General features: G+C 36.8%; 12 protein-coding genes across 25 annotated transcripts; 6 read left to right on the top strand and 6 right to left on the bottom strand.

The window, feature by feature from the left end:
• Positions 1-16,386: 16,386 nt before the first annotated feature.
• Positions 16,387-58,059, top strand: LOC118274860 (serine protease gd). Of its 8 annotated transcripts, none has more exons than XM_050696715.1 (11): positions 16,387-16,523; positions 32,071-32,289; positions 33,862-34,208; positions 37,180-37,257; positions 38,534-38,624; positions 46,229-46,333; positions 47,486-47,662; positions 51,566-51,733; positions 53,955-54,120; positions 55,100-55,132; positions 56,325-58,059. In XM_050696715.1, exons 1-11 carry the CDS (start codon positions 16,521-16,523, stop codon positions 56,516-56,518), a joined length of 1,581 nt encoding a protein of 526 aa, XP_050552672.1. In that variant the 5' UTR covers positions 16,387-16,520; the 3' UTR covers positions 56,519-58,059. The 8 variants fall into 8 exon arrangements, with proteins under 8 accessions (XP_050552672.1, XP_050552674.1, XP_050552670.1 ...); XM_050696717.1 differs by having other exon boundaries at positions 38,531-38,624; positions 53,955-54,111; XM_050696713.1 differs by having other exon boundaries at positions 38,531-38,624.
• Positions 58,060-60,500: 2,441 nt separating this feature from the next.
• Positions 60,501-81,720, bottom strand: LOC118274678 (sex-lethal homolog). Of its 5 annotated transcripts, XM_050696708.1 has the most exons (9): positions 81,566-81,720; positions 80,702-80,937; positions 74,848-75,063; positions 74,348-74,455; positions 73,806-73,987; positions 73,146-73,233; positions 71,888-71,960; positions 71,394-71,573; positions 63,802-67,811 (listed from the first exon to the last, which is right to left on the bottom strand). In XM_050696708.1, the coding sequence occupies exons 2-8, from the start codon at positions 80,780-80,782 to the stop codon at positions 71,407-71,409; spliced, it is 915 nt and encodes a 304-aa protein (XP_050552665.1). In that variant the 5' UTR covers positions 80,783-80,937; positions 81,566-81,720; the 3' UTR covers positions 63,802-67,811; positions 71,394-71,406. The 5 variants fall into 5 exon arrangements, with proteins under 5 accessions (XP_035448220.1, XP_035448225.1, XP_035448224.1 ...); XM_035592327.2 differs by lacking the exons at positions 63,802-67,811; positions 71,394-71,573 and adding an exon at positions 60,501-63,715 and having other exon boundaries at positions 81,566-81,719; XM_035592331.2 differs by lacking the exons at positions 63,802-67,811; positions 71,394-71,573 and adding an exon at positions 63,567-63,715 and having other exon boundaries at positions 71,884-71,960.
• A 343-nt stretch (positions 81,721-82,063) lies between these two features.
• LOC118275178 (uncharacterized) lies at positions 82,064-103,841 on the top strand. Its single transcript, XM_035593049.2, has 3 exons — positions 82,064-82,259; positions 82,905-83,071; positions 100,582-103,841. The coding sequence occupies exons 2-3, from the start codon at positions 82,929-82,931 to the stop codon at positions 103,586-103,588; spliced, it is 3,150 nt and encodes a 1,049-aa protein (XP_035448942.2). The 5' UTR covers positions 82,064-82,259; positions 82,905-82,928; the 3' UTR covers positions 103,589-103,841.
• A 125-nt stretch (positions 103,842-103,966) lies between these two features.
• LOC118275078 (ceramide synthase 5-like) lies at positions 103,967-134,696 on the bottom strand. Its single transcript, XM_035592935.2, has 8 exons — positions 134,409-134,696; positions 126,679-126,793; positions 116,088-116,309; positions 111,173-111,394; positions 110,759-110,877; positions 110,126-110,270; positions 109,548-109,639; positions 103,967-109,170 (listed from the first exon to the last, which is right to left on the bottom strand). Exons 1-8 carry the CDS (start codon positions 134,585-134,587, stop codon positions 109,161-109,163), a joined length of 1,104 nt encoding a protein of 367 aa, XP_035448828.1. The 5' UTR covers positions 134,588-134,696; the 3' UTR covers positions 103,967-109,160.
• A 538-nt stretch (positions 134,697-135,234) lies between these two features.
• On the bottom strand, positions 135,235-143,325 carry LOC118275077 (ceramide synthase 6-like). Its single transcript, XM_035592934.2, has 7 exons — positions 142,879-143,325; positions 140,836-140,950; positions 138,422-138,643; positions 137,655-137,876; positions 137,131-137,246; positions 136,436-136,577; positions 135,235-135,832 (listed from the first exon to the last, which is right to left on the bottom strand). The coding sequence occupies exons 1-7, from the start codon at positions 143,061-143,063 to the stop codon at positions 135,725-135,727; spliced, it is 1,110 nt and encodes a 369-aa protein (XP_035448827.2). The 5' UTR covers positions 143,064-143,325; the 3' UTR covers positions 135,235-135,724.
• Positions 143,326-152,211: 8,886 nt separating this feature from the next.
• LOC118275076 (ceramide synthase 5) lies at positions 152,212-179,211 on the bottom strand. 3 transcript variants are annotated; one of them, XM_050696923.1, is made up of 9 exons: positions 178,874-179,211; positions 178,208-178,328; positions 176,069-176,089; positions 158,657-158,878; positions 156,282-156,622; positions 155,784-155,928; positions 154,861-154,952; positions 154,173-154,286; positions 152,212-152,909 (listed from the first exon to the last, which is right to left on the bottom strand). In XM_050696923.1, exons 1-8 carry the CDS (start codon positions 179,050-179,052, stop codon positions 154,220-154,222), a joined length of 1,188 nt encoding a protein of 395 aa, XP_050552880.1. In that variant the 5' UTR covers positions 179,053-179,211; the 3' UTR covers positions 152,212-152,909; positions 154,173-154,219. The 3 variants fall into 3 exon arrangements, with proteins under 3 accessions (XP_050552880.1, XP_050552882.1, XP_050552881.1); XM_050696925.1 differs by lacking the exon at positions 154,173-154,286; XM_050696924.1 differs by lacking the exon at positions 176,069-176,089.
• Positions 179,212-179,505: 294 nt separating this feature from the next.
• LOC118274669 (DNA-directed RNA polymerase III subunit RPC10) lies at positions 179,506-181,128 on the top strand. Its single transcript, XM_035592318.2, has 2 exons — positions 179,506-179,813; positions 180,051-181,128. The coding sequence occupies exons 1-2, from the start codon at positions 179,673-179,675 to the stop codon at positions 180,234-180,236; spliced, it is 327 nt and encodes a 108-aa protein (XP_035448211.1). The 5' UTR covers positions 179,506-179,672; the 3' UTR covers positions 180,237-181,128.
• On the top strand, positions 180,334-181,128 carry LOC118274667 (threonylcarbamoyl-AMP synthase). The gene has a single exon (XM_035592315.2). The coding sequence runs from the start codon at positions 180,334-180,336 to the stop codon at positions 181,069-181,071; it is 738 nt and encodes a 245-aa protein (XP_035448208.2). The 3' UTR covers positions 181,072-181,128.
• A 258-nt stretch (positions 181,129-181,386) lies between these two features.
• Positions 181,387-182,445, bottom strand: LOC118274668 (mitochondrial inner membrane protease subunit 2). Its single transcript, XM_035592317.2, has one exon. The coding sequence runs from the start codon at positions 182,277-182,279 to the stop codon at positions 181,788-181,790; it is 492 nt and encodes a 163-aa protein (XP_035448210.1). The 5' UTR covers positions 182,280-182,445; the 3' UTR covers positions 181,387-181,787.
• A 152-nt stretch (positions 182,446-182,597) lies between these two features.
• On the top strand, positions 182,598-185,739 carry LOC118274666 (ataxin-7-like protein 1). The gene has a single exon (XM_035592314.2). The coding sequence runs from the start codon at positions 183,118-183,120 to the stop codon at positions 185,251-185,253; it is 2,136 nt and encodes a 711-aa protein (XP_035448207.2). The 5' UTR covers positions 182,598-183,117; the 3' UTR covers positions 185,254-185,739.
• A 14,617-nt stretch (positions 185,740-200,356) lies between these two features.
• LOC118274901 (RRP12-like protein) lies at positions 200,357-215,789 on the bottom strand. The gene is made up of 19 exons (XM_050696763.1): positions 215,571-215,789; positions 215,083-215,335; positions 213,874-214,000; positions 212,971-213,270; positions 212,703-212,786; positions 212,442-212,594; positions 211,789-212,024; positions 211,384-211,498; positions 210,786-210,950; positions 209,724-210,374; positions 208,960-209,432; positions 208,341-208,513; positions 207,646-207,857; positions 206,811-207,067; positions 205,870-206,105; positions 204,920-205,099; positions 202,325-202,487; positions 201,681-201,821; positions 200,357-200,807 (listed from the first exon to the last, which is right to left on the bottom strand). Exons 1-19 carry the CDS (start codon positions 215,704-215,706, stop codon positions 200,729-200,731), a joined length of 4,134 nt encoding a protein of 1,377 aa, XP_050552720.1. The 5' UTR covers positions 215,707-215,789; the 3' UTR covers positions 200,357-200,728.
• A 314-nt stretch (positions 215,790-216,103) lies between these two features.
• Positions 216,104-230,275, top strand: LOC118275153 (merlin). The gene is made up of 13 exons (XM_035593020.2): positions 216,104-216,452; positions 218,567-218,696; positions 220,306-220,511; positions 220,976-221,100; positions 221,756-221,858; positions 222,689-222,895; positions 223,338-223,442; positions 223,680-223,811; positions 224,649-224,795; positions 225,497-225,808; positions 226,480-226,661; positions 227,211-227,427; positions 227,948-230,275. The coding sequence occupies exons 1-12, from the start codon at positions 216,366-216,368 to the stop codon at positions 227,419-227,421; spliced, it is 1,947 nt and encodes a 648-aa protein (XP_035448913.1). The 5' UTR covers positions 216,104-216,365; the 3' UTR covers positions 227,422-227,427; positions 227,948-230,275.
• Positions 230,276-232,851: the final 2,576 nt, after the last annotated feature.

Genomic DNA, 232,851 nt, shown 5'->3' with positions numbered 1-232,851 from the left:
GCGCCAGGTGTACTGGTGGTCGCAGGAGTTAGCTGCTATGCGCAGTGCTTGCGTTGCTGCGCGACGCCGGTACACCAGGCACCGCAGGCTCCGTATCCGTCCTTCAGATGCGGAGGTCAGAGAGGCGGAGTTGTACGAGGGGTACAAGGCGGCAAAGGCCGCCCTCAAAGCGGAAATTTGGCGGGCTAAGGAGGAAGCCCGCCGAGAGATGCTGGAGACTCTGAACAGAGATCCATGGGGGCGCCCCTACCGGATGGTGCGTGATAAGCTCCGCACCTGGGCTCCCCCGCTCACTCAGAGTCTCCGGCCAGAAGTTGTGGAGGAGGTAATTGGCGCCTTGTTCCCCCAACTTCGGAGGGGTTTCACCCCTCCATCCATGACTCCGCCCCCTGCGGTGCCCAATGCGGGCCACAGCGACGACGACGACGACATCGTTCCGGAGGTGACCGAGGCAGAACTGAGAGCGGCGGTGCGCCGGATGGGCGCCAAGAACACCGCCCCAGGACCCGATGGCCTACATGGCAAGGCGTGGGTCCTGGCCTCGGAGGCTCTCGGGCCTCGATTAATAGGTCTCTACAGCGCATGCTTGGAGAGGGGCCAGTTCCCGCTTCAGTGGAAGACGGGAAAACTGGTCCTCGTGAAGAAGCCGGGGCGCCCTGCGGACTCTCCGTCCGCGTACCGGCCCATTGTGCTGCTCGACGAGGTGGGAAAAGTCTTCGAAAGGATAATTTCGAACCGCCTCGTCGCGCACCTGTCTGGACTTGGGCCGGACCTCGCGGATGGCCAGTTCGGCTTCCGTAGAGGGCGCTCCACGGTGGACGCCATCATGCGCGTAAGAGACCTCACGACGGGGAATGCAGTGTCCAGGGGTAAGGTCGTCGTGGCGGTGTCTCTGGACATCGCCAACGCTTTCAACTCACTACCCTGGAGCTGCATACTGGAGGCACTCCGGTACCACCGGGTGCCTACCTATCTCCGTCGTGTTATCGAGGCCTACCTGATGGATAGGTTTGTCACCTACCCCGGTCACCAAGGTGAGTGGAACCGGCGAGAGATGTCGCGCGGTGTTCCACAGGGTTCGGTTTTGGGGCCGCTCCTGTGGAACATTGGTTACGACTGGGTGCTGCGCACCGACCTCCCGAACGGCGTCAGCGTAGTCTGTTACGCCGACGACACGCTGGTGCTAGCGCACGGGAGGTCGCACCAGGCGGCGGCCAACTTAATGGCGAGAGCGGTTGCGACAGTTGTTGATAGGATCCGGCAATTGGGACTCGAGGTGGCGCTCCACAAGTCCGAGGCCATGTGTTTTCATGGCCGCGGGAACGCGCCACCTCCGGATGGGTCCCAAATAACGGCAGGAGGGGTTACCATCGGCGTCGAGACGACGATGAAGTACCTAGGACTCGTCCTCGACAGTCGATGGAACTTCGTGGAGCATTTCCGACGTTTGGCTCCTAAGTTGGAACGGACGGGGGCTGCACTTAAGCGGCTCCTGCCCAACCTCGGGGGCCAAATGCCTCCTGCCGGAGGTTGTACGCGGGGATCGTGCGGTCCATGGCCCTCTACGGAGCCCCTGTGTGGGCGCCGACCCTGATGCGGCGACCAGCTCGGGCGCTGCTCACGTCGCAGAGGGTCATGGCCATCCGGGTGATCCGCGGATATCGCACGATCTCCGGAGAGGCGGCTAACCTCCTTGCCGGACTCCCGCCGTGGGATTTGGAGGCGAAGGTGCTCGCGCGCGTCTTTAGTTTGCGCGCCGACGCGCGTCGCCGGGGCGAAACTCCACTGCCGCGCCAGATTAGTGCGTGGCGGGATGAGCTCCGGCGCGATCTCATGGCGGAATGGCAACAGCGACTGTCGCAACCGAGGGCTGGGCTCGCTGTCATTGCAGCGGTAAGTCCCCTCTTTGAGGAGTGGCTAGAGAGGCGCCACGGCGTCCTCACCTACCGCCTGACGCAGGTGCTTACCGGACATGGAAGCTTCGGTAGGTTCCTGTTTCTGATTGGGCGGGAGGAAACGCCCGGGTGTCATCACTGCGAAGACCGCCCGGAGGACACGGTGGAACATACGCTTGCGGTCTGCCCTGCGTGGGCTGAGCACCGCCGTGTCCTCAGGGATGTGGTCGGCGACGGCGCCCTCTCGCGTCCGGCACTGATACAAGCCATGGTGCGGAGCGAGGGGGACTGGGATGCCGTCTCCTCCTTCTGCGAAGCAGTCATGCTAGCTAAGGAGGAGGCGGGGCGCGTGAGAGAACGAACCTCTTCACGCCCCAGCCGTCGCGAGAGACACTCCGGGCGTCGGGGATCGCGCGACGATCTCCGGCCACCGTAAGTGCGGGTCTGCGGACGGCGAGCAAGGGTAGCTCGCCGCCCGACCAGAACCAGACCCGTGCGTGCGGCGCGTCGCGTTCTGCGCGCGCCTCAAAGAGCCATCAGACCACCACAGATGGGGCCCAGTAGGGCTGATGCCTAATCCGGAGCTGCGGACTACCTAGCGGGTTTACCGGGGCTCCGGCTCGACGGGCAGGAGTAGGAACGGGGTGGTTTTTAGTCAGTAAGAGTCTGACACTCCCTCTCGCCTCGCCCAAGGCGGGAGAAGTCATTGGATGATTTTCCACCCTAAAAAAAAAAAAAAAAAAAAAAAAAAAAAAAAAAAAAAAAAAAAAAAAAAAAAAAAAAAAGGGCCTCAAGTCTGCTATTTTCAAAAATTGTGTCATTCCGACACGATCCCATTGTCATTTTGCTGAAAGTTCGTAATCTGTTAATTCACAATGGTCGATCATTGATCAGTCAATGGTCTCGTAATGGAATTGTAGTAGAATGACATTGTCGTATTGCCATTATATAAAACCAGTGTGGTAGAAATTATTTTCGAAAAACTACCACTATATTTGAAAATTTATTCATGCCAGATTTTACATATATTTCATTTTACATGTTATATATTAGTGTTATGAGTAATCTGAAGTAGTAAAAAGTTCGTATATACCAATATTATGTATATCAATTATATATTCCGATTTAAAATAAGTATCAACCTTTTTGGTTCGCGGGAAGAAGATCCTAGATCGCCAGCTCTAGTTGTCAATATTGTCATCATGAGCATTTCTCATCTCAGTATTTAGGAAAAATACTTAATTTTTTTGCGATAAAAATATTATCAAATGCTTTAATGTGGTGTTGAATTATCTTTCATTGGTATCGTAACAGTGTTTGTAAGAGAGAAGATTTAACGTAGCTTTCAAGTGTTTGTTATTGTTGTGATTAATTGAGAATCGGACTCCTAGATTGTTGTTTACCTTTTGTTGAAAGAATTTTCAGCATTATTCATTAACATGGTATCTGGTGCACACGAGCTGATTCAAGCCGTATACAATACGTCCTTGTATTAACTTTTTAAACAGAGAATTAACCAAAGAATTGTATAATATTGCGCCCACGGAGGAAGTACGAATTGCCCCCATGTAATGACGGTGGCTTGGTATTTTAGTAAAATAAATGTAATTATAATAAAATAAATTAATTTAAAACAAGATCAGTCTTTTTCTTTAATCTTAAAAATAACTACATAATAGTTAACACCTATTTAGTATTTACCTAGTCTATATAAAGAACAAGCTACCTATTTCCCGAGCATGGTATGAAAATACTTAAGGGAGGCCTATGTTCAGCAGTGAACGTCTTATGCGGCTGATATGATTCATGATGAGTATGACGATGATGGTATGGAGCCGTTTATTTATTACGTAAAACAATCTTAGGGAAAAGGGGGTCGAAGCAGTTAACTAATTGCGTGGGTAACAGAAAGTAGCTAATGAAATTAAAGAGTTCAGTATCAAGGATTGAACGATAGTAGTATCGTAAATACAAATATAACCAAAGGCGACACAACTTCAAAATACTTCTTAAAATTCAGATTTCTCGTATAATTAGGGATGCATTATAAAATGATGGTGGAATGGTGTATGTACATTGTATAGCGGCATTAGGTGCCGTAATGTGCACCTCTGCCTACCGCTTCGGGGATAAAAGGGGTGAAGTTGTGTGTTATATGTTTTTTTATTTAGTTCTACAATGTATATAAAAGTAAAATTAAAAAGTAAAGTTAAAGTTAAACTATTTAAAGCAATATTTTTGATACCGAGATACCTAATTAACCAATGTCTGCACAATGGTGTTAAAATGGTAGGTCACTGATAAAAAGATCTGTCAAAATTTTAGCAGATTACCGCATAAGTCAGCCTAACATCTGTCATTGTGTACAAGATTACCATTCTGTGCCACTTTTTTCAATGGAGTGTCAGTGGTCGACCATTGGAAAGTCATAATGACGCCATTATATTAGTAGACTACCAAACTTGTCAAAATCGACAATTTTGAAACCAATGATCGATCATTCTGACACGATTGTAATAGCAGACTAAGGCCCCAGGTTATACCCATCAGGAAACACAGACTCCCGCAAGGAGTTCCACTCCCTAGCAGTTCGCACAAGGAAGCTTGAAGCGAAGCGCTTCGTGCGAGTGGGTGGGATATCTACCATGAAGCGGTGACGCCTCGCCGATTGTCTTGTGGTTCGATGATGAAAAGGACTAGGGGTAATCAAGTTGTGCAATTCCCCCGCACACTCTCCGAAATGTATCCGGTAAAAAACGGAAAGGCTTGCGACCTTGCGCCTGTGTTCAAGGCTTTGAAGCCGGGCCTCCACAAGTGCATCATCATTGATGAGCTTCTTGGCACGCCTTTCAATGTGTTCGAGCGCATCCAGCTGGTATTTAGCCGAGCCGTCCCAAAGGTGAGAACAGTACTCCATACATGACCGAACCTGCGCTTGGTACATTTTTCAATAAAATCTTTTTTTTCCAATGACTATGTTTGTATTAATTTATTACTTACTCACTAATCATTTATATTAGCTTCTACTAGCCGCTTCGCTCACGTTTCCGTAAGATAAAAAGTATCCTATCACCCAAATCAGCTCATACTCTGTCTGTATACCAAATTTCATCTAAATCCGTTCAGTAGTTTTAGCGTGATTGATGGACAAACATTCAAACAAACAAACATTCACATTTATAATAAAATTAGTGTATAGATAACTAATTTTATATTACATTTTAATTACGTTTACGTAGGTTTTTCAAAACCTATTCTTTCAGTATTCGTTCTAAGTAGTATGTCTTTAACATGAGTTTTTCCAAACAACTTGAAAACAAAATACCAAATGGTGAAAAATTACACCCACGAGAAGGATAGGGCTTGTGACAAATGCATTCTACTCTGCTGTCACCACCCAGTTAATTGCTACAATAATAAATTAATAGATACTTATCTATAAAACAGTTATTCGTAAATTGCTTAGAACTAGGAAATTGCCACAACTCTAATTAATTCTTTAATTAGTGAAATAAACACATTTTCCCAATAACGGGTATTTTAATGCATTAAATAATTATTATTGTGTTGGTTTTTTCTGTTCGAATTTCTTAGTAACTCGGAATTAACGGCCGAATACTGAAATGCTACTCAATTTCTTAAGTTGTACTAAAATATCGTGCTATCTCTGTCTTTTATAAAGATTTTGTAGAGACAGAACTATTGTTGAGAGCGTCTTAAAATTGAGTGGCGTTTGAGTATTTGGATGTATATCTATTGTATGAAATTAGACACTGGAGTTTATGAAATAACGAATGTGTGCGTGGTTAGGTTAGGTTTGGGTCTAACCTTTTTTTTTGTATCGCGATCGAAATCCTCATGGCTAAAACCACCGCGGTGTTATAGGTTTGGGTCTAACCTAACCTAACCTAACCCAAACATAACCCAAACCTAACCTAATCCAAACCTAAGCTAACCTAACCTAACCCAAACCTAACCCAAACCTAACCCAAACCTAACCCGAACCTAACCCGAACCTAACCCGAACCTAACCCGAAGAATTCTTCAGAGCACTCCCTGTAGTATAAGCTATAGAGAATGCACAACGAAGCTACATCTCTACGCATTGCCAAAATGTCAAGTCAGTTTGAAATAGACAATCCGACACAAGACCGACATTCAACAATCCGAACCGCAACTGTACCTAAAGGAAGAAGTTGGTACTGAGGTGCACCCACCCAAAGATGAGAGCTATATTCCATGTGGGGCCGAACCTGCACAAGACAAGACAATAGGCGAAGCACCACCGCGTCATGGTAGATATCCCACCCACTCGCACGAAGCGCTTCGCTTCAAGCTTCCTTGTGCGAACTGCTAGGGAGTGGAATTCTTTGCCGGAGTCTACGTTTCCTGATGGGTATAACCTGGGTATCTTCAAAGCCTGAGTGAATAGGTTGCTTATAGGCAGACGTGCTCCATCGTAGGCCGCATCATCACTTACCATCAGGCGAGATAGAGGCCACACGTCGACCCATCAAATGTAAAAATAAAAATAAAGACGATGGGTTAAATACGTGATTAAATGAGTGCTGACTAAAATACCGACAGACAGACAGAAACATGAATTACTTGTGTAAAACGTCGTGTCGCCACCCCAGCATAGCTGCTAACTACTGATTTCGAGTCGCTAGACCGGACTAATACCGACTTAAGACTCCGTACACACAATATTAGTAGCAATTTTAGAATTTTAAAAATCTCTACTACATGGGACTTATAACACAAATGGTGAAAAGTGGGTATATATTGTACAGAGGCATTACGTGTTTTAGGTAATGTACACCTCTGCCTATCCCATCGGGGATAGAAGGATTGACGTTGCAAATATGTATAAACGACGTGAGACATATTAAATGAGATTAAAATAGGCTTTTGTTGTAAAATTATGATAGTTTTTCCTGACTTAGATACGTACCGTAAATAATAAGTGCGATGACATAATGCGGCGAACGCCATTCAGCCAACTGTTATATTTAAATGTATAATCTATAATAATATTATAAAGCTGAAGAGTTTGTTTGTTTGATTGTTTGTTTGTTTGTTTGAACGCGCTAATCTCCAGAACTACTTGACCGAATTGAATAATTCTTTTTGTGTTGGATAGTGCATTTATCGCGGAAGGCTATAGGCTATAAAACATCACGCTATGACCAATAGGAGCCGAGCAGAGCGGGTGAAACCGCGCGGAAGTAGCTAGTGGGTAATAAAAATAAATAAATCAAGCAAATAGTCTCTGTCACAAATTTTCAATTATGTGTATTGAAACAAACCTGCAACAACAAGAAATCTATAAATACCAATATTATAGAGTTTATATTCTGACTGATTTGGCTAATTTGGGTCTTGAATTTGTTGTGGAAGTCCAGAGAAGGTTTAAAAGGTAGGTAATTTTGCCGGGTCCGCTAGTCACTACATAGTATGAAACAAAGTCGCTTTCTCTGTCTCTATGTCCCTTTGTATGCATAAATCTTTAAAACTACGTAACGGATTCTGATGCGGTTTTTTAATAGATAGAGTGATTAAAGAGAAATGTTTATATGTATAATAAATGCCACTGCATCTAAGCGAAGCTGGGGCGGGTCACTAGTTTCTTATATTATTTTAAAAAGTTCAAAACGTTAGACATTTTAAAGTTACCAGTGAGTACCCTGCCTTAAGCTTTGTCACGACCAGACGAGGCAGTGGCCAGTAAGTTGATACCTTAATTTCCTTTTTCCCGGCAGACTTAATTAATTTAACGTTTGTTACTGGTAAGCTCGGCGGGCTTATGTGAAAAAAAACTGCCGTTTTGTCGTTGAAAATGCTACTTTTAGATTTTAGGTTCCTTAAATAGAATCGAGTTTTAGTTTACAAGTGGTATACACACTATTAATTGCCAACAGTTTCTTACTGAATGAATTATATCTTATCGACTTACCCACGTAACTGTTTGAGGAGGAACTCTACTAGTTTCAAGCTAAGCTAGAAGCTCATATTTATGAGCAGCATTCTGCGACATACGACGCGGCGATTGTGACTGCAGTTTTTGCGTAAACATGCATGCATAGTACGTATATATACATGCATCTGACGGATATGGAGTAACAGTGGACTATCTCGGACTGTCGACCATATTTACCAGTCACAATAAAACAAAATACAACATGTAACAGTATGTAAGAGTACGTCACAGTGTAACAGTATGTAAAGTATTATGAAGTTGATTGTAGTAAAGGTAAGCGTGCAAAGGCCCTTATGGTACATACCGTACGCATTCCGAAGACGTCGTCAGTACACATCGCATGTACAATGCGGATCAGTGGACGCAGTTGTATGAGTTTCTATACAAGTCAAACTAAAATCCGTCGCGTGCGATGTGAGCCTGTGGACGTGTACCTTAAATCAGTATTCATTACGTATTAATATCATTATAATAACCTATGTAAAATCAGTGCAATAAAATATTGTTTTATATCAGTGTACACAAGACCTTTATTTAAGTCAATCATACAGTCCATTTGCGGCCACATTACGGGTCCGTCGAGGCAAGAGACACAGCCTGATGCCTCCGACCCGTACACAATCAAACCACTGAAATAACAGCAACGAAAAACAACCAAAACATCAGCCGACATGTTAGCAGAGATTTATTTATACCAGACTATTCCCAGAGCTACAGCTAACATCTAACCCTTCACTCGCTAATGTGTCCCTGCGACCGCCATCCGACGTCACCGTCACCTGTCAACCTAATCACCCCACACCCTTGCACCTTTCAACCCCCCTCGTTACCATGGCAACCGTGCTATTTACATCGTTACCTCATTTCCCTATCCATTGTCTTCGTAAACAATCTTTTGTAGATTCCATTTTGAATTAAAATGCATTTAAACGGGTTAGTTGTTTGGTTTATTTTTCTTTATTTTTTGTGTTTTTGTTGTAGCGGTGTAGGTTTGTATAGAAATTGTTTTTTTTTTTAAATATAATGTTATGTGGGACGCTTTTTGAACCCCTATGGGATAAAGATATCTGGAGTTGCGGAATACGTAGCAGGTTTACCAGGGCTCCGGCTTAAAAAGTAAAGAGTAGGAACAGGTTAGTTTTTAGTCAGTAAGAGTCTGACACTCCTTCTCCTCTCGGCCAAGGCGGTAGAAGTCATTGGATAACTATCAAACCTCCTCAAATGACCTTAAATGAAAAATTGGGATAAAGATACACGAATGTGCGTTGCCTACACTCAATGTAACATCCAATATCATATAGAAAGCATACGCCCGACAAATTCCAAATACCGCAAGAGATTTTTTTGAAAACCCGAAAATGGTTCAGCTCTTATCCCAAACTTATTATTAAATCCCTGAACCCTTTTTTGAGGGAGGGGGTAAATCATCCAATGCTTCTGCCTTAGACGAGGCGAGAGGGACTCTTACTTACTAAAAAGCACCCCGTTCCTACTCCTGCTTTTCGACCCGGAGCCCCGGTGAACCTGCTAGGTAGTCCGCATGAACGCTCAGCAGTCATACTCGTGACTACTTTTTTTTTTTTTTTTTATTTATTTATTAATCTGTTACACATATATACATAGTTTGACATATTTTGCACCATTAAACCAGAACTGGTTTGTATTGGTACTCACATTCGCTTTAGTTTACATAAGTACAATAATAATTAATAAGCAAAGCAGGTAGGTACACATGGAACAATAATATTTTATAAAAACTTTTCCAGCAAAGACACCTTTTGAGTGTTATGTTTCACTGTCTACCCTACATTACGTTACTTTTGCATTTTTATTATTCATAGTCCAAGTACACACAGGTTATGGTCCACAGCAAAAGACTTTGATAATTTATACAGGCTGTTTAGTGAGCATTTGTGATTACAGGTAAGTTTAAACCATATTACTTATATAATTGTGGTAATATTTTTGATATTTGTGTCTATATTTTTTAGAGTTTATTTCGTTTTTTATACTTAGCGGGATTTCGTTAATTATTTTGGGTATTATATATTTTGAAGTTCGCCTACCATAGAAATTTTTAAATTGAGGTATTATCAGTTGGTTTTTAGTAATACTTCTGGTGATTATTTTATGAGAAATAGGTTTTTGAATGTCTTTATTGTTATGTTGTTCAGTTAAGAAAGCCTGTTCGAATCGCAACTGTGCGGGTAGAATTTTGCAGTATTTAAATAGTTCTAGGACGTTATTTTTGCATTTTACGCTTATTTTGCACGGGACCATCAGCCTAAGAAATCTAACCTGCAGTTTGTATATCCTATCAACATACGTTTTAAATGTGCGTCCGTAGCTGGTGATTCCGTATGCTATAATTGATTCCGCCAAAGCGATGTACATGTTGAGTAGTGTTTTAAAGGGGACTTTCGGTTTTAGTATGTAGAACTTAGCCAGTATTGCCCGTAACCGTTCACATACCAAGTCAATATGAAAGGACCAGCTGAAACGGTCATCTACAATTAGTCCAAGGTAGGTGTGGTGCGTCACCTGGTCAATTTCCTCACAACAACATGTACCGCGCAGAGTGGAGTGAAGACAGCCGTGACTATGCGATATAATTTTGAAAGGCTGCGTGTGTTTCAAATGGCTCGAGTGTACATGTATTATTTTGGTTTTACTGGCGTTAATAACTAGGCCAGCATCATGTGCCCATTTGGAGACTCGAGTAAAATCTTCCTGTAACCATTGAGCCGCTATATTGATGTCACTGTGGGCCGCTATTAGGCAAGTATCATCTGCATATTGATAAATTGAGCAGTGATTTACCACATGCTCCATGTCGTTAACATAGGTCAGGTAGTGCAGAGGCCCAATTACTGAACCTTGAGCAGTCCCGTCAGTGACATCAACAACATCACTCGTTTCGTTACCGATCTTTACAACAAATCTACGATTTTTCAGGTAGTCCTCACACCAACTGAGTACCGGACCTCTAATTCCTTCGTTATCAAGCTTTGTCAATAGCGTGCTATGCTTAAGAGTGTCAAAAGCCTTACTGAAGTCAATAAATAGCAATAGCACATTTTTCTTTGCATTGAGAGATTCATTGACTTCGTCAGTAAATTTGGACAGCAGCTGTGATGTGGACTTATTCGCTTGAAAACCATACTGTGTACTGGACAACACGTTCTGTTCAGCATAGAAATTTTGTATCTGGTTACAGATATATTTTTCCACTATTTTGTCAATAACCGGTAGAATAGTGATTGGTCTGTAATTTTTGTAATCATTTAAACTACCTTTTTTAGGTATTGGACGCACTATCCCGGTTTTCAATGTTTCCGGATATTTTCCCTGTTTAATACTAGAATTAATTAATTTAGCAATAACATTGGCCATCTTATCACATATTAGTTTTATATCTATGCACCTAATATTGTCTATACCAGGTGCCTTATTTGAGTTAAGATGTTTAATTATTTTAGACACATCGCTGCTTGTAGCCTTCCTAAAGTACATTGACGCGTTTTGTGGAAACGTATACTCAGATTCATTTAATAACCGATGTTTACAATTTGGCAAGATCTTTTTAACGCTGTCTCTAAATTCTTTAGCAAAGTTATTAGCTATAGATTTTATTTTTAAATTACTGTTTTTGAAGGTTTTTAGGATAGATTCATCAACGGAAGTTTTGTTGCGACCCGACAAGTTATTGAGTATTTGCCATAGTTTTCTGGGATTTGATTTATTATTATTTATTTGATTTAGATAATATTTATTCCTATATTTTTCAATTACTTTATGGGTTCTGTTTCTTAATTTATTATATTCTAATCGTAGGGTTTTATTTGTTGGATCACTTTTCCATTTTATGAATAATTGATCTTTACTTTTACACATATTATTAATTTTAGTATTTATCCACGGCTGTATGTTTCTTTATTATTTTACTTCTACTGTGATTTTTTATTATTTTCGTGTACTTCGATTCCGCGTAGCTTTTTTCAAATTGGTTTTTTATGTAATCGTAAATAGTTATTGGACATTCTGTATCATCTATTACACTCCAGTTTATATTCTTTAATAGTGATTTCATTTTAACATTATCAATTTGCTCAGTTGTTTTTGTTACACCATGTATTCGTTTTGGGTCCAGACCCATGCAGGTAAGTATTAACATGCGGTGATCGGCCATTACAGTACCGAGCGCGGCCGAGTAAAGATCTAACGAGCGCGATCTTGTAAATATGTGATCTATACAGCTACGTGTAGTTTTATTTCCGCGACTTTCAATTCTGGTGTAGTCAGATATCGCCCTCGTTAGACCATACTCGGACATGCTACTGACGTAGAATTCTCGAATGTTGTTGTGTGTTTTTAGGTCAATGTTTATATCTCCTAGCAAATAAGTGTCGTACGATTTGACTGAAGAAAGAATGCTGCTTATTTCCTTTACAAATAGATGCTTACTTTCACTTGGTGGCCTATAAATCGCACAGATGTACGCTTGATAGTTTTGTGGTGTGGTTATGTGACCTATAATACATTCGCAGTGCATTGTACAGTGATTCGTTGGTGTAAATGTGTAACCATTTCTGACATAGATTATTATACCACCACCTTTTTTATTTTTACGCAATTTACTGTGCAAATCATAGCCATTGATGTTATACATAGGAATAATGTTTTCATTTATATTAACCTCTGTAAGGATTAAGACATCAATAATAATTTTAGATGAATTGATTAATTGTGTTAGGTAGCAAAAATTTTTGATTATGGATCTAATATTGATGTGAACAATATTTAAATTAATTTGGTAAATTGAAGGTAACAGGTTACTATAATCGTTAATGTTTGCACAGTCGAATAATTCGTGGTGATCTTGAGAAATAACCGGGATAACTTATTTTAAAACTATTACCGATGTGTAGATTTATTACCGGCCTGCGATATTGACGAAAGTTGATTGATATCCTTTTCACTTCTTATGACTGTAGGCTTATCTTTATCCTCTTTTCGAAGTAAAACTTTTCCATCCTGGAACCAGACATATTTGTAGGCTGGTTTAAATTTTTGTTTTGCCAGCCATAGTAGCGATTTATTAGATCTAGTCAGTGCGCGGCGCAGGATAACTTTCGATTTTGATATTTCTGTAGGGGCTGTCGGTATAATTTGTTCGAGCAGTACCTCTTCCTTTTTGCATGCACGTACCCACGACTGAACATATTCCACTCGTTTCATCTCCATCTGAATGTTTCCTTCGTTGTTCATTGCGACTGTCCACGCGTTTAATATTCAATATGTGTGATTTATCTACCTTAAGAGTTTCGGCCAACTTGGTACCGATCCCATCCAGATCTTCATTTTGGGCTTTCGGGACTCCTGTTACTTCAATCACATTATCGAGGCGTTGTTGCTCTATGCTACGAACGTGTTGCTTTAATGAACTTACTTCCAGTTCGAGATGAGTTTTTTCGTTGCTGAGGTGATTGTACTTCCTCTCCAGTTCGTGTATGTGTTTGTTTTGTTCTTCTACAGTTTTAGTTAGCTCTTCTAGTCGTTTGCTACAGAGGCCCATTGAGATTTGTATTGGTTGCAATTCATTCTTGAGCACTTTTTTCAGTTCGGCTGTGATATCCTTCAGGAACTTGTCACTGTCTATGTTCCCTACGGTATTGCATGGAGTCGCCATTTCTTCCTCGTCGTTTTCCTCATCCGGTACGAAGAAGGATGATTTCCGGTTCGGCGAGTTTCGGCTGCATTCTTCACATATCCAGTCTAGACCGTCTGCATTACGAAGGGCAGACAACTGTTTCGTAGTAAGACCAGAGCAAGCTTTACTTGCATGAACTGTCTTAGCACAAGACTGGCATTCCAGTCCTGGCGATCTGCTGGTAATTCCTTTGTTATAGACGTCACACTTGGACATTTTTGGTGAGAGCAGAGGGTAGTTCACACGGATTAACTAAGACTTTGGTATCCGACCGGCACGTACGACAGTTCGTGAGCGAATTATGACTTGAACAAAGAGACAGTCATAAACATGATTCAATTATATTTCAAATTCCACCCACATGTAGTTTTTGCTGTCTAGTCTAGCTATGACTACACGCGCCGATGATTTAATAGTGACGAACAAAAACCATTTCTTCGATTTTCCTTAAGTTGTTTAGTTATGAGTACAGTTTGTGTGCTATTATAATTATTATGTTATTCAACGGTTTAATAATGTTATTATCAAGTGTGGGAGAGCCATGCTTCGGCAGGAACGGGCCGGCTCGCCGGAGTGATACCATGGCCTCGCAGAAAACTGACGTGAAGCCACGCTTGCTTTATGTTTCGTTGTATGAGTGAGGTTACCGGAGGCCCAATTAACCCCCATCCCAATCCCTGGTTCCCCAACGACCCTTAAATTCCTAACCCCAAAAGTCCGGTGATGCACTTGTAACGCCTTTAGTGTTTTGAGTGTCTATGGGCGGCGGTGATTGCTTACTATCAGGTGATCCGTTTGCTCGTTTACCGGCTTATACCATAAAAACGTACGTATATAACTTTTAACTGCATAGTTGATCTGAGTATCCATCCACGTGTTAATGCCATCCCCAATTCCCCATACATTCCAAGTTCCCAAGAGATCACCGTTTATTTTTTGTTTTTTTTTTTTTTTATTGAGGGGGCGAAATCGTTCAATGACTTCTCCCGCCTTGTGAGAAGCGGGAGAGAATGTCAGACTCTTACTGACTTAAAACCACCCCGTCCCTACTCCTGCTTTGAGCCGGAGCCCCGGTAACCTTTTTCGTTGTCCGCAGCTCCGGATCGGGCATCAGCCCTACTGGGCCCCATCTGTGAGACAGGATCACCCTAGTTTGGAGACTAACGATACATTTAATGTTACACCTAAGAATAATATTTTAATATTTATAATGAATTAAGACCATCATTGTGAAGTTCCTAAATTATTATTTTTTGTACTCAATGAGTAGACAAGCGCAAGTGGCATTTGGCTAGAGATTCCGGGTAGATAGGAAAAGATTATCTACATACATATTTCAACGATTGACATTCAAAAATCTAGACTGTCGGACTTTATAGACTATTTAACTTTGTAGGTAGACTATTTGCAGAATTAAAATTAAATACGTATCACTTATTTCATTGACCATCTACACTCTTCCAGTACCTTTCCATTTACCCTTTCTTCTTGTGAAAGATGATTCAAACTGACAAAAACCTACCCGTACCTTCAAAAAACAACTTTTAGTACCTTTTCACATGCCCCGGTAACCGGTGGGGCGGCGAACGAAATAATAAACCGTACCGGTACGTGTGAAAGCTTATAACTAAACACATCAATAGCCTATAAGTAGCCACTGCTGACCAAAGGCCTCTTCTCGCACGGAGAAGGTTTGAGTTTTAATCACCACGCTTGCTCAATGCGGGTTAGCGATTTCAAACTTATAATTAGAAATTATAAGCCCAGGTTTCCTCACGATATTTTCCTTCACCGTTAGTCAGTGGTGTCATAATATGGGGTACTTTGCCGTTGGTAGGTTTGGAAACCGTACATCTTAAGCCTCCTCTCACCATAACCACATACCTATATACTTATACGACCAAAATTAATAAGTCATTTCAATTTTTCGATACTTATTATTGGAAGCAAGTATAACATCTCACACATGGTACCCACTAAGTTTTAAGTCAAACATCCTTGGTGCTGGATCTAAGATAGTCATTCATGTTCTTGGGACGCGCCGGACTTCAGTGTTCCGGTGTTTTCATGGTTGTATGTACCTACTGTAGATCCTGGCTTACAGGAGTTGCAGTGGTTTTGGGAGATTGTGGCGAGCTTGTTCCAAAATCTTTGGTTTAATAGTACTTAAATCGGTTTTTTACATATTTAGTTCTATTGTATTAAGGTCAAAACTCAAATTTTTTAATAAAGACCGTTTATTAAGCCGATAGCAAACAGGTACGAGGCCCCGGTAACCCGGAAACCGGAGAGTGTGAAACAAACTTAATATTCTTTATCATTGATTAAATTTTTCCTTAAACTTGCAATAACCATGAACCCGATATATTCCGACATCAATTAAATGTTACTTCGTAAAAACTGATGACCCATCCAACACTTAACCGCGATAAAGGTTGCTTAACCTCATGTATTTACAAAGGAATGTATAACCAATAAGCAGTTAAATATATACATTATGTATGTATGCAAATATGATTAGATTCCGTATGTGATTCATCTTAATTTTTCTATGTATTTCCTTCTTAGACGAACAAAAATCATTATATACACATAAAATATAACTTTGTACGCACATTGCATTTAATTATACATAATTCCATAACAGTTTTGATGATCATTGCTAACAGGTTTGCGTGCGCGCACCCTCACTTAACGACAAACCGATCAACGTATACCTGTCTCCCTCACTCCACGTCTGAAAATCTTGCATCTCTTTCTCGTGGCTATCGTAAACTTGACCTCTAAGATTATTGCTATGATTTTCTTTTGTCATTCTCACAGATACCGCCGCGGATGGCGCACGTCGCCAATCGTATTGAAAAAACATTTTTTTGTGTGCAGACATACAAATAGTCGTTTTTTTATATAAAGATCTGGGAAAATTCCTTTTAAAATGGTAAGAATTGTGATAAAAAATATAGTGTTTGTGTCATTAATAACTGTGCTATTATAGTTTGTATGTGTATTTTAATTATAACGTGTATGTAGGAAGTTTTTACTAAGTGATCAAGTCGAATGCCACTGTTCTGGTCAAAATGGTGGTGGACCGGTTTATTAAGGTAGCATTTTTATTATTTAATTCTACAAGCCAATCGAAGACTTTATGCATTTCATTTTGCATAGTTCCGGCTTGAAGATTTGGGTGAGAATGTAAACATGGCGATTAAAATATTTCTAATTCTACAAATATCTAATGCAAGTAACAAATGACAGTTGCTTTAAACAAAGAAAAACGTTCGAATCAAAGAGTTCTAACTTCAAAATTTAACCGAATTAAAAACAAAATCCATTTGAATTTAGAAGAGTTTATTGTTCCACGTTCAAAAACGGTAAACTGGCATAACAGTGCATAGACAGGCCAGTAGCCTAGATATTTAAACGTGGAACAAAATATCTTCTTGGCTTACTTTTTATCAAAGAAACTTTCGCTATCTAGAATATTCTATAGTTTTAAAAGAAATATTGATTAAATAGACCAAAAGTTAGTCTACGTACGTTTAGTGAACTCCAATAATGCCCTTTAAAACAATATCTTAGGTTCCATTCCCGTGTTTAGCTAACTATTTATTGGACTGCGTATTTCTGAATATTGAACTTATTATTGTTCCAAAACAATCATCCGAACATAATACCTCCTTTTTGTAAAGTTAGTAAAAATAGCACTGTAACTAATTGAGAGGCCGTAATTAAGACACTACAAAATTCTTTCAAAACCCACGTTCCCGGGATAAAAAACAGATCAGATCTGGTAATTTAAACTTATAATCTATATCTATGTCAAATTTTATTACTCAGTTCAGTAGTTTTTGTCTGAAAGTCTAATAGATAAACTTACACATTTATGATAACAAAAGTACGACAAAATCACCTCTGACTTCCTTTCTTAGTACTAGACACACAATAACACAATATTCTTTGAACTAAGAATATTTAGCTTGAAAACAAACCAGATAAACTTCTTTATATGATTCCACAACAACACCTATTAGCGAGACTCACGTCATCTTCACAAAAACCAGATAAGAAACGTCATTACCCAATCTAAATTAAAACTATTATTTATTAATAAACGAACGATCATTCTGGACTTCATTTTAATTATAGCAACATACATGAACTAGGTAAGTGCCTAGGGCCCTTTTTTTGATGACGGGGAAACCTTCAAAAGGTGCCTAGCTTTTTGGGGAGAAAGACTAGGGAGTGTGGGATTTTTACCTCACTAAAACCACCCCGGTGGCCACCTTCAGCACCGACAAGGGGCACCGAGACCTCTAACTAGACCTGCTCCGGAGCCCCTATGGTGCAAAGCCTGTTACGGCACATCCCTAGGGAGACGTGCACCTCCCATTAGCCTTGCTGTGCAAGTTACACGGCAGCACGTGACCACTGTGCTACCGTCTTCCCTGAGAAGTGCCTAGGGTCCTAGGTTACAGACGGGCGCCGTAAGACGCGTGTGTCCAACTGCATATATGTATATAGAGTGGCGATGTCGCCAAAAAAATAGGGGCGCCTATGACGTGTGTAGCGGGTGTTCTCTGGTTTTAATCCGCCTCTGTTTATATAGTCAAACTCAATACATTTATCGAAACGTCAAAAATAATTAAATTTCTCGGCATAAATGGGTTCGCTCGACCGGAGTGATACCACGGCATCGCAGAAAACCGACGTGAAACAATGCTTGCGTTGTATTTCAGTTGTGTGAGTTGAGGTTTGCAGAGGTCCAATTACCTCCTTCCCAATATTCCCAATCCCTGATTCTCCAAATTTCCCTAACTCCCACAGGCCAGCAACACAATTGTAACGCCTCTAGTGTTTCGGTTGTCCAAAGTCGACAGTGATTGCTTACCATCAGGTAGTTACCGCTTAATTACCGGCTTATACCATTAAAAAAACAACGAACGGATTTTGTATGATATCGTAAAACAATACCAATTCTTTTTTTTAATCTATTTACAAAATACGACTGGTCAAATGACTGCTGGTCTATGAACCTCATCTACATACGAAGAGACTGACATAATATTCACGCTTAGCAGGCGGTTTGACATCGCGGTTTTAAAGGTTCAGGTCTTTCAGAGAGCGTTGCTGTAGGTTAAGGAACCAGCTTAATAAGTCTTGTTGAACAGGTTTGAACTTTAACCTTTAAATTTAAAGTTCCAAATACAATGAAGTTTCTCGGTTTATGAGTAGCTTGAAATGCTGCTGTCTTACTGTACCTATGTACAAATAAAATACCATGGAAGGCAACATTTTATATCGACTTATCGTCTTTAGGATTAGGGAAAAGGTCTTAATTCCGTATTTACGACGCAACAACGATTTATTTATAGAGGGGCACTTAGAATCGGTTCGGTTTTCGGGTCAAGATGCTCGATATTTCGGTCGAGAGGTATTGTATGTGCGAACTATTCGAATAGTTGTGTACCTTATTAGTAGTGTGTTATTTAATTTTATTTTGTTGTTGATTCCTACTTTTATTATTGGTATAATATACCTCTATGACTAGTAATTTTAGTTAAATTTGAATTAAATTCAACTTAAGTAAAGGCTAAGGCTTAACTAACTTAACTTCAGGTGATTGAAAGCCTTTTTTTGAGGGGGAATATCATCCAATGACTTCTCCCGCCCTGGGCGAGGCGAGAGGGAGTGTCAGACTCTTACTGACTAAAAACCACCCCGTTCCTACTCCTAGTTGTCGAGCCGGAGTCCCGGTAAACCCGCTAGGTAGTCCGCAGCTCCGGATGACTGAAAGGCTGGCTTCTACTTTGGTCAAAGCTTAACCCAATACCTTGGTCAAAGGATTAGCCATTGCCATTCAACGTGGCAATGCTGCCAGTCTTTTGGGCATCATACCTCACGACTTCGATGAGGACAATTTCTTCGACGATGTATGTTAGTTTTTACTTAAGGAATATAAAAAGTTATTAAAGAATTGGGTCAGTACACTATTAAATGAATGTAGATTCCTTGAAAGTAACCATACCTAATAACTACACATTAATTCTAGGAACGTGTTTTGTAGGAAAAGGTAACTACAGCTATATTACTTATACATAGTTTAAATGAAGTGTAGGAGAGCCATGCTTCGGCATGAATGGTTCGGCTCGACCGGAGTGATACCACGGCCTCACAGAAAACCGACGTGAAACAACGCTTGCGTTGTGTTTCGTTGTGTGAGTAAAGTTACCGGAGGTCCAATCGGTTATTTAAGTCCCTTAGCAATCTTCCCAATCCCCGATTCCCCAATAATCCTTAAATTCCTAACGGCCGGCAACGCACTTATAACACCTCTGGTGTTTCAAGTGTTCATGGGCGGCGGTGATTGCTTACCATCAGGTGATCCATATGCTCGTTTACCGGCTTAATCCCTAAAAAAAAACATTACATGCGAGAATCGAATCCACCAAACCTTTTGCTTTATACAAATGTATCGATTATACAAATTACTTTGTCAAAAATAAAGACAAAATACGATAAAAAAGAAAGAAACGTGTATTAATATTGTTTATTAAGAAACAATGTCGATGCAAATGTGATCTTTGCCTCCTACACGTCATCGGTGCATGTAATTGTGACGCATAAACAATCGTGTGTCACTATACATTGAACAGCAGGCCAAGCTACTCCTTTCCTTTTATTACATTTTCAACTTTTACTGTAGTGATATAAAGTTGAAAATACAATGATAGAATTGACAGATTAGTGTAGGTTAACCTGCTGTTCTGTCAAACAGGTTAGCTAATAGATCTAATTCTTAGGCTTGAGTCAATCCGGAGCTGCGGACTACCTAGCGGGTTTACAAAGGTTCCGGCTCGAAAAGCAGGAGAAGGAACGGGGTGGTTTTTAGTCAGTACGATTCTGACACTCCCTCTCGCCTCGCCCAAGGCGGGAGAAGACATTGGATGATTTTCCCCCACTAAAAAAAGGCTTGAGTCAATCTGGGGGCACGGCAGTGCCCCGCCAAGTCGAGCAAAAAAAAAGCGGCACGGCCGTACCATCCTTTTCTCGAAGCAATTCGGGCCTTTTTCGACCCCCTATAATTCGGTTGTGGATAAAGCAAGAAACCTGAATCTTCGGTAACTAATCCGGCATTGTATAAACACGGAATATTTAAAATTTCAGTCAATTTGAACCAGTAGTTTAAGAATGACAACTTGTTAAAGTTTCTAAATTTTGTCACTCACTGACTCACCGATCATCAAAAGTCCAAGGCACTTCTAGCAGACTTAGAAGCTTCATATTTGGAATACATATAGAGTTTAGTGTCTTAATCATGGGAAAACTTAAATATTTTGTAATTTCGGTCCAGTTTTCCAAATACACCAACTGCATCAATAACTTTGTAATCCCATATAAATATATGGGATTACAAAGTTATTTATGCAGTTGGTGGTTGGTGGTGGTTATAAATTTAATAGGTGTAGATAGGTACCTACCATATGAGGCAAGGCAGGGGGTATAGGGTGGGTAAGGGTGTGTTTAGCCCATGAAACTGAACAACATTATTACTTGTAAAATGGTCGACGTAATGAAAACAGAGACATCAAAGCCTCCGAGAAAAGCCCATAGAGACAGGGAGTGGGCTTTGAGAAAAACTGTGGCTGAAGCTCAAGAAGTAGTACCGGAAAAGAAAAAGAGGAAGACTACATATAAAAATAAGAAAATATCATAATACCTTTAACAAAATTCGTTAGAAGTAGATGGTATCAAAAAGAAAGGCTCTACAAAAAGAAGTGAGATCCCATCAAAAACATCCTGTAAAAAACCCAAGTCTCGCAGCTCAGTCTTTCTACCGTCAAAAGTTGTGAGATCCATGTAATACCAAGTCGGTTAATCTATTTAGTGTCTACTTGAAGGACCTTCTGTCTTAAGTTATTACATAAGTTATTATCATGCCAATATTAAAAATATTTAACGTTTTAAACAAATAGATCGACTTGGACATCGCATGAAAACAAAATGAATATTACAATATTATATTAGATTCTTTAGTCTCTCGCGCCTCACGCGATTGAAACTCTCGTTCCTGTTGGTCGCTGGCCCGTCGTGCTGTGTAGTGTGATACATACTAATAATCAAATCAAGCGATGTCCAAGTCGATCTATTTGTTTAAAACGTTAAATATTTTTAATATTGGCATGATAATAACTTATGTAATAACTTAAGACAGAAGGTCCTTCAAGTAGACACTAAATAGATTAACCGACTTGGTATTACATGGATCTCACAACTTTTGACGGTAGAAAGACTGAGCTGCGAGACTTGGGTTTTTTACAGGATGTTTTTGATGGGATATTATTTACACTCAATGTCATATCAATAATATTCATCATAGGCATAAGTCTTCTTTCTCCTTCCTCATATCGGTCAACATGTCCATTGTTTAAACATAGGCCTCCCTAAAGATTCACTATACCTCTTTCCAGCCATCTTTGTGGACGGCTTAGTTTTAACCAGATTTGCTTCTGAGAATAATGCACTTTCTGGCTTACCTACTGGGCCTATTTCGCTCATTTTTCGTATATCGTCAGCCAAGATGATAACAAATATGTGGTTTAAATTAAGTCATAAGAGGTCTTCCCATACGGTATATTGAGCCGTATAAATAATATTTTTTGTGACGTCAACGTGGGTTAAGAGCAATGCCCTCGTTAAAACGGACAGTTTTCTCAGACCTAAGTAATACCTCCATTTAATTTACCTAAACAATGATTATACTAATTCAAGTACCAAGACCAGCAGATCAACCTGTTCTATTTCTTCATTCGAATTTCGACTTTATATCTAAAAGTATCAAAGTTGAAAATCGAATAAAGATATTTGTACACTAAAATAAAGAAATTAAAATACAATTTTAATATATTTTTTAATGCGAGAAACTGTATTTCTTTCACGTCACATTAAAGTGTTTTAAAAACATTCACAATTAAACCTAAACTACCTAGATATAAGGGTTAATTTCGCATACAACTTAGAACAAAGAACCACGTGGACTCGATCTCATTAAATCAAATAACTTTGAGATATTGTATGACAATCGTTCATATTATTACAATTACTTGTAATCGTTAGGAACTAAGATTACTATCAGCTTCTCAGAATTGTTATTTTTCCTCTTCTATTACGGTATTATCTGAATAAAACTTGTTGGTTTTTCATTGTTTAAGACGAATTGGAAAGTATAGCTATTCACACAGGAACACAGTCACTGGGGATTTCGTTAAATATTTAATTATCATATTAAATTCGCATCCATACATCAACTGCCTATTAGTAGCCACTGCTGACCAATGCCTCTTCTCGCATGAAAAAGGTTTGAGCATTAATCACCACGCGTGCTCAATGCGGGTTGGCGATTTCAAACTTATTATTAGAAATTATAAGCCCAGGTTTCCTCACGATGTTTTCCTGCAACTTAGCAATATATTCCCTGAACAATAGAAATATAAATCCAATATGTTGTCAGATTTCATCAGAGAGAAGTGTCTTCAGCTGTGTTAGAAGTCCATTGATGCCTTACTCTTCTGTCTACAAATCTTATTGCCAGATAATTCTTTAATTGACGAACTAAATTCTTGAAAAAACGAATACATTATATAACTACTTAACATGTTTTTCCTGGAAAACCACAACGTAATGTTATTTGAAGCAGAGTGAGGCAGTTTTTTTTTTAAATGAGCTCATTATGTCATTAGGCTTTACCAACATTTGTAATGACTGTTTAATGTTTACATTATAACAGAATAGATGAGTTTTAATAGCCATATTAAAAAAGTTTTTGAGAACAGAGGTACAATGGCGGACAGATCCGCCTGATCACGTTAAAATTTGAAGATCACATAAAGAGTTGTTCCGTGCGGGAATCGAACCCGCTACACGTTACGTGACAGTGCCAACTGTGCAGTCAGTTTAATTTAGAACAGAACATTATGGTCTAATGGTCAAAAGTATATTATGGTCTGGAATAATATAGACTACTTTTTATCCGCGAGTGAAGCCGCTGACAAAAGTTATAATACAAATGTACCAATGACAAAAAACACAGTCATACCAAAATACATTCGTAGCATTTTGTTCCTATTTTGTAGCCTACGTAGCTACTACGAAATTGGGCTACGAAACGCTACGAGCTACGGAATTCATTGTTAGGTTAGACAATGTCCCATACACTCATAGCTCATACATGAGTTTGGTTGAATAAGTATTATGCATTCTGGTAAAATAAATATTAAAGTCACATTTTTTACTATAAACTTTGGATGTTTTTCGTTTTATTTTAATGAAGAGGTTTATTTAACTTTAATTATATTTTATACTACCTACTGCCAGCGACTTTGCCTAAGTTCCTATGGGATAAAAAGTATCCTATCACCCAAGTCAGCTCATACCCTGTGTGTATAACGTAAAATCCATTCAGTAGTTACTATTTCAGCCTGATTAATGGAAAGGTATCAAAACAAACAAACTTTAATTTAGCAGCTCCTATTATTTGTACCGTGATGTTTTATAGCCTTCCGTAATAAATTGACTATCCAATACAAAAATAACATCAATTCGAACCAGTAGTTCCATAGATTAACGCGTTCAAACAAACTCTTAAGCTTTAGTACTAAAAAACCATCAGATTGCTTCCTATAACATCTTGACGTAAAATGTAAATCCCCATGTAATAAGAATCGAGAGTATGTACAACGCGTGTGTTACATAATTAATGGTCTTTATTTATTCAACTTAACTTGTTAAGGAATTCATTAAAGAGGTTTTAATCTATTCATTCATATACTTATTCTTACGAGGGGAATGGCATGCTTCAACCAGAGTGATACCACGGCTTTAAATAAAAACCGGCGTGAAATATCGTTTGCGTTGTGTTTCGCCGTACGAGTGAGGTTACTGGAATTCATTTTTAGATCATGGTGATAACTAGCAAAAAATAACATTACATTTAATTTTAATTGGCATATCAGACTATCACACTTAATATTATAAATGTGAAAGTTTGTTTGATTAGATATTTGTATGTTTGTCCATCAATAAGAAAGAAAAGAAGCGTTTATTACGCCACTACACACAAGTGACCGAGAATACAGCGTATAAATAAGAGGTGCGTCGCAGCAAAAGGCTCGTGCTCAGCTTAATGTCGAAACTCTGAAACTACTGAACGGATTTTGACGAAATTTGGTATCCAGACAGGGTATGAGCTGACTTGGGTGATAGATTACTTTTTATCCCACGGGAATGCGGGCGAAGCCGCAGACAGAAGCTAGTTAATGCAATTTTATGTCTTACCCTGCTGGAAATGAGATACCATATTATAATTATATTACCTCTACCTATTTCATTTCATTACTTTCCATAAAATCGAAGATCTAAGTTCTTTGGGTCCTTTTTAACCGTTATTCGAAGAAGTTTAGTTATAAATAACTACTAACTAGTTGTGGCAACCGGTTGTATACAGGGTGCTCGAACTTTTATTACAGCGCCAGCTTTCAATACTGCTCTTACTGGTTTCTATACATACGTACATATTATGTAAATAATCATCCTTTAGATAGCTAGAAGAAACTGTGGGAGCATGTATAGGATTATGTCACTTATGTTAATAGAAATAAGGTTGTAAATTCATTATACTTACCCAAAAACATAAGATATAAGAGCGTATATAGGATTGTGTCACTTATGTCTATAGAAATAAGGTTATAAATTCATTAATCTAATCTAAAAACATTTGTATGGGTAATTATGGGTCTAACACATTATATGCAGCGTCCAAACTATTATATTATTCTACTTATATGTATGCTATACACGTAAGTTTGACGATCTTTAAAGGTTGAATTCCTTTAACAATAGGTTATATTTGGCATGTTTTTTGTGATTTTATTATAAAAACATTAAGTTTGACTTGGTGCTTTATTAATTTCAAAATGTTTATACCAAAAAGTAGTCTATTTCCATTTTTAATTCCTGTAACGATCATAGTACTACTACTATTCACATTTTTAGGTCCTGTAACTATCAATTTGCAAATCTTACTGAAATTGACTCAGCAATTTAGGAGAGAAAGTGGACCAAACAAACTAAACTCGATCTTACATTTCTAAAACTAGAATTATAAAAGCTTTCTCAAAAAAAACCCAATTCGTCACAATATATCAACAAAAATACCTAATCACTACGAAATATATTTAATGTGGTTATTTCCAAATATAATGTAGAAGATTGACAACATAATTAAATAGCTGATAAAACAAATGAACTTATGTCGTAAACAACAAACATTAGGCAATGTGTGAATTGTTTATTTCATTTAATAGGGTCATTAGATAGGTATTTACCACCAGAGATGTGCTATGCTACGTTGCTGTGGATGCGTTTGATTTCCACCAATCATATTCATTGGTACACATAGCTTAAAACACAGGTAGAATCGGACTCAGCTAAGCTATGTTTTTCATATAGAAAGATGCGTGCTATGGATGGCTTACCTACTATCGATTCATCGCATACTCGAGCTGCGCATCTCCCTCGCATAGCTACGTAGCTTAGTATCAGTGGAAACGGTCACATACTTTCACAGTTTAGCTATTACATCTTCGTAGCATAGCTACATAGCACACTTTTAATATATAATCGTAGCGTATTACATAAAATAAACATTGAATCCCTTAATTTATTGAAAACATAACTCGTTTTTACCGTAACCTGGTACAGCATTTGGGAGCGTCCGGAGCTGCGGACTACCTAGCGGGTTTACCGGAGCTCCGGGTCGAAAAGCAGGAGAAGGAACGGGGTGGTTTTTAGTCAGTAAGAGTCTGACACTCCCTCTCGCCTCGCCCAAGGCGGGAGAAGTCATTGGATGATTTTCCCCCTCAAAAAAAAAAAAAAAAAAAAAAAAAATTGCATTTGGGAGCGTTCTGTTTACAACCTGTATAGCTGTGCTGACTGTACATACTACACATTATTATTATTTACTCAATACTATATACACATATATCTTTTGGTCGACCTTTGGGTGATGTTTCAACACGAATTGAATGTTATGATTCAAAGTCATTTTAGTAAAAACAATAACTAAAACTTAATTACAAGTACGTAACTTCAATGCTATATTATTATCATTCTCACAGAATCGTGTAAAAACTAGAATCATACAAAGAATTTAATTTAAGATGCATTGAACTTTGTCCTTTATTGTATAGCACGTTTAACGACTAATTTTGAATGTAGAGATACATATTTGTAAACCTGTTTTGTAACACAAGTCCATTTACAAAAATGTGGTTGTAAAAAAATATGCCAAACTTTTACTTTCCGTCTCGTGGAAACAAGTTCGATTGATTAAGAGTCTATTAGGATTTATTACATTAAAAAACATACTAACTGGCGACCTATCCCGGCTTTGCACGGTTATAAGGGTTTCTCTACTCTTATTATTATGCTTGCTTTATACATAGTTATATACCTTCCTCTTGAATCACTAATAGGTATTAAAAAACCACATCAAATTCTATTGCGTAGTTTTAAAGATATAAGCTTACCTAGGAACAAACAGAAAAATCTATATTGTTTTATACTATGTACATACGTAGTAGCTTTTTTTTTTTGAGGGGTCAAATCATACAATGTTTCCTCCCGCCTAGGGCGAACCGAGAGGGAGAGTCAAACTCTTGCTGACTAAAACCCACCCATTCCTACTCCTGCTTTTCGTGTCGCAGCTCCGGATATAGTAAGGTATACTCGTAGAAACTGAATCATTAAACGAATGGCACTTGACGTAACTGAATCATTAGACATTGGCACTTGTATAGTAAGAATTTCCAAAATGACTCTTACTCTAACATATAAAGTCACATAAGTACCTAATTTCGCGTTTAGAAAGGAACTGAAGTCAAGATTGCTAATTCTTCAAACATCAAAGGTACTTGGTATCGAAATAATTGGTTAATTACGTAATTTTGTGTTTAAGGTAATATGTTCGCGTATTTTTTTCCAAAGCGTTTTGTATTGTACCTACATACTTACATACACATTGTATAGATCGCAGTGTAAATGATTCAGGGGACCTTAGTACAAGTTTGCTTTACGTTTAACAAGATCAAAACAAAAGCGCTAATTCGTACTGAGCTTATTACCTACAAATCTCTGTTTAAATTGTAGTCTCTTCAGCCGCATTTAATCACCGATCTTTTGACCGAAACTCCATAAAATGAAACTCCAAAAATTGATCTTTAGAGTGTTTTCATCACAGATGTGCTACGTAGCTATGCTACGAAGATAAGCTGTGAAACTATGTGACCGTTTCCACTGATACTAAGCTATGCAGCTGTGCGAGTAAGATGTGCTATGAAGATGCGCCGCCGCAATGTAACTGTGCGTAGATGCATAGCTCGAATATGAGATGTATCGATAGTAGGGAAACCAATGAATATGATTCGTGGACACCAAACGCATCCACAGCAACGTAGCATAATATATCTCTGGTGCAAAGCACCTAAAGATTGTGAATATATGGAACCTATATAATATGTATATAAGTACATAATACGTATAGGTATTTTACTTAGAACTATGATGTCGCGAACATGCCAAGAAGACATGCGGCATTATTATTTAACGACACTGTTATTTGTAATTTTATATAATGTTACCTTAATGACGTGTGATTTATTATGTATGTATCCATACATAATATGATACATAATTATATTAAGTACTAAAGTACTAAGTTTCTGCGCCGACTTTGTCAACGAGGAATATGTAATCTATAGTTCAAATATTGTACAAAGTAGATAAATCAATTGTATAACTATATTGACTAAATAATAACTACAACTAAAATAGGTATTTACAACTTGAAAATACCTAAAAAGAAATAAAAACATAGTATAAGGCATCAAAAAAATAATCCTCATGAAGTGGCCCAAAAGACTACCGCAAACAATAAGGAAATATAAGTGTTTTTGTATTTATGTATATTTGTAATGTTTTCACGCAAAACTTCTGAACTGATTTTAAAACTTTCCCAGATTTCTTTTAAAGAAAGCGGCTATGATATAGACCATATTATTCAGAGAGCTTTACGAGTTTCTTTCACGTAAAACTAGATCGTTTAGCCTTCTGATTGGTTAGTTCATTAGAACCTGCCAATCAGATCGTTTAGGCGCTAAGCCCTCTGTAAAGATGTTATGTACTGAACAACATAGGCTATATTATAACTTAAAAAAAGTCTATGTCCACGCAGACGAAATCTAGGTAAATACCACAATACAGGCTAGTAATTTATATTACAAGTAATAGAACCTTCACATTTTACGTAGGTAATATTGTTACTGATAATTTCTAAGTTGATCTACTTAATAAGTTCAATATAACAAGAATCACACTGATATAAACGTTCTCCCATTACGAGGAAACTCCATAATATACAGTACATACAGTACCTATGCATAATTGAATAGCTTATCGTATGCTGCTCCTATAGGTACCTATTTGTAGTAGAATGATTTATTGCTGTACATTATATAACAATAATGATCTAACTTACTGGTGTAGTGTAAACAAAACATTACAACCGATGATTGCCGAAGGGCTATTTTTTTAGCGGGGGATCCAATGACTTCTCCTGACTTGAGCGAGGTGAGTGGGAGCGTCAGACTCTTACTGACTAAAAACCCAGTAGGTACTCTCCTGCTCCGGATCAGGCATCAGCCCTACTGGGGCCCATCTGTGGTGGTTGCTTGGAAGTGCGCAGAACACGACGCGCCGTACGTACGGGTCTGGTTCTGGTCAGGCGGAAGTTGCGTTCTTAGTCCTGCTTCGAGCTGGAGCCCTGGTAAACCCGATAGGTACTCTCCTTCTCCGGATCAGGCATCAGCCCTAATGGGGCCCATCTGTGGTGGGTGGCTCTTTGAGGCGCGCGCAGAATGCGACGCGCCATACGCACGGGTCTGGTTCTGGTCAGGTGGCGAGCTACCCATAGTCGCCGTTCATAGACCCGCAGACTACCGAAGAGCTCCAAACATTCAAACAAACAAACTTTCACGTTTATAATATTAGTGTGATGAGTACCATTCCCATCGTGAAACCTCTTCAGCAATTACTGACTAATATGGACGCAAAATATTTTTGTTTCAACATTTAAATTGAATTAATTGGTTCGGGGTAAGAAATTTCTTCACCATTATTATCTTTAAACACAACACTACCGCAGATAATTTTAGAACACCTTATACACTATTGATTCCACATATATATTACAACGGTACAGCAATTCGAACCACTGCCAATCAGGTTTCAAACGTCATTCACAATGCTCCAACATTTGCTGCTACGATGCCAGTCAATCACATTCGCTGTGAGGCATTCTGACAATTGGTTAGAAATGTACAATGTAACATCGTGCTTGTTTAACCAAGGAGAGGTAGACTGAGGTCTTAGAGAACACTTTTCTAGTTATATTATTGTGAAAGAGAAACGTATTGGTAAAAAATAGGGTATACCTAAAGGGGAATTTCCACCAGAAATGTACTAATTACTATGCTACGTTGCTGTGGATGCGTTTGGTTTGAACCAATCATATTCATTGGTACACATAGCTTGTCACTGGTAGAATCGGACTCAGCTTAGCTGTTTTTTGTTATGGAAAGATGCGTGCTATTGATGAGTGCTATGGACGGCTTCCCTACTATCGATACATCGCATACTCGAGCTGCGCAAATGCGAGGAAGATTCCTCGCACATCTACATAGCTCAGTATCAGTAGAAACGGGCACATAGTTTCACAGCTTACCTATTACATCTTCTTACAACAACTACATAGCACATTCTGGTGGAAAATCACCCAAATCCGTATGTGTATGGCGGCTCTCTAAGAGGCTTAATCAGACTCACAAACAGGGCTTAAATATACAAATCTTTATGTTATATATACAAGACCAGAAAACAGTTTAACGAAGATGTTTACCAACTATTTTTATATAAACAAATTATGTATAATAGACAAACGTTTGTACCAGTATATAGTGATATATTATGTATATATACTAATGTATACTGTTGAAGAATCCTATCAAAGGTAGTCGTATCCTTTGATCCGCTTTCTTTGAACATAGAGTGAACTTAAGCGGTTTATATCACCTGTAAGTGCTTTAATATTTTATTTATACCAAAGCTTAGATATAGAAAAATTGGGACGATGTTTGTTTATCAAACTATGTACTCACAATGCGTCTGAAGGATTTTCGATTTTATTGCCAAACAGTATCGATTAAAATGTATTTTTAAACATCCTTACTCTTTCCGCGGTTGTCCTACAAATATGTCTGCAGAGCTACACAGGCTAATTTTAAAGGAGATGGACATTAATACTCTTTTATGATACTTTCAAACAAATATCTCCCACACCCACTTACCAAGCGTAAAAAACAACAAAAAAGCCAATTTTAAGGTAAGCGTCCGCAGGTCCGCATCGTACGCATCGTACGCATTCCGTATGACGTCATCAGTACGCATCGCATGTAGGCAATGCTGATGATGCGGTCCGTAAGGTGCGGATCGGAGCGGAGTTTCTATACAAAACAAACTAAAATCCGTTGCATGTGGTGCGTACGATGCGGGCCTGTGGACGCGTACATTTATAGAGAAGGCCCACAGTCCAACAGTTTACTTTCACAAGCTATCAACTATAAACAAAGATACAAAGTTCATAACCAATTTTTGACACGAACATTCTCTCAGTACTCACACTTGGACTTTGACCACAAAACAACAAGTAAAATTAAATTACTTAAACGTAATTAGCTCCATTGTGCAAACAGGTTTTTTCTCGATAACATTTTATTGGCGACCCATAGTATGAATTTGCTTTACGTTCAGCGGTTTAACTTCACGTTCGGCGGTCTGATTGGTTGGTTTATGCGAGCCGGCCAATCAGAGCGCTGAACGGGTTCTCGATTAGATTACTTTAAACGTAAAGCAAACTCGAACTAAGGGTACAGATCTCATGTAATAAGGTTCGTCTACCCACCACTTGCGTCGTTGCGTCCCTATTCGCTTCGACACAAGTCAACCAGTTTTCTAAATATATCGTAGAGTGAATGTACTGACTTACGTATAGACTGCCGTACTTGAACTTGAGAACGTAATATGTTTGTTTTGCAAATACTTCATATAAGAAAATATTTGTATATCGGTAAACGTTTAATGTGTATGAGTAATGATAGGGAGTTAAAGTGAAGGTCTTAGAACACTGAAAATCTGTTCTTCAAATCATCATAATTGTTTAACGAAGATAAAACCGGTCCACTGTCATATGCTTTTCATCCACGAGTTTTTCGACAACTTTTTCAGACTATTTATAAAGCCAAACTAAACACAAAGGCAAATATGGAACACTTCATACTTAAAAAAATCTTCAACTTACTAAATTATTTCCTCAACAGATCGCAGCCCTCTGCACATTCCTGGCTTTGGTAGCAGTATCATTTGAGCAGGACGCATCAGACCCGACCCCAATATCGCCATGCCCCAACGTGTTCATGTACGAGCCACCAGGTTCCGAGAAGGGGCGATGGTACGGCGTCGTGAACCTATCCACTGACAGCACGCTGCACTCCCTCTGGCTAAATATCGTGCTGGATAACAAGGCTGATATACTTGGGGTGAGTATTTTTAAACTGACATAGTCACTAACAATATCATTAGAACTTAATACAGTTTATTCGTGATCCTGGCGCTTGCAACAGAGCCGAAATAACGCTTGCATTGTGTTCCGTTGTGTGAGAAAGGTTACCAGAGTCCCAATTACTCCCTTTACCAATCTCCCCAGTTCCCGATTCTCCAACAACCCTTAAATTCTTAACTCGCAAAAGGCCGGCAACGCACTTGTAAGGCCTCTGGTATTTTGAGTGTCTATAGCGGCGATTGCTTACCATCAGGTGATCTGTCTGCTCGTTTACCGGCTTATAGAAACCTACCAAAAAAAATCATTTAATTATTTTCATTGCAATTTTCTTTGATTTTAAATAGGTAAGTATCTAGTTCGTTTCTCACAATCTGCACACCGCACCGGTTTCCGCATAGACAGAACAGACAAAATAAATACTTTGTAAAACATTTTCCTTCCTACGATCTGGTTTTGCTGGCGACCTTCATGCACAGCCAGAAATTCGACTTGAAATTAAACCGACAGATTTATTATAAAATTGGTATAAGAAACTAGCTACTTCCGCGCGGTTTCACCCGCTCTGCTTGGCTCCTATTGGTCATAGCGTGGTGTTTTATAGCCTATAGCCTTCCTCGATAAATGCACTATTCAACACTGTGGCTAAATATCGTGCTGGAATAATTATTTAAATCGGACCAGTAGTTCCTGAGATTAGCGCGTTCAAACAAACAAACTCTTCAGCTTTATAATATTATACAACGTGTAACAAAATACCCATATACATCAAGAAGCCCTGATGAATACAGGTTGAATAGAGTCGCTACATGAAGTTTCAGCTTAAAATACGTTTTAAAAAAAATTGTACCAAAAACTTGGTATCGCATAGTTCTTGATTTTAAATCATACAAACGTGTCACAACACTACAGGGATCACTCGCTAATATTACGAAACATTTCTTCTGTCAATCTGATCGCCTAGTACCTGTCTACCTAATTTTGATTCGCGCGGCGGGCGATTGGAAAAATTCATAACTTGTTACCATGAAAACATGAGTTTAAAAACCCTTCCCGTATAGTTTGTTATGTTATCAGGAAGCCGTGCAATTGATATGTATACCCCTTTTTGTTACACATTGTATAGTACAATAGTATAGATTATTAATATTAATATACATCTATTAAAAAACAAAACCATAAGTAGGTATGTGTATCTTGAAGTTTCCTTGTAGGTATAACCACCAAGTTGGTTTAGTAACCGACAGATTTATTATATGTTCGTATAAGATAAGAAATTAATAATATACATCTATTAAGTCATTGACTGCCAATAGAAAACTGTTGAAGGCAAATCCTCCGCTAACGTGACCGGTGACCACCACAACGTTCAATGTGGTAAAAAACAAAAACATATGTATTGCATCTTGAAGTTTCCTTGTAATAACTACCACCAAGTTGGTTTAGTAACTGTTACCCGCGGCTTTAATTACAATTCCAATTCTAACAGTGAATTTTGTCAATAAACTACGTACAAACATATTCATATTTTAACTCTTTTCTTCTCTTACAGAACTGGATAGGAGACGTCTCGACACAAGACAACAAGGACTTTAAAATTGAGAATGCGGACATGCAGATTAACCCTGGCCCCGCCGTGGCCGTGCGATTCTTTGTACAATTTAACCCTTTAAACAAAACGCCAAGACTACAAGCCATTAGACTGAATGGAAGAGAGATATGTAACGCGAATACTCCTCAGCCGGTCATCAATGATAGACCCGATGTAATTGAGAGTAGGCCTTCGCAAAGGCCTAATAATGGGATTGAACTGAATACAAGGCCGGTGCAGTCTCCGCCTCGGGAGTCACCTAGACCTGTGTACCCGAGACCAGGGAGTGAACCTGCGCCTTCTAATATGTAAGTAACTAAATAATTTTATATTTTACTAGCTTTTTTTTTGAGGGGGGAAAATCATCCTATGACTTCTCCCGCCTTGGGCGAGGCGAGAGGGAGTGTCAGACTCTTACTGACTAAAATCCACCCTGTTCCTTCTCCTGCTTTTCGAGCCGGAGCCCCGGTAAACCCGCTAGGTAGTCCGCAGCTCCGGATATTTTACTAGCTGGCCCGGCAAATTTTGTACCGCCTCAAAAAATATTCTCACCTTTTAAACTTTCCCTAGACTGACAGAAATAATTCAAGACGAAAATTTGCTAAATCGGCCCTGCCGTTCTCGATTGCCGATTTAGGGATTTCAAACTTATATGTAATTAGAAATTATCAGCTCGTGCACCTCACGACGTTTTCCTTCACCTGAGCTTATAGTTTCTATCTTAACGATGGTTGACAACGTTGTCAGAAATAATCTTATACATATAACTCGGAAAAAATCACATTGTAAAGACAAAATATTTGCCGTTGCCGTTGTATTTGCCGTTGGTAGGTTTCGAATCCGCATCCTCGTGCATGAAAGACGGTCTTAAACATCAGGGCAACCACGACATTTTTTATAAATACTATACTTGTTAGTCAACTAAAATGTAAGAGGTGATAAGCTTTTTATCATTACCGGTCATAATGTTACCATCTATGCTACTTTGAACATTTAAACAAACGGAATAAAACGCCTAATGCTTTGTCCTACCTAGGAATCCAATTTAAAACCCCTTATACTTACTTATCTAAAGTCCCCGAATTCTCAACAATTTAGTTTTATTTTTAATATCTTCTACGAACTCTAGGAATGTCAGAGAAAGTTATAAACTGTATTAAAGGTATGTAGGTATGTCCTCAACCCTTATTTGAATACGTTTATAACATTCTTCAAAACAGATCCTGGCTTTCTTTTGTCTCATCCTTTTTAAATAAACACGTATTTTTTCGGGACTTGGGTGATTTTCCACCGGAGTGTGCTATGTAGCTATGCTTTTTTTTAATGGAGAAAAATCATCCAATGACTTCTCTCGTCTTGGCCAAGACGAGAAGGAGTGTCAAACTCTTACGGACTAAAACCACCCCGTTCCTACGTCTGCTTTTCAAACCAGAGCCTCAGTAAACCCGCTAGGTAGTCCGCAGCTCCGGATATGTAGCTATGCAACTAAGATGTGAAACTATGTAACCATTTCCACTGATACTAAGCTATGTAGCTATGCAAGGAAGATGCGCAGCTCGAGTATGCGATGTATCAATAGTAGGGAAACCATCCATATAACGCATCTTTCCATATAAAAAACCTAGGTTAGCTGAGTCCGTTACCACCAGTGCTAAGCTTTTTGTACCAATGAATACGATTGGTGGAAGCCAAACGCATCCACAGCAACGTAGCATAGCACATCTCTGGTGGATAAGCACCCTTGTACTGAAACAGAGGCTTACTTCTTATCTTTAACAGATCCTTTAAGATATACCTTTATTCCTAACCTTCCTTTTGATATTTCCTACCTTTTTATAAATACTCTTATATTGCCATATGTGAGAAATCGAGTTGAGTTTATATTAAGAATTTTGTATTGTTCTGAAATTCATAAAATCTTTTATTAGAACAGGGGTTTCCCAACTAGTTTTTGGTTAAAAACCACTTGTTAAGTTAGGGACCACTATTATGCTATTACTTTTTCATATGATCCGATAATCTGAATCCGTCATTCACTCACAAAAATAGTGACATTTTAACAGGAATGGGATTATTGAAATCAGTTGCTTCCCTGAGTTGCCTCGTTTGATATAATAGTCCAGACAAAATAGACGAAATTAAATTGCAACCTAGACATAATTCGCAAATCCCCATCGATCCCACTGTTTCTAAAAGATATTGAAAAATTTTCGAGGAAAAAAGGTGTTGTCCCTTACGACACCCGCGGGAAAAGTGATGACCATTTGTCATTATATATTCTTCTCGACCTTTATACCATACAGCTCATTAAAGTTTCCAATACAAAATGTTTTAATTTTTCATCAAATAAATAAACACAACAATAACAATGTCGTTCAAACAAGCGAATCCATCATGGCGGCGCGGGGCGGCACGACGCAACGTGACGTCACTACAATTCGTAATGAGCAATTGATTACTACGTTCATTAATATCGCGCTATCTACCACTGTCGTACAAATTACATCGTACTGCTAACTACGTGATTAATACTCCCTTTGATATGGAAAAAATATTGTTACGTAATATTCGGTTATAATAAACTTATAATAGGTATTTTACCTGTGATCATTATACGAACATTCCAATGGCAAAATTCGCACCCTTAGAATGAAAATGACTTAACTCAAAATGTCTGTAATTTTATCATGAACTGGCGTTATAAAATATACTCTACAACCAAAGAACTAATCCATAAATCTAGTAAAAATCAATCGTATGTCATGGAATACGGAAGAGATGTATAAATGTCAAAATATAATTTTCTGAGACTTTCTGGCTCATTTCCCACAACTTGCAGTTTTTGGATTCGGTCACTTTCATTCTAAGGGTGCAATATGACAATTGGAAAAAGTAATTTGCATACCAACAGGATGCCTTGGAACCGAGTTCTGAAACGACGATCTGACACAGAGGATCCAGTAACATTTCTATGACCTAAATGTAATTCCCAAGTCACCCGCCAAGCGTGGGTTATCTATTATGGTAAACTCTGGGAAACCGAAGAATAGCACCAGAGATTTTCAGGGTTTTTTTATATGGAACAAGCCGATAAACGATCAGACGGACCTGATGGTAAGCAATCGCCGCTGCCCAAGGACACTTGAAACAACTGGGGCGTTACAAGTGCGTTGCCGGCCTTTCAAGTCTCCGAAAAACAAGAAAATTTAATTTGTAGATTACGCTTACATATATTTCAAACATCAAACATCATCTAACCTTATATTTTTTATTGCCTAGCCCATCAGACCAGGATCGGAACAGGCCTAACTACGTCCTGACCACACAAAGACCTGAACGCACAAGGAAACCCGTAAGGTAAATACCAAACTTTTTGCCTTTACTATTAAATATACTTAATCATATTTTTAATTTCGAAAAAAACTATCTCACTCTTTTTACTTCTCTTTTTTCGGTTTTATTGTTACATTTTATAAAACAAAGTCTTGTCCAGTCTTAATAAAAATTATGAACTCAAAAACGGCTGCACCAATTTTCATTAGGGTTTTATTTTCGACTGCACGGTTGGCACGGTGGCTGGGCAACCGGGTGCCGCGCAATGTGTAGCGTGAAGGCGTTCGAGTCTGGGTGTGATGTGTATGTGAACTAGTATGTTTGCAAACGCACCCACGACACAGGAGAAAATACTAGTATGGGGCAACGTTTTAAAAAAAATCAATAAAGTATCAAGCTGATTTTAAATTAAAGGATACTTAATATTAATTTATTAAACGTATATTTTTCTCAATAACAGGTATTTATTGTCTAAAATATGCTACCATTTAAAACAACACTATGAATCACACATTTTTTAAATGAAACGAGTTTATCTAGTGTCTCGATTTCCAAGCGAGTGCTATTCTAATGACATACATACCTACCTAGACAAGTTCTTAAGCTAATTAGTTGATGAAAAGATATATATTTTTATATTCATATATCTTTTAATTTTCTACACTACGTACGTACGAGTAAACATAACATAAACTAGGTATTCTTTTTGGCGACAATGAGATAAAATAGTACTTCAATCCTTCAAAATGAATAAATTTCTTACAAAATTTATAGGAAATTTCTCTCTCAAAAAATATAGGAAATTTCTCTTTCTAATTGAAATTGAAACTATTGAACACCATGAAAACCAATCCAGCCGTTTTTGAGTTACCTACGAGTGTTGTGTTAGTCACACCATCTAGACTAGACTTTGTTTGATAACATAAAAATACTGATTCAAGCAACAACTAATTCAAACTAATTTACTTTTAAATTATACGTCACTGTTTGACGAGGTAACTCGATACACTTCGACAAAAAAAAATATGTCAAGGATACGGACCAAGAGTCCATGGAGAATTATATGAATAAAAAAAATAAAGATACACGTCAACATGACGCAAAAGCGTCGTACAAAGCTACTTATGAATATGAGCCCCCACATTGTCTCGAAACTAGTCGAGCAACCTCGTCAAACACTTATTTTTTATTATTATTATAAATCTTATTATGTCTAATCTACTAATCTTGCTTACTAACTCAATTTGCTTACTTTTTTCAGGAAAAAATGCGAAAGTGTCTCTTGTTTTTTTTCCAGTAGTCCGCCCCGGGACACTGAGTACTGGGACGGTCCCGCCGTCATAGTACTGCCGGCTCCTGACAAAACTAACACTAAAACCCCTGGGGGACAGGTGAGCTCTTCTACTTCTTCTACTGTCCTTCTTTCCTGAACAGATTTCTGATATTTGTGCGGCTTAAGGCAAGCGTCCATAGGCCCGCATCGTATGCATTCCGTATGACGTCATTAGTACGCATCGCATGTTGGCATTGCTGATGCGGTGCGGGCCTGTGGACGCGTACCTTTAGAGAGTGTTTATATGAGTTTCGTTCATTAAACGTGTCTGACCGTTAGTAAATTTAAAAAAAGAGAAGCTATGTTTGTATTTGCGATTAATTAATAACGTTTATCTTTACATATAATGTTTCAAACTGAATAATACATTTAGTATATTTATGAATTGAAACGTAAACTCAATGTTTTTAAATAAGCACCATTACTTTGCCAAAATAAGATAGAGGAACAAGAAAAAATTAAAAGGATATTGTATTAACACTGAACGCATTCACAACACATTGAACGCCGTGGTGGTCACCGGTGACCTACATATGTACGTTAGTGGAGGATTAGCCTTCATCAGTTTTCTATTGGCTGTTAAAAACTTAATATATTTATTCTATAGTATATGTAGGAATGTAATATACATATTATTTATCAATTCGGAAAATCTTTTGAGATTGTATTCCAGCTTCGCAGTTGACTGTCAGAGAATGCCGCATGAACCGGCATGAAGTCCGCTATTCACAGTTATGCATGTGAAAAGGATTACAATACAAATACACATTTGAGATAAATATAAATATCTCAACTTAGACAGAAACGAAACGAACACATTTGAGGTTTATAAATAAAAGGTAGATATGTATAATCGATTAAAAATCATTTTATCTCATCACTACAATCATTCATCATCGACAAATCAATCAAGAATATTGATATCTTAAAAAAATAACTGCGCAAAATATTCGATTACCATTAACAATTTCTAACCGCAAGAATATAAAAACATCAATCAAACAATTATTCTATGGACAAAAACAGATGTAGATAATTTGATATATATGTATAGAAATAAAAACATACAAGATCCCAAGTAAACAAAACTAAAAAACTAAATGTATGGTAAAAAAATCTACAGTAACAAGACAGATATACACGCATTTCGAGCCTTTTACGGACAATAGGTACATAATTTTTATTGATCCGACAGACAAACTAGATATATAGTTTTGTTGGACTGTACACTAGGTTATAAATTTTGACATGGACCTTTTAATAAATAAATAATTATTTACATGTAAGTAACACCAATTTTTCACAAGTCCTGCATTAGCCTTATTTTCCACCAGGGGTATGCCATGTCACGTTGCTGTGGATGCGTTTGGCTTCCACCAATCATATTAATTGGTACACATAGATTAGCACTGGTGGAAACGGACTCAGCTAAGCTATGTTTTTTATATGGAAAGATGCGTGCTATGGATGGCTTTCCTACTATCGATACATTGCATACTCGCACAGCTGTATAGCTTAGTGTCAGTGGAAATGGTCACAATAGTTTCACAGCATATAAAAAAAATATTTAATCAACCGAGAATAGGGTTATTTTAAAGTCTTGCAGATTATTTTAAAATATTAGACACGTATTTTTTAGTTTCTTACTGAAACAAATACTTTGATTTAAAATATCGCGTGACGTCAATTCGAGGTATGCTTTATACGTATTGACGTATTTGCTCCCACTTTAATCTTTGATCTTATAATATAACAAAATAAAAGATACTTGTCTAATATTTTTTTATAACCTAATCGACTGACTAAAGATATACCGTATTTAATTTTCGTATCCCGTCGTCATACCTATTAGCACACAAGTGCCTTAATTAGTAATCGCCCTTGCGATCACTAAACTAAATATAGGCTCAATTACCCCCCCCCCCTTTCCCAATCCCCGATCCCCCAAGAACCCTAAAATTTCTAACCCCCAAAAGGCCGTCAACGCATTTAAAACGCCTCTGATGTTTCAAGTGTTCTTGAGCGGCGATAGCTTACCATCAGGTATTCATAACATAGGCAGTGTCTAACAAAACAAAACTAAAAATACAAGAAAGTCATTATAACCCTTTTCTGTTATAATATAAGGAAAAATTGATTCTAAAAATATGTATACAAACACATACATATAAAAAGGTAACATATTATTATAGAGTTCACATTACGTATTTAGTTAGGTACACCAATTAAAGGACATTGAGATCAACACATGTCTTATTTTCTTTTTTATTTTAAACTCCGATCATAAGTATTAAAACCGGTTTTATAAACAAAGCCGTAATATTATTTAGTCGAGGTACTTATATTTAGCCGCAATACTTATATCCGGGTATGGCTAAAAAAACCCCTTTTTTAGCTTATATGCTTGTACAAAAATAATTCTTAACTAGTTATTCGGCCTTCGCCACTTTCTCGCAACGAAAGCTTTATAAATAAAAAAAAAAAACTTTAATTTGTTTGTTTGTGTAAATAAATATAAGTCGTATCCGCATTGTTAAAGCTATGTAATTTGAATTCTAGTTATGTGTTTTTTGGATTCAGTTTACTGTGAAAGTTGTCAAGGATATAAGTATTGTTTTGCTTTGGGGAACTTATAAGACTTGTACCTATGATTAAGACTAGAAAATAAAGGGTTCTGCTTATTGGCTGCTCGGTTACCGACTACTAACAGGACGGACCAGTTTTTGTTTGAAACACAAATGCTCTGCTTTAGGTGTGATGCATTTGTGAATTTGTGTTTGTAAACGCACCCATCATCGCTCTGATAAAGGAGAAAATCTTAGAGTAGAGCATTGATTAGTATGGGAAAGTAATGCTTCGGCACGAATGGGCCGGCTCGACCGGAGTGATACCACGGCCTCACGTAAAAACCGACGTGAAACAACACACAAACAAACGTTTTTGTTGTGTTTCGTTGTGTGAGTGAGGTTATCGGAGGCAATTAATCCTTCCCCCTTCACAATGTTCCCAATCCCCGATTTCCCAACAACCCTTAAAGTCCTAACCCCCAAAAGGGCAACGCACTTCGTTGCCGGCTTCGTAACGCCTCTGGTGTTTCGGGTGTCCCTGGGAGGCGACGATTGCTTACTATCAGGTGATCCGTCTGCTCGTTTAACGGTTTACCTAACACTATAAAAAAACCTATTATATCAAATAACTATAAAAGAAATATAACATCTGTTACTAAAACCAAAGTTAAATTCATTCACGAACTTTAAAACATTTCTTCTAATTTTTACCAAATCTTCAAAATAGGTATCATCAGTAACTCGTCGAAACTTGAGTACCTAACTTGAAATTTTATATCCTTACCTACCCGTAGGGGTAGGTAAGTAGTAGTACAGGACAGGTCTTATAAAGCAGGTGTATCCTAAGAAACGAGTTAGTTAACCATTTCAAATTAACCTACCTTAATACCTTAATAGATATATACGACTAGACATCCAGCTATAAATTTCCAGTATAATCTGACCCTTGAATGCGTACAAAAATCATACAAAGCGAGTTCATAGTAACTGGATATGTTTAACTTGATGTGTAGCGTATTATTCCAGTATAAACTGACCCTTGAATCTATAGAAAGATCATACAAAGCGAGACATTGGTAAACTGGTTCTGTTTAACTTGACGTGGAGTGCATCAACACATCCAACTATAAGTACCAGTATAAACTGACCCTTGAATGCGTACACAGATCATACAAAGCGAGTTCATAGTAAACTGGTTATGTATAACTTGATGTGTCGTGCGCAAATTACTTAGCACGGAGTCAGTCAACCGCCGCAAATAATCGTCTAAGTATGTGTGTATCTTGAAACAGGTCGTTACAAGTTTTTGCTATCCTAGTATAAAGTATAGGTTGTTGTTTACTATTTGCATTGTTTTAAGTTCATAAACTTGATCTCGTTGAGCGACTTCTTGACCAGTGAACTAGTTTTGAACTATCGTTTGTGTGGTTTGAAAGATTGGTTCTAAGAGAATTTGTATTTTTTCTGGAATCAATGATGCTTGTCTTACTTCTAATGTGTGCTTGAGTTAATTAGCATAAGGTAATCTGTCTGTCTGTCTAAATTACCTAAAAATCATGCAAAGCTCTAGATACTAGGTTGCAGACGAACCCGCTAGCAGAAGCTAGTATCTAACTTATATAGCAAGCACCTAACGACAAGAAACTCATTACGATATATTTACCGAACTCCTCAAATAAGTATTACAACAACTTTTACACAACTTCCTTAGATAGTCTATAAATAAGAAAAAATAAGTCTTCTTCCCTAAAGAAGAATAAAGTAATCACCAGTAGGAAATACGAAAGAATATAAGTATTTGAGTGTATGAATATGGTGCTTATATAACTAAGTAGATTTACCAAATTTTATTCAAAAAGTGTAACTTTCAGAGCATGTAATGACTTATGTATGTAGAAAAAGCATAATTTTTATAATAACTATAACGTACATTAATGGAGAAAAGCTTTACATTAAGAAGACAACAATTAATAATATACCTAGTATAATAATAAAACCCGGAACTGCGGACTACCTAGCGGGTTACCGGGGCTCCGGCTCGAAAAGCAGGAGTAGGAACGGGGTGGTTTTTAGTCAGTAACAGTTTTAAATTTCCTCTCGCCGCGCCCAAGAGTGGGAGAAGTCATTGGATGATTTTCCCGACTTAAAAAATATAATAATAATAAATAAAGTTTACATTTTCAGCCGTTGTTTACAGCCCGTTATTTGAGATAAGAAATCTGTTTTCTTATATTTTATATGCACTAGTAGAAAGTAGAACACCTATATGTAGACTAGACACATAACTATAACACATATTGTAGAATCTCTGACTAATTCAACTATGTTATATTTCTTTTAATTTCCTATTCTATTAGAAAAACTATCGTAATTCATAGTACCTTTTTTCTATTAATCTTTCTAATAGAAATAAATATGTTATACCTAACTAATCTTCAAATCCATTTACCTATAATACAGTAGATTACTTCAATAAAAATGGTAAGCAAGATCCTATATGACCCTTGCAGTGTTTGTAATAAATCAGCTTAAAATACTAAGTAAAAACAATAGCACAGACAATAGTATTGTTTAGAAAATAAATACATATCTATGTATTAAAATCAAAAACAGTTTTGGCCTCCTCACAACTTTACTAGGATTCCTAATGGTTTGAACACAGCTGTGAAGGTCATTCACTTTAAGTTCAAATTGACTCAGAACAAGTACCCTTAGTACGAATTTGCTTCACGTTAAAAGTAATCAAAACGAGAGCGCCTTCGGCGCTCTTATCCTCCTGAGTCCGAGGGTATGATATTTTCGTTTATTGATTTGATTTTTACAACATGATATCTTATAGATAGACACAAGAAAAAATAAAATTATAATTAAAATTAAAATTATAATTATTAACTAAAAATTACAACGTTTCGTTTCACGAAAAAAACTTGATGCTAAACTGGTGCACTTCGGTAAAATATTTTATTTTTTTGGTTGTCCTTAATTTAGAACTTCAGTGCTCAGGAGGATAATGGCCGGCTCGAATTGACCAACCAACCAGAGTGCCGAACGCATAAAGTATAAGTAAAACTGGAGTTTTGCTAGGTCTATAATAGGGTAGATGATTAATATTTATTTTAATATCCGTCTTGTATTTCAAAATATTAGACACGTATTTTTTATTTTCTTACGGAATTAAATATTTTCGAGGCTATATCAACTTGAAATATTGCGTGACGTCACTTCTAGCTACATTTTATTCGTAGAAGTGACGTATTTGCTCCTACGCTTCAACTTTGATTCGTTTTATCTAAGTACTATTATCTTATATGACAAAATGAAAAAATACGTGTCTAATATCTTTATTACCTACCTAACTGACGGCCTAAATAGATACCCGTCATCATCCCTATTCTGTACTTAGATTAAAAGCACACACGATTCTTATTTAACCAAACTCGGTATCGGTGTTACAATGACATTTCTACTTGGACGTACTTATGCAACAAGGAACCAATCCACACCATTGTCAAAATCAAGATAAGGACACAGAAAGTTTCAAAAATAACTCTTCTATCGACCCTGTAAAGATCAAAATGATCTGACAACTTTGACAGAACAAAACAATTCTATGACAAAGATACCAACCAACAATTTGGTAATTAACCGCAATTATTCAATAAACTAACAAGATCCATATCCCATAGTCACCCAACAATCCTGAAAAATTTTGTATACAGTAAAATTGAATGTAATTTTGGATTAAGTTTATTTACAATATTGTACCAAATAGTTTATTCTGTGTATATAAAGCTAATATTGATGAAAATAATTAGTATTTTAAATAATATCTAATCGAAGAAAACTTCGATGGTTCCTTATTGAAAAACTATCTGTGTGTGTGTTAGTTCAATGGTTAAAATGGTTTTATGTTAAAATAATAAATGAATACATTGAAAAAAATGGGGTTTTTCATTTTTTATTATAAATTTATACCATGATAATAAATTAACAAAGAACCAACCCACACACAGATAGTTTTTCATAGTTTTTCAATAAGGAACCATCAAAGATTTCTTTGATTATTATTTAAAATACTTATTATTTTTATCAATATTAGCTTTGTAGACATAGTATAAACTATTTGGTACAATATTGTATATAAACTTTATCCAAAATTACATACAATTTTAATGTATACAAAATTTAGACAAAAATTGCTTTTTCTCAAAACTGTCATCGTGTGGGTTGGTTCTGTGTTGCGTAAGTACGTCCACTTTATCTGAGTAACAAATACCTGTTATAAATTAATAATATGTAATAATTTCCTACAATAAATTAACTTATTAATAACTTGGACCAGTTTTATAACAAGTTTTCAAATTAATTTGATCATTTTGTGGTTGATAACGTTTTCAATATGTTTGATATGGTCAGTGTGGTTAAAATGTGCTTATCGTGTCAATAAATCATATTCCAATATGTTCCTGGAAAATTATTTGGCTATTAATGTTATTGAGCCAATCTAGATGCGCTAGGTGGTTCCTAAAACCACAAAATTGTGGAAATGATGTCGTGATTAATTAATGATTATGTTTCGGTTAAATATATCTGAATTGCGATATTATATTGGTATAGATTATAAATTACTTAAGGCTTATTATTTGTCAGCACTACTTAATAAATTATAATAACTATAAGTATCTATTAAAACGGATCATTCAAAATCGTTTTGTAAAAATTGATCATTTTTCAATACATCTTTTTCTATATAAATAATAAATAAGCTTAATAATCCTAAAGTTGGCTGGTAGAGAATGTCATGTATTGTATAGTTCGATAATATTGGAATGCATTAAAGATTAAATAAGTCATTTAATTAGTCGTAATGATGGCAAAGTATCAATATACAATACCTAAACCAGATTACTTTAAAAGTACCTAAATCAACACTCTTAATCATTTTTCTTCATCGTGCTACAAAACCAACCACAATTTTCTCGAGAAAAATCAACCACAAAATGTAACAGTGCACTTTGTAGAACACCTACGACAATTACTAATATTTAACTAAAATGTCAGACGATGTGGTTATAATATTGTTTTAAATTGACAGGCTCAGTGTGGTAAGGTGGTGTTGAACCCAATCCCACTGGTGGTGAATGGGACACCAACTTTGGAGGGACAGTGGCCGTGGCAGATAGCACTGTACCAAACTCAGGTAAGAATAATTTATAAATAGGTAATTGTTTCGGCAATAAATAGGTATTGGGCCCTACTGCCGTACTCAGAGTCTTTTAAGAATGGTCACTTAACCCAGTCCTTAACCATTTTCTGAACAAAATTGCTACTAAGGAATAGTTTAAGTAATCACTAAATGTCTCTGAGTACGACAGTTAAACCTTTTGAATTATTGATGACTAACAATGTAAAGTTCAAACTATTGCCTAAAAAAGTGGTCGCCAGATTTTCCTATTATCCAATTAATTTAGCCTTAAATCCTCAATATTTAACCTGTAGTGCGCTTAAACAGGAAAATTCTCAAGAATTCAAAAAACGGAAAAATATCCCCAAAATTAAATTGATTCGATTCACAGAATAATGTAATTAAAAGACCAAATAGAACCGAATTTTAATGACTCACCTGTTATTTAACATTTCACGTGAACTAAACATCCAAAACTATATGTATTCCTTCATAACACCACTAACTCCTAGTATTGGAACTTGAAACGGGATATTTACCATGTTTTTCTATTTCTGTTCATCCGTGATCATGGCGCTTGCAACAGTGCCGAAATATCGGAAACTCATAGAAATAGAAAAACATAGTAAATATCCCGTTTCAAGTTCCAATACTAGTGTTAGTGACCATGTCAGTTTAGAAACTTTTTTTTGACTGCACGGTTGTAGCGGTGGCTGGGTAACTGGTTGCCGTGCAACGTGTCGCGGGTTCGATTCCCGCACGGAACAACTGTTTGTGTGATCCACAGATTGTTGTTCCGGGTCTGGGTGTGAACTTGTATGTTTGTAAACGCACCCACGACACAGGAGAAAATCCTAGTGTGAGGCAACGTTAAAAAAGCTTTTTTCATGAAAGAAGTTTTGAAATAGGTTCAGCAGTTTTTGTGTGAAAATATTACAAACATACATACATACAAAAACACAAATGTTTTCTTATAGTAATATTAGAACTATGTAGAACATATTCATCGTAGACAAAGTCGGCGCTGAAAGTTAGTACTTCTTATAATTATGTACCAAGATGTATCATATTATGTATGGATACATACATAATAAATCACACGTCATTAAGGTAACATTATATAAAATTACAAATAACAGTTTAATACTTCTAACTCCTGTCTTCCAGACGGTGGACAACAAGTACATCTGCGGAGGCACCCTGGTGAGCCACAGACACGTGATCACGGCTGCGCACTGCGTCACCAAGAAGTCGTCACAACTGATTGTCGATCGCAACACCCTGACCGTCTACCTGGGGAAACATAACCTCAGGACCTCCGTCGATGGCGTCCAGATTAGATTTGTAAGTACGAGTATTATGTTTAATTATGTAGGTAATTGATCGTGGTCGTCCAAGGCGTGATGTCGTGATGGCCCGTTTAAGGCTCCGCTTCTCATGCACAAGTTTGCGGGTTCGAAACCTACCATCGGCAAGTACCAATATTACGTTTTGAGGAAACCTGAGCTTTTCTATAAAAAATACAATTAGAAATTCGGGATTCACGATTCTCCGATGGGGTTGTCAGAGATATAGATGCCTATTAATACTTTACATGCATCATATTCATCATTGGTACACATAGCATAGCACTGTAGCGACTAACTCAGCTAATTTCGGGTATATGGAAAGTGGCTTGCTATGGATGGTTACCCTACTATAGATACATCGTTTACTCGAAAAACGCGCAAAAGTCCTTGCACAGCTACATAGCTTCGTATCAGTGGAAACGGTCACCTGAGTTTCACAGCTTAGCTCAGCATATCCTTCGTAACATATGTACCTACATAACGAACAAGGCTAGAGTCCAAAGTGCCAGCATTACGGTTTAAAAATAAACAATCAGACTTTTACATATCCCAAGTACATATACAATCACTCGACTATTTAGCCAAGTTCTTCTTAAACTCTATTTAATTTTGATCTTTAAACTCTGCTCCGACTACAAAACTTCTATGCCTCGCTAATGAGCTCTCGAAACTCCCAGTTCTCCACATTTATAGTTTTTATTTGTTCATATTAAACCACTTGAGAAAGTCCATAGCTATAGAACTGTAGTACTCGCTTCTCGTTTCCTTCTCTGTGACAATTTCATAATTAAAACCGCTTTTTATTACGTACTAAAGTGGTTATCAAATAATTTCATTAGTTACTTAGTTAATTTCATTATTACTTTTTCGTTGAATAAGTATAAGCTGATTTTCTTAAAGTTACGTCCATAAACCCTTAAAAGGTTTTAATTACTTAATAATTAAGATGACGGGGTATGAAAATTAAAAAACTATTTAGTCCGTCAGTTAGATAATGAAAAGATATTAGACACGTATTCTTTTATTTTGTCATATAAGATAACAAAATAACAATACTTAGATAAAACGAATCAAAGTTTAAGAGTGTGAGCAAGAACGTCATTTCTACGTATAAAATGTATAACCAAGAACTGACGTCACGCGATATTTCAAATCGATAATTATATCTTCAAAAGTATTTGTTTCCGTAAGAAAATTAAAAAAAAACGTGACTAATATTATTAAAATAATCTACAAGACGGACATTAAAATAAAAATTAGTCATCTAACCTGTTACTACTTTTTTTTTATTTTGTAGAATAAAGTTGTGTACCTACTTTGCCTAAAGCTTTTTAAAGGTTAAGGCAATTAATTTGCATTTGCTGCAAGTCGTACACGTGCAGACTTTGATCAAAAATAAAAACAATATCTTTAATAAAAATATCACGTTTTGCAGTCATCTAACCTGTGACTACTTTATTTTATTTTATAGTAACTATAAAAACTAGTGGTCGCCTACTGGTCGAAATTCGACCATAAACGCTTTAATTTACAATACCACTTTCCATACGTTCAAGGATAATTTTTATTTAAGTAACAAATTGCTATTAGTTTTGTGAAATTCAAATTAATATATTCCCGGCGGATCATGAATAACCAAACCTCCTTCAATGAGAAACCTCTTTTCATATGAGACGTGAGAATATCATCGCAATGTCTATTAACTTTGACGTTTTGTCAAATACGATGCTATGCATGGTAGTGTGTGTAATGTTTTATTCATTGATTAAATATACTTTATAAGCATTATTTTTGAAAAATATTAACATTTTTCACTTCTCCTACACATAAACTATAAGTGTACCAAATTTTATGCTCCTACGTCCGCGCAATTTTCGTAAAAAGGTTCCGAAAGTTTTTGCATCACGTATTAATATATAGATATACATACTTAACTAGTGAGCTTTGGATAGGTGCAATAGTGTTATATTATGCATGTATTATACATATAAACCTTCCTCTTGAATCACTCTATCTATTGAAAAAACCGCATCAAAATCCGCTGCGTAGTTTTAAAGATTTAAGCATACAAAGGGACATAGTCTGTCTATCCTAATCCCTTCATTCGTATGCTTGGGAACGCAAACCTATATAATAAAAATGGCGCCACATTTTGACATTAGGATTCCAATTTTAAAATATGTCCCGTCATTTCAACCATGGAGTTCCATCAACATTTGTAAGGAAATAGATTAATACCTCCTTTGTTTGTTAAGGCCACGAATTACAAAACAGGATTAAATCCATAAGATTAATTAACTGCTGACTAAGGGGTACCCATCTACTGTCTATTGCTAAATTTACAACTGATCGATTTCGGCGGTACCTTACCCCTTGAATAGGTTTGGGCGCATAAATTATTGACGGTGATTAACACTATTGCGGGTAGAGGTGATAATGCCGTTTAGAATTGCTTTGGGATTCCTGAAATAACCCGGTAATATATCTAAACTAGTAAATACGAAGTCGGAGTTAAAAGTCAAGTCGTTAATATAAAATTGAGATTTTAAAAAAATTGTGCGGAAGACCCATTCTTAGGCACGAATGGGCTGGCCTCACAGAAAACCACCGTGAAACAACGCTTGCATTGTGTTTCGTTGTGTGAGTGAAGATACTGATAGCCCAATTGCCCCCATTCCCAATCTGCAATTCCCCATCAATCCTTAAATCCCTAACCTCTGCTGTTTCTGGTGATGGGTGGCGGCGATTGCTTACCATCAGGTGATCCGTCAACTCGTTCACAGGCTTATACCATAAAAAAAGGTATTAGATACTGGTATCCTTAAAATTTCGAAAATTTCTCATAATAGCATGTAATCTTTCTCTGCCTATCTCGTCGAGGATTAAAAAGCATTATGCTAAAATTAGGAAGCTTAAGACTTACGTATTATTTATATCTACAAACAACAAAAGTTTCTAACAAGCAAAATAAACCTAATTACTTCAGGAATATACACAACAAAACATAAATTAAAGAAAACGCTTTAAAAAAAGGACTAACAAATATAAACCTTAATGGTAGACATTAAGAGACAAATGGGTGCAGTCCGCACGGACAGGGAATGTCATGTTACGGCCACATTACTGCCAATTACTGACCCGGTTGTATCATGCCCCTGTTTATGCAACCCCTGACTTGAATATTTATTACTAGAATCTGTGATATCATGAAATAATGGTTGTTTGTCCGTAAGCCCTAAAAGAAGATATAATCGGGGTCTTTTTCGGTTTTTTGGAAATTTCTCAGTAGGATGTAGTAACACGGAACTCTGTGTATTGGGCCATATTGGCTCAATACACCCACTTTTCCCCGTTTGTGTCTAATATACTCCGAATAATTCCAGACTCCGTGCTACTACTGAGAAATTTTCGAAAAACCGAAAAAAGCCCAGTAATATTTTGCCTAGCCCGGGAATCGAACCCGAGAGCCATTGTCCGGCAGTCGCACTTGCGACCACTTGACCAAGGAAGTAGTCTAGCTAATCAGAATAGATTTGCTCTCTTAATACTTTAAAAAAAAAACATTTTGATAGCTTAACCGGTTAATGATGCAGTAGCATTCATGACGACCGTTCATAGAACATCTAACAACTACTGATTTGGGTGATCTTGTTCTGGACTTCAGTCTGAAGTGGAATATTGGTCATTTACAATCGACACAAGAGAAAACCCGTACTACTAATGACTTTCCCTAGTATTCAAATACTAGGGAAAGTCTAGTACGGGTCTATTGCATCCATAATGTACACAGGTGATAGAAATACAATATTAAGTCACAATTACGGACCCTGTAGGGCACAGCAAATTTTAAGATTAGTATGAGAGAGGAAAAGTCTCAATTAATTATCTATTTTTCCAGGTCGGGAACATAATAGTTCATCCAGATTACAACGCTACCACATTCAGCCGCGATGCTGCCATATTGGAGCTTCGGGAGCCGGTCGTGTACAGCGACTGGGTCAGACCCGCCTGTCTGTGGCCAGACTCCGACACGTCTTTGAATAATGTCATCGGGAAGAAGGGTTCGGTAAGTGTTATACAATGTGAAACCCCCCATATTGTGTTTTTTTGTCGATAAAATTAGATATAGTACTCAGCCTTAACGGGTTAGAAGTCCCACCCCTATCACATTGTATACTATTTTTATTTTTATGGGACACGCCCGCCACATCCTCCCATATCGCTGCAACTCCTGTAAGCGAGGATCTACAGTAGATACAACCATGAAAACCCCGGAACAATGAACTCCGGCGCGTCCCAGAGAAATGAATGACGGTCTTGGATGATCCCGCAATGATATAATTCAGAAGATATTATCAGAGGAGAAGAAAAAGTCATAGTTATTAGATAGTTTAGAATCTGATTACATAATTATGTAGATAGGTTATATGCCTAGTTACCATTAAGTACAGTTATTATGAAGTATCTACCAACTAAAAGTTTTCAAACAGATTAAATAGCGTACAAATTGCGCCAAACCTGAGCCACAGATTAGTAAAGTCGGACAGAAAACAGATCTATGGTTCGAGCGGTCAATTAGCAACTTTATGGATGGAAGCGGGCAAAGGCAGCGTCCATTCTGCCTGGAAACTCGCTGCAGCTGCAGTTTTGTCGAATACCGTAATTATCCGACGCTTTACTGGCGAACAGTCAATTAGCACTTTCTCTTAATTAGCTGCGAGTGCACAGACGGGCAAATAATTGTTATTTTGACACTTTGCAAATTGTCAAAATAATAGGGGCGTGAATAATAGTGATTTTTGAACTCAATTACTGAATTGTTAGCGTTACAATGCGATATTCGATAAAGTCTCGGGTATATCTTCACCTGTCACCTGTCTATTACCTTTCTAAGAGTGGAAAAGCCATGCTTCATCACGAATGGGCCGGCTCGAACACTGTCATACCAAGGTTTTACAGAAAATTGGCGTGAAACAACGCTTACGTTGTGTTTCGATGTGTGACTGAGGTTACCGGAGGCCTATTTAAGAGTTGTAGGGGAATCAAAGATTGGCTTTGATTCCTCTAATATACCTAACCCGCAAAAAGCTGTCAACGCACTTGTAACGCCTCTGGTGTTTCGGGTGTCCATGGGCGGCGCCGATTGCTTAACATCAGGTGATCCGACTGCTCGTTTAACGGCTTATACCATAAAAACCTAATAGATAATAGACGTGATATCTACCTACATGTTATCAAAATGCTAATAACAAAAACAAAACGTAACTCCCACTTAAAAAAAAAGACCGAACATTATAAAATATGCTCACAAAAAGGGTATTACCATACCTAATACGCCTCACCTACTTACATATTTAATAAACTTAATTAAGTATATCCTTATATGAAGGTTTTACGAAAACCTAAAACGGGTTTTAGGGAGAGGGGAAGTATTAACATGGATTCGTTTCGTAATCCTCGACTTGTAAAGGTGAACCGTTTAACTTTCGACGTAAAACCTAATTTGTGTAAGATTAGTAGAATATGTAAAACGAGTTAATATTTTTTATGTAAATTAATTACCTACGTAATTAGTAGACTGAAATATAATCTCGTATTCTAAATAGTATCTAAGTATCTAGAGAGGTAAAATTTCTCTTTGTTTTAGCTTAGCGTAAGTTGTTAACGCTCTATGTAGCGTTATTTGATTATTTGATTAAGATGTTTTTAGTATTAATTTTAGGCATTTATTATTGTATAAAATCTCACGCAGCAATCAAATAAGTACCTTCTTACGTATACCTACTATGGAAACTAATCAGTAAACAAAGTTTATGTCGCTTGGACCAAATCTTGCTCACCTATAATTTTCATAATAAGCTATCCATCACGTTTCGAGTCACAGAACTAGTAGAGCTTTTCTCCATTAATAATACGTGGGTAAACCGTGATTTTTAGTTAATTTCGTATGTCTCACGATAGTTATTATAAAAAATACACTATCTTATATTAGACTACGCACGAAAGAGTGCGCAATCGATCAGGGGCCTTAATCTGCTATTACAATTGTGTCAGAATGGTCGATCACTGAGCAGTGCGAGAGGGACGGAGCTATACAACCTTCATAGCTCCGTCCCTCTCGCACTGCTCAGTGATCGACCATTCTGACACAATTGTAATAGCAGACTAAGGCCCCAGGGGTAATGGTTAAAGCGTTGATTATGTTTCGTCTAGATTTAAGATGTCACTGTACATCATTTTTGTTTAGTTACTAACTTTCTTTAATTAAACAATTTCGTAATTTCCAGGTGGTTGGCTGGGGTTTCGACGAGACTGGTGTTGCTACAGAAGAGTTGAGCCTGGTTGAGATGCCGGTGGTCAGCCAAGAGACGTGCATCAGGTCGTACAGCGAATTCTTCGTGCGATTCACTTCAAATTACACTTACTGCGCTGGATACAGAGATGGTAAGATAGGTATTGACATTTTTATAAACCTTCTTATATCATAAAAGACATTAACTATAGGAATTTTACATTTACAATAGTGAAATCTGTAAGTTTGTTTGTGAGTGTATCATTTCTGGAGCAGACGGCTTTAAAGCTACTTTTATCTCAATACTATCTACTTATTGTATCCAGGTTTTTCTAGCATTTCGCGGGGGTCTTACTATTCCAAGAAAGCTTGATTCCAATTTAGAGGATTTTGTACATAAAATTACCGGCTTACCTTTTGCCTTTTGCGCTTGCTGTGTCTTGTCTTATTTTGGCATACTTTATCAAAACATAGGTACTTTAGACTTTAGAGACTTACTTTACTATCGGCAAAGTGTGCGGTACACTTTTAAAACTAAATCCTGTGGCAAATTGGCTATCCACCGGGCGTTTTCCGTGTGGTTATTCGCGCCGAGTGCACGCAAAAATCGCCGAGTGATGGTCGAACGCCAACTTTGTCAATTGTACATAACACGCAGTCATATGTACCTATGTCTGTAGAGACACAACTAGAGTCATTAAACACAGACACATTATTGCTACACATATAGAATCACTTCCAAACATCAAATACTTTTAACAACGAGATTACAACCCCTTTTTCCACTGCAATCAATAACATATTAGGTACTTTAATTGATACTCAATGTCGCTTAATTATACATTTAATTCGGCCCAACACTTTGGCCAACTGTTCTCATACCCACTCTTCAGTCATGCAATATATGGGTATTTAGAGAAAGGGCCTATGCTGCTTTGTATGTTTGGGCAAGTTTGTATGTTTTCGCAAATATTGTTCTGCGCAAAAATCTTAGTTACATCTAGATCTTCCTTAAGAACTACCGATTTTTGTTATCACAAATATCTATCTCCAAAATGGTTATGTTCAGATCAACCTTCTAATGATATTGTACATAACTAAGTAGTATCGCTAGCATAATAAAATGCTTATTGCTTCCAGGACACTTCAATGAGCAAACCGGAGTTAGGGAAAGTACGTTTACTTGTTTAGTTTATTGCATAACCTAACTAGTTGGCGGTGGCACGCTTGCTCGCACCTACTGCTTTTTTAAACCTTTTACTTTAATGCACAACTAACTGTAGCTTTATTTACTTCTTGCAGTAAAATTTACCTACTTATAATTATTAATTTGCCCTTTTGTCTAATTTAGAAAATATAAAAATTAGGTCTTAGTTCAAATACCTTTCTAGATGTGTATCTACTTGTCCAATACCTTATGACCTCAAGTAATTCCTAAGGTCTTCTTCGCTAATGCACTTTTATTTATTTTTAAAGTGCTGCATGGTAACTAACACTTTTGTTTTAAACCGTTGCCCGACACCAGGAATTTCTCCTGTCGTGGGTGCGTTTACAAACATACAAATTCACATATACATGACACCCAGACCCAAAACAACAATTTGTGGATCACACAAAGAGTGGCTCCGTGCGGGAATCGAACCCGCTACACGTTGCGTAGCAGCCGGTTGCCCATCCACCGCGCCTCTTCTTATCTTATGCCTCCTACTACCAATAGACTTCTGATTTGATTTACCGGATTTTTATCCAATTTTCTAGGTACCTATACATGAAATTTTTAAGTGGATAGATACTATTAATTGTGACTAATGAACTAATTCTGTTGCACTTAGGTATGCACGTATAAAACAATGCAACCATAGGTACTTTAAAGAACGATTGGTGACTAAATATTTTCACATAAAGGCTTCTCTAATTGTTTTAATCTGAATATGCATGATTATTGTACAATAAGTTAGGTAATTAGGTTTGCAACTTTAGTTTATTGTTATAGTTTAGATGGAACCTAACTATACGTATTGGCTTAATCGATTTCGACAGACAGACTAAAATTCTTGGCTAATTCTTCTGAAAAAAAAACTGATAAACTCAAACTCCTATTTCAGTATTAATTTAAAAGTATAGTTGCACTTTTTATTATACTTTAGGTACTTAAGAAACCTACCTAAAGTACGTACAATCGTAAACATACTCAACTCTTCTTAGAATCAACCAAATAACAATTATCTTATAACCATAATACCACAGAGATACCAAAAACCTAATTATTTTTTTGTTGTTTCCTTACAGCCTCCAATTATTATTGGACGAAGTACTTATGTTACCTAATTACCCGGTCTAATTCAGTCATCCTTTTCATTTCTAGGTACTTCAGTCTGCAACGGCGACAGCGGTGGCGGCATGGTGTTCAGGATGGGAGACACTTGGTACCTTCGTGGTCTGGTCTCCTTATCGGTAGCCAGACAAAACGAGTACCGGTGCGACCCATCGCATTACGTGATATTCACAGATTTAGCCAAATTCTTGCCCTGGATCTACCAGAATGCTTATGATTTTTGATCTTGTAATGTTGTTGAAGACTAATTTTGTTTATGAAGAGAAAGGACCTATGCTCTGATGCGGTTTTGCGCTACTGCCTAAGTAACAAAGTTCTCCTGTAGTGCACGGTTTACAGGCTTACAGGGGCCTTAGTCTGCTATTACAATTGTGTCAGAATAGTCGATCACTGAGCAGTGCGAGAGGGACGGAGCTATACAACCTTCATAGCTCTCGCACTGCTCAGTGATCGACCATTCTGACACAATTGTAATAGCAGACTAAGGCCCCAGTACTAGTACCTAACTGTCTCTTAGTGGTTTTTCTCTCGCCAAGTCTGCTATGAGAGTTGTATTAGCAAAAGTACGCATATAAAATGGGCCCTTTCTCGTGGTTATAAATGTTTACTAGCCTGTTATAGACCTGACCCCGGAACCACTACAAGATCATATTTTGTTACTTGGGTGTATTTTTAGCGCAAGTTTATATGTTTGCGCAAATAGTGTACTTAACATTCTAAATGACATTCATGAAATAAATTAATTATTAAGTCGTGTTTAAATTACACTGTAACCTATTATATTATATCGCCTGAATATTTGCTCACTATCAACGTCAATTTATCAGCATCATTAATTGTTCCTGGGATAACCTAAACAAAGTTAGTCTTTGTAAATAAAGCGTAGCCATTTTGAAACGGCAGCCATTTTCTTTTAGTATTAGGTTATTATTGTATTTCTTTTTGAATTTATTAATGGCAGACGAATTTATAGGTAATACGTAAGAAGAAATGTTAGGAATAATTTATAGATTTAAAGAATATGGCAAGAATAGCTTAAGTTTGGGCAAGTAAAACTAGGAGTTTAAAAGGACGTAAAACATAAAATATAATGTAAATGTTGTTACGACTTTTTGATCTCAATTTATCGATGTTGTCACAGTAAAAAATACATGTCTTTAACTTTTTTGAAAAGTTATCACCCAAATATTTGAACGCCTCTCTTATATTTTTGTTCGTCTTTCTATATCTTTGAAACGTTGCAAAAAGAGATAAAAAAGACCAATTCAATAGTAGTTTTCAAGTATTTTTGGGTGCTAATTATAAACATTCTCGCAATAAGAATAGCAGTGACCGTTAGGTACATTCAATTATGGCATTAATATTCAAGACATTAAAGAACAATTTACTGAAATTATTGACATGTCTCTCTTTACTCTTTAGTTATTAAAGTTAATATGCGCTAGTGAGAGCGATAATGACAATACAATTAATTGTTTAGTGATCAAATCTGTTCGTAGTAGTCATATTTAAGGCATAGTTTGACATACGAAATGCAACCTTATTGTATCATTATGAAGGTCGATTTTAAATCGTTACAACTAACAACTGTTGTTTCAACCGTGTGTGTATTTTACTGAATGTTTATTAAATACCTATTTGTCTCTATATTTAAATTAGAATTAATGAAATTTCCAACAACGTGCATAATACTGTAGTTTCGATATTAAAATATTGTATTTATTTAGACTGATAATAATAATTATGAACAATCAATACATTCCAATTATGTTTTTATTTTCCATATCACCCCTTTTCCCTTCCTATTTTTCCTTTGTAACAGCTTACACCTAGTGCCAAATACTAGGCTAACCTCACGTAAAAGGATTTACGACTTTCTCTGTAAACTTATTGGTTTTACCGCAATCTAGGCAAATTCATAGATAGATTGTAATAAATCAATACAACGTACGTCATGCAGAGTAGAGTCAATGTTTATTTAACTTCTTTATGTTCTCAAATTGAATGAACAGTTCCCAATGAATACACACTTACACACATACCTACATACTCACTAATGTTATAAGACAAAGTATATAATATACAACCATGAAAACACCGGAACACTGAAGTCTCCGGACATGAATGACTGTCTTGGATCCCGCAACGAAATAAATCAGAAGATATTATTAGAGGAGAAGAAAACGATAGTTTCCACTTCCCTCGTTGAATGAAGGAGACAGAATTACTAAAGCCTAAAGCCAAAAAATAGACTGCACAACTGAGAGAAGCCCAGTCGCCAAGCACCAAGGATATTTTACTTAAAACTAAGTGGGTCCTACGTCTTTACTGATGACTGTTGATAAAGCGAAAGAGATGTGTAAGAATCATAGCAATTGGCGTTCCATTATCTCTGCCTACTCGCATGGGAGACAGGCTTGAGGTTATGTATGTATGAATCCTATATGTGAGCTGTTAGACTTGCTTCCAATAATAGGTATGGCAAAATTGAAATGACTTATTAAATTTGTTCCTTAGCGTTTAGTTATGTATGACCATTGGTTTTCACACCTACTGGTACGGTTTATTTCGTTTGCCGCCCCACCGGTTACCGGGGCATGTGAAAAGGTAGGTACTAAAAGTTGTTTTTTTGAAGGCGCATGTAGGTTTTTGTCAGTTTCAATAATATTTTACAAGAAGGAAGGGTAAATGGAAAGATACTGGAAGAGTGATGTTCGTAGATGGTCAATGAAATAATTGATAATTTAATTTTATTTCTGCTTCGTTGGTCGATTGGTCGCAAGTGCGACTGCCGAACAAGGGGTCTCGGGTTCGATTCCCGGGTCGGGCAAAGTATTGCTGGGCTTTTTTCGGATTTTCGAAAATTTCTCAGTAGTAGCACGGAGTCTGGAATTCTGTCCAGGATATGGCAATAGGCTCACCCCCTATTACATGGGACTTATAACAAAAATGGTGAAAAGTGGGTGTACATTGTATAGCGGCATTACATGTCGTAATGTGCACCTCTGCCTACCCCTTCGGGGATAAAAGGCGTGTAGTTGTGTGTGTGTGTGTGTAATTTTATTTCTGCAATTAGTCTACAAAGTCAAATAGTGTACAAAGTCAGACAGACTACATTTTTAAATGTCAACCTTTGAAATAGATAATATGTATAATCTTTTCCTCTACCCGGAATCTCTAGCCAAATGCCACTTGCTCTTGTCTACTTATAGAGTAAAAAAATAATAATTTAGGAACTTCACAATGATGGTCTTAATATTATATCACAAGTAAATATTAAAATATTATTCTTAGGTGTAACATTAAATGTATTGTTGCAAATCGCTGCCGCTCATGGACACCCGAAACACCAAAGGCGTTTCAAGTGCGTTGTCAGGCTTTGGGGTTTAGGAATTTAAGGGTGGTTGAGGAATCGGGGATAAGGAAGATTGGGAAGAGGGGTAATTAGGCCTCCGGTAACCTCGCTCACATATCGGAAGCGTAGTTTCACGTCGGTTTTCTGTAAAGCCGTGGTATCACTCCGGTCGAGCAGGCTCATTCGTGCCGAAGCATGGCTCTCCCACACTTGATAATAACATTATTAAACTGTTAAAAAGCTTAATAATTTATAATAGCAAATAAACTGTACTCATAACTAAAGAACTTAAGGAAAATCGAAGAAATGGTTTTTGTTCGTCACTATTAATGTGAAGATGCTATCGTGTGCAGGAAGTCTACTGGGTGTAGGTTGTCGATAATTTCGAAAATCTCAGCAGTACTTTGCGACTCAGTCACTTGTTTTTGGCAGTAGATACAACCAACCAAGGCCATTATTTTGCATACCTACACTATTTTTGATTTATAATAAGGATTTCGTTCCCATCCGTCCCAACCAACGGGTAAAATGGCACTATATCTATTAATTGTTAATTTTATTCTTTGTATTAAGCATGTATCATTAATTTTATTGTAACGTATTTTGAATTCTTGATTGTATCGGTGACCTTATTTAGTTTATTACTTTATGTTAGCTTATATTCTCATGTAAGTGGCTTCCTTTGTCTTTTTGAGAATAAACTATTTAAACCTTAAACCTATCCTTGGAGGACATATCTAAATACAAATTCACAAATTGCAATTGTAATACAGTATGACGTCACATGAAAAATGAAACTAAGTAATGAATAAAACTAAAAATTACCATAAAATGAAATAAAACAAAAGTAGTAGCGTATAACATTTATAATGTTATTACATATAGAAGAAAGTCTTGTAAATAAACAAACTCAATGCAACGTAATAATAAAACTATAATTACAAAAAAAAATACACAAAATTTACAAAAAAAAAGGTCTTACGTTACATAGGAGAAAATACATACATAGAATTGTATTTATTCCGTTTCATTCAATATGGCGAATAGTAATTAACTTTATTATTTTAAACTGCGCTCACTGCACATGAGTTTTCACTTGACAAAGTAAGAAATAATACAACTAATGCATTTAATATTACGTTTTCTGACTTACTCACGTAACTGTTTTACGTGGAACTCGACTAGTTACAAACCACACTAGAGGCTCATATTCATGAGCAGCATTCCGCGAATTTAAGTTAAAATACAAGTTAAAGTTATAACACAAAAATAACGAATGCACTTAAGTCAACTCATTTACTAAATTGAAACCACGACACAAAACGTCTATGGCATGACATCTCTGAAACGGATCGAACGATTTCGATGAGATTTTGTGAGATGTGTACACGAGTTGAGTTTTAACAAATGCTACACTTAACTTGTTGTATATCGGAACGCAGATCTACGCGAGACACAATGTGTTTTCTATTGTCTCATATATTGAGACAAGAAGTTAAATATATTTATATTTACTTACTAGCGACCAATGGTTATATATTATGCATGTATTATACATATAAACCTTCTTGAATCACTCTGTCTATTAAAAAAACCGCATCAAAATCCGTTGCGTAGTTTTAAAGATTTAAGCATACAAAGTGATAAAGGGACAGAGAAAGCGACTTAATTCTTTACTATGTAGTGATTAAAAATAACATACATTAATGCAACACATTATTACTTTTATCTCTGTCTTACAGCATATGAAATTGAGGAAGCGTAATAGCAAAAACTCTATACTGTCTTGACTCACAGTATCAGCAGTACTGTAGCTATGTATTTATTAATTTAATAGTGTCATAATATTAGCAGTACTGTAGCTATGTATTTATTAATTTAATAGTGTCATAATATTAGCAGTACTGTAGCTATTTATTAATTCAATTTCGCCATATTGAATGAAGAAGTAAAAGTCTAAGACTAAAATGTAATGAAAATAGTTAAAAGTTATTTTCCATAACAAAATAAACCAAAATTCATGGCGATGACATAACCGAAAGAGTTACTTCATCAAAAAATCATGAGCAAAACTAAACAAACCAACTTCGAGACACAAGTTAGGAAAAATTATGACGAATGAGTGAAAAAAATTGCGCCATTCATTTTTTACGTGGAAATTGTCAATAGCAACTCTATTACCATACGGTAAGGTTTATTATAGGAAATAAACACTCTAGTCACAAAAAAAAATGTTTAAAAATGGACTTAAATTACTGGTAAGTAAAGTCGACTTGGCTCAATAACATTGACACTTTTTTTAGAAGAAATAGTTAATAGAAACTTTATTACCATGCGGTAAGGGTTATTATAGCAAATAAACACTAGGGACACAAAAAAAATAGTTAAAAACAGACTTAAAACACTGGTAAATAAAGTCTACTCTAGACTGTTTCGTATGACTCAATGACATTCAAAAACGACCCTTATAAACTTACGTTTCTACTTCACTTTCATATTGAAGAGAATCGAAAGTAAACACGCATATTTAACACGAATCCTATTACAATTGATAAAAACCGAAATCTTCATTCCTTCACCGAATTGTTACAAGACGTAAAAAATCTCGTTTAAACGTTTCCACGTAAAAAATAAATGACAAATAATACCTACAAGCGCACCGTTGCAGCCAGAATTCCATAATACCATCGCTAAACCCACGATCTTTCTTTTAAAAATCCATCGAATCACACTGGCAGTGCATTCAAAACTCATTTCCATTTAAAAAACAAATAATGCAAAATGCACACACACAACTGTACATTTTTATTTACAAATTGTAACCTACTTACATACTTGGGTCCATATGATGATATAGGAAAGAAGGTATAGTGTTTAAAACTCTTTTCTTTAAAAACTCGTCTTTTATTCAATTGTCAACCTTAAACTCTTGTAATAAAGTTGAATTTACAACTCCGCGATTGATTTCTGGTGAAACTTGGGCGTAAGAAGGTGTAGAAGAGATATTGGTGTTAAAAAAGAACTAATCATAATTATATTAGAAATAGAGTATACTTTTCCATAACTAAACTGCTTAGGGAGAGTGGCAAAGACTATAATAACTACATAAATAAAATGACATCACACAAATATGCACTTTATGTCGCTGGCTTAATACTTAAATTGGTTTAAAAGGCCGTATTTTGAAGTTGAACAAAATTCCATTTTGGACATAAATGAAAATAAATGACTGAAAATAAGGAACAACGCAAAATGCGTGACTACAGATAATATTTAAACTTTTCCTTATATGAAACACTTCATACTTATTAGAAAAAAATCTTAGATATCTGAGGCACATCACTACTGTTCAAAGACTAGGTGTAGAATAGTGCTTTCATCACATCACTATCACCCGACCAATCGCGGAAGTTTCACGCTCACTATGACTCATCATGTCACTAAATACCACCATACATCAATTCTATAGTATCATATGGACCAAGCAGAATAGGTTACTAAAATAACTAGACTCGGCAATCGTCCTCACACTATTTACAAAGTACTGAGATCAAATTCACAACTGCCTAAGAGTTATAAACATTTCTTCATTATTTTATAAGCGAATCGTACGGTCTTGTACTAGGGGATAGAATATTTCAGTAGAAAACTACTCTATCTTTAATGGAATAAAGTCCATTTTTCAAACTCTCATCTATCTCGTTCCCCTTTTAAAATCTATCCGTTAAACCCGAACGTTTGATATTTGAATATTCAAACGTGGAACGTGAGGCCATTTTGAGCTGCTGTAACGGTTACCAATATGGCGTGGGCGCGTTTCTGCAGCGTTGACCTTTGTAGCGTTCCTCAGCTCCATAGTTAGGGGCCCAAGGGAGGTTCCTGCCTCTGCTCGCGCGAGAGGCCCCTTTACCTACGTAGTTAGGGGGGTAGACTCTATTGTTAACACAGACCCCGGGTCTACAGCCGTTCCTTGGAGTGGTGGGGTGACTGCCCGGCAGAGGTGGGGATGAGAACCTTTCCCAAGGATCCGGCATCATACAATTACCGCACGTCCACGCGTAATCACCTGTAATATAAAAACAATTAGTAGAAATTTCATTAAAAGGTGAATAAGAAGTGAAAATACAAATGTATGGTATTAAAAATACAACAGTTCATGAATAATATTTATTTATACATCACTATTTATCGTTTGGCCAAAGTTTGGAAGAATACTTTTGCATTTTCGTTCGACCTAACCTTAGTTATTACGTACACTTTAATACAATCACAAAATACTATATATCATAATATTAAAAGTATTCATATTTTTTTGTATATTTTAAAATATTATAACGCTATATAGCCAATTTTCTTCTAGTGTAACATAGTCTAATAAATATGATAGTTATTATTCATTCTAGATCTTTAGTGTTTAGAAAATACGCCTAGGACATCTAGATCCTGTATCACACTTATTAGACTACGCCAGTATAAATAGGATGAATGAAAATCGAGAAAAAATACATTCCTTAGGTGACTTTTCACTACGTTTTGTTCAAAATATTTAAAAAGAAAGTGCATTACTAATATATTATTATAACAAACCAACGTTCAAATTATAATATTTCGTTTTACAAATACTATAATTATAATATCTCATATATTCCTCTTTTAACAAGCAAAAACTACAACTTTCATAAATAATTCATTTACAGTCAAAATAACCAGTAAAATAGCACGCACGACATACTATTAAACAATTCATTATACAAATAGTTATTGGTAACAGCTAAAATATTCGTAATAATAATAATTGAATTATTATCATAAGAAGAACTTAATTTATTATTAGCTAATAATTTATAAAATTTTTCATAAGGCCAATTATAGTGGTTAAACGATAGCAAAGACTAACAAGCCAAACTCGACTAAACACGAAACATTTCACATCACTATTATATTACTATACGAACACAAACACCTTATTACTTAAATACATATCACTGTCAACTAACAATGTTCCAAATTCAAAATAATTTTCCTTTTTTATGTATTAACTGCGAAAAACTTTTTTTATTTTAGTGATCGGTGACTGTGGCTACAAAGCTTTCAGCTCACCTGGGGCCTTAGTCTGCTATTACAATTGTGTCAGAATGGTCGATCATTGAGCAGTGCAAGAGGGAAGGAGCTATACAACCTACATAGCTGCGTCCCTCTTGCACTGCTCAATGATCGACCATTCTGACACAATTGTAATAGCAGACTAAGGCCCCTGATGGTAAGCGGTTACCCCAACTTAGGGTCGGTTCATATCTGACGTAAAATACGTCGAGCGTATCATCGATCGCACTAACGGAGTGTGAACGGTCAAGTATACATTTGTCTGTTCTGTTACGCAAACGATAATACGCGACGCATGTTCTTCAGATATGAACCGACCCTTAAGTACACTTGCAACACCGATGAGTTGCCGACCATGTAGGGAATTATTTAATTGCACCTTTAGAACTATAAAATATATTACACCGCACAGAATTTTCAACTTTATCACAAAACTGTAGGGTAGAAAACCCAATAAAGAATTTTGGAAATATAGGATAACTTATTTGAATGCGGCGTCCATCATCTGTACATGTAAACAGGCTTAGTCGAGTTTCAATATGAAATAACATAGTTACATAATTGTATAATATTATTTAAAAAATATAATAATCAACAGATCCGCCACTCAATACAATATAAACTACAGCCACATAATTTAACAACAGTACCATAATAACAAGCATTCACGCAGCCATACTTAATAACAATTTTATATTATTAAAAATATTATAAGCGCTACAAGATTTACGAAGGTGATTGTCATAATTTACTATCGCTCATTATTTTATAAGATTCATTCAAATTACTAAAAAAAGCTTTTGACAGACATCTCCATCTGTCAATGTCACTTTAACGTCACTTTGACATTGACATAATTATTCTTTTCAAATCGCTCCTTTTCAAAGTCAACGGGAGTTTTAGTCATTTATTCCCCTGTCTTCTTTTTTTTTTAAAGAAATTAGTTAATATTCGATTATGCACGACTTGAAACTAACAATTTTATATACACAATATCAGTCGCATATATTTGACAAAAGCCGAATAGTCTAAAGGAAGTTATTGCAGTGACTAGTCTCATACTCATACTGAAATGAAAAGAATAGAATATTTACACAGAAATGACGTCATTAGGACTCTATCCATCTACTCGCGCGCTTACAATCACATTCCTAATCTTGTCACACTTATCATACACAAGTTACATAGGGGTGCTATCTCAACATCACCTAGCTTAACTTTACATTATTCGATAGCAATATTTATTTATTATTTTTCAAACCTGAATTTTGAGAATAGCACCCTACTTACACGTGTTTAATTTAGTTATTATATTTATAACTCTTTAACAAGTTTTAAATTTTCTCAAACAGTTACGTTGGTGAACCACGATAGTACATTTCTTAGTAATACGCTTTATTTAGGCACAATTCACATTTGGAAACTAGTTCTAGCATTCTAGACCTACTCCCGTGTCCAGTGAGGAATATATAACTTAGAAAACTTACATAATAGAATAAATATATCAATATTATTAGCTAAACAAGTTTAACAAATCTAAACTTAACCACAAATAGGAACATAATAAGAAATCTTAATTAAAATACTTTACGAAGGACTAATAGAAAATTACTGACTAGAAAAAAAATGTTAAGTTTTAAAAAACATTAGAATTGCTAAACATACAATTTCACATGCACATAACACCCAGACCTGAAACAACAATTTGTGATCACACAAAGAGTTGTTCCGAATCATTCTAAAAATGCTAACACACATTCTAAAACTTAGCACACATTGAAACATATCGGGTAAAGTTACTATGCCAACAATGTAGTATGATTAAACCCATATCTAAACTCATTACAGAAATTAAACCTAATAGCTCCTACATTAAGCTAATTTATTCGGTTTCATTAAAAAAGTCATTAAATAAACGCTAAAAATTAATTAAACATACCCCCACTGAACTCGATATCTTATCAAGAGTCTACAGTTACATAGTAATATAATACAAGTTATGTACTAGCCTAGAAAGGGACGAGAACATGTGATGGGTATCAGGACATACATCTATCTCTCTCTTTCATAATCCATACTATTACTCGTAACTTCCTTACACTAAAACTGTTCCGATATATTCACTATAATAATATAAACTACATATTGAAATAGCTAAGCTTAAACGGGCTAAACTTTATAGATTATAAAAAAAGAAACATTATAATAATTATTTCGTCTGGCAACACTGAAGACATAGTGATGTAACACGATTTATCGACTAATGTAACACGCTATATAGTATTTTATTTTTATTCTGTGCGATAACTACTTAAAGCCAATTTCGAATACTTTTCCTTCTGTCAATATTATCCGTTTTAATATAAATCTATTCTTAAGTCCGGACACCCATCACAGTGGAATAGGAACGTAGTCGATACGGGAACAACACTCATAAACTCCGAATCTAATGAACGTACGAATCACCGCTGCATATTGTCAATGTAATTCCGGCATAATGAACGCTTGTTCGAATATAATGTATCTTCATATATTATGTTTGCGCAGTGGCATAGAGTAATGAAAATGAAGAGTTCTATTATGAACAGAACCTATAGATTAATTTATTATTTATCAGTACAACTTGTTTTTCGTGGCATTTGTTATGATTGAATAACAAAATTACATTATTATTTCTTGAAAATCAATTTGTTTCACACAGATGTAAGAAAATCGTGGATGTTCTGTGTCTCAGAAAATTCAGCATCAGCTATATATTTATGGAGAATTTAGTGAAATAAAATGAAACATATTCTTGTACTAAAAAGTTTAAAATAGATATTAACTTTACACAGAACACTTCAATAATAATTACTCTATGCCATCTACACCCCTCCCCCCAAATATTCTAAAATATTTTATACGCAAAAGATAGCAATATCATAGTAAGTCACATGCGCTTGAAGATATTTAAAGTACTTTTAAACAAATGTCTTAAATAACGCAAGGAAACGTTGGCTGCTTGTTGCGCTAGACCGAAATGCCGGTCAGCGGAGCCCCCACTCTGCACGGGGACAACGCTAGAAAAACGAACAAATATTACATTACGGACCCATATACCTGACGATGCAAAACTGGTATCTTAATCGCAATTATGCCCTCTATGAGCCCACGATGTCTTTACAACATTTTAATTTAGCATCTACATTTTGCCAGGTACGTAATATTGAGTTTATGTTATCTGCGAGTGTCATTGCAAGTCTTACTGCCATACTCAGAGACATTTAATGATTACTTAACCCCGTCCTCAGCAATTATTTTCGGAAAAAAATCGTTACTAAGGAATAGTTTAAGTAATCATTAAACGCCACTGAGTACAGCAGACTTACGGCAGCCTCTTGTTCAATGGACAATCAGTTCGACCAATGAGGCTTAACGACCAAACTTCAATAATAGAAATTAGTTATAATATAAAGCGCAGTAAATAGTTCTGTTGCTTTCTTCTTACAATATTAAAGCGCAAAGCTTACAAGTCTGTCCAAAATAAGCGTTCATTACGCCAGAAGCTTTCCAATTTAATATGAAACTATCGATGTGTTTAAAATTAATACTTTGTACATAATTATCTAGTGCAACAACTTTAATACGAAGCTTAGTAACTAAACGATGACATTTAGCGCAATATTAGTTAGTTAGGTTAAAAAGCGAGTTTAGTATTATGAGCATTTTAACACTTCATGGTAAAACTATGAAATACAATTATTACTGCACTTGTAGAGTCAGTTATAAAACGGATTGCGCAAACAATGCGCAAAATATTTATCTATATGGTTTGCGCAACTATGAAACAAAGAAGCATACGTAATGAAATTAACGTTTTATATGAATTATTATGTTCTCGGTGTACTCACGTAACTGTTTGACGAGGAAATCGACTAGATTCAAGCCATGCTGCAGAGTAGCAGCAACAATCACCGCATCGTGTATCGCGAAATGCTGCTCAGGAATATGAGCCTCTAGCACGGCTTGAAGCTAGTCGAGTTCCTCGTCAAACAGTTACGTAACATAATAATTAATTTAACGTTTTTTAGTTGTAACTACATATTTTTTAGCTAGAAGCATTATGGGTAGTGTTATGTGAAGCTTCAATTAATGTATTTAGTAGACATTAGGGTTTCGCTTTTTAACCTAACTAACAAATAATCGCAGCAAATGCTCATGAGACCAACAGCTTCAACAATATGGTGTTTAAAATATTCCTGTTACACTATAACTGCATAAGATCTATGTAAAAGCGCATATCTGGTCTATAATCACATATTTCATTAATAGTGAGCTAACAAAAAGCTTGTATTTATACAAACGATCTAGCTACAACGCTGTTTAACAGACAATTATATATTTATTTCTATTGAGCACATTATATGTTTTTTTCATAAGCCGATAATCTGGTAATGTTGTTTACACAAACGTATTTATTTTTAAATCTTCGTTAAAAGTGAAACTATGCCGTTTTGCGCAAGTATGCGCAACTTTGCGCAAACATCTGATGCTAGTAAGACTAGATGGCTATGTCCAGTAAAAATAATTGCCATTTTAGACCATTGACCAAAACCAATAACAAAAAATATGTATACAGCAAAATACCTCTTGTGTAAACAACGCTACGAAGATAAAATTAATAAATTGACATTTGCACAACTTATGTTATTAAATGATTTCGTTCATAGTATCAGACATCTAGTACATACATATTCTGTTCAGACCAACAGTATTGTAAACATTAGCTTATAAATACAACCAATTATGATGTAATTAGTAACAAAAGTTCACGTTACAATATAAAGCTGCGAATTAAAAAGTATTCAGAACAGGATGTTTGTAATATGCGTTACACTTACTGTACTGCAACGTGATACGCAACATATTGATGCGGTTGATACATGTTGCAAGACGTGTTTCATACCTTTGTTGTTTCGTAAACTGATAAAGAGAGAATCACAACATTTCTTTCGTCTGGTAAGCTTGAAATTGTCTATAAACAACAATCTCGAAACATGTCGCAACATGCAACTATGTAACATGTCTTGCAACGTGTTCTGTCCCTCGGCTTTGAAGCTTTAAAACAAAAATCATTGCTTTCACAGTGTGTCAAATTAATAGCTTTTGTAGTACGAATACTAAGTAAATCATATTTTTACTATTTGGGTAACATTGAGAGTGTTTCACTATGCAACGTCTATAAGTATATGTAGAAAGTTCTAGAAAATTGTAGAATTTAGGTTTAATAACATGATTTTTGTGCTGAGACAGGGTCCCTCAGTTGTATTATTTTTCAATTTTAGGTTTTGTTTTATTTAGTTTGTGTTGAGTCGAAAATTTTACTTAACAAAACTATAATTGAAAACAAAATAATGTACGTCACTAATTTTGAACAGGATAAACACATTAAACGCTATCGGGGGCAAAAGTGCCCGGCGCTAGCGGAGGATTTGCCTTCAACAGATTATATTGGCAATTAAAGTCGTAAGGAGCCGAATGTTACTTAACCTTTAATTGCATATTTTATAATTTTTCTTGGAAATACACACACATCAGTGATTAATAAACTGTTATACTAACAACAACAGATATAGTAAAAAACAGTTTTCAACCCAACACAAACCAAAAAACCCGATCTTTTAACACACCAATGGTCACAATCAATTTTTAAAAACATCACCTCAGTCGTAGTTTTTTAATCTTGCAACAAAAACTACTTTCTTAACTGGCAACACTGTCGAACGTCACCACAGATAATAGAAGTCTTGTCTATTATAGTTACGAAGCTTAGGAATTCAACAATGGATTGGGAAAACTACTCGCAAATTATGATTAAAGTTTAAATCACTCATGTACAGGAGCGTTCTTGTGGGAATTTCTGAGAACTCCGTAAATTACTATCTAATTTATCATTGTTCCTTATAATAACATTTACACCGATAGGGGGTGGGACAAACTACGATAAAATATTCACTACAAAACAAAAATAAATATTACAAAATAAAATCTAAGCAAACATATTTGCTGATACACAAACGATAGATAATAGTGATTGGACTTTTAATTCAATCTAGTAATTGATCGACTTGGCTGGTAGAGCTTAAATAATCTTATGTCGTAGTTGCACACCCAAACGTAGAGAAAAATAAAATAGAGCTCGTGGACCGATATCTTTCAGTCCTATCTTGTGTATCGCCAACCCGCATTGAACAAGCGTTTTGATTAATGCTCAAACCTTCTCTGTGTGAGAAGAAGTCTTTGATCAGCAGTGGCCACTTTTAGGCTGTTGATGTGAATCTGTTGAATCTGATCACCCCCGAAATAGTTGGGAAACGGGAATGTAGTATAAGATAAATAACTCAGCTGATAGAAATTTATGCAACACATCACCAAATATCACAAAATCGAATTAAAAGTCCAATCCATACTCAATTAATACTCAAATGACGTCTATATTAAAAATAACAGCTCCTAATCTAAAAACCGCAATATACAAGCCCCCACTAGTCCTCAAAAACTCCCACAGTCACCTTATAAATAACACCAACACTATAATTACACTACTAAAATGAAAAGTCCATCCGTCTATATCCGTGTATCGGTTAGACGGAATTTCTTACAGTAAAGTCCTTTTCAAAACGGGCGATGGTGACTCATATAAGACGGCTGGTTGAAATAGTCACGGCGGAGGTATCGGTTGGACAGGCCACCGTACATTCCGTAATTGGTCGTGTAATCTTGCCGGCTATGCAACATGTCGAGTTGGTCGAGACTGTGGTGCCGTTGTGGAGCTACTGAGGCTGTTCCATAGGCAGCGTGCACAGGTCAAAGGATTTATTGTACGTACTAACGTGAGATTGTGATTGGTCCCTTTAAAATTACGGAACCGACTAAAACACCTAAATGTAATTTGATTCCACATAAATCTTCCAATAATTTGTCCAAAAATAAAGCTAAAATGTATGCCAAAAGTATCGATAGACCATTACGCACAAGAAACAATATCACTGACGACAAAAGTAAATATTTACTCATCCTGAAAGTCATATTAATAGTGGTACAAAAGTCGATTATCGTTAAAATTATCGATAAGGGAACAATCGTACTTACTCACCTCTATTATGGTGGAAGCCCGCCGCCCATCCCGCGTAGTACGCTGCTTTCTGCTTACCATGCTCTTCAGCCACCTGAAAACAGGAATAGAAACTATTAAGAACAAAATTCATAGTTCTTGTCAATGCACGTCACGTACACAAAAACATCTGGAGAATCCAAAATGTCCGACAGACATCGATAAATATGACAACTTATCGACACATGCAGCCGTCTCTAGTTATCCAAATTCCAAATAAAGAAATGGGATTGCGGATATCGACGTAAGTGAGAATGATTGAAAGAAAGAAAACTAGTTCCAACTACCGAAAAATGAAGGTTAGCTACCGATAAAGCGTTTTCAAAGCCCAATCAGAAATATCAAAACTTTTCAAAAGATTTTTAACGAACAATATTAGTCACAACATCAATGTTGGCTCAAAAGACTCGGCACCACTTTGACAGTTCAAATTTCTGATCAGGCAACAAAAACAAAAGAAAAGAACCGGTGTGACCCGCTGAAAAAACAAAAGATGACGAAACGAGAGAAAAAATGCAGAGGCGTGATGGGTTAATGATGAAAACAGCACCGTCTGGTACTAAGGGCTACCCGGCTAGAGACACAAGGTTGTCTTTCTAAGGTCGTGGGGGGTACAGAAGAACGACCGTGTGCCCCCAGCGAGGTGAGCCTGGCTCGCACCATTGTGTCACTGTGGAGTCGCAGGCGACTGTTGGCACGCGACACGCCGCGTCTGTACACAGCATCGCTGCTGGTCGGCTGCAGAGAGACATCAACAATTTAGACCCAACCCCGCCAATACATGCACCCCTCACATGCTTGTGTCACTTCCATGAGTGTAGTGTTGATCCTTGATACTAATGACTTGATTCATGACCTTGTTTTGTTGTTGTACTTACTGATGTGAACACTTATTTTTAGTCTGTGTTCAGTCTCAAAAGACAAGAGTCCAAGCCAAGGATAGTATAGTAAAAAATGTTGAGTAGTTTCAAGTATAGTTGTAAGAAATAGTGTTACAAATTACAATGCAATATAGTATTTTTATTGTAAGATATTGAAGTTTGAGAGTTTAGAAAGAACTAATATGATAGTAATTAGTTGATATAAGATTAAGTTTAACTAACATTCTAATAGTGAAAACAAAACCAGTAAAGATCAATTCACCAAACATTAAAGTATACTGAACAAGTTACCAGAGTCTGTCATTCAAGAAAATGTAATATTTTATGGAGATTGATAGATTATTTTTATAGTTACATACCTTAACGCTGAGTGGCTCAGTGCCGCCCTCTGGTATCACATTGTTTAGCGCCGCTATCGCCTCTTGCGCCTCTTCACGCTTATCAAATCTGTAATAAACATTACGTTTTATGTAAAAATTTATCGCATATACGATTTTCATGCATTCTTATTTGACACAATGTTCAACATAATTTTATTTTCTACTAGATTTTAGGTCGACACTAAGGTGCTGCAGATTTGACTTTCAGTATTTGAAATGGAGAGAGTGCCATGAGTTTTCCACAATTCACTTTCGACAAGACTTTTTGGGCTTGTTCTTCCGCTCTGGGTGACATGTGTATGTAAAATTGTATCTTTGTAAACGCACCCACGACACAGGAGAAAATACCAGTGTGAGACAAGGTATTTCAAAAATAAAAAAAAAGTTAACCAGTTTAAATTTTCACAACATAGAAGTTATCTATTATATGTATAAAAATAAGTCAGGTTTTCCTTCCTGACGCTATAACTCCAGAACGCACGAACCGATTACCACGGTTTTGCATTCGTTGGAAAGATCTCGGACTCCGTGAGATTTATAACAAAGAAAATTCGGGAAAAGCAGGAAAACGGGAAAACCATTGGTGGCGAAACGGAGTTCGCCAGGTTTGCTAGTATTTTTTAAGTTTCTTCTGCTCACCTGACAAAGGCGACTCCACGCGGCGTCCCATTGCTCTTGTCCCTGAGTATATGCTTCTGCACTATCCTGCCGTACTTGCCGAATATAGTCTCCAGCTGTTCCTCCGTTATGGCGCGCGGTAAGTTCGTCACGTAGAGGTTTGTATCCTTTATGTCATCACCTGAGGGGCGCGCGTATGAGACCTATGGAAAATTAGGGAAAGTATGGTGAATATGAGTCTAGAAACACGGTATGGCTAAACAGAGAGTAGGATAAGTAGTTTGGAACTATATTCTCGCCACACTCTCTAGAGATCTACATAGTGTTACCACTACTCACCAGAATTATGTCTGTCAGAACAAAAAGGTATCCGCAACCACTAAATGGCAAGAGGTGACGAAAATTCTGGTGAAATATCCTGTCTTCTGGTGAAAAAAATGTATGGTTTCTTCTTTTCTCAGTAAATCATTGCTTGTAAGGAAGGTTTATGTTAAAATATGAGTACCCTAGGTAGAAAGTTAGTAGATACCCAACCAAAAGTACAAGTGTTGTAATACATGTACCTTTAACCGTTTATTTCTGAGCTGGTATCCGTTGAAGGTGTCGATGGCCCTCGCCGCGTCTTCCTCCCGCGTGAAGTTCACGAAGCCGAACCCGTAGCTGTAGCCAGTCTACAACCAACACCATCTGTACTTAGTTTCATACACAACGTTACACGATAGAATGAGACAATTTTTTCAGATCACCTGATGTTAAGCAATCGCCGCCGCCCATGGAAACCCGAAATACCAGTGGCGTTAGAGAGGCGTACGTTGCCAGCCTTTTGGGGGTTAGGAATTCAAGCCTTTTTAGGGAATCGGGGATTGGGAAGAGGGGTAATTGGGCCCTTATAACTGGGTCTGCTTTATATTTTCCACATTTTCTGGTCTAACTACTTCTCATGCCACCAAAACCACCCAAAAATTTATTGGATATTTAAATTCATATTTTGGCTATAAAATGTTTACAGCAAACAGTCGTGGGTACTAAAAAACCATTATAACATGTCATACAACAGACGAACCTTGAAGTCCTTCATAACTCGACAACTTTCTATGGGTCCTATGGTCATGAACATCGCGTACAGGTCCTTCTCAGTCATGGTCTGCGGTAGGTAGTTGACGATGAGGTTCGTCTTGCAGGAGTCCCCTCCAGCGGCGGACACCCCGCCGCCCTCCGACATACTGCCCCAGCAGCGCGCACCAGCGCCTGCCCTCCCTCGATACTGCTGTTGGATTTGCTACAACAACCATCGTACAATAAATTGCTTTTAATTATCCTTCTCCGTTCAGTTTTGGCAAATCGCCAGAAGCGGTTGTCTGGCTTATGATACTTTTTACATTGTACTCGTAAATCGAACAATATTTGCAAAATGGATCAGCAAATTAAAGGCTTAAGTTTCTATATAAACTGATTTTTATCAAGAAATATGGAATCCAATTTACTTAGGTAGACGCCTAAAATCGTGGCAAAGTCAGCCAGTCAAATAAAGTTATGACATTTCCTTCAACCGAAGAAAATTGTATCATTAAAGAGTTCTTGGTTACATTCGAAACTTCGAAAGCTCATAAAAAGTTGAGTTTATTAACCGAGGTCAAACAAAATCAATTAAAGGGCTTGTAAGGGCTGCTAATCTACTCGATCGATCTACAAGGACGGGGCAAATGTCACCAAAAATCCTTGCCTTTTGTGGAAATATGGAGGATATCAAAGAAACAGACCGTTTCTATGTTTGGACGGCAAAAAGCGAGTCGTACATAGTGAAATAACTTTGTAAGTATTAATTTCCTGTAGCCAAAGCCAATTTTGCACTAACGGCGAAATAATCCAAAACTTGTTTTTACCCAGCCTCAAGCGCGTGAAATTAGATAGAGCCCCTGGGGAACTAGATGTTGTTATGATATTTTGGCCAGCCTCGATTGACCTAATATTCTATCAGTATAATACTGTGATACTATCTATTGTTTATTTAAAGCTTGGCTGAGTAACCAGAATGAAACTAGACTAAAACGGAATAATACTCAATATTCTAGGAATTTCTTCAACGTGCCTTCTATAAATTACATGGAAAAAGCTACTGATGCTGATTCCTCAGGGGAAAATGTGCATGCTTTTGTGATATAACTAAATTTGGTCAAGTCATGTTAAGAAAATAAAAATATAACATTTCTGAAGAAATAAAGATATTATCCGTCATTCTGTAAGGGTCCGAATAGGGGCCTCGTAACAAAAAATGCTACAAATCGAAAGCTTACAATAAATCCGAAACTATGAGATCGTTCTCAGCGCTCATGAAGGTACTAACCTAAAAGAAATGTACAAGGATAAAAAGAAAGTAAGCACCCAGTAATAGGTAAAGTTACATAAACGTACAATTCAGATCTGACCAAGTTAGTCGGCTGCAACTCGAAAACAGTTGGGCAGACATACAACGTATATCTTATCGTAGAACGGAGCCAAGAATTAGTTATAAAATTCGCAATCCTAGAGTACCTACTGAAATTCAATTACCAAGTACATTTACGTTGAAGAAAAATAAAAGTTGTAAAAAGTTTTGACTTATGAAGGTTAGCGCTCAGATGTAACGTGGGCCCAGATTTTTTGAATTAGTTTACAGAATGGTTTCTTACGTAGCAACTTGAAAGACAGGCATCATAAAATCTTTAACTATAAAAACCACGTATTTGAACATTACTAAAGATTCTGTAGATAGATTTCTGAACCTAACGAGATTTTCCTTCGATAACATTGGACTTAAAGTACTTAAAATAATCAGGCCACCGCAATTTCCGTCACCGTTCATTTTTAACGAGTCCAACTGTAATATTATTTAATTAAATTCGTTCTAAACCTTATACGCGTATTTTAATTACATTATCAGTTATGCGTTAATAAACAAAATCAATTATAATAATTAAAATGAAGTACTTGGTTTAATCATGCCAAATATTAGACGACCAATTTAACATGCAATAGCAATGATTGCGACAGATGCTTCCATTTCTAAACGTTAATTGGTATTATTTATTAAAGTTTGTCGTGGTGGTAAAGCAGAATTATGCTATTCCCAGGAGACATTACAGGGTCTTGCTACTAAGGGATTGATAGAATATTGACCACGTCTGCATTTTATCGCACAAAGAAATCGAAACGTAGGTTCACTAAGCCTAGTTTTAACACCTAAGAAATATCCATGAAAAGTGAACAAATTACAAACTGAAATCATAGCCGAAATTGCCAATTTGATCTGTTCCGGGAGGTTTTTCTCCTAATACCTTATTACTTCAATATTCTGTTATATTACGCAGAATTTTATCACGCACTTAAACGGGTCAACTGTTTGGAAGAAATGGTAATAGGCATCACAACGAACGACCATTCGCCCCAAACGCATACTTCGTAATTTTCCCAGCTCTTTTTATTAACAAAATGACTGGCACATTGTACAAGATACATATTCATCAGGGCTGGGCTGTGTCAATTTAAAACAAACAAACAAGAGCCGGTAAACTTCACAATCAAACGAAAAAACCAGGCAATATAAGCGTCCCTGACCTAAAAACCTGTATACGGACGTACCACTAGATTAACTCACTCGATTTACACCTGAAATAATAGAGAAGAGAAAACTAAAGTCAAGTTTAAAACTTAGACCATCAAATTAGATTTAGGAAGAACAAGCACTGAGCTCTAAAGTAATCACAAAGTGAAGATCTTTTAGAATTCATGACTTCCAAAGATTCATTGGTAGTTTTCTCAAGGAAACTTTGCTAGAAAGTTACATAGACCCCGGGTTTCTCGTACAAAGTTAAAGAACGTGTGCATAGCCGACTAGATGGCGACATAATTAATGGCAAATGTGAGGATATGAGTGTCATTATTCAACTCTATATTAATAATGCGACCTTAAAGGATCTCCCTTGGAGGTCTAATTAAAGGAGCATATATTCTAAGAGTAATAAAGAGCTGCAATGAGTCTTCAGGAAGCTGTTGTTTTTGTACCACAGTGTCTAAGATAGGACTCGTATTCGTCTAAAACGGGGGCCAAGGAGGTCTAAAATGGTTTTTATGATTTTACTGCAGACTTTAGTGATTATTGGAGTCTAGGAAAAACAACATTCGCGGACTTCGCAGTGCATCGACACACGCTGAACTGAAGCCATATTTTACATGGTTTGACGTTAGACAACAATATGATGAAAAGAAAACTGCGTAAAGTAAGCGTGCTCATTTCCACTAACCTCTTGAATTGTTAATTTCCTTGTGTCGCTCAAAATAAACTACGACAGAATGAAATATAAGGATTTAATAATAGTGAACCGAAAATAAACTCACGCAAACACTTTTTATACATAGCAAAGTTTTGTTGGGCCTGCCAGGCCATTTTGAGCGACTGTTTCAAGAGAAATTGGTTTAATCACGATACCAGGAAGATCGATTCGCCACTGTACACAAGCTAGCCAATTTCGTTTGATTTCTTAGAATAAAACTAGAAACTGATAAACGGTACTGTGGTAAAGGCTTTCAAAACTGCTTCACTATCAGATCGTAGTACTGAGAACGAATATGATAAAAGAGCCCGCAATCGATGACATATTCAACTGCAATGGTTACTCTAAGATGTAGGTTAAACAAGCTACGAACTTTCAAGGGATAAATACTACACTAACGTGACCCCTTTGCATTCAAGCGTTTAATTTTTTTATAACAACTTTATGCAGTAAACCTCCTTTTTCGAGCCTTCGTGCCAAAAAAATATTAATCAAATTATTGGCTTAGCGTAAACTGTCGCAATGTTATGTGGATAAAACAGGCAAAAATGGGTTAGTAGGTTGTTTTGCTTCAAGACATTAATTTTCATACCTAGGTTTCATTAGGACTATGCAATTGTGCACTCTTGTGCGTTGAGATTAGGTACTATGATAAAATGCCTTTTTGTTTTCTTTTCTTTTTGTAAAGCTGGAGAGGCAGGGAAGTTTAGTTTGATCTAGTAAAAAATGTACGAACGTTAAACGATCGTCTACGAAAGAGTCTAAAATTAGCACCTACGTAGGTTCTTTATTTTTTAAGGATCTATTGAAGACACGAATGAAAAAGACAGTAACTCTACAGTACTACGTATTTCGCTGAAATTCGAGAACTGGTCTTTTAAAAATTGGACAGAAAAATGTCGTATTTAATTACAGTTAAACCGAATAGCAGCTGCTAAAACGAAAACAAGACACAATGCGCAAAAAAACATATCCATTCTAAACAAGTGCCTATAAAAAGCCAAAAAGAAAAATCTATTCTTTTTGACCACGAAAGCCACCCTACATCTTCCACTGGCGTTTGGTGTCGACAAGCATACTGGCAACCTTCCAATGTAAAATGGAACTTGCCTCTTTACTAAAGCGTTAGTTACAAAGCTCATTAATAATGGCCTGTTCAGTGTGTCATTAGGCATAGTTTTTTGAATACAGATTCCAAAAAGCCTATTTCGCAAAAATATGACCTTATTTTTTTACTGAGATTGTCTTGTTTTCTAATGACGCGACCACATAAGAAAGCACGGTCTAATAAAGTCTTTACGAGAGTAACTTATATCTAAGTAACTTACTAAGGAGTATTGTTATGTTATAGTTACTGTGCAATCAATAACAAAAAATTAAATGCTGTTCATTAGTCTCGCTACGACAGTCGAAACTCGAAAACGGCTAGACCGATTTGGCTATTTTTGATAGTAGGCTGTTGTGGAAGTATAGGGATGGTTTAAATGTGAAAAAAAAATGTTTGAGGCAGTACTAAGTTTGCCGGTTCAGCTAGTTTCAAATAAATACAGAAAAGAGTTCAAATAAACAATTAACATTTTACTTAACCATTAAAAATACTATGACACTACTAGACTTTCCTAGCAGATTAAAAAGGGCAAAGTTGTTTTTTTTTATACTGTGGGGATTCAATTACATAGTGATTCTCAGTCTGTGAATCAACTGTCATCTGTCGACATAGATTGATTGATCTATGCTTTTAATGTCTGCTACACTGCCAGAATCATTTCCAATAGGATTAGCAATCTGCACATTTACTCTTCTTTCATGATTACAATAAGAGTTAACTTCTTAAAACTAATTGTACTGAATATGATTGATTTTTACATACTAGGTATTGACCATTTTTAGGAAATTATAAATTAGGAAAACATTTGATTGGTTAAATTATCTACAATCATCTACAGTGAGTTAACTTTAAGGCAGTTTTATATTCCATAACAGTAGAAAAATAATTAAAGTAACTAAACGAAAAGATATTCTAACATAACTTAGAAAATAAAATAATTTTACTCACATCCAAAACAACAAAAGCAACTGTGCAGACTTCCGAATCAAAATAATAATTACTAGCGCACCCAAGATATGTCAGAAAATAATAAAATTGAAATAAATTGTACAATGAAAAAATTGCACCCCTTTGCGCTTCAAACAAATAACAAAAACTGTTAAATTTAAAATTATCAGCCAACTAGATTGATTCATGGATCTCTGTGGCTGAAATTCTAAATATGAGCTGTTTGGCCAAAGTGCTATAGTAAGTGATATGAAAAAAAAATAAGAATCATGTAGTTTATTTATTTATTTCAGCCATGATCAACCCCCTCTGTGGCATAACTTTTGTTAAATATGTAATGGTTTATTAAGAGTTTAGTATACAAATTAATATTTACAATAAACAAATTGTATTTTCAATTTAGTTTTTGGAACTTAACTAGGAAATCATACTCAGATAATATACCTATTATAAAGACATGAAACATCATGATAGTGAAATAAATATGATTAGCAAGAAACTAAATTATAAACTACATCTTTAAAAATACATGTTAGTAGATGGGTACTCACATTTTCCAGCGAATTGAAACTCCTGTCCCAACTGCTGACAGGAGTCCCTCCAAACAAGTACCCAGGATATCGTTCACACATTTATTACACTTATACAACACACCTTTCCAATAAATATAATCACTAAATTCTATTTATAATATTGAGCAATTACTTTTATAACAACATTTTTTAATCTACATACATTTTTAATTAAACCTATTTGCTTTACAAACTATTTAGTCTGCTTGCTGTACCTGGAATGAAATAGCAATCTTTTATTATCTGTTACTTTAAATATTTTTTTTTATGATTAGACATGTGTGAGCCAATCAAATTTAAGGATACTGACCTCAAGGTAAAAGGTCAAGATTTGTAAGTGTCAGTTTCTTTTTAAAAAAGCGGGAAATAATAGTATCAAATAAAATAACCTATCACTCAAATAGACACCTAATTAGTTTTTGGCAATTGGCAAAGCATTTTCTTATTAGAATAATGATTACAAGTACCACTGTAAATTCTCAATCTTAATAATTGTTATGAAATTAAACTGTTCTTGTGACTAATTAGAATAAACTAAGCGCATTTATAAATTATTAGATTTTCTTATTGATTCCTTTTAATTAGGGAATCCTTACAATGAATAAACCAAGAGTCAAACTTGACAATATTGTTTCATAAAAGCAAACAAGAGCTGCAACGAAATACTACGCGTAAATTGAACAACCTGTACTTAGGAAAATATTTTTGTTTTTATTTATAATAAAAAATTAGGGGATAATAAAAAATAACAGATTATTTACTTGACCATTTTTGACAGCGTGGTACAATTTTTATGTCGATTAAAATACATTACTCTAATGAAATTTGTGTAGGTTTACTTACGTTTTAGAAGTAAGAAACGTTGGTTTGTAAAACCTTTTAAAATGAAGTGTCTTTTTAGATTTTTTCTGCAAATTATTAACAATATCGTGACAAGCGCAGATCTGAAATTCTGAAACTAACCATAAACCAACTCATTCGTTCAATCAAGCGTTCATTCGTTCTAAATCATTAGTTGCCATTTTAAAATAATACTGTTAGTCTTTTCACCTTATTTTTTTTAAATTATTAGTACAGTTTTCAATAGTTCAAACTCATTTTACCATAAAATGGAAAAGTTTATTGTGCAATTCGTTCAAACAACTATTAGGATGAACGTCGTTGAGTCTATTGAAAAACAAATAGGACCAAAAATTGTACTTTCTTTGTATTCTTCAAAAACAGAGAAGAATATTATGTAATTGTTTATTTTTTTCTTTTATTTACTAGGTAAAATAATTAAAATTATAAGTCACTTCCGTTTCCTATAACACTGGTCACACCGAATTAGCAAAAATGATTATGCCAGCCCAGCGCCATTTTGTTTTCTCGCATTGAGCAGTTAGCGAGCCACTTACTGTTGATGTGTTTATTCGTCTAAATTTCCATTTATTTGGAATGAATTAATTAATAAACTACGTATGTGATACTGTGAAAGATTTGTGTTTAGACATGTCTAAGAATTAAACGCGGTAAACAAGGTTTTAGAGTTATATAGGTAAGTGTGTGATGTGTGAATTTGTGATTGATTGAGCTATCGGGGCGAGCGATCAAGGAAAAGTTATATTGTTCTTTGTTGGCGTCATAATTTATGCTGAAAAGTCGATAATATTTACTGGCCTAGCACCGTATCGATCTTTTCACGCTACGGTTATCATTTAGTTACACTATTATGAAGTTCATAGATTTTCCTTACTTTCGCGTTTCACGAAACTACTTTATAACCTCTTTTCTTCATTTTGATTACGTGTTTTAACAGTATTCGGTGTTACAATCCAATATCCATTATAAATCCTACGTAATAATCTGCAATATCTACTCGTTAAACATCTTGTTTATTTTGCTAGAAATTCATGATATTTTTCAATGGAAATGAAACAAAAAATTTCACTTACAAGCATAATCAGGCTATATGGAATTATGTTATATTTTCTTGCACGAAAAACAAAGAAACACCGTGTCTAGTATCATCATTATCAACAACCCTAGTAAATAAACAACAAACAAAGTAACAGCAGTACGAATAAAAGCAGATAACTAGTCTTTAGTAACTCTGTATAACATCTATAGTTTGATCTCAAACAATATTTAATTTCAACACTTATAGAAATCAAAAATGGACAGGCTATTTTCGTTTTTATAGGTACAAGAAGTGCGAACATCCACAATGAGTGTCATCATTAGACTACAAAACCTACCATGGTCTGCAAATGCTCTGGACATTAGGAATTTCTTTCGGGGCCTTTCCATTCCCGAGGGAGGTGTGCACATCGTAGGAGGCGAGCTTGGAGATGCGTTCATTGCGTTCAGGTAGCTATACGTAATATTCAAATAATGACACACGGCATCTGTTTAATATTTTCTATAAACAAATTTCATTGAAAATAGCCAAAAACTTTGATCTCACTATACTTAAATGATATTAATTATATTTTAGGCGTAAGTTTGTTTTAATATTTATATTTGTTGTTAATAAATGGACAAGATTATGTCTGTGTTTATACCCAAAAAGTGTAATTAGGTGCTTCAAAAAATCTTGACGTAGTTAAATTATTATGCTTAAAACATACTTCGTCTGCACTGATTCGACAGAAGAATATCACCAAACTACAAATAGCAATATCTATAAAAAACCTATAAATAAAAACATATGCTTCCTGAAAATCAATAACACTAAATTATAGTATTCCATTACTTTCTATAGATTTTAGTGTTTTTTTTTAATAATGATAAATTTTCACACAACTATTAATAGACTTGTTCCTAACGACTACAGCAGTATTAGTTGTCCTAATGATCTTTAATAGACTACAACCTATTAAATTTTAATTTATATTAACACAAAAAGGTAATTAATAAGCGTAATAGCATTTTAGTAAATATGCTATTACTACAAATCATACATAGTGTGCATTTTGTATTCAAATTTTACGAAGCTTAGAAAAAAAAATAGTTGAAAAACAGTAATTACTTCCAGTCATGTTATTGTCGATAACACTATTGAATAACTCCATTCAATTTATGGATTTGATTATTGTCAAATATCAAATTCTAGTGGTAAGTATAGAATTAATTTGTTTCTCTCCAAATTATGCTATTAGCTGAAACGTAACTACCCCTAGTTGTACCAGTGCTGGTTCTATGGAGATTTATTGGTAAGTATTTTCTTTATAAAACACAATTATTTTATTTCATTTTGTTTTACCAAAAAAAAATCTAAGAACTTTGATGCAATTTTTGACATAAACACCGGTTTATCTTCATAAAATTGATGTTCTTTTCGGTTTATGTTTGAATTTTTTACTCTGGCTACTTTTTATATTTTTTTAAGTTTCTCTTCCTTATTTTTAAGTATGAATGCTTTTACAGTTATAAAAAAAAATTAAATGGTATCTTTAAAGGTTATAATCAAAATGATTTCATCATAAAGCTAAACATTTAATTTTAGTCTTCATAATGTATTTACATTTCATTCTCTAAACGACTGCAACAATACGGGCATAGTACCTTATTGAAACTTTATTATTTAAGCATACGTCGACGAGCTACGGTTGAGGCGAATTACCATCTGAGGAGAAAAAAAAACTTTGTTTAAACCCAGAATCTGCAAAAATCTATTAACTAATTAGTATTTTGCAAGTCTTAGGTAGATTGCATACAACTGACTTTCTGACAATTCGCTGGCTTTAGATTGGTGCAATGATCTAAGAATGTCTGATAGGTGATACTCTTAAGATGTGCTCAACATGGGCAGCGCAGCGCCTGGACCTCTCAACTACGGGCATCTTCGCTTCCGACCAAAACTGCAACAAAACATTTATGGAGCTAATTCACATGCTACCATGCCATAAAGGAAAGTTGTCTACTAGGGCTTCGTTTAGTGCATTGGCTTTAATCGGACGTCTTTATCTACTCAATATGAGTATTTTCTATACCACCAAACAACATCTATTAACAAATCGTCTATAAATGCGGCAAAGATGCGATCTTCGTATCTTGACATTGTATACATTCGAGTATAACGTTGAAATTATTAGGATAAGACATCATCAAGAAATTACTCTGTTGATAGATCACATAGGTACCTACATCTCTACTTAAAGTAGCAAAGTCGTGATAATCATAGAATTCTATATAATTCTAGTCCAAATATAACTTTTCTCTACCATGAGCGTTCTCATTATCTTTGCTTTACATATAGCAAAACCATGGAATTATCATACGAAACAGTAGTGGAAACTTAGTCAAATACATAGACCACGTTCTTACTGCATAAAGCTGCCTTTGGCATTAAGCTCACTTTTGTTAAAGTTGCAAAAAGTTAAATAAAAAAAATATTGACGGAACATAACTATTACTAACTGTAGTAATATTAAACTTCAGTGGCTGAGCAACAATCATCATGTGGTTTATTGCGCAATGCTGCTCATGACTAAGCTGCCTTTGGCATTAAGCTCACTTTTGTTAAAGTTGCAAAAAGTTAAATAAAAAAAATATTGACCGAACATAACTATTACTAACTGTGGTAATAATAAACTTCAGTGGCTGAGCAACAATCATCATGTGGTTTATTGCGCAATGCTGCTCATGACTATGAGCTCCTGGTATGACTTGAAACTAGTCTAGTTACCTTGTCAAATGACAATGCCAGATCCTGCCCCACTTAATTTCATCAATGTACAAGAAATGTAAATTAATCAATATTATGCAATGAAAATAAGACCCCTGGTTACTTAATTATTATTCTAATAAGGTTGCGGATAAAAATAAGGAAATAAAAAGAATCTAAAAAATCCAAGGCCTATTTCCTGTATTTATCGTGACTATCTGTGTTTCTTAGTACGCTTGCACAAGGAACAAAACGAGTCATTCAATAAAAAAAGATTTATTAATGTAATGTGTACGGATTTTAATATGAATTTGGTATAAATACATACTGTTAGTTAATTTATTTATTTTTATAATATATATTATAATGAATGCTTATTCTAATTATTATTTCGTATTTGAACGTAAGTGATTAGATGTAACGAAACCTCATTGGCGTGCTTGTGTCAGTCCAAAAAGTCATTATTTGACATTCGCTCTGTCTGTTCTGTTTACATTGTTGTTTCGTTATGGCTATGAATGAAAAGTAGGATTACTAAAGGTGATATTGGTGATGACATTCCTTCCTTTCATAGCTAAACACCCTATGATAGCATTGTAATAATATAAAGCACTTAATTTAATTATTTCTACCATTATAACTGCAATTAATCTAAACTGGTACCTAACCTAAATGTAATATTTTGTTCTTAGATTTATATAGAAACCGCAAGCTCTAAAGGCTTTTAATTATGTATTTAGTTATCACTTATAGAGCAGCAATAGAATGCTACATTTGGTATGCCTGTACAATATATTTTTTGGTGGGGCAAAGCTCTATAGATATTCTGGCATTGTCATTTACCTACTTGAATAAATCGTGAAACAGCTTCAGGATTCCTAACGACTTAGCTTTTTTGCTAAGGTACCATGTACTGTTAACTCACCATTTTCAGTACGGAGGAGACGGCTCAAAAGAGTTCATACTCTACGCGAAATCGGTATCTGGTGAGTGAGGCGTGAATATGTAAGTAAAGAAAAATTATCTTTGCTGTAGTTGAACAGCAAAATATCGAAAAATGACTGAATGACCCTAAAATACTGCAGAGCCGACGGATCCTGTATTCGCTCGATAACGCGTATAAAATAGTCGACCCACCTTATGACGAAAAAATAATGATTTCTTTGCACCCTACTTACCCCACCCTTCATCCTGCGGAATCTTCTAGAATGTTATCCTTTATAGATTGCTGCAAATGCTACTGGATGATATGTTGGCTTCCGTGTGATTTTAATACTATGTATCTGTGAAAAGTACCTATGCGATTGAGAACCGATCAAACCCCATACCTCACTAGAAAGAACCTTGATAGCAGATACACTGAAATGGAATTCAGGTCATCTATGCAACTGGCATTAGATCGAAACGAAATACTTAAGACGGTAAAAATATTATATTAGGCGTCATTTTATACGGAAACTAGTCTGAAATTATGTCTGCATGTAATATAAGTCTGGAGTAATCAGTTTCAGTCGAAACTACTATCAACAGGTCATCGAGTGGCTTTCGGTGTTTACTGTAGGGCACACTTTAGTCTTAGTTCACTACCCGACTTCTGGTCGGGTTCGATGCAGGCAGACCCGCGAGAATAAGGCGAGAACAATCAGACCGTCACAGATGAAGCCCACTAGAGCCGATGACTCGGCCAGGGGCTCAGGTGAAGCGCAATGACATTCCGCGATGTAACCGGGTGGTTTTTAGTGAGTAAGAAGTTTGACACTCCCTCTCGCCCTACCCTGGCCAGGAGGAGTCATTCAATGATTTTCCTACCTCCAAAAAGGGTACATTTTAGTTCTTACGTTAGCTGCTTCTCATCTTATAATTAAGACCAACGTTCAGTAGAATTTTCCACTTCACTTATTTTTTCTGTGATCAAGCATAAAACTTCTACTTTTTTCAAAACTTGATGACAAACTTGGGACTCCTGTAAATTCAATGTTAGGATCTTACGATAACTGAGTGCTATCACTCTTGATTGTTCTTCACAGTGATCGCAAGTATAATTTGTGAAGGCAATGTATGCTACTATGTAAATACTACTATCTCTATCTACTGACAAAAACAGTGCGGAAACTGACAAAAACCAAAAGAAACATTGATTTGCTACATTTGCATTTAGGCTATGATGCAATTTGATGTGAACTAGTATTAAATTTTACCGTGCACTACATTCCTAGGATTATCACTTAAATTGTTTTGCATTTTATTAATTGTTATAGTATTAACAGGTCATCTAGTTCTAGTCATCGCAACTTTTCATCTTAAATATCTACTCGATACACCATCACATCACATACATCATCGGTTGCCTAGTTTACATTGTTACATCAAGTAGGTATTGCAACTCCTATCAAACTACGTGGCAATAGTGGCGCTGCGGTCGGATTACAAGCATCTACAACTTTAGGAAACTAGCATGAAACATTCGTTGTTTCCAGGAATATTTACAAATCTTTGTTTAGGACTTATGTTATGTCTATATCTGTGAAGATTTATTTTCGAACTGATAAGATACATCATATTAGGTATTATGATGGGGAAAAGGAATCGTTTGGGTTTTAACTAAAAGTATTTTAAAAATTACTCTGAAGACCCCGAACAAATTTGTGATACCGCGACGATTTCTAAGTTCCAGCTTGACCTAGCGACATCGACAAACAATGTGACCTTCTGTTTATTTTGCAACAATCATAGAATATAAGACATAATACCTATAATGAAACAGTATTAGCTGGTGAGTGACAACATTTACGCGTTTCCATTTAGAAAGACTCCTAAAAAGCTCGTTTACTCAAACTATTTCTTTTCACTCTTAGGGCTTTGTTAGGTAACTACTATCCGTTTGTTTTTGGAATACGTGAGTAGGTAGCACTATTTTTCCGCTGCGGACTATCTAGGGGGTTTACCAGGGCTCCGGCTCGAAGGGCAGAAGTAGGAACGGGATGGTTTTTAGTCAGTAAGAGTCTGACACTCCTCGCCTCGCCCAAGGCGGGAGGAGTCATTGGATGATTTTCCCCCTTAAAAAAAGGCTAGCACTATTATAGAGACGAATCTTACAAAGAACATCTATCAAAGATAGATATTTATCCAACAGATAGTGGTGATGGCAGCCTACGCGTCGAGTTCTAGAGCTTGCACCGATTTGCCTTCGTTCCTCCACCGAGTTTATACCTAGTTATTTTGTTTGTTTACTGTACTCATTATGCTTTCTGAAAAGTACATCGGATAATTTCTCACAAAAACCTTTTTACTGGATTGAATAAGTTTGTCAATAGTTGTTGAATGCTACATACACACTTACGTAGCTTAGATACGACTGAGCACCGTCGTGTCCTCAGGGATGTTTTCGGCGACGGCGACCACTCGCGTCCGACATTGGTTCAGGCCATGGTGCGGAGCGAGGGGGACTGGGATGCCGTCTCCTCCTGCTGCGAAGCAGACATGCTAGCTAAGGAGGAGTCGGGGCGCGTGCAGGAACGAACCTCCTTACGCCCCAGCCGTCGCGAAAGACTCCGGCCACCGTAAGTGCCGGCCTTATCTGTATGAACACCAGTGTCTGTAATTGGGAAATTTATTCTGACACGATAATAAGTGTCGCATCGCCGGCTTGTCCGTATAAGTGTGAACAGCTAGGCTATTCTGTAATTTTCAATTCGAAACGTTCAAAGTGAGTTCATCGCATTTTCGCCCGTCATTGGTCGAGACTTTTCTTACAACCAATGACATGGCCAACCGCGATCGAGTTCATCGAATAGCTTAGCAAGTTAGCAGTACAGATATTCATGTCTGATATTTATGTTGTAGTCTATTCATACTTTATATAGTTTATGTTGTTAAAAAGTGCTTCTTTGATTTCTAAAGCTTTATCGCTAACTATTTTAGTGAAATTGGATAGATGACTTGAATTCCCTAGAAGGAAATCCCTATTTGGAGCCTGACCACAAGAACTTTACCCAGTCTACTGGCATACTACGACGAACATGATAAGATAAAAAAGAAAACGACTAAGGCATCGAATGAGTAGAAATTCACTTGCCTTAATGCCAATAATTATAAGCATCGAACAATATAATTGATGAATCTGGCGTTTGACTTTCTCATTAAAATGTGATACTTCCGACCATAAAATAGACACTGAATTACAATGATAAGGCCGGATAGTTAAGATATGACTGCATGGACGGTCTTCCTAAGAGTTCCATAACTAGCAATAGGTAGGTGATAATTTGTAGTCGCTTCCAAACTATTCCCCAAAACTTTTCTGCACTTCCAACGCCTATTTCGTGTTCGTTAGTTGGTAATGTAATACAAGCGGTACCCACAATTTAATTATGAGTTATCATTAGCCGGACATTAGGTACGCAAGCCTTTCGGTAGGCACCAGCAGAATATAATTTTATTTGCAATCGTTCATCTTTTTTCACTTAGGTAGGCAATGAGTCTGCGTAACTTGTTACAGAACAAGGTGTCCGTAGAAATGGGAACCGGGTAACAGCGGGCGCTCAGTAGCTTCGTTACCATTGTTTGTAGCAGTACAATTCACAATTCGTAGCACTTTGAGAACAAGAGGGTGCTAAAATCTACGCACACGTACACAGGCGCTGCATATGATAGTTTCTTAGTACCTATTTCTTTAAATACAGTAAAAAAATACAGCTTGGTATAAATAGATTTAAAAACAACATACCGTGCCGATGGCATCAAGTCGTAACTGTGAAGTTACGCTAATTGCGCCAATATCAAATAGGTAGGTATGGAATAGAACTTGCTAGAAATCAATGACATTGCGACGCGATTTGAATTAAGAATAAAAAACTAAGACTTATCAAGGGAATGGATAATCCTAGCAAATAACTGTAGACATTTAATTTGAAACCTATCTACAGTTTCGTCATAGGCAAGGGATTTACAGAATTATACAGAGACGAGCTGGCTAAACCCAACCTGACTGACCAGACCTAAGTGAACAGCGATTACTAACACCCACATGTCACCAAGCGCAGATCCACCGTTCTGGACATGCCCACAACTCTTAATTCACAAATGTAATGGCTGCGCAATGAAATGCCGGTGTAACGTCTTACTATCACGGTCTATTGAGATCTAATGGCTGATCAAGAAAACGCTACGAAAACAGACATCTCTTTGTTTATCCTCTCGAATAGGAATATGGGTTTCTAATTGGATTAGCGAGATACGTTTAGTTGATCGAACTAGTGAGACAACCAGATACCCATTTTCGTAATTAGATTGACCGTCGAATTACTGAGACCGTTTTCCGCATTGTTTCAACGAGATCAGAGGTATCCAGAGATTGGGATTAGTTAAGTTTCTCTAAATCCTGTAGACAAAAGATACCTCGCACGGCGGGGCTTCTATAACTTTGTTGAAATAATCGAACCAATTAAACCATCTAGACAAGTGCATACTCCACTCCATTGTACCTACTATACAACCTGTGGCGATATCAATGTGGATGAGTTGGAATTTTTCAGCCAGATGCAGTGACGCAGATGGCGTCAGAAATTTCAAAAAAACATCTAAAACTGCCCGCCTTCTTTTCGAAGCAACCGTTAGGTACACAAAGGCCTTTGACTTAACAAAATACAAACAAAATGTGATAAAACAATTTCCTGTAACTTCATAAATTTAATATACCTATTCAGGTATGTTAAATTGGATAAATACTCAACAAACACTGAGGCGTCTGTTATTGGCGCTTTTGAGTTCGGTTTAGCTAGATTTCTGTATTTGTATTCGGCAGACAAAAACAGGAGCCCCGTTGCGCGGAGCTTTGTCGATTATAAAATATTCTGTCCAGAATAACCTAAAAAAATGGATTAATATAAAAAATGGGCTCATTGTAGGTAGGTATGTACTTAGGTACTGATAATATATCCAGATACTTTTTGGTGACTATTTATCCATTTATGTAAGTTTTGGTAAAAAGTTTTTAAATACCTACAAATCGAGGAGATAAAAAGTAGCAAGTCGCCGTCATACGAGCATACTTCATGACAAGCTACAGGCGCCGCCCATGAACACCAGCATCACCAGAGAGTTAGGGATTTCAGGATAAAAGATTGAGTGGGAGGATTGTGCATCCGGTCACCTTACTCACATACGGCTACACACAACGTATGCACCGTTTCTCGCCGGTTCTTTTTAAATTCGTGATATCACTCTACTCGGGCGAAGCCGGCCTGCTAGTGCCGATGGTTTCTCACGTTAAAAAAATTATGTTATGAAAGTTTTATTTTACGCGACTGTAGGAAAGGTATTGTTTTTCTGTTAGGTATGTTTTATATAAATTCTGCCAGCGCCTTCGGCCTTCGTCCCCGTTCCCGCGGTGTAAAAAGCAGCTTGTGTTATTATAGATCATAGTCTACCTCTGTTCCAAATTTTATCCCGATGTCTTCAGCCGCTAGCTATTTTACTTACCCACGTAACTGTTTGACGAGGAACCGTCGACTCGTCGCTTCATGTGTTACGAAAAGCTTCTCATGAATATGAGCATCTAGAGTGGCTTGAAACTAGTCGAGTTCGTCGTCAAACAGTTTCGTCAGTAAAAGGTAAGATAAATCGGGTCGTAGATCGGGACAAGGAAACGATTGGTAACGGTGACCTCTCGTGGTGACTTTGGTTCAGGTTATGATGCGTGAGGAACTAGGAAGCCGTCTCCTTCTGCAAAGCAGTTATGCTACCTAAGAAGGTGGAGCGTGATGCTTTGTGGAGGCCCTGATTCAAAATCTCTAACACAGGCAAGATCACAAGTAATTCGGTTTTTTATCGGATACATTGTGGAGTGTGTGCAGGGGTATTGCACAATTTGATTCTCTCAAGTTCTTTCCATCATCACACCACCAGACAACCAGCAAAGCGCTACCACTTTACAGTGTTATATCCCACGTACACACTGACGAAGCGTTTTACCTCAAGTTTTTTAGAGAATTCCCTCACACGGCCTTCCTACTTCTTAGATAGCATGATTACTTTGCAGAAGGAAGAGATGGCTTGCCAGTTTCCTTCGAAATCAAAGCCAGCGGGCTTTGATTGAGGCCATGGTGAAAGCAGTAAGCAGTGCGCTGCGTAATGCTTCTTGTCCACGACACGGTTTTTTAACCATACAGTGTGTTACCGTACAGTTTACCACCGTGCACATTTACACGCCTCCATAGTGATCCATACAACACTGACGACCGTGCCGCTGCACAGCAAATTAACCGTAGATTTTTACGGCGAAAAACCGTGTGTGTACATGAAGCCTTACTGCGGCGCTAACGCCGCGTATTCATTTACACTACACAGACTCCGCGACAACGCGACGCCAGACCAACGTCTGCACAGCCTTTAATCTAGAGCCAGTAACTGTTTCACTTCAGCGCAATTGTAACCATTGTGTCTTTAATTATATTAGATAATCATTTTCAAGACCATCGTATACCGCTATACTGTACCACATACCATACATACTATGCCGTATCTATAAGGACCAAAATGAGACTGATTTGACAATGCATTTATAAAATTTCCATAATTATGCTTAGTCACTATAGATGATCACTAAAAAATACAATGCAACAAAAATAACTGTGATAGGTAGGGAAGTACCTACCCACATCGATGTCATAATGAGTCCCAGGAAGTATGACAAATTGGTAGACAGTATCACCCCTCGGTTACTCACTCACAGAAACAGCCCCGTTGTTCATAAACTACTTACCCAATAGTTTGCTGGCGAGTTGGGATTGCAGTTAGATCACCAAAAATACAAGATGCTAATGCCCTCACCAAGAGTTTGATATTCGCAATTTTAGGACACACATCTACGGCAACAAGAAAATGCAGAACCACCGTCAAGGAAACTGTCTATAATGATATAAATGTCCAAAAGTGAGAACAATGACCCAAATAGACATGCCATCCATAACCGTACCTTCCGCTGAGCGAGTGACTATGTATTAATATTCTCGCTAAAGATTAGCACAACATAACTCGTTTCTTGTAAAAAAAGATATTCAATATTAACCGATTACTGGTCACTGCCGACGAGGACTCGCAGTTCGGACTACCTACTATCATCACATTATTATACCCGAAACTAGTTTAATTATACCTAAATAGTGGTTTCTTCAGTGCACATATTAGTAGGTATTCAGGCGGGGCAAGAGCGCCATACTATTTGCATAGATGATCTCGACGCAAAATATTTTTTTAATGCTGACTTATGAGTGAACTTTTATTAAATTATCAATATTTGGATTGTTGTAGCCGCAAGAAACGTTGGTAATATCCATTCTATCCATATTTTTACATTATTCGTCAATGAAATTGGAAAACATGGTTACAGGCGCAAAACCTCTGGAAACGGGGCAAGTGCGCCTGTATAGTAACTTAAAATTTCAAGTTACCAGAAATACTGATAATATCTTAATAGAAAAAAAATGAAACTCTGGTTTCTTTTTAATATTACTCATTCTGGCTACTGCAGCTATACCATATTTGGGGCAAGTGCGCCATAAACTTGTAATCAGGGGTTCTAAACCTTAATTGTGTTTTTTTTAAGGTAAATAATGCTGATGTATTTAAATAAAAATGTTTGTCTAGAGTAAAAGAAATCTTTATTAAATCAAATCAGACTTATATATTTATGCATTAAGTACTTAAAAATTTTTTTTTTCGCAAAAAAATGTTAAAATAACGTTTTTATACAGTTTAATTTAAAAAACGTAAAAATTTAATTTCAAAAAGAAATTAAGAAAAAACCGACAAAAAATTCCATCACATCTAGAGATTAAATTCTTAATACGAACTAAAATCATTCTTTTTTCCGAGGCTGTCGTGCGTCGGCTAAGAAAATAACTAAATCATAAAAGTTGACGACTTCTGGCTTGGGGGAAGTGCGCCATATAACTTAAAATTTAGGCGCACTTGCCTCACTTGACTATTTTGAGGTTAAGATTTTAAATTCAATAAAAAAATATTAATTTCACTAGATAGGACTAAAATACAGCCACAGATTTAAAGAAAAACAACAAAATTCTGTACTCACCTTATTGGTTTGCCGCAACACATAAAATTTTTGGGGATTTAAGGAGATAATTAACACGAGCTCATCTCTGGTAACAGGTTTAAATGACACTAAAACTAAAAAGGCGGTTACGTCAAGTTATGGTGAACAGAGACATCTGTTATGTTGAAATAGAACTGCATTTGAGTTTGTTGCATTGATGTAAGATGTCGTTAGTTGTATTACATCTGTAGTTTTCGATATTTTTACTGAGGTGCGCTTACCCCGTTGGCGCGCTTCTCCGCCTGACCTTATCCCCTTTACGTATAAAGTAATCGAAACGAGATCGCGTTCGTCGCTCTGATTGTTTGGTTTATTCGAGCCGGCCAATCAGAGTGCCGAACGCGCTTTTGTTTCGTTTTCGTCCAATGTAAAGCAAACTCATAATAACAACAAAAAACTCGAACGACGACAATGATGTCTAGTAACTGATGGCAGTGGCGCTTCTCAAATTACGAGCTTTGACCTACGAGCTAGATTGTGAGTAATAACCTGACGCTCGCACACTCCCGTACCTCCTGGCTTATTCTGGATTTGCTGATCATCAACTTTTTCTAGGTCTAGTCGTTTCTTGCGTCATCGTTGGTGGTGAGTCAACTGTCTTAGGATCAGTGATCAGTAAGTTAGAGTTTGAAGTTTCAGGAGGAGCGAGGCTAAGCGGTGGAAAATGCTCTCAACACCTAGTGTACTTATAACTAATTTATACGCTTTTCAAACTTATTCGATCTTAGACCCGGCTGTGCGGGAATCGAACCCGCTACCCGTTGCGCGGCAGCCAGTGGCCACCGCACCAACCGTTTAAGTCAAATTTTTGTGTGTGTTCAAGGGGATTATAAATGGTTTAGATTACAATTAGTAGGACCTGGACGTTTTTTTTAATTCAATGTTAATTTATGTAGTAGTTGTTGATTTCTAAATGACTTCATTGGATCCGACAAATTTTCAAATTAAAGACTGTAGACAGGCTCTTATCGGGTATAGTCTTTACCCCTATATATAATTCTTCTGTAAGTGTGTATGTCACTGAACTTCTCTTAAACGAGTGGACCGATTTTGATGAACTTTTTAAAGTGTGTGTTCAAGGGGATCTGAGAATGGTTTAGATTCACAATTTTGTCCGCTGGACAAAGTTTTTTAATTAGTTTTTAATTTATTAGTAGTTACCGATTTTGGAATGTTTTACAGGATCCGACAGACGAGCGCTACCATCGCAGTGTCAAATATTAATGACGTTACTCCTGTCATAACATTTGAATAACAATTTTCATCAAAAAGGTCCTTAGAATGTTTTAGCTTATTAAAAAAAGTGTCAAATTTTCAAATTAAAGACGTGTAGACAGGACAAGTAGGACAACGTCTGTCGGGTCCGCTAGTTACTAAGTAAATCTGAATTTTTGATAAATGTTTAGTTTTTCAATTCTGCTGTGCGTAACAATGTGGAGATTTATATCTAAGTGACTATCAGGCTTAGGTACCTACTGTTTATGGTGTTTACCTGGGATTTATGTAAAGGAATGATAAATCTGACCATAACTGAAAAAAGTAACGTTCGATTGCACTTAGAATACGGGCAGAATTTTCTTTCTATAAGTAGTTCTACCAAGCACCGTAAGCACGTTTCTAGACCACGTCACGTTCAGCGCGCTCCTCAAAAATCCGTCAAACCATCACATACTGGTCCACTGGGGTCGGTGCCAGCCGAGGCCACAGCAGTAGCAGGAACAGGGTGGTTATTAGTCAGTAAGAGTCTGAAATTTTTAAACCACCGTGGGAGGAGCGGGACTAGTCATTTGAATGTGACTAGATTGCATGAATAAATGAATCTAACCACATCATAGCTTGTTTCTATGGTAGAATAACCTAACTACAGAGTTCGTCGGCTATGTAAGTTTAACTTTACAGGTTAAAACTTTAAAAATTAAATTTGAATTACAACAAGTAGGTTTAACGTTGATTACTATGCCCGTAGTGAATGCCATAGTCGTATTTAAAAACTCATAAAAACTTCTACGTGTGCCTAATTATTGACTGTTAAAAAATCATTTTATGATAAGAAAAACTAGATAAATAGGTACTTAGGTACCCGCAGCGTGAGAAACGGGACACGGGTGGTTTTTAGTTGGTAAGAGTTTGATAAGTCCAGGGGGTTCATTGAGGATTTATCACCTAGGAATCAAAAAAGAAAAGTAGATATAGCAACATATATTATAGGTATACCAACCAGGTACCTACCAATCCTCAGAATATATGTACCTATAAGTTATGTATGTATTACATAAAAGAAATAGTTCCCAATCCCAATAATAAAGAAAATACTATTGATATTCTAACACTAACTACCTGGTATCATAATGAGCCAAATTCGACAGACTCCACTATCAAATCCATGACTATGCCTTCACCAGATGACCAGACCTCAAGCAACACTGAACGTAATCTAATAAGTAGAATCAGGCCATTTGGTATGCAGGTAAGAAAATAAAGATGAGACTTACTATTGTTACCCTAAGTCATGTTTGTCACCAGTGCCGGCGTTAGGGGCGTGATGGGCCGATGGCCCAGGGCGACAAATTCTAGGGGCGCCGATGCCGCCGCCTCCACTTAAAAAACAACTGCCGATGGGAACCGCAAAAAACTAACACTTGAAATTGCTTCCCTCAAGTGGGCGCCACAATATTTTCGCCCAGGGTATCAGTGGCCCTTACACCGGCACTGTTTGTCACTTTATAAATCTCTGTGTCGAACGGCCTCTTACCAAATCAATCTTTATATTCGTAGGTACCTGCAAATGACATCACATGTAGGTCTTTTATTTTTTAACTAATTGATAGGTAAATAAAAGTTGAGAATGAAATGAAATCGCACAGCTGATCTGTTATCTCATTAAAGAAATTAAGGAAAAATTTGGGCCTACATAGGATTCCCAACAAATTTTCCACCACCAATAGAAATACTTTTACATTAAGTACATTATTTTAGTATACAGTCGCACAAAACAAGTTACTTGCTATATAACTGTGTTCGTATTATTTTAAACTGTCACTAAATAGACTGCTGAAGAGGGCGACAATGACAACGATGTGACGAAATTGACGTGACCTACTTTACCAGTAAGGTTTGTTTGCAAACATTTCACATTGATGTTGACCTTATATTGGTAAAGTACGACAAATACAATATGTACCCATTGTATGTAGGATGTAGGATTTCACCACTACTGTCAAGGAAATTTTCATTTAATATTAAGTTGCTGTAATGTTTTGAAAATGCTTCAAAACTGTTAACGTAAAAACTGTTGCAGATTAATTCGCACAATACGTAGTTCTAAAATATACATGTAGATTTTACCAGAAAGAATTACCAGCTTATAATAACAGGTACTTATGTATATATAGTATAAGACATATAATACGAAATACAACATAGGAATACGATTCATGTACCTAAATAGGTATTTACATTGCTAGCGTTTTCACCACATAATCAGAAAGAACATCTATTTTAATAATGTAGCAGTATGCGTGATGTAGATTTAGATTGCTTATCTACAAAAATGTACCTACTTATTGCTTGCTTAAGTACCTGCTAGCCTAGCAACTGGCTACAATCCTTACTTACATATCATTTCAAATGAACGAAGTTAGTTTGATTTCTTACACTAATCGCTACGGGCCGTTTTAATGTTCCTAAAATAGTTCCTTTGGCCAATGTAGTTGGCGGGTGTACCGACCTTTTTTAACGGATGAATATGCTTAAGTAAGAAGTATTCAAGATTTAGCAACTCATAAAGTACTCACGGATGTTAAAGCACAAATTGTAAAGTTTTATGTGAAAACTGGTGTCAATAATAAAAAAGTTTCTCTTAAGACTCTCAAAGCTCTCAGACTCTGGAGAAAATCTTATTTAGGACCACATGAAAAACGTAATAGTAGGTACCTACGTAATGGTAGGTAGTACCTAGCCCAAAATGTTTGTACCAAAAATGGTTCTTGATCATAAAATCATGGAGATTTTGTCGGAATCTTACAATCTAAAAAAAAAACTTCCCTAAAAACAATGCGAACTGCGAAGGTTACTGATGAACGAAAAATATGATCAAGTGTGTACTTGTCATCCTTATCAAGGGGAGTGCTAACCGATTCTCCTCATGTAAATGTTATTCTATTCTCCTTTCAATAAACAAAGCCTAGTAGCCAAAAAGTAGCCTAAGTAATTACATCTGTACCTACTTACTTTTTTCGGGAATCACAGGCGGAAGTTATTTATAAAAATCCTGGGTACGATTTAATCCCAACAAAATAAAAAAGTAGATAATAAAGCTGCTGTCGGTAGGTATGCTACCCAGTCTATCTAGGGTTCGATTCCCAGATTGGATATGTTTTATTTAAAGATAGACATTGTGCTCGATAATTGACAATAAGATGTTTTTGCATCTGATAATAAATACTAAAATGTAGGATAGTTATAAATCAATAGTTAATTATAGCGTATCCCTTTAGTAGGTATAGAAAAGGTAGGGCTTCTAGGTATGTTTTACGGCCCGCTTGATGGTAAACGGATCTCCGTAACCTCTTAGACTGCGAAGAGATCCGCACAATGACTGTGATACTTTATTTACCAATAGGGCTAGTTTCCTCAAAAACAATAAGTACACTATAATCTGCTGCACGATAAGGGCGAGTTCAATACCCTAATAAAATTTACCTAATTATTTAGGTAGGTCAAGTCTATATAATCTTAGTAAATTTAATACAATATCGTAAGGCAATAAACTAAAAAGCTATAGTCGTAGGTACACGGGACTCCGTCCCTTCCGGCCGTTCGTAAAGGTAGAAAAAAGTGGTTTAAACATATGGTTTAAATGGAGTAAACTAAAGAATGATTGTAATCTTGACTGAGTATGAAACGGAAATAACTTGTCAGTTATGTTATCAAATCAGTCAGTTTGGTAATAAAAGATACGCATCCACAGGCCCGCATCGCATTTTACATAGTTTGTCTTGTATAGAAACTTCTGCGTCCACTGATCCGCATCGTAAGCACCGCATCATCAGCAATGCTTATATGCGATGCGTACATGACGTACACATAGGAAATGCATACGATGCGGCCCGCATCGTGCGGGCCTGTGAACGCTTACCTAAAACGGTAGTATTATACCTACATGTCATTCAAATTTTTTTAAATAGGTATAATAAAATATTGTCCTAGTGCCACAGCTAGTACTTAGTACCTACTTAGATGTTACCTATAAAGTTTACCTATTGGTGAAGACTAGTTACCTACATTATGTAGCACGGAAATAGGTCATTTTATAGCGAATAAGTGAAACAATTAATAACATTAGGTACATGTCATAACTATGAAATTATTGTGATATTAGTATTACTTATGCACCATGTAATTGTAGGTAACTACATTTTGTGCAAATAAGTGAGATAATAACGATTACATTACATTGAGTTATAACGTAGGTATTAATGAGGACAAACCACAAATTAAATATTAGTCACCCTTTGATTACTGACCGAATACTTGAAGGCAAATCAGCCAGTCAGTCACAGATGGCAGAACGTGCTAATAGAATAGGTACAACCAATATCAGTCATCTACATGGGTGCATTATATGGATATGGTACCAGAAAATAGCACCTTACCTTATTATCTTACGGTGTATGCTGTAGGTAATAGGTGCTACTAAGATTTTAAAATAAAAATAACATAGGTATCTAACTTTATATACCACGCTCTCAACGGTCGGTACAGTACGTATAGACTAGTTTATTATAAAAATTAACAAACAATATTAATTATTCTAGTCCTTAATTCGAAGGAACCAGAACTTGATGTGAATTTAGTTAGGTATGTTACATATTATTATTTCCTATGTATATGAGGTAATACGTTTCTGTTAGATCTAATGTTTATCTTATAAAGTAATTCTCATGCCGTTCAACATAATTTACCTAGTTCTTATCTACCTATTTCATATAGTGAGATCAAAGTACCTAATTGGCTTATTTACTCTTAATAAAGCTGACTGTAATCGTTGCAATCTCGAGTCGATGTAATTAGACTAAAATGAACCAATTATTGTTACAGTACGGACGAAGACGCGCGCCAAGCCATGATGTTGGACGGTGGTAAGATCAAAGAGATCCAAGTGAAGTTGTTGCTCAGTTCTCGCTCAGAGATGCACAAAGTGATCGAGGCAGCTCGGCAGAGCGTGCCACTGCTCAGCCTGGCAGCCCCGGCAGCTTCACCAGCGCCCACACCTGCGCCCGTACCTACACCCACGCCACCCACTATACCACCCGTCCAACAACCTCTCACTATCCCAGGTCTTACTCCATTTTCCACAGCACTCGGTAACAATCCACTCACAGGATTTGGTATCCCAGGAATCGGCAACCCTCAAGAAATTCCGCAACCCGCTGTCATCGAGCCACCACCACCACTCATCAGCCCTACTTCCAATAACACTGCGAATGACGAAGACAAAGATGAAGATAAGTCAGAAAGGAAGCGCAGCAGGGAAAAGGATAGGAGACGCTCCAGGTCCCGCTCCAAGTCACGCGACAGAGAAAGAAAAGAACGAAAGCGTGACCGCCGCGATAGGTCTCGATCTAGGGAAAGACGACGCCGTGATCGCAGCCGCAGCCGAGACCGACGGGATCGCAAACGTGACAGAAAAGACCGCAGTCGCTCTCGAGATAGGTCACCATCACGCCGCTCCCGCGACAAACGAAGCGAACGTAGATCTCATGAAAACTCTCAAGAAAAAACAGATCCACATGACGGGCCTATTGGGGGACTCGGCTTACCCTTTGGAAATGGTAAAAATCCGAATGTACCGATTCCTTCACAACATATGATGGCAAATAATATGATGCAAAACAACGCCTTAAATCGTGATTCGCCAATGGCCCGCTTCAATGATCCCTCCATGAACGATGCATTTAACAAACTGCAAGAACTCGGTAAAAAGAGGAATCCAAATGCTTTTCAGGGTGAACAGAACGGGGGTAACAGAATGCCAAGCCCTTCAGTACGCGGCGGCATGGGACGTGGCGGCGGCGTTAATTTCCGTCGTGATGGGCGTCCAAGTCGTTTCGGAGATAACGAACAGCAGCGTGACTGCTGCGTCGCTATTAGAAACGCACCTAACCATACTAGCTACGGCGACGTTCGCCGTTTCTTCCCCTTTTTAATCGACAAACATGGAATCAAAATGATAAACGACAACATGGGGCGTCGAACTGGAACTATCTTTGTCAGGTTTTGTGATACTCGCTCAAAGCAGCTCGCGTTACAAAATAAAATGAATGAATTAAAGGGAGCTTCAGTAATTGTCGAGTCACTCGACGATACCGCTTACGAGACTGCAGTAGATTCGTTTCTACCTTACCGCGACGATAATGATGAAGAAGAACAACCTATGCCAACTGCTCAGCCAGAAGAACCTCGCAAAAACTTCAAAGTACTTAAACTAACAGATCTACCAAACTTTGTAAAAGAACACGATATAATTAAAGCGTTCAGTGAGTTTTCACTACTCTCTATAATGGTGACAGATTGTCGTATGACTAGAACTAAAACGGCATACGTCCAATTTGTAAAACCCGAAGATGCAAAACTAGCATTAGACAGAAAAGAAAGATACATATTCGGTAGAAGACAGCCAACAATTATTCCTATCTCAGAAGAACAGTATGAAAAAGAGAAACAGATGACCGATAAACCACCAGAGATGCCCAAAAAATCACAGAATGAACCTCCAGCAGAAGTGGCTGCACCTCGAGACCCGCGCCAGAGACGGCAACAGTTTGATAATGGACCCGGAGGGCCTGGCGGACCTGGCGGGCCAGGGGGCCCTGGGGGTCCTGGCGGTCTTGGAGGGCCCGGTGGACATGGAGGACCTGGCGGACTTGGAGGTCCTGGAGGGCCTGGCGGACACAAAGGAGGACCAATGCAAAATCAACCTTTCTTTACACCTCCGTTTGCGCAGCAACAAGGTTTCCCAGGACAATTTCCTGGGCCTGGACCACAATTCGGAGGATTTCCAGGTCCCGGCCCTATGGATCCTAGGACGGCTGCACCAAACTGGGGTAACCGTCCACCCTTTCCAAATCAGATGGATCAAGGCTCAAAACCCCCCCTTATTAATACTCTACCTGACATGGATGACGAACCTCTTGACTGCGTTTTGATGAAAGGTCTACCTAGAGAAGCAACGGATAGAACGATTGTCAATTTCCTGTCAGACACGAACGCAGTACCAGCTCGAATACACTTAATGCTGGATTCTAACGGGATGCCGTCCGGAGATTGCTTCTGTGAGTTCAGGTCGACACAAGAAGCGAGAATGGCTACTAGTAAACACGGAAAAAATCTCGATGGATGTCGTGTGACTGTAGATTTAGTTCCTCGCAGTGTAGTTGAAGAAGCTTTAGAAGGACCCAAGCAGCCAGATATGCACGGTAATGTTTCCCAACAGCAGCCACCATTCTTCGATCCCATGCAAGGAGGTCGCGGAGGGTTCCGCGGCGGATTCAGAGGTCGTGGGGGATTCGACAGAGGGGGCTTTGACCGAGGTGGTTTCAACAACCGAGGCGGCTTTGACTCGAATCGAGGTGGTTTTGACTCGAATCGGGGAGGCTTTGACGCGAGTCGGGGCGGCTTTGATGCGAGTCGGGGCGGTTTTAGAGGGCGCGGAGGTTTCAACGAGCGAGGTCGCGGCTTCGATAGAGGGCGAGGTCGCGGCAGGGGCTTCGGGGGTCGAGGTGGGGTGGCCGGGGTCAACGGAGGATTTGATAATAATGGTCGTATGGACGACGACCACGATCCCGCACTCGACGATTTCGGAGCGCCTGGCTGTGTGGTGTCCATGGAAAACGTGCCGTTCCGCGCTAGCATAGACGACATCATGGACTTCTTCTCCGACTTCGAGTTGACACAAGACGATGTGATCAGGCGATACAATGAGCGCGGCCAGCCCACCGGCGACGCTCGCGTTGCATTCCGCACTCCGTTCGACGCGCAGCGTGCTGTCAAAACCCGTCACATGGACATGATCCACGACAGACGAATCAGTTTATGTATTCTATAGTACCTCTCTTGGAGTCCCGTTGGCTCCGATTCGGATATGGACTAATTTTGACTTGTGTAAATAAGTATCTTAAAACTCAATGCGAGTAAAACAAGTGTGAGAGCACTATACCCACCGAATGGGTAAATAGCACTTATATTTAATTGCAATAAGATGTTTGCAATAGCGATTGCGTTGCTATAGCCACGCAGAGGACATTAATTTGTATTCTCTAGGTTATTAGATTTAATAAAAAAATAGTTTTATAATTAAATTCGGAGTTTTATTTATCAAACGCAACATATTACCGAAGTATACAATAATATCATGATTTGTGGTACAAAAGAGAGCATTACAGAACAACAATGTGTCCAGGAGAGGCAATAAAACACAAAATAATTCCATCAAATTAATATTTAATTATAGCTCTTGTTTAGGTACATAGTCTTATTTTAGTATCCCTTTGACTAGAACTTTGTTATACAAACTAAAGTTCGACATAGCATAGCTCCACCTGGACACGAATACATTCTATACAGCACATATACACGGTACGAGTATATATACAACATATACATGCAACATTAGTTAGGTACCAAGTCTCCTAATTCGGACAAATCGGTAATTCTGAGGGTTAATATCAAGGGAAATAAATACTGAGCTTCAACAAACAAGTCATTGGTTAGATCAATGTACATTACTAGTGTAATAGTTAGAAAACATTAATGAAACAACGAGTTACATGACAATATTAATCAGAAAACGAGACATTGCAATAATTTTCATTTACCTACATACAATAACAAGACAAAACCTATCTAAGTTGAATAGCGCATGCATTATAAATTAGGACAACTTTTAAACATACTCGCACGATACATAGATATTCAACAATACTTTGACAAGTAAATTATTGACAACTTATGTTAAAAGATGACCAAAATTTTTATTGGAACCTTTATTCCTTTAACCTTAGACGATGTGCAACAAAAGCTGAATAAATAAACAAAAAAATATCTAAAAATACAACTTAAACATATTAAAACCTCTCAAAACAGAGAATGCACATACAATAGAATGTAGTGAGTAGATTAATAGAAAATTGAAGAAATGCGCCCAAAGAAGAGATCAAACTATTAATTTTATGGAACAAAAATAATTCTTTACACAATCGTAAATAATCGAACAGAACATTTTTCTTGAAAGAAAAACAAAATTAATCATACTATAATTTGTACGTAAGAAAATTCGACATTAAATATGATTTAAGGACTATTTCATAATTGCCGATTAAGTTTCGCTTAGCTTACCAATAATCACCAGTAAAGACTAACGAAAACAATCAAAAATGATGAAACAGGTCTTTAAAACATACAAAACTAACTCAAATCAATGCTTAGTTGTTCAAATTAGCCTATTTATAGCAGATAAACAGAAATATTCAACCGTATGAATAAGATAACAACTAAAACAATATTGTGATGAACTAAAACATAATACGTGCTTACATTACACGTGGGAATCATAGAGACAAAACCTTTGCAGATAAAATGTACAAGAGTTATCAACAAAATTGTGTATTGGAAATTACAGACATTCTTCAAAGCGCTACTTATGTATAAGGCACATGTCCTGTGACAATTTGTTATCAAAATATTTAGCATTCTGTCTGTTTAGGGCATTATTCACCTGTTTCAATATAATTATAATATAAAATATACAAAATAACATTAATTATTCCATTCACAATCATTGTACCAGTAATTTGTTCTTAAAAAAATCGTTACCTCAAAATAGGATTAGGAACAGATATGAAATATATCATCTATATTAACAAATATGTATAATGATACATTGACAAAATAATATTAAATGCCCAAACACAGACATCTTGCTACAAGAAATACACAATTTTGTCAACAACAGCATTGGATAAAGGTGCAAATCTTAACATAACTAGCGTAGAAATAGTAACAATAAGTTAGACGTTGTCCATATTTGGATGGAACGAGCTTCACCGCTCGTATAATTATGACCTTAGCAATTTGTTAAATTATTATATATACCACTGTCTTGTATTCTGGAAGTATTAATAAAGAGCCTAGTTCACAGACTGGCAGACTGAAGGGACGTGATAATATCTGTAGTTGAGTTAAAATAAATGCATTGACTTTACATTAACCCTTCGTATGTTTGGAACGTGGATCCACGCGAGACACAATGTATTTTCTATTGCTGTCTTATATACGGCATACGAGAGGTTAATAAGGTTCACATCTGTTTAACAAGACTGCATTAGACCTAAATATGGTCTGTTGCCCAGAAGCTTAAGGCTTAAGCCTTTAACTGCCATCAGAAAACTGTTGAAGGCAAATCCTCCACTAATGTAGGTTACCAGTGACCTACGTGGTAGTTAACATAGAAGTATATATTTGTGTTATGAGATTGAAATTGGAAGGTGTTTTTCAAACAGGGAAGGAAGCCATTTTTTTATGTTTACGGCATAATATGGTCTTAAGAAATCATGTATAAGGGGAAGCTACTTAATTTGATACTATGGGAAGCTCGCTTTGTTCTATATTTTGTTGCAACTATCAACTAAAATAGTTTTATTGTTACAAATAAATTTATGAATAGATCAACCATCCTTTATTTCAAGTAGACAGCGGTTGAGTTACACATAAATACTTAAAACAACTATTAAATACTATTACAATAATCTGTTCTATTACTTATTAACGGAATTGCGTGGAAGATGGAACCGACATTAAGACAAAACGTTTAGAACGTCAACAAAGGTATAATAAAATACTATTTCAATGTTTCCCTCAAAAAGATCATCCATCAATTCCAAGTAGTGGAATTATTCGTATTAATTTATAATATAAATTCATAAATAGACATACAAAATATATTATTTGTAGTGCTAAGAAAGTTCACATTTCAAACGACACGACATAACATAACGTTTATCCTATATTCTAATAAATACATAGACAATATAATATGGTAAGAGTAACAGTAAAGAGTTCCAAAACTGCCGTAGTGAAAATATATATTTTAGGGCTGGCAATACCGCGCCGTAACTTTAAAAAAATAGTAGTTCGAAAATCGAAGTAACCGTTATATTCTTTTTAATTTTAATCAGTCGAAAATAAAAATATTTGTTGTATATTGTTTAAATATTAGGTACAAACGGAATGCAGTTATTAATATCAGAATTAAAAATATAGGGGGGAAGGAACGGCGTTAAAGTTTTTTTCATAGAAAAATAACAATTTTAGTGAATTTTGTAACCTAACTGCGTGTAAATTAGACTACGATAGTTTATCGTATAACAGGTCTAATTTTTTACCGACAAAACAGTGAATATTTTGCAAATATCTTAGTTCGAATTTACGCAGTCAGATCGGTGGTAAATCTGAGAAAATCTAGTCCAACTACGTGGTCCCTGTTATAAGTCGTGGGCCGATGAAGTGTCCAACTCATTTTATTTAACTATAACATAATATAATTAATAAAATATTCGATTGAAACTACCATATAGCAAAGAGCCTAGTACGAATTTGAGTTACATTTAACGAGATCGAAAAATTACCGATCCCTCTGATTGGTAGGTTCATAGGAGCCTGCCAATCAGAACGCTGAACACGGTACCATTTCGATCTCTTCCAACGTAAAACAAACTCATTCTATGGCCTCTGCTAACGAGCAATGAAAATGTTACATTAAATATGAAATTAGGGTATAATTCTATTATTTTCCACATACGTCGGCCCACAAATTGTTCATGAAACTACAAACAGCTACGATTTGGCTTACCAAACGAACGGAAATCCTATGTTTGGTCCGTCTCACTGTTCAACTTACACCTACACATTGAGCTTAACGCTAAATATTTATAAACATTCAATATAGACTGTTCACCAACTACGTCACCACATAGAAATATCATTAGTTTTGTAAAACGTAACCTCTAGTACTAAGGTTCATTTTGCATTGTATTGTTCATTGTAATGTTTACTATATTGTGACGTAATTGGCGTCGGTCGTTAATGAGGAGTGCATTCGACCGCTAGATGGAGCTAGTGGTCACTGACTTGCGACAGTAACTTCAGCGTTTGTCTATATCTCTTCAATGATAATAATAATATTGGAATAGATATATAGGTACAATATAAATGTTTTGTGCTCAATTAAATTAATTCTATTTTTGGTAATATCTTTGAGACGTTGTCCGTGCCCACTAGCGCCACTGTCGCGGCAGTTTCTACAACTAATGCCTCCATATTGTTCTAAGTGCTACAAGCCTTGAGGCCTCACTATCCGTTATCCCATAATCTCAATTACTCCATTCTGTTTCAATCGTTAAATATGAATGTAGACCTGCCAAGTTATTTAACTTTATATTTCATATGTAACGATTAAAACAGACACAAATTGTAAGAAATAAATACTTGTATTGGTAATCGCTATCTATGTAAACAAGTGTGTGAGGTTTGTATGGAGTAAGCTGGTTTCTTTGTTGGTACATTTTGCATTGAAATCTATCTATAACTGATAGAATCATCTTTATAAGTATTATAATGTAATAGGTATTATCAATATTCTTGATACCAAAAACCAGTCTCCTCCATACAAATATTTGGCCATACTACTTAGGTAGATAAGTATCATTGCAGCCCAATAATAATATCATATGGTTTCCTTATTTATATTCTTAAAATAATTTGTTCTTTAACACCTGTGAGGCCCTCACACAAGGAGTGGAACAAGAATAAGATTGACTATTCACACTGGAATCAAATAAAAGTATACTTTCTCTAAAAGAGACAGAGTTTATTATTGCTTGTAGAGCTTAAATGAATGAGATATTCACTGGGATACCATAGTTATGAAACATTTGCACATTAACGGCTAGTTTAAATAGAATTTTGATAAAAGTTTCAACCAAAATGTGTCAAAATACTATCTTTAGTAAGTAAATCTACAGATACATAGATTATATCGAGATATAAATCAAAAATCTAGGTATCAAACTCAAATCTCTACTCCAATATAAAAAAAAAAAGCAAAATAGTCAATCAAGTTCCCGTTTTCTACATACATGGATAACGATTACCAAACATCCCGAGCGTGGCCTGCCCATCCCGTTACAGAAAGCCTCAACATATCCAAAGCTAACTCACAAAATACAATAATTATATTACATAATAACATAACTATACGCTACACATTGAACTGAACTAAAGTCCGTACACCATTGCGACTGTGTTTCAAGATTTAAATTCAAATATATTAAGTTAATAAGGAAAGATTGTTTTCAGTGACAGATCGGTTTTTGCGCTGCCTAGAGGGCGCTGCTAATGTTTTTGATCCTGTCAGACAACTTACAAGAACCAGGTATAAAACGTAATATCATTATGAAACTTACGCCAAGAGTGACGGTGGTGGCGTTATTCGTAGCTAACTTCAGTATGGAGCCGCAATGTATGGTGTGAAGTACGGAGCAAGTTGATCCTGTACAATAGTTGTGTGGACACAGTACGTGTTATTGTCGCTAGACTCTGGTGTTGTTCTGCTGTGTAGCACTCTACGTGTCCCTGGAAATATAAAGAAAAACATGTTTAACTATCGTTTGAATATATCTTCTTTCTTATTATAAATGATAGCAGCTTACTTTGTCGCGACCTTTGTCAAGTCAAACTCTTTGTGTTGTAGAGTAGTCGTAGCGCTTATCGTTAATGTTCGCAAACAGCAAAACAACTTTATCAGCAAGACAATCGGTATCGACAGCAACGGCTTAACTTTACTGATTCATTATTTTATTAACTTATGATGAATGTAAAATGAAAAGAAAGGAGGCTGACCCAATAAGTTCACGCTTATTGTACCAATAATAAGACTCTAAATGGTAAGTTCACTTGTAGCAAAATTTAAAATATGAATGCATTGCCAACATGATGTATGGTATGCTTACTTTCTACTCTTCGACCGGGTGGGTGAGCTATTGTTTGAGGTATGTGGACTGTCGCTCAGGTCGGAGCTCGAGCTTCGGATGTCGCCGTCCATCTGTAAACATTACAATCTTCGTCAACATTCACTCTCTAGATTTATGAAAATGGTGTTAAATAAGTATTTCGTGAGAAATTACCAACAACATAACAGTTTGTCACAGTCCAATCTACTGCCTTCTCTTTATAGAAAGGTTTACCACAATCTCCTTGATAGAAAGGTATGATAGATAGCAGAAATCTGGTTTAACAGCAAGTGTCCCTGTCCAATGTGTAATTCCATCATCATCATCAGCCTTTTTTCGTCCACTGCTGGACATAGGCCCGTCCAATGACACGCCACTAAGCACGCATCTTCAGTTTTACGCATCCAACCATTACCATCCACCTAGCTGGAGGGTGCCCAACACTACGTTTAACTAATCCATTGCTAATAAACCCATGTAATTCCTTAGCTGGCTCTTATGATACTTATGGGTAAGACAAATGTACTCTACACAAGTGCCATCATAACATCATGCCATAAAGAATATTGATATAATACCTGTCCAATCTTAATAGCGACGTATGCGATCTGCAGTATGAGCCAGGTCCACACTATGTGCAGCACGAGCAGTAGGCACAGCAGCGAGTTGAAGATGTAGTAAGCGGGGAACATCGGGAGCAGCATGGGCGCGCGGATTGATGTACTGGAAATATACACGACATAAGGCATTATTGCTTGTCGACTATAGACTTAAAAGGTACAGAGTTTAATTTAAAGTTCAACGTCACGCCTTTTATCCCCGAAGAGGTAGGCAGAGGTGCACATTACGACACGTAACGCCGCTATACAATGTACACCCACTTTTCACCATTTGTGTTATAAGTCCCATGTAATAGGGGGTGAGCCTATTGCTTTATACTGGACACAATTCCAGACTTTGCCCCTACTTAGAAATTATCTCCTGAAAACGTGTGGTGCGTTTCACAAACATACAAGTGTCATCATTGCACATGAGCACCCAGATCTTCTCTCGAAACAACAATTTTAGTGGATGTACTGACGACAAGTACAGTTAGAGTTCCGTTAGCGGGAATACGAACCCGAATATACTATTGCGCGGCAGCTCGAGCCACAAACTATTATTTCTTCGTGCAGTCAAAGTCAATGTTACGATAATAGTGGTAATCTCACCTCCAAATGAGGTAGAAGGGGTAGATGCCGACCCGGGTACCGATCCACACTACAATCAGCATCAGGAACAGCACGTCACACAGTTTCTGGTACTTCGCGTATTTGGACGCCTTCACCGACTAAAACATTACAATTACAATATTAAAAATTGTCACATAAACATTAACAGCCACTGGAAAATGATACACTCAAGAATTTGACATTATACCTTGCACTCAATAGTTAGACGGTTTGGAGATCGCAGTTTGGTCAAAAACAATTTAAAGTTAATTCAAATCCTAGCTCAGTTAAAATCTGTTTCAATCAAACTTCCTTATTATTTTTACACCTGAATCAATTGGACCTAAAGTTAGGCCAATCGATAATAATGACCACAGATCAGGAATATACCTGAGTTTTAATATGTCAACTTACTTCAACAAATATGTCCGCACAGTCGTGCAGTAAGAGCACGAGCGTGCCGATCCTGTGCAGGTTGCAGACCCAGCTGAAGGACAGCAGCAAGATGGTGGCGATGTGGTGCACGAACATCTGCCAGAAGTCCTTGCGGCGCACGTCCCAGAACTGAGAGAACGTCAGCGACCAGTAGAACGCTGCCGATATCATGTAGTACCACCAGATGTCGTTCGTGAGGCCCTGGAATTGAGAATGAGAACATGTTAGAAAGAAAGAAAATGTCCATGCTGAAAAAGACCTCTCCTTAGCCCGCCACGTTGAACACAAACTCACTATCTACTTGCATTCAACGGCTACTTGTGAATGTGATGATATCGTAGGTCCACCTTACAAGAGGCCTGCGCATGTTGTTTTTTTTTTAGTTAAATACAAATTCACTACAGACTTTTATCAACGGCTACCCGTGAATCTAATAATATTGTAGGTCTACCTTGCAGGACGCCTGCGCATGTTGATTTCTTTATGGAATAGGAGGCAACCGAGTAGACGGTTCACCTAATGGTAAGCTATTAGTGCCGCCCATGTTACATTTTCCGGAAAACATACAAACGCAACTCAAGTAATACAACACAAAACCATTACATAATTGTGTAACAAGCACGTGGTGCGAAGGTGTACGTCTCAAATTTGTGATAAAAACGAAACCGGTTCAGCAAATTAATGCAAGATAGGGTCTTGTGCTAGTGTTTTATTGGACCCTTACGTAACTCTGTGATGCGACCTTCTCAGTAAAGTTATCTACGCTATAGGAATACAATTTTTCTTTTTAAATAAATTAAGTTCGTCGACCGAATAATAAATTAATCCATTTTAATATAATGGCCAAAAATAGGTACATTTTTTAAATTGGTATATTTTGTTGAGTTATTTAGGTAGTTCACCTTTTGTTTGTTATTAAATTGAAGTGTTTGTTTAAAACTGAAATACGTGTACATGTATATTTTTGGATCCTCTTAAAAAGTATGATAGTATGTACACTTTTTGGATCTGATAACCTTGAAAAGTTGCAGACAGTCACAAAGTAAACTAGGACTTAGGTTAGTCCTAAGTTACGATACCTAGGATCTACGAACAAAGCACGGAAATAGGAACGTGGGAAAGAGTTACAAGTCAACAAAATGACACAACATTACATAAGATTCTAAAACACCTGTGTTACAAAAACGTTGTAAAGCAGTTTGTTTCCGACGAGTCCAATCAACAAATAAATGCAAATGATATGATGCATAGGAGGCGAGACATTTATAAAATGTCTATGTTGACCTTTAACGTTATCTTAGAAGCGAGTCTGGTCGTTGACTTGTCTTAACGTTCAAGGAGGTGCTATCGTGCTATGTATAAAGTTCTGAATTACCTAGAAGTTAGAAGTGATTTGGACTTTGAGCTAATTGGACTTGAACATCTATTACAGGATTGAAATCCTTTATCTTCTCAGTATGAAGAGTAAATTGTCATCACCAGCCTATTTTTACTGGTACACACAGCTGCATCCCTAACTCTACGACCCTTTTTTTTTTTGAGGGGGAAAATCATCCAATGACTTTTCTCGCCTTGGGCGAGGTGAGAGGGAGTGTCAGACTCTTACTGACTAAAAACCACCCCGTTCCTTCTCCTGCCTTTCGAGCCGGAGCCCCGGTAAACCCGCTAGGTTGTCCGCAGCTCCGGATTAGGCATCAGCCCTACTGGGCCCCATCTGTGGTGGTCTGATGGCTCTTTGAGGCGCGCGCGGAACGCGACGCGCCTCACGCACGGGTCTGGTTCTGGTCGGGCGGCGAACTACCCTTGCTCGCCGTCCGCAGGCCCGCACAACTCTACGACCCTGAGCTCGCTCTTCAGCTTCTCGCATTACATCACCGTTAGCCCCATGTATATAGCATGGAAACAGCGACAGATCCCATAGTAATGGGATTACGGAGTATCTAAAGACTTCATATTTCTTTTTTAATAATTCAGAGATTATGTAGCATGACTGGACATTTTATATGTAGCCCCTACTGTACACATATACTACGATTCATACACATTTCCTTTCCACACTCATTCATCATTCGCCAACAATAACTGAATAACTCATCTCTAGTCAATCGGAGCTCTCAATTATGTTAAGAGACCTTTAAACAATATTGTCTGCAATTAGAGTACAGTTAGCAGCACAATTGGTTTGCTCTACCATGCCATTAGTATAACAATTACTTCAATTTACAAAACGTCAGTGTTCTAACAGGTACTAATTAGTTTTTTACATATTGTGTGAACGGTTGTAGTGTATTTTGGTGGTATATTGTGGGTTTGTTAGTTTTCCCAACGGACTACGTTTTTTGAGAAGTAAAGTCATCCAATAACTTCCCTAGCCTTGGGCGAGGCGAAAGGGAGTGTCAGACTCTTACTGACTAAAAACCACCTCGTTGCTACTCCTACTTTTCGAGCCAGAGTTCCGATAACCCGCTAGGCAGTCCGTAGCTACTTCGTATACTTACGTAGTAATTTTCGAAGGTATAAACTCCTCAAGACTCCACCCTCGGAAAAGATGAAGGTGACTGCCCAAATCTTACAGACTAAGAACTATCTCGGTATCTCATCTCACAAATGGGTACGATAGAGCAGGAAATATATTCTCCTATGCAGTCCTGTCGTGTGAAATGTCGCAAAGTATACAGTAGGTAATTAAGTTTAAACTACCATTTTCTACCAACCTTGCCGACTATTCTAAGGAATCTATACAAGAGTTTAAAACTAAAAAGCCTATATTTGAACGTTGAGCAGACAAGGCTATCTAATATGAGATAATGACCTCTATACGGAATTTTAATTGGCTAAGAATGCTCAGACGTTTACTATGAGGTTTAGCAGACAGCTTGATTACAATATGCGATAGGAAACAAGATTCGCTGATAAGATGCCACCGAAATAGGTATTTATATTGATTTTTACCTATACTCAACTTGATAAGCTTAGTTTTTTTCTTCGGAGGGGTGGTTAGGAACACTCGTTAGTACGTTTAAAGTTTCTATCTGATTTATCATTCATTTCACATTACTTATCGTAAGATCAGGCATTTTACGATAGATTTACGATCACGGACTTAAAATGATAAGATTTTTTTATGATATAAGCCAGTAAACAAGCAGACGGATCACCTGGTGGTAAGCAATCGCTGCCGCTCAAAGACACCCTAAACACCAGAAGTGTTACAACTGCGTTGCCAACCTTTTGGGAATTAGGAATTTAAGGGTCGTTGGGGAATTGGCGATTGGGAAGTTTAGGAAGGTAAAGAATCTACAGAATACGCTTTTTTCTCAGATATTTTGGATACTTCTCTTGATGATAACGTTTCTCAAACTAACGAGCAAACTAAACAAGAATTATCCAAAGTCCAGTTCTTCGCAAGTATTACGGTAAGCTACACATTTTTCAAATGTATTAAATTCTACAAAACTATTAACTATCATTATAATTAAAAGTACGTCCACTATAATTGGAGTTAATTTATGTGAACATGTTAAGCCAAACTAGAGTTCAGATAAAACATCTGCTTGGTTTAATTAAAGTTTATAGAATTAATTGGACCCTTATGGCTATTAATATAAGAGTGTTGCCATCTGTAGTTTCTTTAGAAAAAGGTTACATGTGGGATGCCTCTGTTGATGAAGCTATGTCCCAATAGAACGCGAATCCTGCTAACATAACCGCTTTAGGAAATGTGTTTTATGAATGTTTCTTTCAAACAATACTAGCTTATGAGTCTAGGGCACGAATGTCCGGAGCTGCGGACTACCTACCGGCTTTACCGGGGCTCCGGCTCGTAAAGCAGGAGTAGGAACGGGGTGGTTTTTAGTCAGCAAGAGTCTGACACTCTCTCGCTTCACTCAAAGCGGGAGAGGTCATTGTATGATAATTGAATGTAACATATAAGCCTGTACATATTTATCAACATGTAACCACTACATACGTAAAAAATTCAATCTTAGGAAATCTATAAAGGCCTTAAGCAACTTGGTTAGAGCTTTAACTTGCACAAAGATAGCTCGATTTTAATTCGAAAAATGAAACCTATGAGTATTGAAAATGATAGGTCGTATAAAACTAGTAATAGTTTTTATTACTAGTGCGACCTAGAAGAATAAAAATTGTGTACTAAGGAAGACACGTGTAAAGATCCCCATTAATTTATTTAATATGATATTATTGCACGTTATTATGGTTAGATTATATTTATTTCTTTTTTCTCGTCACTATAATATGAAATTATCAAGATAATTGGTGGCCTAGAGTAAAAGGTGAAGGTTTATATTAACACGAGTAGAAGTCATGCAATAGAAAGAAAAATAAAATTAGAATATTTTCATAATTACAGCTACTGTACGGTTGGTGTAATGACTGGGCTACCAACTGCTGCTTCAGTTTTCTTATGATCAACAAAGTTACATTTTAGGTGTAGCTATGATGAGTATGTTAACGTTAGTGTTTATAAATGAACTGAGAATGAAATCAAGACATGACACACTCCTTGCATGGTTTTTTTAACTAACCTCCCCCCCCCCCTCACTAGAATTTTCTCCTGCACCGTGGATGCGTTTACAAACACACAATTTCACATACACATAACAACAATTTGTGGATCACACACAGAGTTGTTCCGTGCGAGAATCATACCCGCAAGCTCGACACGCGTAAATGGGATATCTAACAAAAAGCATAGGCGTAGCCAGGGGGCGGGGGGGTTTGGGGGTTTAAACCCCACCGAAAAGAATTATTCTCATGAATTAAGGAAGTTCATGAAGGAAGTTTTATCCGTTTTACTTTCTTGAACCCCTCCCGATACTAAAACCAGGCTACGCCTATGACAAAAAGTATATAGGTACGATAGTCTTACCTGATGAGGATATCCGATGTAACACTGGTCGATGTCCCACAGCCATTCCTTGTCCCAAAGCGTGTACAAGCCGAAGGCGAAATTACAGGTGTAGAAGAGCACTTTCCACGCATTCTCACAGAACTTCACGAGGGTCGAGGGCTTGTCCTGTCCGCGACGGAGGCGCCACCAGCGTTGCAACTCACGCTCCGATATTTCTAGCTTCTTGGCTAAGCTTTCCGGCTGAAAAGATAAGTTATACATTAGTATTAAAATAAAAATAATAGTACAGAAAACTTATGCTGGTTAAGACCGATGTGGAAAATTCTTTCATAATTGGATGCTTTACTTTTCAGATATTTTATATTCTGTTACTTTTATAGGAGCGGGACCTACTTTGAGAAAAAAATTAACGGGACGTGGGCGAAAGCAGGCGTAGAGCTATGAACAGAACTATGGCTAGTATTGGCTGGGCAATTTCTTAATAACGCATTTATTTCTATTCATTTGTACATAGACATACATAATTATATCATTTTTTATGAATTTCATATTTTGAATATTAGTCTCGTTAAGACATACGTACAACTGTTTAAAAGAAAGATAAATCTACTACAATAAACATAATGAATCAAGTTAATACTGAATTCATTCATGGTGCAGTAGTTATCATTAAATCCTAAGATAAGCCTATGGAGATAAGATTCTATTTTTGTTGCAAAACAAAACCAAAATCTGATAACACTCATCTGAGAGAAATATAAAATATAAAGAATAATTTAAAAGACTTCCCAATCCTCCGATTCCCCAACAACCCTTGAATTCCTAACAACCAAAAGGCCGGCAACGCCCTTGTAACGCCTCTGGTGGTTCGGGTGTCCATGGGCGGCGGCGATTGCTTACCATCAGGTGTTCCGTCTGCTCGTTTGCCGGTTTATACCATAAAAAAGTAAAGACATTTACTAAGACGAATTAACTAATATTTCTCGGTGAAGTTGCGTAATATTTTCTTCTGACAGCCGTACTCGCATTCATTTTGGTAAGTTAACCCAGTCCTTAAAAATAATATTTACGGAACAAAATCATTACTAAGACTTTGACTGCCAAAAAAATCGGTTGCAGGAAAATCCTCCTCTAACCCCGGTCTCTATAGTACACCATGGCGTTTCATTATAATATTGCTCTGGGTAAGGCAGTAAGTATTACAACGAGCTAACAAATAATATCTAGGTCTGATAGAGTGGGTAGTAATTTAGTAAATCCACGTGGGCACATGTAGGCGGCAATATCTCGGAACCAATGATTCTACATACTTATTTAATAAATATAGTACGAGGGCATTTGATCCACGTAAAAATTGATAGCCGATAACCGCACTGAACAGGCTTAGCAGATCCGATGGCAATAAAATGTATAGATAAGAGTGTCCGTTCTCCCATGCAAAGATAAATTGTGTAATTTGAATAATTTTAACTCGACGTTCTTTGTACTAAAGGTACTTTATTTTGTCAATTAAATCGTGTATTTTATTTGACATTCTACTATGGATCGTGGCCCAAAGGTTACTGGTTTATCTGTGACTATTGCCACACGAAAGTTTATTTTTCAGAGATTTATTAAATTATATCTAAAGCTGTGTAGCCACAGGTCCCATATTGAATACTGGGTTCTGATTTGTCCAGGAAATAGGTACCACGCAACAACCTTATTTCTTACTAAGTGAGACTAAAAACATAAATGGTGAATAGTGACTTGTCCTATTAAAACAATACACTTTCCATTAAGTAGATACGTGTTACAAGACAACTGAGGTGTACCTATTTGTCGATTAACTACTAAATTAATTTCGACAACCATGCTACCTATAAGCTTACAGTACTCTTAGTACGAGTTTGCTTTACGTTGAACGAAAACGAAACAAGAATGCTTTCGGCGCACTGATTGGTCAGCGCAAATCAACCAACCAATCAGAACACCGTACGTGCTTTTTTAACCGACTTCACAAAAAGGAGGTTCTCAATTCGACCGTATATATGCTTTTTTTTTTTATGTTTGTTCGCGGATAACTTTGTCGTTTATGAACCGATTTTGATGATTCTTTTTGTATTTGGTAGGTCTTATACCAGAGGTGGTCCCATTAAAATTTTATCAAAATTGGTTCAGCACTTTTTGAGATAATTAACAAAAACAAATATCAATACAAACATTTACTATTTCTGTTCGCGAATAACTGTGTCGTTTATGAACTGATTTGGATGATAATTGTTGTATTTCGAAGGTCTTACATCAGACGTTGTTCCATTAAAATTTTATCGAAATTGGTTCAGCACTTTTTGAGATAATTAACAAAAACTTTTTTTTATGTATGTTAATCGATATCTCCGGCAGTTATAGACCGATTTGAGAAATTCTTTTTGTGTTTGAAAGAGTACGATGTCAGTGTGGTCTCATTATAATTTTTTTAAAGTCTGACCATAAATGTAGAAGATAATCCAGGGAACTCCTCAAAAATAAACAGAATGTGCTCTGCGTTTGAGTTTAAGTGATGTATATTAGCTTATCTTTCTGAGTAACCATAAAATTCAGGACAGATGGTAGCATATCTGGTATAGAATGATGGGTAGCTTGATGTGCTGTCTGATTTACATGTATATGTAGGTACCTAATCTGTTTGTGTTTGACAAATGCATATCTCTGGCAGTTATAGTCCAATTTGTGAAATTCTTTTTGTGTTTGAAAGAGTACGATGGCAGTGTGGTTCCATATAATTGTTTTTAAAGTCTGACCATAAATGTGGAAGATAATCCAGTGAACTCCTTAAAAATGAGCAGAATGAGCTCTGCGTTTACGTTGAAGTGATGTATACTAGCTTATCTTTCTCAGTAGCCATAAAATTCAGGACAGATAGTAGCATATCTGGTATAGAATGATGGGTAGCTTGATGCGCAAGGAGTCGTTGCAAGGATCCGGCGAGTAGGGATTGCTCGCCGCCCGACCAGATCCAGACCCGTGCGTGCGGCGCGTCGCGTTCCGCGCGCGCCTCAAAGAGCCATCAGACCACCACAGATGGGGCCCAGTAGAGCTGATGCCTGATCCAGAGCTGCGGACTACCTAGCGGGTTTACCGGGGCTCTGGTTCGAAAAGCAGGAGTAGGAACGGGGTGGTTTTTAGTCAGTAAGAGTCTGACACTCCCTCTCGCCTCGCCGAAGACGAGAGAAGCCATTGGATGATTTTCCACCCTCAAAAAAAAAAAAAGCTTGATGTGCTGTCTGAGTTACATGACTGTATACCTATGTGGGTATCTAATCTGTTTGTGTGTTTGAAAACTGACTATGTATGTAGCTTATGAACAGGTTACTGTCAGCTGTCGGCTCAGCAGATCATAAGTAAGGGTATCAGGTTAATATACATTTGAAAATAATGTAATTATGCGTCAATATGGATAGATATTAATATTATTCATTTAAACGGCGCTGTCTCATATGAGCAGCGCGTTTAATAGGTCGACCCATACTCAAATAAGTTATTCACTAAAAATCAAGAAATAAAAAACATTTTTAACAAAAAAAACCGACTTCAAAAAATAAATATTCCAAAACAAATTAATATGCACTAAAAAGTAAAAGAAATAATTGCGTATTTTTCAACAACTTAATAAATCAACTAACTTTACTAACTCATCACACACATTATAATGTAAGTAGGTACAATTATTGTTATTTTTGGAGTCGGTGTCAGCCTAGGAAACGCCAACAACTAGCACGGTACGGGCGGAGTGGTGGTTAAGTACCTACTTACAACTGGTGTAAAACTGTAATGTTTTGTTGTGAAAATAGGTAAATAACAAACCTATCTTAGTTGGCTGACACCGACTCCAGAAATAACAATAATTGTACCTACTTACATTATAATGTGTGGATGAGTTAGTAAAGTTAGTTGATTTATTAAGTTGTTGAAAAATACGCAATTATTTCTTTTACTTTTTAGTGCATATTAATTTGTTTTGGAATATTTATTTTTTGAAGTCGGTTTTTTTTTGTTAAAAATGTTTTTTATTTATGTTTAATGGGTCGTTGTTTGGCCGCTATCCGTGCTTTCGTTAAACGTAAAACAACGTACTTAGGGCACCGAACTACTAACAAAAGTAAGTTAGTACAAGAACGACTGTAGCGTAATTACATTTCATATCCGACGATCGACCTAGACCAAAGTCGTCATGAAAGTCAACGAAATACAATTTTAATATAAGAAAATTGCCTTAAGTCGAAAATAATTTGATTTCCTTAGGTACCTACCTACCTACATAGCTTCGTCCTCATATTACTTTTAACCTTGTACAGAATCGATATTCGTGAGTAAAGACAAACAGTGAAATATTATTGACCTTAGTGTGCCCGCAATAATTTTCTTCAAACAATTTTCATATTTCTGTAATCATTTCTATAATAATAGGTACTTTATGAATACGTTTGTTTTTATTGATAGTTATCATTTAACGTACTTTTTATACTACGTAATGTCATAATGGCTAAAAAATTGTGATGTTGTTTATCAAAATTCGCTTACGATTTCGGCTTAAATTACTGTGGTATAATACCAATACTAATAAGTTGGGGACTTATAGTACTTATATGACTTATAGAACACCATTGAAACAACAAAGCAATCCGATTTTTTAATATTGTATTGTTAGATATTTTTGCCAAGTGTGATTAGACAACGGTACCCACTGCCTACTTAGCACTTGCGATTTATTATTTGTAGTATAGGTACGTGGGATTTATACTTTCGAAAACGATGAAGAAGCTAAGCTTATGTCCCAAATAACATGTTTATCAACATTATTTACCTACACTACATAGTATAAAATAAAGTCGCTTTCTCTGTCCCTTTGTATTAAATCTTTAAATCTTTTGATTTTGATGGGTTTTTTTTTAATAGAGTGATTCAAGTATGTATAATACATGCATAATATATCACCATTGCACCCATGCCAAGCGGGGTCGGGACGCTAGTTCTATAAAATTGATTCATACCTTAATAAAATTAGATGTAAGTACGCCTCCAAAATGCACTGAATTTGTAAACAGATATGATTATGATATCAAGTACACTTACTATATTTTTTTATGACCATTATGTGTAATATTGACCTAAACGTATGTACTTGATAATTTTGATGATAGCCAGTACGATATATCTTATCCTACAAAACACGAGTTGGGGAGGACGTGTGGATGTTTGTTAAGTACTCATCATCATCATCATCAGCCTGTTCTCGTCCCCTGCTGGGGGCATAGGACATAGGCCTCTCCAATGGCACGCCACTGAGCTCGATCTTCACTTCTACGCATCCAACCACTACCAGTCACCTTGTTAAGTACTATCATGCAAAAGCTATTGGATGTTGTTGAGAAACAAACAAACACATCTACAATATTATTAACTCTCTTTTTTGACCCGTAGTCGAATAAAATAATAATCGCTCCTCATTATACGCTTGTCTGTTAGTATAAATGTGAGAAACTCAAAAACGACTGCATTTTATTATACAGTTAGCCGTGATTCATTTTGAAAGTTGTATTAAGTACTGATTGCGATTTTGGGTAAAAAAATAAGATATGAGAGTAAGGGAGCTATACTGATTCCCTATAGTTCCTATTATCAGATCATTTTCACCCTAGTCACGTTGTGGATGCTGCGGGTAGTTTGTGTATTTCAATGTGCGCTGGGAATGACGAATGATATCCCAAATAATACAATATGGGGAGATAAAGTCGTTCATCATCCATTATTTCCCTTCACAAAAGAAATTAACAGATTCAAAGATAGTGAAAGTGGTCGATTCTCTACCAGTATACTTAGTACGAGTTTGATTTACGTTTAAAGTAATCGAAATAACATCGCTTTTGGTGCTCTGATTGGTCGGCTAAAATAACTATCCAATCAGACCGCTGAACGTAAAGCATACTAAGGGTACAGAGTGCCGAATGCTCGTTGTTTCGATTCGTAACTCGTACTACGCCCTCTGATGATGTTACCAAATAGACTTTAGTAGATTGTCTAATACAATTGTTGGAAAGAAACTGAAGTTGCAGAGAGTTACGAAGCAGCATGTTGCGAAACGGTATCTAAGCTGTAACCATGAAGCAAATACAAGATGTGATAACTGGGACTTCCCTTTAACATGGTGCGTCACACTTTAGGGGGGGCATAGGACGTTACAAGCCACGCCCATCTGTATTTTCCTTTTACTGGTACCATACTATAAAAAGGTTGCCAATTGTCCACATTTTAATGTGCTACTATGACACATATTTTAATGTGTTTCCGAGCAATTATAACCTATCTAAACCCTGTCACTTAGAATATCATTGGACAGTGCCATTTTTTATGTTAAAGTGCACAATCACATTATGGCATCTCCTCTTTGTATTTGCTTCATAGCTTTAACCCTACTTAAAGAGAGTGACAGCAAGACAAAACCTTTGTTTAGCGTTGATAAGTCTGCGTTTGGCTACGAATACACTTTCTGCCAAAACGGCGAAGCAACGACGTGGTCGAAAATGGTACACACAGACCTAAAAAGTACCTATTCACTCTGACAATACAGGTTTTTTGTATTTGGATCAACAGAGTACCTCAATCATATTTTGATATTATATCAATCATAATTGTCTACATTTATTATTGACACACCACTTGTAATCACTTTAATGCCGAAATGCAATCAAATGACGAATAGTGCTGATTTCATGTAATCATTTGGAAAATCCACTTTAGTCATTACTTATCTATTGGTGAAATGGTATGACACATGTATTTATTGATCGATTGCAACGATTAGTGTTATTGATAATAATAATTGCCTTGTTAAGTGCCCCGTTATTAATTTAATATTCGATTTAATTATCCAGCGATGTAATAAATTGAAAGTTCGTACCTTAATGGGATAGTCTTAGAACTTGGTGATTCAGGTTTAATAATAAATAACTAAGTGGAGTTGATACACTAAATTAGTTTAAAACTAAATCATTACTAACCGTCGTACTTACCAGTCATTTAATGATTACTTAACCCAGTCCTTAGCAATTGATTTCGATAAGAAATCGTTACTAAGAAATACGTTAAGTAATCATTAAATGTCTATGAGTGCGGCAGTCAGCCTCTTTTTCTAGAAAAGTTAGTTAATATTAATTTACGTACGTGAAGTTTATTGCAAATTATCATTATGATTTACATCGTTTTAATTGGTGCTTACTTCCGATATTATGTAGTTACCCGTTTGCATTGAATCAAAACCTACGTTTTATACGTCTTGATTATAGACATAATCAAATAATACGCATCGAAGTGTACTCAACATGATAAAATTTTACACGACTACCTACCGAGTAAAAGCATTTAAAATTATAAACGTAAATTGTATTGTCGAAACGCATTAAGAATTCATTAACCAATTACGGCACACTATCGACGGGTGGACAACCTCTAGTAATAATTAACGGCTTTGTCGTGTAAGCTCGCCGACCGCGTCAATTACATTGTGTTAAATACAGTGTAATCTGTCGACATTTATTGAAAATACTTGCTACTGTTTAAGAAGGATAATGCTTACAATATCTTTTTTTAAGAGGACAAGATTTTATTGTTTGTTGGTTTGCATTGAATAGGCTAAAGAACTACTTGAACTATTAGAAAATTTCTTACGACATTGGATAGTTTACACTTCAAAAAGTAATCCTAGGTTATGCCAATATTCCTACAAGATCAGGATCTACTGGAAAGAGGTCTTTTTTGAGGGGGAATAATCATCTCTCGCTTTGGGAGAGGCGAGAGGGAGTGTCAATCTTACTGAGTAAAAACCACCCCGTGTCTACTCCTGCTTTTCGAGTCGGACCCAGGTAAACCCGCTAAAAACCCGTAAAAAGATAGTAACTACAATACTGTAAAAAAAACCTTTAAAAGATAAGCGAACATTGTACACGATTTGTAGGACATTCTCACCAACGGCCGTTCTCAAGTAGTGTTCACATATTTGCAGTAGATATCAAGCGATTACACAGTTTGCCTAGCATTTACGAACCACTTGATTGTAATGGCATTTATTATTACATATTATCGTAATTGCCATGTGCTGAAATGAGTTGATTACACTTGTCATCCTACTCTTCCCGTGGGATGGAAAGAACGAACTAAGGAGCAATATGGAACTGAGGACTTGGTACTAGTTTGTCTTACGTTTAACGAGATCGAAACGAGAGTGCTCACTCTAATTGGTTGGTTCATTCGCACCTGCCAATCAGAGCACCCAACGCGCTCTCGTTTCGTTTTCGTTCAACGTAAAGCAAACTCGTACTAAGGGTACAGAGATCGGGCAGAAGCGCTCTCTGATAAACCTGAACCTTTTAAACTGTGATCTTTAAACGACCTGCCAAGTGTGAAAGTTATAGCGACCCTCTCATAAGTAGAGAAGGGACATAGTCCAGCAATAAACTGTCACGGGTTATTGGCAAATGTTTCTATAATTAATATCGAGTATATTATGTACCTAATATAGAAAACTTTATTATAGGCCTGTCCGTGAAACAATTATTTTATCTCAGATAGTATATTTTACAATTCAAGGTTTTAAGAATCGTGTTATCTTGGACATTTTAATTTATATCGGAATTTAAGTCAGTCATCGTGCGTCGTTAGTGATGTTACTCGTGGTTTAAACGTTTATTTTGGAGTTATTATTGCAATAGAAAAATGTGGTTAGGTTAGTTTTAACATAATATTATTACCTACCTACATAAATATTAAAATGTGATTAATTAAATTACTATGACGCATACAGCCTATATTTCCGCTCTGCGCATCTATGAAAGCTTTTATAATGCATTGGTTAGCAACATTGTCAGCGCCAATTACTCTATCCCTGTTTTTCTCCGGGACTCTTTAAGAATATGGTTACAAAATATTACATTAAAAAGGAAACAGACACTCTTCACTACATAGTATAAAACAAAGTCACATTCTCTGTCCCTATGTCCCTTTGTACGCTTAAATCTTTAAAACAACGCAACGGTTTTCATGCGGTTATTTTAATAGATAAAGTGATTCAAGAGGAAGGTTTATATGTATAATACATGCATAATATCATATCACTGCACCCATGCTAAGCTGAGGCGGGTCGCTAGTATTCCCTATAAAAAATATTATTAGTATTCCCTACAAAAATCTCTAGTTATTGCATAAATACTGCTAGTCACTCTTTTAAACAAACAAACCAACAAAATAGTCAGCTGTTTATGTAATGTTTACATGATTGTGTGTTTTCACAAAACATTGATGAATAGTCCCCCATCATGATTGACCAAAGACAAGATGGATGGTTTGTGTAAAAATTTACATGAATGACGAGGCAATGTCGCATAGGGGAAAATGGCGAGAAAAGCCATGAACATAAAATACAGCTCTCACATTAAATTCTGTCTGACATTTAACTTCAAACTGTAGTAGAAAATTGTTAATGAATTTTAGATACGACTGATTCGCACTGACATTTAAAATACAGACATATGGTACAAATCGTTAGGCTTCTTTACACATATTTCCTTATAAGATTATTATAACAAGCTATTTTTGTAGAATAACTATAGTCAGTTACTAGAATACTTGGTATACATAACTGTTGATCGCCGTACAAGCGGCTCGTGATTATAAACCCCGGTCGTGGCTTGAAACTAGTCGAGTACTCTCGAAATTTTTAATAAGATATTATTTTTCCCGTTATTTATTTTTGTGATACCGTATCTAATGTTAATGAGACGGATTAGTTATTTAGTGTATATCTAATCTAAATAAATTGGTCGCAAAAGATAGGAAAGACTTAGTATTAATTCTAAACAAATATGAATTGGATAATAGAACACTTTTTAGGTAATGATTAACAGAAATTCAATTGAAGGAACAGTATTTATATTTGCAGTACATCAATTATTTACGAACAAATATAAAACTTATACAACAGGCTTTAGTTTCAAATATCAATCGCGTAAAACACGTACTTAAGTTATTTCAAAAATCCTCCAAATTGAGAGTACGATACTACGATACGAACTATTCTTACCAAAAAAAAACTTATGAACGTAGTTACTATAAAAACAATTGACGAAAGACGTGTCACAGAGTTTCTCTAAATCTGTACGAAGGGCAAAGGCCTTACCTAGGGATGTAAAAATAATAGAATATCGTTATACTCGCTAGCGCAGAAAGAATAACGCTAAATGCCAATAGGGTAATAAGAGGTAAGGAGTGGACGAATACTTGGTACCTAGTAGCCATATTATGCCTCCTGAGTAGGTACTACTGCCTGGTTAAAAGAGTTGTTGGTACGACTGAGTCCGACGAAGTGGCTGAGTACGATATTTCAAAAGTTCTGTTCATATCTCAAGTCTAAGATTTATTTAATAGTTAATAGCATAATGCTTGTTTTACAACAGATTCACTGCAATATAATAATTTTATGAAAGACGATAGACGTTGGACATTGATCTAAAGTACTACTGTAGTTTCATCTAATCTTCCTGTAATGACAAGGGGAGTACAATTTAATATAATTTACCTGTTTTAGTTTAGGTGAGTTCTTGTAGATTTTTTCTAGCTTAGGGTTGTTCGGTGCTCGTCGTGGCTTCGTGTTTTTGATACCCAAGTATGTGCCGAATGGAGCAATGATGGACCTGCGGAAATGTTTTCATTAAAAATCTTATTATAGCTACTGATGTATCTTATAAAACTTGTAAAAAATATAACTGCGCCAGCAAACATTGTATTGTCCAATGTGATATAGTAAACATTGTATTGCCCCGGGCCCAATGTAAGTGTAACTGTATTGTAGTTCCTGCTATATGGTATATACGAGTACTTTATGTACTAGTTACATTTTCCCTAAATGTTCTGGCGTGATATTACTCATAGCTTTCTGTACCCTACGAAGGCCGAGAAAGAATCGATATGGTTTGTTTGTAAGACCTAGACTTGGGCATATTATACTCTAGTTGGTGAAATTCTATTTAGGACACCACTAGATCAGTTTAGGTAAAGAGTTCTCCAAGTGCCAACTCAGGTTTTTAGTCAGTAAGAGCCTGGTACTCTCTCTCGCCTCGCCCAAGGTGGAAGAAGCCGTTGGACGATTGCCCCCCCTTAAAAAAAGGGTCAGCTCAGGTGAGCAAACCGAATTAAAGTATTTACACAGTTTTTCATTACAAATGTAATATGTACGTACGAACAAAACTAAATTCTTGAGTTTTTGATAAATCAACCAATTTGCAATCATAAAATATCTGTTTATTACCCTTTGGAGACGTTTAGGGGACATACACACGTATGTAGAGTTCTCGAGAACTCTTAAAAGACGAAAAGCCACTCAAAATTGATAAGAGAAATGGCGCTACTCTGAGAGTCTGTTATCTCTTATCTCCGTTGTTATTTTGGATCATAGATAAGGCACACGACATTGTTTGCCGAGGCTGCTGTACTCTCCGTTTTGACACAGTAACATAAAATCTTCAAATACTATAAAACAGTCGGAAACCGAGATTGTTTAATTTTTGCTTCTAACTCGGAAACTACTGAGTGAAATTCGATGCGGTTTTCAGCACTATTTTGTGAAAATTTTGGTGAATATGTGTCAATAATGTAATCGAGAGCTTAGAAACAATGATTGGCCTAGAAACTGAAGGTCATATAAATTTTAAAGAACAATAGAGGCATAGAATACGAAGTCAAAGTTGAACAATTTGAGTTCCTTCTTATTTGAAAAAAACATTTTTAACAAAAAAAAACCGACTTCAAAAAATAAATATTCCAAAACAAATTAATATGCACAAAAAGTAAAAGAAATAATTGCGTATTTTTCAACAACTTAATTGCAACTAACTTTACTAACTCTTCAAACACATTATAATGTAAGTAGGTACAATTATTGTTATTTCTGGAGTCGGTGTCAGCCAACTAAGTAGGTTTGTTATTTACCTATTTTCACAACAAAACATTACAGTTTTACAAGTTGTAAGTATTACTAACCACCACTCCGCCCGTACCGTGCTAGTTTTGGCGTTTCCTAGGCTGACACCGATTAACAATAATTGTACCTACTTACATTATAAAATTTGTGTGATGAGTTAGTAAAGTTAGTTGATTTATTAAGTTGTTGAAAAATACGCAATTATTTCTTTTACTTTTTAGTGCATATTAATTTGTTTTGGAATATTTATTTTTTGAAGTCGGTTTTTTTTTGTTAAAAATGTTTTTTATTTCTTGATTTTTAGTGAATAACTTATTTGAATGGGTCGACCTAAAACGCGCTGCTCATATGAGACAGCGCCGTTTAAATGAATGATATTAATATCTATCCATATTGACGCATAATTAATATTTTCAAATGTATATTATGATACCCTTTTAGATCTGTTGAGGGGACAGCTACAGTAACGTTCATAAGCTACATACATAGTCAGTTTTCAAACAACAAACAGATTAGAAACATAGGTATACAGATGTAACTCAGACCACATCAAGCTTTTTTTTTTTTGAGGGTGGAAAATCATCCAATGGCTTCTCTCGTCTTCGGCGAGGCGAGAGGGAGTGTCAACTCTTACTGACTAAAAACCACCCCGTTCCTACTCCTGCTTTTCGAACCAGAGCCCCGGTAACCCGCTAGGTAGTATCTCTGGATATCATCAGCTCTACTGGGCCCCATCTGTGTGGTCTGATGGCTTTTGAGGCGCGCGCGGAACGCGACGCGCCGCATAGATCTGGAAGGTCACACGGCGAGCATCCCTACTCGCCGGATCCTTGCAACGACTCCTTGGCATCAAGCTACCCATCATTCTATACCAGATATGCTACTATCTGTCCTGAATTTTATGGCTACTGAGAAAGATAAGCTAGTATACATACTTCAACGTAATCAGAGCTTTCTGCTCATTTTTAAGGAGTTCACTGGATTATCTTCCACATTTATGGTCAGACTTTAAAAACAATTATATGGAACCACGATCGTACTCTTTCAAACACAAAAAGAATTTCACAAATTGGACTATAACTGCCAGAGATATGCATTTGTCAACTCAAACAGATTAGGTAAATATACATAAATCAGACAGCACATCAAGCTACCCATCATTCTATACCAGATATGCTACCATCTGTCCTGAATTTTATGCACTCAGAAAGATAAGCTATATACATTGTTAAACTCAAACGCAGAGCACATTCTGTTTATTTTTGAGGAGTTCCCTGGATTATCTTCTACATTTATGGTGGACTTTAAAAAAATTATAATGAGACCACACTGACATCGTACTCTTTCAAACACAAAAAGAATTTCGAAATCGGTCTATAACTGCCGGAGATATCGATTAACATACATAAAAAAAAGTTTTTGTTAATTATCTCAAAAAGTGCTGAACCAATTTCGATAAAATTTTAATGAACAACGTCTGATGTAAGACCTTCGAAATACAACAATTATCATCCAAATCAGGTAAACGACACAGTTATTCGCGAACAGAAATAGTAAATGTTTGTATTGATATTTGCGTAGAATTATCTCAAAAAGTGCTGAACAGTTTGATAAAATTTTAATGGGACCACCTCTGAATAGACCTACCAAATACAAAAGAATGTCAAAATCGGTTCATAAACGACAAAGTTATCCGCGAACAAACATAAAAAAAAAAAAAGCATATATACGGTCAATTGAGAACCTCCTCCTTTTTTTTAAGTCGGTTGAAAATATCGAGAGTTACACGTTTCTACATATACAAAGTTTATTAATTCATTATAAAGAAGTTTAAACCAGGCAAAAATACATGATTATCATACCTAATTATCATTCCCGGATTTCTTTCGGTTTCTTGAAACAGTACAACAAGAAAACGTGGTTTAGGGGGGGCTGTTTACATTGTCAGAAGTATTATTTATTATAAGTTATCTGCAGTGCATTGTACAATGTCAAGTCTTAAGTCCATGAACTAATAACCCTTTCGCCAGACGATAAGCTGATATTTATGTTTTAAATTTATTATATTGTATATTCGCTGATAACAAGTATATCCGAGTTACAGGGTCAACAGTCGTTAGCGATGGTTCTTTAAGCAAAAAGCAATGGAAATCTTGACTGAAAGTTATTAATTTTGTGTTAAGGAAGGTTGTCAGGATAAAGTTATACATATTTTAGATTTCTTCACGATTTTTAGACACACCCTCGTAAGTCCAAAAATTGCAATATCCTCTAAAGACGACACTGCGATCACACGCTTGCCAAGCTTAGAAAATATGGCACATTCTGTATCTAGGCCTTATTCAGTAATGGATAATATTTGAATAATAGATTCTTTCAGGTTGTTAAGGAAAGAAGTAAAGGATATTGACGAAATTTCTAAACCGTAATAAGTTTTTATTACAAGTAGAAAGTTAGAAAATGTTTTGCATCAGAGAACGCGTAAAACCGTCAGTCACGATTTACTAGGCGAAGTAAAAAGTTCGATAATCGGACTATAGGGAAACAATAATTATTTCAATGAATGAAATAAAATATGGAATGGATGATTTTTAATAATTAAAGAGGTAGGTAAGTAATAGTAGGGAAAATATCATACACATAAAAAATACATGTCTGATATTTTTTCATTATCCCACTGGCGGAATTAATAGATTTTTAATGTTCATACCCCGTTTGCATCCCTATTCACTTGCCTAACTATAGAATGTAGGTTAAATACAAGCGACCAATACCGAGACCAGCTAGGCATAAATATTTACGGTTATTGTGTATTTTCACGAACGCGTAACTATGTGAAAAAATATTACAATGCGATTTGTTGTACGGACACAAATGGCAAGGTAAGGTCGCCTACATTCTGTGGCCGGAGATTAGCACATTTGAAGGCACGTCAAACGTTCTGCTTGAATATCACCGTTGCCAGATTTGGGTAATTACTCGAATCTGGCATTGTCAACTTTATAGTAAAAACATAAGATTGAAAATTTACTAAACAATGTTGTTTGCTAGTAGGTTGACGAGCTGGCGTTTGTGCAAACAATGAAAACGAAAGTATACAATTTGCTTTTAATTTTCTCTTGACCAAGAAGTGTGTTAATATTATTGGTGAAGTTTGTATGAACTTTTGAGGTTTCCTTCCGTGGAATTCACACAATCAATTAATTAGGGAAGTGGGAAGCCATTGCGGATTTCCTGTTCGCTTCGAATCCCTTAGCAAAGTGTTGATACCTCATTGTTTCAATACAGAATCGAAATACGAACCCCGCGCAGTTTAGTACGACATACATAGCAAAAAATCGTACAAGAACTCATTTTACTAATTGTTCTTTAGACCTTCAGCGTAGATAGAACTTTGGCTCCGTACCAAATACATACAAAAAAGGCTAGGCTTGGAATAATAACGTCAGAGGTTCATAAATCACGTAATAACACATCTTCATGAGTTGTAGCTCTGCAATGTAAATGACACCAACTAGATAGAAGTGTTAACAGGTTCATGACCGAATGACCAAGTCAACTCAATTCGATCTAGCCAATCAATATACGATGACAGATAGTCATAGTCATAATATAGATAACGAAACATCACGACTCAATTGATGTGTATTTAATCTATATCATGATTATGACTCAATGTTTGGGAAGTAACTATATTTTATGTTTAAGTGTTGATTTCACAGTATGACTAAGTAATTCATGTTTTTTTTTTTACTTGTATAACTGTAACTTACAAATCATGAAGAGTCACTATTACTAGTATGTTTGGGGCGTGCAACTATAACTAGGACACACAATGAGAATTTTAAATAAGTATAAAAATGTACTGAAATAAACTATTCTGTAGTTATTACAGTACATGTGGACATACGATAGGTCTGGGTTAGCAGGAATCTGCCGGAAATGCGGTTCAAGGAACCTTAGTCCAGCGGCCCAATTACGTGTCGTTCAGCCGCATTTAGATGCTCATATACCTTAGGTAGTCGGGACGTTGTCCGCAAATCTACGTCTGAATCATACATACTAGAATCAAAGTAAATTACTTGTTTTATTAAAAGAAGTCCAGTTTCGCGTCTATCTGTATTAGTGATGTAACAAATATTAGCAATCACATTCGTGAATATTCGCATATTTTTAGATATTCCGCATTCGCGAATGTCTAAATTATTACATTCGTTACATCACTAATCTGTATATACTGGATAAACTCAAAAAGTACTGGACGGATTTTTGTATGATTCACCAATAGATATAGTGATTCGACAGGATAGATTTATTTTGGACCACAAGGGAGAGACAGCCAGCAAAAAGTCTAACTAGCTTCTCAAGCGTCAAAAATGGCAAGCAGTAGTTATCAAGAAGATTGTCCTGGTGCCCAAGTCCAGCAGGGGGCATAAACTATCTGATGATATAACATGATAAATGATTCTGATCCATTAATGAAAGAATCTAAACTAGTTAATATTACGAATGTGAAAGACAATTTGTTACACATCAGCTGTTTGCATGTGTATGAAATGTTTCATATTTGTCATGTATGAAAACATTTCATACACATGCAAACAGCTGATCCAAGGTTGATAATACATATTATTTTGTTACATTACAACAACCTAACAACAAAGTATAAATATAACATAGTAAATAGCTACACAAGTATAAGCTAAAACCAGTCAAACCGGTGCGTTTTCCTACACATTGTATAAGAATAGCCAATAAGGTATCTAAGTAGGTAACATATTTGCAATTAATGAGACGTGTCTGAATGTTAGATAATATTTATGACTATTGTTTATCAATTTAACTGCCACTTAGCAGCAGTTATGACCCTGTCTATCATAAGTAAAAAGCCAAGGAAACTCCGTTGAGCAAAAAATGTTCAGTAAAAAGGAAACTATTGAGCGACTCATTGTAAAAAATCTTATAATAGTGATGATTATATGACTACAGGAAAAATATAGATATTATTATAATAGTAATATACGGCTTTGAAATAGAAATACATGAAAAACTTTGATATTAAATTGATAAATTATTTTTGACTTTGTATTTGATCTGTTGGTCATGATAGCATAGCACACTTATAATAATGAAATAATTCATTAGGTGTTTAGTTTCAACTATAAAATAAAATTTGAAATTGTGCATTGTAGTTATTATATTTTTGTAGTTATTATGCTTCATGATTCTACAAAATAATCCATATTAATTTATTGTAATGTAATTAAGCAAAAAGTATATAAATTAGTCAATTATGTATCGACACAGATAAAACAGTTATGTCAAATATCAGTCAAATACACACCCGTATTGTTTAGTTAAAGGAAAATGATAAAATGTATATTTTGAGTCCTTATATTATATGTATAAATATATATCTGATTTTTCCTCAAGATGAATGGTGAATAATAAACTAGTAATTAATAGTAACTGTTTTACTGAACATAGATGACATATGAGGATAGAGCAAGGGCAAGAAGTTTACTGTGAAAAAAGTATGCAAATATCAATTTAAAGTAATGTTTCTTTGGAGGAAAATAATAGGGAAACTATTTGCAATAATAAGAATAAGGAATATGGACATCAATGATAAGTATCATTTATAACAGCAAAATGATTTGGTCTTTACTTTTTATGAGTAAAAATTTATTTATTTGTGTTTATTACTACAATAAGAATATTTTATACAAAATGCCTAAAGAGGTTTTAAATGTATAAGGCATGAAAGGAAATTACTAAGTGTAGGTTTAATCATATTTGGTTGCATGAAGTCATATTTCCTGTGTGTATAGGTAGTAGAAGTAACATGCTATGCTCACATTACATAGGACAATCCATAATAATGTGTAATGCCATGCTTTTGCTTTTTAATGTTTTTTTTTTCAACCAACAATTCAGTTTCTGATACCAGTCTTATTGGTTGGAACCTATTTTTGTCAGATCGAATAAGGTTCCAACCTCTTTACAGTCAATATTACTAGCAGTTCTTATTTATTTCATACGGGAATTTGTCCGCTAACGAGTATGAAAATAAAATAATCGGAATTTAAGATTTCTATTACACCTCTGATTATTCATCATTACGCTATCGACGCTTTTACCACATTTTTCTAAGCATTCTAATTCATGCTTCATTGATTTTTGTGAAAATTTTAAAAAAAGAACGTGCATCAATTTTTTCTTCCGTCACACGAAATTATACATCACGCGATTTAGCGCTAATAGGTTATCAAACTTGACGATTTTTTATCACTTGTAAATAATAAATGAAAATATTACTAGTTACTTACTTCTCTATCACGTAGCGTACGAGTATAAACACAAATGCTAACGGTATAGGATAGAAAACGTGCGTATGATCGGTGTAAACCACCGCCTTATCGGGACCAGGAGCGATGTCTGCCCATGTCGTATTTGGCGGCAACCACACGTCTTCACTCCAAAACTTATCGAGGAGATACCTCAACATTATTGGCACTGTAATTCTGTTTTGAAAACTATTTAATTAAAACCAATTCAATTTTTACAATGTGTACGAGCACCTCCTCACGGCTTCATTGAGAAAAAAGTGACAGGTTGTAACCAAGTTGCCATGTTTAAAACTATAAATATTGCCACTGAATAAAATTTGACGTAGCTAATATATTTCTTTTTTATTTCCCTGTACGAGTAAATTATTTTTGTTATTGATAGAATCAATTTATCTAAATCTTCTCTATAAAAAATTAAATAAATTTTGTCACAATTTTCTACATGCAAAGAGGTATAATTTGCTATCTTTTTTTCCGATTCGAAGAGCGCTTGGAACCACAATATACGTGGCTGTGTGATAAATGTAATTGAAAAAAAAGTTACTTACATAAAATACCTAGTATCCTATACCTACATTACCGTAACATTAATCTCTATATATATAAATCAAATGCTGTTCGTTAGTTTCCCTTAAACTCGAGAATGCCTAAACTGATTTAGCAAATTTTGGTCTTGAACCATTTGTGGAAGTCCAGGGAAGGTTTAAAAGATGAGATTTTTTTTAAGGCGGTTCGAAGTTTGCCGTGTCAGCTAGTTACATATACAACACACAATAATATTTGATTAAACGGTAACACAAGCTAATTTGTTTAGTTATATTTATTTATTAATATCAGTTCGAATAGCTCGTTAATAGGTAACAGGTAACACAGTGGACAGAGTACCTACAACTAAGAAAACTAAAAGCAAAAATGTATATGCTGGAGTTGCTTATATTAATAAGTAGGCGTTCTCACATCTAAAATGTATATAAAAAGATCTGTAAAGATCAATGGTTAATAAAACGAAATAATTATAACACGGATATTTTATTTTAATTAATGGAATAATACTAAATTCATTAAAAATATACCTAAGACTAAATTCGTTGTATATAATACTTTAAAGAAATAACTTTACACCTTACCGACTTATACCTAAATATATATTATCTGTATCTTAATTTTAATAAAAGAAAAACAAACAGTTCTTATCCATTCCATTCATAATTTCTCTCATTATCTTTTCATTACCATTTATTTAAGTTACTTAAGTAGGCACAAACAATTAATTAAAATTAATTAAAAATAATGTTTTATAACGACTTGTTCAAGGCATTCTTTTTATCTATTGTTTGTAGTAGCAGTTTGTCGACTTCAGCTTCGGAAACTTCTGAACTGGAACTTCTTACATCTCGGGGGACCTGAAGTAGAAATTGTTATTACTGGTAACCTATTATATTACATACAAAACATCCCGCGACAATGGGGGAAGAAGTATTAAATGATACTAAGGGTTTATAGCCTATTGCCATATATTGGACACAGTTGTAACAAGGTTCCGTAAAATACTAAAGCAAGAATATATTGCCCGACCTGGAAATTAACTAGAATTTCGTTTGGTGTTTTTTGATTAAGTCTTTGTTAGGTAGCTATTACATATGTACTTTTAAGTTATCATGAACAGACAGATGTTGTAAGGTTATCTCAGTTACGGGCACTTAAAGTGGGGACTCTAACCCTCTAGAGAAGACTGGCATAGGGGGTCACGTGTCACAATGTATACAGGTTTTTTTAGAAGACCCGGTGCTCCCTTGTGCTTTTGATAGTGGTGTGTGACGAGGTAATTTTAGCCAAGTAAAAACTCTACAGTCGCTAGATAGCTTCCCAAAAAATAAAAATGCGTCGATTCTAAGTCGTGTTTAAAAAACTGTCCCCATTTTTAAGTTCGTTCTTTTCGTTATATGTGTCAGTAACTAACGACAGAAAATATATAAAAAGAGTAAAAATAGAGGTTTAAAACTTACCCCAGATCTCATAGTATCAAATACCACTTTGACTATCAGAACGCTCCAGTACACACATAGGAAGAATAAGACGAAAAGCATTGCATTCACTATGTATAAAGCGAAGACATGTCCCCAAAAGACCATTGAACGGATTGAGGTGCTGAAAAGAATAATAATATTAATTATAATTGGGTATCTATAAAAATAACACATAAGTTACAGTCAGCTAAGTTATTTGTTATTGACTATGCTGTCAAGAAAATAAAGGTAGACTCAGTAGCTATTGTTACACTAAATTATATTCCCATCGGATTCTGAGAATAAGAGAACAGGGAACACGTATGTTTGTACATACACTTGAGCACTATAAAATCTCCAGCCCAGTGAGCTAGTTTAGTGAGATAAACTGGCCACCGTGATCGAAATCGATCGGGAGTTTTATTTACTTATATTATTTTAATTAGCTTTTTTTGTAACCGCTCAGTTCTCAGTAATCAAATAATTATTACCCTTTATCTCTGTAACTGAATTATATATTTTCCAAAAACTAGTCACCGTGGAAATAAGTGGGATTGGATGCCCCTTTAGAAAACGCATATTTTTTTTTAATATCCTTAGATATAAAAGTGGCAAAATTGGGTAAACTTAATGAATACAAATCTACCTATAAGGTAACTTAAAATAAAATCATATAGAAATAAATGAATATTTACCTATACAAGTACAGCGGGAACAAATACATCCTTGTATAGAACCACGCAGGCACGAATGCCACAAACAGAGATGTCGCCAGTCTCTCGAAATTCGCTCTCTTTAAGGCTTTCACGAACTAAAACAAAAATTTATAATTACAAACACATACAAATATATTATTGCAGAAAACTATGATTCTGCAAACAATAAAATTATTTGCCGACAGGTAACAGGCCTAAAAACGCTGGAAGCGCCATCTAGAGAGCGCAAAAAACCGCACAAATAAAATAATATTAAAAAACTAATAAATCACCCCTTTCCCCATCTTCCCAATCCCCGATACCCCAATAACCCTTAAATCCCGAACACCAAAAGGCCGGCAACGCACTTGTAACGCATCTAGTGTTTCAAGTGTCCATGGGCGGCGGCAATTGCTTACCAACAGGTGATCCGTCTGCTCGTTTACCGGCTTATACCATAAAAATAAATCAATACACATGTAAGGAAAGGTGTATTTGTTTGTAGTTAAAATAAAATGTCCTACCTCAAGCCAAGTTTCAGTGAGGTCCAATAACACTATGACTACGATCCCGATCCTGAAAGCACTTATAATCCAGCTGATGCACAGCAACAAGATTGTTACTACGTGATGAGCTAACATTCCCCAGAAGTCCTTGCGTTTCACGTCGTGGAAGAAGGTGATCGACAAAGCAATCATGTACGACATTGTCGTCAAGTAGAACCAATAAATGTCCATTGTAAGCTCCTAGAAAATAATAAAGTTTACGTATACATATTTATTTATTTAAAAGGCTTTATGCAACAAATAGCTTCAATAGAGGGCTGACCGACAAACAGACATTTTGTTTTCTTTATATTGTAATATTTGCTTTGACGTTCAAAAGTGCCTTCCCGGTCTATTTGAAATAAATAATTTTGACTTTGACTTTGAATTATGTATGTAGGTACATGGGTAGGCTTAATGCCATGGGCATTCTCTTACAGCCAAACCTTTGGCCTCACCTAGATAATCTACTAGGTTAAGGGTCCTGGTGTGTCCGAAACTAGACGGGAATCTCCGTAATAGGATAGGATGTATATTTATTTATGATCGCTAATGTACAGTGAACAGTACCCTTAGTACGAGTTTGTTTTACGTTAAACGAGATCGAAACGAGAGTGCGTTCAGCGCTCTGATTGGTTGGTTTGTTGGAGCCCGCCAATCAGACCGCCGAAAGCACTCTTGTCTCGGTTCAACGTAAAGCAAACTCATACTAAGAGTACAGAAATCGTAACAAACTATTTACTTACATGCTTTCCATAATTAGTGTAACACTTATCGAGGTCCCAAAACCAATCTTTGTCCCACACTATGTAGTAAACTGTGGGTGTGCTAAAGAAGAGGTAGAAAGTCTTCCAAGCATGTTCACAGAATTTGGTGAGGCTCGATGTTTTGTCCTGGTTACGGCGGAGGCGCCACCATCGCTCCACTTGCCGTTCTGACATGTCCAACTGCTTGGCAAGAGCAGTAGTCTGAAATGTGAAATTGTTAGAAGCTGATATTAGATTAGAAGCTGATATTAGATATTAGTTGCAGTTAGGTCAAGACAATAAATATAATATGTAATAAAGCTGTGGAAGTTTTGAAGGCACGTTGATTGTAGGTTTTTTTTTAGTAACGTCACGTCTTTTTTCCGAGTAAGAGGTGCACATTACGACACGAAATGAAGCTATACAATGTACACCCACTTTTCATTTGTGTTATAAGTCCCATGTAATAAGGGGTGAGCCTATTGCCATAATTATATTAGGCACAATTATTCTAAACGAAAAACCGAAAAAAGCCTAGTAATGCTTTGTCCGACACGGGAATCGAACCCGAGACCCCTTGCCCGGCAGTTGCAATTGCGACCACTCGACGACTCGACGGACGAGGCAGTCAATTGTAGGATTTGCAGGTAGATTAATTTGAATACAAGTACCTATGTAGGTACTTATTATAATAAAAAAACTTAATAAAATACATAAACGATACGAGTATTCGAACTCAACGCCAATAAGGTGACAGTAAACCGATTAATATTAACAAATTATGTTTGTAGGCTTAGGGTGTGTTCACACAGACCGGCTCGGAGAGGAGAGCAAATTTTTATCACGTTGAAAACAGAGTTTTAAGTATTTGTATTAACCCTCGATTCCCCAACGACCCTTAAATTCCTAACCCCCAAAGCATCAGGTAAACGTCTGCTCGATTACCAGCGTGTTTCATATAAAAAAAAAAACATTAATCAACGACCTCAATACATTTTCCGACTCCACAATTCTTTGGTAAATATTCCTTAATTCCGATAAAATCGAACGGGCTTATATTCTCTCGTAAAATTACAATAAAGCCATAAGTCCATTTTTAGACTTTTTAATGTGCACTGTGTTTGTCATTAAAAATGCTCGCGCAGCCGATCGACTTTGAGCGTATACGATCCGGTCTGTATGAAAAGAAAAATGCACGCCGATGCTCTCTGAGTCGGTCTGTGTGAACGGACCCTTATAGTCACGTACTTGACGAGATAACTCGAATAGTTTCAAGCCACGTCATAGGCCCTATGCTATAAGTATGTATAAACTAGTTACTTCTAACCAACACAAAAATAATAATTATTCAAATCGGTAGGTACAGTGGCGGACTACCTAGCGGGTTTACCGGGGCTCCGGCTCGAAAAGCAGGAGAAGGCTCTCGCTTCGCCCAAGGTGGGAGAAGTCATTGGATGATTTTCCCCCTTAAAAAAAAAGGCGTAGGCCTACTAAAGAAGAGACGGAGACGTGAGTCTACTTTCGCATTTACATAGTTTTTCTCTGGCGCCTATTGATTATAGCGTGATGTTTCATAGCCTGTAGTTCCGGAGATTAGTTCAAACAAACTCTTTAGCTGTAGTAGACACTCGTTTAAAAAAACCTTTTTTTTTCGTTTCCACCTCATTTTTTTTAGACAGGTAATACCCCTCAAACTCGCCAAACGCGAGATAATTGCACATAAACATACATAGGTACATACGTAGAGGCCAAACTAAGAACCTGCTTTGGAGTCGGTTAAAAATAAGCAGTGTCGTAAAAACCCGAAAAACTAAATATAAAATTTATTGATATAAGTATTTAGAAAGGTTAGGTAGACTAGATATGGATAGAATACCTAATCCAAAAATAGTAAACTAGTTTTAGAAGAAGCCCACTGAGTGGCACCAAATTATTATTTTGAATATTCCAGTTGTAGAGAAGCACTGACTTATTTATGAATTTTATTGCCCAATATGGTACCTAATCAAAGCCGATGGTAGAGAAGTAGTATTTGCGAATTTTATTGCTCGATATAGCAATCAAAGCTGAAGACTACTGGTACCTTCCGGAGCTACGGACAACGTGAAATGTTACCGGGGTTCCGGCTCAAAGCAGGAAAAGGAACAGGGTGGTTTTAAGTCAGTAAGAGTCTGACACTCCCAATCGCCTCGCCCAAGGCGCGAGAAATCATCGATGATGATTTTCGAAGAGATGATTTTACCCCTCAAAATAAAAGACTACTGGTATAGGTACTATGTTTTTTAATGGATCATTTGTGCCAATCGCGCCACCAATGGGCTTATCTTGACATTATTACACATTCATTATGTACAATTACATAATAATATGACGTAGGTAAATAAATTATACACACACATGATTAATGTACTTACATCTTTGATAAGGGCATTTTTCCTATAAGCGGCCTCCAATACAGGTATGTGTTGTAGATTTTTCTTCTTCTTGTTACGAATGCCTAGAGCTAGGCCGAGGGGTATAAAACAGTATCTGCAAAAATATGGTAATTATTAGATATATTAGGTAAGTACCATTAATCTATTTTTCTTAATGTAAACAAATCCTAAACGTGGGAGAGCTATGCTTCGGCATGAATTTGCCGGCTTGACCGGTGTGACACTCGTCTGACGGCCTCACAGAAAACCGACGTGAAACAATGCCCTCCCTTCCCAATCCCCGATTCCCTGACAAGCAAGCTAAGATAAGATAGGTGACTTATTGGTTTTCAGCACCCTATAAGTGGGACCTAACCGTACAGGTTAGTTTAAGTGTTACGTCACGCTAGTTCATAGGGGTGAATGATAATTGCTGAAAACAGTCATAATATTTGCTAGTACTGAAAGACTATGCATGTCCTCCCCAGTGAGCGATTTGAAAACTTCTTTCATTGTCTAGGCTCTTATTCAATGCCAACAAAAAAACAAGCAAATCACGATTATTTTTTAATAACTACTATAAGTTTTTTATTAATAGATTAAGGAAAATATGTTGTTATTGTATGGTTTAATTAATTTTAGTTTTTAAATGCTATGAAAACCTGATTGAGGGATACAAAAAATCGACATTCTTGTTGCCTATATTTTGTATTTTAATCAAGTTTAGTCTGGATTAGTTGTTCTCTATTAATAAAATTCATCTTATTAATCTTACTAAATATTATTAAGACTTTGACCACTTTGACTGCCAACAAAAATCTGTTGAAGGCAAGTCCAACGCTAGCGCCGGTCACTTTTACCCCCTATGGCGTTTAATGTGTTAATGCGAAAAGTTGCTGTTAGTGAATTTGTGTGTATATTTGTTTATTTGTTTGTTACACAAACACGACAAAACGGCTGAAGGAATCGGGATGAAATGAGGAACTAAAGGTCAAAGAGTAGTGTTGTAGGTACCTCATTTGCATCAGCATTAAATTAGCAAGTCTTTTAATAATAAAGGGTTACTTTTTATAATACGCATTTTTGTTTTTCGAATCGTGCTCTTAAATAGAGAAGTAATTTTTTGTAACGCTTCAAAATTTATGGGAAGAAATCGTTGCTCGTTTAATTTGGTAGGTACTTACTACAAGCTGAGTAATACAATTTGTAGTATTTATCTATGTATTGATACATTATCGAGTTATAATACAACACCTTTAGCTTTATTGTGGTTAATAAACTTATATTTTACTGATTAAATTGTAATAAAGCACGATAGTTTCACTGAATAAAACTAAAATACTTAATCAAATTCTTTTCGCGCAACGAAGTTATGGCCATGGTGGAGAAAGATTTCGTGTTGGAAATAAAAATAGGAGGTATCCTTTATCTCCCTGTTTTGTTTGATCCACGACTTTGGCCACTCTGTATAAATAAAATCCCATGTACCTAAATGTGGCACGAGATATACTTCGTGGTTTTACTACGCATTTTAAAAATTTACTATAACGGCCAACACGGGGATCTGCCAAACCGAAGACACTTGCTCGGCAATCTTTTCCATTTCGGTCAATGACGCAACCGGTAATTAAGTACCTACATTACAATATAGGCAGTATGGAGAACACTCATATGACTTAAATGAAACTACAAGTGCTACTCGTCCACAGAAGCATAATACAACTAAACATTTCAACGAAAACCGAAAATAAAAAATAGAATTTTTCACATAAAATAAATAATTAAATTAATTTTAAGTATTAAATTCTGTGTAAACAGCTACATGTTCCTTGATCACAGAAAAGCTGTAATTTTGCAGGTTGACTAGGAATGTGTGTAGAGTATTCAAATTAACTCACTGAGAATAATATACTTTTTGGCTTACCTACTGGGCCTATTTCGCTAATTTTTCGTATATTGTCAGCCAAGATGATAACAAATATGTGGTTTAAAGTTTAAGTCATAACAGGTTTCCCCATACTAAATAGAAAAAAAAGTACTTACATGTTCAATACATATCTTAGGACGAGTAAGCCGATCGTCAAAGGTATAACATAGTAAAAATCTGACACATCAGGATGTAACACAGTTTTGTCCGGTCCATTGGTCACATCAGCCCACTTCGCGCCACGAGGCAGCCACCAGCGCTCATCCCAAAACAAATCTGATAGCCACTTTAATGTATCCATTTTAGCAAAAGTCCACAAATATAAATTAAAATTATTTTAATACTTAGTAGATAATATTAATGAAAATAATCACTTTTAGGAATATTTTGTTTTAAGTATTTTTTTATTTATATTTTTGTAATTACGAGGTCCGAAGAAGCGTCACTCGCGTCGGCGTGTCGAACCAAAACACATAAAACTTATAGGTACCTACTGCAAGGCAAACTGGAACCGGATAATTGAACGTGGTTGTTTGTTAGATAATATGTCTTGTATGAAGTAATCATTCCCAATAATACAATTATTATCATTACAAAATAACACTTGATTGCGATATCTATGTCGATAGTAAAATATCGGGTAAGTTATAAACGCCTAATCAGTTTACAATCAGATAATGCAGTATGAATAAGTGGTTACCTATTTAGAATTAATAAAACACCTAGGTATATAGTCCATAAACTACGTGAGGTGTTTCTTTAAATTTTCTATCCCTCCCTCTCCCCCTGGTCAGAAGATGTGAGATTTTATTTAGCCCCCTCCTCCATTCCCCAAGGTCACCAGAGATTTTACAAACTGTTGGTTTCTAGCGTAAAAACGTGTTTTTTTAAAGGGGGAAAATCATTCAATTACTTCCCCCACCCTGGGCAAGGCGAGAGGGAGTGTCAGACTCTTAATGACTAAAAACCACCCCGTTCCTACTCTTGCTTGTTGGGCTGGAGCCCTGGTAAACCCGCTAGGTAGTCCGCAGCTCCGGATCAGGCATCAGCCCTACTGGGCTCCATGGTGGTCTGACGGCTCCATTAGGCGCGCGCGGAACCCGACGCGCCACACGTACGGGTTCTGATTCTGTTCGGGCGCAGAGTTACCCTTCCTCACCCTCCGCAGACCCGTCCCGACCCGACACGTCCGTGTTGGATTGTTGTTGTAGAAAGAAAAAAAAATCTTTTTGCTTTTATTTACTACTACTTAAGACTAAGTAGTAATAAATAATGCTAAGAGCTATAAGTGTAATAAAAGTTTAACAATAGAATAGGTACTTAGATCCTCATTACTGCAATAAAAAAAGAACATGTACTCTAATTCAGTCCATGGAGAATCATACGCAGTCTCAAGAGAGATACCAACATATCCATATGATTTTCAGTAAAACCAGAAAAGATATAGTCCCACTCCCCAACGTAAGATTACAGATGAGATTTGACTCGACCCCCTTCAAACATCTGACGTAATTTATGGACGCCACTAATTTCAAATTAACATGTATTACACATGTACTTGGCGACTATATAAGCCCAATACTTTTTTCTTTAATACTATGTATACAGATACCTTACCTTACTTGCTTATAATCTCTCGTCCCTATAAACTCTATATATAAAAAATATATTGCTGTTCTTTAGTCTCACTAAAACTCGAAAACGGCTGAAGCGATTTGGCTCATTTTGATCTTGAACTATTTGTGGAGGTCCAGAGAAGGTGAGAAATAAAAATTTGAGCTGGTACGAAGTTTGCCGGGTCACCTATTAATAAATAGATAAACAAATAAATAAAAATACTTCTAATCTTACAAGTTATTGTGTAACAAGATATAAATAACTTTGGTTAATAAAACCGGCCATCAAATTTAAAATGTTGAATGAAGGTTGAATTAATGAACGCGCTGGCTTGTTTTGCCCTTCTCAATATTAAATATCTCATCTCTAGTAGCAATAAAAAAAGTAGGCCTCTATCGAAGAACAAGCTTATATACATATGTAAGTAGAACTCATTGCTAAGTTAAGCTATATGATCCGAAGCTGCGAACTACCTAGCGGGTTACAAGGACTCCGGTTCGATAAGTAGGAGTAGGAACGGTGGTTCCTACTCGGTGGCGGGTGGTTCCTAGTCAGTAAAACTGTCACTCCCTTTCGCCTCGCCCAAGGCAGGAGAAGTCATTGTATGATTTACGGCCTTAAAAAAACCTAAGCTATATGTATGTATAAGTAGCGACGCATATTTTTTTATAGTAAGTATAAGCCGCTAAACAAGACGACGTTTCAACTGATGGCAAGCAATCGACATCGCCCATAGACACCTAAAAACGGAGACGTTACAAGTGCGTTGCCTTCTGGGGTTTAGAAGGTTGAGGATTGTTAAGGATTCGGGGATTGGAGAGATTGAGGAAAGGGATAATAATTGTGATCCTAAGTGTATTCAATTTTCTTTTTTCAAACTATCCATATAGGTAATGTTGGCAAACAAAAACAAAAAAATAATGTACATATATTTAAGGCTCTATTTTAGACTTGCAGAAGCGGATGATGAAGCATTTACTGTGCTTTACTTCCTTTTAGTAGGCATACATTATTGAGAATAATATACAATATAGTATCAAAAACATTTTTTTTTTAATCTATAAGTAGGTAGGTTCTAGAACATTTGATAGTATTTCATTAAACTCCTGGAAAACGTCTTTAAGCCAAAGATATTTAGTTAGACATATAATCGGAACAAGTTATTATGAGATCATAAGAACTTTGTATTATTTATTGACCAATAAAATATTATAACGAAGTTTGAACAAATCGAATTCTTTGCCCAAAGGCCGCCTCGTTGGCCGAGTGGTTACAAGTGCGACTGCCGGGTAAAGGTTCTTAGGTTCGATCCTACTGGGCATTTTTCGGATTTTCGAAAATTTCTCAGTGGTAGCACGGAGTCTGGAAATGTGCCCGGAATATGGCAATAGGCTAACCACCTATTAGATGGGCCTTACAACATAAATTGTAAAAATTGGGTGTACATTGTACAGTGGCATTACGTGCCATAATGTGCACCTCTGCCTACCCCTTCGGAGATTAAAGGCGTGACGATATGATGATGAAATCGAATTCTTAAATTAGCTTTCTATATTTGTCTGTTAGGTAGTCATTTAAGCTGCATAGAACATTCTATAATAATTTATTCAGTCACGTTATAAAAATAAAACATGTTATATTTCGTATCAATTTATTATTGTTTCATCGCATACAAAAGAGACTATTTTGCAAATCAACACTCTTTAATGATATTCTCGCACGCCGCATCACATTCACAGTACAACGACGACCTCATTATAACAATTTACCTCTTTTGTTTATAAATAATAAACATACCCATTCTACACAAAATTAATCACTGGCAACATCGGATTCGAAAATGGAACACAAGTTAACATTGACACTTATGTCTTTTTTTTAAGTTGTTTTTTTAGGTTAAGCCGATGAACGTGGAGACAGATCTAATCTTTATTTAGTAATGAAAAAAGAGCCAAATACCAATTATTTCTTAATAAGCAATGTAGATCACCTGATGATGAGAAATCGGCGCCGCTTATGGACATTCGAAACACCAAAAGGTGTTACAAGTGCATTACCGGCCTTTTGAGGATCTAGAATTCAGAGATGGGGCACGAAACTGTCAGGGAAATGCCAATTTAGGCAAAATAAAACCCCAGTGACTAATTTTGTGTACGAAACAAAAAGTTAGTTAACCTACACCAAAAACAACAACCATAATACGCACATTTTAATTAAAAATTTACATAAAAAATGGTGATAATAAAAATAAATTTAACGACAAATGCAATTAGGACAGAGATCAACACATACAACATAAGGTAATATACTTTTCAACATACATTTCGTTTATCTTATCATACAAACGTTTCTACACGTTACCTATATATCAACAATTTTTAAAATATAGTGAAAGGCACCAACGTATCATGATAATGTTTTATTTGTACATTATTTGGTTGTTTTAAAGGGTAACAGCACAGTTATAGACACGACATGACAAATATACATAGGAAATTATGTATAGGCAATAAGGGTGAGTTTTCCATAACTGCTTTCCTGCGGCATATAACAATTTTTACTTGGTAGAGTCCTATCACCATGACTGAATCATAAGGGAAAATTACATTTTACACAAGGTTTGAGACGGTACCCTTAGTATAAGTTTACTTTACGAAAATGAGAGCGTGTTCGGCGCTTTGATTGGTTGGTTTATTCGAGCTGGCCAATCAGAGCGCCGGACGCGCTTTCGTTTCGATTACTTTAAACGTAAAGCAAACTCGTACTAAAGGTAAACTTGCGTGTACAAAGAGAAACCTCCTCTTTAATTAGAAGTCAGTTGTAACAAACCAATTATTATAAATCGATCATACTACCAAGGCAAAGTTATTTAGCAGCACGAAAAACAGTCATGCAAAAATTGCTGTCGAATATTAGGCTAGATAAAATATTCAGCAAAATGCAAAAACTTAATCGTATTTATGACATTTTAAATAAATATTGTATACGTTCAAATCGGTGATGTAGATATAGTATTGTTTGTAGTGTTCTTACATTGCTAGAAAAAAATCTATTTAGATGAACGAGCTGTGGTATTAAACCATTCTCATTTATATTTTTGAAGGAATAATATTAATCTTTAGGAAAAAAGGATCTTACAATTTAACATTCTATTTATTTTTTTCATAAGAGCACTGTCTACATCCAATACTTGCTATACTTTAATATATTAGCAACCAATTCATAAGTACCATTTTGTAATGCGAAATAAATACTTTTTTGGAACATAATGCTTATATAAAACTACAATAACACTTACATACACATAAAAATAATATTAAATACTAAAAATATAAAATTAATAAACACTACCGTGTTGCATTGGCTGCGATAGTTTTGATTTTTCAAAATTTCCATACATAAAATGTCCATATAAAAAAATATATAACAAAGAATAAATCGGAAAGTATTACCTTAATTGGTAGTTTGGGAGAAAGGAATACCTTTATAAATTGTACAATTTAATATTTAAAAAAGCAAAACGATTTTAAAAAAGCATCGGTGATATAGATTAGCCTCAATGCACGTAAAATGTAAAAACTATTGTATATTCTGCCATCATGCATAAAACGAACAATTCCTTTAATTATCAAAACAAAAATAACATAAGTAGTTATAAAATTAAATAATATTATGATCGCATTGATTACGATTGTAAATAATTTAAATATTCTTACAGACTATTAAATGTTTTATTTATTTTTAAGCTTCATAAAGCGTCTTTGGGTGTATTCGATAGTATCGATTTGTTAAATATTACTTAACATTAGTGGTGTTCGAATATCGATTAATCGACTAACAACTATTAGTCAGAGTCACTCGATACTCCACTAAATAATAAATCGATATCACTATTCAACTATCTAACAAATGTGCAATAATAAATGTACATTATGTCAAATGATATGGTTTATATTTTGTTTGTTTATTTTAATATTAAATTAGATAACACCAGGCGACACTAGCGGTATCGGCGGGAATATATTTAGATTAAAAAATTGAAGTTAAATTGGACTAATAACAACTTTTTGAGTACGTACTCAGAGTCATTTAATGGTTACTTAACCCAGTCCTTAGCAATTGTTTTCGATACAAAATAGTTACTAAGGAATAGTTTAAGTAGTCATTAAATGTCTTTGAGTGCGGCACTTAGTGTGACAATACCTATTTTGCTATAATATTTATTGTAGACGCAAAATTTATTAATGTATTTGTATGTGGAATAAAAGTTTCATAGAAAACTTTTCTTCGTTTCGATATCTCGGTCGCCTCAAAGCATCTGAAGCTTTATAAATAAGTTTGTGAAATTAGGAACAGGCGGAAATATAACATCTACGTTCACGTAGCGAATTTATTTATTTAAGAAACTAATTATTATGTTATCGGCTTACTCAATTAACTGTTTGACGAGGAACTCGACTAGTTTCAAGCCATGCTAGAGGCTCATATTCATGAGCAACATTCCGCAACACACGACGCGGCGACTGTCGCGCTGCTACTCTGTAGCATCGCTTGAAACTAATCGAGTTCCTCGTCCAACAGTTACGTGATTAAGCCGATAACATAATAATTAATTTAGTATGTCTCACGAAAGTTATAATAAAATTTAAGAAACTCTTCAATAGTTTTTAATACTTGCATTAATTCAGTGATTAATATTACAATAATATATTCTGTACTTATTTGATTTTTGGACATAAATAGTAGGTAAAGTTTTGTATTTCACAACTAATTATTTGCACTTACTTATTTAGTTATTTACATTGATTTGTGACACCTAAGTGCATGATAAGGCGATTCTAAAATGCTACGAGTCTTGAAATACTTATTTACTTGCTCATACTGATGATACACAGCGGGTCGATTCGCTTTTTAATCAAGATTGTGTAAGGCTGATTTATAAAGTTAGTCTAGTCGAATTAACTAAAAATCACGGTTTAGTTACATTATTAATGGAGAAAAGCTCTACTAGTTTCGAGTCACAGAGCGTGCGCGTCTGCACACGCAGCACATGATGAAGAGTCCCTCTGAGTGACTCGAAACCAGTAGAGCTTTTCTACATTATTGAACGTGAGTAAGCCGTGATTTTTTAGTTAAGTCGGTATGTCGCACGATAGTTATTATAAAAAATATAGTTTAGTCGAATACCATTTCCATGATTGTAGTACAACCCGCCAGTTTACTCGTACGTTTAAACATAACATTTTTGTTCATGATTTGGTACAAAAAAATACCCAGTTTAATTGATCAGTCATAAAATATTCTAATCAAAATTTTCAAAACAACGTATTAAATTATCAGCCCTTTTGATACCATGATTTTAATTTAATATTTTCATATGATTTCAGAGTCCCAAGCCTCACCGCCTAGACTTCTAAAGCATGTATCAACGCAAATACTAATTTATAATAACTATTCTTACTTTATATCTAATTTTGGAATTTTCAATAAGACATGTTACGCGCGCGTGTATTTAGGCACTAATTACTTATTTAATAATAATAAATTTTATTATATTATCCTATCTAAGGGACAAATGGAATATTACATGTGTTGTATAAATATATTTTTTACTATCTTAAAGTTGGTTTGATTGTAATTTTCTTTTCAGAGTTTCAAACATGAAGTATTTTTTTTAGCGGTGATAAGTCTGCGTTTGGCCACCAACCCGCTTACTGTTAAAACGGTGAAGCGAAGATGGAGCACATAGACTTAGAAACTACATATTCACTCTGAGCTTAAAAAGACCCGGGTAGTATTTCTCAGGAAAATAGAAGTCTTTAGATTGCTACACAGATTAGGAACGTGGATAAGAACCGTTTCGTTCGCACCCAAGGGAAGTCCACTCTCTAGGGATGATAATGGGCCGACTTTCTACTAGTCCTATGTATCGTGACATAGTTCACATAAGGACTCATTTATACATTTATACAGCCCATATAATATTCTATTTCAATTTCACTAATATAATTTTAATAGGGGAACTTCATTAACAACAATATCGTATGATTTACTTGAATAAATAGCATCAGACTAGTATCTGATATAAAATATTCATATTTACTTCGCAAAATTGATTTTTGGAAAAATTGAGGAAAGTTAGGAATTAATTTCACCTACCCTACGGTGTTTATACTAAATCCACTTTAGCTAATATAATGATAATGTTAATTTACGCAACGTATACAAAATATCGATAAATCAATATGATCCAACTGCATGGTCCCCCAATAAATAATCTACCTTATTGTTTAGACGTGTAAGTTTATTCTAGCTTAACAATTATTTATTTAATCACCTTTCTGCTTGCGAAGCGCAGTTACACGAAGTACCTAATAGTACCAATTGATTTATAGAAACTAATTACAAGGATTGTGACTTTCAGAATGGCAACAAAGAATATAAAACCTTATTGCATTGATGTTAAGGTGTGTTTTTCAATGCAATGGTTAAAAGGAACAAGCGTATAAGAAATAATATTCGCTTAAAATAAATAATACAAGAAGAAAATCAATTTCTCATACATTTAGACCGTTCACACGAAATTCTAGGGTTATTTTCGGCATTTTTTAAAATGGAACTGTCATCCATAGATAACATAGGAAAATTTAAATTCAATGTTACAAATTAAGTAGACTATATTTAAAAATGTCACTTGACATAAGGATATCTACTTCATCTTCTATTTTATTTTCAGTTTCTTCATAGCATACTCGTTGGTACACTTTAGCTTTGTCATCTAAAAGGGTAAGTGATTCACCAAATTTAAAAAAATCTGATACTGAATACCACCCTAGATAAAAAATTAAAAAAAGAAGTATGATCAAATCGCGAAATATGTATACTTTTTCACTTATCACGAATAAGTACTTATAAAGCGCTTAAGCTAATACAAAATAAATGCTTACATTTTATAATCTATGCTTAACTTTCTCAGCACCGTTGTGGGTCGCATTTTTGGTATGTTTTTTTTTTAATTATTATTTTTAATAATCATTGTATTGCTTCCTCTGTAACTTAATTACACAAGTACAATTTTTTGTATATATTTTTTTTATTTATACAGCCAAAATTTTTTATCACCATCAATTTTTTTTCTGAGAGTTAGGTAGTCATTCACGCATTCCATTCTTAAATAATAAAAACCTGGTTCACTAAAGAAAGACGGTTAAAAAAAGTTTAAAAGGATCAAATTGACTTGAATATCGAAAGTCAGTTTTTCTCATTATTGTTTGTTTCTTATTTAACACCAATCACCGAAATAAAAGTTATTTTGGCATTTTAGTATTCTTTTTAACCGATTTTCATCAGCGAAGTCGGTTATTTTATTTTTGTAAAAAGTTTTTTTTAATTGGTCTGTTTGATTGATACCTCGTACGAAAAAATAGCGTGGTGATAAAAAAAGCCTGTGATAAACTTACTTTTGAATTCACAACATGGAGTCATAATTTGAATGTCACTTTTCATGATCGATTTTCAATGTTTGGTATTGCTTATTTAATAATAATTATTTTCTGTAAATAGCATAAGCAATAAATTATTCGTGTTTATTAAGAATCTTTAAATTTATTGATTATGTACTAAATCATTATGTACCATCATGATGACAAAATAAACTAAAATATTATTATATCAATTAAAACCAGATTCCTAATATACACGATTTGAACTTAGGGATGTCATCATATTTATCGATAAAGAAATATCGAATATTGTGGGCTTAAAAATAAAATAAAAAGTATCGATATAGAGTCGTTATCGATAATTATGATAGCTTCCCTAGTTAGAAAATATTTACGTTTATCAATACTTAGAAATCTCACGTGTTCATTATAAATACGGACTTATCAATAGCTCGTTTCGTTCATTCACGAATGAATGAACAACATAATAGGACGAACGTTTTGGGGCCACATTACTGAGATATATTTTAAATAAGCTTAAAGTTATTAAATAATCTTGTAGATCGAGGTTTTGTGCAGTCAACAACGACTATCATAAATAAATTAATAAATTATTCTCATGATTGTGGTCTTTGTAAGGCTTCTTTAAAATACTTTAATGTAATAAACATAAAAATAGACATTATAAAACAACATTTGTATACATTTGGTTAAAAAATTGCATAGCAAAGCCTGTCAAGCGCGGGAATTATTGCAACCCTGCTTAAGGGGAAGCTTTTATTCAGCAATAGACAACTCCCAACTGATGATGCTGATATATAAAACTTAACACATTGAACGCCGTGGTGGTCACCGGTGACCGACGTTAGCGGAGGATTTGCCTTCAACAGTTTTCTATTGGCAGTCAAAGACTTAAAGAACAGACAGTTTGTCATAAATACAAAATGTAAACGTGGCCCCTTGTATAATTAATGATATACTAGTTACAACCTCGTAACGTGGAGTGATGTAGTCATGTTTGTGGCCGCCAGATGGCGCCACGGACGCTGAGCAGAACGCCTGGACGGTCGGCCTGACCCTATGTCTCTCTGCAAAGAGGTGATTACATGTTAGTATTTTAAAATGGACGGCACCATTAGCCAAGTTGAGTATAAATCGTTAACGCTATAGAAAACGAATGTTGATCACAGATCCGCATCGTACGCATCGGACGGATCGCGTCAAACGTATTAATTTTTTTAGACTGCGTCCACTGTCTCGACAGCGATCGAATTTCCGACGCGAGTATCAGCAATTGGATTGCCGATACCACTTTCACTCGGATTTTTAGCATTGACATTCCGTATGACGTCATCGGTACGCATCGCACGTGTAGGAATTGCCGAAAAACCGAAATAAGTCTGGTACCGTACGATGCGGATTAGTGGATGCAGTTGTATGACCCCTTGTCCTTAAACAAGTCAAGTGTGATGCATACGATGCGGGCAACTGAGGACAGTTTTACCTTTATCGATAGTCATAAGAAATCCCTATAGATTTGTTTCGTTTTCTATTGCATTAACGAAGATACTCAACTCAGCTACGGCTATAAATGTTAAGTCAAAGAGCAGATAATTAGTGGAGTGATGACAATGATGATTTATTTCTCTACAAGTCTGTCAATATTCCCTCCCAATAGTAATCCTTAAAAAGCATCGGCATCACACCGCCACCCTCGTAGAAAACTCATGCTAAACTCTGTTATAATTAATAAAAAATAGGGTTCAAAATCCAAACGCAAAGCTCGCACAAACCTTGCATTTTACCGGAATGATAATAATAATATGAAAAATGGGATCAAAATTATTAGAATGATGGCTGGAAAACTGAAAATCAACACCTGGAATCTTTAGGAACCTGCTGCAAGCAAGTTTGGAGAGCAAAGCCTTCACCGGTGATAATAAGAATTAAAAAAAATCGAGACGAGGTTATTTGCCAATTGGGTAGTTTCCTAGGTCAAAAATAAATTATTTTGACATTTCAATAAAATAAAATATCCCAAAATAATCGTACTTTCATTAATTAATTTCGACTATTTACTTATGTATTTATTTAATTTTTCTAGCTAATTTTAGAAAAGTAAGCATGCTTTTTGACGCAAAAAAAATATGACGTCATAAATTGCGATCTCCTACAAAATTCATAGAAAAATAAAGATAACGTTTTTGACATTTCGATAAAAGTATTGAATTTGACTAGTAGGAAACTACCGTATTATATTGCGACCAATGAAAATATCCACACGGGTCATAGTCGTTAGAATAGCATCATGCAGGTAGGGGGCAGTAGTTTGTCCGGGGAACCTCACTAACGTTTTTATTTTCACTTGCCGGTTCACACCGGGTATCGAGACCTTGCCCTAAGACTTCGGCGGTCGCCGAATGAGAGTCCCTCCTGCGGTTCTCGTATATCTCACGAGTCTCACTCTGGGGAAAAATGTGCGAGTTAGCATTCCATTTGTTTATTACGCCGTGGTACGTAGAATATGAAGCTTTGTTTCCATTCTGGATCTGATTTCGATTTTTTTTTATGGAATAAGCTGATCGTAACGCCCATTGACACTTAAAACACCAAAGGCGTTACAAGTGCGTTGCCGGCCTTTTCGGGGTTAGGAATTTAGGGGTTGTTGGGGAATCGGGGATTGGCAAGATTGGAAAGGGGGTAATTGGGCCTCCGGTAACCTCACTCACACAATGAAAGCATTGTTTCACGTCGGTTTTCTGTGAACCCGTGGTATCACTCCGGCCGAGCCAGCCCATTCGTGTCGAAGCATGGCTCTCCCACACTTATAATTACAGATAAGTAATGAAGCAGTAATAAAACGATTTTTACAGACAACAATATGAAGAACCAATATCTCAAATTCCTTCATTTGCTATTTGATAATATATAATTTGGCTTGTGTACAATCCTTAGACATGACTGTTGATGTTGGACAAAACAAATGCGGCAGTTGAACATAACATGTATTGAAATACGAAGTAAAATATTTGTACTTACTTTTTATTATTGACACGATTCGGCGTGCTGTGGTTCGATTGGTGTGAACTGTCGCTTATTTCCGAACTAGAACTTCTGATGTCGCCTTCCATCTGAAAAATGGACAATTAATTTTATTGTAAAGATTGTAACTACATTGTTATAACAACACTATCGTGAGACATACTAAATAAACTAAAAGTCACGGTCGAATATGAATGCGCAATATAATTCACACGCAATTACGTACACTAGTAGCGTGCGTCGTGCGACGTCGCCGCGTCTGCGCACGCTGCTCATGATGAAGAGTCCCTGTGACTCGAAACTAGTAGAGCTTTTCTCCATTAATGTACGTGAATAAACCGTGATTTTTAGTTTATTAATATTGTAACTGTAGGAGATTAGACAAAAAAGTATTTAGCAATCATAAATTAATATTTGTCAAGTTTAAAATTACGTCTAATGTTTGGCATTAGGATTGTCCTGCTATCATAATGATGGGCTTATAGCAATCTAAGAAGATTTATAATACTTATATGAACGCTGCAATATAATAAAGAGACAATTGAGATTTTTTTTAACATTTGGGTGTAAACTATTGTAGGTATTAATTTGATTAGATACTCTTTTAAGGTAAGCGTCCACAGACCCGCATCGTACGCATCGCACGCAACGGATTTTAGTTTGTCTTGTATAGAAACTCATACAACTGCGTCCACTGATCCGCATCGTACGGACCGCATCATCAGCAATGCCTACATGCGATGCGTATTGATGACGTCATACGGAATGCGTGGGATGCGTGCGGTGCGACCTTTAAAAAGGTCTTTAAATAAAGGAAGTATTGGATTAATTCAAAATCTATATTCTAAAGAGCGAAGCTAAATGGTTAGAAGATGATAAAACAAAAGATGTCATTAAAAAGGTAATAAAATCTGACTTACCTGTCCAGCACTAATAGCCTTATAGGCGACCTGCAGTATAAGCCAGGTCCATACCATATGCAAGCCTAATAGTAGACACAGCAGCGAGTTGAAGATGTAGTAGGCGGGGAACATCGGGAGCAGCATGGGAGCGCGGATTGATGTACTGGAAATAACATTGGAGCTGGGGCCTTAGTCTGGCTCAGTGCAAGAGGGACGGAGCTATACAACCTACATAGCTCCGTGCCTCTCGCACTGCTCAGTGATCGACCATTCTGACACAATTGTAATAGCAGACTAAGGTCCCTGGTCAACTCTACGGTGCTTTTAAAGACCATTTTCCTTTGAAGTCTTTTAAGATCTAAAATTATTCTAACAGTTAGAGTGAGCTAGATAAGAACATTGTTAATACTTCCTCATAAACCATTAATAATTCAAAAACACTTTCGTAAAACAGAGATAATTTTAATAAATCTTAATATTTGCAAACCTTTAAAACGATAGAGATAAAAAGCTTACCTCCAAATAATGTAGAACGGATAGACGAAGAGTCTTGAAACAATCCATAAGACAGTAAAACCAGCGAAGATAGTGTCACACAGCCGTTGATAATTGGCGTATTTCGCTGCTTTCGCTGCGTCCAAGAAAATATCCGCACAGTCATGGACTAAGAGCACGAGCGTGCCGATCCTGTGCAGGTTGCAGACCCAGCTGAAGGACAGCAGCAGGATGGTGGCGATGTGGTGCACGAACATCTGCCAGAAGTCCTTGCGCCGCACGTCCCAGAACTGGGAGAACGTCAGCGCCCAATAAAACGCTGCTGATATCATGTAGTACCACCAGATGTCGTTGGTGAGGCCCTGGAAGTGATAGAAAAAGAAATGTGAGTCAAATGTTTTCGGAGCAACTCTTTGTGTGATCCAGGTTTCGGGTCTGGGTGTCATGTGCATGTGAACTTGTATGTTTGTAAACGCACCCACGACACAGGAGAAAATTCTAATGTGGGGCAACGTTTTAAAAAAAATGTTACAGTAACGCCATGATGCGAAAATAAACCCGCTGTGACATTGCCCTCAGGATTATTAACTATTAATTATTTCCATCGCGTCCACAAGGCGACGGATTTAATTTAATATTTAAAACTTTGTTCGGTTGTCAGGATGATCAGTTGCTGAGCAACGTATCGCGTGTTCGATTCACTTAGGAAACAAATATTTTTATGGCATTTAAACAGATCCTACTCTCTCCTAACAGAAGAGTACAACTGCGTTAAAATCCAGTCTTACAGAAAACTATTCAAGGACAAGATTTTGTGCAAATTAAAGTACTTTAAAATGCCTAATTAGTAGTAGTAGGTACCCCCCTAAATTAAACGATTACATAATTGCGATCGGGTAAATAAACCATAAATTGTTTGTAAATATTTATTACATGTGATAAATTAATTTTCGCTTGCAATGCCTACCTGATTGTGTCTATCTGAATGATAACTTACACACCTGTTGATAACCATGCTCTGATGAGCATTGTCTATTACTGGAAAACATTGTTGCTAACTACAGTTACTCTACAGATATATTGTTTTTGTATGTATAGGTATCATAGTATATTCCGTATGAACGAGATAACGAAGCAATATTTTTGAATTACCTAAATCTAAAGAAATCTTACTTCAACGACAGATATGTGATAGGGGTGAGACTTCTAACCCGTTAAGGCTGAGTACTACATCTAATTTTATCGACAAAAGTCGGGGTCGAAGGGGTCGAATCTCCTCCCCGTAAAAGTTATGGCTATTTTAATATTTTTTTTACTTTTTTTGATATTTTGGGTTGTATGCGTCGTAGAAACAAAAAAAAAGGACGTCAAACGGTAGCTAATAACCTTGGCTAACTAATTTATAACTTTTTTCATATGTTTGATAATGTTTTGGTGAGAAAAAAAATCATTTGTGAATTATTTTTAAGGTTGTAAGGCCCGGTTAAGATTTTTTGGCCTTTCCTTTTCGGTCCTTATATCCTAGGGCGTACTCTACCGCCGGTCCCATTCATATTCGCTCTGTATACTTTCGTAAATCTGCATTCAGCAACCCTTTCTACATATCTAACCCATCGTCCCATTCCCTTTTCAATCCTTGTCACTACGTCGTCTTTCAATCCATATCTTTCTCTAAGTTTATCAGAGAGCGCTGTTATCCGATCTCTGTCGAATGTACCCTTACTTAGCCTTTACGTCACCCGCGAACCTTTTAGCAGTAGATGACAAATGGAACCCAGTCGAGTCCATTGCTTTGAGCAACAATCGTGATCCTTCCATTTACCTACGTGTGTTACACTAGGAATGTCGAAATACCAGGCAGGCACACCTCTCGCAACTATCTGGCATACACTCGTTAAATATCACATAATTGATATTCGTCATTCATTAGTACTACTCGTGCTCCGAGTTACGTTGCATTGAAGCGATAATTAGCAACAATCTGTACCCTTAGTACGAGTTTGCTTTACGTTGAACGAAAACGAAATAATTGCCCGTTCGGCGCTCTGATTGATCGGCGCGAATGAACGAACCAATCAGCGCCGAACGCGCTCTCGTTTAAGGGTATTTTTAAGGGTGCTGTACTCTAAGATGAGTTATTTGAAGGAGGAGAAGTCTAAAGGATAAAATGTTTAGAATAAGGCTATACTGTTTGAATAATTCATCATAATTCTGAGGTACTACTTGTTTGATATCAAGGGCGACAAATGCCGAAATAAAATAGGATACACGACAATCCTAACACGTAATTTATCTTTACTTTTTTTATAAGACCAAGATTGTTTTCATTCCGCTTTTCGAGTTATGAGTCTAGAGTAAAAATGTAAAAACTTAAACTATAATAAACCTGTACTAACCTGGTGCGGATATCCGATATAACACTGATCGATATCCCAAAGCCACTCCTTCTCCCACAATATGAAGACACCGTAGGAGAAGTTGTACAAGTAAAATGTGAACCTCCACATATTCTCACAGAACTTCACCAGGGTCGAGGGTTTATCCTGGCTCCTTCTTAACCTCCACCATCGTTCCACCTGCCTCTCTGTCATGTCGAGTTGCTTTGCTAACGAACATATCTGAAAAAGCCAATAAAATGCTATAATATCCATTGCGTAACTTTGCTTCAGCAAGCGAGTGAAATAAATGTGGCGACAATAAGAAATCTGTGTAGTTTTGTGAGTTAGTTGTATAGTATTGATAAGTATGGAAATAAATTCGATGTGTATGTATAGATATAGTGTATGCATTCTGTGATAAACATAACAAAGCAGGTTTAACAACTACGGTTACATTGAAACTAAAGAAGTAAGCATGCTAAGTTCTAAAATATTTTATTTTCAAAATGCAACATGCAGCGTAAGGTATTTCAATAACGTTTTAAAGTTAAGAGTTGTTTGAGGATTGATAATAATCAAATTGATACGGCAATGTCATCTAAACTAAATAAACTTGTTTGCATAAAGTAAACATCCCGTGCAAATCGAGGATTGAGGACAAAATTGCCCACGTAATAAATATAAAAATATACCTTATCAGGGAGCAGGATATTAAAAAACTATGAGTATCATAATTTCTAATTGGAATTTTCATTAATGGAAGCTTTTCATTTAGATATTAAATACCAATATGAAAAAACAATGGAAATGAGGCTGCGAAGAGAGAAATCCTTTTTCTAGCAGAAGACATCTTCTGACCGATAAAGATGAAAATTAAGGAAATTAAGACAAGATGTTGCAAGTTCCCGAAAAAAATTGTTTAACCGCTAAACTAGCAGACGGATCACCTGAGGGTAAGCAATCACCCATAGACACCCGAAACACCAGAGGCGTTACAATTGTGTTGCCGGCTTATTGGAGGAAGGAATGTTGGGGAATCGGGGATTGGGAAAATTGAGAAGACGTGGGTAATTGGGTCTCTGGTATCCTCACTCATTTAACGAAACACAACGCAAGCGTTATTTCACGTCGGTTTTCTATGAGATCGTGGTATCACTCCGGTCTGAGCATTCGTGCCGAAGCATGGCTCTCCCACAGTACACTCGCTGCACTCGGAGTCGTTTAATGATTACTCAACCTAGTCGTTAGTAATTGTTTTCGATACAAATTCGTTACTCAGGAATAGTTCAAGTAATCATTAAATGTGTCTGAGTGTGGCAGTATAACACATATTTTAAAGAAAGACTAAGAACCAACAGCTAAAGCTAACATATTATGAAGTCACATCGGTACCAACTGTACACGACGACGCGACGTTGTATAACAATTAGATCCAATCACAAACATGCCCATCACTTCATCTAAGATTTTATTCAATTTATTAGTGAATGTGCTATGGCCTCGTTTCTGATCGTGCGTTGAATATTAGCAGCATTGTTTTGAAGCTGAAATGTCATGTATGAAGCGGATTTAAGAAGTTCCCGTTTTTACTAAATCTAGTGACTTCTAGTATTGCAAAACTGAAACCTGTACTGACTAATTGTCAGTCAATCATGTCAGAATGAAAATAGTACAGAGATAGATAAAAATAAGCCTTATGGCTTATTTTAAGCTACTTTTCATCTCCTTTTCATTTCAGTAAAACGTTTTTGTGGTGGTTTGGTGGCTCTATGTGAAGCGTACCCACATCGGACGGCGAGCTACCCTTGCTCGCCGTCCGCAGACCCGCATCATAAACTACCTAGTAGAGTAAATTTTATTGTATGATGTAATTTTACAGATTCCCAAACTAAGAAAATATTTTTACAGAAAAATGTTGATGATTTCCTCAAGATACCGTCTGGTTTGGTCCGATGACGTCAAAGTACACGCTTGTAAACATTGAATAATTATAGAAAACGTAACATAAAGCTGAATGAACGTTCTTCTAATCAATTGAGAGTATCTTGGTATCGTAAACTATTGTACGATAAATAGTCTTTATGAAGTGTCTACGTAACAACGAAAAGTTAAATGTATCACACTGACGAACAAGAAAAAAAAAACGTCATCATACAGTGTTCCATCATCAAAATGGTACACTCTCGGGAGTATATTCTATTTCCCCTTTCAAGCAAGTTCATAATTGGTGAAGTAATCGGTAAACAAAATAAAACAAAAAAACCAACAAACACCCGAACATAGTACCTCCTTTTTTTAAAGACGGTAAAAATAAACTGATGAGTTAATTCACATATTACCCCTTATACCTCACGCTTATTTCGGAAGAAAATTTAAAAAATTAAGTAAATTATGTCTATTACAAAAGAAAGACATTATTTGAAACAACTCCATAAAAAGTTTCAATAGACCTCAAAGTATAACAGCTCTTTTTACTCGTATTGCTATACTATTATTTTCAGCTAATATATTATTTATGCCGCGGTGTCACGAAGTAGTTAACAGTACAGAATGTCGATAGTATCTATCGTAAACATTGAATTATGTAGGAGGGATAGCGGCCTTGGGAACAGGTCAGGTGCTAGTCCACTCGGTTTCATTCACCTGCCCGAATTACTGAGCAATCTTTGGATTGTTACTACCCTACTGAGTAACGTCTAATCTTCATAGAAAACAATTTTTTGAACCTATGACATTTTTTCAGAGACAAACCTAAGCAGCAACCAACTTGTGTAAGCCATGGTCTACAGTAGATATCAGAACGCTAAAGTCCGGCGCGTCCCAGGGGCATAATTGACTGTCTTGGATCCCACAACGAAATACATCAGAAAATATTAAAACGATAAGTTTCAACTATGATATGGCTGAAATAGGCATTATTTACACACAATGAAATTCTTTTTACATAACAAATTGTAGGTACATAATGTATGTACAATATAAGCGTTATCCCTTTCCTGTTAACACAGCGGAACATGGCAAACAAGTTACCCGTAGATATAACAGTAGTTTCTATGCATTTAATAAAACCACACGCCATTATCTACTGACGGTAATATTGCATGGTGCGTTTACATTAGCACATGTTGTTAAATTAAAAATCCCGTCTATGGATTGCTATGCTATCATTTATATCGCTATGTCAATAAATGGGGTTGAGTTCCAAATCCCTTTTTTTTTCGAGGGGGGAAAATCATCCAATTACTTCTGCGCTTAGGGTGAGGCAAGAGGGAGTGTCAGACTCTTACTGACTAAAAACAATCCCATTCCTATTCCTGCTTTTCGAGCCGGACCCCGGTAAACCCGCTAGATAGTCCGCAGCTCCGGATCAGGACCGATCATTATGTTATCATTTATATCGCTATGTCAATAAAGGGAGTTCAATGGCAAATCCATTTTTGATTTGAGGGGGGAAAGTTACCCAATGTCTTCACCTGCTTAGGATGACGTGAGAGAGACTCTTACTGACCAAAAACCTACCCGTTTCTATATCTGCTCTTCGAGCCGGAGCCCCCGTAACCCGCTAGGTAGTCCGCAGCTCCAGGTCGAATTCCAAACCCTACAGTGTCGCCGCTCATTCATTAAAATGTGAAATGTTCCACACACGTTGAATATTTTGAACTTGTACTTCGAAATTCCGTGTACGAGCACTACTAGACAAAACAAATTATAATAATACCGCTAACCGTCGGGTTGTGAAATCCCACACGTGTTTAGATTAATTTTACAACAAACAGTCAGGTTAGTACTCTACTAACGTAAACAAACTTATGAATTATTTCTAGCATACTTTATTATACGATCAATGTACACAAACCCTAACACATACGTTATGCGAGACTTAGTAAATATTTATTACTAATTACAACGGTAGCCATAAGAAATGAATACCAGTGATAGCTACTTATCTAGCTGACCACATATCGATAAAAATATATCGATAACTACCCACTTATAGTTGTTTCGTATGAATCATGGAAAAGGTTGATGACACCGCACGAACATTCCACATTATAATCGCGATAACTTTGAAAATATATCGATTCAATTTAAATTAACCGAGTACTCGATATGGGGAACTGTGCCTCTTGTGACTTGTGCAGTAAGAACGTTTCATAAACTACGTTCATAAAACAAATCGTATAAACTTCTCAGTCACGAATATTCATTAAAAACATCGTAAATGTCTTTGATGTAATCCCTAAACAGCAATAATAATTAAAACGAGAACGCGCTTGTAGTAGGGGAAAAAGCTTCATAAATAAACAACACGTAATTTTTTCGTCATAATCGAGCGGGCTTGTCGGGTCTGGGAAAAGTCTTACCACCTTTGAACGATCAACATTTTCTATAATGTTTATGTTAAGTATGATAGACGTAGGTAACTGTCAAGCTGACCTATAAGTCCCTTTGTAATATTGAAGGTTTTTGTACCGAGACGCGCAGAGCTAAACAATGTCGATGCTTTTTCTTGGTGGCGCCACTGTAGCTTTTGGGATACTCACAGATAAAAGTCTGTAAGTTCTGTTGCTCTTGTAGTACATTGCACGGAGCGTTTCTTACGTCATGCTCGATATCATTCTAGTATAAACATTTATAATTGCAACGATAATACATTCGCTGGACCTACGCCAACTATTACTCATTAGAGATGAGTGGAATAAAAAATATTTGATATGGTGTACTTCGCCAGTGTGATTATTTGTATCAGACAGCGTCTGGATGCTACTACTATTTAAACCATTGTGACCATTGAGCATACTTTAATCGAATCATACATACATAACCTCACGCCTATCTCCAATAATAAAATCTTTATTTGGTGTAAAAAGCCAGATTACAAACAAAATCTTATTATCTAAAATAAAGTTGTATGTAGAACTTGAACTAGGTACAAGCCTGTGTTTCAGGTTAAAAGCAGGTAGGTAGAGACTATGGAAATTGCTAAGGATCTTACATACCTCTTTCGCTTCATCAACAGTCATTAATCTTTTCATGCATGCTCGTCGGTTAAGTTATGAGCTTTAATCGAATCGAGTATTATTACTTCTCTAAAGTAGTCTTTTACAGGGATCTCTCACAACGTTAGACAATTTTGAGCTTTAGTAGCACTAGTATAATCGATTATTCCTGCACATTTTATACCAACCTGTCATAAATATGTTTGTTAGCTTACCTAGACGTGAACTAACAATATCGTAAGGAAAACACCTATTAACAGCGCTATTATTTCAATGTAACAAGTATCACTTAGCGTAAGTAGAATTAAACGTTCATTTTTAATTGTCTTATTGTTTAAGTAACGTATAACTAATGGTTTAAGTGAATATTTATAGTACTCTGTGAATACCTACTTCTCATAATTCCTTCAGGATAACTGGCATTTAGAGTTTAGGAACTAGAATTGAGAGTGGTCTAGAAAACTTTAAATAATTTAAGGTATTAGGTTCCTCTGCTTAAATAGAAATGAGCTCACTACCTAAAAGTCGTAAAAATAAGACCGTAAAGATTGAATTTTAAATCCTCACAGAGGTGCGAGACGTCCGAGATGGAAATGACCATGTGTATACAAGTTTGGTACAAATTGTAAATCCTCCCGTTTACGAAAATACATTGACCATCAAAATATCGGAGCTGCGGACTACCTAGCGGGTTTACCGGGGCTCCGGCTTAAAAAGCAGGAGTAGGAGCGGGGTGGTTTTTAGTCAATAAGAGTCGGACACTTCCTCTAGCCTCGCCCAAGGCAGGAGAAATCTGTTATCAGGGAAGTAGGTGCGGATATTAAATAGCAAGTCTGAACTCAGTACCAAAAATAAATACCTAGCAAATTCTATCCGCAGCGTAAAGAGAAAATCCTGCAGATTTCCGTAGAACTACGAATAAACCTATTGGTTAAGCACACACAATAGTCTAGGTTAATTTGACAGTTAATTAAAGGTCAGAAAGGGGTGTGAATGTTACGACAAGGAACGCGCGAGGAATTAATGGATGGCAGCCAACTGTGACTGTCCCAATCCAATAGTGTCCGATACATTAGTGGCCATCAGATTATACGAATGACCTGTCAAATATAAGTTTAACTACAATAGAGATGATGACGGGGTATGAAAATTAAAAATCTATTTAGTCCGTCAGTTAGGTAATGACGAAATATTAAACAGATAAAACGAAAGTTTAAAAGCGGGAACAAATACGTATAAAATGTATCTAGAAGTGACGTCACGCGATATTTCAAACCGATAAATATTCGAAAGTATTTGTTTTCTTAAGAATATAAAAAAATACGCATCTAATAATTTTAAAATAATCTACAAGACGGATATTAAATTAAAAATTAGTTATCTACCCTATTCGTTACATGTGATAAACAAAGTAAGCTATAGAATATGACAGCATAGAAAAGTATTATAAGAGCCTTAAAGGACTAGTCATCTAGAAACCGAACAACAGCGCTCTCTGGCAAAATGGGACCTTTTAAATCGCGATCTCCAACCCACTTGCCAAATGTGGAGATTACGTCAGAGGCTGTGTCACGGATAGCTGATCATCATAGATTTAATGACTATTAAAAATACGACCAAAAATAAACTCATAAACAACTTTGATTCACTTACAATGAATAATATTTTCGAAGTTTTATGGAGCGTAATTAAAATAGCTGGCAACTAGCAACAGTAATGAGGTAAAAGACAAAACCACATATTTCCGGTATCGATATTATTTTAATCTACCTTTAGAGAAGTATAAAACTATTAAAATATTGACTCCCTAAGATGAGACGGCGATTTTTTTGTTGAACACACACATTATTTTTACCCAACTCTAGGTGGGTAAAAAGAAAGGAAGGAGGTGTCATGAAGTGATACATAATCACCTAAGCCTTAATTACAAACAGGCATTTTTCGCCAAAATTACTTGAAAAACCCATATAAAACAGCAAACCTCTAGATAGGCTATCTATGTAACATAAAGACATATTTGCTAAATCACCAAAATTCTCTATTAGAAGAAGATAAGGCCGTATAAAATGCTTCGACGCCTCGACTAACCCAAATGAGCATCTTACAACTTAATCCTTTGATACCGTTATCTATTTACTAAAAGATAATGACGAAACGATCGCGATTAAAGCCACGAAGCACGTGGATCACCACGTTCCACACAACACCTGATAAATCATATCGTACGATGGTTGAAACAAGTCAATAGTACAACGTTCATTTCGGAAAAAACGTGATAACATGCGTTTAAGTTTGATTTTCTTAGATAATTAGGTATAGGCAGCAAAAGTTCCTGGATTAGATCATTTTTACGTTAATTTCTATTGTATACTTTATACAGGGTGACTTTGAATTCGACATGTTCCTCTCAAGAAGTGATAATACAACTAATTTCCTACAATATTAGCATTGAGTTCCTTGTCCGAAAGTGGCTAGTTTTCGAGATATTCAACATTTTTGGTTTTGGTAAAAAAATCCCGATTTGATTACAAAAACATCAATAAATAAAAAAATACTGGTTGGATTTTAGTAGTTTTAGTTTTAATCTGTTGCCAATACATCAGTTATCATTTATAAATACTAATAGTAGCAGAAATATCATTCGTTTTAAAATAGCAAGTAATTTCTTATCAAATTTTGTTTTGTGTCACTAATTTGGTCGAAAGAAAACTAGATTTATTTAAAAAAAACATATATGACACTAAGCGTACAAACTATTAGAAAAACTTCCTTGGTTTATTAGCTACCCAGAAACATAAAATTATTTACAAAATTCTCAAAAACAAATGAATTAATTGATGATAAGTAGAATGTTAAGAGAAAAAGGCAATTACAAAAACATCTTAATTTGCAAAATTTTGTTCAAAGTGACCTCCCCTACGACGAAGACATGCCCGAATATGCTTCCTTATCTCTGTGACGGTCACTCTTGGACTGAATATGCGTTTTTTTTTTCGTCACTATCTTCAAATATGTTTCGGAGAAGAATTTCGATACACGGCCAATTCCGTCCGCATAAACAAGAGATTTCATGTAAAAATCAATCGTCGTCAGATTTTGGACACCGTGCATGCCATGGAGCTGGATCCCCCTGCCAATATAACACGTGGGAACTGAGGTATCCTACCATTGCCGCATCGTAGTTTGATAGTGACCTGAACAATCGCCGTGTTCGAATACATTCGTCATCTTGTTTCTAAATTCAAATTAAAAACAATGACTAGCTTATTCCTTAAAAATTAATCTTAATTCTCACTATGTAAATTATTTGGTAAAAAGGACAGTCCAATCAAGTAGGTAATTATTTATGACATACTTGTTTACGTTGGATTTGCTTTTCTCGGATTTGGTTGACTTTTTTGGGGCTAATAATAGATATTGTGATAGTTTTTCCAGAGCACTATCGAACTACGGTGCGGCAATGGTAGGATACCTCAGTTCCCACGCGTTATACTGGCAGGAGGGTCCAATGGCATGCACGGTGTCCAGAGTCTTACGACGATTGATTTTTACATGAAATCCCTTGTTTATGCGGACGGAATTGGCCGTGTATCGAAATTCTTCTCCGAAACATATTTGAAGAAAGTGACGAAAAAAGACGCATATTCAGTCCAAGAGTGACCGTCATAGAGATAAGGAAGCATATTCGGGCATGTCTTCGTCGTAGGGGAGGTCACTTTGAACAAAATTTTGCAAATTAAGATGTTTTTGTAATTGCCCTTTTCTCTTTACACTCTACTTATCATCAATTAATTCATTTGTTTTTGAGAATTTTGTAAATAATTTTATGTTTCTGGGTAGCTAATAAACCAAGGAAGTTTTTCTAATAGTTTGTACGCTTAGTGTCATATATATTTTTTTAAATAAATCCAGTTTTCTATTGACCAAATTAGTGACACAAAACAAAATTTGATAAGAAATTACTTGCTATTTTAAAACGAATGATATTTCTGGCAATTTTAGTATTTATAAATGATAACTGATGTATTGGCAACTGATTACAACTAAAACTACTAAAATCCAACCAGTATTTTTTTATTTATTGATGTTTTTGTAATCAATTCGGGATTTTTAGGTCCAAAAATGTTGAATATCTCGGAAACTAGCCACTTTCCGCCCAAGGACCTCAGGGCTAATTTTGTAGGAAATTAGTTGTATTATCACCTCCCGAGAGGAATACGTCGAATTCAAAGTCACCCTGTATATATATTAGATTGATTACGAGTCAAAATTGTGAACAATGCAATGATTGGAGTAGGTGTTACCTCTCGTATGCCGTATATAAGACAACAATAGAAAATACATTGTATCTCGTGTGGATCCACGATTCGGCACACAACGGGTTAATCAGATTGAAGACTTGACACCGAAATGAAAATTATGTTCATCAATATTTTTTTTATGAAACATGCCGGTAATCGAGCAGACGTATTACCTGATGGTAAGCAATCGCCGCCGCCCATGGACACTTGAAACACCAGAGGCTTTACAAGTGCGTTACCGGCTTTTTGGGAGTTAGGAATTTAAGGGTTGTTGTTCGGTAATGGGGATGGGGAAGATTGGGAAGGGGGGAATTGGGCCTCCGGTAACCTCACTCACACAACGAAACACAACGCAAGCGTTGTTTCACGTCGGTTTTCTGTGAGGCCATGGTACGGTACTCCGGTCGAGCCGGCCCATTTGTGCCGAAGCATGGCTCTCCCACATTTAAAACATTTACTGAAACTTGTTCACATAATAGTACTTTTATTATAATAAGTCCATTTACATCCCATTACACCTTTAGCGGCCGTTTTGCGTAAATCCTTGCGGGAAATTGACATCACAGTGACATAAGAAGGCGATTTACATAATGACGTTCAAAAGGCGTGATGTCATATCCATCTAACATACTTTAAGGAATCATTGAACATTTTTACATAGAAGTAAAGTTGTTTTAAAGATTCATTCAAAATGTTTTTATCATTAGCCAAAAAAGAGATGTGAGAATAAGGAAGAAAATAAGAACCACAACCAAAACTACATAAGAGGTGCGGACTACCTAGCGGGTTACCAGGGCTCCGGCTAGAAAAGCAGGAGTAGGAACGGGGTGGTTTTTAGTCAGTAAGAGTCTGACATTCCCTCTCGCCTCGCCAAAGGCAGGAGAAGTCATTGGATGATTTGACCCAATCAAAAAAGGCCAAACATAAGAGGATAAAATATTGAAACGATATTCTATAGAGAACACAGGATGGATTCCTTTAATCACATACTAACTTATTTACAGACCACCAGGGAGATTTGATATTGGTGTATCAATGATTCATACGCTTATCGTTGTTTTGTTACACTACAATATAAATAACGTCATGCAATATAAAATAAAACTGCATCATACATCGACTGAGAAGATTTTTATACCAATAATTGCTTTCATCAATATAGCATTAAGAAAACTTGTTAACTTTCCACAATAGGCTAGTTTCCTACTAGTCAAATTCAATACTTTTTCGAAACGTCAAAAACTATATTTTCTATGAATTTTGTACGTCAAATAGCAAACTTATTTCTAGAAAAAAAAACCGAATATGAAGTAGATCATCAAATCTATGAATGAAAGTATTTTTTATGAATATGTTACTGTAATGAAAAGTCGAAAGAATTTATTTTTTACCGAGGAAACTACCCAATTGTAATAATAAACAAATAATTACGATGAACGCCAATTAAATACCAATTAACTGACCTCTGCCATTGATCGGAACTAACGGAGCGTTCATAAACAAAAAAAAAAGTAAAAACACCATAAATTGTTCGGCGTTTCAGGCAAAGGAAACTGGGGCGTTCGGCCAACTCAAGGCCCATTTTAGAGCTGACCGTAGGCGCTAATTGTGTACTCAATGAACGTTTATTGTCTCAAACGTACAGTGATTGCTGTATAACGTAAGCTTGGATATCTAGGACATAGGGTTGGTAAAGTACCTACTCAATTTTATAGCTACATTAGAGTAGACATAACCCATAATTATAAGTGCACCTGAACCTTCGGTTTGTACCTGCATTATATTTGGCAGACTATTATTTATTTCTTTATTTGTTGACATTTCAAAAGTACCTATTTATGGTTTTATTGGAATAAATTATTTGACTTTGACTTCCACAGGAACAGTACCACAATTCGACCAGCGGTTTTTGGTAGACTACTTACATCCTAATTTCATTCCTTTTTCTGAAGAAACAATATTGCTGTTCCGGATCTGAGTGTGTATGTAAAATAATGTGTTTGTAAACGCACTCACGACACAGAAGAAAATCCTAATGGGGCGAAATCCTAACGTTAAAAAGACCTATTATTGTTTTCTGTCATATGAACCATATTCTGATAAAAAGAAATATAAAGCTTCACGTGACGATATATCATTAATTAATATAATTATGTCTTGAATGATAATTAATTATGGCTCACATCACACAGCACAGATACAATAAAATGTTATTTCACGTTTTGAAAACGCCTCAAAATCGTGCTTTTAATAAAAAAAATATTTTTATGGATGTAGTCATTTTTTAAGTAGCTAACAACTAAATCCTGATACGAAGACATACCAATTACATCCGTGATTTAAACATCGATAGGTGTATATTTAGAGAATGATATCAGACAGATAAGATACCTACGCCTACAAATTATTATGCCCAAAAGCCAACAGGTAATTAGTGCATGAAATATATGTTACATAAAATTCTAAAATAATATCGGAAAAGGGATAAAAATAAGGAAAATAAAACGTAGCTAAACTATTTTTATGTTTTGAAATAGAGGAAAATTAAATAAATATTTACACGATTAATATTTATCTGCTATTTTTGAGAAGCCTGCATGCAAAAATATATGTGTCTCGGAAAAGGGCCTTTCAAATGAATAACGAGATTTTTACTCCGGTTAAGTTTAAACAAAATCAGATCTTTTAACTCCTAACATATTCCATGTTAAAAACAGATTTACAAATCAATAGCTACGGATTTTGAAGCCGTATTAATAGTACAAAACTAGACCTAATATGACGTAAGGGCCCAACGACACGCAAAAACACAATTACTTTAACAAGTCAATGACTTCTAGCCCTTCTACACAAGGTCAATGTTCGAAAAGCATAGACAAAGTTTAAAGGGATTTTAATAGAGATGTACCTGACTTGATTTTGTTACGACAAGCGAGTTGTAGATAATGATGGGTTAGAGTGGGCGGAGAACGAATCAACTAATGGTTTTTAATCCATTAGGGAGCTATGTGATCTTTTGCTGCAGCAAAATGATTATTTATTATCATCAGTCAATCATTATCATGTCTTCGTACTATATGCTGAACATACTGTCAAACGGAATGATGAAAAATCACCTCAAACTTTGGTCCCTATTACTACAGCTCATTTGGGTCGCCAATGGAAGCAAATCGTTACTGATACGAGTAATGATTTGCTCGTACTTCTTCATATTAAATCGCAGTATTTCAATAAAGTATGAGTAAACAGGGGCAACCCTGAAGGCATATAATGACCTTTATATAACCGCGTAATGAAAACGGGTCGGGACCGCGACTCGCAGACGCTTTGCTTCAAAGACGTCTTTCATTCATCCAACTTCTAGTGCTGACGTTACTCCTCATAATGAGTCGTTAGTTAGTTTTTAAGTACCACAGAAATGCGAAAATGACACCTTTACGTAATTTGAAAGACTATTTATCTTTACTCGAAACAAACTATGTTTAAACAGACGATTAGTGGCATCATAAGTACTGTTGAAAAATAGTGACAGACATGGGACCATGGAACACTATTGATTAAACAAAAATAACTCAAAAATTCATGGAGAATCAATTTCCAGTCTTAAAACAATTAACGTCTAAAGGTTGTAATCACGTTAAAGGTTTCATTAATCAGCTTAACTAACTATAGTGAAAGGAATATAAACACCGTAGAAGTAATGTTTGCCCTGGTTTGCCCCATCGCTTGGGGACGAAGTTTTCCGAAAAGCTATAGCTAGCCATGGCCATGGTTAAATGTGGGGGCGTTTGAGGGCGCGGCAGGCTGTCGCAAAGGTACATTAGTTCCGGCTGCTACAGCTCCGATTGCTTTCATGTAAATACACATAGAGCTGTATATTTCGGACACACGTGTGGGCAGTATACTCCTACGTAATGGACAGCTTTTCTACAAAGGGCATCATTTGTCTCATCAGTCTTTTAGGGCTAATATTAGACGGATCATACAATTAAATACCCATCAATACCATATCATGACATGAATAGAGGGCACCATTTTAAAAAGGACAAACAACATTGATTGAAGCTAAATGATACGTCCAATTTCTTCGACTCCAGAATGGATATTTAATAAATGGATTAATAATACAGAACGGTCTACCAACTAGCCACTTGAAGAATACAATAATAATAGTATGATAAATTCTTTGTCCTATTTAGTCAATTAATGGGTTACCAGCATACGGGCGCAGCTGAGAAATTTTTAAATTTAACCCACACGAATTTATGAAGACCATCTGTCATACGTGTATCGCTCAAATGAATGCCTGATGTTTTAATATAATTCCTACGTCATACGTAATACGTATAATAAATGCAAAATACATTAAAATGTATGTTTTACATGAATATTAAAGTACTAAGACGTGTTGTAATAGCTAAAATTGTGGAAGCAAGTAAAAATGTTTACAAGAATATTATGTTGATTTCATAGGTTCGCATAGCATTCGTAAATGGTGAAATGAAATACAAAATAAAGGTTTTGTATTTTTATGTTCATATTGTATAGTTTTTCATATTTTATGACAATAATACGCAGATTTTAAGGTTTATAAAGTCGAAGCGTTAAGTATTATGAATTCGTTTGGGTTCAGTGTGAAAAATATTTGGCATTAGATTTTTGAGGAAGGTTACAAAATTCTTACACCGCACATGAGTGAAAAGGAGATACTAGGTCCATTCAGTACATTGCCCACTCACCGCCTACACATATTTTGAGTCGGACCATTCTTGAATAAGTTAATTAACGTTACGATTTCTCATACAATAATGAAATAATAGTAAAAACATTAAAATAAATAAATGACAGAAAGCACAAAGAATGCTAATAAAATGTACATACAGATGACGTAAAAATACGCGGGGATTTTTTATTCCTTGTTTATGGGTGTGTCTTGTCAATTCTATTTTTTAACTGTCAACACCTCTGTGTAAGTATCGTTAATCAGGCTTTAGGTACTTGGGGGCTTACAAGTTTTCATTTATCTTTGTAATGTTTGAATTTAAATAAACAACCTGTTAGGGCATTAAGATGTGAGGAAATAAATCTTGGAGGCTCAAACTATCTCCTATTTCGTGTGTAGCTGTGAAAACAGTGTACAAAATTCATCATCATATCGGCCATAAGACGTCCACTGCTGAACATAGGCCTCACCCAATGACTTCCAGATAGGCCGGTTGGAAGCGACGAAATTATTTCTCTTAAATTATACGACTTTAATTATGGCGTTCTTCGTGAATAAATTCCTAATCCCACGTTTTCAAATGAAGCATACTAAACAGATTAAGATTAGATTAGATATAACATTTTTCACTCAATTTCATGATGAGTTTTGATCGCCTTTAAATAAATATGACTGCATTTTCCTTAGCTACATTTAGTGTCACGCGACTCATTACTTATCTGTTTTTATCACGATTTCCGTTATTTTTTTTATGATTCATTACAAATCAATTTGTAAAATTAATTACATTTTTTTCATTATTGACCCTGTTTTTTTCTTTTTAATCTTTTCAATGTCGTATTTAAGTAGATAATACGTTTTGTAATCAAGATATACATTGAGTGGTCTACAGGAAAGGCTAAATCACTATTTGCTTAGATAAAGTGTCTACACAAAAAGGTAATAACTGTCATACGTTTTCGGAAATTGTTGAGGAACGTTTTTCTAGTGAAACGTAACGTGTTTTTCAATTCCATACGTCATTTGTGTAAAATAACGAGTATTTTACGAATAGGAAATATTGAATTTGAATCGAACGGTAAAGAATTAACAGGATTTTTCCTCATCGCTTCCGTAAATAGAAGTTCTTTACTAGATCCTAACCATTAGTTCTCTAAAAATTCAAGGTTTTTTGTCAATATCAGCATCTAATATTTCGCCTAAGTAATAAAAAATGTATTTTCTAAGATGTAACAGCACAAAGATAGTTTGCAACCACGAAATACATGCAAATGTTAGGTAACATTGCATTCTACTAATGCATTCATTTTCCATAAGTTTTTCTAATTAACGTTTAATGAGGCAAAATGCCATACGAAACAAAGCATTCCAATTTCAGTTGAAAATTAGTTCCATGACTTACGAGCTGTTAAATACCCATATTTTACTTTACTTCATTTTTAAACAGTTTAAAACTTAATGCTCCAACTCCAACTGTCATGTTAGGTACAATTCGGTCCAGATCTTCGGTCTGAGAACTCTGAGAAGTTCGGATTCTACGAAAATAGAACATTGATTGACAGGAACATGTCTAGCTGTCTAGTCCAGACTTCCCAAGTAACTTACAGTTTAGGCTATAATTGAAATTCTTCGATAGAGTGATAAGTTTAAGTCAAGAAGAACTATATTTAATGTTGTTTGGGCGTATTTTAAGGTTTATCTAGTCCATAAGAGAAACGGTTATTTGTATGAGAAAAATGGTCGGCATAAAGAAAATTAAATCCTATTGTCCAAGGTTTTTAAACTAAGTAGTACAGTAAGTACCCTTAGTACGAGTTTGCTTTACGTTTAAAGTAATCGAAACGAGAGCGCGTTCGGCGCTCTGGTTGGTTGGTTTATTCGAGCCGGCCAATCAGAGCGCCGAACGCACTCTCGTTTCGATTACTTTAAACGTAAAGCAAACTCGTACTAAGGGTACAGATCAGCGGCTTCAGTAGACATTCACTGGTAAAGACGTGCTGTGAATAATTTCACGATTATCGAAGGTTGCAGTGTTAGAATGAAACGCCGATGGCCACTAAATCTGATGCGACTATTCAGCCATTGTGTTAAACTGTTAAGGCACAAATTAGACACAAGGTTGTCGATTTCGGATAATGAAAAACTGAAACGGTTTAGATTCTTGTAACATTTTCTAAGTTTTTGCTACCTTACTCCTGAACTTTACTCAGACAGTCAGATTTATGACGCCCTTGACAAGGCTTTTCCAACAAACTTGAACATTACTTACTCATAAAAATATAATTTGGACCCAATATTTACACATCAACTCTAAAAATCCGAGGCCACGCATCAGAGTATGGTATAAAACCAGTGGTTACATCAACCAATAACGAAATAATATTGACAAAGAGGTCGTTTCAATAATGATTTATTGGTTACACAATGCCGCAGTCGCTTTGTTTGTTGAAAAAAAGCATGCGCTATCTATAACTATTATCTATGGGTGAATATATACAGATATATATTATGTAAATCGTGCACTATGACAACGAAGGTGGGTCTAAGTGTAAGCGGGAAACGAAAAATTATTCGTTAAAAACTAGTACCCTTAGTACGAGTTTGCTTTACGTTCAAAGTAATCGAAACGAGAGCGCGTTCGGCACTCTGATTGGTTGGTTTATTCGAACCGGCCAATCAGAGCGCCGAACGCGCTCTCATTTCGATTACTTTCAACGTAAAGCAAACTCATACTAAGGGTACTGGTGTGCATTTTATTTTTTGAATATTGTACAAGTCCCGTAGGAACATGGAAAGGTATTAATTAATTAAACAGATAGCTATGTAAAGTTTGTAGGTGTCATACCTGCACCAACTTTACTTGATTAAATAGTGATGTTGGAATGCAAAATTAAGACACCGTAACTAGGTCAACGGGTTCACTGGGAACACAACTGCTATTGTCATTTCTTTTGCATGTGACAAGAATTAATTTGCATTTACTATACATACATGGAAATAAACTAAATTAAAAACAACTGTAAGGAAATTGATGGCATGTGGCAGGAATGTAACGAATAGAATAGGGTCTCTGTCCGTTCAAAGAGGTAGAGGTTTTATCATCTCACTTGAGGAATTTGAGGGCTAGATAGAAACAAACATAGGTAGTAGGTACTGTTTACATTAAACATCGGAGATTCCACTGCATAGTTTCGTCGTGAAAGTGACTAAAGTGTATTTGTATGGCTCTAACATTGTTCAATGCCGCTTTATGAAACAATAAAAAATACCTTCTCTCTACGTTCCTATCGCTTACACTTAGACCACACCATAACACTGCATGCGACCCCTACACACTAAAAACTAGCTATAGACAAGTTAATAATACGTGCAAACGTGCGGAAGTATTATATTGTGCAACATTTACCTCATCCTTGTTCAAAAAGAACTGAAAAGAAAGGAAGCACGGTTAAGGTTTAAAAAGCTTCACTTAGCATTATTACTATTACTTAGAAATAATATAAGGATTCAATTATTATTTACTTCATACGTGAAAAAAGGGATAAATTAAATTCAGCCTTATTTAATTTGTCCTCTTTCGTACCCGAGTAAAAGGTAGGGCTGGGACTTTATGGTACTAGAAAAAAGCAGCGATGGTCATTGACAATATTCTTTTTTCAATTTACGCGCGAAACGGAACAGCTGTATTTGTAATGGAGGTAAAATCGATATCGTGTATCTTTGCTTTTTTAATGTTCCGTGGTTTAGTGTATAATAGAACTATTTAGTTCTATTCATTTGCGGAATATCGCATACTTACGTATGGTTAATTACGTATTGTTCTCACAACCTTCACTGCTTTACGTTTTAGTTATGAATTTATGACATTTAAGACATAATAATTATGAATTTTATTTCTTTTAGTAGCTTATTTTGAAGAATTTATGTAAATCTTGAAAGATATTACCGCATTTTTGCTCTTGAAACCAATTCTGTATCTTTTCCAAATCTCGTGCGCTTTAATTGAATTACATTCGCATTACGATATAAAGACGTTGTTTAAACTAAAAACTGTCAAAAATGTCATAAACCGCTAGCCTTGGTACTCGACACTACCGTGTTCTCTATTTTTATGACGTCCTAATGCCGTTGGATTTCCACCCACTTAATGCAGCGCACTAATTCTAATTTTATATCGGCTAAAAGAATTTTATTAATTTACCACTACCGTTTGCAAACCCAGACGTCAGTAGACGCGATTAGAATACACGTAATATATTTTATTCAAATCGAACATTCCTCTATGCATTACATTTTTTTTATTCAATTTCAAATATAGAACCAATAAATTTTGAGCGCGAAACCGAAAATTACTTTCGATTCGGCTGCCGATGATAATGGCCGTGTATCGTACGACCAGATACAAATACCAAAGTTTACTTATCTTATCGATTACTAATCGATAGACGATTCTGATTAAATATTTTTTAATTTGAATTGAATTTGTTAAGTGTACTTTACGACGACAGAAGCAACAAATCAGTTTTTAATCTGCTAGAGGTATAAAAATATAACTTACTAATAAACATATTAGCTTATTTTAGTGTCTGCATTTTTTCGATATAATGAAGATTTTTGTGAACACAAACTAACAATAATACCTTTATTTCAAGCACACCACACAAACCTGCACAAACATGCAATTATTACACACCAAGTACCATTAATAAGAATTATAATGCATTGTTTATTAGCTATAACATATAAAAATGTATAAATAATATGTCTTGTGTTATGACTGACACATAAAAACCAAACTTTATGACAAATGCACTTATGTAATTTGAGTTTTATGGATTTAATAAAGGTTTAAATATTATACCAAGCATATCTGCCTATCAGATAACCATTCATGGAGTGTTGTACCTACTACGAAATTACGAAAAAAGTGTACCTATGTTACACAGGTACACACACAATGCCATTCTTATCTACCCAAGTAACACAACTTAGCTGTTAGACACAGATTATAAAGGTACTGAGAATTTTAATTTTTTTTTATTATTATTTTTACAGATAAAATTTAAAGAATAGTTTTATTTTTTTATCTGTTATCTTTTTCATACTTTGATTGTCATTTTAGGAATTTTATCTTTAAAATATTGAATGTGACTTAAAATGTACTTTTAATTGATAATTTACACAATAATATGGCTAATTCTCACCTATCTTTCAAATTATTTTATTGTTTAAATTATATTTATGTTAATATCCTGTGGTTTACTACAAATGAAGTTTGGTTATTAAATAGTACTTTATACTTGTTTTTTTTTTTATTAAAAACATAATATACCTATTTTTTATTTAATTATTTTTATTTCAAAGTACTTATTTTACACATTTTGAACTGATGAAAAATAGTTTGTGTATGTAATTATGATAACTTTCTTAGCCATAATATTTTTTTTAATCAAATCTAGCTCCTCTCATTCATTCTTTCAATCAATTAATTATCAAATAAAGTACTTTATATCAATTAAATAATAAAGTTCAATATTCAACATACCTGTTTATGCTTAATTTTTGGTGATAATTGATATGCATTCTCCAATTTAGGATTACTTGGGGCTTTCTTTGATCTAGTATTCTTAATGCCTAAGGATTTGCCAAATGGGGCAAACCAATACCTGTAATAGAAGGAGTCAATATTTAGAAAAATATATTTTTATTGTCTGTGCAATGAGTATTTTTTTTTTACATTTGTCAACAATTGAAGTTTCTCATTATAAAACTTTTATCATAATGAGCATAAGCAAAGCATAAATGATATGGTTCTAATTCAAATTATATTCAGTAATTCATTCTACACACAGCCTGTATATGAATGAAAGTGTATTTATTTATTAGTTCTAAAATACAAATACTTCTTTTTCTTACAGGATAATTATTCAACATTTGTTTACATCGAATATTTATTTCAAAAAATAAAATAAAACACTTCGATTTCCAGGGAAAATCATTCGTAAAATATTCAACAAATATTTTGTTTACATTCTTGACCTCAAGCTGAAACATAGACCATGAGTTTCTTTTTTCTAAATCTGCTGCAAGTGCTACACTTTCGCAAAATCGAAATCTTATGAGTCACTGAGTGCATCATTAGACTTTATTCATCCGTGAGAATCACTGACACACATACTGGAGTCTAGCGACAGAAAGTAGGTTAACTCACTCCTCTAGAGTACGCCGCAGGACTATCAGCACCAGTGCCAAGGGCAGGGGGTACAGGAGGTGCCTATAGTCATTGTAAACCACCGCCTTGTCTGGACCCGGTGCAAGATCTTCCCAAGTCGTATTCGGCGGTAACCACACATCTTCATTCCAAAATTTATCCAGTATAACCCGTAACATTATCACCACTATTCGTCAAATTTTCAAAACTACTCTCAATCTCACTACAACAGCTTTAAATAATAATTTATCACGCCATAAACACACCCTAAAATATTTAGCGACACGACCGTCCGACAGTCGACATGACACAGATTTGATTTTTGCGGCACAGATTACAAATGAAAACACAGTGAAGCACTATCTGTTATATGGCAACTTTGCATTTAAAATCTGAAAAAATAACAAATATACTGGTAAATTGATAAATAAATGTAATTTTATTAATTTTATTTTATATTAATTCAGATTATAAGTTTTAAGATTAAACCGATTTTACGGATTTTTCTCAGAATTTACTACATTTCGTTCTTTAGTTCATTCAGTCGAGAACATGTTCCAGGCGAGAGAAAGAGTAGGAAGGTTTCTCAATGTTTTAGTTAGACAGAGATATATAATAACCTTTTTCATCGTAGCATAACACACACATCTGTCTTGTGATGTTGTGACTTTTGAGTGTTTTGTGGTAATATTTTTCAAACAATTCATTTCATTTGTAATTAAAAATTGTTGAATACAGCAGGTCATTCACAGACTCGTAGTGTAAGAGTATACACTCGTGAAACTATAGTGCGGCAACAATGTTATTCTGCCCGACGTGTGCTAATGTTCTGATGGTGGAAGAAGGTCCTGAATCTGGACTGAGGTACGCCTGTAATACTTGTCCTTACGTGTACAGCATCAGAAAGAAAGTATCCTCGAGAACTTTCCCTAAATTAAAGGTAACCCACTTTGATCACACATTTCAAAGACTGCATGAATTGCATCACCCTTTCAATACCATAACAAATAAATTTCCTTGGAAGGGCAATTAAAATGCACTTACTTGGCCATTTTAATGCATGGTAAATTAATTAAATAATAGTTTCTTCAAACTTCAAGACTCCTATACAAAACCCTATTTCGTCTGAGACGTCTTTAACTCTATTAAATTAAACATATTGCATCATTTTTTTCAGGAACTTGACTATATCATGGGCGGAGCTGCTGCCTGGGAGAATGTAGACTCGACAGATGCTGTGTGCCCTAAATGTGGACACGGTAAAGCATTCTTTATGCAACTCCAAACTCGTTCGGCCGATGAACCTATGACCACATTCTACCGTTGCTGTAATCACAAGTGCGCTCATAACTGGAGGGATTAACATCAAACCAGATAGAAGCAAGTCAAGTGATAACCTTAATTGCAGTGTTGGACAATTCTTTGCCAATATAGTGCTTAATTTTATAATTTTATGTAATATGATTTGTGTCCAAAAACTTAATTTACTTCGTAGTTTAGCTAGAAATAAAAGTGCATCCCCTAAAATGAAGATAGACAAGATGGCGCCAGTCATACTGAGCTCTGAGGAATTTGCTTCAGTCAAAGCTGCAGAATTCTTAGGCAAAGGACAAGTTATCGCAGTGCCAACTGACACAATATATGGATTGGCATGTAGTGCCAACTGTCCGGAAGCTATAAAAAAGTTGTATGCAATCAAAGGCAGAGATTCTGCCAAGCCTGTGGCTATTTGTGTGACATATGTGAATGATGTAAGAAAATGGGGTGAAGCTGATCACTTACCTGATGAGCTACTACACAGCTTGCTCCCAGGACCAGTAACAGTGGTTTTAGAAAAGACAAAATATCTTGACAATCCATTTTTGAACCCTACTACAACTAAAATTGGTATTAGAATTCCAAATCACAATTTCATGAACAGAGTTACAAAGAGTTTTGATAAGCCTGTTGCCTTGACGAGTGCAAACTTCAGTAATGAGCAGTCTACTTTGTCTATTAGAGAATTTGAGCACCTATTTGGTCATTTGGGAGCTGTTTTTGATGGAGGTGTGTTAAGTCAAGGACTGGAACAGAATAGAACTGGATCTACTGTAATAGACTTGTCCCAAACTGGTGTCTATAATGTGATTAGAAGGGGTATTTCTTATGACCGAGTAGTCAAGATTGTAGAAAGTTTTGGTCTAAAATGTATGTCATAAGCTATTTATGGATCCTGTGATAATGTAATTGTTGGAATAAATGTTTTTTTTTCCATATTTTTGTGGTGTTTTCATTCATGTTTGTCAAAAATTATTTTACACAGGAATAACTAAATTAACTTAACATAAATATAGTGATGAATTGCTATAGTATTATATTAATTAATATTTATTGTAATATTTAACTTTATTGCTAACCCTACTGACATGTGCCAGGTGAGCTTAGGGAATAATATGGTGGGATCCTGCATTCCAGTGATGCATTGAGTTTATATAACCATGTTGTAAATTATGTCAATAAATAAAATTTACAGGTAGTTAAACAAAATTTTATTTTTAGAACTGTAACAAGCATTTCAATCTTATAAAATAAAATTTGGCTAGTGGTCATCCAACTCTTCTATATATTTATTTTTACATTCACTTAATTCCATGATGAAATTTACATTATATAAGAAGTAAGATTGGTAGTAAGTACAGTACTATAAATAAGAGAGAGAGATAGAGTTAGAAAAGGATAGTCTAATTATTGAGATACATTATTGAGTAGTTGAACAACAATCTATGATTGCATTCTTATTTAATATTTACAGGCTCATAGCAATAAATAAGGAACTAAATGATGACTATTTTCACAAAGTATTGTTGAGATGCCATCAAAATTAATCATTCTTCTGTTTCTACCGCTACTTTTCACTAAAATGAATATAAGTTTACTATTTTTCTAAATAAGGTTTTCTGTGGTCTGGCACCTTTGCTTCTAATTTTTGCCATCTCCTAGGTGGCCACACGATGTATGCTGCCCTGGCGTTGACTAGGCCTAATGAGACTGGCCCAAAGGTGTTGCTGTCAAGCGTGTGACCAGTGTGGTCACCTTCCACCCAACAGTGCCCTTCGGGGACTCTCACGTACTGTGTCTTGTAGCCTAAAGTATTCACAACGTCACCTTGCAGACCCACGATGCGTTTTATTATCTTCTGGTTTGGATCTTTCGGCGACACTAATGATATCACGTCACCTCTCCGCAAGTTATAGTCTCTGACCGCCCACCTTGATAGAAATACATAGTCAGTGTTTTTGGAATCCGGGTTAAGCACCGGCTGCATGGAAATGCCTTCAACTCTGGCCACATAGCCGACTGTGTCAAGAAAGGTTATACCGATTGGTACACCTAGGAGGACGGACTTGCATACACTTTTAAACCACATGAATACAACGGTATGTGATTTTGTGACAGAGATGTGTCCGGCATAGTCGTTCCGAAAGTAAATTTGTTTATATATTACTAATAACCATTTTTAAATAATAATTTATTTCTCTTTCTCTGAGGTAGATGGAAAATATAAATTTTGTGACATTTCAAACAATGACAGTTTAATCTCGACTAAAAAAATGTCAAACTATTGCAGATAAACAATATTGTTCATTTAGGTGAGAATTCAAGTATTATATTTTTAGTCTATGGTGTGGTGTTTTTGGTGATTGAGTTAGAGTGACGAGAATATCTTTCCTGTCACGTCACGCTCATTCACTAGTGAATGACCATAGAGTGACTTTCGGTCTTTACAAATACTCAAAAAAGTGTTGATGCTTTCTATAGTAAATTACAACCAACCAAACAGAAATTTTGGACATTTTATTTGTGTGTAGCACATATAATATCAATTGAATTAAGTTGTATAAACACATGTTTCTAACAATCGTGACCCAAGGAGTGATTTCAAAATAATACTTGATAGATGGAAGTGTTCCGTGGTCGAGAAAAACTTACAATCTGCATAATCAGCTGTCAGTGAGATAGATCATCTGTCCCTGTAAATATAAAAGCTAAGACAATCACAACACGTTTTAGTTTGATACGTGTGTATAATGAAGTAAACAATCGAGCTACGATGTGACCCTGAATGCGCTCGCGACAGACAGCGATCTCGAAGCAGATATGGGGTAATAACCTATCAGCGGAGTGAGGCTGGCTACGGTATGGCTGGACTCCCGTAAGGCGAACGCACGAGTTTCACGATTGGATCATTGGTTTTATGCTGAAACATGTCCGGCGACTACTCGTTCGCGGCGAAAATTGTGAGCCCGGTTAAGTGCAATGAAAAGCCCTGGGATCTGTGGGTCAGTGAAATAGGGCACCTGTCGCCGCGGCAAGATGACGACGCGACGTTCACGACGCCGGCGGCGGTGGACAAGGGTGGCGCGTCGGTGCGGCGAGTGCACGACGGCCACCCGTACAAGCAGGCGGACAGGCAGGCGCGCTACCGTCGCGCCGGCCTCAACCGCCTCAAGTATGAGAGCATGAGCCTCCACGGACTGTTCCCTCAGATGGACAACTTGAATGCTGCAGTGTGTCATATGTGTGGAGTGATAGTGAAATGTAGTGCAGCGTACAGACACTTGCTAGAGTCTCACACGGGGGCCGAGCCCCTTCCCCCGCCGCCCCCACCTGTTTCTACACACAAAAGTCGCAGCCGACATAAAAAAGAGCCCCCTCCACCTCCTATCCCTGTAGATATACTCCCAGTAAAAATGGATTCATCCCCAGCCCACACCGCCACACCTCCTCTGTCGAGGCTAATGCTACCCCCACAGCCTGACCTGCAGTACCTGGACGAAGCCAGCACATCCTCCACTGTGCCGGGGGAGGTGAAGGTGAGCATGGAGTGTGGAGAGTTACCAGTGGTCAGTATACAGGACACAGAGGATCTACCCCTCGGTGAAAATTTAACTGATGATATTTTTGCAATTATGAATTCTGAAGGCATTCAGAGTGCAGACGATATCACAAATGCAGCAGACTGGAAAAATATTATTAGAGATATTGGAAATATGGGTGAGATAAATTTTCCCCAAGCTACGGACAGTGTTCCAGCACAAGACTTGTATCCACCTATACACTCATCGTCACTAGCATATGCAATATCAGACTCAGATCTGTCCAATATACAATTTGCGGCCAACACATCCCCCATGTTGCCTACGGTGATGGACGCGAATGCGCTGAACCCACCGCCACCGAAGCCTGTGGCTACGCCGACCACACCGTCAACTAAATCATCCTCCAGGTCGAAAACTAGTAAAACGAAGTTTAATTTACGAGAATACGATCCGAACAAGCATTGCGGTGTAGTGACTGCAGAGAACCCCAAGCCTTGCACGAGGTCATTGACGTGCAAGGCGCACGCACTGTCGTTACGGAGGACGGTCGAGGGGCGCTCCAAACCCTTCGACACCCTGCTGGCGGAGCATCGAGCGTCGCGGGATGCGGGCGCGGCCGCGGCGGCGGCGACTGCGGCCGCGCCCGCTCCCGTAGCGCCCGTGCAGCTCGCGCCAGCGCCCGCGCCGCCGCCCGCCGCGCCTCTCAACCTCCCACCGCTCCTAGTCAATACCTCGATAGACCTGAGCACGTTCAACGGTCTCACCGCCGAGCAACAGGTCAACGATATCTACGCGAGCCTCCTCAACGTGGAGGATCCTAACTCGGTGCTTCCCGATACATCGAGCATTACGTCTCTGTTGAGCCAACCGTTAGCTCCTGAGGCGTTTCTCATGCCAGACGATGCGGAAATACCTCCAGAAGTCCCCATCCTGAGCATAGCGTCCCCGTTGCCGACGCCGACGGCCCGGCTGGACGACAAGCCAGACGAGGCGCCCCCGCCGCTAGTGCCTGCAGACGTGTGTTGGTACTCGTCGTGCCCGCGCCCGCTGGCGCTCTGCACCTTCAACGCGTCGCACGCTGGTGGTGCCATCACTTTAGGTAAAAAATTCGCGACAGTTCGAAGTAATATAAAGTCTTCGCTATCACGCTCGCAGTGCAAGTCGTCGGGTAACGTGAACAATTACTATTATAATCCGAACGCCCTGTCGTTATCGAAAACAGTGCATATGAACGCTAGTAAAACGAACAAGCCTGAAGTGCGTAAACTGATAGTGACGTGTAGTAGTGGCATGGGGTCGGCAGGGGCGGGTGCGGGCGGCAAGGAGGTGCAGCAGACGCTGAGCGAGCTGTTCGGCGGCGAGGTGCGGCACGCGCTGAACGGGCACGCGGCGCACGTGGCGGGGCTGGCGGCGGTGGCGCGCCGGCCGCCGCTGAAGCACGCGCCGGGCAAGCGGCCGCCCGCGCCCGTGCTGGACCTCGGGTTCTCGCTCGACCCGCTGCTGGCCGACGAGAAGTGCTGAGCACCAATAAGCAATCACCGGTTGTGTAGTCACATAATAATAATTGTATATTTATTTTTCTGTAAAGAATCGAATCGGATTCACGTATGTAAAATGTAAAATAATCACGAATTTTCCCGCAAGGAATTTAATGTTACGATAATGTTAAATCTCATTTTTTTTTCGTCGACAAGCGAACTAATGTTTGTATTATTTTGTATATTATTTTATAAGATTTTTTTAAAATCCTTCTCCGATACGAGAGTCGGGTATGTGTCAATGAAGAATTAAAAATAGATTATTACAGAATGGTTGTATTTTTTCGAAATGACATATTACTCATTGTTGATACTGAATTGAATACTGATAAATGGCCTAGGATTAATAATGGTTTAATAATGTGATGAAAATTTCCATGTAAAAATATAAATACTATTAAAGTAAGTATATCCATAATAGTAAATCGCCTCCTTTGAAAAATAAAGGCAAATACCTCAATAACTAAAATATCTTGTTTTAATTGACCAGTTCGCACCTAAAAATGTATTTAATATGAATAAATCGAGCGCGGGAACAGGTTTCCCATTAGTTCCTACGAGTGCTACTAGTGGAATTACCTGCGCCCGCGTTGTTATGCTTGTGTGAAGATTGTTAATAGCCCCGTGTGAGTTTACATTTGTAGATAAATAGAATAGATATGAGTACTGATTCAATGCTTTATTCAAATCCCACGAAATTGGCGAGGACATGCGAAGGTCTTCGTACGAGCATACAATAAGTAGTTGTTTGTGTAAAACTTGTGTTTACCGGAGCACGCAAGCGTGAGTACGAGGGGCGTGCGTCTCCTTGACGGCAGTGGCGATGCATCTGTTATTATAATGGACATGAGCGATGCCGGCGCAATAATCAAATCAAGCTCAGTACTTACGTTGCATCCGTTTGTTACGTTATTTTTACACACAATAGGCTTGCCGGTTACATGTGGTATCCGGTGGTGCTGACGTCTCGTTTAGATCTTGATTTTCTGCTAATCCAATAACGAGCGTTTAGATTGGATGTATGCAAGACGTTCTAGATATAGATTATTCAATATGCCCTCTAAAAGTTGTTTCAAAATTGATATTGCATTATATCATCATGAGACATGGTCACTACAGGCGACATACTGACATAAATTGTCCAACAACGGTACCAAAGGAAAGCTTGTGACCTACACGGCCAAGAAAAAAGTCGCCAGAACCAAACCGGATAATGAATTAAACCAATTTTTAGTACCATCGCTTTATATGTTGCATTTTATGTTGTTATTAAAGACGCATGTCGCTTGGAACCTTGTATTTAGAATCTACTCATATCAGGTATAGGTACTGATTACAAAAATATATAAAAGTTTTATTAGGTACGTTTTCACGCAAAAGCTTGCTTGCAGAAAAAATATGGGTACAAACTTAGGTTTTATAATACAACTAGCAAACCCGGCGAACACTTTCCTAATTTCCTTTCTTGCTTTTCTCTTGATTTTTTTCTGAATTTTCTTTGCTATAAACCTCATGGAGCTCAAGACCTTTCCAACAAATGCAAAACCGTGGAAATCGGTTCGTGCGTTCTGGAGTTATAGCGTCAGGAAGGAAAACTCGAATTATTTTTATATAATAGAATAGTTAGCTGTCGTATTAAAATTACCTAAGTGTTCCATATCACGAACACATACACCTTCATATCAGCCCTGTTATTATCCTTTACCTACACCCTTCACGGTGTCATATGATTTCACTTCGTAGCAGATAAATACAGCAACAGGACACGGTAACGCCTACCACCCATTGCTTCCTGGGAATCCACAGGTGTCTACTCACCACCTGTGGGCCTGAACGAATGATGATCAACGAAGCCACTCTTTAGACCCACAGGTGGCTAGACAGACACAGGTGCCTGTAAACAAGCTTCATTCAGTAAATAAAGGCTTAACAATGTAACAGGTACCAACTTATGACAGGAACTAGGTATATATATAGGACTATTAATTAAATATACAATGTGATAGGGGTGAGACTTCTAACCCATTAAGGCTGAGTACTACATCTAATTTTATCGACAAAAGTCGGGGGTCGAAGGGGTCGAACCCTCCCCCTAAAAATTATGGCTATTTTAATATTTTTTTTACTTTTTTGATATCAAAGGTTGTATGCGTCGTAGAAACAAAAAAAAACGACAAACGGTAGCTAATAACCTTGGCTAACTAATTCATTACTTTTTTCATATGTTTGATAATGTTTTGGTGAGAAAAAAAATCATCTGTGAATTATTTTTACCGAAAAAATCACTATTTTTCGGTATTTTCAATTAGGGGTTCAACCCCCCTATTTATTTTTTTTGTCGATAAAATTAGATGAAGTACTCAGCCTTAACGGGTTAGAAGTCCCACCCCTATCACATTGTATTTTACTAGCTGGCCCGGCAAACTTCGTACCGCCTTAAACTTTTTTTTCTCACCTTTTAAACCTTCCCTGGACTTCCACAAACAAATTAAGGCCAAAATTTGCCAAATTGGTCCAGCCATTCTCGAGTTTTAGCGAGACTAACGAACAGTAATTGATTTTTATATATAGAGATATACCTAGAGATAGTCGTTGACAAGAATTTGAAATACTTTCTCTTTTTGCAACAAGACATGAGCTAGTAGACATTTAAATCAGATTGCACTGCATGGGCACTGATCGTACACATTTGTATCTACATAACAGATCATCTCTAGCCCACTGGGGTAGACATAGACAACAACATGTGAGTATCGTTAGAGTCGACTTCGTGGTGGTTGTAGGTAAGGAAACTATACACTTCATAGACCGGGCAGCGCTACAGCCTGCAGCAGCGCCCTTTGATAAACCTGTATCTATGTGTAACAGCGATCTTCAAGGAGCCTGCCAAGTTAACTAAAAACAAAGGTTTACTCGCGTAAATGTAGCGATAAAAGCTCTACATCTTGCTCTTCATCATGAGCAGCGTGCGCAGACGTAGCGAGGCGACGTCTCAGTAGGTTGCGAGAGTCTCTCTGTGACTCGAAACTGGTAGAGCTTTTCTCAATATACTTATTTACGTGAGTAAGAATCGTAGCAATTAGCATTCCATAGTTTTTGCCTACACGCATGGGAGACAGTCATCCCGGGGCAGCGGACTGCCTAGCTGATTATTGGAGTTCCGGCTCGAAAAGCAAGAGTAGGAACGGGGTGATTTTTAGTCAGTAACATTTTGACACTCTCTCGGTTCGTCCTCAGCGGAAAGAGTCACGGGACGATTATCCCCTGTGATTATCCCCACTTAAAAAATAGGAGACAAGCGTAAGTTACCGTGAGTACCTTACCTTAGCGTTAATTTAGTATGTCTCACACTAGTTACCTATTATAAAAATATAATCTGCCACCTGTGGAGTTGTGGAGTTTATAGGCAAACCCTCTTTTATGCAATGAAGCTCATAGTACTTACAGCAGTGGACTGTCACAGGCTATTGTCACATCATGATTTGATGATTCTATTTTTATCCCTACTTAGTCATTACTTGCAAACAACGCTTTGATATTTGCGTGGTTTTGATTGACGTCAAAATTCCAATCGGTCGTTATCCTGTATCGTCTTATCTATTGATATTGCCTAATTACCTATGTGCGTACTCCAAAATATACCTATATCTATGTATATTTAGTTTACACGTGCAAACGATCAAATCTACAACACGTTGCATAGCAGCCAGCCGCGAAACCACTGCACCACCTGTGTAGTTAATTGTAATCGTGATTATTGTGCACAGGGTGCTGAAACCTGATTCTTAAATTGAATTAAAATGTCAAAATCTTCTGGGAATCTTTTACACGATCAACCGATAATCGAAACTGAGACTTCTTGCTAAACAGTCGCACTTGCTACTAGGTACTCGACCAGCACGGCTGTTCATCAAGAGAATGAAATACTTTGTTTCTTGTTTAAATATATGTATATGCCTTTTCTTTAAGGGCAAAAATCATTCAATGTCTTCTCCCGTCTTGGGCGAGGCAAAAGGTAGTGTCAAAATCTTACTCAATAAAAACCCCCCGTTCCTACTCCTGCTTTTCGAACCAGAGACCCGGTAAACCCGCTAGGTGGTCCACAGCTCCGGATCAGGCTTCAGCCCTACTGGGCCCTATATGTGGAAATATATATGCTTACTCTCCTAAGTTTACTATACAAGTGTATATCTACCTATAACTAACTATCTACAAATACTACAATGTATTACAATCTCACAGTGATTGAATGCAGAGCGCATCAAACGGCTGGTTATTTGCGCAAATTACCGACGCGACAACTCTATCTAATTGGCTGTTAGTGTCACTACAGCGATGCGCTGATGCCATTATTACATAATGATGAATGCCACATACCTAATACATAATGATACTTTAAGTAGCATGCGGTTTTTGGGAAGTACCTACTAAAGAAATGGTACCTGACTAATGAAACTAGTTTTTTAGATACTACTACGTGCAACTACTACTTATTTAATGGACTGAGGACTTCTGCCATACTTAGAGACATTTTATGATTACTTAAACAATTCCTTACAAATATTTTACTAAAACTAAACTTAAAACTATTGCTAGGACTGGGGAAGTAAACATTAAATGACTCTAAGTACGGCGGTTAAAGTTTGTGTTACGTTCAGTGGCGTAGCGTAGTGGGGGCGGCCCGCCCCGGGCGGCACTTTTTAGGGGGCGGCAAAATTAAACAATAAATAATTATTTTTTTGTAAATATTTCAACCATTTTATATTTTTCTCGCAACTAGAGATCGGAGAAAGTAGTGATAGTGGGGATGGAACCTTAAACGAGTGGTCCTGCCCCGAGAACTTCTAGACAGAGTCGAGCCTTGGTTCCTAAAAAGGCGATCGAACAAATCCATCCAGTCCATTATCAACTGCCAGCTCTTGCGGTACCTAGAGGATCACCAGCTACTCAGTGACCAACAACACGGTTTTCGTAAAGGTCGGTGGGCTGGGGACCTTCTGGTTTACCTGACACACCGTTGGGCACAGGCGATCGAATCTAAGGGGGAAGCGTTGGTAGTTAGCTTGGACGTGGCGAAAGCCTTCGCCCGGGTTTGGCATAAAGCGTTTCTTTCGAAGCTTTCTTCCTATGGGCTTACCGAGAAATTGTGCGAATGGGTCTACTGCTTCCTTGCAAACAGAAGCATTTAGGTCGTTGTCGACGGGGACTGCTCCGACTCTCTGTTTGTAAACGCTATCACCTACCCTGTTCCTCATCCATATCAATGATATGTTGCAAAGGAGAATGGCAGAATTCGTACAGCATACTTTTTTTGGTGTTCCCTGATAAAATTTGTACCACTTATTGAGGCAACTAAACCATTCATTTTTCTGTAAAAATAATATTTTTAGAAGCTGGGGTTTAGCAAATATATCAATTAAAAGATTTTAGTAACGAAACGTAATATAATGAAACAAAACGTAGAAGACATGTTTAGTTAGTTGCCATTAATAAAATATCAGAAAGCACGAAATGATAAATAAATATTTTGAAATAGAAATAACAGTAAATATAATTAACCAATTACAGGTTATACCTTAGAATATATAATTAATGCATATATATGCATAGAATCTTTATATTTATAGGAATTATTTTTGCCATCAATATTTTTTTTGTTATGGCAATTATTTATTGACAGGTTTGTAAAATCCCTAATCTGTCAAAGTCTGTTTTTCGCCGTTGTTTTGTTTTGGATTGTAGTTTGTAACTTCATCTAAACAATTTAGCAATTATCTGGCCATTTTTACGTTGAGTTGAGCAACTGCTTCTCCGTTCTCTATCTGTTGATACTACTTTCGCGAAAGGACGCTTTATTAATTGTGTTGTGTGTACGTGTTTTATTGAAAATGACGAGTTTGCAATGCATCAATTGCAATGTTCGCTTGTCCCGAAGAAGAAGACACGCTTTATCCAATGACGGTGAAGATATCGTCAACACTATTCGTCTGTGGACATATCTTAGAGATGTAAGTAGTTTCCACATAACATTGTGTGCACGAATGGGCCATAGTTACGAACTTCAATAACTTTTACGTGTGATATCACACTAAATAAACACATAAGTAATCGGTAACATGTATTATTTACTTGCCTTACTTGGTTTGCATAACACTGTTATAATTTATTAGTACCTATTATTTTGATTAATGGTGAGCCATACTCAAAATCATTTAATTATTTCTAGATTACACCAGATGACCATGTTTACCATGAATGCTGGCAGCTAGCTAGTGATTCATGTTCTTCTGATAATATGCCGAGAAGACACATAGGCCATCAGTGTTTGTGTTGTATGTGGACAACCCATACTAAGAATCGGGCAATGCAGAATTTTGATTGAAGAAGAACAAAGAATGGCGTACACAATTGCTAATTGGATCTAACCACGACAGGTATAAATAGGAACATGTATTATAACTTTTATCAATTCGGTATTTTATTTATTTGAAATAAACTAAGAAATAAAACAATGTAAATATTTTCCACTAATAGCATGTATGTTTAAATGAAAACTTTTCTTTATTTATATTATTTATTTTAGCTTCATCCTGAAGATAAAGCTTGTGTGCGGTGTTGGTTAAGAGTGAGAACTAAGGACACTTCACTAAATGAAGATATTCAATCCGTTCAACCTAATCAGCAGAAAAGTGATAATTCTGAACTGATGTGTGCTGCATGTGGTCAAAGTCTTACTCCCAACAGCTTGTTTGTTGGAGCACCAGCAGGTATGAAATAACATATTTAGTAGTTAGCTAGTCGTAGTTAGCTTCTAAAAACACAATGCAAAGAGCAATTACAATTTTATGTTGCTAAATGTAAGACACTAATGATGTTGGCTCTACTAACAACAAAAGGATCCTGGTCTTTCCATTCTCTACTCCAGTGAACAATAAATATATTTAGTATTTTTGGAAAGGTCTTCAGTAAAAACCAATCCTTGTGTGTCAAGATTTATTCTCTAGCCTGGTCATGTTTTGTGCAATTTATATCTATCATATCTAAATGCTTAATTTTGAATTACATGAATGTTATTTATTTACAGACACCTTCCATGAATGAAGTTTGTGAAGTTTGCTGGGGCCAAGTATGCAATTTGAGCTTCTATGTTCCAGATGGTCTATGTTGCTTCAAGCTAAAATAAAGTCCTGCCACTCTTCTCACTTATTTTGTTTTCATAGTTGCAGAAACAAATATGAATAGCCGGGTCACAATCAAAAGTGATTGCTGTAATTGTATTGTAGGTTTAAGAACAGTGGGATGCTGCTCACATGTTATGAGCATTCTTTGGTATTTGAGTTATGCTTGCCATGAGGGTATGAGCCGACCTGCCCCTTTCTTGGATGAAGTAATATTAAGAACCAATCAAGTAATTATAAGAAAATAAAGTAAATGAAATTCCTACAAAAACTAAGTTGTTTTATTTACCTACGCTCAAAACTCCATCAGCACTTAATCATTATCAAACTGTTGTAGACCGCTGCTGGACATAGGTCACTCCTTAAGCACCCTACTGAATGGGTAAATTCTCATGTCAATTTATCAACTTCCTACATTCTTTTTCACTTAAACAATGTTTATGTGCTTAGTGCTTACACGTGATAAAGAACAAAGGGTAATGTTGGCAGTGGCGTAGCGTGAGTGTCGGCCGCCCGGGGCGGAAGACAATTTTGCCGCTCCCTTATTTAGGTATTTTAATTTAATGTATACTACACATTACATACATTCATAATAGAGAACTTTTCGGCGAGAACAGTCATGAATCAGAGCACTCCCCGTGGTATAGGCGATAAAATGTACAATGAAGCTACATCTCTACGCATTGCCAAAGTGTCAAGTCGGTTTTAAATTTCCTGCCACTCAACAATCCGATTTGCACGCCGCTGAACGCGGTCCAGAGGATGAACCTGGTACTGGGGTACCAGTACCCACAGTACCCACAGATGAGACTAGTATTCCATATGGGGCCGAACCTGCGCCTTATATAGAAGCAGGCGATGGGCTGGAGTGAAATACTGCCTTGATCTGTTGAGCACACCAAGCTTTTTCAAGGATAATTTAGCCTTATCCTCTAGATGGCCACAGATATGGACGTCGCTCGAAATGTTGATGCCAAGTATCCCAATTCTAATACTGGGCTAAACACGCCGACCTGAGTCTTAGTAGGGTTAAACTGGAATAAATTAAGTTCACCCCAATCTGAGATTCTCCGCAAAGAAGTCTCGATTTCAGACACAAGCAGTGTTGTCAACCCTAATTTTAGAAAATTAGTAGAATATGCGACGAAAGTTGGTAGATTCAAAGATTAAAAATAGGTAGATCTACCACCTTAATTTAATAGGATTGTTTAGTTATTTAAAATACATACATATCGTCACGCCTTTAATACCCGAAGGGGTAGGCAGAGGTGCACGGTATGGCACGGAATGCCACTGTGTACACCCACATTTCACAATTTATGTTGTAAGTCCCATGTAATAGGTGGTGAGCCTATAACCATATACCGGGCACAATTCCAAACTCCGTACTATCACTGACAAAAGTCGAAAAAAGCCCAGCAATAATTTGCCCGACCCAGGAATCAAACCCGAGACCCCTTGCCCGGCAGTCGCACTTGTAACCACTCGGCCAACGAAGTAGTCATAAAAAATACATAAATAATAATAATTTTAATTTTATTTATCCTTATTAGTTTTGAATGATTACTACACCAAATTCAACTCAATATTATGATGTAATGCTAACAAATAGCTCAAATGCTACAAATTATATACATTTATGTGTCAAAAATTATGAAAATAAGAAAATAAAAAGACACATTAGAAAATTTTGAAAAATAGGTAGATTTGAGGCTTAAGTTGGTAGACAGGTAGACTGAGGGCAAAGTTGGTAGATCTACCTAAAAGTTGGTAGATGTGGCAACACTGGACACAGGTCTGTTTCGGTTCTCGATGACGTTTTCCCGAGAAATGTTAGCGCGGCATCCGCATAACAATGAATGCTGCTGATTTGCAACATATCATTGATATGGAGGAGGAACAAGGTAGGTGATAGCACGCAGCCTTGAGGGACACCTGCGTTTACAGACAGAGAGTCGGAGCATTCCCCGTCGACAACGACCTTAATGCTTCTGTCTGCAAGGAAGCAGTAGACCCATTCGCACAATTTCTCGAGAAGACCATAGGAAGAAAGCTTCGAAAGAAGCGCTTTATGCCAAACCCGATCGAAGGCTTTCGCCACGTCCAAGCTAACTACCAACGCTTCCCCTTAGATTCGATCACCTGTGCCCAACGGTGTGTCAGGTAAACCAGAAGATCCCCAGCCCATCGACCTTTACGAAAACCGTATTGTCGGTCATTGAGTAGTTGGTGATCTTCTAGGTACCGCAAGAGCGGGCAGTTAATAATGGATTCCATTATTTTCGAGAAGAGGGAGTTATATCGGTCTGTAGTTGGACGGATTTGTTCTATCGCCTCTTTAGGGTTCCGTAGCCAAATGGCAAAACGGAACCCTTATAGATTCGTCATGTCTGTGTGTCTGTCCGTCTGTATGTCACAGCCATTTATTCCCGGAACTGTTGGGCCTACATAGTTGAAACATTATAGGTTGATTTATTTCGGTAACCGCTATTCGAATTTTGAATAAAAATTTATAAAAATAAAAGGGGTGCACTCCATACATGGAACTACTTAAAAAAAAAATTTTTCAGCTAACATATCCATAATGGGTGTCTATGAATAGGTCTTTAAAAAAGACATTAAGGTTCTTAAAACCATTTTTCGTCAATATTAACCGTTTCTAAAGTGGAAAAATGAGTGTCCCCCCCCCTCTAACTTTTAAAATAAGGAAGGAGAAAACAAAAATAAATATATGCTGTAGATTTCAATAGAAACTAACAACGAAAATTGGTTTGAACCAGATATCATTATTAGTTTTTAAGAAATAAATCATTTTCAAAAACCGCAAATATTACTTTGTCGTTCATACAAACACTATGTAAAATTATACATAGTAATATTTTACAACTTTTATATTATGTTATCTACTTGCTGTTACGGAATCCTTCATGGGCGAGTCCGACTCCAGTCTCCAGTCCGTCTTCCATGATTTCGGGACTACGCCTAAAGAGTAAGCTCATTTTATTCGGTCCAAATTTGTACAGTCGACTCTATCTAAAGGTTCCCTCTCGGGGTAGGACCACTTGTTAAAGGTTCCATCCCCACTATCACTACTTTCTCCGATCTCTAGTTGCGAAAAAATTTAAAATGGTTGAAATATTTACAAAATATTTTTATTATTTATTGTTTAAAATTTGCCGCCCCCTAAAAAGTGCCGCCCGGGGCGGGCCGCCCCTGCCGCCCCCACTACGCTACGCCACTGAATGTTGGGACCACCTCTCAATAGTAATGAGACACCCTTCTATAGATAAATATTCTCAAACTGAATAAACTTACTAAAGTACTACAATTAGTCGGGTTTCGGAGTTATACTAGGTAAGTACCTTTTTTATGCAATAAGTTGGTAAACGAGCAGACGGATCATCTGATGGTAAGCAATCGCCGCCGCCCATGTACACCAGAGGCGTTAGAAGTGCGTTGCCGGCCTTTTGGGGGTTCGGAATTTAAGGGTTGTTAGGGAAGGGGTAATTGCGCCTCCGGGAACCTCACTCACTCAACGAAATATGTACAACGCCAACGCGAAACAAACTCTAGACAATGATGATAGTAGCTTACTTTATTATAAGATAAATGTTCCATAAGTCATTTCTTATCTTCCTACTCTTTCTCCTTCCGAAACACGAAGGAGACTTGCTATGATGGTCACCCATCCACACAAAAAAGTCGGCAAGGGTTGCTTAACCTTGGCGATTGATATTATTAACAACAAGCTTCTCTACTAGCCCATACCTACTATATGTGTTTTCTACCTTATAAATAATATGAAAATCTTGTAAAATATCCATATTTACAAAATATTTCCATTGACCATAGACAAACCTAACCTCAAACATAAAACTGGTTATATCTCTTATCTCCCAGCTTCTAAAAATCTGAGAATTTTTATAGGGCTTTCCAATCATGTTTACTACCAATTAAACCCAAAAACATTCGGGAACACGAAAATTTTTTGCTGTACGAAACTCCCATACAACCCTGCCATTCTCCTTTGCGGCATTCATTGTTATGCGGATGACAGTACAGGTGATGCCTATTATACCGGCCGCGCTAACATTTCTTGAGAAAAAGTCAACGAGAACCGAAACAGACTTGTGTCTGAAATCAAGACTTCTTTGCGGAGAATCTCGGATTGGAGTGAACTTAATTTGTTCCAGTTTAACCCTACTAAGACTGCATGTTTACCGTTAAGACTGCCGTTAAACTGCCGTTGGTCGTCTCACGTCAGTTTCAAAGTACCCCCCTGACTGCCTCAGCCGGTATTGGAAATCGTCCTATGACTTTTCCCGCCTTTGGCGAGGCGAGAGGGAGTGTCAGACTCTTACCTACTGACTAAAAACCACCCCGTTTCTACTCCTGCTTTTCGAGCCGGATATTTGGGATACTTGGCATCAACATTTAGAGCAACGTCCAGTTCCGTGGCCATCTAGCGGATAAGGTTAAATTAGCCTCGAAAAAGCTTGGTGTGCTCAACAGATCAAGGCAGTATTTCACTCCAGCCCATCGCCTGCTTCTATATAAGGCGCAGGTTCGGCCCCATATGGAATACTACTCATCTGTGGGCGAGGGCACCCCAGTACCAGGTTCATCTTCTGGACCGCGTTCAGCGGCGTGCGAATCGGATTGTTGAGTGTCAGGAAAAAAACCGACTTAACACTTTGGCAATGCGTAGATATGTAGCTTCGTTGTGCATTTTCTATCACCTATACCACGGGGAGTGCTCTGATTTATGACTGTTATTGCCGAAAAGGTCTCTATTATGAATCCGTATCCGACTCCAGGAAGAGACTACGGGGCCAATCCAGTTGCGGAAGGGCGTGAGACAGGGAGACATGATATCTCCGAAACTGTTCACGAACGCACTGGAGGACGTTTTTAAGCTCTTGGACTGGAGCGGACACGGCATCAACATTAATGGCGAATACATCACTCATCTCCGTTTCGCCAATGAGATAGTCGTAATGGCAGAGTCGCTGGAAGACCTGAACACCATGCTCAGCGACCTCAATACCGTTTCCCAACAGGTGGGCCTTAAAAGAAACATAGATAAGACAAAAATCATGTCAAATGTCCATGATGCACCTGTACCGGTTATCGTTGGGAACGATATACTCGAAGTTGTAGACCACTACACATACCTGGGTCAGATCATCCAGCTAGGTAGGTCCAACTTCGAGAAAGAGGTCGCCCGAAGAATCCAACTCGGATGGGCAGCGTATGGGAAGTTACATGAAGTCTTCTTATCAAAAATCCCGCAGTGTCTGAAGACCAGGATGTACAACCAGTGTGTGTTGCCGGTGATGACTTACGGTACCGAGACATGTTCTCTAACTGCTGGCCTTTTAGAAAGGCTCAGAGTCGCCCAGCGCGCGATGGAGAGAGCTATGCTCGGAGTATCTCCGTGCGACAAAATCCGAAATATGGAAATTCGCCAAAGAACACAACAAACAAGAGTTTCAGACATAGCTCTCAAAATATGCAGGCTGAAGTGGCAATGGGCAGGCCACGTCGTTCAGAGGACTGATGGCCGCTGGGCCAGGAAGGTGACTGAGTGGCGACCGCGGACCGGAAGACGCAGCGTGGGCAGACCTCCCACTAGGTGGACCGACGATATCGTCAGAGTGGCGGGGAGCCAGTGGATGCAGGTGGCAGCTTGTCGTTCTACGTGGAGGACTAAGGGGAGGCCTTTATTCAGCAGTGGACGTCTCTCGGCTGATGATGATGAATGTATAGTATGATACATTAAATTAAAACACCTAAATAAGGGGGCGGCAAAATTGTCTTCCGCCCCGGGCGGCCGACACTCACGCTACGCCACTGGTTACGTTTAACGAGATCGAAACATTAACGCTTTTAGCTTTCTGTTTGGTCGGTTCATTGGAGCAAGCCAATCAGAGCTCCGAAAGCGGTCTCGTTTCGGTTTCGTTAAACGTAACACAAACTCGTATCAAGCCTTCTGCCTCGTGGGTTGAAGAGTCGCCAGTGCAACCGCCGAACAAGAGGTTTATAGTGGGTAAGGAAGATGCCACCCATTACTTCAGAGTAACGTGTAATTGTGTTATTCTGCAAGAGGGACGGAGCTATGTAGGTTGTATAGCTCCGTCCCTCTTGCAGTGATCGACCATACTGACACAATTATAATAGCAGACTAAGGCCCCTGGTAGATTGGTTGGGCTTTTTACAAATTACTTAAGTAGATAGGTATTTACTTACTGTGAATCAATAGTAAGATCATTCCGAGGTAGTTTCATATAGGTGGTTGGTATGGTAGATAGTTTTAGTTCATAGGTACCCGAGACCAACGCAATGTCATATCAATTGCTACTGATCAATTCATACTATATCTAGCTACTATAGTCCAATATGCAGTATGCCCCTCAGAGGTACCTAGATCATAGGTTACAAAATTGCAGCTCTTGAGAATCTCAATGTCGTTACTCAAAGCGCCGCATCGCCAGTTGCTGCAATGATTCCATTACCTATCTGCAGCTTTATTTGTCTCGTGTTACATACTTACCATGAGAATTTTGGAAACCTTAACGAAATACAGCCATACTTGCCGATCCTGGAATTAAAGTTGACTTCACGGTTGGCGCGGTGGCTAGGCAACTGGCTGCCGTGCTACGTGTCACGGGTTCGATTCCCGCACGGAACAACTCTTTGTGTGATCCGCAAATTGTTGTTCTGGGTCTACAACAGACACCAGTCTCAAGTTTATTGTATCCAAATTGTTTGCTGTACATTGTTAAGTGTTAATAAGAGAAATAAAATGAAATGGGTGTCATGTGTATGTGAAGTTGTATGTTCGTAAACGCACCCACGACACAGGAGAAAATCGTGGTGTGGGGCAACATTCTTTTTACCCAAGCACTTCAAACAGGAATTCAGTCCAATTTCGACTGAAATCGGAAACCTTAATAATATTTTATGCAAACGTGTGACTGAAAATAGGAACACATCATAAATTCGTCTGCTAATCCACTTTTGAAATAGCTCAATCGATCGACTGTTAATGACCTCAGTCATTGGTTCCACTACATCAGTACCATATCATGATATCACTGTACCGAGAAGTGGTTTCTAGAGTTCAGGTGGGGCTGATCAACCTTCGCAAGACCATGGTATGGACGGAGGCTATACCAGACAGAGATCATGAAAATTTGGCCTGCTGTTCTCGAGTAGTGAAAGGTACAGAATAGCATAGTTTAATTTAAGTGTGAGAGAGCCATGCTTCGGCACGAACGGGCCGGTTCGACGCGACTTAGTATAAGTTTGCTTTACGTTTAAAGTAATCGAAACGACAGCGCGTTTGACGCTCTGATTGGTTGGTTTATTCGAGCCGGCCAATCACAGCCCCGAACGCGCTCTTGTTTACAGACATGAATGTTTCTCATTTATGGAAATCTCTTACAAGACGAGTATCGAGTAGTACCACAACCGGCAGAAAAAAATAATAGAAATGTATAATCGACTAGTTTAAATCATGACCCACTTTGACGATAAATAATTTGAAACTGTCAAAACAATCTCAAGATTTCCTTCCAAAATATTTTTATAGGAAGTTTTATTATACATACATTTTGTAGGTATGTTGATTATACTAACTAAGAATGCCGCTCTTTGTTGTCACTTTTACCAGTTTCTTTTACGTTAAACGAGATCGAAAAGAGACCGCGTTCGGCGCCGTGATTGGCCGGCTGCAATGAACCAACCAATGAGAGCGTCGAACGCATTCTCGTTTCGATCTTATTAAACGTAAATCAAACTCATACTAAGATCCCAGACCGTTAAAAACTCTCAAAGGTTTTCTTCATAGCGCAAGGCTATACTCAATAGCTTTATGTAAAAATCAACAGAAATAAAACAATCCACTATTTGATATTGATTTATTAACAAATATTTTAAAGTTTCAACATTACACAAGTCCATAACGTGAGATTGTCGAACATAAACAGAGTTCGACCACAGAGTATAAACATTTGTTACTTTTTTAATAGCATTTTAAGCAATGAAACTTCGCGTAGAGTATGAAAATAATAATCCGAGATTTTTGTTTACAGTTCGTTTTATTAGAAGCTTTAAATACATGTTTATTTTTATCAAGCCTGGATGAAGATTGCAATATATAAATATCAGCTTAAATACTTTACAATAAGGTTTAAAATCAACCGAAAAGAACTGTCAACAGTAATTAAAATAACCTTAAAAATAAAATTACATATTTGTCTATAATGATTTTTACTCTCATTTCTTTTTATTCTTCCCCAATTTCGTTTTTGATTTAACGACGCCTTTAAATTGTTTTGATGTCTGTGCCTTTTTCCTGTGAACAAAATAATCAATTAAATATTATTTAGACAAAGGAATTAGTCATATCCACGGTGTTAAAATAATGTAATGTAGTAACAAAGTGTTAGTTTTTATCATTACACTGATAAATAACAGAATATTCCATAAAATTACAGAGTAAAAATAAAAATACAACAACCGAATCATTCGTAAACACGAATTAAACAATGTTACCCCAATGATTTATGTCATTATTCCACAACGGAACGATGTTTTTTACTCCACTTGGATATATGCCAAGAATACAAGTTCATGAAAATAAGTCCAGCAGTTCCGGAGAATAGAACGTGACATACAACTTAATGTTGCTATTTTTGTTTCTATCGTTCGGAGCTTAGGAATGACCTCGTTATGAGGTGTGCATCAGTTACTTTTGATGTATTCTGCATATCCATTAATAAATCAATACAATTAAGATATTATTGATATTCGCAATGTGATATGTATGGGTTTACTAAGTTACAGTTGTGACGCATGCGTGTGTATCATTTAAATCTGCACAAAATCATAAAGTAGTAAATTGCAAAAGATATTGTATAGCTTTTTTATGGAATAGAGGGCAAACTAACAGACAGATCACCTGATCGCAACACCAGAGGATAAGAAGAGCTTGACCAGCTAGGGCCTATATACATAATAAATACGGAGGCCCATTTCACCCCTTCCCAATCTTCCCAATCCCCGATTCCCGAGCAACAACCCTGAAATTCCTAACCCCCAAAAAGCCGGCAGCCGGCGTACGCCTCTGGCGTTTCAAGTGTCCATGGGCGGCGGCGATTGCTTACCATCAGGTGATACGTTTGCTCGTTTACAGAAAAAAAACACAGAAAATACATGTAACACTTACCTCTTATTCAAATTCTTCCTAGATAGCGGTAGATACGCGTAGGGATCGTGCTTGCCTTGTTTCTTCACGTCACCCTTCGCTTTCTTAGCCCTGTATTCCGATCCAGCGCCTGACGCTACTGATGCAGCTGATCCTAGCGGTCTAGAGGAAAATAATATAAATATAGAATACACAGAATATATTCTTGTTACAAGCCCTGCTCTTGGAGCGGCTATCGTAAGACCCAAGTTGATCCAACAAAGGGATTCATTGCCAATCTGAACAGTAGCACTCTCTGCCAAATCTAATCTTTTTTAAACTGGGTTCGATTCCCGGATCGGACAAAGTATTATTGTGCCTTTTTCGCACCTCTGGGATAAAAGGCGTGATGCTGCGTTTAAAGGGCGATCTCCAATTGCCAAGCGTTAATGACAAATCATGATTCTCTCTTCTAAAAAGGGTCCTTAGTCCAGCAGATATTAATGAAAATACAAAACCATCTTATCCTATCGAGTATCTTGTGCGCTTCCATCGGCGCATTAGCCAAGGTCAAACACGCAACGGGTTATTAAGTGTAGATTCTTAGCCCAACAGTGGTAACTAACGATTTTGACATCTATATGTAAGACCATAAGAAACAATTTCAACATGAACAGTCTACATACCTATGGATACCCTTGCCTCCAGCCTTGTATTTGGATCCCACGGTGACGGTGGACGCGCGACTCCTGCTGGACCTGCCACTCTTCAAACTGAGGATGTCATCGTAACGGCGCTTGGCACCAGGCTTAAGTAATTTCGAGGGTTTTGACTCTTCTTCTTCAGCGTCTAGTGGTAAAGAGGGAATGCATAAGTTAAGGTCTATGCTGTACCCTTAGTATGAGTTTGCTTTTACGTTTAAAGTAAAAAGAGAGCGCGTTCGGCGTTCTGATTGGCCGGCTGGAATAAACCAACCGATCAGAGCGCGTTCGAATCTCTCGTTTCGATCTCTTTAAACGTAATGCAAACTCGTACATACCTATGGATACCCATATGTATTGAGTTGCGTACGTAATTGATGTCAATTTCTTTCGAAATACTATAATATTTCAGTTTAAAAGAAGATAGTATTGGTGAAAGTTTATTTTTTGTATCTGGGGGCACGGTAGTGCCCCCGCCAAGACGAGCCAAGCGAAGCGCAAGCGCAAGGGCACTACCTACCTTTTCTCGAAGCGCTTCGTCGTATTTTTGAACCTTCATAACTTGAGTTTGGGTTATACCAGATAAACAAAATTTTCAGGATATAATGTCAGTGGTAGACTTAATAAACCTCTAAAGTTTCAATTGCATAGCTCTTATACTTTAGATTTTATTGATATCTAAAATACCCCGATTTCGTCACTCACTCACTGATGATCAACAAAATTCTTAAGGTACTTCCTGAAGTCCTAGAAAACTGAAATTTGGTATGTAAGCTAGTATTAGTACCCAAACAACAAAAAAATCCTAAAACTTGGAACTTTTACCCCCCAACCCCTTAAACTAGGGGTTGAAAGTTTGTTCGAGACTTCCGCAACTTTTGACGCTAGAGGTCTGAATGCGGCCGCGGAGAGGTAAAAATCTGAAATAGGGAAACTTAATTCCCTATTTCCTGCTTGAGATCTGAAAATTATACACAAGTACATAGAACACAAACTTTTCATCAAATCAAAACATTATCCTACCCATAAGTACTTAGATATGAATAATATTACTACACTTCACTTCGGTAAGTGTTTATTAATCAACCTATACTTTTGAACATAAGCATCGTAAGTATAGTATGCGCCAACGCCCGCCGCCTGCCCCCTCGTCCCCGCGCAGTAGCTAAAAATAATCGGCCCGTCAGCGAGCGCGGCACCCGAACGCGGGCAGACGCGCGAGGGCAGACGTCGTTGACGGTTGTCTCGTTGAATGAAAATTTTTCGGAATATTTCGGTGATTTAAAAGTTTGCTATCGCGGAGAAAAAAACCATTTGCCTAATATTTAATTGTTAGTAGTTTAGTAGGTAAAGGTTTAGATACTAGTGTTTTAATTTTCATTGATAAAAAGTATTAGGATTACGTTTGCAATTTTCTTATAAATTTAGTAGTTTAGTAGGTGAAGGTTTAGTTAGGTACTAGTGTTTTAATTTTCATTGATAAAAAGTATTAGCATTACGTTTGCAATTTTCTCACAAATTTAATTAAGAAATTCAAAGATTGAATAAGTAGGTATTTGCAATTAAGTAGTACCTATAGGTTAGTAGGTATAATATGTTTATAGTTGTTTATGTAGGTACAAAAAAAATACTTGTATTTGTCGCTAATTTTATCTTTCTATCATAAGCAACCTACAAACAGAAATGAAATCCCACAAAACATTTCATGTTAAATGTTGCCAAGACGAGACCATATAGCTCGCACTGTCAAAAGAGTAATCAGATCCGTGTAGAGCCAAGTTTCTAACCCTACATGCCCAGACCTAAATCGATAAGCCCTAATTTCACACTCAAGTTACGGGGAAATTCTACAGCCATAGCTCGTACTGCGTAGTTCGTAGCGCGTAGCAGAGTTTTTACGCTATAATCTCGTAGGCGTGCAAACCTTGGACGTAACTGGCGAGTTGGCCGCACGGAAAGAGTTTAGAAGATTGAATAGATTTTTAAGCTCAAGCCCATATGACGAATAGCAAAAAGTCCGTGCGGCCGACTCGCCAGTTACGTCCAAGGTTTGCACGCCTACGAGATTATAGCGTAAAAACTCTGCTACGCGCTACGAACTACGCAGTACGAGCTATGGCTGTAGCCCGTAACTTGAGTGTGAAATTAGGGCTTATCGATTTAGGTCTGGGCATGTAGGGTTAGAAACTTGGCTCTACACGGGATCTGATTACTTTTTGACAGTGCGAGCTATATGGTCTCGTCTTGGCAACATTTAACATGAAATGTTTTTGTGGGATACTTATTACTTTTTATTTAAAGTACAAAATGGCAAAATTTTATTTATGATATCAGATCCGAAAAAACAAAATTAGTTTGTCAAAGATTTGGAATTATAATAGAACGGAATTTAAAATGACCCACGGCGTCCTCTCCATGGCAATAGGCGCACTCTTCGTTATCTAAAGCTCAAGAAGGTGTAGAAAAAAAGGTAATAAGTATAATATATGCACCTTCGCTTACTACTTCGCGAAACAAAAGGCATGATGATTTTTTTGTTTTTGAAACATTATAATTTTCAACAATCAACAGATCCCTTACCAGTATCATCAGTGTCGGTATCAATATCCCCACTCGGCCTAGGAGTGTCGTCATCATCATCATTGTCGAACGCATCATCAGTGATGATCAGTCTACCATCAGGCGCAGTCTTGAAGCCACCGTCCTTCTTCTTCTGTGCTTTAACTTCTGATGCCTTCTGCTTACGTGATGGGTCCGTTGCTGTAAGAAAGGTGGTATTGAAACATAGGTTTTGATATTGAAGTATTAAAGTTGGTTTTAGCTTAACAATTAGAATGTAAAAGTGCTTTAAAATTTTCATAATAACAACAAAGTTCAAGATTATTATTATTATCGAGAAAGTTTATGCGAATATCGATCTTATTATATTTGATTTTCTAAAGAAAAATGAGCTTTTAGTCAGTGGGTCATAAGTGAAATTGGTCGATTGTACTTTGATATTTTTTCATCAAGTTTACAACTGTATTAAAACTAATAATTTATTTAAACACCAGAGACGTCACGAATGCGTTACGAAGTTATAATCAAAGTTAAAGTCAAAATTATGTATTTCAAATAGACCAGGAAGGCACTTTTGAACGTCAAATAAAATATAATAATATTAAAAATGTCTGTCTGTCGGTCAGTCCTATAGTGAAGCTATTTGCTCGTTCCAAAGTAAAAAAAAATACGCTCTTTTTTATGGAATAGCTGGCAAACAAGCAGACGAGTCACCTGATGGTAAGCGATCAGCGCCACCCATGGACACCCGCAACACCAGAGAAGTCACGGGTGCGTTGCCGGCCTTTTAAAAAGGTTTTCTTAAAGATAACAACGCCCAAATACTGAAATGCTACTTTTAAGTTGTACTTAAATATCATGTTATCTCAATCATTTTATAAAAAAATTATAGCGAAAGAACTTGTTTTGAGAGCGTCTTAAAATTGAGTAGCGTTTGTGTAGTTAGACACAAATTTCACAAAATAACATACCTGTAATCTTTCTGGAAGCGGAGACATCAGCCAAGTCCACAATATTCTCCGGATCGTCCTCGATCCAGGCCTGGTTCTTGCCCTTAGTCTTGGTCATCTTCTTGACCTTGGGCCTTGGTTTATCATCCTCTTCATCCAAGAACTCCATCTCGGAGTCAGAGTCTTTGAGGATGTCTTCTAACGTTTTGGATGTGCCCTTGATTGGCATGTCTGTGTCTGAATCATCTGATTGGTCCCTGAAAGATTAGGTTAGGTTAGAAGAAGGGTTGGGGTGGTTTTTAGTCAGTAAGAGTCTGACACTCCCACTTCTCTAGCCTCGACTAAGTACGGCGCGACGACACTCCGGACGATGTTTCTCCTCCAAAAAAACAGGTTAGGTTAGACAACCTCAGATGGAGGACCACTTATTGTACAAAGGGTCGCGATTTCGGTTCCTACACGGAATCTGTTTTTAGTGTGATCCACACAATTTGTTCATTCGTATCTAAAAATTTGTGTCTGCATAGTTACTGCACATGAGAAATTGGTAATGTGGAGTCAAATTTTTCAGCAATTAAAGGTTGTTCAACAAATTATCTCAAGAAGAGAAAGTGTATGAAATACCACAGTTTTCGCCATTTCACCCTGATCCCTCCAAAAACCTCACTCACATGGCGAAACACAACGCAACGCAACGAGGCCTTGGTATCATTTCAGTCGAGCACAGTTTCAATTGTTGACTGCACGGTTGGTGCGGTGGCTGGGCAACTGGCTGCCGCGCAATGGGTAGCGGGTTCGATTCCCGCACGGAGCAACTCTTTGTGTGATCCACAGATTGTTGTTTCGGGTCTGGGTGTCATGTGTATGTGACATTGTATGTTTGTAAACGCACCCACGACACAGGACAAAATCCTAGTGTGGGGCAACGTTTTTAAAAACAAAAAAAAAATCAAAATACTTACTGCTGATTCTCCTTCTGTCTCTTCTTCCTATTATCCATCTTGCGAATATTCCTCAGTCTCCTCAACATGACTTCATCAGTCGGTGGAATCAGTTTCTCGACGGTGTCAGCTCCGAATTTCCTCATCATCTTAGTTAGGAAGTATCCTATCTCCAGCCTCGAGTGTCTCTTGCAGTCTTCTGGCATGGTAGATAGGGCTTTGAAGATAACTGGTAGACTGCCTGCTAGGACATCTGTTGGTAGTACTTTTGTGTATACCTGTGTGTGGAAAAATATATTTTTATCAGGAATTTGAGAGGAAAGAAGAGGAAAATGCACTATAAAAATAAAGACTTATGCTTAAACAAAATATACCAAAGTCATACCCAAACATTGAACTATTTAGACGGATTGAGTGCCACAAAGATATACAACTCTCGCTCATAACTATGAGCCCCCAGTGTGACTTGAAACTAATCGAGTTAACTCGATAAACAGTTACGTGAGCAAATCATAAAACCTATTATTTTATGGAATAGGGGGCAAACGAACAATCCTATCACCTGAGGGTAAGTGGTCAATCCAGACTAATCACAAATGCGTTACCAGGCTTTTAGGGACATAGAGGGGGCCCAGTAGGGCTGATGCCTGATCCGGAGCTGCGGACTACCTAGCGGGTTTACCGGAGCTCCGGCTAGAAAAGCAGGAGTAGGAACGGGGTAGTTTTTAGTCATTAAGAGTCTGACACTCCCTCTCGCCTCGCCCAAGGCGGGAGAAAACGTTGGATGATTTTTCCCCCTTAAAAAAGCCTTTTAGGGATTGGGTATTTAAGTAGGCTTAGAAGATCTTCAACCTACCTTCAAGAAACTCATGCAAGCAGCCACAATCTCTCTGTTATTATTGGTCATGTGTTCCACCACGGTCTCCAGCAGACCCTGAACAGTCTCCAGCCCCATGTCCTCCGAGAAGTTGAACAATGCTGACGCTATGGCGCGGAGGGTCGCGCTCACGATGCGAGGGAGCGGCGCTGAGAGACCCGAGGTCAACATGTTCACGAATGCTTGCATACCTGGGGGGATAAAAATAGATTATCATTTAGGGGATAATGCTAGTGTGGGGCAACATTTTCTTTATTCAGTGTTTGACTGCCAATAGAAAACTGTTACGGTCACCGGTGACCACCACGGCGTTCAATGTGTTAATAAACCTAGACTGAAACTGTTTAAAACGATGTGATGTTTAAGCTAGTTTTGAGTCCCGATGTGATTCGAAACTAGTCAAGCGTTCTCGAAAGGTTTATTGGAGAAATGATTTTGAGTCCCGATGTGATTCGAAACTAGTCAAGCGTTCTCAAAAAGTTTACGGGAGATAACAGTTAACATATTATAAAAAGTGCAATACAATAAAACTAGCTTACAGATAAAACAATTCAGTAAAATCAACTCAATTCTTTGCTTCATAAAGTAGATATTCCCATTCACACATTTATTAATTTCTTTGCTAATCAAAAACCGACCTAATACTAATAAAATTAAAGCATATATTCCCTTACCTCCTTCCTGAGACTTGAGAACGGCTCCAACACTGTTGATAAGGTTGAAGGCACACTGCCTGCATTTGCTGTTGATGTCCTTGGTACATATCACAGATTCCGCTATAGCGCTCTTCAGTAACTTGCTCTCCGCGTTCAAGAACGGTGTCGTGTTTATTAGGTGTTCTATACATCTGTTGACAAAATAGTTAAGTTAATGTAGAGTAAAAATGCGCTTTTGAATATTAAATAGGAAAATAAAAATGATATTTTTTTGAATCCGGTAAACGAGCAGATGGTATCACCTGTGATGGTAAGCGAGCCACCGAACATGGACACCCGAAACACCAGAAGCGTTAAAATTGCTTCGCCGGTTAGGAATTTAAGGGTTGTTGGGGAATCGGGGATTAGGAAAATTGGGAATATTTGGGCCTCCGGTAACCTCACTCACACAACGCAAGCGTTGTTTCAAGTCGGTTTTCTGTGAGGCCGTTGTATTACTCCGGTCGAGCCGGCCCATTCGTGCCGAAGCATGGCTCTCCCACAATTAAACGGATGAGTGACTAATGGGTAAAAATTAAATAGTTTTATGTGTATAGTTGCGTTTGAATGGTATTATAGACGAAAATTGCAAGCTTACCTTAACCTAGCAGCCTTGCTGCTATCAGCGACCTTATTCAAGGACGACATTAACAACTTCTTAATCTTCTTATAATTCTCTTTCAAAAACTCCTTACAACTCTCTTTGTCACTCTTGAAGATCTCTTCTAATATCCTATAAGCCTTCTTATGTTCCATTTCCAGAAGTTTCGACTTCTCTTTATACTTCAATTCACTCTTCTTTTCTCCCTCTCCATTCTCTGTCTCCATTTGATTCTCTTTCTTGGCCTTTTTATGTTTTTTCGGATCTTCCAAAACTGTTTCACAAAGTGGGTATACCCAGTCGTCGAAAAGTTTTGCGATTCGTTCGCTACTTTGATATAGGACTAACGTCCTTATGATGTCTAGAATCGCTTCTCTTTGGAAGTGATTTTCCTTTGAAGTTTCTAGTTGTTGGAGGGCGTTTGTAAATAGTTCCTCGCGTAGAGTTTGGTCGCTTATTGTTAGGTATACCTGTTAGCATAATTTTTATTGTTATAATACACATTACGAGTTAAAATTATAGAGGTAAAACAAATTTATGTTTGTTTGTCACATAGCTTGAACTGATTTTAATTATCCCAAACATAGCTTATGACTAAGGGCTCCGGTTGGCCTCGAAACTTGTCGAGCATCCTAATAGTGACCAGAGTAAATTGAGTGAATATTATTAAACTTAATATGTCAAACGTAGTAAATCAAACTGATATAGAAAGTTCAAAGAATGTATGTTAAATAAATAGTAATTGAATAATAATAAATTACCTGTATAGTTTCCAAAGCAGCCAGTCTATGTCCTTCCGCGTAACTTCCCTTAGCAGGCGACATGTACACATTCAGTAAAATAGGCAAATAGTTCTTCGCAAACCTTCCCAATTCTAATTGATCTTCCTCATTATCAGCGGAACAAGTTATCAGCTTTCTAAGAGCCTGCATCACTGACAACCTAAATTCTGGGTTATCTTTCAAAACACTACCTAATACCCTTGCAATAGATTTGAAATTGTCTTTTATGTCTTTCGGGCTGTTACAAAATGAGGGCAGTAAGGCCCAAAATTGATTGCACAGCAACTCATAAGTGTGTGATCCGGGAACATCCTTCATTTGAGTTAGTTCTCTCGATTTCTTGCGACAGAAAGTTGCCATTTCTAAGATTTCTGTCGCAAAGAATTTGAGGTTTGAGTGTGTTATTTTTTCTTTGAGTACTGGAAGGAGCCAGCTCCTTTCTAAGTTTATTTTTTCTGGTCCGTCTCTCAAAGGTATTATGCGAAGAACAAATTCTGGGCCGAGGGACTTGATGGCGCATCCAGTGGCGTATTCAACCTCTTTGTCGTTGTCAAAGTTGTGACTCTCGCGACGGTCGTTCAGTTTCCTCAAAAGAGGTCCCAGTGAGTTTGCTACTTTCTCGTTGCCGATCTATGAAAGAAAGATTTTTTTATAGATCTTGTTACATAGAAGAGGTATAAAACTTTCTTTCGTAATCATTGAATAAACATAATATTTGAAAAACTACTTTATATCTATCAATATTACCAAAGGAACCTTTACCATAAACATCAGATACTTTTCAACAGATAGCCAAAACTTTTTCTATCTTTAAAGGTAAGCATCCACAGGCCCGCATCGTACGCATTCCGTATGACGTCATCAGTACGCATCATATGTATAGCTGATGCGGTCCGTGCGATGCGGATCAGTGGACGCAGTTGTATGAGTTTCTGTAGAAGTCAAACTAAACTCCGTTACGTGCGGTGCGGGCCTATGGACGTACCTTTAATCTACACACAATTATACACCTTACTTTAATGTAAATAAAGTATACATTACCTCGAAACACACAGCTATGGTCATTATAACATGGCGGATGGCTTGGTTGAACGGGTTGTCGAGCCCGGTGCCGATACTCTTGAAGATAGCTTCCACGTGCGACTTGTGTTTGATGAACGACTCGTCCGAGTCCACTGCCAACTTCACACAGTCCAGTAGAACTGCCTGTGGAGGACAATATTAGTTATTAAACATAAATAAATGGGAGATATACATTGGGTTTGCCAGGTGATTGCATGGTGGCGTCAAAATTGCGCTTCTCTGCAATGAATCGGACCCGTTTAATGCAGTCTCTTTAATTTATAACTTTCGTGAGACATACTAAATTAATTATTGCTTTTCGCCACTGCCGCCGCCGCAGTCGTGAGTTACGGAAAGCTACTCCTGAATACTAGCATAGATTAGCTTGAAACTAGTCGAGCTCCTCCTCAAATAATTACGTAAACAAGCCGAAATTGAGAAACATTAATTATTTTAGTTGATACATATTTCACATTTTTCCAAATTCAAAAATTAATATATTTATCTAACTGACGAGTTACATAAGATATGCATACGTTATTAGATTAGTTGAAAGTGGTTGGTTTTAATGTCTTACCTTCAAAGCGTTAGTGGATGCGGAGTTGATGTCGGCGACGTCGGACAGCCACAACTCCGACACACAGATGTTCACGAACGCTGGCAAGTTCGGCATACACAGGTTCAGGTCCAGACTGGTGACAATATAACATAGGGTTAGTTTCTTTATCACATTCAAAATTACTATGTAACTTAATTTTCGATAATCTCAAAAATACTCAACCTAGCATCGAACTCAAAACTTTACTTGACATTTAGCGTGTGCGTGATGACTGATAAATTGACTAACGGGGTAGCCAAAAGTAATAAAAATAGAATATAAACAATATGAAACTAATGAATTACTTTCGAAAAAAAATTGCAGGGCTTGTAGGTTGGTTGGTTGGTTCAAGTCCCAATTTGTTTTATATAAAAGCAAACTCACTTAGCCAAGCAGCAAAATCCTTGTTGCAACACAGCTGCCCAGGCGAGTACTTGTCCCGTGTCGTTGGCGGGCGGCCGGGCGGCCATCAGCGCCCTTGTCAGCTGCACTGCCAACGACGCAGTCATGTTGCTCGACTCCTTACTGCTTGAGAACAACGCGTGCAGCGTGTGCAGGCAACACGTCTTTATGTACACGTTGTTGTGCGTCATTAGGGACAGTATCGCCTCGCATATTGACTGTGGAGTTGAGAAATTAATTGGTTAAACAGTGGTATCAATATTAAAGTAGATTAGTTTATTTTAATTAGATCAATAAGAGAATCAAAATAAATATTATTTTCATTCTGCAACTATTGAGATATGCAGATTCCTATGGAGAAGATTGTGATTATTTCTAACAATTAATTAAAACGAAATAAATGTAATTATCAGAGGAAGATATTGAACCGATTTTAGAAACTTTGAAACAAAATTCCCATAGCCGAACCTACTAGAAAAAATAATTTAAAACATAATTTCCACGGAAGTGCGAAACAGCTGCGGGCGAAACCGCCGCGGGCGAAAGTGCCGCGAGCGAAATTGCCGTGGTGACAAATAAAACGGATACATGTGTAAATTTTTTATAATCATTAAATTAATATCAAAATACTGTACCTTGATATAATCCTTGCTAAATACAGGCAGTACGTCCCTGAGCATCGTCAGTGTATGTAACACAGTTCGATGCCCGGCCAACAAAGCCTCTGCCTTGATCTGAGATAGACAGAACTCTGCTACGCGGTTCGAACCCGGGTGGAGCTTGGGTACCTGGAAATTAAACTTTATTAGTGAAGGAATAAGACATACTTTACAACACAAATTATTTCGATAGTGTAAAAATGTATAACATTAAATATGTATTAGGTTTTTGCTTACTTTAACTTTCTGGTCATCAGATGGTATCATGAAACAGCTGCCGCGTAGTACTGACGTCACTGCATGCTGAGCTGCTTTACGTACCTATAGCAAAAATAATAAAGTATTACAAAAACCTTTGAATTAAAAAGGAAGCTATTGCCATATTGGAGAGATTTACACATTAAGACATCTTGAAATGATAATAATATAAATTTTTAAAAGAACATCAATACAAAACTACATTTAAACAAACAATATTGGCTTAGATCCTTATTTAATTCTTTACCTTAGGTTTAGAATGCAGTGCAAACGCAAGTACAGACTCAAAGACCCTCATAGTAGAAGAGTCTCCCCAGAGGGCATACTCCTGGGCCCTCAGCAACACAGAGAGGCACCCAATAGCACTCCTCAACAATGCTCCATTCTCACTCTGTTCATTCTTTTCTAAGATGTCCATGAAAATAGTCGCTGAGTCTGAGAACTGCTTCCTCAAAACTGCTGGAGGTACTGCCTTGATGCCCATAGATAATAAAGTCAATGTTGCCACTAGGTTCTCTTCCATTTCTGATGATTTTAGAGTTTCCATCTGTAAAATAAGAATGTAGATTTTTTTATATAAGTTTACTCAGTAATTAGACATGTTTGTGTATACTTATGATTGTGATGATGTGATAGAAATAGAGTCAGACTGCCAGGCACTGACTGGTAGAATAGTCTAGAATTGTGCCTGGTATATGGCAATAAACTCATCCCTTATTACATGGGACTTATAACATGTACAGAGACATTACATGCCATAATGCAATGCCTCTGCCTACCCCTTCAGGGATAAAAGAAGTAACAATACATGATACTCTCTTACTAGGACTGGATAACTTTCACTTAACCCGCCATTGGTGACGTGTATTTGTCTTACTGAGATAAAATCGCATAGAAAGGACATAAAAATAAAACACTCGCATTGCTATTGGGGGTGGACTAATGGTAGAGGGCGTGTAGTAAGGCAGCTACTCGAAATCGCAAACTAATTCGATAAACAGTTTAAAAAATATTCTTAGTTTTTAAATTACCCGGTCTCATAGACATATAGGTCACCAATGGCGGGTTAAACATAAAGAGCAAATAGAAAATCCAGGATAAACAAGCTTCTCATTATAGCTGTCTTATAATTTAGATCTATACTACTAACCAGAGCTGCAAAGTACTCCGTGGTGGACTCCTTGCCTCCCTGCTCCTTTATAACTTCTGTGACTGCAGCTAGCACTGCTAGCATCTCCTTGTGCAGGCCATTGTTTGAGTCAAATCTTGTCAGCAACCTAAATGAAAGTTGTGTCATTAAATATTGTCTTACATGCATGTTTATGGCTTCATTAGAGAAATAATATGAGTTATATGAAAGAACTTCAATCAATTAAAATAATGTTTTATCTGTTATAAATGCAAATGCAAATGCTTTTATAAAGTGTTCTATTTTTAAAGACAGATGAAAAATTTTAAGTATGAACATTTAAATCAAAATATTTTTATTTATTTATAAGATAAAAATGCCAAAAAACATAATAATAATAATTAACTAATTATGTCCGCAAGGCAGCTTGTGGCGAGCTGTTGGGCAGTGGCGACCCCACGGACCTGACTCCCGGGAGAGGCCCTACTTCTTAACTCCGGTTAGTACTCGTGACTATCCGGAGTGGCCTCTCCTACCTCACTCTTGCCTTAATCGGCTGGTTTGAGTGGAGATTCGCAAGAGTGGAGTTGCCTTCAGCTCCACTTGGGGGAAGGACGTATCCCAGTAAGATGCTGGTAGGGGTCTTGACCGTACTTCCGGGATTGCTCTGATAGCCGTGGGATGCCCCCCCTTCCTCAAGCAGCTCAACGGATGTTGCTTCCCTTGTCGCTACATGCTAGCGGCCGTTTCCGGGGCCCACTATTGAGTTTGCGAGTCACCCCCTGCCTGTTTATCCGTATTTTTCAATATTGGTCAGGGGCAGGGGCCATAGTCCCCATAGTTAACCGGTTAACTATTCCACAGCCACCCACACCCATATCCCTATCATTTCCTTTTACCATATCTCGCAATAGTCCTGCATCAACCGGGGATTGTCCTTTGGTGTACTTCCATAGTGCATACAGGGATAATCGCCGGCTGATGTCCCCTTACATTTAGATTAAAATTGTTCAACGGGCCTCTGCGAGTTGGCTTCGGCCCCTCGTACGCCTTCCAAAGGTCCGGGACCCTGTGGTCCCGAGATTATGTAAAGAACAAACATAATAATTAATTAATTATTATTATTAATAATTATTCATTACATTATTTTATATTTTCTTTTTACTTATCTTCAGAACCTAACACACAGTATAGAAATAATAGTTAAAACAACATCATAAGCATACTCACTTGCTAAAACTTATATTAGAACATTGACTCCAGTCGGAAGCAAATGTCTGAAATGTCTTGTAAGTGCCAGATTTGAAGGATTCTGAATATTCTGTCTCTGAACCGTCATCTCCACTCTTCATAGACATGTTCTCTAGCTCCTTAGCTATAAGTAACTCGTTTTCTGCATCAGATTTCTTCTTCAATGATGCATGACCATAAGTCATCATGGCATCGTGTTTTGAAACAGCTTGCTGGGTTAAACCGGTGCTGCCTGTGGAATATAAAGTATGTGGATTTATGTGCTATGTAATTTAGAAGCTGGGAATTAAATTACTTTGTGAAAAGGGCTGTGGTAGTGAAATTATTGTTTTGTTTTTGTTTGTAGGTTAGAGGATTAAATTATGCCATTTTAACTGGGATAGTGAAGATTTTTATAGATTGGTTAGTATAACATTTATTAGTTCAGGTGGTTAGTTAATATAAGATAGAAAATGTAACCAAAATACCTAGATTTTCTTGAAAAAACCGGGATTTCGCCATCTCCCGGTATTTCTGTATTTTTGGGTTGGAGTTCGACGACTGTCCCTTCTGCCATCTCTTCCCTTTCGATTTTCCCTTTAGTTTTGATCTGAATTTACCCATTTTCTTTAATTCATAACACGAGTTTCAAACATAAAAACACCGCACGTGGTTGAAGAACTCATTGAAGTGAAGTTGGCTGCAAATCGCTGATAGCTGTCAGCTGTCAATGTCAAAACTGTCATTTTGTTTTTTTTTTTTCAAGTTCGCCAACATTCCGGAAATTTAGAAGTATTATGCAAGACCCAATCAAAATAATAATATTTTAGATGTCACGATATTTTATTTACCAATTTATTGATGAATTCAGTCCCTAACAATTGTGATTCATAACATTTTAAGCGAATTTAAGATGAAATTCACTTAAAACAATTTGATTTTTGATTTTTGCAGCATTCCCAATCATGCATAAACTATTTGATAAATCTAGAACAAACCAAAAAAACATAAACAGACAACATAACATCAAGCGGAACGGAACGCAGTGCTAATAATTTTTCTTCATTCACCTTCGCTTTACTTGTTTCATTGACGTTTTTCTTGTTTGTAAATAATAATTGCTGGAAATAGTACGCAATGTGAAATTGTACGCATTCCTCGTTCCATTGCACATTACGTAAACGTTAAACATCGTTTAGTAGTCGAATTGATATCGCAAGAAATATCCTAACCTAATGTGTGTCTTGTTCTACTGAGGTGTTGAAGCTATGTGATAGAAGATAATGCCTCAATTTAGAAGAAAAAAGGCGTCAAAGTCGTTCCCAGTTAAAGTGTGTACGCTAGACGCTGAATTGGAATTTAACCTTGAGGTGAGAATTTTGACAAATTGATGTTACAGTAAAATAATTGTAGGAAAGATTACATTGTTATTGTTTATTGTCAAAATTGGTGTGTAAGCGGGATCCTTGGCTTGCAATGAGTAGGTCGTGAGTCACCGTAACTCGGCGAACCCGTAAATTACCTTAATAATACACAGTGGTGATAATTGAAGGCTTGTTTAGTCATTATTTTCTCTTTTATCATGGTTTGATTCACAGCTCGTGTGTAGTTCACTTGTTGAATACGGTTTAGACTCATACATGTTCGTTTTTAAAGTTAGAAAATGGTTTTTGAATGCTTACGTAAACAATAATAATTATAAAGAAATATATTTGTGTATTTCCTGTTTGATTAGGTACTAACCCTTACATGGTACACAACTACAAACTATTAAGTATTAATTAATACAATTATTCTCATTATTTCTTCATAAATATATAACTAGAAACCTAATTTTATTCTTATTAACTAACTACATAACATGTCTTTTGTGGTTTACTCATTAATGTACATTAATGGAGAAAAGCTCTACTTGTTTCGAGTCACAGAGGGACTCTTCATCATGAGAAGCGTGCGCAGACGCGGCGACGTCGCGTAGCCTACTGACTAGTAGTAATAGTAGGCTAGTAGTAGTAGTGTGATTTTTAGTTAATTTAGTAACAATGTCTCATGATAGTTATTATAAAAATATGTCTTTTTTATGGGAACTATTTTGCAGAAATACACAAAAATAAATCTTTAAAGTGACACATATTTAGGAATGTGGCATGTTTATTAATTTATTGTAATTTATAAAAGAAATAAATTACTTTCAGACCCATTCAGTAAGAATGCAAAACTTTAACAATTCAGCAATCATTACTTTGACCTGAAAAGGTTAAGAATGCAGAATTTATTAAACATAATTAAAATCAAGTCTTACACACATTGGACTTAATTTTAATATACTACTGTCAGTTGATGTGGTAGACTTTAGTAGAACTTAATGTCTTATAATTGAAATTCTGATACCTTAATTGTTTTTATCATTTTGTTGCATACAACACAACTTGTGTTAAATCATATATAGGTTCCGAATACAGCACATATTCTCAATTAACTGTGGTTAGCTGGAACATAGATCTATGCATGTACCAACAACGGACAAGAGGTTAAAGATAGCTATAATATCTTAAACTTATAGTTGACACAACTACTCACACCTATGTTCAAGAGATAGATGAAAACCACAAATCATCATCTAGTTAACTCATAAAAGCATACCAAATATAGTTTTTTTTGAAGGGTGAAAGTCATCCAATGACTTCTCCCGCCTTGGGCGAGATGAGAGGCAGTGTCAGACTCTTACTGACTAAAAACCACCCCGTTCCTACTCCTGCTTTTCGAGCTGAAGCCACAGTAACCCGCTAGGCAGTCCGCAGCTCCAGATCATACTGAATATAGCTAGCTTATAGTCATAGAAATGTATGACAAACACTATACACCTTATATCACATTATGTATACAACATCCATAGTTGGTAACGCAGACATTAGTCACAGGATGACCAGTAACTTAATGGATGTTTGACATTTGATAACACATGAACTCCTCTGATAAGTGTGGTCTGTTAGTCTGTTCCAATATTGTAGTATACAGGCTGGATATACCAACATATTGTGTGCTAAATATAAGCTTGTAATGTTTAAATCAAAATGTAATTATGACTAAGACGGAGCATTTAATTTGATGTATAGAAATTCTAAATATAACTAACATGCATATCAAAAATGTATATTAGTAAACTAAGAGTGTAATGTGTTTTTCAATCAATTATTTTGTATTTAATATGTAGGATCTGATGTTTTTTTTAGCAAAACACCTCATATAGTTATCTTTATTTTTCTTCCTGCCTTTATGACCCGTATTCCAAGCTACTTGCAGTTAGTACAGCATCTCTTCCTTTCCCATTCACCTGTATCAGACGTCCACCCATTTCGTCCAGTATCCATGATACCAGTAGCACCCTACCAAAAATGTAAAATAAAATACTACCAATATGTATGTATGTAATGTAATTTTGAAATTATTATTAGAATATTAAGTTTTAAAACATTTGTTTCAGTGGAGAGCAACAGGAAGAGATTTGTTCGACTTAGTATGCAGGACCATAGGCCTGAGGGAAACATGGTTCTTTGGGCTGCAGTTCGAAGACACAAAACATTTTATAAGTTGGCTGAAGTTGGATAAAAGAGGTGAGTTATTATTTTATTAAGTAATGCTTGAAAATTGAAATGTTTGGCTAGTAAAAGATCCTATCTTTTCATTTGTAAAGGTTTATTTATTTATTAAACCCTTTAAACTGGGTGACTGGGTGTGAACTGGAATTATGCTCAGTATATATACAGCAATAGGCTCACCCCCTATTATATGGGACTAACATTTAACACAAATGGTGAAAAATGGGTGTATATTGTATAGCGAAATTATGCACCTTAATGTACATCTCTGCCTCTTGTCCGGCAGTTGCGCTTGCACACACTTTGCAAAACGAGGCAGTCAGGGGACGATAATTCAATTTGGTGCATTCTTAACCTAACAATAAGCTAAGCCCTTTCTCTTTCATCGCAATCTAGAAAGTAAACACACGCATTGTTATCATTATTTAAGTAGATAATCGGCGTTATATAATAGTTGTTTACAACACAATTATTTAATTATTTATCTACAGAGATAAGTATATAAATACATTGTGTATTCATTGTAACACTCATGTAATTGTGTTAAGTATTTGAGTGGCAATCTAGTATGCTATCAATGAATGAAATTAGATATTAGTTGTTCTAATTGAGTGGTAGAAGAGTGGTGCTGTTAACCTATTTACTTTATAAGTGTTTGTATCTATACAAAATATGAAGGACATAATATATATTTTATTTAAGCAATACACTAGGAATTTCTCCTGTGTCGTGGGTGCATTTACAAACATACAAGTTCACTTACACATGACACCCAGGCCGGAAACAAAAATTTGTGGATCACACAAAGAGTTGTTCGAATAGAACCCTCTACACGTTGCGCGGCAGCCAGTTGCCCAGCCACTGCACCAACAGTGCAGTGTAAAATAACTCCAGTGTGTTATTCTAGACGAGTAGATAAACATGCTCTAGTTTTTTACCTATAGTTAGTAGTAGTGAAACTAGTTTGACAATATGTAATTTAAGTATTTCTTTGATTGATTCTTCAGTCGAGTGCTTCTCAGTGAAAATGAAGTGTAGTTGGCCTCTTACTAATCCACATAAGAAGCTATTGTATTATTAAAACATAACTGGCGCAAAGTGGAAATATTATGAATATCTCATCTACTTACCTACCTATAAAAGATGCTGTATGCTAATAATGAATATTAACTCTTTTTAAAGTACAGAGCCGAAAATCACTACGAAATCTAAAATTCCAATATGTACATTACATATTCTTGACCCTAAAACCAAATCTTACTGTCTAACTAATATTATAAATAGGAAATATCACTCTTTCCATTCAAATAGCTGGAGGGATTGATATGAAATTTGGAGCAGGGATAGATTATGGGTTTACATAGGCTACTTTTAATAACATGGGAACGCAAGAGAAACTGTGGGCAGAAGCTTTTTGTAAGGGGGAAAAATCATCCAATGACGCGACGCGCCGTACGCACGGGTCTGGCTCTTTTCGGGCAGTGAGTTACACTTGCTCGTCATCCGCAGACCCGCATTGCGGGCAGAAGCTATTATCCCAAAATTCACTATTATAAATGCCTCAACCACTATTATAATAATTCTAGAAACCATAATTATAATAATGATCTCATTTTCATTCCAGTACAAGACCAATGTGTCTCCCAGATGCCAGGCACTCCATTCATGTTACTCTGCAAGCTGTACCCTGAGGATGTAGCCGAGGAGTTGATACAGGAGGTAACACAGCACCTCCTCTTCCTGCAAGTTAAGCAAGCGATACTCAGCATGGACATCTACTGCCCCCCGGAGGCGTCCGTACTGCTTGCAAGCTATGCTGTCCAGGCCAAGGTTGGTTATGTAAGCTTTGTTATAATATTTATGAGCAGTAGTTCAATAAAAGGTGATAGTTTTCATGTGTAAAATGTTATTTTAAGTAAGATGATGCGTAAGTAAAAATCACTGTTTACTCATGCATATTAATGGAAAAAAACTAGTTTATAAAGAAAGATCTTTGCGACTTGAAATCTTTTGTGTAGCATTTACGAAATTACCTAATTTTGAAAATGTATGGCGTCCCTAGGATCCTGTGGCCAGGCTAGGTTTAATTATACATTAGAAATTTATATCCCTGTTAAATATCTTGGTTTTTTACTGTCTAACTTCCCAAAGTTTTATGTAAATTGGCACAGGTATAATGTGTATATGTACGAGATGAAAACAACGCCTCTATAGCATAAGTTTTTACCAAATCTAAATGTACATTTTTATTCGCAAAATCAAACAGTTTCTTATAAATATAATTATTTTTCCAGTATGGTGACTATGATGAGAGTGCATACAAGCCCGGTATGCTTGCCAGCGAGGACCTGCTGCCGCAGCGGGTCATCGACCAGTACCAGATGACGCCCGAGATGTGGGAGGACCGTATTAAGATATGGTATGATTATAATCATCACTTTAGGTAATGGAATTCATCTATCATTTATCATCGTCATTCTGAAGATACTACTGAGCAAAGGATTATCTCTTCAAGATTTATGAATGGGTTTGAGAATACTGATGCCTTTCCCTCGGTGGCTGAGACCTTTTAATCCCGTTCAGAGCAATCACCAAGCAAACCAATGGGTGATAAGTCATAAATACGAAAGTAACACATGGCTCTGTCTCACGCCTAAACCACTACCGATTTAAATATGTAATTATTTTTGTATTGGATAGTGCGTTTGTTGAGGAAGATTATAAGCTATACCTATAACATCACGTTTCGATCAATAGGAGCCGAGCAGAGCGGGTGTAAACGCGCGAGAGAAGCTAGTTTTAATTTATAACCTGAGGGCCGCTCCGAACCAGAGGGACAGAGCTATGTAGGTTGTATAGCTCCGTCCCTCTTGCACTGCTCAATGATCGACCATTGTGACACAATTGTAATAGCAGACTAAGGCCCCTGGTCAATTTTATGGCCTGTCCAGGTAGAATCCTAGATACCGTTCTGAGAGTTTTCGAAAACTGAAAATGAGAGTTCTACCTTTTCGATCCCTGGAATCTGTAACATCTTGTAACATACATTGTTTTGAGAGTTCTGAATGCAACAGGTATGCAGACCACAAAGGAATGTCGCGAGATGAAGCTGAGATGGAGTATCTCAAGATAGCACAAGATCTGGACATGTACGGAGTCAACTACTTCGCTATTAAAGTAAGACAATTGTTGTATTAATTGATATTGTAATTATATTTAACTCTCTTTTTCTCTAGTTTATTGTGTCATACCGTTAGATCAACTCCTTCAAATGTGTCAATCGATTTTTAACCTTATATTTTTTAAATTAAAGTCGAAAATCTAATAAACTACTTAGTAAGAAAGCTACGAAACTGCACTTTGACTCTCGAGGTAGCTCGATCACTTTCAAGCCACGACCGTGGCCCATAAACTAATACATTATGCTTTCAGACCTATATAGGGTGACTGGTAATTAGTGACCGATATTTAAACACGTGATTGTACTCACGATTACAAACAACTTTCCCAAAGAAACTTTTTTGTATACTAATTAGTTTTATTTTTATCACAATAACAAAACAACAAAATTTCGCGCGCGCTAGCTTTTGCATGATCAGCAGCAAGGCCGCGCCGTGATATCGGAAGACTAGTACGTATTTCGGAACTTTACGCGCGCGTGCTAATGAAGTTTTGTTGTTTGCCTCTGCTGCCTCGTTGGCTGAGTGGTCGTAAGTGCGACTGCCGGGCAAGGAGTCTCGGGTTCGATTCCCGGGTCGGGCGAAGTATTACTGAGCTTTTTTCGGTTTTTCGAAAATTTCTCAGTGGTAGCACGGAGTCTGGAAATGTGCCCGGTATATGGCAATAGGCTCACCACCTTACATGGGACTTACAACATAAATTGTGAAAAGTGGATGTACACAGTGGCATTACGTGCCATAATGTGCACCTCTGCCTACCCCTTCGGGGATTAAAGGCGTGACGATATGTATGTATGTTAATACAAATTTAACTTTCCTCTTTTCCAGAACAAGAAAGAGACAGAGTTATACCTGGGGGTGACAGCGTTGGGTCTGAATATTTACGAGAAGGACAACAAGCTGACTCCGAAGACTACATTCCCGTGGTCCGAGATCAAGCACATCTCGTTCGACGACAAGAAGTTCGTCATCAAGTTCGTTGAGAAGACCACCAATAACTTCATATTCTTCTCGCCTAAAGGAATGAATAAATTGGTGAGTACATGTAAAATTAATATCTGTGTAAGGTCGTGGTGGCCCGCTTCTCATGTACAAGGGTGCGGGCTCGAAACCTACTAACGGCAAAGTACCAAAATCATAGTCATAATTATTTATCTCAAATAGACTGGGAAGGCACTTTTGAATGTGTAATCAAATATTACAATATTAATGTGTATGTAATATGTGTACTAATGTGACGTTTTCCGAGTTTTATGTATGTTCTAAGATTATTTAGACACCATTGACTAACGGTAATCGAAAAACATCATGAGGAAACCAGGTCTTATAATTTCTAATTATAAATTTGAAATCGCCAACCCGCATTGAGCAAGCATGGTGATTAATGCTCAAACCTTCTCCTTACAAGAAGAGGTCAGCACTACCAGGCTGTTGATAATAATGATGATGAAATTATGTTTCTTTTATACTCTTTCAGATACTGGACTTGTGTATCGGTAACCACGACTTGTACATGAGGAGACGGAAGCCTGACACCATGGAGGTGCAGCAAATGAAGGCACAAGCCAAGGAAGAGAAACAGGTACAACATACCACTGTCATTATCATGTAAAGATATTCTTGTTATGCGCAAAACCGAGATAAATCTAGATCGATTTTAGATGTTACTTCTATTAGTTTCTGTCAAAACTTATATGGATGTCTCATTTTGTATTGAAATCAGTTATTAATATCAACCGTTACAGAATATGACAGTACTTAGTACGATACTCAAGCAATTTTGACCCTTATTCCACTAACAATACGCGTTACATTCCAGCGTCGTCAGATAGAGCGCAACAAGCTAGCGCGGGAGAAACAATTGCGCGAGGCGGCGGAGCGCGAGAGACAGGCCATGGAACAGCGGCTCCGGCAGTACCAGGAGGAAATACGACTCGCCAACGATGCACTTGTAAGTAATCTATGTACTTGTATACTGTGTGTAAACATATTAGAATATTTTTTAAGTGTGGGAGAGCCATGCTTCGGCACGAATGGGCCGGCTCAACCGGAGTGATACCACGGCCTCACAGAAAACCGACGTGAAACAACGCTTGCGTTGTGTTTCGTTGTGTGAGTGAGGTTACCGGAGGCCCAATTCCCCCTTCCCAATCTTCCCCATCCCCAATTCCCGAACAACAACCCTTAAATTCCTAACTCCCAAAAAGCCGGCAACGCACTTGTAACGCCTCTGGTGTTTCAAGTGTCCATGGGCGGCGGCGATTGCTTACCATCAGGTAATACGTCTGCTCGATTACCGGCTTGGTTTAAATAAATATTCACGACAAAATTATGTAAATTATAATTTACATAACTACTTAAACTAACTAACTGTACATAACTATCGCATCCTTTAATAATTATTAAAGGATGCGAGTAGTTTTTGAGGCTACTACCGGGATTTATAACTACCAGGTTACATGAACTGAACTTGTTTTGGCACGAATTGGTCCGCTAGATCGAAGTGATACCACGCCCCCACAGAAAACTGTGAGCGTGAAATAACGCTTACGATATACACTTGTAACGCCACAGGTGTTGCGGTTATCAATGGGCGATTCTGATTGCTTATGATTTCGTTATACGTCTGCTATTCCATTACGATCCAACTAGTTTCGAACCAAATCGGGACTCATAATTATCAGTAGTGTGATTCTTGAGAAAGATTTAGGTATATAATTTATTAAGATTTTGTTTTCGTGAGCGAAACCGATGATCTAAATCTTCTTCATGTATCTCATCTTTACAGCGTCGTTCAGAAGAGACGGCTGAGCTTCTAGCAGAGAAGGGAAGAGTCGCAGAAGAAGAAGCTTCCCTTCTAGCGCAGAAGGCAGCCGACGCTGAACGAGAGAACGCCAGGCTCCGGCTATCTGCTATCAAGACTGAGGAGGAGAAGGTAGGAGTAGACATTGTTTATAAGAATAATGATAAGATTGCCGAACAAGGGGTCTCGGGTTCGATTCCCTGGTCGGGCAAAGTATTGCTGGGCTTTTTTCGGATTTTCGAAAATTTCTCAGTATTAGCACGGTGTCTGGAATTGTGTCCAGTATATGGCAATAGGCTCACCACCTATTACATGGGACTTATAACAAAAGTGGTGAAAAGTGAGTGTACATACATTGTATAGCGGCATTACGTGTCGTAATGTGCACCTCTGCCTACCCCTTCGGGGATAAAAGGCGTGAAGTTATGTGTGTGTGTGTGATAAGCCTACTGGTAGTAGTTGACCAGGGCATGAAACCTAAATGAATCAATGAATGATGTACAACAATATCTTACAAAGTTTCTGTGACCTAACTCCAATCCCTAAGCCGTCTTCCAAATGTGGGGATTATGGTAATACCCCTTGAGAAAAAGGTCTTTGTTTAGTCGTAAACGTTTTTTTTTTTTCTTAATGATTTGTAATGGCTTCCAGTGCATGACGGATACCATCAAAATCTAATGACAACTGATTGATCTTAAGATACAGAATAAATTCTAAATTTTGCGCATATAAGTTGCGCAATGATGCGCATTGTAATTTCTTTGCGCATAACAGTTCTTGTTATGAACATCACATTGACAATAACAAATAACACACAATATTTCCTCCACCAGGTACACTTAGAAAGGAAGACGCGCGAAGCAGAATATCTAACAGCGCGTTTAGTAGAAGAATCAGAGAAGCGGGCAGCAGAAGCAGAAAGATTAAAAGCTGAACTGGTAGCAGCCAGGATGGCTGAAAAGCAAGCGAAGGAAAAGCTCCTAAACTTCCTAAGCAGGACTTCCACCGGGTCCCTGCCACCCGTCAGCAAGCCTTCGAGGAAGTTTGAGGAGTTGGAGACTAAGATGACTGAGAAGCAGTCCAGCGAGAAGTTGATCAGCTATTTGAATGATACTTATAATGGATCCTGGGATCTTGGTCCTCCGGTGAGCATTGTGCTTGAATTTTGTTACGTTTTGAATAGTTAGTGGCTTGTTGATTTTGTGCTATGGGATGCAGTTTTGATGCCCATATCAAGCTAAAAATGATATTTTGAATTGCTTGGAACCTTGAAATTCTGTGTTGGGTTGACACCTCTTACTGCAGTACCCTTAGTACGAGTTTGCTTTACGTTCAACGAAGGAGAAACGAGAGCGCGTTCGGCACTCTGATTGGCCAGCGCGAATGAACCAACAAATCAGATGTCGAACGCCCTCTCGTACAAACTCGTACTAAGCCCTCAGAAAGCCGTTGGTTCTTTTCAACGATCTTTCTCCAGTCAATTTACCGTGCCATTATAATAAGCATTTAAACATTATAGTCAAATAACCCACAACACAGAACAATCACAGAGATCCTACTATGGGATACTCACACAAACTACGGCACCCTTATTACGAGTTAGCTTTACGTTCAACGAGATCGAAACGAGAGCCCGTTAGGCGCTGATGATTGGCCGGCGCAAATGAAACAACCAATCAGAGCGCCGAACGCTTTCTCGTTTCAATCTCGTTGAAAGCAAACCAAACTACTAAGGGTACTGTTAGAGCTACTTTTACTAAGTAAAAACTATAATTTTCAAGAAGGTTAAAAATAAAATTACTCCGTCACTTTCCAGTCATCGACAGTCCCGTCCAGTTTGTTCCCGTCGACGTGTTCGTTACCAGCGGAGCTCGGGGGCGAAGTCCTGCAGAACGGCACCGCCACCGTCACGGAGCCCGAGCTCAACTCGTACCAACTTGTACCTGATGACTCCGACCCTCATATACATCGGCTGTCTCTCGAGATTGAGAAGGAGAGGTAAAGAGAGAATTTTATATACAAGTCTATCATAGTAATATTATGTTTATTTGAACGCGCTAACTACTGGTTTGAAATTAATATTCTTTTTAGATAATACATTTACGTGAGGGGCTATGCTTAAACAATATGCTACGATCAATAGGAGTCGAGAAGCTGGTGAAACCGCGCGGAAATTACTACTTCTTTATACTTTTTGAATTTATGACATCGTAGAATACATTTGCCAAGTCTCCTACTCGTCCCGCGGGTGACTAAGGGTCTACATTATGTACTAGAAACCAGGCAACAGCTTTCTCTGATAAACATGATACGTTTTATGTCATTGGCTAGCAAACGAGTAAACGGATTACCTGATGGTAAGCAAATGGGTACAATTGCGCAACACTAAAAGACAAGTGCGTTGCCGGTCTTTCGGGGATTGGAAATTTAGGGACGAGGGGGGGGGGGGTGGAACTTCGGTAACCTCATCTTGTTTAGGGAGGAGGTTTATAGTCCAGCAGTGGACTCTCACGAGGTGATGATGATGTTGATTATTTTTCTTTCCAGAGTGGAATACCTAGCAAAATCGAAGCATCTACAGCAACAGTTAGACGAGCTACGTTGCGAGTTCTCGGTACTGCGAGTAGACCAGTCTACTGCTACCCTGGACAGGCTGCATGAGGAGCAGACCAGGGCTGGCGACAACAAGTACTCCACGCTGCGGAGGCTGAAGCAAGGGTCGACCAAGACCAGGGTCGCCTTCTATGAAGAGCTGTGAGATGTGGTAAGGGAAGATATATATCATGTTAATGGAGTAATCACCCCTAACTTAGTGGGTGTACATTGTACAGTGGCATTACGTGCCATAACGTGCACCTCTGCCTACCCCTTCGGGGATTAAGGGCGTGACGATATGTATGTATGTATTAATAGAGTACCTAGTCAAAAGGTTTCAAACAATGTTTTTTCGTACATGTAAATCGGACCTAAGAAATGCAATTACTGAACAAAGGGGGTCCGATTTCCGCACTGAGCAATTTCACAAGTTGTTGCTTCGGGTTTGTGTGTGATGTGTTACTCACGACACACAAATCTAGTTTGGGCCAAGTTCATAAAAAAAGAGTTGTAGCAGTATGGGAGTAAATGGCGGGCTTGTCCCATAAAAAAAAATAAGATCCACTGTTTGCAAGTGCCAATGCCAAAGAAAAGTTGAGTTCGATTCCCGGGTCAGATAAAATATTTTTAGCTCTTTTCGGTTTATCTAAAATTCTCTGTTAGAAATTAATTGTTATTATTATTTCCAGGTACTCATTACCGTGTTTTGAGAGATGCACAAGTAGGTAAACTATTGACGATACATTAATAGTTGGTTACATTATTAGGACCCACAGAGACATACAGACATGTCTCTGATGAATGACAGTAATCACCAGACAGTTGACCAACCATGGTGATTTTGGTGATTAACGAAAACTACAATTAGGTAGTCATAATGAATTGATTTGAAAGGACAATAAGTTAGAAGACTAATGGACAGAGGCAGAATAGAAGATAAATATATTATTATAGTAAATATACAACAATTTAGGTATTTAGTTTCTCAATTTTGACGTGTGACTGTTGCTAAAAGCAATTATGAACCATATTTCTAGCAGTATAGAGGTTATTTTACAATAAACCAATTTGATTTCAATATTTTTAGTATTTTTGAGTATTTGGATAGTTCAAAATAATTCTTTGTGTAATATGTGTTACTAATATCTGAAATATTTTGAAGGAAAATGTACAATTAGTATACATAAATGAATTAATCGAAATTTCTACTGAATTCAAAAAGAGGCTCATATTCATATTACATTTTTTATTACACGAAATGTGCTTGATATACTATTACATAACATGTATATTGTATATGCATAATAATTTATAAATATGTAAGCAAAACGAAAATAATTAAATCAACGAAATCATATTTACATGGTGGTTATACAAATTTGCTAATAGTTTTATACAATTCAAAAACTCTAATTCTTTAATTGTATTATTACGTTGCAACCAGTCAAGAGTACTTTGGCTGAAGTGGATGCAAAATTCTTAACTACCTAAATTAGGAAGCCCTGCCAAAGCCCGCCTAGCGGGGCTGTTATTTGGTAAAGAGATCCTCACTCGATAAAGCCAACGATTCGAATAAAAAGTAAATGTCCTACTTTTTATTTTTGGCAAGAGGAAGAAATATAATTTTATTATAACTTTCGTGAGACATTAATTATTATGTTATCGGCTTACTCACGTAACTAAGTAAGAGTAGCAGCGCGACAATCGCTGCGTCGTGTGTCGCGGAATGCTACTCATGAATATAAGCCTCTAGCATGGCTTGAAACTAGTCGAGTTCTTCGTCAAACAAATACGTGAGTAAGCCGATAACATAATAATTAAGGAAGAAATATGTGACAAAAACTATATTATCATAAAAGTAATAAAATTATTAGAAAATATATTATATAAAATCAAATTATTGAAATATAGTGACATTTTTACAATATGATATTTTGAACCTCCAAATTTTGACTTATGTCAGAGAGATGTGTTCCTAGGAATTGTGTATATTATGTGTAGTATAAAACAAGTGCCTTATATTGAAATTATAATATTCATATTACATAGTATATAACATAAATGAATTACGCTCGCAAAATCATACTGGTAAGTTTTTTACCTATTATGGTAAGAAAAATGTGACGGAAACATATTCACATATAATATTAATTATTCTTTGCTTTTTTATTATTGTGGCTAGATGATCTCTTAATCAAAAAATTGCTACAAAATATAATCAATAGGCTAGTTTCCTATTAGTCAAATTGAATACTTTTTTCGAAACGTCAACAACGATATTTTCTATGAATTTTGTATGAATCATCAGATTTTTACGTCAAATAGCAGACTTATTTCTAGAAAAATCTAAAATTAAGTAGATCATCAAATCTATGAATGAGAGTGTGATTATTTTTTTAATATTTTATTGTATTAAAAAGTCAAAATAATTTATTTTTGACTGAGGAAACTAGCCAAAAGTAGATAGACTTCTAATAGGAACATTTTTATAAAATTTACATCATTGTACAACATACAACTTTGCTATTTTTTATATGAAAATTACATTTAAATTTGGAATTACATCATGGTCTTCGCGAACCATTTTGAAACCAAAAAGTATTGATCTGTTGTAAAAAGGAACAGTCAAAAATAGTTTTTATTATATATTTTTATAGTCTATGCTTACTATGTATACAGAGTAAATAAGTGTTTAATTTAAGATCTGTGTAGATATTTTTCCATATGTTTATTTGTAGAATTTTCTTTCAATCTATTCGTAAATGTTATGCACAAAATTAACTCTAGTTAACGATTAACTAAAACTGTGTCTAATTAAATTGTTTTATGTAAAGTTTGGTCTGTAATCAGTTTAAAATTACTAATCGTTCATTCCTATTGATAAAGTACATAATTTAAAAAGTTTTCGAAATAGACTTACGAATACAAAGTGGTCTAGATTTATATCTAGATAGCAAAACATGTCACTCCCTATCTAACCTACTAAATAATCAGTAACAGAAAAACTAAAAAACTAATTTCGCATGATTCTTTCAAGTATATCAAACATCGTGAGACATTCTAAATTAATTGAAATGTAATATACGGCTTACTCGTATCAACTATTGGAGTAGTTGATGGCGCAATATCGCCGCGTACGCTGCTTATGTATATGAGTTCCGATGTGACTTGAAACTAGTAGAACTTTTCTCGAAAACTTTCGACTTGAAACTAGTAGTTTTTCATGTGAGTAAGCCATATAATAACTATCGTGAGACATACTAAATTAACTAAAAATCACGGTTTACTCACGTACATTAATGAAGAAACGTAGTAGCCAGTAGGCTGCGCGACGTCACCGCGTCTGCGCACGCTTCTGATGAAGAGTCCCTCTGTGACTCGAAACTAGTAGAGCTTTTCTCCGTCAATTTACGTGAGTAAACCGTGATTTTTAGTTAATTTAATAAGTTATTTTCTTAATTGTTTGTGTTTTGCAATAGATTAACCATGTATTTTGTTTAGGAGACATTAATAAGGATTGTAGTCCTCTAGTTTAGTTACGAATACAGTTCAAACATGTACCAGACCATTCTATAATGTACCTTTCTTTTATTCTAGTTTTATTTATATTTATGTCTACTATACAGTCTTGTCTTTGAAAAGGTGATGGATTTTGTCTCTAGTCCTGACTGATTTATACTCAGAAAGTGTGTCAAGTAATTTTCTTAAACAATGTTTAAAAACATCAACTTCTATGACTTCTTTTTGATGTCGGTTTATATACCAAAACCTGCTCCTAAGTGTAACAAACTTCTGAAAACCGCATCTCACGTGAGATAAACTCACACAAACACATATATGCAGGTCAAACGGAGAACCACCCTCTTTTTTAGTATGGTGGTTAAAGAAGAGAAATAGAAATCGAGTTTTTAAATTTATAAGTGGTCTATATTTTTTATATTACAATCATTTGTCTGAACTGAGTAAAACTGAGATCAAAACATTTTAAAGGAAGTGACAAAATGCATCACCTTAATCAGGCATTACTATGCCGAATAACTAAATAAATAGTTTCAAATATACTTTTAATTCTACGTAGACTTGTTAGATATAAATCCCCTTTTAAATTAAAACAATTGCTTTTTTGATACTTTAGTTAAAAACTGCGTTAGTCATTAGATAAGTAAACGAGGTTCACATTTGATATGAAACTAGGTAGTAATAGCTGTGAGTTTCAGGTAAAATATCCTTTAAAATTATAGTGGAAGAGTCTATTTTTGTTTAACAAATGTGCACCTGTTGTCTGTATATGGTTTGTCTGCATTAAAGTGTGTATAAGAAGTAAAATACAGCCAGCAAAGCAATTTAAACTTAATTGTTTTTGTATTAAAATTGAAAATCGAAGACATTTTGTAGTAGATTGATATCTTTATTTTGAATTGGTGAATAACAAATTCGATTAATTTTCTTTATCGACGTTTAAAATTCCAAAAACGAATTTGATAATAGTTGATAATGAAACTTATGTACAGAGGGCTTAGTAAGAGTTAGTTTTAGGTTTAACGAGATCGAAACAAGACGGCGCGATGCGCTCTGATTGGTTGGTTCCTTGGAGCCGGCCAATCAGCGCGTTCAACGTAAAACAAGTTCATACTAAGCCCTCTGCTTGGCAAAAGAAGAGTCTGACAGCTGGACTTAAAACTCGATGACTTTGTAAACAATGCTTCTCTAGTATACTCTGTGTCAAAAGTACGTTTTACTTAGACGTTTTTCACAGATTCCATAAAATTAACAACTAGTGTTGCTCAAATAACCATTTAAAATTGAACAACATTAGTTGTCAATGCCGATACTAATGCCTTCAATTATTCCATACTCTTTTTGCCAAGCTGTATATTCACACTTTAATGTGGTCAAACCTATATATGTATACCTATTACTTACCTACCATAGTTACATTGATTCCTGCTATCTATAGTCATAAGTTCAATAAACTAGATTATAAGCAGTCTTTGAAAGTACACATCAAATAGCACATACCTTGAATACAGTGACCAGCAAGTCAACCTACCCCTTTCTGAATTATGAACTTTATTATTTTGCTATTAAAGTCCAAAATCCAATGATAAAATTGACAGATTGGTGTAGGTTGATCTGCTGGCAACTGTACAGCAATATTCTCGAAAATGCAATGTAATGTCAGAAATATTCAATGTCGCCATAGCTATGTAAAAAAACAAGTTAATGTGTTCAAACAGGAAAGCCATAGAAAAATTACAGCAAAATTTTGAAGCTGTTTTTCCTCTGGTGTTTAAAAGGTACCTAATATTAAAGTTGTAAGGCAATAGTCGTTTATTAGGACGAGGAAATATATAAATGATGATAAATTAGGTAGTAAAAGCTATATAATTCCTTCAATCAAATACCGACTTTAATAACAAAAGAATGAAGTTGAAAATTTAATTAAAAAATTGATAGTTTAGGATACGATGACCCACAGCCGTTAACAATGTCTCGACGATATCTCGATAACAGTCAGTTCCGGTCATCAGTGTGTACTGAAGATTAAAAAGATAAGATGTACCCTTAGTACGAAGTTTGTTGTGTACAAAAA

The sequence above is a fragment of the Spodoptera frugiperda genome, chromosome 11, assembly GCF_023101765.2.
Source record: "Spodoptera frugiperda isolate SF20-4 chromosome 11, AGI-APGP_CSIRO_Sfru_2.0, whole genome shotgun sequence".
Classification (NCBI taxonomy): Eukaryota; Metazoa; Arthropoda; class Insecta; order Lepidoptera; family Noctuidae; genus Spodoptera; species Spodoptera frugiperda.
This window is presented reverse-complemented; position numbering and strand designations above follow the sequence as displayed.

Bases quoted from the DNA above. Each gene is read 5' to 3' on its own strand.
- LOC118275078 (XM_035592935.2), bottom strand. From the start codon at position 134,587: ATGTTGAGGTATCTCCTCGATAAGTTTTGGAGTGAAGACGTGTGGTTG. The intron at 111,395-116,087 runs GTAAGACTATCG...TCTCAATTCCAG, and splicing joins ACATCGGATATCCTCATCAG to GGCCTCACGAACGACATCTG. The intron at 109,640-110,125 runs GTATTATATCAA...TAATGTTTACAG, and splicing joins TCGCTATTAAGATTGGACAG to ATGGACGGCGACATCCGAAG.
- LOC118274669 (XM_035592318.2), top strand. From the start codon at position 179,673: ATGTTATTCTGCCCGACGTGTGCTAATGTTCTGATGGTGGAAGAAGGT. The intron at 179,814-180,050 runs GTAACCCACTTT...CATTTTTTTCAG, and splicing joins GAACTTTCCCTAAATTAAAG to GAACTTGACTATATCATGGG.
- LOC118274668 (XM_035592317.2), bottom strand. From the start codon at position 182,279: ATGTGGTTTAAAAGTGTATGCAAGTCCGTCCTCCTAGGTGTACCAATC.
- LOC118275077 (XM_035592934.2), bottom strand. From the start codon at position 143,063: ATGGATACATTAAAGTGGCTATCAGATTTGTTTTGGGATGAGCGCTGG. The intron at 140,951-142,878 runs GTAAGTACTTTT...ATATTTTTGCAG, and splicing joins CTAAGATATGTATTGAACAT to ATACTGTTTTATACCCCTCG. The intron at 135,833-136,435 runs GTAAGTTTTAAA...TTTCTACTTCAG, and splicing joins TTGATACTATGAGATCTGGG to GTCCCCCGAGATGTAAGAAG.
- LOC118275153 (XM_035593020.2), top strand. From the start codon at position 216,366: ATGCCTCAATTTAGAAGAAAAAAGGCGTCAAAGTCGTTCCCAGTTAAA. The intron at 224,796-225,496 runs GTAGGAGTAGAC...TTCCTCCACCAG, and splicing joins TCAAGACTGAGGAGGAGAAG to GTACACTTAGAAAGGAAGAC. The intron at 226,662-227,210 runs GTAAAGAGAGAA...TTTTCTTTCCAG, and splicing joins CTCGAGATTGAGAAGGAGAG to AGTGGAATACCTAGCAAAAT.
- LOC118274678 (XM_035592327.2), bottom strand. From the start codon at position 80,782: ATGTGTGAACGATATCCTGGGTACTTGTTTGGAGGGACTCCTGTCAGC. The intron at 75,064-80,701 runs GTGAGTACCCAT...TGGTTGTTGTAG, and splicing joins GTTTCAATTCGCTGGAAAAT to CAAATCCAACAGCAGTATCG. The intron at 73,234-73,805 runs GTGAGCAGAAGA...TGTTTATTACAG, and splicing joins CGTGGAGTCGCCTTTGTCAG to ATTTGATAAGCGTGAAGAGG.
- LOC118274666 (XM_035592314.2), top strand. From the start codon at position 183,118: ATGTCCGGCGACTACTCGTTCGCGGCGAAAATTGTGAGCCCGGTTAAG.
- LOC118275076 (XM_050696923.1), bottom strand. From the start codon at position 179,052: ATGTTACGGGTTATACTGGATAAATTTTGGAATGAAGATGTGTGGTTA. The intron at 155,929-156,281 runs GTAAGCTTTTTA...TGTTATTTCCAG, and splicing joins CCGTTCTACATTATTTGGAG to TACATCAATCCGCGCTCCCA. The intron at 154,287-154,860 runs GTAAGTACAAAT...ATTTTTCCCCAG, and splicing joins AATCGTGTCAATAATAAAAA to AGTGAGACTCGTGAGATATA.
- LOC118274860 (XM_050696710.1), top strand. The intron at 34,209-37,179 runs GTAAGTAACTAA...TTTATTGCCTAG, and splicing joins GAACCTGCGCCTTCTAATAT to CCCATCAGACCAGGATCGGA. The intron at 37,258-38,494 runs GTAAATACCAAA...TACTTTTTTCAG, and splicing joins CGCACAAGGAAACCCGTAAG to GAAAAAATGCGAAAGTGTCT.
- LOC118275178 (XM_035593049.2), top strand. From the start codon at position 82,929: ATGAGTGTCATCATTAGACTACAAAACCTACCATGGTCTGCAAATGCT. The intron at 83,072-100,581 runs GTAGCTATACGT...TTATTGTTACAG, and splicing joins GATGCGTTCATTGCGTTCAG to TACGGACGAAGACGCGCGCC.
- LOC118274901 (XM_050696763.1), bottom strand. From the start codon at position 215,706: ATGGGTAAATTCAGATCAAAACTAAAGGGAAAATCGAAAGGGAAGAGA. The intron at 214,001-215,082 runs GTGAGTATGCTT...ACTTTCATTTAG, and splicing joins TCTAATATAAGTTTTAGCAA to GTTGCTGACAAGATTTGACT. The intron at 210,951-211,383 runs GTAAGACATTAA...TGTCCTCCACAG, and splicing joins CATCCACTAACGCTTTGAAG to GCAGTTCTACTGGACTGTGT.
- LOC118274667 (XM_035592315.2), top strand. From the start codon at position 180,334: ATGATTTGTGTCCAAAAACTTAATTTACTTCGTAGTTTAGCTAGAAAT.